This window comes from Rhea pennata, chromosome 6 (genome assembly GCF_028389875.1).
Source record: "Rhea pennata isolate bPtePen1 chromosome 6, bPtePen1.pri, whole genome shotgun sequence".
Classification (NCBI taxonomy): Eukaryota; Metazoa; Chordata; class Aves; order Rheiformes; family Rheidae; genus Rhea; species Rhea pennata.
In genome coordinates this window covers 39,888,596-40,144,598 of record NC_084668.1, presented here as the reverse complement: position 1 = coordinate 40,144,598, position 256,003 = coordinate 39,888,596, and the positions used below count along the sequence as shown (strand labels likewise).

Here is a 256,003-nt window from a genome sequence, read left to right as displayed (position 1 = left end):
TGTTGCCGCCGCTGCCTTCCCGTGCGGAGCTGGTGGGGCTAGGGCAGAGGGCTGGGAGGCTGCGCCAAAGCTGGGGAGGTGGAGACCATCAGAACAAGGAGCAAGTGTTTGACCTCCTTCATCCTAGGAGACGTCTTCTGTGATGTGGAGAGGGGAGCAGCCAAAAATCCCCGTGGCTTTGCCTTCGCCTAAGGGGAAAAGACATATTCTCTCGAAGAGATGAGGCAAGCGAGATGAAACTCAAGAGCTGAGGGTGAGATCTGGAAAAGAAGATGTGCATTGCAGAGCAGGCTGAAATGCAGAAGGCTCCAGACCCCCTGCCCGGCAGATGCCATCCTGGAGGGGACGAAACGAGTGTGTTGCAGCCATGCCGGCTGGTTGGGCAGTCCTGGGAGCCTGGGCCAGCTGGGCTGGCTGCAGATCACCACCAAACCTAGTTGGGTTTGGCTGCAGAGCAGAAGAGTTCCTAGGACAGCTGTCTCTGTGGGGTGGTAGGAAAGCACTGGGAGATGGACTGTGACCACCTTGTGAAAGATCTTTGTGTGATACCCTGGGCTGGAGCCTGCACCTGGGGGTAGCACAGCACCCCCAAGAGATACCAGCTACAGAGGGCACAATCTGTCTGCTGTGCTGGTGAGGAAGCCAAAAGCCCTGGGCTGAACACCCTGCCTGCCTGCCTGCAGCACCCCGGGGGCCACAGCAGGTACTGAGGCTTGCATTGGGACTGTTTCTGGGTGGCCTGGCCCCATCCTGCTCCCCCTGAGCAGCACCACCTACATCGCCCTCTCAGCACGTGGGAACAGCCTCCGTCACAGCAGCAACCAGCCAGCATGGTTGGCCGTGGAGGCCCCAGGATTGGTCTGTCCTGGCTGGCAAAGTGTGCGGCATGCATTAGGCTGTTGCGGAGACGTGTGAGACAACTGTCCCCTTCGTAGTTTTGTCTCCTGGCACAGCCACGGCCTTGGAATGTCGCATAGACCATCTATGTGACCCAAACCTTTGGCTGATGTCTGCACCTAGGGCCCAAGGGAGCTGTTTTGTGGGGGCTGCCGGCAGGTGGGCACATGCGAAGCCAGTTATGTCTCTATGTATTTCATCCAGTCTCAGCAAGTGAAATGGCAAGTCTTAGCTGAAAGCATCCCAAACTACTGTCTTGACTTTAATCTGGCATGGTCTACCCTAGGGCTGAGTTGACACGGAGGGGAAATCCTCCGTGGCTCCTCCAGGCAGCAGGAGAGCTCCACGAGGGTGTGCCTGTTATGAAAAGTGCGTTCCCCTTTTCCTGTTAAACGCCCCAAATTCCTGCTTCGGGCAGCACCAGAAGTGTGTTCCCCGGCTTTTGAGGTGCTGTTGGGTTCCTCGATCCTGGCAGGGGAACGCCCATGGGCCATCAGAGCTTTATCACCCCAGGGCCAAATCCTGTCCCAGGCGCAATCCCTGAGGGAGCCCAGCCTGGACAGCATTGCAATTTCTGCTTGCACTAGAAAAGATATTTTTGTGCATGGTTTAAACCTGTAGAAATGCGTGGGTGAGTTTTTTTTCTTAGGAGGAAGAACAGTCTTCCTCCAGGGCACTGCCAGACTAGCTGGACCCCACTGTAGGTGGATCGAGGGCAAAGCGCGGGAGCTGCGGTACCGTGCTGCCATGAACGCGCTCTGCTGGGGGCTGCGCTAATGGACGAGCAGATCGGTAACCGTGCCGTCAGCCCCAAAGTCCCCAGCGTTATCACCTGGGGCTGCGCCAAGAAATTGCTTCACCGTCTTGAAGATCACAAGACATTAAGAGAAGCCCAGACCAGCTTTTGAAGTTGTATTTTTGGTTATGAGGCTTCAGAGCACCCGTGGATCTTATTTTTCAATGTTTTCTCAGAGCTAGCCCGCTCCTCGTTACTTGAAAATTGAGACCAGTCACCTAAGAGAGTTGTCCTCCAAACCTAGGCTTTAACAAGCGCATGGTCAGCAACGCAAGTGATGAAATCGGGGTGGTCATGATGGATGTTTGTCTTGGTGTTGTCTTTTGGAGACTGTTCAACGTGCACAGTAGTTTTTGTGACTGCTCTAAAACTGCCCTTTATAATGGACCTCTCTGGCTTCATGCTACCATCCAGTTCATCTCTGTCATCCAAAAGTAATGTATTCTGGGGAAGCCAGGTAATGAATGTTGACTTCTGCAGGGGAAAAATGGAAAAAACCCTCCTATTCTCCAACTTGGGTGCAAAACCTGCAGCAGCCTAGGCAGCAGAAAGAAGAAGGAAAAAAAAAAAAAAAAAAAAAGAGGGGGCGCATTGCATTTTGGCGTAGTTTTTGCGAAGCGCTTTGCGTGGAGAACTCACGCAGGGCAGAAGACTCGCGCCTGCCTAGGCAGGGCGGAGGGAATATCCGCACGTCCTTGCCTCGCAGGTAAAGGAAGTGGGCAAAGCCGTCGGCCTGCGGCATCCTGCTAAAAATTCCAAATATTCCTTCAGGAACATGAGGGGGGAGTTGCACCCTCCCACGGTGCTGTTTTGTTGACCAGCAGCCGCCCCCCCCCTTTTTTTTGCTAAGGAGCTTCAGTGGCTTCATCTAAGTTGGTGTGAGATGCTTAATTTAAGGAGCTGCCTGCGTGAAGCGATGTGGCTGCAAGTACTGGATGCTTAAATGGGAAGTGCCCTGGGCAGTGCCAGGGTCTTTGGGTGCTCTTACAACCATCCTGCTTGGTAGGTGACGTGTGCTGGGGACGTATGTCACTGAGCCAAAGTTGCAAATAGCCAAGAGTTGCTGATTTTCTTATCCCTTGACTTGACAACACTTCAGCCTCAGGTGAAGGGCTGGAGGAGGAAAACCCTGGGAGACTTCTCGGCAGTTCCAAGTTATTTTATCCCGAATTTTCCCTCGGAATATTCACTCTCAGCAAAGGGGGGAAGTCAGTGTGGGGCTGTAGATAAAGCGCAATTCCCCTCTGGGAACGAGACCCTTCCCTAGGTTGAACAGGGATGCAAGGAATAGCCACCAGGAGGAGCAGGAGGTTGGGGCAGGCGGGAAGTAGAAGCTTTAGGAAAAGCCCGTTCCCAGAACCTGCTCAGCCCCCCCCCTTTTTTTTTTTAAACGAAAACCTTCTATTTGTGCTTTTTGCCCGCTCCCTGTGGCTGAAGTGAGGTTTTCCCTTCCCCTTTTTGCTTGTTTTTCATGGCGAGAGGGTAGGAGGGAACGTCTCACTGCCTGCAATTTGTTGCAGCCTTGATCCGGCTTGGAAAAAACCCTTTCACAAGGGGATTCTAGGTCCTATTCTGAAGGATTTAAAGTTTCCTGGGAATGGCATAGGTTTTCCTGTATTACCTCCTGCATGTATGCCAGCTTTCACTTAAGGATATGTCATCTTTGAGAGCATTTCTATGTTTTATTCTTTCTTTTTCCTCTTTTTTTTTTCCTTTTTCTTTTCCATACGTCTCTCCCCTTTAGAAATCTTGGAAGCCCAGGAACAGCCTCACCCAGGTCAGCACAAAGTACTCTTTTTCAGATGGAAGAATCCGGGTGCTTTCTTTTTGACACAAGTTTACTTTGCTTCTGGGGGTGCTAAGGTCCACCATGAGGTGTAGAGCCACCAGGAAGCGGTGGGTTGTGCTTGCTTCACCCTGGTTTGTTGTGTCACATCTCCTCCAGTGCAGAACAAGGTGTCTCTCCAGGGTCCAAATCCTTCCTTTGTCGGGGGAATTTGGGTTTTCTTGCTCTTTGCAGCCTCTGTGAGAGAGGGAGACCATCTCCACTTCTGTTTTCTGCTAATTCCACCCAAATCTGCGTTCTTGAGCTATCCTCCTCTAAGAGCCCCTCCGTGTTTTGCAGTGGGGTCTCCCCAAGTTGCCTGGGCTCCTCGTGTTTGCCCCACTGCTTTTGGAACAGAGCCCCTTGGTCAGTGAATCTCCTCCTGCCTTGGCCAGTCTCACAGTTTATCTCCTGTCCTTCAGAGCTGGAGGCTCAGAGCCAGAAGACAACTCTGTTTTCAGCCCCCATGGTGGAGATGGAGCTCAAAATTGACCACAAAGGCTCAGACCAGTAAGGAAAATCTCCTTTGAAGCTCTTGGGGTCTAAGGTTCTTGAGAAATGTAATTTTGGAGAGGGATGGGTGGCATGAGTGCAAGAAGGCAGAGAAACGGTCAGTAGCTAATGGGGTTTTCAGAGAGGGGGGTGGCAGCACTGGTACCTCTTGCAGGTACTTCTGGCTTGAGGGACACGGAGATGCTTAATTTAAGGAGCTGCCTGCGTGAAGCGATGTGGCTGCAAGTACTGGATGCTTAAATGGGAAGTGCCCTGGGCAGTGCCAGGGTCTTTGGGTGCTCTTACAACCATCCTGCTTGGTAGGTGACGTGTGCTGGGGATGTATGTCACTGAGCCAAAGTTGCAAATAGCCAAGAGTTGCTGATTTTCTTATCCCTTGACTTGACAACACTTCAGCCTCAGGTGAAGGGCTGGAGGAGGAAAACCCTGGGAGACTTCTCGGCAGGTAGGCTCTCCAGCCTGCTGGGAGGTTGCACGGGAGTCCCACAGTCCTCAGAGCTTTTTCCCTGTGTTTAAAGCCAGGCTGGGAAATTAAAGGCTCGGCCAGTGCCTGCGGTGGCGTTGGCCATCGCGTTCGTGGGAGGGGGCTGCCAGGCCGGGTTTGTCCTCCTGCTGGGCACCCACAGCTCTCCCACACTGCTGTTCCTTGGCCCCGGTGCCACCGAGGAAGTTGGGAATCTTCCTCTCGCCTGCTGCTGTTTTTATTTTGGGGTGGAGGGCTCCAATAAAGCCCTTCTCCTTTAATCAACCCAGCTTTAGAGGGAAAAGAGAGAGCGCCCGGGAGAGAGTGCAGTGAATTTAGAGACTCATCTTACCCCACCATGTTAATTATCTCTGCTGTAAAAAAGAGGTCAAGGAGAGGAACTCTACTAAATAGGACGATGTTGGCATGAACAGCTCCTAAAGTGAAGAAGGTAAGACTGAACTTTACTGGAACTTTTTTTTTTAAATCTCTTCAAAAAGCTCCTAGATTAAAGCTCCGATATCCTTTTTGTTGAAATCTCATGGATTCTGAAGCTCAAATGGCTGGAAGGAAGCCCAGATAATTTTTTTTTATCCCAGTCACTGAGAGGCTCAAAGGTTTTTAAGTCCTGCCCCCATGGTGAATTGCCGAGTATATGGGAATACAGAAGAACCCGGCACATAGGTGTTCTGGCCATTGTTATCAAGAGGGAGAAAAATAAAATAGCTCTCTATGTAGGTCAATGACCTGCTCTTTATTGTCAGTAAAAAATTAAGGATGACCTAAAATCTACTACTTAAAAAAAAAAAAAAAAAAGAGAGAAAGCAAGGTAAAGTAGTCTTCCCCCTAATCAAAGAGGAAATGTTTGTGTTACCTAAAGCTTGACCTCCTCAGTCTCTAACTTTAGCAAAGTCTTTGCAATTGAAAAGCAGTGGTCGAAACCTCAAAACCTGTCTGAAATGTCTATTAATTTTTTGATCTTTCAAGGGAGTTGGCTTACTTATTGTAGAAGCCCCCGTAGCGCCGGGTAGCGTAGTTAAGGGTCTCTCAGCATTTCCATTATAAAGTCCCAATATTCAAGGGCTTATAACTCAGCTGTTCCCACGTTGCATCCGTCTGGTCCCTGCCTTGCCGTTTGCTGGCTCACCTGCCATCCGTTCCATCATTGCCGTGCAAATAACGTGTAAATGGGTGACAACAGGTCATTTATTTATTTTTTTTTCCTGCAAGCTGGAAAGTGCCTGGAAGCACCTGGAAAAATGCCTCACCAGGATCTCCGTGGGCCAAGGGACCCTTTCCCGGATGCCAGCCAGTGGTTGGGCTTTTTTTTGCCCTCTCCCGTGCCTTCCCTCCACAAAGGCAGAGCGAGCTAGCGAGGCCCAAAATGCCTTCACAGAGTGGACACGAAGGGCGGTTACGCTTTTCCTGTGCCCCCTTCCAGCGTGGCAAACGCTTTGCCTCACTGGCATGACATTATTTGCACTGAGGCTGCGCTTGATGTGGGCACAGGTTGCGCCTGTGTCTTTTGTCTCTTATTTATGCAAGGGGCTTGAGATACTTATGCCTGGAAAAAGCTTCTTCTCCGCGGCCACCTCTCTTTTGTGGGGTGCTTGCTTTGCCCCCGGCGCGCTGGCCCTGCACCGGGAGCCTTGCATTCGGCACTGACTTGTCTTTTTAAGCTCACTGCCCACCCCAAGCGGCAAGGTTTGAAGCCCAGATGTCTTTTTACCAGAGATGGCAGGTGGTGAAAATCACCGCAGCCCTGAGCGGTTTCATCAGGATATCAAGGGGCCAAGCGCTTTTTAAGATCCTGCTTCTCTGGGCCCTAATGATTCAGTCACTTAAAATCCTACTGGGCTGAAGCTAGACAGAAAGTCCTTGTGGTGATGGCAAGCACACATATTTTTAAATGCAGCACTCATGTCTGTCTAGAGGTGGAAGAGGAGCTGATGCACTTGGTCAAGGTACTATGTGGTGGGACTGGACAAGGAGGGGCCACCACTATGTGATGGGGCCGGACCAAGATGGACCAAAGCACTTTGTTGGGGCCTGGACCAAGAGAGAGGCCACCACTACATGGGAGGTTGGATGAAAAGGAGCCACCACTATGTGGTGGGGCTGGACCACTGTATCCTGCGCGCAAGCCAGGGTGGTGGGAGAGGAATGAGGAGCATCCCTCCAAATTATAGCTCCCCAGGGGGTGGGAGGGGAGGGAAATCCCCCCTGCCCCAGAGGAAGAGTGGAGCCAGGGGTGAAACCGAAGGCAGGGCACGGAGCAGTGCCGGGCTCCGGCTCCTTACCCCAGGGTGCCGGGGGTGGCGCAGAGGTGCAGCGGGGCCCGGCCGTCGTGGCTGCGGAGCTGGGGGTCGGCGTGGTGCTCGAGCAGCAGGGCGACACAGGCGGCATGGCCCCCGCGGCAGGCCTCGTGCAGGGCGCCCCAGCCCCCCGGCGCCAGGTCGGGGGCGGCCTGCCGGCGCAGGAGGTGGTGCACGCAGCCGGCGTGGCCCCGGCCGGCGGCGATGCACAGCGGCGTGCTCAGCTCCCGCTCGTACTCCAGCGACCACAGGCCTGCGGGGAGGAGAGCCGCTTGCGTTTCTTCCTTTTTTTTAATATTTTAATTTTATTTTTATTTTTTCCCCTCTACTGAGGAGCACCTGGGATGGGGAGCCACCACAGAGCGGCACCTCCACAGCATCTCCCCCCCCCCCCCGGCCACCAAGCAGCGATCTGATCTTTTTCCAAGCAAGGAACTGGGGCTGCAAGCACGTCTGCACCCTTGCTGCGTCCCATCCCAAGCTGGAAAAATGATAAACCACCCTCGTGCACTGTTTTTTTTATGCCTTTTTTTTTTTTTGGCCCCGCTGCGGTGCCTTAGCAGCTGCCAAGGAGGAGGAGGCAGCGGAGGGATGTCCCCAAGGTCAGTGGCCGGCTGTCGAAAGCGAAACGTACCCGAGAGCCCGTAGGACGCCAGGCTCTTCACCTGCCACCGCAGCTCCTTTTGGCCAACCTCGAACACCCGGTTGACATCCTCGTGGTACCTGTCGGTGAACAGCTGGAGGCTTCGGAGATCCCCCGTGACCAACGCGGCGTAGTAGCTGCTGGCGGGTCCAGGCCCCAGTTTGGGGCAAACGTGCGGCTTTTCCGTCACAGCTCCTGGGAGCTCGGCCATGCTGCGGCCGCGGAGGGCAGACGGGCTTTTCCTAGATCAGCCTTTCCCTCATCCCGTTATCATGGGCTAATTATATCCCGGCCGGGGCCCCGGAGCTGTCGTATTTATAGCTGCAGCAGGGTCAGGTGGCGCCGGCGCCTCTCGGCCCCTCTTTGCTGCAAGTGCCACTTCGCTTCCCAGCGGCAGCATGAGGCACGCGTGTTTGGAAACAAAAAAGGGTTGGGGGGGAGGAAAATCCCAGTTAAAACCTGCCATAGCAGGAAACACCCTGGGAGAAAGGATGGCCAAAAAGCCGGCACAGGCGTCCCGCAGGAGGAGGCGGCGGGGGCTTTTCCTGCGCTCGCCCCGCTAGCCGAAGCCTGGCTCTCGTCCATCCCATCGGTGCGGCGGGCCGGCCTTGGCCTTCCTCCTGCCTGCCCGGGTTTGCAGAATACACTGCGTTTAACAAAACGTTAAGCGTTTCCCTTCCTCGGATTGAGCGCGTCTATTAATAACGGCTTAAGCTGCCCGTGCCGACTTCCCTGCGCCGGCAGACCGCGTCCCCCTTGCGTGCAAGAGCGCAACGGGCAAAACCATTTGGCGGCAAAAGCTCCCCAGCTATCGCGTGACTTTTAAACAGCACCAAAATGTCGCCCTTTAGCGGCACCGGGTGCTGTGCCGGGGTGGGGGGAGAGGGGAGCTGTGAGTGCGAGGAGGAGAAGAGGGGGGTGGGAAAAAGGGCGGTTATGCGAGGGGGCTCTGCCACAGAAATTATCTTTTCATGGAGGCAATCGGGTGCTCCTTGCACCCCAGGATGCAAAAAAAAAAATTTATTAATAATAATAATAATAATAATAAATTCTGTTTCGTTTCCCTCAAATGCACATGAAAACTTTGAATCGGACTCGCTCTCATTTTCCTGGCTGCACTAGGAAAAACCGGCTGCGCTGAGCCATGGTTTTGCAGGCTTGTCCCAAGTGCTGGAATGATGCTGAGGCTTCAGGGGGCTGGGGGGGAATGGGAAGTAGAAACAGGGGAGCAGGATGAACCCCGACAAGAAAAAGAGGGGGAAAAAACCCCCAACCCCACGGTTTATAGCGCGTTTGACTATGCTGCGTTTTCAAGGCAAACCCCCCCCCCCCGAGGCGGCTTTTCTCTGTCCCGGTGCCGAGGGCTGCAGTGCTGGAGGCTGCATTAGGCACGGGGAGGAGGGGTGCAGAAGGCAAACGGCTTGATGCCACGCGGTAAAATAAAAGGAAGCTCTGGCCAGCACTGCGATGATTTGCAAGGGCTGGTGAGAGCCTACACCAGGCATTTTTCGAACAGACTCCGATATTTTCAGTTCTTAAAGAGGGCCGACTCCGCGGCCCCTTTTTGAAGCCCTGATTTACAATGGGCCCTAGCTGAGCGCATTATAATTTGCCGCGAGAAGTTCCAAAGTCGCAGCACTTTCCGTAATGAGATGAGGAGCCCCTAATATGCTGAGGCTTTCCGTATTGTGCTTAATGAAAAGCTAAAAATGTGCTAATTTGTCAGTCCTGTTGTGGTAGTGGCATCAGAGGCTTTTTTGAAATGCATTCCCGACTTGGGGAAGTGCGAAGGGGGGGAAAAAATGACATTTTTCTACTAGCAGAAAAGTCAATTATAACGTTTCCACACTTTAGAAAATTGCTGATGCAGGATGGGAGTTAATAGAACAGTCAGCTCCACTTTGTATTACAGGATTTGGGGGGGGGGGGGCGGGTTGCTGAGAAATGGTGGTGTTTTTCCTTTTTTTAAATTTATTTATTTTTTAATGGCACCTTAAACAACAAGCCACAGCAGGCACCGTGGGGCTGAGTGGCGGCTCCAGCTCACCCTCATCCGCCTGCAGGAGGTTGTCCCCTCCTGGTGCCGGCGTCTTGGTGGAAACCACCCATCCTGGACCTGCCGTGCCATTGCCATCGGCAGCTTCTCTCGAGGAGGCTTTTTGCACAGTGTCCGTCCGTGCTGCAGGTCTCTAGAGGGAAAAATTGCTGCAGAGCCTTAGGCTAACGTTTTGGAGACTTTCTGCTGAAATTTAGGATATGGGGCCCAATGGAGATGATGCCTGGGGCTGCCAAGGGACCTCGGTGAAGCTGGTCTCTGCCCAGCGTATGGCTGGGAGGGAGAGCTGAGTGGGGGACGATGGCCGGCGGGTAACTTGTTTTAGTGGGAATAAATTAAACTGATATTGTTATGCCTGGAAAATGATATTGTTTTGCCTCAAAGCTGATGATATTATGCCCAAGGGCAGCTGTACTGCTGCTGCTCCATCCTCGTTGTAGAAGCAGCACAACCTGCAAGGGGCTACGGTCTCAGCGTGCGGAGAGCCGCAATGCCGGATTTTTCCTAACTGGCCGGACAGGTCTTTCCCACCTGCGTAAGCCCGAGCTGAGGTTTGCAGTAGGCTAAGTTCTTGGTTTGGGTGGTTTGGCTAATGTGCAGGTGATGGAGATCTGGGATTACTGGTATCGGAGATTTTTCTGGCTCCACGCCAAGGTCTGGGCTGGTTCCTGGCCTGATGTCCCGGCTCCAGGTTAGGCAGTCTGCAAAGGTCTCTCCTCTTTCTCCGAAGCCCTGGCACTGTCTCCTGAGCTCCTGCTCCAAGCTGCAGGATTGCGCCCAGCCTCCGAGACTATATTTAAAGCACATTAAAATCCACAGGGCCGGGGTGTGCCAAGACTTCATTGCTTCTGGGGGAGTGAAGTCATGTTTTGCTCCTGCCTTCTCGATGGCTCCTTCCCAACGTTGGGAGCCCGAGCGCTTTGCGGGGTGAGGTGATTTCTGCTTGCTGGGGCTACAGAGGGAGCAAGCACGAGCACTTCTCAAAAGTCATGTCGTATGGAGTTCTCCTGGGTTTGTAGGAAGCAATTAAGCCAATTAATTTATTGGTAAATTATCTTATGATGAAGTACAAAATAACTGCAATGAAACGCTGACATTCACATTAATACCAAATTAGTTACTGTATTATGACTGTTCTTACAATGAATGCCCAGTAATTTAATAGTAATGGGACATTTAAATAATTTAGCCCATAATTTGCTAGATCACTTACATATATAAATGAGCGTGACAGCTTCTTTCCTCAACTTCGCTGGTGCCGCTGGACTAGCGCCCAGCCCCAGCAGCGGGAGGCGAACCAGTCCAGCAACCGCTTAGCGGCGGCAGGCGTCCATGCCGAGCCTGGGTGGGCCTTCTCCTTCCCCAAACCGCTGCGTTTGGGACACGCTCCCAAACAGCCGGGCTGTTGGAGCGTCGTGCTGAGAGTGTAACTACCCTTCAGTGGGGCATAATCTACCCACTCCTCTCCTTTTTTTTTCTTCCCACTGAGACCCAGGCCTGGCAGAAGGCCTCTAGCGGGGCTGCTCGTGCAAGTGCTGCTGGCCTTGCATGGGACGGACTTCAGAGATCCGGCCAGGGCCACTTCATTGACTAGTTCAGCCACTGACACTGAAATTACTGTGTGCTGGCTCTGCTTGAGGTAACGGCTTCATTTTCATGTTGCTGCACTTTCTGTAATAATAAACAGCATTAAAATTGCTTCTTGTTCCTGCTCCAGTGGATTTTTTTTTTCTCCGTAAGCTGGTGAATACTGGAGGAAAACCGCAGGCTTCGGCTCTAAGTGCACCTGGGAAGGTGCAACGCTGACGCAATACTCTTGCACCCCTTCTGCATGGGGTCAGCGTCGTGCCCCCGGAGATGCACGTTGCCAGTCAGTGTGTTACAGCGCTGTTGAGATTGGATTGAACCCGCTGACATATTACTTAATGGTCTTGCTTACCTCCAACCGAAGCGCAGTCTTTTCATCACATCATATTCTACTGTCAAACCTGTTGTGGAGAGGAGTATTCCTCTGTCTGCAAGATTGAGGAGAGAATTACCCAGATTAGTTTTGTTGCAGATGAGAGAGGCTAGGAGGCTTTTAATGCAAACCCTGCCGCCTCCTCTGACAGCCTGGCTCTTCTCACCGAGGAGAGTTGAAGACTCCCTTTTTTTTAATTTGGAGCTGCCAAATTTGTGAAACCAGCAGCCCACTGCAAGCAAGCATCTGCAAGGGAAAGAATAAAGAAAGGGAGGCCAAATTTTGTAGCTGCTCTGTTGGGAGTGATTGAATCCAGGGCCCGGCAGTTCCTACTTGCAGCGTCCCCTCGTGTGGCTTATGACGAGGCTCCAGCAGCCTGATTACTGCTGGAGCCTGGGCAGAAGGACTCAGGCACACAAAGACAGGTCTTGGGTTTTGCACAGAGGAGGTCTATGAAGCATCTCTCCTCTGCCTTGGACCTCCTTGGCAGGCCTGGAGGTGCAGCCTCCGAGGTGAAAATCCAGGCCGAGTCCTGAACTAGGCAGCCAGAAGTAGCTGGTCAGCGGATGACAAGAAGCCTGCGTTGAGGTGCCTCACGCTCCCATGTGCTGTGTTAATGTGTCAGCCTGTTCTTCCCTTCCTTCAGGGGGAGGAAAATGCTCTTTATTAACCACTTCCCTCTGCTGTGCTCAATGATATGGTTACTTAAATTGTTTTCTGTACAGGGAGCTGCTATAGGAATCTTTCCAGGCTTTTGTTCAGACTTCGCCTTTTCCAGGAGCGCCTTTTTCCAGTTGTTTTCCCCTTATGTGTAGGAGACACTGTGTTTTTAAGCCCTTCAGTCCAATCCCCTTCCTACCCTGCTTTGTCAGTGTAGCTTCTCCAGCAAGCTTTTGCATAGGCTTTTCTCTTTGTGCAGATTTTGTCCTATGACATGTTACCTGCCAAGTAAGGGCACATTTTCTACAAGTCACTTGCCACCAGGCTTCTTGGTAAAATTACTCTTCTTGGTAAAATAGCCCAGGGAACTGGGGGCATAAGGGATGGAGATGCCCAGGACGAAGATGCAGAAATGTTGGAAATAAATGTTGGAAATTCAGAAGCTCTATTTGTGTGCCAGGATCAGGCTAGAAGTGAGTTTTACCTGGCAGACTACGCACAACACAGGTGTGATGTGTTTTCCTCGGCCTGCATCCTGACCTATTCTGTGCTGGAGGAAATAAATCAGCAATTTCTTGCAGCAATCCAATCCAGCCCACGTTGCATCTTCCAGCCTGGGTATAGCAAAGGTATAGAAGCACTTGGACTCCCTGGGGATCGTGTGCCTTATATGAGTACTTAAATATATACATTGTGAAAATATACTCGTTGTGAAGTCGCTATAGGTACGTTGCAATTAGAGGAGCAAATCAGTATTTGTGGCTCCGGTCCTTACTGTGGTCTGCAGGAGACCTGGGGAATGAGGTCCTTCACTGGCAAAAGGATGTTGCTGTTGCCAGCAGTGTCACAGAGGATGCCTCAGTTTTGGAGTGGTTCCAGCCTTTCCTTATAAATATCTTGCCCCCTAAAATTGCTGCTTTGCACACAAAGTTGACCAGACTGCATAACACTAGCAAATGTACCAAATGCTGTTGTGAGCAAAATAGATTCTCAGGACATCCGCCAAAATAAATAACCCCTGATCGTATTGCTGCTCTTTCTTATGCTTTTTAATGTTTTCTCCTAACATTCACATTCAAGAATCTGTCCATGACACTGTGTCACAAGGCAAAACAGTGCTTGGTCCTCATGTGGCTATGTAAATATTCAGCTTGTGGTAGATTGCATTAAGTGTCTTATAATCCATCCCAACTGAAAAAAAATGGTCTTTATAGCTGTAATTGTTTTATTGAGGATTGTAATGCATTAGACTTACAGATACATAAAGCAGTTAGTTTTACAAAGCATATAGGATATTAATGTAATGAAAGACATATTAACCTTACATCAATTTTTAAGGAGAGTTACTTGCTGAAATAAATGAGTATAGCCTAAAAGTAGATGATGTTTCAGTCCTGAGTAATGAACCCCTCTGCTCCCTAAAAAATCTCTCAGACTAAAAAATGTTTCAGCATATCAATGGTCATTAACTCTTTATTCTCTGAGAACAACATGCCACATAGCTGTCTCATCCTACTTTGTAACCTTTTTTTAAAATGCAGTACCTGGATGAGCTATAATTTGGGGTGCATTCCTCTAAAGCGTCTGCTCTGCTGACCTCTTCCCTTTTCCAGCGTAGTGGAGCTGTGACTGGTATTGACAGATGAAAAATTCTTGAAGAAGTTACTTTTTCTTTTTTTCTTTGTTTCCTTCTTTCCTTTTTCCCTTTGCCTTTCCTTTTCCTTTTCCTTTTTCTGCTTCCTCAACCTCTGCCAGTGCTTTGATTCGTGCTTTACCCAGTGGTGTCTTGGCATACCAAGCCTGGAGAATTGAAAAGCAGGTCTATGTTTTAATAATACTAAAAAAAACATGAGGGAACATTTAAGGAACTCTGTACTAGTACAATGGAGAATTCCTTAGGAAAGTCTTAAAATCCTGGCTGGCTTGTGGAGGAGCAGAAATGAAATCCACAGATCTCCTGAGAACATTATTGCAACAAAAAGTATAGCAATTGCTTGCTTGAAGTGTCTCATTAACATGAACGCTTAGCTTAGACCATTTGTGTTGCTATAGTTATGGAAATGTTAAAATGTCCATGATCAACCCTATTTCCGAGGTATATAGCTCTTGTCAAAGCTCCCTCTGGTCTGAAATCTGGCAAGAGACAGAGCGTATACTTCTCGTGGTTCTGCAAATCAATCCAGACATTTTTTATTTCAGTGAGAGAACTTAAGAAACAAAACAAACCCCAAACATTAAAAACCTGTTTATTGCTTTCAGATGCCTGTTCACAGCACTGTGACTTGTAAATGATTTTGGTATAGTCGCTCTGCAAACTTGCCAAGCTTCTGGGCTGTAATGTCAGCACGGCAGTTCCAGACCATGTTAAAATAACGTAAAATGAAGGAGAGGGTAGTGCTTTAAATTTAGCAATGTGTAAGAACTAGTTTTTCCCCGCAGGTACGTACAAAAACCTGTATTGACAATGTCCTGCCTGCACTGGAGATTAAAATGCCACTAGGTGTTGACATGTTTGATAAAATGCCTTTCCTTTCCCTCTTTGCTCATCATCATGTGCTGCCCCAGGCAAGAATATCTCTTTCCTCGTAGTCACCCTCTGACCACAAGGTTACGTTTATCACTAATCCACTTGCACCTCAACTAGGGGTGTCAACAGGACAAAGTGACTAGCCCCAGAGTTAAAAAAAAACAAAACAAAACAAAACAAAACAAAAAAAAAAAAAAAAAAAAAAAAACTCCCCATGCTGGAAAAATGTCCTCCAAAGCTCTTTGGTACAGCTTTCCTTGTGCCTTTCAAGTATTTTGTACCAGTCACAACTAGTGTGCTAGCTGGACCACCCTTTGCCCCTCTCGGGCTACCATTGTTTCTATTTAAGGATTTGTATCAATCACTCCGGTGCAATAATTTAGAACTTTGAAAAAGTGGACCTATAATTGGGGCTGAAATTTGAGTAAATTGAATGGAAGAAATCACATTATCACAAATTCTGCATTATTTATATTCATTTTGGAACTCTGGCAGAATATAAATGTCAAGCAGAGAGATTCATGTTTCCAGTGAGGAGAAAGCAAAGATTCATCATAGTGCTAATCTTCACTTTGAATCCTGCTTTTAGTTTTGGCAACTTTGCTTCAAAAAGGACAAAGCAAAGCGACAAAAACGGTCCAGCAATGACAATGATTAGAAGCTCAAGGAGAGGGGCTTCCATATGAGACGAAGAGACAGGAGTTAATTAATGCAAAAGGCCATTTTGACAATCCTTTTCCCCCACCCCATCATACAGGTGCTGAGGGTAGTTTCCATGACATTTAAGGGAAACAAATTTAAAATAGATAAAAGGGAATACTTTCTTAAGGGCTGTAATTAATGCATGCAAATGATTGCCACGGGATACTGAGACCAATATAATTTTAGCGGTGTTCAGAACGAAGGGCTGCCTGCATACTTTGTGCTGTACAAAACGGGCATGTTTATACGAAGTGGAATAATATTTGCAAGTTAACCTCGCACCAAATGCTTGCTCTCGTGTTTCAGGGTACAAATGGATTACTGCTTGGAGCTGGGAATGTTAGGAGTTTTGTCTTTGCTGCAACACTGAGCCATTAGCCATTCCCTGAGGAAAGATACTGGTTTAGATAGGAAGCGTGAGGAAAAAATAATTTGCCAAATATCACAAATGCTGCCTGTGCTGAGTGAGCCAAATGGCTCTAAATAGAAATTGGAGAGTATTCAGCAGGGCTGGGAGAAATGTATGTGCTATCATTAGGTTAGCAGTGGAAGAAGACTTGGACAAAGTTGCTAGAAGCTACATCCTGTTTATTGTGCAAGACGCCGTGGGGATTCAAAGCCAGAGGGTATTCAAAGAGCAGAACAAAAAGGAAACCTTTGAGCCAGGAGAACTTGACTGTTTTTGTGTAGAAGTTTGGAGGGCTGGCGGTGGTAGAAGAGAAAGCTTTTTCGGGGTCTATAGCTTCAGTACAAAAGCCCTACCCCACTTGGGGCCCCTGGTGCGGGCTGATTTCAGCTCTCCTTAGTGCACAGCGAGGCTGCCCTCTCATTCAGGGGTGACGGCTGCACTAGCGTTCAGTAGCCTTGAAGAGCCTGAGTTGAGCATTGTGTGGGGTTTTCGCAGTGTCAGTGTTGATAAGCTGTGCTGGTTGTATCCAGACGAGCCAGTTCAAGCCTAGTTCAGCTGTCCCTAAGCTATGCTGAAGTCACTATAGCAAATAAATTGTAGAACTGTACTTAAACCTGGTAAACTTTTCCCATTGCTAGCAAAGCCAAAAGCAATACAGTGAAAGCAGAATTAACTACTGCTTAAAAGAATCCTGGTCTACGGAAAGAAAGAATAATTACATTACTGAGCTACATGTGGAAAAAGTAGCTGTTTGCAGAATAATCCATGTGCATTTGAGGTGTATATAGTGCACTAGGTTTTGTGCTAAGGATTTTATGGCCCTGCAGTGGGGGAGAAGGGTTTGAGGCAGAAATGAGGTTTTTTTAAAATTCCAACTCCCAAAGCTTTATCATAGAAAATGCTTGTTTAGAAGACCTGGACAGTTTGTTTTCTGCCTTTCCAAGCAAATATAGCCAGGTTCACCAAATGCTGCAGCTCCAAAAGAAAGAGGACCAATGCACTGTACCAGTGGCATGTATATGTTTGTGCTTGGAGGCTGCTGTGGTCTAGATGAGCTGGGAGTGAAGTGGTGCACCAGGCAGGTTGCCCGGGCAGAGTTGCTGCCTCAAATAATGGCCATTGGCCTGGCACTTGAAGCTGCCCAGGCTGTCGAACATCCCAAAATGTGAGAGATGGGTGGTGAGTGCCTTTTGAGCAATACATCATCATAAACAGCGACGTGCCAACCACATCAGCAGGGCTAGCAGATCTCTAGGTCAAATGTACCTGGACAAAAGTAAGGCAGAGGACAACGAAAGGCAGACAGTTGACATAGCTCAACATCACCTTAAATGTTTCTTCCTCCTCCTTGTACACGGGGTCTTGTCTGGCCAGAGAATTCATGAACTCAACAGCCTTCAGCGGCTTCTTAGTCATCTGCAGGATGCGTCGTTCGCTCAAGACAGTTTGCACTGCCTGGAGGATGTGTCCCTGGGTGAAACCATCAGATAATTTTGCTAGACAGCTTATGTTCAGTGATTTGGTGAGGATTCCTCCATTCTGCAGGATGATATGTTTCCATAAGACTGTTTAGCAAGACCCAGAAAAGGAGAGAACACACCAAAAACATATATTACAAAAAGCAAGAGAAATGTTTTTACATCCTGATATGGAAAAAAGAAAATAGGGGGTATCAGTGAGCAAAGCCAAGGTTCAAACACCTCTCTTATTTGCTGTGTTTCTTTTGTCTACAGACTTGCAGCATAGCAAACATAGCATAGCATCTGTTCTTAAACTATTAATGATCCATTGCTGGCTACTAGTCAGTACTTTTGGAAAGTCATTAAGGGCAGGTAATCTGAGGTGGGCATGTGTATAAAAATGTAAAGAAATTATTAAATTCACCTGTGTGTATACACACAGAGAGAACTTGCCCCAAATTTTCCTATTTGGATGTATAGAGCTAAGTATCTACATTAACTGTCTGCTTTTATTTCGGTGACCCTGACCACAGGCTACTCCTGAACTGAAGGCTGTTACGGGGGCTTGATTTCTGGCATAGAAGACAAAGACCTCCTCCTATACAGGGACACATTGCAAATGCCAGGTATAAATGTCTGTGATTGGTGCTTTGCTTGTTAATTAAATGGAGAACCTGTTTGTATCTTTTAGGTGCAAACCTCTGTGACATGAAAAGTTTTTTTAATGTTTGGGAAGTACCTGGGATTTTCCTCCCAAAATAAACAAATAGGAATAACATTTTTCCATCTATAAGGAGCAGCCTTGGCTCAGAGAAGCTTTGTAAAACTTTCCTGCCCTATCACGGTGCTTTCTGTTAAAAGTCCGATGTGAAAAACAAAACACTTGGACACAGGAGGAAGAGCTATTGCATAAAGAGATTAAAAAGATGCCTGAGTTGGTGGTTTGAATATCTTGTGTTTGAACACTCATATGTAGTATGGAAACGCTGGGAGGACAAGTTAATGTTGCTACATGTAGGAGCACATAATAGAGAAAGCCTGCTTTAGTTTTCCTTTGGTAGCAACACAGATACTACAGACTACTCACAACTATTGACAACTCTGTACTACATTTTTCACTCAAGCAAACTGAGATCTTCTGCTTGATTTGTAACTGTGCTCAATAACTGTTGGCTGAATTGCTGATTCGTAATAGAGAAATGGATGCGCACAACAGTGAAAATTTCTTCTGCACAGTCAGATGTTGTGTGCTGCAGCTTCTGATGCAGTAGGGTTAGGCATAAGGGGAAATACTGCCCTGCTGGCTGATTAATAGCAGGAAACTAGTATAAGACAGTGAATCTCTCAAATCAATGATTTTCATTTCATGTTTACTGTTCTCACATTGCTTGGTTTGTAGTAAAACGGAGGGTTATAGTAAACAGACGAAGTTTGAATGTTGTGGCTGTAAATGTTTGTTATTTCACAGCTTTCCTGTCCAAAGAGGTTTCTTAAGTTCTCAAATTGAGTGTCAGGTCCTGAAAATTGTCATGAGCAAATGAGTGTCCTGAATTGGACTGATATTTCAATCACATTTCAGGGAAGTCTGAGCTAAAGGACAAGCCAGGCACTTGCTGTCTTGAATGGTACAGTGTCAAAGAACCAAAGCTACAAGTTTAATCTGCTTTAAAATACCAAGAGTTAACATTTTTGGGCATTCTGAGGTTTATTAATTGAAGTCTCTTTGGCTCTTTCTTTTTTTATTCCAGATTAGCGGTAAGAGTCCCAGAATGTGATGGTTCAGCCTCCAGGAACGAACATAGCTAAATTCAATTGCTATCACCTCCTTTCTCTGGGTCCTACTCACGTCTCTTATCTGTTAGTAATTTATCAGAGCAGTAACGTAACATGAAACACATGTTAGCTCGCTCAGAGACCATTTCCCATCTACACTAGGGAAATTTTTGAATGTAGGAGAGATTTACAATGTGCTAGGCCGTCAAAACCCGTCTTGAGCTTGCCTGAACATGCATCATCTCAATACCTTGGCTGCCTCCTTGAAAGGCAGTACACAACTGGACTTCACAATACAGTTGCATGATTTTGCAATAAGGTGAATACACGGAGCAATATTGTCTACTTTACTTAAGGTATAATTGCGAGGTGAGTTCCCAGCACTGAATGTAGATTTTAAATTGGTTTCTCCTGAGACATCATCCACCACAGATTAGTGGCACAAAGGGGGTCTGTTTTCTTTGATGGGGTGATAAACAGATAGCTGTGCTGGAAGAAGCACCATTTACAGTCCTAACCGGAGGTGTTTGGTGCCATTGAGAACAGTCTACAATCTTTTTTTTCCTACATATCTTTAGACTGGACCTAAACTGCCTTTTTGCTTATGAAAGTCATTGCATACAGACTCCCTAGCACGCAGGTAAGCGTTAATCAAATGACATAGTCAGGAAAAACATATATACTTTTGGGAATAAATGCCCTTCTACGAGGCACTTCAGAAGGACTTGGCCAAACTACTGGTTTTCTTGAAGTAACTGATTCAGGTTATTAAGCTTAAGTTGGAGCATTTTTTTCTTAGTCAGTGTACAGCTATTGCAGACTTCAAGCTGATTCAAATCTCAAGACAAACTTGCAAGTCTGAAAGTTCGTCTTTTTTTCCAGCCATGTAAGTTGGTCTAATAAAAGATATGGTTATCCTTGCAAGCTTTGCTTGTCAGACAATATCTGACACTCAGTAAATTTGTCAGACTTTGCGAGGGCCTGTCCATCGTTGTAAACATTTGATAGACTAGACAAGCAAAATCTTGGATGCCTCTATTATTTCCTTTACGATCTGTAAGTACAAACATGGAATCTGATGGTGACAAAACTCTGTCTTCCAGACATGGTTCAGTTAATGGTAAAGCCCTGAAATGTATTGTCTAGGACTTGGCAACTGGCTATGTATAATGGCAATTGCGGTTCCCATTATTTTTTTTTAAAGTTCAAAATAGAAAATAAGATCCTATTTCAGTGCACATTCATACAGTGAAAAAATAATAGTTTGGGCCTAATTCAATGTACCCTAAGCACAAACTCGTGAAGAAATGTTAGTTGCTGCAGAACAATATTACCACCTTCTCTCCACTCCCACTTTACTTGATCTTTGGGGGATCCTGTATCAGTATTAACTAAACTTTCAGGAATTCAGATGTACCTGGGGTATAAATGGAGCTGAACATCAGTTCTGAGGATAACAATATAATGAGCTTGGATCTTAAGCACTTATAACGATCAGGGTGACTTGAAATACTTGCCAAATCTTGATGCATAGTCAGGCCTAGGAATCAGAATGATTTTTTGGTAAACTTTGCAGAAAGGTCTGAGGTCAGCATCAAAGGGACGTCCAGTGGTTCCCACTAGCAACACTCTGTCCTCTGCTTTCAAAATATTGAGGAATTTGGGGAGAATTTTTTTCAGTCGTTTTGGATCCATCTTCAGAGCATACATGTAAATATAAGGAGGAAAGAGTTACTATTAATGCTGACAGCTTAGAGTTAATGAGGTGAAGTAACTCTAGACATGAGTATCTCCTAGCAGATGCCATATACAAGAGAATTTTGTGCTCTTTTTTTCAGTTTATCTGCATTCAGTGTAAACAGGCTAGATGCTCGACCTAAGTAGAAGGCTGTTGTCTTCTGCAAGTTAGGCTAACTCTTGATTTCTGCTATGCATTTGTGGGTTTGAGTGCTAGTGCCTTTCACTATTGCATCTGCTGGTCCCAATATTGAACAGCAGGAAGGAAGTCATGACTCATTTAAAGAAGGAATTCCTGGTTTCAAGCTCAAAGAGAAATACTGCTTGGAGCTGCGTACCTGATGAATTTTATCAGACGGGGTATGTAACCTTGTCTGTAATTCTCACAGCTTTTGGAGATTATGATCTACTAACTCTTAACTGTTTTAAATATGAAAATATGCTCCCTGATTTCTGCAGAGATTTCAGCTTGCTGAGGCGCTAATCTAAGGATACAAGCTCTTAGAACTCAGGATTCAGTTCCTTCCAATAATTTACCATTTCATTTTATTATAGATACCATTTACAGATCAGATGAATGTCATGCAAAACCTGTTATTGGATAGTCATGCTTGATAATGCTCAAGTGAACAGTGGTTAGAGAGGGTTAATCAGATTGCTGTGGTGTTAAGCTACTGTTAATAAAGCTATAACTGAATAACAGGGTTAGGACAGGGTATAGTATTCAGAAGAGTCTAAAGACTTGAAAGCCTCTTTTCAGAAATGATTGAGACTAAACATCCAAGTCACCCATGCTCACTTGAACACCTTACTCTAGGTCACCTTGTGATTTTTTTACTGTATAGAAGGCAGCTGCCTGAGAAACTTTAGCTTGAAATTCAAAGCGGGCCTTTCTTAACGCCAAAAAAGAAGAAACTGTGTTCTACAAACCTTCTCAATTGCAAGGTAATAATACACACCTGTGAATCTACATTGCATGTCCAATTTCTATGATCCAATTTTTTCCTGTTGCCTGCAGTAGCAGACAATTGACAGAAAGAATCAAAAAAAACCCTCTGCTCTTTGCAGTGAAAGCTACCGAGAAGGGTTACCTGGGAAATAAAAAAAAAAAATCCAAAAGTCTTGGCATAGAAAGTTGCCCACTTATTTTCTAGTTAAATTTGTCTTAATTACAGTATTCTGGCTTCTCATCCTCATTCTCATTCTTTCTATTTTCAAGGACATAGTGAGCATCTTAAATACTGCCAATTGCCTAATTATGATAGTACAGAGTTCAGCATGTCTTGGCACCAGGGCTGAGCTCCCTCTTCAGAGCATGGGCATGTTGCTTGCCAGGACAAAATAATCCTGCTCATGCCTTCTCTTGGATGAACTGTTCCTGTGGCCATGGGCCGCTGCCAGCTGCTGTTTTTTCCATCCTTCCCCTCCTTGTTCTCGTACACCCGTCGCTCCCAGGAGAGCAGGATCCCTGTGCAGTGTGCTCTGTACACACAGCCAGTGGGCTCACCCTGGGGCAGAGGAGAAATCTTGGCTTCTCCAGAAAGAAAGATGATTGCTCCGTCCACCCCTAAATAGCATGGGCTCCTTTGCTCTCTGAAAGCATGACCTCAAATTGCAAGCTCCCAGGTTCTTATCCAAGCTTTGCCTCTGCCTTCTTAAATAGTTTTTTGGTAATGAACTTGACTTCTCCAGTACAAATATACCTTTGGAAACAGTAACCAGCCCTGCTACATTTGCTCTATCAGGGAGTTTTGGTCACAGCAATGACAGAGATGTTTATTTTAATGCCTTTTAGGCAGGCTGAACTACTCTTCACAATTTATATACATCTTGCTGCTCAGAGGCATTGAACTTCCGCCTCTTTATATATTGGAAGGAAGCATAACTGTTTTCTAAGATGTCTTGCAGATCACGCTTTGCTAGAAAGTAGAAAATTATCAGATTGTGTTAGGCTTCTCAGGAGAAGAGTCCCATCTCTCTCTCTCTCTCTCTCGCTTTCAAAAAAAAAAAAAAAAAATTACAGAGGATAAGAGTTACTCCTGGTGAGACAGGTTGTTTTCCAGACCTGCAGAATGTGTCTTCAGCCAGGAAAATTCTCTCTATCAGGAAATGCAGACATTTTTTTTCAAAACAACTGTCTGATTCCTATTTCAACCCTTACTCAAGAAAATAAGTCCTAATTTATCCCCTCTACTTGGAACATCCATTTTATGGTGACAAATGATATCCATGGATTTCTACTGACCCTACAGCTGGTTACAAGAAGTGCTCATTGCTCAGCCTGTAGGAATCTTATTTCTAAATTTTAAACAACTGTATCAGTACCAGAGACAAGCTAAATGCTCTGCTCCCTTGTTAAGCCTGCTAAGCCAGACTGGCATTTGTGTGTCGGCAGCTCCTGTTATGCTTTTGAAAATGTGTGTCCATAGTGCACACATTTCAGGGATATGTCCTGAAAGCTAATAATATCACCTCCACTTTGAAAGAAATGTCAGTAGCAAGAGGGGCTGTTGAAGAGGCAAGCTAGGATTTCAGCTGTCATGTGGATCTGAGCTGGAGAAAAAAATGGGGTGAATTGTGAAGGTGACCTATATTTATTTAAAAATGAGAGTGGCTGAACTGCCTAAACAGCATCCCTGGCAACTGGATTACCATAACAAATTTAATATTTGACTGCTTGGTATCCTTTAGGAAGAAATGAAGAGAGACCATTTTTCTAGTGGGCCTTTCAAGACATTTTATCATATCCTCAGCCATGGTGCCAGAAATGTCACCCTGGGATGAGTGTGGAGACTTCCATTTGCTCGGGCTTCTCCTGAGGGCTGAACTTATTTACCTTCTTGGAGAGATCCTAACGAAGGTTCTCCAGACTGCCATTTATAACTACTGTCCTTCTCATTTCATGTTGTCTGGCTCTGAACATCAGCTATGTTGTAAGCTAAGTGGGACATGAGTGATTCTGAAGTTGAAGCTGTGTGCTCTCACCAGGAACAAGGGAGCCCTTCCATTAAATACCTGCTAATCTAGGGATGCAATAGCAGGGGTAGAGGTTTCTTCTGGACTTTGAGATGGGGATGAGGCTAAATTACACCTTGCCAGTTGGTCTCAAGGCAAATAGACAAAGACCGCGACTATTCCAGGCTATTTTTTTTCTCCTCTTTTTTCTTTTTCTTTTTTTCTTTTTTTCCTCCCTGGTGGTAGCTGCAGTCAAGGTTTGAGCCCAGATAAACTGCTTGCCTGCAGAGTATGGACCACTAGAGGGCATCAATTACTGCACACCCATCTCATACAACCCTCAAAGAAATGACAGCCTAATCCAAGGTGATCTTTCATCAGTATTCAGAAAAAAACAAAACAAAACAAAAAAACAAACAAACAAACAAAAAAACATGTCTATGTCCATTCCACAGTCTTAAACACACTACACTTATCTTAAAAGCAAAGGTTTAATTTTTCACATGGAGCTCCACAGAAAAGATGTTCTGCAAGCAGCATGAACCTAATACGAGTTTCAAGTGTACTGCTCTCTGCAGTGTATGAATTGCATTTGTGCTGTGCCTATTGGGCAGTGTTTTAATTTTCTTTCTAGTGGAGAAGCTACAAAAAACCACAAAGGAGCAGAAGAAATGTAAAGAGGACTCCTGGGAGCCTAAAGAAAATAATCTGTAAACATAACTATTTAATATATACTCTTTGTTTTCATGGTGGAAATTTATCCTTGTTACTTTATTGTTCACTTTGGCTCCATCCAATTTCTCAAATTAATAGAGCTGAACAATTTAAGCTCATCTTAACTTTCAGTTTCTTGCCTCACATTTTGAAATTCTCCATTATTCTCTCCTACTTTTCAGTGCATTGATGAGCAGTGACTGGACTATTTTTAAATAAAGCAAGGATAAGTGTGTAAGAGAAATGTGACTTAAGAGCCCCAAGAGGTCACAAGACTCGAAAAAAAAGTTAGTGAGACAAGCTATTATCAAGTAAGCTTTGGCCTGTCTGGTCATACTGCTGTGTGCTAAATTAAGAAATACACCCGTTCTTTTGTACGGGTTCTAATGCAGCATGAGAAATTATCTGCACCTGAATAAAAAAGGAGCAACTCACCTCTTTTTCAGCCTTCGGCACTTTTTTATAAAATGTTTTTTCTGCGTCTCCAATCCACACGACTGAAGGCTGCAGTTGTTTAGCCACCTAAGAGAAAACAGGAGAGAGAATGCAGGAAGGTTGATTAAAATGGCTACAATTTCATACCTGGGTGCCTATAATTACGCTTTTGAATCCTTATTTCAGCAGTTAAAATTAGCCTGGTTTAGTTTTTTTCCAGAAAGGTTCAGCATTCATGGATAGCACTAGCTCTGCTTGGCATATCAAAGCACTTCTATTTAGGAATCTAACATCAGAAACCCAACCCAAATTGGATCATTTTGATTCCTATGTTTATCTCAATTCCCAAGCCAGATTCAGTTGCAAGGCAGCAAAAGGAAGTCTGGCCTTAGAGTTCAATGACACACGACAGACCGCTGGCAATTTTAGACTGGATGCCCACAAGCCCACTCCAGTTTTCTGAGGTCAAAACAGGCAAGGAGACAGGCAAGACAGGGCTACTGCATGAGCAATTACAGTACAAATCTTTGAGCAAAACAGGCTTATGCCCAACGTTCTGGTTTATAGAACAGTGTATGATTTGCTATTAATTTTGAGTTAGCTCAAGAATTAAAATAGAGCTTGTTCAACTTAAAAGAGGGAGGTCTATACAGATGGGCTTTCCCGCTCCAAAGTTGGAGGCACTATACCGCTAGTTCACAGCAGGATGGCAGCAATGCTACAGGCTTTTTCACATCTTGCACTCTCCCTATTGCTATAGAAACGCCAGTGGTTTAGGCATTCTGCTGCCAAATTTTAATCACTTTCCAGTTGCTCTCATAGCTGTGCTACTTTGCTCAGCAACAGAAGTGATGGCTTGGGGAGTCGATGGGCAATGACAGTGCATTCTTCTGCCCTGCCTTTTTTTTTTTTTTTAATTTTATTTCCCCCCCCCCTTTCCCTCTCCTCCTTCCAGTTGAAACTGCTGCTTTCAGGAAGGAAGCTCGCAATATTGATAGGTTGTATACATGATAAGCTTCAGGTCTGATTGACAGCCAGTGCAAGAAGAACTAAAAGCAATGACCATCTCTTGCAAGGCTTGCAGTTTAATTCAATGGAAGCACTCCAACAGCACCAAGAGTGTGTGCGTCTGCAGTAAAAATGGATTGAAGACTGAAAAGAACAGTAGGTAGGGGCTGTTCAACTTGTTTGCTCTTCTGTGCTGCTGATGGGGTGAAGTGGAAACGCTGCCGTCTTTGGCACATGACACTTTATTTGTGGTAACCTGTCAGTTCTCCATTATGTCAAGTGGTACCTCCAAGTCCAGAACTGTTTTTCTGAGGGAAATGGAGTTTCCTCCTTTGGAAGGCAGGAACTCGAAGTTTACCATTAATTACAAGGATTATAAAAATCTCCCAAAATATAATGAAAGATAATATGAAAACTCTACAAAAATGAATGTATAGACAAAGGTAGCTATGTTTACTTGCATGTATAGTTTAAGGAACAATATCTCAGTTCAGCAGTGTATTGAGTAAGCAAACTGGAATGAAATGAAAGAGAGAAAATTGTACAGCAATAATATGTGCCATTTTAAGGCCAGATGCTTGGTATCTAGTTTCTGTTTCTGTAGGTATGTTTTGTGTATTCCAAAATTTGAACACACTCTACAAGGTACATTTGAGAGGGCAGCTCTGCTTTTCACAGAACCAAAGAGGGCAGCAGCCTGAGAGTCAGGGTTTTTCTGCTGAGCATCCTGTTATCCAAGGGCTCAGACACCTGCAGAAAAGGCAAGTTGCTCCTACAGAGTTGCACTTGCAGGTGAATTCAGTCAGCTCCTGGCTATTAAGTAGACTTAAAGACAGGTGAAGCAGCAGGAGAGTAGGGTGGTTGGTCATGGTGGGGGTGGTTAGTGTTGTTTGTATGATTAAGACTTGCAAAGGACATTGTAGGTTGAAGTATTTTAAGTTGCTAGAAGAAACCTACAGCTTCTTGAAGAGATGTATTTGCATTTCATGCATCATATCTACTCTGGCATGTGGAAGCTGATTCTGAGACCTCTGCTGAACTTGGTACACCTAATGAATTGTCAGCTGCTGCTTTTTGATGTCTCTAATGGTGTCATCTACCTTCTGAAATGTATGGTAACAACTGATTTCCACTCCTGGGCATGCTTGGAGAGGACATGAGGAAGGAGAAGGGGCAGTGGGGAACTGTTGCCCTTGAAATGGAGGATATTTGCCTTTGAGTGAGTCTTGGGCTAGTGGTGCTCTGTCTACTGAAGTTTACTTACAGGCTGCATGGACATGCATTGCCACCTCTGACAGATTAGACTCTGACTGAGGTCTGCTGTTACTGTGGGGCATTCTTCTCATTTTGCTTGTGTTACATGACCCTTGTTAGCTTTTCAGATACTGACTTGAGTTACTTCTCTGCTAATGCCTGTGCTGGCTGCTCATGTTAATGCAGAGAGGTGCTCTGTTTGTGCCCTTCTGGCATTTTTTGCTTTGCAAGGTAATTCAGTTGTACAAAGTCTAGGAACTGGTGTAGCTGGTCTGCAATATCTTCTCTGTACCTGTGTGTCTGATGCAGCAGTGCAATGTGACACCAGAGGAATAAGGGAGGTCTTGGGTTAGAGAGTCTTGCTACCAATGGCTGACCTCTGCTTATGCACTTGAGAGGGAGCCATGATTTCTCATCAGTGGAGCTGCTGTAAATCTGCAAGATGCATCTTTCCCCCATGTAGCTCAAAGATGACATTTATGGTTAGCAGCTCTCTAAAATGGAGCCTTAAGTTTTCAATTGGGGTATGGTTTCATTTAAGTCTTACGGATGTTTGCTGTTCTTGCACCTGTATTCTTTCCCTACCCCTAATTTTCCTACTGATGAGGTGGAAATGCAATGAATGAGCCCATTTCATGCTGGCTCTTTCCTGTGCTTTTTGTTTTGATGTAATGACCTAAGCATATAAAGTGAATGTGTTTTTTTCTGGCATTATAGTACTTGCTAATATACCTGAGCTGGCTGGCTAAGGTATGGCTGACTGTGGTTGGGCATTTTTTCTTTTTCTTTGGAAAGACAGATCAGACACCCAGAATCCATCAGCATCTAATTTAAATTGTTGGCAGATATGTAGCAGACTGTATATCTCTGTGAAAGTGCTTCATTTGAATTATCCATGGACAGTTTGAATCCATGGATAATTAAATGCACTGTACATAATTAATTTGTAATTGAAATTTTATTAGCTTTGCTGCATTCAACAATTTGTTAGAGTTGCCAGCAGATGGCTCCTTAACCCTTCTAATACTGCACCAAGTTAACAGCTGCCTTCACTAAAAATTGTTGCCTCTGGTCACTTAGACCTCACTTGCTATTTGGACAAAACCTTATCAGAAAAGCTTTCTTCTGGCTTCTATTAATGTTCATTGAAGACAAAGAGCATATGCCTGGGCTTGCTCCAGCTAGGGTTAAATGTCTCAAATTTGAGCGCTAGAGTTGAACAGTTAAGTCAGTATGTTTCAAAATACATAAACTGAATTTTTGCAGTGGACGTGCACATTGTTACTTCAAGCTTGAAGGTTAAGATGAAATTTTCTTAAAAGAACCGGAGCTAAGATAATCTTGAAGCTCAATTTGTCACTGAAAACTGTGCAATTCTCTGTAGTTCATATTCACTGAGATGCTCTAAGGCAGCTAAAGCAGCAATGAGCTGAAACTGGTGACTGGACCTTAACAGTGTGAGCCTCACCAGGCAAACGTTATACTGCTACAGTGATAATGCTTGGCTTTCTACAGAGAAAATAACTATAATATTTTCCAACAGAATGCCTTTCATCTGATATTAGAGTAACACGATGTAAAGCTGTCATTTGAAGAATACCCTATGTTTGAGCAATGGTCGTTCTCATCGTTTCACTGGCCTAGGCTTCTGGCAGGCTGTTCCTTACAGCAGTGTGTATTACACCACGGAAAAAAAGGATTGTTCTGGCATGACTAGAAGAAAGACTGTTTGTACTTCCCCCAAATCTCAGCTGTAATGGAAAAGTCTTTTGTGGCACTGAAATGCTAAATACATTGAGGTTTCTGTCAAAGTGAGGGTGAACTGTACCTGGCTCTTCAGGCTGCCAGAAAAAAATAACTGGTCTGAAGGGACAATACAACAGTAGTTATAAATAGCCTAATTTTAGGGAGAAAAATATTGATGATAGACTTCAAAATTATAATGCCCTTAAATGCCAGGATTATATCATTTAGGATTAAATATATTCAATCATATTACTCTCTAGCATGAGGCCTTTATTGTCACCTGACGTTTAAGAAACATCATAAACAGCCTCATAACATGCTCCTCTAAGAGCAGTGATGTTTGAAATGCTTCTCCTGTAGCTTGCTGCATGCTAAGGCTCCTAGTTCGGTAAACAGGGCTGCACTGCACACGCTGAGTTGTTGATACATACACACAGCTTCTGTGCTGGTGTTTCCACTTTGCCACCTCTTTCCCAACCTTTTAGCCTGGTCAGTGTTGTACTAATAACCTTTTCCCATGTGTGGCTTCTTGTACAATGTGCTTTCTGTGTGCTGCTGCGGCCCTGGTAAAGAACTGCAGAGGCATTATTTCACTCTGGTAGTGATTAACCTGATAGCTGCCTTATGGTACTAATGGAAGGCCCCTGCTTGTCACTTTTATTGCTTTGAAGTTGTGCCTTATGAACTACTTGCGTTTTTATACCTCTGTTTGAGTTGTGCCTTCTCCCCTTGATCCTTTCTGGTCTGTCTTTTGCTCCTTTTGCTTCCTCCGCTTCCCCTTTTCACGGCTTTTGTATAAGCTGTGCAGGGCTGCAGCAGAATTTATACCTTGATGGGGATAAGGGAGGGCCCAGCCCTCAGCTGGCACAAGCTGGCAGAGAGCGCCATTGAGTTCAGGCTGGCCCAAGAGATGGAAAATGTGGTTTAACTGAAATATTCCAGCATGTTCTGGTTTATACTTGAAGGATGAGATTTGTTTTGGGGACTGATGGAAAGCACTTCTGCATTAGAGACAGATCCTCCCTTTCCACTGTTTCAGAGTGGAGCTGGCTGGCTGCCTTTGCTGTGTCTTTTATTGAAAGAAGCTATGAACTTCTCCATGATTTTCCTATTGAATATTAATCTTCCTTACATTTCCTTTGAATAGGCAGATTGAAATGTTGGTGTTTTCCTGTTCTGGTAAGAAAAGTCATTTCCTCTGTATGACATTTAAAGTGCCTGCTTTGAGTAACACACAAGGCTCTTTGGATCAAGGCTGGTATGTCTTGCAAATCTCCTCCCAGAAATAAGGGAGGAGAGAGAAATCTGTGCTCTTGCATCTGAAACAAATTAAGGCTTCTTTTTTTCTTTTCTTTCCCCCAAATGCTATTCACTTGTTTGTGAGGGTGTCTCCCATGAAACAACTGCCAGCAGCCAACACTCAGTTATGGACAGAAAGTTTCCTAGCAGTCATTTTATGCTCTCCAGTGTTTCATTTAATGCAGAAACTCTCTTTGCAGATGTGATCAGAAGCTCTAGATTACTCCACCTTCATCACAGAAAACCATTAATTCATATTTAGTAAATCATGGGGTTTAACAACGGTGTTGTGGATCATATAACAACAAAAGAAATCACTGCTGTCTCTTGTCATTCGCTTCCAACTATAAGTTGAAGATCTGTATTCTGCTTGACTAATTCAATGAAGGTACTTATTGAAGAGTAGAAAGAGCTTGCACGACAATAGTCACACTTGCTGTTTGCAAAAACATATGAAGAAATATGTTTCTTCATAATTATGGAGACCTGATGAATCTTTCAGTAATCCCTTGTGTGCAAGGCATTTAACAGGGGGAATACTACAATGTGTCTTATGGTAGATTCAGAGGGCTTGGAAGGGAGAGCATGTGACTGTGCTGTTGGCTCTGTTACTAGAGGAGCAGTGTCTGGGGTGGTGCTGCTGTGCCAGTTAGAACAGTCACCTGCTGATAAGAAAGTCTGTGGACAGTCCTTATCTCGTGTGGCTGACCAAGAGTAATGTCCATACTGGTTACCCATGTAAGTTCTCCAAAATATCATTGTTGCTTTTGTAAAAGCTACAACTGAGAAGCAAGCTTGGATTGCTGTCTCATCACTTCCGAGTAGGTATTTGAGTCCCCCTACTACCGCTTTTTTTTTTTTTTAACTTGACTGATATGGAAAAATGTAAGGGTTCTATACAGATATATAAAAAAATCTTAATATCCTCAGGTATGACCTTTAGGAGTTAAAAAAAATAAAAAGGCTGGCCTTCTCTCTGTATTTGAAGGCCTTCTGCATTAGCAGAGACTTAGCTGATGGAATGGATGGGATACATGTGCCTGTGGCCACATACCATACTCTGTTACAAATGAGGGTAGAGAAACTGAGAAAAGGCTGAAACGAGCAGGGTGGAGGGAAGAGGCGGTATTTTAGCTCAGCCTGACGGCACCAGCTTGTGACGGGGTGCTAGATGCAAGGTTAGTGTTACAGTATCAAAAGAACATGATTGCAGGATCATAGCCTTTCCTTAAGCACTGTTCTGATCAGCAAACATGGTCCTTCAATTGCTTTACTTCTGATTGCAAAACCTGCCTAGTCTTGGGGTGGAGACACCTGTCAACCTACTACAATACTGTGTTTTAATAAAATGCACCTAATAACCACTGAGAGAAGCCAATTGAATTCAGCTTTCTTCTAGGCTTCTGGCACTGTAAAAGTATCATTTGGCTTTTTCTAGTATATGCGCTGCTTTTCTCTTTAAGAGTATTTCTTCTGGAAATTTTACAAGCTTCCTTCCTTAGCAGAAATACTGAGGACTTAGAATGTGGAAGAAATCTTGCCAAGGTCTTTTTTTCTGATGAGGATTTGGGATAAATTGTTCACAGTTCATGTGCCTTACCTTGTTTCCAGACTTTTCTTTTTCCTTTTGTTAAGAGAACCCTAAGCTAGGATTCCCTCTTCTGAGGACTTTGATAGGTAATCTGAGACCAGTATAGTGAAGAGCTCTTTTAGAGCAACAGTCCCGGAGAGGAAATTTCTGACCACCCTGAGTCTAGTATTTGATTAAATCCTGCATGACGAGCATTCCTGACTGATGTGTATATGCACACAGAACAGAATTTTCTGTGATGCTTTTCACAGTCAAGGTAACACAAAGCTTGCCCAAATGTTCATGTGAAAAATGTTGTCACTACAAGTGATTCCCAAGGGGCACTAAATTCTCTACAGTGGCACACAGGCTGGCTGCCAGCGAGTGGTTTTACAGATATCTGGAAGCAGGAAGGGAATCTCAAATTTGGGTTGATGCTCCTTCTGACCTTGGGGAGCTTTGCCCTTGTATCATGACTGCTGTACCTGCAGAAACTAGAGGTGGTTATGAAGGAAGCACAGTGCAATTCCCATTTTCTTGTCTAGAAAAGATGTGACACGTTCTGAACCAGCTTTGCAGAGAAGCACAGTACCTTGAATACCATGTGGAGCATCATTTGCAGGCCGTTCTTGCCTGGGTATTTTCCAGCAATGTTGGAAGCAGATAAGTTGAAGAGGTTGGCTCCTGTTTCTGTGCAAATGGCATGGACAAGCATTTTCTTTCCAACCCCAGTGGGTCCAGCTAGTAACATGGCTTTCACCAAAGGAGCTTTCTCGTGGACTGCTTGGGAACCTGTAAAAAGTCATATGGCACTATTATGGCTGACTTAAAGGAAAGCAATAAAGGTAATGGCATCATTCTTCCTCTTTCTCCCTCAAGATAAATATTTCCTAATGATAACTCATTGCTTCATTAACATGGCACAAGTGCTCTGGAATTCACTCTTGCATAACTAAAGCTGTGGCCGTGGAATACTTGAGCTAACACCCATGTCTGCAGCAAAACCCGATCATCCTAAATTTTCTGAAGCGTGCCTTGGGATGGGCAAACGTTAGCTCTAAATCTGCTTGGGTTAAAAGAATACAACTTCATCGGTAAACCTTTGAGGATGGATTCAAGGTAAGAGTGCTGGAATTAAACTGATACATGTGGCTGCACAAAGCTAAGCCTGGTAGTGACATAGGAGACAAGTGCCTTCAGTTGCACAGTAATTAGCTAACTCCCTGTCAGCTGCCACACAGATCTATAGGTGGAGGTATAACCGTGGTTTTTAAGATCTGTGCTCTTTGTCAGAGCAGGTCCTTGCTTTCTACAACTCGACAAGGGTATGAGGTTCATGTTGGTTATTGGACTAGCAGTATTCCTTCCTACTGCTGTCCAAAATGACTTTCCAGCTTCCTCCTTTTCAGAGAAACAAACTAATGGGAATATCGATTAGAGCAGCATTTGTCAGCAGCTTTGAAACCGTATCGTGAGATTTCTTTTTTCTTTTTTTTTTTTCTTTTTTTTTTCCCCTCTTGCTGGTTGCACCTTGCTTTCTTGGGTGGTTCCCCCTCTTAAGTATGTTCTTGCTGTTCAGTGGGCACCGGAGAGAGACCACTTGTCATTCAGACTAACTTTACTCCAAAATCCTTTAGAGCCAATACGTCGCCCCCAGGCTTGAGCATGCCTGTTGAGTGCAGCATTAGCTCCTCTGCTGAGGAGCAAATGATGCATGGCAGCTGCATGCTGTAGTGCAGGTATCTGTGCTGGAGAAGGCAGGGGATCCTTTTCTGTCCCCTCTGTCTCACTTGACTGAGCAAATGCAAATGCCAGAGCTGCTAAGCTTTGCTTGCTCTGTCAGCAGTGATGACTGCTCAACATTTCTAAATTTGTCTCCGGCTGTGCCAGGTAAATTCATTTAAGGCTGTAAGAAGTCTGCTTGCTCTGCCTTGGAAAAGCTCGTAGAAAAGCCTGTGTTGTGGAAATAGAGCTACAGAGAGATTTAGGTGGTAGAGGGTGATAAATCTGTCCTCCCTGTGGCTTCTTCGCTGACTGAACTGGGTATATTACAGCAGGGTTACAGTAAAGCCTTGGCGAAGGCAAACCTCAGATGCGGAAGCAGTAGCAAATGTCAAATGCCTGATCCATACCCACTGATGGACTGTGCTGGTGCCTAAAAAGACTTGTGGTGGTGGTTGTTTCGAAGTCAAATTTGAAGAGCTGTGTGTGTATCCGCTTCTGGTGGCTCAGACTGGTGTCTATCAAATTACAGGAATAGTGGGGGAAACAAGCCCCAAAGGTGATGACTGAAGAAGCCTATTGCCTATGCTGGAAGAGCTCTCTGGCTATAGGAAGGGTAGCAGAAACACTCTTCATGCCTCCAGAATTAAAGAAAAGTGTAGGGGGCTGGGGCAGGGGATAGAGGAGGACAGCTAGGTAACAAGGATATTTAAACACAAATCCAATCAAGCTGCCTATCTGTGTCCTAATGGTTTAGCGTTCCAAATAAATGGCAGGGACCGGAGTGCGAAGATGAATGCCATTATTTCAGCACGGTGCAGAATGTAGTGAAGTTGTCAGCCACCCAGGCTTTATTAATATTTGGTCATCTCATACCAATCTATTACTATTATACATAGATTTATTATGAGGGGAGCAGCAGACTCCTCTGTGGTTAAAGATGAAGTATACCTTCTACTATTATTTCTCCTTTCAGCTGCTTATAATTTTCTCAATGCCTTTTTAAGCTGGAGCTTTCCCTGCCATCAGGTGAATATTTTGAGGAAAACCTTTCACTTCTACACATATACAATTATATAATGATTAACTAGTTCTGAGACCAATTAAATAAAATGTCATCCATAACATATCACCCAAAAGGTGAAACCATTTCTGTGACTATTTTGGCTCAGGCATTTTTTTTTTTTAACTCAAAGGCATTTTTCAAACTGCTTTTGCAAATACACTCTGTTTGTTTAACTAGTCCAAGGTCTCCTCTCCCTAGGCTTTTTGGCCAATTTCATAAATGGTAGAAAATTTATGGGCTCTTTCCCCCTGCCTTAGGGGTGTCTTGGGGCTTCATTTCACTAGATTAGATGGTGTTAAAACACAGCCTTGGAGGATTTATCTGATATATAGAAATACCACACAGCAGTCAGGGAGGACAGGGATAAGTGCTGGACTCTCTCAGCTGAGTCTGTGGTTAAACTTGTAGCAAGGCCCTCAGGGCTTGCCCAAGACCAGATGAGAAGAGTTTGAAGGTGAAGAAAGCCCACCTCTGCTCACTGCAGGGTGCTGCTGTCACCGGGTGGTGAGCCTGACTCTTCAGATGGAGCTGTAGGGCAGAAGGAGCCCTTGGAGAAAGGTCTCCCTCCCTGAACCCAGATGCAGTGCTGGTGACCAGACAGAGGCTTGTGCGCTACCACGCTGTCCTCTCTGGGGCACCTCAAACCCTCCTTTTGGGGACAAGGGGAGCCTCAGAGCATGGCCTTGCAGAATAGCCCGAGCGCCTGTTTTTCTGGGAGGTGTGCGAAGGGGAGGGAAAAGCAGAAGGCTCTGTGGTGTCTTTGCTCCATTTGCCTGAAAGGGAGGTGAGGAGAAATCAGTTCTCTCTCCCTACAGAGGGGATGAGCAAATAGACAGGCTGGAGAAGGATCTGACTGGTTAAAATCTTCCCCCATATCGAGCTGTGAATGGAGAAGTATACAAGCAAAGTATCAGCGCTGAGGCCCTTGACATAGGTGCTTTTTGCAATCACCAGTTTGGCTTAATGTTATCCCCAAGTAAAATACACGATAGGCTTTTATGTTAAAAGCAAAGAACCCAATCCAGCAACGCCTTGTTAGATAGCAGTGAAGTCTGGCATTAAAAACTGCAAGGACACTTAGAACTATTCTCTCTCAAATATACAAAATCTATCCAGACTGATCCCTTAAATGACTGCATTGTTTAGTACTGAGTAACATCCGCCAGCTTGTAAAAGGTAAATTGCAGCCTTAGCCCTCCCCTAAACTTGATTAATTTTGATCACTGGAGCTTGTTTTAGCTATTATTTTTCCCAAGTGATTTCCTTTATGTGCTGCCATTCACAAACTGTTAACATGCAAACGGAGATGGCACGGAAATGCAATACCTGACAATAGCATGTGCAAGCTCATTTATGCACTATTAAAATGATACGGTCTTCACTCAGGGTGCTTAATTGAAAAACAATTATACTGCAAAATGCATTAGATGACGATTAATCAAGCCCTGTCAAAGCCAGTAAAAATGCGTGTTGCTGACAGGAAGCAAAGCCACTGTCTTCTGCCCTCTAGTAATTTTTGCTGTGCTCTTACCTAGCGGCAATATTCCATACAGCGCTATCAGCTGTCTGACATCCGAGAGAGAGGGCATTGGCTCTATGTTTACCTGACGAAGTGTGGTCCCCAGGTAGCTGTACTCGCCTGCAGGGAGGACACGTGGACTTAATAAATGTGACACTGCACTGTTACAAAATGCATAATGCAAATAATGAAAAACTCCCAGAGAATATCAATATAACATGCTGTCAGCAAACCCGGTCCTGCCACGGGACAGAGATGCAAACAGGGCAATATTGTCATTGAATAGAGGGCTAAGAAATCTGAAAGGTAAACTGCAAATGAAAATGAAGCTTAAGCATACTGTGGACTTTCCCCTGCAACCAGATTGTGGAAGGCATTCAGCAGGGCAGAAAGTCTCAAATAACCTCTTAAAGAAAATTCTTGGAGAAGAATCATTAGTAATACCATAAATCACACTGCTAGCAGAGGACTTCTAGATTTGGGATTTTGCAGCTCTGGAATCCCAGTGAACCATGCTCTTTCAAAAGGCTTTCAAAAAGAGGGAAAGAATGTTAACAAGCCTTTTCTCTGACTGCATCCCATTGCAACTTCTCATTGCACGCTAGATGCGTAAGCGTTTCACTTAATTTGGTGGGTTTTTTTGCTTTGCAGTTCACCTTTTTTGTTTAAACATTGTCCCCCACTGCAAACCCAAGAAAACCAAAACGCACTGACACAAACAGAAGCGAGCTAGTCTTGTTTCAGCTCCTGTTACAGAGCTGTAATCAGATTGCTTGTGCTCTCAAAGTCTGTATACAAGATGTGTTAGAAAACAAAGATCTATGAGGAAGGGCCACAGCAAGAGAAGTGCTTGTGCAGGGCAAATGCAGTCAAGATAGTTTTTACCATGAGTAACACATAGCTGTGCCAAATATTATTGATTGAATAATAGTTTGGGGTTTTTTTTGCGGAACTAAAAAGGGAGAGCACCAGAACTCTCTGGAATAGAGGTAAATTAGTGATGGGTAAAACAAAGTAGAGTTGTAATTTGGGGCAAAAGGATGGACAAGGTCTGGTGCAACTACCCCCTCCCCTTGGAAGAGTAAAATTCATTTCAGATTTTATCTTTTATTTAAGGAGAAATCAAAAGAACTGGGTAGGAATTAATCTTCAGAGATTTAATTAGAAGGCATCAAAGGGTTTAATTGCAACTGAACATAAATCACAGTGGATATTCTCTGACTAATTTAGATAAGGTCACCAAGAAAATTAGTTCAGTGATGTCGGTTTGTCACAGAGAGGGACATTTCTGCGGCTTTACTTGCTGTATAGCGCAATTCCACCCTTTGTCCTTTCCCCAGGAGCTGAGTGACCTTCCTTGGGCTTCAGTCTTGAATGAGTGGAGCAGATGAGGACTGACTTTTCTGCATGCTCGGTGTCCTTGGAATCTTAAAGGGGGGTTTTTGGCTTGGTATTAATTTGAAAAAGTTAGGCTTGGCTCTTAAACCAACTTTGAATACTTTCTGTATTTCGTTCTGGCAGCTCAAGAAGTATGTGCCCGAATTCAGCACGGGGAAGAGCTGGCTTTGACAGTCTATACTGCTTTCTTGCCACCTGCTCAGCATGGATTAGCATTTGTGCTGGGATGTGGGAAAAGGGCTACTGGAATGGGGGCAGGCAACCATGTGGGTGTCGCTAGTCTCTGCACTTCTGTGCTGAGTATCTTCTGCTGCTGGGAAGAGAATATTGCTAATGGAACTTGGAGCAGCTCCAGTGTTGCTCTGTGCTGTGGTGGAGCCAGACTCCAAGCCTCAGGATCAAGGGAAGGGGGCCCAAAGCCATCTCAGCCTCTTTCCAAGTTGGACATATTCAAGGCCTTGTCCTTTTTGAAAAAGTAATCCAAGATTGAGTGTTACAAGGCTCTGAAATGGTTACCAGCTGTTAATTATTATCCATAGGCAAACACAGGCTTTCAAAATATCTGTGGTTGGGAATGTCTGGTCAGAAGCGACCTTGAGAAGAACAGATGGTAATGGTTGGGTGAATGAAGTAATAATGAAAAGCTTCCATTACTGTACTTTACTGCTCTTTAATGAGCATAAAATGAATAGGATACTAGTTAATTTAGCCCCTACCAGAGTGAGTGAAGTCCCTACAGCCAATAAATGTTGTTTTTAAGAGTTTATAGAAACACGGCATTTAAAGATGACGTGAGAGAATCTAGCTTTTCCATAAGCTACAGCATCACTAGTTATTGATATGGTATGTAACTGAGCCAGAAATCTGCACATTCAAATGGCGCTCTTGGAAAAGAACAAGTTTGGGTGGATAGCTCTGACTTTACTTCATGTCACACTCTTTGAGATGGTGTCAAAACTCTGTGCAGCCTGCAAAGTTTTTGCTCAGTGTCCGACTGCTGTGTGCACGCTGTAGCAGGAGGTAACAGCAGTGAGGGACGAGAGGACTATGAAATGCAGAAGAAGGCTGGAGGACACAATTTATTGAGGCATATCTGGCCCTCAGTCTGAAAGTGCTGCTTGAAGTTCAGTGGCGGTGAAGTTGGATGTAAAAGATGAGACCTGTTTGCTGAATGAGCAAATACTATAGATCATTTCTTCTGTTTCCTGGGATGGAGTTTGACTCCCTGTTTCAGACTTGCAGTGCTGTGCTAGTGCCTGCCAGGGCTTCTTAAAAGGTGACCTGGTTGCACCTCTATGAGCAGCTTGTGACATCCCAAAACATTCATGGCTTCCAGACACTAGTGCTTGGAGCCGAGTACCCAGTTAGGCAAAGGGGTCCTGGTTTCAGTAGCAGAAGTGAAAGGTACTAAGCACCCCTAAGAACCAGGCTTTATTTGTATACGTGGGTTTAGAAGCTCAGGTTGAGAGTCCTGGAAGTGCAAGTACTCTTGCTCTCATTCTTGACTTGGAAATAGGGGGTTAGTGAACCTCGAACGGCTGCAGATTTGGTTATAATAAACATCACGCGAGCTGTTAAATGCGTACTTTACCAATGTAATCGGAGAGATTCACTGTCTTGGCTTTTATTAGTAATCCTTGTTCCGCTAGCTCTTTGTACAGAGAATCGATGGTCCTATGGACAAGAGACAACTCAAATTCTAGGAAACTGAGTAGAAAGACAGTTGTCCAACAATTAAACTAAGTTGGTTATTTATACCTCCATTGCTTTATAAATGTTTTTTGTAATTCTGAGGTTAAGGTGATTAGCTCCACCAATAAATAGTAAGTGCCTCTTTCTGCATTATGGCAAGGAATTCTTTACTACCTTGCACACCACACAGCTCCCTCTTGCAACAATTCCATTACCCATTTCCAGGTGATGCAAGATCAGTTATGACTCGTGTAATAGACTCATTCATTAATATCAATTACTGGGAAATTATTTTTAAATTATAAAATAATAGCAATCCTAACACCACTATACTTATTCACTTAGCTCTGCAATTAGTAGTAATTCATTAATTCTTCCTGGAATTTATTCTGTTTGCAGTAGACCGAGCCTCATCTCATCAGGAATATATTGGGAATGACTCAACTGGAGCAACCAGTTGTTCATCTACAGCACTGTTTAGGTGATGCTGGCCAGAGGAAGACCGGGGAAAGCATGGTGGAAGCTATGGAATAACTGGTCCAAAGGAAAGGCATCTTCCTATCTCCGTTAGGGGTTGGAGATAGCTCCCAATAGTTGAGGATTTACCAAGCTTAGATTTGTGTCCAGTCTCCTATTGCTGTGATGTTCTCCGCTAGCCTCTCTTTTAGAGGTCAGTTTCAATGACAGTATCTGGCAATAGGAGCTACAGATTAATATTGCTTCAAGGACTTTACAAAATGAATAAGCCTACTTGAATTCTGTGTTACACTGTTAGGGTAAATAATACTCATTTGAACCTTTCTAGATGTTTTGCTGCTTGTGCGCTTTTGAACGTTTTCTTTGTTGGTGCAAAAGGGTCCTGTCACTTCAATATTTGAACTTTTTATGTCTCTTTCTGCCACCAACCTTAATTGGGACATTTTGGTATTGCTACAATAAAAATATTTAATAATAGCTCTCAGCTGGCTAGTAAAATCAAATATATAATTTGATCTGCAGACTTTTTCCATTTCAGCTGATAAGTTTTATGTTTATACAGTGTTAGAGCAGCACAATTAATATAGGAGTAATGATAAGAAAATACAGAATTTAATGCACCTTCAACAACGTTGATTTTGCCCCTCTGGTTCTTGGTTCCATTGCCATTGATTTTATGTTCAGTGTATATCATAAAATGAGCAGAAGGTAGAATGAGACTAACCTAGCATTTCTGCTGGGAGCATGACTTCTACTTTTCCTGTCTTATTATTTCTACTGTGCAAGCTTAATGATACATGCGCCGAGTCTCCTCCAAGTAAGTATGATGTGATTGGTCTCCTCTGTTCACGAAAGTCCCTGTGCTACCTCCACCATGTCAAAAGAGATGAACCTGAACTCCTCTTGGCTATTTGTGAAATCCTTTCTCCTTCCCTGCTCAGCAGGGAAGAGCAAAGCATGGAGCCAAAATGCCAAAGAAACTCTGATTAAAAACCAGCTACTAAAAAGCATGTGTATTCTATGTCCGTATGTTTTAATATGTTTACGTATAAGAAGCAGGTATGTGTAAGAGTAATTTTAAAAGCACAGAATGTAAGTATACTTGTTAGACTTTGGCACTGTCCTGGTAGGGAGAGGTCATGCTCTGTTATAATCTGCAATACACTTAATTAAAAATATTTGCTTGGTGAGGTTTGTTTGTTTTTGTTTTAAATCGAGTAAGAGCTCACTCACTGATCTGTGTAGCAGTAGCACCCAAATAATCTAGTCCAGTTCTTGCTGAGCATGTCTTGCACAAATGGCCTGTGGGGTAAATCCCACGTGCTTTCTCCCGCAGTGATTCCGTGGGTTTGTTGCCAAGTTCTCCAGCCCTGTTCCCTTGGGAGCTCGGTCTGGTCCTGCTTTGCACTTCTGCTGGGTCAGCAGGCCTCAGCAGTGATATCTCTGCGTAGGTGTCTGTGTTGTGTGTGCAGGTGAAAAATGACTAGATTATCAGTGCACGCCTCATGAGATCACTGAAAAGTTAATGTCAGATGAAGAAATCCTCAAATCCTTCGAATAAAGTTGTTAAAATGAGCAAGGATACATAAGAGACTGTCAGGTTTGCCAGAAATTGTGTTGATAAATAAGATTGATTTTATACGATGTGCACATTTTACCTCAGACATAGAGGCTGATTTATAGAGTAGAGGGGCCTGTCTGCAGCCTCCCTTCTCTGACTTCAGTTCAGACAGAAAATCTGACAGTCAACAAAATTGCCGGGTGCTTCTGCACCTGCTGAGAGGGTTGGAAAGGGAGGTGAACTGGGCCAATACCTTGCCAAAATGCTGTATGTGCTTTGCTTTAGGTATGGGAATTAACCTCTCTGAAGTTAATGGAGATTGGCAGTTGTGGTGTGGTGTTGTAGAAGGAGGGCCTTAATTTGTATGTGTTGGTGAAGAGAGCAAAACATCATCAGCTTACCAGGGTGGGAGGAGGAGGAGAGCAATGAGGAAGCAGTGGCCTTCACTGGGAAGGCAAATATAGTTTTCACTGAAGTGTGTGTGCTTCAGGCTTGTGATAGTGTGTGGTTTTTTTTTTTTTTTTTTTTTTTCGTTCTTTGGAGGGGGGTTATGGATGTTTGTAGTTACTAAAGAGGTTTCACTTACTGTAGGGCTTCTGAGACCCTACAGTAAACCAAAAAATGTTGAGATTGTCCTTTTGTAATTAAAAAAATAAAGTTTTAACAGTGTAGCAAATATAAAGAGGCTGCAATCTATCACTGTTTCATTCTCTGGGAGACCAGTCTGATCTCTACCTGTTTGGAGTCAGATCTTTGTCGATCCTGGACTTTTTCTTCTTTCCGGTCTTCCCTTTTTTCTGAGGACCATAAAAACAGGCAGGAATTAATGGTCTTAGTACAGCTATATATTTGAATATGAAGTGAGGAAGGCTGGTCAGGAAACATTTCAGTGTTTCAGTCTAGAAAGTGTTTGTTTCTCTGGTCTTTATCACTGAAGAACCCAAAGGGAAAAATCATATCCTTGAGTGACCTGAGGGAAGGAAGTCCTGCCTCGCTTATAAATGCATGAGAGATGTCCCCGTTTACAGACGCCTCACTGAGGCATAGAGAAGGCAAAGTATCTTCTGTCACTGGGTTAAAATATGTAAGCAGCTTCCCAGAGGTCATCCAGGGTGCTCACAGCTGGACTAGGACCTGAATCCAATCCTCTTGAGCCTCCAGCTCTCTTCCTGGCTATTAGACATCCATTCTGCCTTCTCTTTCCTAATGCCTTGGGGAAGAAGCTTGATGAGGTCAGAAAAATGAGAACTTTTGCTTGCACTATAGGAAGACTGTGTATTGCATGACTGGCTTCTTTACATATTGCGAAAACCATGGAAAACATAAGATAGACATATAAATCAGGCCAGGTCCCTCACAATTAATTACATGGTCAGGGATTATCAGCAGAGAGCATCACTAACCCGTGCATCATTAAGTTTGTGTCCAATACTGGTGTCCACACTTGGGTTCTGCAAAGCTCTTGAGTATGACTGCAGTAGAACTACTTACACAGCAAGATTTAAACATGGTGGGACTTCCTCTTGGCAGGGCTTAAATTTAGGCATGTGCTTAAATGCTTAGTTGATCAAGACAGCTCATTCCTTCCAAAAATGACTATTCCCAGGAAAGCAAACAAACGTATGTTGTTAATAAATAGTTCTGCAGAGCTCTAGAGGCTACACTGGGGCAGGGGGAAGAGTCTATCCACTCATGTGAAAAATGCTGCTTTTCCTGGATCAGCAACAATCAGAAACATGTCAATTGTAAACCTCCAAGGAGAGCTGCAGTCTGAGTAATCTATAGTTGAATCACCTGTAACTGTTTACAATGCAACAATTATCTAGAAGCAAATGTAATTTATTTAAACGCAGTGCTATATGAATAAGCTAACTGGAAAAGCTGGTATTATTAAATTTTGGATCAGACTAATGCAAACAACTCTGTTTTTACAGAACTACACCTCAGGCTTCTTTACAAGAACATGTTTGGTAGAAAAGATTCCTTAGAATGTGCAAATAGTGTTCGGCTTAAGGAAAGGGAAGAGCAAAGCATATGCGATGTGGTTTTAGCAAAGGAGGAAATGAAGAGACTCATGCTCCTCTAGATTTGTCTCTCTAACCTTTCTTCAACAAGCTAGCAATTACATATCATGGGGTTTGACTGTGAAGAAATGCTCATTTTTTACCTATATGAAGATGCTAAACATGTTGAATTTATTGGCCAACCGGTATTGTCCTCCAGGCAGCTTCACCAATAAAGTAACTCAAGAGCAAAACAAAAATGTATTATGCAGGGGAAAAATGTGTTTTTGTCATTAGTATCAGCATTTATGGGAAATTTGGCAAACACTAAGATGCGATAAGGGGAAATACAAATTGTAGACAATGGCTTTCCTCCAAAATGTCTTACTGGGAACTGCTTTTTATTTTGAAAATGATAGTGTTTAATGAATGTGAACATGTTCATCCTTTATAATGAAAATCTCCTTGTTTCTATCTCTGAAATGTCAGTCTAGCTTCTGTGTAGCCATCCATTTACTCAGTTATTTTCTGCTTTGACATGTCACTTACTGTGCAGTGAACTGCATTAGTTATTAGTTGGCAGATGACAGAACATCTTCCATGCTCAGTGTGGTATCTTGTCTTAATGTGTGGTCCCATTAAAATGTTTTGGGTAGCTCAGACATTGCTACGAGCAAATGCAGGACAGACTCGAAGCCAGATTCCAGAGCAGAGCATCTCTGGCGTCACAAGGGAGAGGGCAGGCGAAATGTCTTGTGGAGGGGCAGCTGCCCTATGTTGAGTAGCAGGATCTGCCTCACCCTTTGCTTGCGATCATACAAGTTCTGCTGCAACTGGCTGCCAGCAGCTATTGCAGGCAATTCTGTGGGAAAGTAATGAGAAGAAAATGCTTCCTATGTCTTTACTGTCTTGCTGAGGGAAATGGCAGTGTGTGAGCAGCAGTCTAGAAAGTGTTCGAGTGGATTCCTTGGATCGTGTTCGGGTGGCAGGCTGAGCAAGTGCACATCTATATGGGGCAGGGAAATGTAGTTCCCACAGAGCTGGCTGGTGTGATGTGTGTTCATCCCCCGTCTGTGCTGCACTAGGTGTGTGCATCTGCCCAGAAGTCCCTTCTGGCAAAGCTAAGGTTGTTGACACAGAGAGCAGCTTCTGGTACTTGTACTGAAAAGGTCCTTACACCAAGGTGTTCCCACTGACTATTAAGTCCTTGCTGAATATGGGGATCTAATTTGTGATCCCTCTTGGATTTAGCTGCAGCATCTAAAGAGGTTATAGCCTCCACAGCTGGCTGAGAGCTCTGAGTGGTAATCTTTTCAGCAGCTGCAGATAAATCCAATAGGGATTATGAATTGCTGTCCTCAAGCCCAGCCTTTCTTCACTTCTGATACAGCCAAAACCTTACACCAAGCTCTTATTTCATATCTTGACTACTCCGGTCTCCCATTTTCTGGCCGTAAGTGCTGCGGCTTTGCTCTTACCAAGTCTCTAGAATGATGTTCAAACTGTTGTCATGAGTCATTGCTATAGCTTAACCCTTCTGGGTCGCTTTGCTTCTGCCTGGCTGCATCAAATAGGGATATTTTAGGGCTTGCTAGCCTTTCCACAAGACTTACTTTCAAAGCAACTGACACACACAGGTTCCTGCGACCCCTCTGTTTTTTTCTGAAGACTGGCCTTGCCTTTTTTTGTATGTGTGCGGGTGTTCCCTTATGGACCTTTTACCTGGAGCTGGATCAGAAGCAAGCCCTTAGGGCATCAGAGCAGGAAAAGCAACACAATAGGCTAGCTAAATCACCCTGATAAACTCTTGAATGTAACTTCCAGGTCAGTAACTGCACAGAGCCGATCTGTCAGCAATTATGTTGGACACAAAGCTGACTTAAAGAAGTCAGGCCTGTGGTGGTGAATTTGACCAGAGGTTCCCAAGAGAAATGCTTGCAGCCGCAAAGCTTGCTGAGCACCGAGACTGGGGTACCTGGCACCCATCCGAAGTGACTACCTGTACAGCAGCTGGGTTGTGCTAAGCCATTCAGATCAGTCTTCGCCTGTCAGCTGAAAGGAATGGACTCGGAGAAGAACATTCTGCTAAGAAAAGTTTGTTGCCATAGGGATGCCACTGACTCGTAAATAAATTTATGCTGAAAATGGTAGCTTTTTCTCTTTTTTTTTCAGGTGCTTTATAACAGACTCCTCTAGGCGGGATGTGGGGAATTGGACCTTCTGACATCTCTCTGCCAGCCTTCAGACATCAGTGTTATCTCTCTCCCTGGGAATCATTCCTCCTCCAAAATTTTTTTTTCAGCCTTCCTTTACACAGGTGCTTGTAATCTCAATTTGCTGATCCAAGGCTGGCAGAGGATGAGCTGTTTTCTTTCCACCTGCCACTATGCATAGTGAAGAAAAAGCAATTTGCAGAAGAAAGCTGAACTCCCCGTGCTTCTATTGTATCCTTATCCTCTCTCTCTGGCCATGTGGCACCCTTCCTATTGAGAACCCAGCATGCTGCATATCTCCATCTGAATGAGGACACTGGTGCTCTATTGATGCTGAACCACAATGACAGTTTACAGCAGGATTGTCGGGTGGGCTGAGAGGCTTTCAGCATCTGTAGAGGCATGTGGTCTGGGCCTCAAAGAGTGGTGACGTGGCTCATTGCATATCAGGCCTTACTGGTTTACCTATTTCCACAGCAGCCTTGTGATTTGGAGGCCTGTTTGTAATCAGAAGAGCAACTTGCCCTTCCACCCAAGCTGATTCTTTCCCAAAGGTAGTGAATGGGCTGTTTATCTTGAGGGGTAGTAAGAGTAATTCTTGACAGGGGTAAATGTAAGCTTTTAGTGTTAAGTAGTACCTGAAGACTTGGAAGTCTGATAAAGCTCAGTCTAGAAAGTGCATTGCATGGAAATAAAGCAGTGGCATAAAACATGGCTAAAGCTGTTAGACTTTGTTTAATTAAGGCTTGAACCATCTGAAACACTGACTGTGCGGGAACAATTAGCTTCCTTCTGGAGTCCAGTTCCAGAATGTCCATACTGTATTCCTCACAAAGGGAACTTCCAAAAAGGCTTTCATACTTGTATTATTTCCTGAAGGACAGGCAGATTTTGTAAATGTGTACTTGATAGAACTTATTTTAAAGCCACACTACTTATCCCAAATGTGCCCTTGAGAAGGCAGAGAACGTCAGGCACACCCCTGGGTAGAGACTGTGCCCTGGCAACAAAGAAGCCCTAGTCCTGCTATGCTGTCTTCCTGTAAAGAAAATGGAAGAAATCTTTTTTTTACAATAGAGATGGTGAAATGAGGCAACTCTCCCAAGACAGGATAGTAAACCTTTTTTTCTTTTTTTCCTTTTTTTTTTTTTTTTTTTTTTTTTTTTTTTTTTCTTTTAAGAGTTCGCTTAGAGAGGTTACTCCTGTCATCCACTTCCCATTGACAGAGAGTGCAGAAAGGTTTGTATTCTCTGAAGAACACTGAATCTTCCTGAGAATACTGTTTTATTTGCAGGATATCCCTTTTGGGGAAAAAATGCTTTACGTTTGGCTCCAGATGTGCTCATGGGTATGATGAGACTCCAAAAACATGACTGCTTCACACTGCATAGAGGGGTACTATGGAACCCAGGACATGGTAATGCAAGCCTTGAAAAACCAGAGAATTTTTGTTGAGTAACAAATGAATAAACTGCTTCCAAAACTTTCTAATCCTTGTTATGCTTGGTATGTAGTCCAGATTTCCATAAAGCAGACCTGAAGTCTGTATGCACAGGTATACATGCACTCTGGTTTATGGGCTGAGATATTATTTACACAAATACTAGAGAAAGGCTTTGCCAGTGCTGTCTGAAAAAGCTTAATTCAAATAGTTTTGCACTGGAAAAGTGTTTCAATTTAAAAACTGGATATGCCATTCCATTACCCACCCTTAAAATTATTTTTTCTAAGTGAAAATTGTTTGGGAACTTGTGACATATTGTTTAATGAGCAATTCCCCTGTTTCTTCATCCCTTCTTTCAGGCTATTGGCACAACATGAGGAAACAAGTTAAATAAACAGCCCTCTACCTCAACATTACATTGAAGAAAAAGTTGACATACAGCTTTAAAATTCCAGTGTGACATTTTGAAGCAGAGTTTTGACCAGCTGATCTAGAATGACCAAGTTTGTCTGCAGGTGACAATTTTGGGAGGACTGCTGCAATATTTTGGCTGTATCTTAAGCCTTGGCATTTTTGAAACCGATTCAGAAATTCAGTTGCTATCTGTTTTCAAAGTCGCTCCAGTCTTGCGTTATTAAATTGCCCTTGCACCTTTGTCAGGTGAAAGAGCATTTTTAAAGATAATTTGAGTCAAAGTACTGCAAAAGCAAGTATTTGCATGCAAAAAGGATTACAGAAATGAAATACAACGTGAGATTAGGGTTGGCTATTTGCCCTGAGCATTTTAAGTGGAACTGCTGATTGAATGGTAGGGTCTGTAAGTCTTTGAGTTATTCTATACTGACATGATTTACAGCTTAAATGCTTGGGTAAGGAACTCAGAACCACAAACTGTGGGATCTTTGCATATAGTAATGCTGTGAAACTGGATGTGAACATGACATGTGCTGTGTTTCAGTGGGTAACATGCATTAAATCTATGTCTTTAATTTCACATACCTAAATTAAGTTGGCTTAATCAGAGGTTTCCAAACCCTTCAGCAGCAAGCAGTGACGCAGTTAACTAACATGTACCTGGCTGCATGTGTATTATTTGTTGTTATAGATGAATGATCTCCCCAAGAGTACCAAAAGTTACTAACCATCTCAGTTAACTGAATTTTTGGTGTACAAATCTGAAGCTTGTTAAGGAGTCCTCCTTTAGAAGGCAAACAGTCAGTAACTGGGAAAACTTACTGGCACCCAGATCCATGTCTGTCTTGGATGATTTTATTAATTTGAACCAGTCACCTTCAGAGAGAGAGGGACTGTTTGGGGTTTCCTTGTTATTTGTTTGGAAGTCCCATGAAAATCTGATCTATCTTTTAAAGTTTTAACTTCAGAATAGTTCAACTTGTCCTAAACAATGCTTACAAAAGTTAACAAGAGCTAAGAGAAAAGGCCCTGAGAAAACTCTTAGATGAATAGGTTTTAAATGCTTCTCACTTCAGATTCAGTAAATGTTTAGGGTAGACATTTTGCTACCAGTATCTGAGATACTAGGCTTTACTGATTCCAGTACATCTGGGCAGAGAAGAACTGAGTTTTGCTTTGTTCTTGCAACTTGCTGCTCTCACCTTTTCACTTTTCTTCCCTTTTTTCTGTTCATCGCTCTTCTCCTTGTCCACAACCAGTTTGAGATTCTTCAGTTCCTGTCGCATCAATTCGTCAACCTATCCAGACAAACACAGCTGAATCTTTTTCCAAGTCTTCTGTTCTACCACCAGGCTTCAGACAAATGTTCAGCTAAACAAGCATTAAAGAATAGAGACTGTGGAAGGAGGTAAGGTCTATGCCAGGGCCCGTTCTTACAACCACAGAGAAATATACAGTCAATGCATGTTATTAGTGTCCTCTTAGTATTGTAAGCACACCTGCACTCTGATCTCTTCCTCCACTTCTTCCCGCTTCTCTTCTTTGATCAGCTCTGGGTCACGCTCCTGGGGGAAATTCCATCCCTCGTCTCTGTTCTTCCAAACGACTGTTATCCAAAAGAAAGAAAAAAGGAGAGAAAAGTTACAGAAGCAATCGGTTTCTCCAACTGCTTCTGGAGGCAAAAAATAGGTAGTTGTAGGTAGCTTTTATTAAAATATTAGCTGCATGAAAGTAGCAGGCTCTAGGGACCCCTTACCAAGTTCAGAGCCCTGTTGTGCCAGGATCCGTAAATCTTGAGGTTAACATTTCTCTTTTTTTTGCTTTAGGCTGTAAATTGGTATTGGATTTCAAGAGGATAATAATGGGATATTGAGATTGTCATTTTCTGGCTGTAAAGCTGAATGCCTGGAGTGTTGTTCACCTGCCAGTGTAGACAGCACAGAATTGGCTGAATTGTATTGTGCCCTGCGCTGGCATTCTTTCGCTCTCCGCTTGACCGGATTGTGCTTAAATCTCTGCCATGAAGAAGTGGCAAAGATAGCTCCTGTCCTGAAGAGAGTGCTTTCCATGCATGTCTCTTGGATGGCATACAGCAAGCTTGGGGACCAAAAGAAGGTGTAACTTAAAATACAAAGCTTTCCTTTTTCTCTCCTATTCAGTTATCTAATGCGAATTTAAAGAATTTAAACCTTGCAAAAGAAGTTAGTCTTTGTCATAATTCACATGAGCTTGAAATATGAGCCAGGAGCTCTGGGATATACATAAAGGACTGCAATGAACATGGAAACGGGATGTAAGGGGACAGCAAGTCTGACAGAGCAAAAAGCTGTATCCAACCCATCAGTGATATAAGGCCAGGCTGAGTTTTAACGGTATTCAGGGGGTTTTGAGCTTGATGAGGCAGTGGAGTCTTTCCCAAAAAACACGTGGCCCATCTGATATAGCACCTTTATCTGTTAGAATTGAACATATAGAAGATGAATAACAAGGAGACCCAACTCCAGGAACAAAGCAAACTGGTGCAAGCTGATGATCAAAAATCCTGTTTATGATAAAATATCTGATGATCCTAGGGTTCAATTCTTTATTTTTCTGAGGCAGACTATAATTTGCACTTTAGAAAGAAAGCTAAGTGAAGTCTGGCAAGCTCTGAATTCTCTGCTATTAGCAAAAGGTACCTTTTCAATGGAAACGCCTCTCCTCTTTCTACATTTTTTGAGCTAATTTAGAAGAGGACAATTCCTACCTTTCATTTCTCTGCATTTCAAGTCCCGATAGTATCTCTATAATGACAGCTAATCTCCAGCAGTATGTGCTAATTCAATTTCTAGATGATTTAAAATGACAGCTTTCTACTTTAAGACATAGGCTCCTTTATGAATCTGTTTTGTACAGGGTATTCTTTCTGTACCCACTGCCATTTCTAAGGCTCTATAAATTCAGAAAGATTTTTCACAGTACCCATAGGAGATCATTCAAGTTTTAGTCCACTTAATATAATACTGGCTGCTATCTTCATCCTCTAGGAGTTTTTCAGAGTCCAATTACGTGCAGAGTATTTGTGGTTTTACACATAGGGAATAGTTTTTGCAGGTGAGTAGTCTTAATTTCATAACTAAAAGTAGTAGAGATGAAGGAGGACAGTGGATTTTTGGTAATAAGGAAGTAAACTCAAAGGTATAGACATTAATTGCTTTAAATTACTCTCGGGTCATCAAATGGCATGACAGATGCCACACAATATTTCAAGAGGGAAAGCTGATTTGCCCTCGTTAGAAGGTACCTCCCCCAGGGTTACTACTTTGGAATTTCAGCCTTGGGGAAAGGGGATATTATGTGGGAATTATGTGAATTTTTAAATGCTTTCCTGGCTGGGTCAACAGGTTGCAAGTGCTATGTTTTCACAGGAGTCCTAGGTTTTAGGTATTTATTTTTCATAGAGGGATTCATAGATTTTTATTTTGTTTTTTTCACAATTGTTTGTTGTCATTTTGTAAATGGATTACTGGTTAATATCCACTGCAGACAAACCACAGATAGTCCTCAAGCGACTCAGCCCGAAGCCTTTGATATTACCTGGCAACAAGTATTCTGAGTGCTATACTAGCCACTAGGTTAGAGGTCTCTAATTTTAGAAGGCAGATCAATAACTCATAGGTGTTAGCTGCTATGTTGTTCTTTCATAGATCAACAAAATGTTTCGAAGTTATTTTTAAAGCAAGGTCAGAAGGCTAAGGATGTTATGCTTTCACTGGCCGGTCGAAAGAGCCTGGTGTTTTGTTGCAGATGGGGTCATCCAGTTATGGGAACTATTTTTGTGTGTGTGCATAGAGCAGTTTAAATCACCTCTTCTAAAATAGTGCCTGATTATCTTTGGACTATTTTATACATGTACCTCTCTCTAGCTGAGAATCTAAAAGACAGTGCAGCCTGCTAACGGGACTGCAAGCCTCAGCTCCTGGGGCACGTTAGTTTTTGCTCTGCAAACCAGTAGGTAATCCCAATATCTCCGAATATCGGAGAGCAGCATATGACTAATAATTGAAATAACTTTAGCTGAAGCCTGAAGTTTTTTTTAATACGACCGCTTTCAACTTCCTGGCAACAGCATTTGACTCTTCTGATACAAAATAAAAACACGCAATATTACTGCAATTTACAGTCTGGGTTGAACTCGAGTTCCAGCTCAAGTATCTGCTAACACTGAGCAAGTAATAAATGTCAATTGGCCATCTGTATAATGAGAGTTACAGAACTAGCACTTTGCTGCTTCACAGGGGTTTTGTGAAGGTAAAAACCACAAGGACTGTGAAGTGATGACTCAGACTACTTACATTTGCTCCACATAAACTCCTGCTATTGCTTTGTAAAAGGCTGATGTGGCCTGCACAGAGACTGTGTCTTTCCAACAACAGTATATAAAATGAGTGTTTTAGGGCTTGGCAAATGTAGTTTAGCAACTAGTAAAACTGCCAAATACAGTTTAGGGAGACCAAAAGTCTTCATGAGTTCCAGCTAAGTTTAGTTAGTTTTAGCTTGGTGGAGGAAAAAGATACTTTAGGGTGAAAAGTCTCTAACTAAAATGTTTAGACCTTTGTAAAAACTGACCTGCATCTCTGAAAAGGTTTAAGTAATCTAAGAGTAAAGCAAGTGGTTTGGGGGCATGGGAAGATTTACTGAAGAATTGGAGGAGTGGGGTTCCCCAAACCAAACTGTTTGTTTTTTTGACAGCTATTTGACAGGCAGATTTTAGTAACACTCATAAGGGCCTGTACCTGCTTCTAGTGTAGGTACTTGATAGAAATTTTTCATAATAAGCTCCTTAATCTCACAGCTTTCTTAGATTTATGCAGTACTGAATGTGAACTCCTCTGCAAACTGTGACAAAAATTGGGCTATTTTTACATAAGAATAGAAAAGCTCCCAGTGCAAAAACAAAACAACAACAAAGCCCCTCTTTTTCTAAGCAATTCTGTTACAGAAATAAAAGCAGACTAACATTTAACGTACAAGAAATTCCTTAAACTTTGATTAGAAGTTGTTCTAGGTTCCCTGGTGCTTTGAAAAACTGAACCTTATCCATGGCCAGATGAAGAGTAAAATTGTCCTGAACAGCCACCAGGTAGAATTGTGATAAGTGGCTGGTGGTGATCGTGTGGTTAGGCACTGTCCTGCAATAAAAAAAAGCACAGAGTGATGGTGAATGAGAGTAGGGCACTCTGTTGCTTGGAGGAATTAATAGCTGCTTACTAAAGATAAATATAGGTCAAATAGACTTGGGCGATCAGGAGGAAAAAATAAAACTGTGACGCTTAACTGAACTACTAGACTTACTGTGCTTAAGACAACTAGCTACTCTTTGAAGCTTGCAAGAGGAGCAGTTTGAACTCTGAGGATTTCTGGTTGTGCTCTGGGCAGAAAATGCTTCCTTCTGTCTGTCTTTGGAGCTGTGGGTACAGCTGTCAGCTCTTGTAGGATGGGCTGGAGATGAGCACCACTGCTGAGCTGGAGTCTGTCTACCACCAAAGGCTTCTGCCCATGCCTGACATATCAAGTGTATTGTTCCTGCAAGTGCTGTCAGTACACAATAAAGAGAGGTATTCACACTGACTGGCTTTAGGGATCTCATTCAGGAGGCTGAGACAGGAACCTAGGCTCCACAGACAGTTAGTGCATTATCCCGAATTGTCCCTGGCTTTGTGGGACATTCCTGTGTACAGGAATGCCAAAAGCCCCAATTCAGCCCTTAACTTCATGACTGAAGTTAGTCAGTCTGAGCAATCCTCCATTACATGCTTGCGGACCTCAAAGGATGCATCTTGTTAGGGGTGGCAGTATATAAACTGTAGCATTCAGTTACAGGTTGGGTAAGAAATGTCCCCTATCCTTTCATAACTTTTCTAACTTTTTATTACCTGAGCTAGCTGTGAAATTTAGGCATCTCCGTTACTCAACCCATCAACATCTAGAGTGCTTCTATTTGCTCACATCCATGCCCATGTTGGGAAGCACTGTTTAAAGCCCCATGTGAGGCTAGGGACAAACATGTTTCCCACAGCCTGCATGAGAGTGATCTGCTTGAAGAGCTTCTGAGTTCACAGTTCAGCATGGTACTGGAGACTTAGATCCTGCGCAGTCTCAGCAGAGGATCCATAATGAACTGAGGAGAGCTGCAAAGCACAGTTGCTACTTAGCTTATTTGTTAGCAGAGTATTTTTTATTACTGAGCCTATGTAGCAATGTAAAACCATTCTGCCTTCTTGCTGCTACTCTGCAGAATATGGGACCTCCCTACATTGCTCCTCTGGGAATCTTCATTTTGCCTGGGATACGCTGGAAGGGAAATACTGGTCTTGCTACTACTGGTTGTCAGTGGCAAGCTGCAAATTGGTCCTGAGCATATGGAAAAACATGGGTATTCTTGGCAAGTTAAGGATCAGTGTCGCCTATACTTCCTTCCTTACGTAGGACTCTTGCTGAATTCAGCAGGGTTTTGATGTAGCATTCAAGACTAAGAATTCCACTTTGACTACACAGCTCCTCTATGAGTTATAATGTACAAGAAAAACTTGCTTGTTGGAAGGTAGAGGTCAGGCAAAACTGTGCTGACGTAAATTTGGAAAGTCAGTTGTGAACTTCTTTCCCCCCAGCCAATCCAAACCAGGAAGAAAACTTGATGTCAGTGATTTCTTAGCAGAAGGGAATAACGGAGATTTTCAGATGAGGAATTTTAGCAAGCTAGTAACTCTGCAGAGTGGAGAGAAGAAAAGATGTTTTGAAAAATAATTCCTTGAGAATAAAATGGTCATGAAATAATATGGAAAAAGAAGTTTTGGAAGCTTTGATCAGACGCACTTTGAGACTGAAAACATTAATTTGTGCTTGTCTGAGCCTTGGAGGCCTGTCATGCTGTTCACCTCTAGTTCATGGGTCAGGGTCTCCATTTTAGGTGAGCACATGACTTCTGTGCTCACTTCCATGCCCAACACAGGTAATTGCTACCTCATTTGTGTATATAGGGCACATGTTGAAGATAAGTGGTTAGGAGATGGATACAAAGGTATGAAAGAGGGGATAGAAGAGATAATGGAAAGACCAAAATATCCTTTAATAAAAATACTTTGATCGAATAAAACTTGCTTTTTTATTGTTCAGAGTGAAAAATCAACCAACCTCCTTGCTACAAAAGCCCGAGTTAAATCTGTTAAGTTGCATATACTTTGTATGAGGCAAGTATGTTCAGAGTCCAGCAGCATTTCCCATGCCGCCTTTGTTTGAGAAGATGGTCGTTCTACTAAAACATGTAATCAAAAATATTTGGACCAGCTGCAGTGTAGATGCAAATAATTCAATGGACATTTTCTATGAATAAGAGGAAGACAGGATAAAGAACTACAGGAGCATGAGGCTGAAGCCTGATCTACAGTATAGTGCTTCTGAATTACTTGCCATAATGAATTTTCTGAAGGTGACAAAAATGACAAGAACGCTCAAGTTACGTGCATGAAAGCGCTCTGGTCTTAGTTTGGCTACTTTCACCCATAGAGAGCTGCACCTTCCTGTATGGTTAGCCCAATTATTTTGCAGAGACTTTCTAGGAAGATGTGAGGTACTGAGAGACTCCACTCCTAAACACCACTTTACCTAATGTCCTTATTTCTGCAGTGTTTTGTACTTTGGGCAGCTGGGTATTTTGACTTTATAGGAATGGCATTTAGATCAAGCTGAGTTGGAAGAGCGTTCCAGCTGTAATTGTTCTCTCTTTCTACTGACCTTTGTATTGACTGCTTCCTTCCTCCATTACTGAGAGGAAATTACTGGGAGCCATTTTCCAGCCTTCTTCTTCTTCCTAGATTTGAGGGTGAGAAAAACAATTAGAGTTTTAGTAAGGAAAAACTTCATAAGTCTGAAAAATGTCAAGATTTTAATTCATTTTTTTTTTCATTTTATAAATCTGGAGGATTAAGAAGCTGTTGTTTCACCACACTCTAGACTGAGATGTTAAGTAAACCATGTTATTTCTTCTAGCAGGTTATAATAAAGTTTTATTTCTTTGAGAGAAGTGGGGATCAATTCACCAGTTAATCTTCTGAGGTTGAATTAAAAACTTATGCTTGATTGAACCTTTAATAAAAGTAGGAGACTTCCAAAATATCGTTGAAGTTATTTGGCTAGTTTTTCAGTCAGTTATTATGCCTGGGTGGTGCAAAAAAGAGGAGAAGGAAAAAAAAAAAGGGGGGGGGGGGAAGAAAGAGAGAGAAAAGGAATTCCCAACGTGTGGGTAATTCCAACATGTGGGTAATTCCAAGCTGTTGAAACCTCTTTTTTAAATCTGTAATCAGAAAAAATAATCTTGGTGTATTTTGTGAAACGAAGTATTTTGTTTCAACTTCATCAAAATATTTTGACACTTTTCTGTCTAAAGTAACTGGCACATTGACATGTTCCTGAAGCACCTTAATTTTGCTGAACTAGTATTTCTGATGATGATTTTCTGACAAGTTTTTTCAGTTTTTGTATTGCATCAATCATAAGCACTTAAAAGTTAGTAAGGTAATAGTTATTAGTGGAATATTAGATCACTAGGGAGGAGGTGGATGTGGATTTATGCAAGATAACACAAGTTATTTAAGGCTTTAATGAGTGTGCAGTCTGTAAACCACTGATTATCAGTAAGGGACACTCTCTGAAAAAACTGCCCCCTCCCAGCCCCTTTTTATATGTGCCTTTGTAATTGAGTGCCATAGCGCGCCTGCTGCCAGCAGATAAAGCTGCAGCCAGGTCATGTGAATTATTAAATATCTATTTTTAATTAAAATGGTATTACAGTAATTAAAGTTTGGTCATAAAGATGTACAAACCTAAATATTTCTCTCTTCCACCCCATGATCTACAGATGCATTTGAAAGATTCAGGAGTGTGTTAATACCAAAACGGTTCTTGACCTTTGAAAAGTAGAGCAAGTGTTTGAGGATTCAACACCTGGAACTCAAATTCACAGTTATTCTGATGTATTCTCAGTTTTCACAGGGTATGGGATGTGGTGATTTGTTCTCAGGCCTGTTGCAGTAGGCAGAATCCAACTCTGCTGTATTGATTTTAACACTTTTCAGTAATGTCACTGAAAATCAGTCATTCAGAAAATGCTTAAAATAGACTGTTGTAAGAGAGACTGATACTTGCTAATTATTAAAAAAAAAAAAAAAAAAAAAAAAGCAGAGGCCTAAAAATGGGATTATTACTCATTTTAGCTTCTGAACATCATAGGGCACATACATTTCTTTTATTGTTGCAAATAAGCCAAAAAATCATTTTAATTACTAGCTCAGTGATTTTATACTCTGATGCAAATAATATTGCTGTGTTGGGTTCATTGATTTTGTTCAAAACCATTGTGTGTCCAAAGACCAGCTGCAGAATGCTGCCCCCATTCCCTCTTGCCTATATTAATAGCACAAGAGCCAAAGTAAAGAACTTCTTTTCCTTTGAAGTCAGCTGATGTGTTTTTCTACATTCAAACTGATTGATTCCATGCTTATTCTGTGCTAACTGTGCTAAAACACATTGAACCATCCATGTATCCTTCACTCGAAGCACAGATACGGAAATAAAGGTTTGAATATGTTTCTGAACCTTTCCAAAATCTGACCTGTGCTAAGGAATTCTCATTCTACAGCAGGGAAAGCTCTGAACTGATTCCATTATGCACTAGGGTTACGGAGACTTTGCTGATGGGTTTCACTAAGGCAAAATGTGCCTCGCTATTGAACACTGCTGGATGAAATCTAGGGATCGAGCTGCCTTGCTCGTGTCCTGTGAGCTAGACATGTTCTTACTGCGCAGAACAGGTCAGGTTGGTCTCACTTATGCTCTGCCATTAGAAAGAGGGATCATACGGTGCTGAAGTTAATTTTTTCCTTCTTAGGTGCCCGACGGGAAATCAGATCAACACCTTATGGAGAAGAAAATGAAATTACTTTGATATCAAATATGTGTTTTTAAAGATTGCTATCAGGCTTCAGAAATACTTAAATTTCCTTCTGGGATCAAACTTTTGTTTTCTTTAAGAACTGAAGGTAGATTTTTTTTTTCCTGACTGCATCACTATGACTTATAGCCTATACTTATTTTAATAAGAGTCCTGCTGTTAGAGCCTTTCCAACCACTACTCAACTGGTCTTAGACACACTTTTCCCCCCCCCCTTCTCAGTGCCGTAACCTTGGAAAGAATGTTCCCTTTGTTCTTTCTCAATGAACCATAGAGAACCTGATATAGTGGCTCAGAATTCTACTTCACAAGACTCGTGATGGCTGAAGAGACAAGAATGACATCAAGTTATACAGCCCCAGAGCGCTATATTGTTTTTATTTCACCATGTATTCGGAGGCTGTGACTGGGAGAGATTCTTTTTTTTTTTTTTTTTTTTTTTTTATTGTATCGGTTCTTATCTAGAAAATGGTGAAAAACAATGAGGAATCACATGCATTTTTTGAAAGTCATGTTTTTAAGCAGATGAGCGAGTTTGTCATCCAGTTTTGGAAGTTCAGGTTGGATTTGGTATTTTGAGTGTGTCTGAACAATAACCTCTTGCTTTGACTTAGACTGAACTGTCTGGAGCAGCCTTTTCCATTGCCCATACTGTGAGGCTAGAGGCATCATAGGGCTTCGCTCTGGGCCAATTGCATAGGGAAGGATAGAGGATAAAGAAAAAGCTTTAGAAAGTTAAAGGATGCCCTCGTAAACGCTTTCCACTTGAACCTAGCTTATGATAAAGTACAGGATTCTATAGCTGTGAATGACAATATTCTTTAAAGACTGTAATTTCAAAAGCTCTTCTAAGCAAATGCTTTTGTGCATGCATTTTTATCTAAGCTTTCCCACCGAGCTCTGCAGTGCCTGTGCAGGCTTAGGGGGTCACAGTAACAAAGGGTCACACAGAGCTGAACTCTGTGCTAGGACTCGTTGCCAGAAGTATTGGGGATGACTCAGTATCAGTATTGCCGGGCTTAGGGCAGCAGGCAGCGTACGCTCTTCTGCGACCCACGGAGGTGGGCTCAGCTCCGCTGGCGAAGCCACAGTGAGGCAGTGCCTGCAATCCACCTTCCAGTGCTTGGAGTCTGATGCCTTCGCTAATGACCAGAACTAAAGAAAAAAAAAAGTTTCAGTTTCTCTGTTTGCGTAGGACCAGCCGCTACCTCTTCTAGTTGGCTAACAGTGCTTGGAAAGCACGTTTCTGTATGCTGCTTCCTCAGCCTAATGTACAGCTTTAACTGGTGTGTGTGTAGGGGGTGAAGCAAAACAAGAATGGAACACCCCCAGAAACTCGAGATTGTTGCAAAGGAGGCAAGGTTTCACACTATCCACATAGCATCTTTGCCAGATGAAAACACTACCCAAGTTGTAAGATAATGCTTTGATATCTGCATCCGTATTAGAGAGGCTGATGGATCTTGTCTGAGAAAAGCATCTTTTTTTTTTTTTTTTTTTTTTTTTTTTTTTTTGTTATATGAATGTTCTAGGGTTAGAGTTTAAAGTTTGACTTGTATAAAATTTGCAGTGAGAATTAGGCTTTGCCTCAGAGAACTCCCCTTTCTCCTGTCAGTGAGAGATTAATGACACTTAGGAAAAAATTATTTCAACTTTGTTTATCTTATAAAGCAAATGGGAAACAACAGCTACTGCTTCAGCAAAAGCCCACACTCTTCATTGCATAGCCTATTTTTGAAAGCTGCAGTGGAACTATCTCATAACCCTCTGGCTGCTGTGCTGTTTGCCAGGTGTTTTCCTCTGAAGTTGCCCCTGTAATAATTTGAAAGCATTAAGTGGTGACTTGAAGCAAAAGGGAGTTCCTACCCAAAGAATCTGAATGGAAAAGGCATAACTTATTTACAGGATTGCAAAATATTGGCTTGTAGTACCAAATAAACAGTTGGCCTTTAGCAAAGTGTACTTAATTAGCCTGAAATTCAAGCAAGCTCAGATATGAGTAGTAAGACTAGCATTCTTGTTTCCTACTTGTGTGCAGAGGTGGCAGTGACTAACTTCCCTGTACCCTCCACTAAAAGCAGAAATGCTCAGCTAGAGAGCTGGTTGCTGTTTTGTTGTCTGCACAAAAAGCACCAGTGCTTTGAAAACTGCAAATGCACAAGGTGCACAATGTCTTAGCAATGATGTCAAAGCTGCAAAGTGTATTTTTCTCCCTCATCTGGCTCCAGTCCTCTGTCCACCTGTATCAGCTCTTCCCAAGGGAGCTCACTGAATTGCTGCCAAGCAAACTCCATTCCCAATGTGAGAAATGTAAAATTCAAAACTCTTTGGTCCCCAGGACCATCAAGGCATTTGAAAGGCTGAGAGGAATTGGCCTTAGACAGCTCTTATTTTTGAACCCAGGCCTGAAGCCTTAGCAACTAGTCTAATGTAAATTAATACTCTGCCCATGCCTGGCTTGGCTTTGGCTCTATTTCACAAACTGTGAACCATTCTTAACTGCAGGAAGTCTTACTTTAACTTTCTTTTCCGCCTTCTCTTTCTTTTCTCCTTTCTTTTTTTCCTTCCCTTTTTCTTCTTTTTCTTTTTTCCCCTTTGGGGGCTTTTTCTGTAAAGCAGCTTCTTCTTTCGCAGCCAGTTCCACAGCAACCTGGAAGACAGAAGGGAACATGAAGGGCTGGTCAAATGTCTTCATATGCGAGGTGTGTTACAGACATGTGCTGTACGAGTCATGAACCAGGGTATATTTTTGCTCTTAGTTTCTGCTTTCCCATATCCAGTATGTTGGTTGGTGGCTGTCTGTGGCTATGTACTGACCGACCGCTGGTTTTCCTTTTTCGGTGATGATGACAAGGGTCACTCCAAAGGCTCATCCTGTGGTGCATAGCGGTCACGAGCAAATTGGGTCACAAGCAAAGGCCTCTTGCAGCTGCCCTGACCCTCACCCGTCTTTGAGATGAAAGGAGGGTGGAAAAGAAGACCTTGGGTTGTACCCAAGAGCTGATAAATCTAGATTTTGGCAGACCAAGGGCATGGGAGGGGACAGAATTTCAGAGCAGCTGAGCCCTCACGGAGAGGCCCGTTCAGTTATGCTGACAGCACTCCTACTTGGGAGTGCTAGCTGAGGTGCTGACTATGGCAATATATCTTTGGGAAAGAGGTGGTTTCTCTGTCCCAAACAGCCAGGGCTTTTATGCAGTAAGACCAATTCCTGAAACCACCCAGAAGTGCAACAAGTGCAACATCCTAATGACATACAACTAAAAGTACTCCCCCCTGCCCTGGGCTTGGACTATGAATTTGTGTCAGTGTTTTTAAGGCAGATATATATATATATATGTGTGCGTGCGTGTGTATATATATATATGTATATATTTTTTTCCAGAGAGATGAATTTTGAGGCTGCCTGAAGCATATTTAATCTCAATATTTGGCTAACAACTGAAATTGTTCCAGCAGATGAGAAAAATTGGGTGGAGGTATACATAGACAGCCTAGTATTTTTATCCCTGCAAACTTGTAGTAACTGATATTGGTGGAGCTACATGAATTTCCACTAGTTTTGCTCTTGGCCATTTATGTTTTACTATTGGCAAAGAGGCAGAGGGTGAAACTTGCTTTTTCTACCATTCTCTTGTTTCCAGATACCTTCCGTTGTGCTCTCCTGTCCCAGAAACAAATTCTTTGATCATCTACTAGTAAGTACAGAAAATCTGTGGCCACTGAAATTTATTAATGGACCGTTAATACTGACAGTACTGTGAAAAAGAAGAGTAGAAAATAGAAGGTTTCCAAGGTTAAGACAAATGTTTCTTGTCTCATTAGAAATATTTGTTTTCTAAAGAATGCCTTTTAATGCATAAAAGATTGGAGAGTGGAAGGAGGGGGACAATGACAAGGGCTATACTTTGCAGTCAGCGAAATTTCATTAGCGGATTTCCCCAAGCATTTCAGTATCTCACGTTTAATTAAATATGGTAATTTAAACCCCAAGCACCATTCAGTCATATCTTGCAGTGATAAGCAGTGAAGCATTTCATTCTCTTGGATAGATTAATAGATTGACTAGAGTTCAAAATAGGTTTTTAGTGTCCCAGCAGGCCTGTTGTATCCAAAATCAACAGAGCTACGCAAAGTTTATGCTTTACTGTAGCACCAGTACCCTTCCAGAAATCCAGTCTTGTAACCTCTGCCTCCAACCTCTGCTCTGCCTGCCTACCACACGGTAACTGCAACCATTTGCAACATCTCAGGAGCAGGTTTTTCCAGCAGGATTCCTGTAAGTATGCATTAAATCTGCAAGAGGTTTTAATTTTAGGCAGTGCTTCTGAGTTGTACTGGCAATATTTTAAGTGTATCCAGACTCCAGACTGGAAAGACATGCTATGTGTTTTTGTACAGATAAACAAAATGATACAAAAGGGAGTTAGACACTTCCTGTTCTTACAAACCTGTTCTAACAGAACTGAGTTGCTGAACTGTCCATATCCTCCAGTCTTGCTTTGATCAGTTTTTGTAAGGCGGCAGAAAAAAAGTTTGTTTCCTATTCTCAGAACCACTTCTGTGCGGTGTGAGCTAGGGTGCTGTCTTGAACTAATCACTCAATATGGATAACAGAGATAAATGATGTCCACATTGAGATATTAGCTGTGAGACTGATAAACACCTGTAGGATGATGAAGGCGAAGTGCGTTGTTCTGCTATGACCAGCTGCTGCCTACAGAAGGACTTATCACTGAGACAGCCTGGCTGCTAGAAAGTAAAGCAAGTCCAGAGCAAACTGAGTATTGCTCACGTATGGCAGTGTAAACTTGGCAACCCTGCTCGATACTTACTGAAGGTGTGGTGGCTTAAGTATTAGTTAAGTACAGGCATGAGCTCAAAAGGCAGGTAAACCTAACATCTTTCATTTTTGTGGTGTCCATATGCCCGCTCACCATAGGGATGCAATCTCACATCAGCTTTGGAGGGAGAGGGAAAGATACAGTGATACAAGAAGCCGGGTCTGAAAACATGCATGGAGTGACTGCAGCTAGAAATTGTGCAGATGCAAATAAAACCTCTACAGTCTCCTTCCTGGACTCTCTGGTGATGCTTATGCAGGCTGAGATGCCAAGCAGTTTTGTTGAACTGAAACAAAGCCATGTAGCTGGCAATGCCATCAGCTTGTGGACTTATCTGAAGTGGCTCTTTGTCTCCCAAAACAGAATGATAGAACAAAGATAATTTTTCTTTTTCCCTGTCAGGTACCCTTTTTCTTCTATATTCCTTCAGTGCAGCTTCTCCAGCTTTATTTCACCTCTGCTCCAAACAGTTTTATAATTGCAGAGGACTGGGACGTGGTGTGAAGTGGGCTGCACATCTAACTTTGAATGGTTTGCACTCTTACACACAGAACAATTTCACCTCCAGCTATGAGGAGATGCCTGAAGAATCTGACAAAAGAAGGAGAAATAAAGGAAAGGACAAGCAATGGTTAGTTTGAGATCTTATGCAACTCACCCCCAGTATAGTACCCTTTTTCCCCTGAAGAAAACTTCCCAGGGGGAAAAAAAAAGTAGCTCTATTCCTAAATTATTCTAGACTACCCTTTCTTTTAGCAACTTGCCTCTTTTTGAGATGATGCTGAAAGCATCTAGAAAACTCCTAATGTTGGGAAGAGAATGTGCATAGGATAAGAGTGGATGAATTCATTTAGTCTGCTTTTCTTGCTGGTCTTGCTGAAGGAGTTCTGCAGACCTAGTGGCGACTTTTCTCCAGTAACTTTTCCTTTTGAGTCTGAAAAGACTTTCTTCTAATTGGCTTTTATGGAAGATCAAACGACTTCTGTATTCATACTTTAGTTTGTGTGTTTCTAAACTTTTGCAGTTAAGTTGCTGCAATCCCTTTTTTGGGAGGAAATGTAAGGCCACTAAAAGCAAGTGAGGACTATGGATGGAAATGGCTGATGCTGGTGTATAAGCCAAGTATCTGAGCATCCCCCAGCCGCCAATAGGACCAACTTGATGTTCTGTATTCTTCAAACACTGTGTTCTTAGCAAACTTGGTCAAGCAGATACTTGAAGTATCTTTTTTGAGAATAAGCACTTCCTCTTCCTTTGTAAGAAGAGCTGACAGGGCTTCTTGGCTTTATTAGCCTTAGAAATGTTGGAAAATGAGAAGCAGTGAATTTAGGACTCTTATGTCCTAGAGTAATGTACTAACCACTGGACGGTCCATTTGTGTTCCTAGCACATTGTATGCAGATTCTGTAAACGTGCTCCTTCTCCCCACACCCTCTCCAGCTTTAGGACACTTAATTACAACTCTTTATATAAGCTGAATATTTCTGGAAGGTGATATTATTTTTCAAGTCGGAGAAGATGACGACATTTTCATTAATTATGGTTCGCTTGGGATTCTGTCCCATCAAGTTAGCTGAGGGCTAGTGGTCTGGATTTGCTCCATCAGGCAGGTAAATCCATTTGTATAGCTTTAATATTTTTCTCTTGGAAAGACATTTCCAAATATTATTTACTTTCAGATATGCCCCTGTGTGCAAACCTTAAGCTATTAAAAATAATCCCAATGATCTTTTTTGTTGCAGGAATGGATTGAAAATGATAGGTGGGATTTCATAGCTTCACGGAGTTTTGCAGGATCTTAGTTGGCTTTAATAGTCTGCCATGCATTTCAGTCAATGATTCGTACATGCTCTAGTCTTTCTGCATTTGGCAGATGTTGCCCAAATGTAATTTAATCCATCAGTGTAAGATTCACTCACTCTTCTGTCCATTTTCCATGCATGTCTGGCATTTCCATGTCTGGCAAACACTTCAAAATATTTGTCGCTTTTAAACATGTTCATGAAAAATCTGTTAGCTTGCTTTGACGTAGGTTTTTGGGAAGAAGAGTAGGAGAGGCAAAAAGGGGTTGTTGATACTGTCTAACTTTAGGCATACAATCTAGGCTACTGATTTCAGCCAACAGATACAAGCCATCAAGTTCAGGAGGCAGTGGAGAGTCTCTAAACTAGGAGTGTGCTTGCTGAATGACTCTGCTGCAAAGAAGTGTTCTCTGGAGGTGAATACATCTGTCTGCGTAGCCTAAAGGACACTAAGGACTGTTCTATGTGGTTAACTTGAAATAATGAGAATGTAAGGTTTTTGAGGTGCCCAGCTCCAACTGATGGGACTGTGTGATTAGCATATGTGAAAATTCAGTCTCATTTATTTTAAGAAGTATCCAGAATAGAGTGGAAACCAGGAAAAAAATAGCTGAGCATAATTGTATACATTTACTGAAAGATCTTATGGTTGGTATATTACTTGTCAGGATAAAGGTGCATTTACAGAATACTGGATACTAGATAGTACAGCTCCGCAGAGACTTTTGAATAAGTCTCTGACTTTTTAAAGCTATTCCTGATGCATTTATTTGGTCAAAGTGAGTAACATAATCCTTGGGGGGAGGGTGAATAGTGCAGTACTTGCTTGCATAATAACATTTTACTGTATACATGGGAAATAGTGGGGGATATTAAATATTAAGTAACTACTGGGGATCTCTCGCACTGCCATTCACAATCAAACCAATTCCTGGGATTCATAAGGATCTTTAGCTGATGGTAATAACGAATACTAATCTGTGGTATAGTGTTTTACAGAATGCCAAGTGAAGATCAGGAGCATGTGTCCACACATCAACAACCATATACTCTTTTAACCTTTTTGCTTATTGCTGCTGGATCAGATATTGAGCTGACAGTAATCTGGAGCTGAGTCTGTCCTCCACTCAGCAATGGAATGTACAACCAAAATCTCAATAAGCAAATGTCTCTTCTTTCTGATACGCTACCGAATATTGGAAATGAGGGTGTGGGTGGAAAGAGGGGGAATGATGTGAATGTTAAATGGCAGCTCTCTTGGCTTATTTTCATGGAGATGAGGCTTAATGAACTACAGAAACAGATCATAATTTTGCTGGCAGCAATATAAAGGCAAAGCCAAAGATTGTCGCATCTGATTATTATCTTTGGAGGAAAACATAAAAAGCCATTAGGGATAGACATCTGGAACAGATGCAGTGAGATTACACTGATTTCTCAGAAAATCTTAAAGTTCTCTTGAAGAGTTTGTAGAGAAGAAAAGCTTCTGGTCAGTCAAGAGACAGTATGTATTTTGCCAATTAAATAGCCAAGTACTTCGCATCAGAATCTCTTTGGCATACCTTTTCGAAAACTATTTGTAAAATGTCATGAAAGCAGTTTGTGCAGAAGGCCAGCTGCATTACAAAGTCAAGTAAGGTCAGAGTTGTCAAAGGATAAAGAAATATAGAATGGATAATAATGCAGCAATGGTTCGTGAAGTGATTAATTTGTATTTTATTTTCCCCAAAGTGTCTTTACCTAAGTCTTATAAAATGCTCACTTTTAAAATACAGTTCTGTTCTGATTTTTCATGGAGTTTAACTTGAGAGTAACCAACCCATTCACAGAAGGTAATATATACAAGGGGTGACATCTAGTCTCCCCCGAAGTCAAGGGCAAAACTCCCATTAATTTCACGGGGCCAGGATTTCATTTACTATGTTGCCCAGTAGACCAGAGTAGAGCAAAACCAGTCACATTTGGGATTTTTAATATCCAGGCTGACTCGGATGAACAAAAAATATTTTACTTGTCCGACATTCAGGTACAATCATGAACATACTGAACTTCTTTTTTTGCTATCCTCTTTCTGAGTATCTGTTAAAAGTATGTGAAAAGCATTCTGCTCTGTTACACTTCTTCAACAGAAAGAAACAAAGGGGTTCAGAGAACTCCTTGGAATCAGATGATTTCCAATGAAAATTTGCTGAGAAAGTAGGTGTATTTTATTCTTCTAGGTATTTTTCTTTTATGCAGGGCAGAATAGGCAGTAAAACAATCTCTCTAGGCTTTAGACTTCCTTTATTTTTTATGCAAAGAGAAAGCAGATGCTCAGGAAAGGCAGAGAAATAGCTGAAGGCGGGAATTCAAAGCTGGATTTAGGACAGGGAAAATATTTCTCCAGAATCTACCACCACATCCAGTTTTCCTTGGTAAAACTTCCCATCACAATTCCTTTTCGAATTGTTTATTCGTGTTGTTGGCAGGTCTAATTAGCATCATGTCCCCCAAAGCCTTCTTCAGTAATAAGCCATACCTACTGGGTGGCTCCCCTGCTGCCTAAAACGGCCAACAAAGCCCTCTTGACTTTGGCATGTGTTTCTGTTTTAAAGGCTGAAAACTTAACGGACTGATCTCCTTCACTCTGTCTGGGACTGAACAACAGAGCAACTTAGACGCAGAGACTTGCAGGGTTGACCTTAGTGTACACTGAACCAGACTAAAAGCTGGAGCATACACTGAGTTCAGTTACGTGAGGCACGGAGAGCTATTTGTAGTAGCTTCCTTGTGTATTTTTCTAAGCTGAGTAGCTAATGATTAGAGTACTGTGCTTTATGCTGGGCTAGTCTGTATTTACATCTCCCCAAACCACATACATCCTGCTGGAATGCCCCAGGCTCTTCCCTGTGATTCTGGGAAGGAGTGAATCCAAAATACTGTTTTATTATACTTGTATTAGATCATCAGTTGCAAGCAGCTAATGAATACAACACTCTGTCTCAACAGGGGGATTTTATTATAAGGACCACAGAGGTCAGTTTTCCTAGCCCAATAGTAGCCACCATGCCTGGTTCACTCGGGGGCCAAATTCTGCTCCTGTGTGCAGGGCTTCCTGTTCTGTTTCCATCAGCAGACTCATCATCCTGCTAAAATCATCGTAGAAGGCGGAAATGGCTCTGAGTGCCAACTGCTGCCTTTACTGCTCCAACTGGCCTTAATCACATTCTCTGTGTGACACTCAGATGATCAGAGAAAGAGATTATCAGCTTTTTTTATTAGCTTGAGAAACCAGAACAGAGTTTTTACCAAGAAAAACAACTGAGATCACTGTAAAAAGATGCAAGATAAACTAAGGTGCTTCCTTCACTTGAACTTGCCCCTCGTTCAGACTTGCTTAATGGGTCCTTGGCAGTAAATCAAGGCTTAGGCCCACCTACCTAAGTAACGCTTTTCTGGTTTAACTAATCTAATTATTGGTATGCTGTGCTGATACTGAATGCAAACACACTGGAACCAATTTCATCCTATGAGGTTAAGCAAACTTCGTTGCTTTGCATGTTTGAACCAAGGTTCTTTAGGGTTAAACTGTTTAATATGCATTTCCACCAGTAGCTAGCACCAGTCTGTGCGGATTTTGTAGTGAGCCCTTTGCTGTTAGCTCTGTTGCAGACACTTATTAGTCTGTAATGCCTGAGCATCTTCAGCTGTGACTAGGTGGCTGCATGTTCTGAACAAGGAACAAATTCTGGTATATAAGCAATGAAAGTAAAGTTTTGTGGTTTACCTCAAAAGAAGATAGTCCTTTCAGTCTCAGCAAAAAGCTCTTTAACCACAACTTTCCTGGAGTGCGGAGAGCCGTTGTTATAAATAATTGGTACTTAAACACACATGTTTTGTGGCTATTTTCTCCAATCTCATTAGCCTTTTGTATTAAAGAATGACAGTACCTGCTCTGGGGTTTTTTGAGAAAAAGTGGCTGTTGAACCTCCTGCTTCTTCAGTAGGATAGTCAGAAAACTTGCCAACGATATGCCTATAAAAGAAACAAATGATGGATAAAGAATTAAAATCCAAAATTTTTCATTGAATTGACAAAGGTGTTAGATGGTAACGGAGCATACCCTTGCCTCCTATTTAAAAATGGAGAAAGCCATCCCCTAAGACAGTGTTTTTTTCATTATTGTGGGTGTTCTTTTGGACCAGTAAATTCAATAAAACAGTTAACAACCCAGATCTCTTGTCATCTGGTCCATCAAACATTGAATGTTCTTAGGGGAAGCTTGAATCACTTGGGAAGAGGTGTGTGGAGCCACTGCACATTGAAACTCTAGTCCTGATGAAGTTAGAAGGAGCTTGGTCATTGACACAAGCTCTGCTGAATCTCATAAATCTTGAGGTTTTTGCTCTCAGCTGCCTGCCCTGTCCATCTACCAGAGGTTACTGCCATGGTAACTGAACTAGCAGCTGAGGTGTAGGACTGTGGGCTGCTTCACAGCCTAGAGTTTTGGGTTAAAGTGCTCGTTTATATCTCTGCTTTCACCATCCAACTTTTTTTTTGAATTATTCAGTTCAAATCTGTTTTTGATCTACAAACTCCAGGTGCATTTTTGTGGGAGGATCTCCACCTTCTAATATTGCGACAACTTGGAAAATTGGGTGGTGATGGAAGCTGAGGAGGGTGTAACGAATGACTTTGTGGTAAGATATTGTGGAACATGGGGATAACACTGTTTCCAGACCTTTCAGGGAGAGATTAAAAAATAAAAATAGTTACAGCTCAATTACCTTGATAAGAATCTCTTACTACTTTCACTTCTGTAGCTTTTTTTTTTTGATTATATCAGTTTGATTTTCTGTTTTTCTAATTATTTCAGTAAGATTTTCTCTTCCAAAAAAATTTTGACACTACAGAAAAATGCTTTTGCTGCTTTCAAATAAAAGGGTAATATTTCCTCTAAATGAAATGCAATTTCCCCTGAGAAGAAGAAAACTCAGAAAGGTTAGCATAATTCATATTAAAAAAAATTACTTTGTTTTTGAAAACAAGTAGTACCTTTAGGGACTTTCCTAGTCTACTGTTAAGCAGTGAACTCTAACTGTTAGTAAACTAGTAAACTGTTAAGCAGTTTAAAAATTTTTAAACTGAGATCCTTGGAACAGAAGATGTGTTATGCTTCTAGAGTATTGTGTCTATGGCTTGGATCCCCAACTCTAGTATTAACGTAATACCAATTACAAAAGAATAAACAAACATTTGTCTGTTATTGTAGGCACTCTAAGTTGCATGTTCAACAATTACAACTTCTATATGCAAACAGATATGTTTTGCTTGTTGCATTCCCGGAAACCAGCCTGCATGGACAAAGGGATGTTGTTGTGGGTTTATTTTTTCAAATCTAGCAAGAATGGGCTTTTGGGCTCAAGAACCTGGATCATCTAATTTATCTCATTCTAGGCCACATTTCATTTTCATGAACAGCCAGAAAGATAGTTTAGTTTAGTATTAAATGCAACGTTGTATTGTAAATATGCTACAAGTTGGGTTTACAACAACAAAATTCTCAATCTGGTATTAAGACTGTGGCTACTTTATTAATGCTAGCTGGGAGGCATGAAAGACAATATTTGCTATGGATAAAGAATCAGTTTGGAGTCTACTTCAATGTTATATCAGTGCCAACTTTTAATATTTTTTAGTGATAGATTTGGTGTTTATGTTAGCTTTTATTTTAAAGCTGTTACTGCTCTAGGAGATGGAAAAATTTGCCCTTTGGAAATGTATGCTGAGTGTATGTCCAAATGCTGTGGAAATTCACTATCGAAGTCACAAAGTTGGAACTCGGTTTCAGTTTGTTTAGGATCCATATTTTCTGTGTGCTTTTCTTCTGCTTAGTTAATGCAGCTCTTTGGGATGATATGGGGCACCTCACCTTTTTGTAGCAGCTACAGCAACTATTTATACTGCAAAATAATTTGAGGTGAACAGAAAGTAATGTCAAGCTTTCCCCCTAGCTGTGTAAAAAATGTCAGCCCATTTACTAACTAGTCAGCTGTCTGGAGGCCAGGTCTTTTGGTTGAAGGCAATGGAGAATGTCAGTTCCTATGGTCATTGGTGACCTGTGAGCAGATGGCTACCAAGCATTTCGGTCATGCTAATTCTGTGGGGACATTTGTTATTTTTTTCTGGACTTCCTCCTTTCATGTTTACTGTTGCCTAGTATATCAATCGCTGTCCAGTGGTCATGGAGCATTATTCTGAAGTCTAGTTCCACTATCCAATTCCTTGTGGGTTTTCCTCTTTCTGTTCCAGGTTTAAATAGCTACAGCTTCAATCTTGTAATGCATGGGGAGTACACATGACTCTTACAGCTAAATTCTCCCTCTGAGTTTAGAGGTTAAGCCAGGGGCTTATTTGGGTTATAAATCTGTATAGGAAAATTCTGCTATTGATCTTCCAGGTAAAAAGTCGATTTTGAACATAATCTCAATTTTCTGTCTCCATTCACTCTTGCACAACATTTGGTTCAAAGAGCCATTACAGTGGGTTGAATCTCATGCACTTGTAATCAGGTATTATTTCTGGTTCGAACTACACTTGAATTTGAATTTTGCATAATGCCAAAACACCAGGATAAAATGAAGAGCTAGTGAGCAATCAGTGAACAGGCCTACAGTATTCCTATATCCTTATCATAGCAGACATGCTCCTTGTAATCTGCATTCCAGAAGACTCCATCAGGCATGCCTCTGCATTAAAGTCAGGGAACCTCTCTTAAACTAGGCAGAGCTTCCAAATACGTAGAATGATTTTCAAGTTGTTCTACAGTAATAGTTGTTCAAACAATTATAAATGACTCCTCTTTTGAAATTTCCAATCAATGATGAAGTGTTCATGATTAGAACCAATTCTGAGGCAGTAATAAGGGTGAAAGCAGTTAAACCAGATGATGCAAGAACTTGCTCCAAACTCAAGCCTAGAATGGTATTTTATTGTGCTTGAGCCTAGAACTGTGGTATAGAGAAGAGCTGTTACACTGAAAATCCTTCTTGGTTTCATTTCTGGGGTACAAACGGCATAGGTGTCCTGGAAACCAAGACTTTCTAAAGGGGGAGCAGCAGAGGTGGAGCAGCAACAAGCTGAGTAATTGAACTGGAGATTAATGGAACACTATCACATTACCAGGGTTGTTCCTTGATTCCATGGGTTGAGATGAGACTACAATCACTGAAAAGCTGGAGCTTATTTGAGATCACAAAGTAAGAATTTCCAACTAGTTGGTGTTATTGGGATTGCTCTTTTACGTAAGAATGAAAACTATTTGGACTGCATTTCCTCTTCCATTTATTTTCCATATTCGTAGTACCTTGACACTTTCTCTGCACATCAGTGTCTAAATCTTAGCTTTACCTATAATCTAGCTTACCCACAAAGTTCCTACGCTCTGATACCTTTTCTGCATGCCACTGAAAAGGGAACTCAGTCCAAAACAAAACTGGTGTCTGGACATCTGGTTGCATATGGATGGAGAGAGGAGAATGTAAAAACGTTTAAGCTTTTGGTAAGATAAGCATTAGAGTGTGAAATGTATTTGAGAGATACAGTACTGGTCAAACACCTAGTTCTGTGTCAAATCAAAACTCAATGAATCTGTTATTATTATCATCTTGACATTTTCAGGAAAAAGAAAATCCAATTGTGCTTTTCCAGCATCTCAAAAATGTGCAAATACCAGAAACAGAAGCAGCAACTATTATTTTCAACATGATTGCTTCACTGGAAGAACTGTCAAAGTGTTAAAAACAGCAAGAAAAAGCAGAGGCAAATTCTGCCATAACTGTTAGATTTCATATGGAGAATGTAGTTCTAGTAAAACTGTTCGTCTAAACGAACAAATAAAATTTGCAAAAAGCATGGCAGCTCTGTAAGGCTGGACTCAGTGGCTGCACAGAAGCGAGTAAGATGAGACTTAATGGCAGGGCAAAGAAGAAAAATCATCCCATGTGACACAAGCTTCAGCAGTGGCAGTAGCGTTGAGTATCCTTTATGGGCCACAGAACTTGCTACTTCTCAGTCTGTTGGCAAGCAGCTGATAGTTCTTTGTGGGCGACCTACTCCCCAGTGCGTATTCACAGGACAGTGAGCAAAATAAAGCCACCCTTGAACAGAAATTTATGGGAGCCTTGCTTGCAATGCTGCAAATCAAAGTCCTGACTGCTGAACAGAGTTCATGGTAGGCAAAATACCTTTCTTTGGGTCAGAGCCACTGCTTCAATGGAACTAGTAAATGCATCTGTGCTGCTAAGGACACTGCTGAAAGACTGTGGAGACAGGGCCTTTAGAAACTGTGACATGTGAGAAATCCATTACTTTTCTGGAGAGCAGGAAAATCCTTTCAACAGGAGCATGGTATGGGCTTGGTAAGTAGCTTTACAGAAAAGCCATCTAATCGGAAAGAATGGGAGCCCTAAATTTACATTGGAGCCATTCAACTGGAAGACTAAGGGGTCGTACAAAGATGGAGAGGAGAAAAACTGCTTTCCTCTCTCCCAGCTAAGTAAGAAAAGAACCTAATGAGATTCTTCTGTTGTTTCTCTAGCTATGTTCTCCTGTTTGCTTTGCTGTTGTTGCTCTCTCCTCTTCGCAAGTTATTCCTCATTATAATAACTTAGATCTGTCAAAGGTAATTGAGAAAGAATGACCTTTTACCATCTGCAATGTGAACTTCTTTGTCTCTGGTCATGTAGCAAAGGGTTCTGCCTCTTCGGGGCTCAATTTTGTTTTAGTGCGCAACCTGCAGAAACGTCCAGGTTTTAACAAGGCTCGAATGATTCTTTGATGTCTCCAAATCACCACCAGACTTGGTATGAGTCAATGTGATTGGCAGTCTCTGCTGAAGAAAGGCTGTGCACCTCCATCCTGACCTATAAAATAAATTTCTTGCTGTGCTGAAAACTCTGGATATGGCATTTCTATGCTGTGCTTGTCTCATCTGGTGCTTCCCTCCCCTCTGCTGCCCCTCATTTGAGGAGCATCGCTATTTATTCTTTCATATTTTCTTTCTATTCCCCATTGCTCAAGGATGGTTATAGTTAAAGCTAAATAAGGCTGTTGATTTATGAGAATGTATCATTGATTTTAAACATTTTTTTCTAGTAATAGACTCAACAAGTTACTACCTACTCTGTTCTCTGGCATGGTTTTACATTTGTTACTCTTTCTTTTTGGCCATGACTTCTCCAGCTAATTGCACAAAAGACCTTGTCAGGAAAATAAAAAATTTTTCTTTGGAGGAAAAAGAATGTTTAACTCTTTTCAGAGTAAGAAAGGATGTGGGATGTGTACAGAGGAAAGGCATGAATGATGGCTGTAAATTCTAGGCAGAGGGACAGCAGAGTGTTCTGCACAGAAAATGAATAAAAAAGCAAGGGTGGGGGGAACCCTTTAAAGAAATAAACCCTGCTTTGCTTTGTAACTCTTGCCAGTTTCTGAAATCCCACTTGATATGGGTTCTCTCAAACCACTTAAATAGCAGTCTTGATTTATTTTAGGTGTCTTTGCTGCAGCATTTTCTTCCCTTTTGTGTGTGTGTTTTCTTTAGCTCTTTGAAAATCACTTCCAGAATAAATAATCTAGACAAATACAGAATTTCTCATAAAGCAAGATTAATTTCCACAGGCTCCTTGTCATCTCTAATGGGTTGAGACACAGGCATATTAGAACTGACATTTTATTTAAGGTTCTGATCCTCCAAGCGTTCGCTTGTGTGTGTGACAGTTATGCAAGGAAGTAGTTCAGTGAGGTGACTTGCAGTGGTAAGTGTGTGGAGGATTGCAACCTTTATTCGTTGTTCTAGATAAATATGCTGCTTTAGAAAGGGAAGATTGAGTGCTGCAAGGCCAATTACGTGCAAGCAGAAACATTCCTGTGGAGGAATGAGAGCATGGAAAGGTGATACCCTTTATTACAGTAACTGCCATAATTAGAAACAATAGATGGTCTTTTGGGTGTACTCAATGCTTTCTTTAGATCTGAAATGGCAGAAGCAAGCTTCAAAGCTAAATAAGAGTTGGGAACAGTTGTTGGAGGGGACAGACTCAAATGTGGAATGTGGTAATTCTCTGATCGTTTTATTACATGGAGCCCTGCTGGCCAGGAAAGGTAGACCTTTGGCTGACCCAGTACAGTTGTTCTTAAGCTTCTTGAGTTCCCAACCTTAGAGTGAAACAAATATTCTCTTCTGCTTTGTAATAACATGAATTTTCCTTTTCAAGGATCCTTCTGCTCTTTTAAGAACAACAACAAGTATTTTGTGTACTGGGGGGAAAAGAAGGAGATGTCTCTGCTCTCCTTTTCAGAGAGGCATGGGTGAGGATGAGCTTTTTCTGCCAAGACTCTTCCTCCTGCCTCCTGCAAAGCCACCAGGGCAAAAGGAGAGAAAAGGCTTTTTTTTTTTTTTGGCCTATGGGTAATGTCAAAATTCTGACAAAAAATTATTCCTGGTTTAAAATGCCAGTAAGTTTTCCCCTTTTAATGAATTGGACATATGGGAAAATGGCATTACAAGTTGCTGCTGAGCTTCTGAGTTCTTGAATGAAAATTAAAGGCACTATAAGCATGAATAATGCTAAGAAGATAGTAAAAGTTTTATTTTACATTTTCAATGTTTTAGCTTAAATTTTAAAAAAAATCTCAGACTGGAAATTTGGTAAAATCAACACTCAGTGTTTTGCTGATGATCATTTTTTCCACCCTGCCCCACAAAGGCTTGCAAAAATTTTCTTGGAGCTCAAATTGAATTGATTGCAAGTCAGTCACATCCATGTAACTGTGTAACTGATGTCTTTTGCAAGAATTAATAACATCCAACCCATGCTAAAAGCTTAGAAAAAAAGCTAGAGAAGATGAGTATTAAATTTAGCAACCATGGCACCAAAATGGAAACAAGTTGTGACTGTAAAACAAATTCCTTTAAGAATGTGTAGTTTTTTGGCTTGACTCCTGCAATGCAAAACAGTCTTGGGCAGAACTGCTGGTGTGCTTGCGGTGATGGTCTCTAGCGAAACAGTGAAAGTATCTCTCGGTGGACCTAAGGACAGCTGGATGTTCTGCCCACATCCTTGGAGGAAATGGTTCCTCAGCAAGAAGCACAGGGCATGACATGGCATCACACAGCAGTCTCTAGTCTGCAGTATTTCTATGGTCATCAACCTCACCAGGCCTCTTGAACTGCTTCGTTAGTGAGGAATTCATCAAATTAATCATATACGCTGGTCTTGTGCTAAATCCTGCTGGTCAGAATCAGGCCCTGCTGAGAACCAAAGTCAGTAATTTTTGTGTCTCTGAAAGCTACAAAACAGCAGGTTATAGCTAGTATTAATCACAGGACACTAAGAACATACAAACCTCGTCCTAAAAAAAGAAAAATTACACTCTGATCTAGCCAATTTAACCTGCGCCCACACTCGGAATGATATTATCATAGGTGCAATTCACTATGCTCTATTTCTAGAGCTATCTGAGGTACCTGCAGATACTGACACCCAACATCGCGCCCCTGTTTTGTTCTCTAGTTTTACACTTCTTTTTGGAGCCTGTCCTTCTATTTTGGCCTCATCCACAGCTCGGTCTTTACCGGAGCCATGAAGCAGGCTATCTTCCTCAACGGGCTGCCCCATAAGGCGAAGGGCTACTCCCCTTTTACAGAGTCAAGATTCTGTCCCTACACTTGTTTCAGTTTTAGTAGGGCTAGCAGCTGGCTACATCCTTTGGAAGACCACAACTGTGTCAACCACACTGTAACAGGAGTGTTGAGCAAGCCTTCCTGTGGCAAAAGAGCTCCCCTTGTGACCTAGCTCCATGTCTCAGGGACTTGACTGCTGTGTTAAGGAGCACGCCGGAGCTCCCAACTCTCACTGAACTCATCTGCTCTGATCTCCTTATACCTTTCCATTCCCTTTAGAGTGAGGTCAAAAATACAGAAGCTAGCTCCATGAAATGCTGGGACAAATTCCTCTTGTGTTTACTTGCGTTTGGTCAGCTTAACCTACCTTCATACAATGTCCAATCCCATCTCAGATTGGCAATGCTTCTGTGCTTAGTATTAAAGTTAAGAAAGAGACTGAAACAATTATGGCCGGTTTTAAGCAAGATTACTTTAACCCTGACTAGAAGCTTGCAAGAATAGCTTTCATGCAGAGTCTGCCAGAGGGAGTCAACAGTGCTTTATTAACACAATATGAATTCTGTAAAGAGAAAAAGCATGCAATTCTGTAACAAGTCCAGCCAAAAGCAATAACTTGCCCTCCAAAATTACCTGGTCTGTTGGGAACTGGAGTGAAATGGAATATACAGAGTGTTTTGTCTTATTGGATTTGTTTACGAGAAATTGAGTAACCATTTCTGTTTTTAGAAGTCAAGGTGTTAGTGAAACGAAATCTCTCTCTTGTCTGGAAGAGGCAAAAGGCTGAAAACTGGGCACAGCTACTTTAAGCTTCTTTGCCATGGCCCATAACTGTCCTAAATTTTCCCCTGAAGACATTGCTTTGGTGAGGGCTGATGAACAGAGCCTAAGACAAGTGTTGCTCATCTGGGAAAACGCCAGTCACACACGAGCACTGTGTCACTCCTCTCAGGACTTTGCCCTCTTGCTTGTTCTCAAATATTTTTTCATAAGCTGTATTTCTTCTGCCACCACCTGACTGTGAAAAGTACATGAAGTATTTAAAGGGTATTAGTGGTATTAACTGATAAAACTCTGTCTGAAATGACTGTGCTCTCTGAACCTGTGGTTCCTATGCTGGATGAATAGCTCTGTGCATGCATAATGAATTCAGCTCCCTTGGGGAACGTCGAACTCGCTGCACGTGTTATGCAGCATAGGCACCCTTTATTTCTAACTGAGAAATTGGGGACTAACAGTTCGAAAATGAATAGAACAGCTCTGTGATTTAATCTACCCTTCTCAAAATACAGGAATAAGTATAGTATAGTAAATAAGAGTAATAGGCAGTGTCAGTGGGTGCCAGTGGTTAAAAATCTTGGCTGTGATAACATCTAAAACAATGTAACTTTATCCAGTTTGTAACTGTTTGCATTGTTTTACAGTGTGGTGAAGAGGGGCAAATCTGAGGTGATGTCACAGGTTGACCCATTAGATACACATTTCAGTAGAAATACAGTCTAACTTGGCATAACTTTAATTTTCATCCCGTTTTGCCTGTGCTGGATTGAAATGATGCGCGTGTGCATATTGTCCTATCAAACCACTGTATTATGGCTGTCCTGTTCATGGATCGCTATGCCGCTGACCTGCTGTGTGTCCACAATGTGTCCTTTACAAACGCTTAAAGTCAATGTGTAATCAGCGTCTGTCATGTGTCACGTTACTGCTCGGGAGAGCGGCTCGCTACTTCATTTTAAGGCCAATATAGTAGCACTGTGCTAATGGCACTACTTGCAGCTAAGACAGTGCTTTCAAAGCGCTTTTGATGCAGAAGGAAAACTTCAGTAGGGAATAAGAAGCTGAAAATGGCACATGGCATGTTCTTAAGTTTTAAATAAGGCAACCAAATGCACTATTTTACTGCTGCTAATGCTCTCGTCCCCTTCAAGAGATCCAGTTCTCTGTGGTTTCTGGGAGTGTTTAAATGAACTATTTAATCATAAATCTCAGGCAATTTCATGCATATGAAAGCAGTCACAGTGCTTGATTTTTCAGTGTTCACTCCAATTGACTTGTGCAGCCTTATTTGAATAAATCACTATCAAGTATACACAGAGTGTAAAAATGGGAAAGACCTGAAACTGATACCAAAGATTGTTGCTGGGAAATTGCATTACAAATTTAGAGTTTTAAAGACTCCTGGCCAGTGCTAACAACCAAATACCTAGCTCAGTAGCAACAAAAATCATTTAGAATCTCTGCTCTGTTTTTGGCAATTTTAAAAAGTTTGAAAAAAAAGATAAAACATTCCAGATGAGCTCAATTAGAAGCCAGTCTCGGGCTGGTAGTAAGAGCATCCGTTTATCAACCGTGTTAATTGAAAAAGACTCATCTTTGCAGTCCAAGAAACGCATCGCAACGCCTTGACATGCCAAGTTCGTTAGCCCTCACCTTTTAGGTTTGTGAAAGAGAAATGGGGTGTCTGGATTCTTTGTGCCTCTTTGGTGCCTCCCTCTGGCATATGTTCCATAATCTTGTCAATTTAGCTGATAATGCAGACTTATCAACTGGTGCCTTTTGTGGGAATTTGGGATTGCCTCTCTAAATTGTACTTATGACCGAATTCTGTACGTGCTACTCGCATTGGAAAGCAGTCAAATTTAGTCAGTTCTAAGCATGAACTGGAGTTTTTTCATTATTATTTGTTTACACTATGGTTTAATAATGTATCTTTTAAAACTTCTGTTTACATGAGGCAGCTGCTACAGAGAGAGATGCTGGCAACATGGCAAGAAGAGGAAGAGGCCTGGCTGGAGGCCTAGGGACATTCATAGGGATGTCCTTTGGGAATCTGGAACTGAATCTGCCGCCTGTTCTTATGAGTGCCCAAGCATCACTAACTTCCTTCTGCCACACTGGCGTAGCCGGTAAGTTAGTGTTGGAAGCACAGTCTGAGAGGGAAGGTTGAAACTTGAAGGACAGGTTTACTGACTTGCTTAGCTGGACAGGGTTTGTTTCTTTCTGTTTTTTTTTTGTTTGTTTGTTTGTTTGTTTGTTTGTTTTTAATACTGGAGACCTAAACATACTGCTTTACAGGCCTATCCAGTGGATCAAGTCTTTGGAATGCCCTCATTATAGGCAAGCAGAATTACCCTGGGAGAAAAATGCAAAGGCTAGCTTTGGAAAGGAAAGAAATACAGGCACGCATGTGGGAGAGTCTACAATGAGCTTCTCCCACCTTCGCTTCCCCTAGTTCCCAGGCCTCCCATAATTGCAAACCTTGCAATACATGAAGCCTAAACTCGTGCATTATGTGTGATTTCCCAGAAGAGGGTGAAGTGATATTTTGGGCATAAACTTTTACCCCCTCTGCAGCAACCACCAGAGCTGAGCCAATGATGGGAAGCACATGTAAGCAATATGAAAGATGGCAGAGCACTGGCTCTGGAATTTGCTCCCTTGGAGCAATTGTATTTTGACTTGGAATAGTTTAAGGACTCCTGCAGCTATACACACTGCAGGCTGTATCTTACAGCCCCACTTTAAACCAAGACCTTCAAAATTAGTTGCTGGATTAGACACTGTTCAGAAAAATCTGCAGGACAGAGCCAGTCCACCCATGAAACGGGCAATAGAAAATAAGAAGGTAAACTCTTCTTTCCAAGCCACTAAAGGATTACTGTGTCAGTTAGAAACTAAGAGGGGAGAGGGAAATATTTGAACAGGTTTTAACTAGGGGTGATGCAGTTTCCTGATATTACGTAAATATTTCAGTAAGTCCTCTGTGTTTATTTGCTCTTTGCTCAAGTGAAACAGGTTGTTATATTTTGTTTGGTATGTTGCTAAGTGGGGCTATGCTGATAACCATATTTTGTATACGGAGAGCCCAGCAAAATCTGGCAACTCTCTTACGTGCATTGTTAAATCTCTCTTATTCAGCCCGGGATGGTAATTCTTAATAGTGCAGTTGTCTAAGTCCAAAGGATGCTTGACATAGCAGACAAAACAGCTAGTTTGTGAATGCTAATAGCTGGGTGTGTTTAAACTAAATTACTATAAATAATTAGATTTTCTGTTTTATCTGCACAGGACTGAAATGCAGCATGACTTAAAAGCCATGGACTCTGACCTGGATAATAAAAACAACCTGCTTGACGGAGTTTGACTAATCTCCCCCACACTGACATTCCCAGTAAAACTGAAACATATTGATTCTGGAAGGAGTGGATGAGACTCAGGTTTCAGGCAAGTCTTGTTCCACCCACAGAAACACCATCTTCAAACCCTTCCAGTGTTAAGTGAGACTGAATCCAAGTACAGGATTTGGATGGGCCAGCGTTAATACTAACTTTGCACTGCGTAGCGTTTACCTAAATGCTTGCCAAACCATGCAGCAAACTGTTGATGCAGCAAAGGGGTATTTGAGTGCTCTCAAGGGAAATCAGCTGTTCAAGGGAGAAAAGATGTAGTTGCTTGTGCCCTTACCAACCCTGGAACTGCAGTCAGTGCACTGCTCCCACCCAGAGCCTACGCGAGCTATTTCAGAACAGAGCTAGAGGCTCTTGGACAACCTCCTTCTACTTCCTGTGTCCTTCCCCCTTCACCTCCCCATCATACCTGCTTGAACCTGCTGGAATTTAGGCATAAGCTCTTTTTTATTCTTTTTAAATACCTTCAGGTATTTTATTAACCACTTAAGTACCTGCTCACTTTTATTGAAGCTGTGCTTTCAATCTCAGTGGTATCTTAAGGCAGTTGAGTTTGAGTCTAGCTGTGTATTTTGACACTTGGCTTGAAAAAAAGATGAGGTGTTTTATCCAGGGCACAGGCAAGGTGTGTGTGTGTGGGGTGGGGGGGGCAAGTAGAAAGGAGACCAAAGTGGAAGCTTTCTCAGCAATGTGGTAGATGCTACCCTGATTTGCTGTGGAATCTTAGATTTTCTGTGCTAGATGATGCAAGTCGCCTGAGCGTAGAACTCATTTGAAATTCAGGACTTTGGTAACTTGTCAACAACTTGTTAAATAAACATGTTGGTATAGTGAAACCGCAATGCCCTCAGTCAGCCGTATTTCCCATCGACATGCTGCCGCTACACTCCCCAGTATGTAAACTTCCAAAAGCCCTCTGTCAGTGAAAACAGTGAAACAACGGTATTTCAAAACTAAATATATCCCTCTTCTCTTTCAAGAAAGAATAACAGGCTGTCATTCACAGCTGCATTCCCAACCAGAGCTTACATGCCTTTATCCTCTCCATAGACAAATCTGATCTCCAGGCTATAGACCATCAAGTCTTTTTTTTTTAAATGTATTTTTACTCAAGCTTGCTTGCTGGGATACACATTTGGGGACTACTTTTGTCTTTGCAATGGACTATTTACATTTTCCATCAGTCTTTGGTTCTAACTGTCTCTATTTTTCAAATTGGTGACTTATGTTTCGTCAGATACATTCTTCTTTCATCCCTCCTTTTCTGATTCTTCCTCTCCAGCTTCTTGTGACTGTTTCTGCTAGCCCTTTGCTCTGCTTCTTGTATCAGTCCATGTGACGTTTTTTCCCCTCACTTGCCTCCTTTCTTCTTCACATTCTACAGAGCCAAGTGTGAGAATTTCTTTATTACTGCCTCTGCTTGCTCCTCTAAAGAGATCATTCTGTGGAGCAAGGGCTGTACTTTGGAAATCACTGTTCAGTGCTCTGTTTTCACTTTTATTCCTACTTGTAAGCTGTCTTAGTCTTTCTGTTCTCAGAATCACTCTTAAATACCTCTCCTCTGTCAGCCACTGGCTCCTCACTGGTGCCTCTCTGCCCTGCCACCCAAGCACCAGTGGACTCCTGATTCTTTTTTCTCTGCCTGGTCTTGTTCCTGTATTCCAGCATACTTTCATACTCTTTTTCACCCTCCTGTTGGAAAGGGAAAAGAGGGAAAATTGTTTTCTCTACCTGCTCTTATATTAACTTGCTGGGGGCGATACCTCTTACTGTCAGAGTGTAGTGGAAAAACTTGCTGGACTAGGTCCCCCTTCCCCCTTTCTTTTTTTCCCTTCTTTCTTTCTCATGTATTAGGACTGCGTTATGCTGGTCAAAACGACTTTTGAGCCCCAAAAGAGCATAAGAATAGATCAGATGGTAGAGCAGAGTACTCTGGGCCAAGCATAGTAGGCATTGGCTTGGATTAGTGGAGCAGAAATGAAGTCTGAGGTGAAATTCAGCCCTAGATATCAGTGTTGCACATCCCATTTGTCTGTTCCTACTTTCAGAAATCCTGTCTGCTATCTTGGGTCTCTGCTTGAGAAAGGGATTTAAAAAAAAATAAAATAAAGCAGTGCAGCAGAGTGTTGACCTGACATATTCACTGAACAGGCCACTACAGCATTTCCCAGGAAAAGCCCAATTCAGCCTTTAAAACATGTAGAGCTCTATTATAATAAGCTGCTGGCAAGTGTGAGGCCCTGAATCTTTCTAGTGTTTGGCTTTGCATAAGTATCTATGACAACAAATAAATCTAATGTTTGGGATGTGTCCTTGAGAATGTCAGTGGGGGATTTGTTGCACTATGTCAGTAATGTCTAGCATTTTTAAGCTTCTAATTCCTAAGTATTACTGTAGCTGGGTATGCCTATTTTAGAAAAACAATTCATTAGGTGCAAACTCTTTTTCTTGTTGCAAATGGGGCCAACTCAGAGTAATGCTATTTGCTTTAGCTGATTCTAGATTTTTAGCCATACAAAGGAACAAACATTTTTCTGGAGCTTTAATGCTAAGCAGGAGGGTATAGGCTCATGGTCAACAGACTCCAGAGTATCTGTGAGTCACTTTCAACCTTTTGGGAAAGGCAGAAGAGTCAGTAACTCTAAATTTGCACAGTCTGTGTTGCCACTGGAGTATCTGGTTCTAAAAATCAAAACGTAGAAAGCAAATGAAGCCAGGAATTCATCCTAGTAACAATGCTGAAGATGGGAATGCCCGTAGTAATAGTGCTAAAAGTGCCTAGGATGATAAGGCAAAGAGCAATCTTATCTGGTGCTAAGACTGTGCTTTAAGGCCTCTTAATTCTTCCTTGCCCAAGAATAGCAGTAACATCGAATGTGCGTACTAAGGGTTATTGCTTTGGCCCTACTGATTGCATCCATTTTACTCCTATGCTACCTGTGCTCTTAGGAATGAGAAAGCAAGAATAAATGAGAAATCCTCTTTGAATGTGCAGAACTACACCTATGGCTGCCTCCACAAAAGGAGTCCATGCAAACTGTACTGCCCAACTCTTAGGCCCTCTGCTGAAACCAGGCCTGTAATTGGGAGGCTATGGACCCCTATAAAGTATTTGGAAGAATTATGCACCCAAAAATGGGATTCAGAAAGCCAAACCACTGCCAACATCAGGGAAAGGAATGTGTTGCAACGCTTGCTTCCTCTCTCATCTATCAGTGCCTTCTCTAACGTGCCCCTGAGCTTACATCCACTGGAGTGGTTAGAGCTTTACAGGTGAAAATTGCAGAGATAAAAACTGGCACTATGAAATGAGGTGGGGAAAAGATTTAGTCTTTCTGGGCAAAGTGATTTAGGAAAAGGCAAGTTGAAAAGAAAAGTGGAGAAGAGACTGGTCTGAAGAGGAGCCACGCTCATTACGGCTTTGCTAATGTGTGACTTCAAATCTGAATGAGCTTTTAATGTCACTAATCAATAATTTATATGCATGCATTGCAAGAGATGTGCAGTGCAAATCATGCCTAATGAAAAGACAAATACGTGCCTGCAAATATTTGTTTTGAGCACTCCTGTAAGGTGTCCTGTGGCACTGATTATGACATTCTCCATCTTGCACTAGTGGTGAACTATCTGGAGAACAAGTCCTTGTGGAGCGAGAGTACGTGCTTCTGTCTGTAACGCACCTGAAACAGCCATGATTTTGATAAACTTGCTCGTGAACAACAGTATCTTGCTCTGTAAGCCCTTCTGCAGAAGTCAGTAGAGGCCTGCTTAGAAATAAGGACTTGCCTGTGTTAAATAACATCAGGGTCTGACCCCATTTTCAGTAACAGCAAGTCTGTAAGCAAACTATCAGGGAAAGGAGAGGTCACTCAGTGAAGATCACAAATAACTTTGTGACTTAAGATATCTGAATGTCTATCTGGAAGTGGAAAGTACAGTTTGGAAAGCTGGTGCACAGAAGTTTGGAAGTGCATGTCTGAAACCTGCAAGGTAGTGGTGGATGTATTTATACAAATGTTGGCTCATTCGGTCACTGAATTATAGTTCATAAGGATGTATGTTATGCTGCAAACTCTTGGAAATGTCGATTTGCACCTCAGATCTTTTAATCTTCTTTTTAGCCCTTGATTATTTCAACTTCTGATAGCTCAATTAACAAAATAAGAAATTAAGGAACAGCAGTAAAGTCCTCTGCATATGTTTTTAATCATTGTGTAAAGTTGAAAATCATGAACTGAAGCGTAAATTGAAGAAGCCTTACAAAAATGGGAAAGCAACCTACTTCAGAGTTGGAGATGATTTAGAAAGCAGAACCACTGATATTATCAATGCCTCTCTGGGGGCCTGACACTAGGGTTTAACTGGTCTTACTGTTTCAGACACACGCCACTAAGATTTATCTGTGTTTCACCAAGTATGAAAAATATATGAATCCAGGGGCTTCCGGCTGATCCCCTCAAAAGCCATCAAGCCACCTCCATTAATGTCAGCACACTCGTAAATTTTTAGCGTGCACTGAAGTAGGCAACTTCTGCCACTGCACAGAAGCTTCCAAAGGTGTCCCCTGCCTCCTGTAAATCCATGGACATCCAATAAAGTAGATTAACTGCAGATGGACTTAATAACAATTGTCCCTCCTTTGGAATCACAGGGGTTCGCACTTCTAAAGGAGGACCATGTGGTTAGAGGTGTCCCCATAAGCAAGCAGAAAGGCCTGGAGCTTTCTTTTTAATGGCTGTCAAATCTAGATAGCTGATTGCAAATGAGGGGAAAATATCTTGTAGAATACTAGGCTACAGCTCTGGCCTCTTTTACACCCTATTCCTGAGAATATCTTGCTGTTTAATCCTTGGCACACTCTCTCCATGGCACCCCTGTACATCAGTATTCCTCTTGTTTATGATAACATATTTTCCTTCTGTTCATAGAAACCTGGCGGGCTATTTGTTCTGACTACTCCTCTAGTGAGCCAGTGGAGCATTTGCATTCCTTTCTATTGCTCCCTCCAGCCCTAACGATGTCTGCCAAAATTAGTCAATAGATAACTACTCAGTAGAAGCTTTTAAGAATGTGCTAGGAAAGGCCTGAACATTATCCATTACTGTTTACAGCTCCTAATTATGTTAATTAATCACTCTTAGAGGTTGTCTTACCCTGGAGCCCAAAGGCAGGATTTTAGTTCCCACAGATACACTCTAAACTAGCCAGCTTGGATTCAAATATTGGTGTAGCTGCTCTCAGCAAGGAGCTCAGCATGGACTAGCTGCCAGAATATTTATACAGGTCCTGGGCAGATTTTGCTGCCAGAGCTATGTGCTTTCATGGCTGTATTGATCCTGTTGGATTTTAAGACTAGCTTTGAATGCCAACATGAGGTACAGTTAAACATCTGGGTGCGGGCTGAGCCACATCCGGGAAGACTGATGCTGAATGTAAGCTGTTCCTGCAGCCATGGCCTTTTGGCATTGGATAGAGACAGGCAGAGAATGTTTTGTGCTAGCACTAACTGTTATGATGCAGTGATTACTGCCTTTGCAAAATCTGAAGTTGTTACTTGCCTCTGTCTGAAAACAGAGATTAAACTGTTAAAACAGAAAACTGACCTTGTCTCTTCTTGTCCCTTTCTGGGAGTCTTTGTAAAAGACAAGTCCTGTCCCAGTGTGAAATAAGCCAACGATTATGTATCACTTGATATTGATTTAGAGACCAACAAGGATATTTCCTTCTTGGAAAAGGCTTTAAGCTTTTTTTATTATTATTATTATTTCTGAGTACATTTATTAGCTTTTCCTGAGCTTATTTTTGTGTTAACTGCAGGCCTGATGAAAGAACAATGTAAAAATTTTTATATCAACTAATATTCAGCAGATGTGCCTGCTTATTGGTTCTATTACTGGTCTGTACTTTTGCAGGAAGACAAAGTATCTGTGCAGAAGAGGACCTCAAGCTTGTGCCATCCTCTTCTAGAGCTTCATTTCCACAATTTAGAGCTTGTCTTCACTCTCCTGAGCAAAATGAGATGATTTGGAGAAGACATGCAACTCTGCCTGCAGCCTAGGAGAGGCTAAGATATTTCTACCTATTCTGCAGCATTCCCTGAAGAATTTGGTTTGTGTAGGTTTCAGTGCACAAAGTGTACGAGGATGAGAGAGGATATATTCAACTGCAGAGAATAGAAAAGGACAGGAGAAAACTATCCGTTGCAGGTATAGCCCTCTTCCTAATTCAGCTCAGCTCTTCCTCATACGGTGGAATTACCCGAAAAGTCCCTTATTTACTCCTGATTGCAGAATATTCTGATTTCCTTCCCCTGGAGGTAAATTGGACTAGAGTGAAATAAAGGGTAAAGCAGTGTATTACTTTGAGCCCATAGCTGTTTCTTGATCCAGCTGGTAGTTTTTGATCCTGAGTGGAGTGTTGTATATAAGTGGCTTGCAAATGCATGACAACCCTTTAATGAGGACAGGGAAAACATGTACTGACAATATGGATTAGGTGAAAGAAAGCAGTTCATCACCCACCTATAAATGGCTTCTGTGGGCAGCAACTCCTGTCTGTAAAAACAGTACTAGATAGTAGAGAGGTAACCTGGAGTGGGTTCCTACAAGAGAAATGCACTTGCAGAGGTAGAAGAGTAGGAGGAAATGCATGTTGAAGAGTAAAGGGGTATTGTACAGAAAGAGCTGTGGTTAAGGGGCCGTCTTGTTGTCTCTCTTTGGTTGTGTCCCACGGACTTCCAGACTAGAGTTTGCTCTTTAAGAGAATTACCTTTCAGTGTGGATTTACTGCACTAAAAAAAGTTATTAGCAAAATTGCTATCAGCTGCGTTGCAAATTGTTGCTGTATTGTGTAGAGGTGGCACTCCATACTCCTGGGTTACTTTGAAAGCACTTCTGGCAGGCTTGAGGGCATGTACATGTAGCCAGACGGGACTGAAAAAAGATCCTAAGTCCAGATGGACCTACGGTAACAGCTCCTTCAAATCAGAGCTGAGGTAGTACAGGGTGAGGAAGGGGTGTCACTGCTTGGTACTGCCGAGGTGTAATCTGTCTCTGTTCTGCTGGCAAGACTTCAGTTGCTGATGGATTGCTTGGCAACTTTCACACATTAATATTAACTTCATAAAGAGTAGTGTGTACAGAGTGTGAAATGCAATACAGGCAGTGCCTTACACAAATGAATACTTCCTCTATTCTGCAGAGGTTTCGGTGCAAAACCTCTTTCTCCATTCATCTTCCTCTTGCCTCTTCATCCCCCACCCCCTGCTACCTAGGGAGTCTCATGAACAAGCCTATTGGCAGTAAGCTCAGCTCAACAAAACAATCTTGTGAAAAGGGAAAATATAACACGATCACTTCCTATTTCTTTCTCCTTTCCTCTGCATCAAAGTCTGGGCTGGCTGTCAGGAATGTTCAAAATGAATAAATAAAGCGCAGGAACCCCCTGCTTCAGAAGGAGTCTCATTCACTCGCCATGAAGCTTGGCCGATTCCTTTTCTGACAGTACTCAAGTCAGCAGGCAGAGCAAGAAGAACATTCAGAGCTAATCAGTAAAGTGTAAATCTATTATGAAAGCACATTTACCCCTCGCCTCCCCCTTCCTCCAGAAAACCAATCCCCAAATCTGTGGGAATAACACATAACATACATAAAAGTTGCTATTACTTAGATCCCCTGTTATTAGGTCAGCAATGCCACTGATGAAATGTTCCCCAGAGCACTGAGCAGAGGCATATAAATCCTCCAAGAAATTCAGAGCGTAATTTGTTACAGCTAGAGGGCATAAGATACATTATAGCAAAGCCTGAATATTAGGCTCTCCCCTGTGACTCTGGAGGCTATCTCTAGTAATAAAAACCTCATCTTGATTTCGGATTTTTTGCATTGATTTCTGTACAAAAAGACTTTTATTACACAAAAATAGTACTACATTGTTCTAAAAAATAATGGGATCCTCCCACCCACGCAGGTTTTTTTTCCCTCCCTGTTTAGGGATGAATCCAAGGAAGATCTGCAATTTGGGAACTGTTGGTAAGTACTTCTTGGTAGAAGAACAGTGGAAAAGAGAATGATGACAGTTTTTGCATATGCAGTGTAAAACCCTGTATGTGAAACTAGAGAAAAGTGTCTCTGGTCTGGAACTGTACTGAGAACAGAAACTAGAACCCCAACTACGCAATTGCTACATTTTAATACAAAACTCTGATATTAATGAAGTGGGTGGAATCTGTGGGAGTCGTGACTAAAATCGAGACCAGATCAGAGATACAAAATCAGAGCAACTATTAATTTTTGAGCATTTATATTCCTGTTCTACAAATCATATGGCTATCTTGATAAAACGGAAATCTGCAGGCATGCTGAATGATGGGGTTTTTCTTAATTATTTCAAGCTTTCAAAAAAAAAAAAAAAAAAAAGTCTTTTCTAATGTGGTGCATAGGGACCAGACAAAATGGAATCTGGAAAGCTTTATATAAATAATCTGCCAGCCAAATAAGAATAGCTTTGCAAAAGTCAATACAGATAAAACAGAGTGATGGACAGCATGGTTATGAAATATGAAGAGTTATATTAAAAACACTTTGTGTTCTTTGCAGTGGGATTGTTTTAAGCAACTGGAACTTTTTTATTTAATCGATTCCTTTGGGTTTTGCTTCATTTTGCTTATTTAGAACTTCTATCTTTATACGAAGCTGTCTTGGAATCTGAAATGACTGAAGCTATGCCTGCTCCCTTCTGTAGAAAAAGTGGTAAATATTTATAGTGGTCCTGCTTCTTACAAGTGCAGAAATTTGATATGTGCTCATTGTTTCTGTAATCTGACAGCAGCTGAAAGACAACACCTGCTAATTGTATTTCTGATCACATCCTTTTCCAACTGAAGGATGAAGTGTGGAAGGGAAGCATAAACATGGGTTTATTTTTTTTTAGTGGATACAGCAAAATTCATTCAAAAGAATCTTTGTTCCCTTTTAGCTATCTGTTTATTTAATAGACTGTGGAAAACGGTAAACTCTGTCAAAAAGCCTAGTTAAAGAATAATTTATAAGCTGCATTTAGATGTTGATCTTGCAGACAGACTTACTGGACAGCCAAAGTATACCCTGACAGGTAATAATTAATGTAAATCTTGACACTTCAGATTTGGGCCACTGTTAAGTGAGCCAGACAGGGAGCAAGATGCAACTCCTGCTAGCGTTCTGCAGAGTCTTTGGTATGCACCATGCTGAAAGCTTGGCTCCATGTGACACACATGTTTCGCATGTGTAGAAATCTGCTGATTTTTCTTTTACTTCTTTTGGATGCAAATGAATGTGTTTGTGTGAAAAGTTCTTTGGGTCAGTTAAACGGAGGCCTCCCATGAAAAGCAAGATGGCAGGCAGGTCGCTCTGACTTGTCTCAATCCCGTAAACTCCCGCATTACTCAACCAGATTAAAGTATTGGGTGATGTCCAGGCTTTGCTGCAGCTGATGGCAGCTCTCCCACTGACTTCAGTGGGGCGGGATTTCATCTATCATGCTGCTAAATCACCAGAATGGCTTTTATCAATAAGAGCTGTCTAGTCTTGGCTGGAAGGTGCCTCACTTATTTTTAAAGATGAGAGACAATTAATTTAGAAGAAGAGAGTAATAGGAGTATGATCACACACAGTGCTCTGGCTGCAACAAGGCAGGATTAGGAAATTCTGGCCTGTAATTGCCTGTCACTGTCCTTTTGCCATTACAAGGTAGTTGAAGAACTTCTTGTAACTTAAGCTTAATTGTGTATTTACATACTGGGATGCTGACCATGGCTGTTTACAGTTCTGTAAAATGATAGTCTCATGTAAAGTTGGGACTGTGCAGCCCCCTGGGATCCAAATTTAACAGTGCAGTTCCTTTCATGTGTGTACTGTATCAGAAAGCCTAAGCATTTACACCTTATCTTATGTCTTTGCAGTAGTTCATACAGCCTAGCTTCTATGAGATGGAGCTTGCTTGTAAATCAGGTAGCAGCAAGGGTTTCGATGAATGGCCCATTCAGCCACTCCTCTTTGCCTGTCTTGATTGAATGTTGGCTTCAGTGTCCTCCAAATGACCATCTGGATTGATTGGGCTTTCTGGTTTGCTCTGCTGTTCGTGCCTTGATGGGATGGGTTTGACTTAATGCCTCATAACCATCCTTTTTACGAAGTTTATGGCTCAGCCTTTTCCTCTGGGATATTGCTTTTTCTCTGCTAAAGAAGTGTTGTTATTTGTTCGCATCATATTTCAGCAAGTTCTCCTCACATTAGAGTCAAGCTAATAGGACACGATTATCCGATGTTAAAGAATTACTACCAGACGAGTAATATTACGCAAAGGTTCTGTTACCTCAGAACACACTGGGAGTTGTGGAAACAGGAGGATGTGGCAGCTCAAGAGCTATGCAGGCAGGATCTGTTACCTAAGAACAAAGTAAATTTAGGGACTGAGGGAGTGCTTTGTAATAACTGAGGTTTTGTAGATTAAGAAATCCTTTTTGAAGGAGAGCTAGATGTGGTAAAAATTTAGATAAGAGGTAAAATTGTAAGAAAGAAGAGAATCTATCAGCGTGCTATTTTTATGGGTTTGTTCTCGTTTTTGTTTTTTACAGGAATAATTGCTATTGTATAGCCACGAAAACCTGATTAGAGATAAAGTAGTCAAGGAACAAATGAGAACAAGCATTCTTTTAAGAGCAGGATTTTATTGGAATATGTTTGTGTTTCTAACTGGAAACTGCATCCTGAAGGCAGGTCTAGCGTACTGAAAAAACGGCTGAATGATTAATGGACATGACATAGGTCCACAAGACAAATGAGAGCCCTGCAACATTACTGATCAGCTTAATATATAAAAATAGACAAAGTGATCATATGCAGAGTAGCTGAAATCTGACTGGTAAATCCTGGAACTTCTGGGCCCTGCTTCTCAATTTACTTTTACATACTAACCCACTGTATAGGCTAGAACCTGGAAAAATGACCCCTATCTTGTAAGCAGTCTATATTCCTTAAGACATGGCTTACAGTATTGCCATATTAAAGTTGCAGTTTCAAACTTCTTCAGCTGAAGTAAACTTCCCGAAACAACTATTAGGTGCCAGCACTTGGTTTAAAAGCATGAAAGCATATGCTTAATCCTACTGAGACACGAACTTTCACTGAGATCAGCAGCAGTATGAAGTAAAGTTACACTTGAGGGAGTGTCTTCAAGGTCAGCCCTCAAGTATGAATGTATTCCAGATTATATAGGCTGCAGCATAACACCAGAAACAGGAACCTGTACTGCAGTAACCAATGAGATGATGTGGCTTGCTCTAGCAAATAATTATCCTTCTGTCTCATGGAAGACCATGTTACATATCTTGCATATCTTTATATATTCAGACAGGCAAAAAAAAACGATAGTGTTCCTAAACTGTAAATATTCTTGTTATAATTACAAAGCTAGAACCCATGCTAACATGGAATTTGAACGTGTCCTCAGTTTAATCTCTGTGGGCTCGATTCTGCAATCGGTCTTTCAGGGAGTACCTCTGGTCTCTGCTGGACCACGTAAGGAGTGATAAGGTATGCTAGTTTCTCCAATTAGGAGTCCTGCCACTCAGGAATTCAATTCTGCACATAGTGCTTGCAGTGAGGATTGGGATTACCCCTGTAAAAGCCTGGAAGCTGCTTTTGTAAGAACTGTAGAACAGGTTCTCTGGGGCAACTGGACTTTTTAAGGGGCAGGTGTTTATCTCTTCTTACCGGCACTCGATGAAACACTGACGGATCTGATCCTGGAGGCTTTCTTTGATGTCAAGCCCCTCCATTTCTTTCAGCCTGTCTTTGATATATACTAAGGCTTTCTGATACTCCTCTTCATGTCTCTCCTGGACCTCATCTCGCAGGGCGTTCACCTCCCTTGCATGCAGCAGTGAAGCACTTGTTGTCTGGAAGTGAGGAGGTGGGCACTGAAAACGACAAAGGGAGAATACTGTTCAAAACAGCACATATGAATGACAGAAACTTAATATGCTCTGGAATGCCAGGTTGACAGTGAATCTGAGCTTAGGCCTGATTTTATTTGCGGGAAGCTCATAAAAAATGCCTGGACGCACACAATGGTCTATTGTTAGTGTTTCAGCATTAATTAACAGCATTGCAATGTACAAAAACAACCCTTCCAGCGTGGGATCCTGAGATCTCAATGAGACAGGTGAGAAAGCTGCTGTTCTGCAAATGCCAACATTATCCATATCAGAAGGGTGCCAGAGATTTTTAATTGAATTTTCAAATGTTTAGACTTCCTATTGCTACCTTCTAATTAGCCAGTATTGTTTTTAATTCGTTCACTTAATTTTTATATGCACTATTTGGTCAGTGGTTTCCTGGTATTTTGTTGCAGCTGGTCATATTCCTTTAGGAAATCAACTTCCCTTGAGGAACAAAATTTTATATATATATGTATGAATAAAGAACCCCACAAACACCGTAATAAAAATTACAACTGCCCAAGTTTCCCATGATTTGATAACCTTGGCAAGAAGATTCTACAAGCCAGTTTAACACCTTACAATAATGGATTCTGCTTTCTGATTGATTTTACATATGTATGCTAGGCTAGGTGAAAATGAAAGTCCTTCTGCTATGCAAATACAGAAGTATGAAAAATATCTGTATGGGTGGTCTGAAACTTTGTATTTTCTTGGTTACAATGGCTGATAAAGTTAAGACGTTCCCAGTGTTTTATAAGGTACGCCTAACTTGTAAGGTAGAGGAAAACATATTTACAAGTTAATTTGTAAATTAGCTCTGACTTATTTTGCAGTTCTAGAGAAAATATATTTTCCTTATATGTGGGAAATGCACTATTGTACAATACACTAAGTAGGTTGAATTTAAGAACTAATTAACAAAAGAATAAATGGAAAAGAGAAAAGATGATAATCCATTTTTGCAGTGCAATGTGTTTTACTCTTCAAAGTTAGTGACTGTCTCACGTATAGGTGGCAGCATATGTGAGTAAAATCCCAGGACTTTGTTAGTTTGAGTTAAAATAACATCAGAATCCACAGAAATTGTCCCTAAACTAGCACATCTCAGACTAACTCAGATCTGAAATTCTGTTTGCTCTGGTGATGTTTTTCAGTGTGCTCCAGGTGAGATTTCCAAAGGACCCCTGCAAAGACAAAAAAGCTTCTATCAAAAGTTTGGCCAGCTAAGATCTGCTATTCAATGATTTTTTACAGCTTGTACCAGGTTCCAAAAATCACTAACAAGTGCCAAACAAATTTGGTTTCAAAACATACACCATGGGTTTGCACACTATCCAAAGTAATCACAGAGGCCCCATTCAGGAAAGCAACTCACTGCCTTCCCCGCATCTGCACTGTGACTTGAACCACGGAAAAGGAACTGGTCAAGGCCACCGGTGAGAAACTATTCAGAAGGAAATGAGGAGAGCGGCATGCTTTTGAGAGGCAGTTCTACATGCTCTGTGCCTAGGTACATCACCCTGAGATGTTGTCTTCACTAATTTCTTGTTTTTCACAGAAGTCAAGGGAGTCAAGTGTTTCAAATCGTAAATAGCAACAATTTTCAAGTATGGCACAACTATTATTAATAACTATTTACTTGCATTTTACCTTAGAGTTCTAGTATCCCCTTTCTTAATGTTAAAGGAACCTCATAATAGCCATCTCTAGTAGACATGATGCCACTTTCTCAATGCTCCTTTGTTTGGAAACTACAGGAGAACCCATGAGGCCTGGTTTCCAAGTCATGATCTAGAAACAAAACACACTTCCCTCAGGCACACTCAGCTATCTGCTTTGCTACAGTAATGCTCAAGAGACCGCTTTTCTTGGAAGTTCCCATCAGAGTACTATTGTCTAGAGGTATTGGTACCAACACTGCTACGGAGTAGATGAGCCAGCCAGAGTCAATGGGATTTTTCTGCACATACTACCACAGTCAAGTCTGTCAGTAGATGCTATATTACAGCACAGAAGACAACTTACTGGGTTTTCTAACTAGATGCTCACTGGGGAAGAGGTGGCAAAGTCTTGTTTTATTTAGAACTATGGTTTTTTTAGCAGTTCCTGTCAGCAATATAAGAAGAAAGGTGACATGGAAAAGAAATCTGGGAACACATGAAGGAGAAGGAGGAGCATTTCCATGAGCAAAGGTATGGGTGGTGAATGCTGAAAGCTTAAAAAGGCTGTGGCGTAGCTGGTTAAAGTGCCTACCTAGTAAACAGGAGATCCTGGGTTCAAATCCCAGCAGTGCCTCAGCTGTGCTGCCCCTTCCTCCCTTCTGGAAAAGGTTGCCCAGAGAGGTTGTGGGGTCTCCTTCTCTGGAGATATTCAACCCCCCCCACCCCACCCCCAGATGCAACCTTGTCTAACATGCTGTAGTGACCCTGCTTGAGCAGGAAGGTTGGACTAGATGATCTCCAGAGGGCTCTTCCAACCTTACCGATTCTGTGATTCCTAGAGGGCAGAAGAGGCCTCTCTGTCATCTCCTTTGAATGTAGGCAGTAGGGGATGGGATGAATGTTCTGGCCTGAGGCAGCTCAGTGTGAGACAGACCCAATGTTACCATTAGCTTACTGGGGCTAACCTGCTGAGGAAGGGTACATGTAGTCAATGGAAAAAGACAGGCTCCTCTACAGGATGAGCCTGAATGGTTAAGGGTGAGGTTTCACGAGATGGCTTGTCAAATTAACAGTTTGTTGACAATGCGAGGTGACAGTACCTCTGCCTCCACCCTGCTGCTGGATGTGTGGTTCCTCCCTTCTCTTGCACAGGCTCTGGGACATATCTGAACCAGCAGTGAACCAGTTCAGCTCTCTAAGAAGTGGAATATAATCCCCTTTATCTTTATTCCCTGCCTCCCCCCACCTCAGTTTAAATCTCTTCTAGCAAAATGAAGTGAATCGGATGACCAAGGAGGCAGCTGAGTGCCAGAGACATCGCAAGGGAAGCAGCGAGTGAGTCTGCAGCAATATGGACAACAGGATGGCCAGTGTGGTGGTACAGATGGGCAAGAGTCACTTAGTCGTCCTTGAACCTTCACCCTCTGCTAAGCTCCTCCTCTGAATTGATCTCCAGTGACTCCTGAGGGAGCCTACAGTGATTAGCTACCAGTCACTGTGTATTCGATACCAGCCTATCTGTCATCATCAGTACCAAAGCCAAACAAGGTAAGAACTGTCTGAACTTGTGCCCATGAACAAGACCAGAAGTAGGAAATTCTTATCTCTTAGTGAACTAACACAGACTATGTCTACACATGAGTCCAGAAGTAGAAAGCTGGCATGGACACAGTCCAGGTAGTTCTAAATCAGCTGGCTCAGATACAGATTATGCCTTAGTCTGCAAAATACAGCCAAGGACCTAAGTAAATATTTGTGCAACAACCTGTCTCAGCTCCATACAGTTAGAAATAAATCTGCTCACATTAGTGGATGAGCTGCAGTCAAAGCTCTAAGATTGTACTACAGATATAACCTTGCAGAACGTCTTACAGAAAGAAGCTCTGTTGATCTGCCCTTCATATTTTTCTCATTTTTGTTTCTGGATTGTTCTGTTAAAACAAACAGGTACTGCTTCTACTAGGAAGAGTCCAATCACCCTCCTTCAATAACTCACAAAAGAAAGGAATGAAAGAGAAGGGAGAACGGTGATAAGACTACACTCTCATTAGACTACCTTCTCTTCTAACTCTATTCCTTTCTTGTTATTAATATTTTTTAGATTAAGATACAGTCACTACTCAGGTGAAAAAGGGCTTATTTACATGGAAGAAAAGGCTATTGCTGACATGAAATATGCTGTTTGATTGCTTCTATAGCAGGGAAAGTGGGGCTGGCTTAAACCTAGGAGACTAGATAAGCCAGGTTCAGAGGGAAGAAGGTAGGTGTTGGAAAGGAACCAACAAGATAGTATGACATGGTAGGTATGAAAAGACACTTGATCTGAGTGGGAGTCCGTGCTGGCTGGCAAGCTGTCGCGATGAGTAACAGAGATGCACATTAATAACAAATGACATCCTTTGAAGTTGGCCATGCAATGAGAAGGCAACTGCCAAACAGGCTCCTCCTCTAGTGCAAAGTTTGGGCAATAATGCACTTCAGCTCAGATGGGTGAGAGAGAGCATGAAATGAAGAGCAGAGGTGGTTGTGATAAAGCCCATGAATCCTGAAGGATTCAAGGCAGTGTAATGTGGAACATACGTTATGCTCCTTGTTTGGGTGAAGACTAGGAGGCCTACACACATGAGGAATTGAAAGCTGGTTTCTGTTCTAAGGGAGGAAGAGGCAAGTTTTGAACAGCAGTGAAAAATCTTGCTGTGTATACTTGATTTTAAATAAACATTACAGGTGAATGGACAACTAGCCTGACTTTCCATTCTATTACTTTGAAATCAATGCAGTCATGCCCTCCCCCCCCCGCCAAAAAAAAAAAAAAAAAAAAAAAAAAAAAAAAAGAACTAGGTGTCTCTCATGGTCTTTCTAAGCAAATTCCAGCTGGTTGGACACAAAAAGTGACTAAAGAACCATAGAGAAAAAAGATAACAGGCAGTCAGTTTAGGTTACTAACTGTAGGAAAAAGGTCCTGACACATGAGGAAACGTGAAAAGAATTTAAGTGTATACAGGCCAACAAGTAATATTGAGACAAAAATGATGTAACTGTACACTTGTTTTAGCTATCAGTCTTCTATCATTTGTTGTGTGTTTATGATGTGTTTTCATGCAAAATGCTTTTCATTTTTTGTCAAATGAAAGACTCAAACTGATGAAAGTAAATTGTCCTAAGGGACTGTGCATTGAATGGTGTGGAATGTTTGAGACAAACAATTGTGGTATTGCAGATCAACTTTCCATGCACCCACATGCACACTCTAGAGCTCTAGAGTTATACTGACACAACATGATGAGTGCTGTTTTTATAGCTATCTATACTTAATGCGCACGTTAAGGAAGACAAAAGGCAATTTATTTTTAACATCACTTCTCTCAGTGCCTTTAATGTTTCTACATCTGAATCAAGAGGAGGCATTCTACAGTAAGGCATTAATAAATAGCTTTCCCTTGGGGGCAGAAGCATTTTTCCATCCTTAAGAAATTTCTCTGGCCATGTGAAATTCAAATTTGTTAACTTGCCCCACAAACAGCAACTCATTTAGAAACAAATTACAAATATTAGATGGAGACAGTGAACTTGGTAATGCAATGCTGCCACATCAGTTGTAGAATAATGCATCTTAATGAAGGCTTCCCATGTGAATAAACCATTATATTTACAAGCTTTTCACAGTTAATGACCCAGAACTGGATAACGAAACTCACATTTTTAGTGTGGTCCTCTGTCAGCAAAAGTATACATATTAATAATTGATGTTGCTGTAAAAATAGGACATAATATGAAGATTCCTGAGTTTGTGGGAAAATAGGACTACATGGTCCATTAACTTAAAATGCTTATCTAATGTTTGATGGGCTTTGTCTTTAAAATCCTTGTTTAAATTAATAAGGCAAAATGGACATTTGTCTAAAAGAGAATTTTATTCCAACTCATCAGTCACAAGTATGCTGATGAGAGATCTGCTTGATCTTCTCTTCTTTAATTCTTCTCCCCCATCCCCCCAAAGCGAATTTAGATTTCACAAAAACGAAAGACTCATCAGCGGAAGGAAGCAGAAATTCCCCACGCGCTCCAGGTAAGACGTGACGAAAGTCTTCTTAACGCTTTCTCGTTTGGTCTTTAGGAACTCGATTGCATCGATCACTCTTTCCTACGTTAAAAAGTCTGCCTTTCTGCTTAGTCAGCTCAGCAGCTCTTTCCAACACAGACTGCTTTATTGTTCATTATAAAACACTTAAGAGGTGCGCAGGCTGGCTGAACATGCTTGAGGCTACAGTTCTACATATAGGATGCCCCATGCTGTGGAACTAACTGCTCTTCAATTGTTCCATTAAGACTACACTTACAAGGAAAGATAGTCTTCATTTCAATGAAATAAATACATTTCATTTTATTTCATGTTTTAAGGCTAGCATTCATATTATGCCTGAAAGGTAGATTTACTGCAGCTTTTATTACTGAGTACTTAATTCAGGACAGCTTCTTTCCTTTGACCTGACACAGCGTAGCTGAAACAGACAGCGTGGTTATATGGGTTGTCTTTGATGTATGTTTTGCTAAAAATGCTATAGTTCAAAATTGTAATCTTCAGACATAGTAGCTGTGCAGGTTTTTGCTTTAGTTGCTCAATTTCAAATGTAGTATAGTTTGCTTCTCCAGAGAACTTTATTTTCTAAGCAAAATAAGTGGTTTTAATGGTTGTTTGTTTCTAGCAGTAGTGGAAGTGGCACTTTCACCCTAGGACTACACAGACAACTAACTGCAAACTAGAATAATACAGGAATTCACAAGCTAAGCAACTGGGGTCCATTTCTTTGCTCATGACTATTACTGTAATGAACTTTAAACTTTGATCCAAATTCTCTTTAAATGTTTAACATATAAATTAGCTATGTTCTTTCCTTTTTTTTTTCCCCCCTTAATGTATTTTGCCTTGCTGCAGGAAGAATATATTTTAAAGAGCTCTCTTGAGTGATGAAGTATTTGTTCATATAGGTTCCACGGTACGCAAATGGTGATGGCCACATCAATTATGTGACTGAATTCCTAAATTAGGCACAAAAAAGAACCACTAAGCAAAATATATTGCATTCATTAAAGCTTCCCTACTATATGATTCACTTCAATGGCTTTGCCAATTAAAGTAATTGTCATATGCATTCAAACAAAGCATTTGTGGTAAGAGGCCTTGTTAGAAAAATACTAAAAGTGGCCGTTTTATGGATTTACATAATATATAAATAAATATTGACATGCAACATTTATTAAAAAGATTAAAGAAAGATAAAATTTGAAGTGGAACAAACACACTTTTATTTATGACCATATAGGTTTATACAGTTTTGGTTATGTTTATTTCAGATATTATATGTGGGCTTGCTGTCAAACCACTACTAAAAATGGAATGTAAGTTTTGGACTCTGAATGGCAGTGATTTAATTGTTAGTATGACTCAAGCCAACGAAAGCCCAATAGTTAAGTAGGTTTCTTGTATCCCAGCATCGTACTATTTAGAAAATAAGTAGGTTTAAAAATTATAATGAAAAGAGGACAGAAGGACAGATTAGTTATTATTTAGATTTATATGTATGCATGGTGCAATAACATAAAGCTATTTGTGAAACACTTGAAACATCATGTAGGTTGTAAGTAAAACAAAGGACATTCTATTCTTGTGTTTGATAAAAACAAACCTGGGTTGTACCACTACTGCAACTTTTTTGCCTGCTTTCAAGAGTTGCGGAAATATTTTATATTTTACTTGCTTATGGATTTAGCAGTTTGCTAAATTCTGTGTAATATTTATTTACCCACAGCTTCTAATGTTTACACAGAATGCTATTCTGGGAAATACTCATTTTTTTCTGACTGGATGAAATGAAATGAAATATATCTATCAGGAATTCAAAGAACAAGAAAGGTTCGTCAGACTGTTTTCTCAGATATAAATAAAGCCATTACCCAGGACAACATGCCTAAATTAGGGTATGTTTAAAAGAGGTTAGGAGGAGAGAACTGTTATTTATTTAAGACCACACAGATCCCTTCATGTGAAAAGGATATGGCAGGAGGAAGAATAGTGGAAATACTATATGAGAAAACTGAAGATCAGGGTATATTATGCCACTAACTTCCTCTGGGTAAGGGCTGAAATCATGGTACAAAACAATGTCAAAATTGTGTAATTGTAAATCAATAGATAGACCTGTGAGACAAGAGGACCTTTACACGTGTACATGTCCAAAGCACCCAGGGCTCTGTCTTATAAATTGCTTAAGCATGTAGAGTACTTGGCTGCAAAACGACTGATTATTTGTTCCTCTTAAGTGATAACACGAGCAAGGGAAGGTCCAGGCCATTTGATGTGCTCTTGCCTCAAAACCACAACATCAGGCTGAGTCCCTAAATTGGGAAGGATTTTGTCTTGTCTTTTTGTCTTCCCTGTTCCTAGGCTCCTCCTATACCACCATAAATTATTTTGACTGCAAACTGTTTTTCCTAACATTTTATATCAAAATAGCTTTTCTTCTTTTCAGCAACCTGTGTTCAGAGATTATAACTTCCTGCAGGGCCTACCCTGCTCAGAAAGTCCATTAGTGAAAGAACGGAGTGTAGATCTGTTAGTAGGGCTTGGGCTATTTCGGATGTCTCTGAAACAAGGCAGTTACCATAAAGCAGTTCACACACTCAGTTATGCCAGGCTGATAGCTAGCTTGCACTGCTGCAATACAAAACAGTCACAGCATCCTTTAACTGTGCTGCTTAACAGAATAATATTTTTAAGTCAGAAAAGAGACAAGAGGAAGAATATGCCAGCCTAAAAACTGAAATAATGATTTGTTATTCTGTGATTGTCAGATATCCAAAGCAAGGAAATAATGGTTTGTTTGGATAGCACATGCAAGTTTTCAAAGACAACTGAATGTGTTTTCTTGCAACATCAGTGTGATTGCTGTGGCTTAAACACAAGACGTAGAACTAGAACGTTGGTTATGGTGTTAATGCTGGGACTGGTAGTAAACAGCATTGTGGCAGCAACATGAGGAATATCAGGAAACAGGCCAGGATACAGTTATCAAGATATATGTGTTCTTCCTGAGGCTGGCTTCTTTTTACAAATTAAGCCAGTATTGCAAATTGTGATTTATCAGAGATTTAGAAAAACATGTGCTGAGGGAATCATGCTGTTTCTGTAATTAAGCTTTAATAAATAATAATAATAATGAGGCTTTACTTTTGAGCCAAGAAAAATCTCTGCAACATAGACTGCTATTCTGTCATCAAGGAAAAGAAGAAATAGAATCAAATTCCAGAAAACATGCATAAATTTTTCTGCAGTAACTAGACAGTAAAGAAAATAACACTGTGAAGAACACATTAAACTAAGCCAAAGACTGGACAATTCCTGGACTATCTTTGTTGCTCATATTTTAGGCTGACATGACTGAATTTTCCCCCAAAACATTATTTAGAACTTCAAACTGATTAGCTCTTTTGCAAAGCACTCTTTATATGAAAGCTATATACTCCTTTTAAAAACAGCCGTAATTATAAGAGAGATTATATTCATTGCCGTAAAAGTCAAGACTCCTTTGGGATGGACTTGGAGTAATGGATGGCTAGGTCTTCTAATTTATCTAAGTCGTGCAGCATTAGAAAAGCAAATTCAACATATTTACACATGAAGATCTGTGGTCATTTTTTAGAAGGCTGACGTGATCATACATCAAAGGGACTTGACCTTTGGAGCTCACTGCCTATCTATCAGCATGAACCGCTGCCTGCTTGCCACTCACTTCCTTTGGAGACCATGGAAGAGAATGCGCCATGAAAAGTAAAAGAGAAACATGAATGGGGAATATGAAAACATTGGGAAGATGAACAGATTTCTTTTATTTAGAGGTATCTGTTTTTCCCCACATTCTTTGATTATATACTTGATAAAGAGTAATGAGTCTGAGTGCAGAGTTGCAAACATCAATTCTCTTGCTCCGAAATGGAGGTCAGGAAATGAATGGACTATATATGTTTGGTTTGAATTCCCCTCATCCCTATGATCATATAGATTTTCCTCTCTATGAAATACAGTAGATGGCTGTTTACATCCCAGTTATCAGTTACTCCTACCACTGGCCACCATGAAAAGAGTGCTTGGCCGTGAACCCTTCAAGAACTGATGCCAGACTTAGATTTCCTCCCTGAGATTCTAGTTTTAAGACTTGCCAAAACTGTCATGGGATTTGATAGGAAATGACCCCTTGCTGTGCAAAAGGTATAATTTCTAGTTTATGTGCAGTACATCCCAACTTTCAGCATTTTAGGTCTATAATGGTTAAAATCTCTGTGAATTTACTTTGTCTTAAATAGAAGCAGAATTACCCAAAGCTCTATTTACATACACTGGCCACATTTACTGTTAATGCCTAGCAGATATTAAAGATTATAATCTACAAGGTGTTTTCTGCATTTAACTCGATATAACTTAGGTCAATTTGCATGTTCCTTTTTTTCCAAAGATAAGATTTTAAGGTTGTCCTTAAATGATGATACATGCATGTTGTGTGTATGCTGTAGGCTCAATTAATTTTCATAAACTCATTGCCTAGCTAAGTGTAATTCCATTTCTGGGTAAGAAAATAGTTCATACTCTGCCCAGGAGAAGCAGAAGGTATGTTTTAATTCTGAATTACATGATTATTTTATTAATTATCATTTAACAACTATAAACCACAGCGTTATGAATAGACCTACCTAATACAGAGCAGTGATGAATGTTTCTGTAAAGCATCTATAAAAAGTGGCTTAACTAGAACCGAGTACATGGGAGGCATTACTATAGTTGAAGGGAGCTGTGAGGCTTGACCACTGGGTAGTGCCTGATGAAGGCACCAAAAGAGATGTGGAGACCAAAGATGCCTTACTGAGGGAAGAAAACATCATCTATAAAGAGTCCATCCTTTTTCTCAGGCTCCTGCTAGGAAGGAAGAGATTGGTGGGAGGAGGGAGATGTACCACCTTTGATTACGGAAGGGGAAGAGGGGGATTCTTTTCTCTGTCTGTCTCATAAGTAGGAGTGTTTTCATTCCACTTGCACCCTATGCAGTCTCACTGACCACAGAGAGCTGTTCACTTCCCTGTGCTTTTGCAGTATGATCTGAGGAATATTTTGATTTTTGTTTCCTATTTCCACTTATGGAAATAGGAATATATTAACATTGCAGTTTTATTGTCCCTTTCCCCTATTCCCCTACACATACTGACTTGTAAAGGGCTGTGAGGAGAAGACTTTGCTGCTTTAATTCTGTTTCAGGAATAAGGCAGCTCAAGTATCTTGGCATTATGAGCTGCAAACTGATTAACACAATTTTCTTGCTCTGTCATGCTTGGGTCAAATTCCCTGAAACCCAGGGCAAATTCTACACCATCTGTTTCCACATCTGCCATATACATTGAACTATGTATATATAGCACAAGAGCATGCAGCACAAGACAAATTGTCCTACTTCTGTGCCATCTATCATTCCAGTTTAGTTCTGTATTCCTTAGAGGCCCCTTTAAAAATACGAAGAATCTTAGAAATTTATTTCTCATTTTCTGTTAAATCACAGAAGCCTGAACAGCAAACAGACTGTAGTATTTTATATTCTCTAGGTAGCACTACTCACCATCCCCAGAAATATCATTTCCTCTTCTCCGATTTTCTCTGTTTTCTTGGACTGGATATATCCACGCCAAATCTGAGTTGTAAACAAAACTCTAATTAGATAAATAGGTCTTGTTACAGCTTCCTTTACAGTGGCAGACACAGGAAAAAACAAATAGAGGAAGGAAAGGCACAATATACAATTGAAACTATTACTCTTCAACAGGTTGCCATCTGCTACATATTTTTTTGAAATAAGTTCTGAAGTTTGCTGTCCCCTCACACTGATGCATCTAGCTTCTTAACGCAGTACTAACAGGGTTCAGAAAGTATTTAGACTGAAGACTTAGACTGAACTCCCATTTTCACCAGGCTGAATTGGCTGAATATTCGCATAAAGTTATTTATGTGTAAGGACTTTCTTTAGAATTTAGCAGAGATCTCCCTTTCTCATTTTTTTTCAGGATTTGGGATGAATTCTTTCCCTGGAGACCACTGTAAAAGGCATGAATTCCTTGAGATGCCCTGGATTTCAAGGGGATATCAGAAAGAACAACTGAGGTCATAAAAAGGGGAATGGAAAAACAATATGTAGGTTATAAAATCACCCTGCATTGCCACTGCAGGATTGTTCCCACTGATCTTACATCTATGGTTCTGTCTCACTACTTTAAGTGGTTTAAAGATGTATTTTACCTTACTAAACAGCCTGAGAGAGATCCTTTTAGATTTTCTCATTCCATGAGAGAAATCGTTTCTCTCTACTGCTGTCCTTCTGAACAAAATGTTATTACTTAGTCCTACCAAAACTACTGTTCTGACACCAGATTTCACCTTTTGAATGCAAGTGGCAGCATCATGTGGAGTTGGACCCATCTTGTCCTGAAGTTTAGCTTGTCTTTCTCTCTTCTCTTCAAGGTAGATTTGCTTCATGAACGTTGCTCGAAGACGGCCTTGACGAGCCCGTTCTGCAACCTGGATTGTTTTAATGGCTTCTTCAAAAGCCATGGACTTGACAGGTTTCTTCAATGGCACAGCCAGAAGTGAATGGACAAAGCAGAGTATTAGAGTTACGATCTAAAACTGTTCCTAAATCCTGATTTGCATTTTGTTAAGTCTACCTGGGTTAGCAAGTGAAATGACCAATGAGCATTTTCTGGAAACTTTCTAAGACGAAACGTCCCTATCACAAACAGGAGAGCTTTTTGTCCTGGTACTATCCTGCACTGTCTTGAAAGTTTACTAACTTGGGAGAGACTTTTCTGAGGACTTTGAGGAGAAAGTGAACCTGACATGTTGATGTCATTTCTACAGCACTGTACTTAGGCAGATGACAGAGCTGGGCCAGCACAGGGTGGATGACAGATTGAGAGGAGACATGCTACAGCTCTGAGCAGCATCCCTGAGCGGCAGGGAAATCCTAATGCTATAGTGGGAAACAAGAATGATTCTATATGGCTTATGCTTTCTGCTGAACTTTATCTACTTCAGAAAAAAAAAGGCATAAAGAACCACAGGGTTTTGTCCAATAAAAAATTCCTTAGGCTATGGAATATGCTCCCTTTAATTCTCCCCCTAATTTCAGAAGGGAAATGTTTCTGGACGTACTGCTGGGCTCTCAGCTCTCTTGCTGAATGAAACGACAGGCTTTCCTGGGCCAGCCCGGGTCTGGTCAGCCCAGAGCAGGTAGAAGAGCCTTAGGGAAAAATATATCAGGAGCAATGCAGCAGGAGAGAGGGACTCTCCCTTCTCACTCCTGAGAACTCTTGCTATCTCCTCATCCTCCCTGTGGAAAGGCTGAATTATTGTCCTTTCCTGATACTAATCCCAGTATTGGAGACAATTCACATTTGATGCTTATATATATATATATATATATGTAAGCGTATACACTGTGTAGAGCTCACTATGCTACGTTTTCAGCAGGGCTTTCTATATCAGAAACAGAGATGGACAAAGGATCTGCAGAGCAGACACTTCTGCTGAACTAACACTGTTTGTAATGTATACTAGATCACTTGTACCAGCTCTGCCACAGACACTTAAGAATACAGTGGTGTGGTACTACCAGTCAGGACTTCCTGAGTGTAAATACCGCTTGCTATGATGCATGCGCAAGTGCTAACAATCCTCTAGCAATCCCAGCGGCGGTATCTGAGGAGGAAATCGGCAAGACAAACCGTACTGCAAGCGTAGCATAGGGCAATGGACTCGTGTTCGTGTGAGATTGTTTCATTTATGTTTACCGAATCCTATGCTTCTCTTGGGACAGTCTGTCAAGGGAGACCTGGATGCTGCTAGAGCGCAGAGTGCGAGAGCCCAGTGTTCTCAGGTGAGCTGGCTGCATACCAGCCTTGTCTGTAACCGATGCCAAATGAGGGGTTGAGAGCAAAGCTGAGGGAAGACATAAAGGCTTCATAACATAAACTGCTGAAACACAGGGTCTCCACGGAACCTCCACAGACTACCAGGAAGTGCAGATAATTTACCTAGAGATTTACTACGGAGGCTGAGAGGACTGTAGCTGCCCGTTAAAGTAATCTAGCAGAGAGCATCTGCTTTGTCTGTACAGGCTTCCTCGTTCAGACTGGTGCTGTTTCGTCTCCTGGGAACCTTCCCTCAGTTACTTAGTGGGACTGATACTACCACGTATGTAGCAGGGCAGGAGAATTCCTCCAACAGCACAGTTGCCGAGTAGAGTTCAACGGTCGGGGTAGGGCAGCGGTTTGACTAAGTGGTCCGATCAGAACCATCTCTCACGGCTATAACATCAATGAAGCTAAGTCATCCAGACATGTAGGCACAGTTGTTTACTTCAGGAGGTTAGCAACCACTGCTTGCAGGCAGTATGCCATTTTCAAAAGGTCAGAAGTATATCAAATCCAGAACAGTCTTCACTCAAATGTACTTCTCTGTAACGACTTTTGCTCTGCCAAAACTCAATTTTCTACCCCTCCTAGCAGCTGCGGCTCTATAGCTGTACAGAAGAGACTGCAGTCATTGTTCAGAGGTTATAAACAACTGAATACTAATAGTCATGCTGATGTGAACTCTGGGTTTTGCCTGTTTCAAATCCTGGTTCAGTAAAACTTAAACCCAATTTGATTTCAGCAGGACTAATTATGTGATGAGAGTCAACTAAGTAAACAAAGCATGTAAAAAACTTAGCCAAAGTACTGTCCTTTCAGTTACACTCATACACAGCAGGCGCAATTAATTTCAGTCTTACTCAGACTCAAGATGTGACTGGGTGTTGGTAGATATAAAAAAGTCAGTGTTACTCCCTGTCTGTGCCTTATCTGTAAACAGGATTTTATTTTCTAACTACTGTCAAACACTTTTCATTTTGGCTCCTGTGGTCAGACATGTTTGGCTATGGGGAAAGAGAGTCGAGCAAGTTAGTGTGTATGTATGTGGTACACTTACCTGTGTTTGCAATCCAGCATTGAATAAAATCTGAGCAAGGAATTTCTCTCTCTCTTGCAAGACTTTCAGCTTTTCTTTAATAAAATACCTTGGGATAGGTATTTCTACGTGTTCCTGGGGGAGAAAACAGTCATAGGTTGCTTTCTTAGAACTGCGTTAAAATCACATTACTTATTAACTGAACACTTTTACCATGTAATTAAATTGGACGGAGATTGTTGAATTTTTTGGAGTGTTAGGGAATTTGACCTCTGTAATGGCTGCTGTGCTGTTACTTTGCAATTACTTAAGGCCTAATTCAACAACAACAAATAAATCAACCCAGTTTCTGAACCATGGCAGCCAAGAAATCTCCCTCTTCATAATGGCTCAATTATATTATGGAACTATTAGAACAATTTGGCAGGGTTGCCAGTAATTTAAACATGATTTCCAAGGACCTGAATACCTCTGGCTGTATGATCATGGCATTTTTTATCAATATGAAAAATAAATCAGCTGTATTACTTTTTTTGAATGATTATAGGACCCAAACCAGATAATTCTGTTCATCTACAAATACTACTACACTGGCCATGACTACGCTATCTCACCTCTCAAAATCAAAGGTGATTAGAAACGGCTGTCTATATAAGAATGCAACTGAGTCACATTTCTGCTGATTTTTTTCCTGTAGAATTTCACTGATGTTGAGAAATGAAAGAAGACACAGACAGATAGGGAAAAGTACCCCCAAAGTTCATATGCTGCAAATGGAATAATTTGTTCTTCATATTGAAGACCAGAGACAATTCTTCAAAATAGTTTCTGGCAAGTACAGTTCTTGGGGGGTGGGGGGAAGCTCTTCATAGGTTTAGTTCATACTGGTGCCATAGTCCTAATATCTTGTTTTGTAAAAGCCTAGAATATCTGCTTAAGTGAATGGTTTACCTTGAGGGATAGGGGGAGGGAAGCAGTAGAGTTACACTGTCATGCTACTGACTTGAAATTGCACAGTCAAGTCACAGTAGGTTGTCTTCAGGTACATGTGAGCACTTGGTCCTCTGGGACAAGGTTTGACTCCTTGGCTCAGAGACAGTCAAAGGATTTGATGCTGTACCACCATTGCTTTCTGTGCTACCAGCTATGGAAACTGGCGTGCTTTAACTGGCTCAGTTCTGGACTGACTTGGTCCTTTGCAGCCTAACTGACACCTCTAATGTGGACAGATACAGTGAGCAAAGGCAGGAGAAAAGCACTTGTATGTAAAGAACAAGCACCACTCCTGCCCTGATACAGGCACATGGCAAATGTGCTGCTTATGAACTCGAAAGCCTTGCAATTTCTAGAGCAAGAATGTGCAAGGAAGGCTGTGCCAATGAAAACAGCCCTTGTGAACCGCATTGCTACTCCCTCCAGTTGCACGCTGCAGTCCAGGACATCCCTATTATGGCAGCATAAGGAAGCTTCCCAGCGGGACTGTGTTTATCCCTGTTGATTTTATCAATGCCGAGGTCTGGTCTGGTCAAGTTTCTGTCCGTATGTTCAGCTAAGCTCTCTGTTTGTACCTTCCAAAATATTGATTGTTGATGGAAATGATCTTACGTTACACTGAAGAGTGAAAAACACTCTAGAATGGATTACAAACCTGGCTGCCTTTAAATATAAGAAATCAGTGGTTTGTCTGGTCATCCCTGCAAAGGGTGAGAAACCTATTATGTTTAGTCAGGCAGCAGTGCAAGTCAGCCAGCATAGGAGTGGTGAGTATCTGATATCTAACCTGGGCTTTAATTTCAATCATTTCTGGAGCGTAAATGACTTACTCACTGTAAAGAGGAGATACCTGTAACATCGGGGAAGGGGTGAAGACTACTTCTCTTTGCAATCACTTTATGGGGCCCACACTGGGGAAAAAATAGGCTTGTGATATTTACCTTTGAAACAAATTGGCAGTCTTTTAACCAGTCTCCATTCCCTGTGGGATTTGTGTATCCAAACACATTTAAAATTAGACTTGTGAATGAAGTGATTGAGTGTTGGAAGGCAACCACAGAAGAAAAGCAAGGCACAGAACTGCAGATGAAGCTTGGACTTAGAGTGATGTACCAGAACGTGCAGGAAGTGTTCTGCAATATCATCTGTAAGTTGTAACGTGAGATAGCACTTCTCAGCTGTGCTCCCCATTATAACCATGCTGTATTTTAGCCTGTCATAATTTGGTGAGAAGGACGACTGGAGACATTGCTTCTTAACAGATTCTTTAAGAAACTGAAGTTGTCAAGTACTGACCAATAATTTTGTTTTGAAACCAACACTCTGCGATTAATTTATAAAAAGTCTACTCAAATGCGTGCTCTTATCTACTCTGGAGAATAATGTTTTCTTTTAAAAAGTCCAAAATACTTCCAGTGCTTTTCTGTGCTAGGCAGGTATGTCGTGCCTTCTTAAAATTAAGGTGTGGTATAGGAATTTGAATTTATGTTTGTTTTTTAGTAGGTGTCAGGCATTACTTTTCATACTTGCCAACTTTTCTTTGTGGGTGGATTTACTGATAAGTCATGCAAATAGTAATATTTAATGATTTCAAAATATGATTTGAAGGATCAGTTTCTCCAGAGATATATTTATACTTTCTAGTATGCACACTCATAATTTAATATAGTTCTCTGCTACAATTTATATAGCAGGTGAAGAGCTGACTGAAATTAATGGTGACCATCGTACTAAATTTGCAGAATAAAATACACACGCAATTGCAAACAGTAATGTGTTTTGAAATCTAAAATTAATGCTACAATGATATTAGGCGATTTATTTCACATAATAACAGAGGTCTGTAAAACAGCAGTAATTTCAGCTTCAACTCTAAATTTACTTTTTCCTTTAGAAAAGCTGTTATCAGTGGTACCTAAATTTGACAATAGGTGGAGCTGTCTGCGAGAAAAGTAACCATCTACTACTTCTCACATTGCTTTTAGAACACAACTTTCAAGACTTTGCCTTACTGTTATATTCATCTGGTTTAGCAGGCTATTCTTCAGGGAGGTGCATATGCATTAGGCAGTCCTTATCCCTGGACGTTATATATGTTAAATATGCTCCCAGCTCCTGCCTGTTTTGCAGTAAGAGACTTGTCTCAGATTTATCACTTCGGTAATGCTTACTGCTAGCTACTAGACCAGACTATGCATGTTTCAACTTTACCTGCAATCTCTGGAAGAGCCCTGAGGTCAAGCTGATTGACAGTGAAGCAAAGGACAGACTGAAGTGGACAGTAGCTGAGTTATCAGCTGCCTATATTCTATCTAATCCTATACTAAAATCGGGCAGAGTCAAGCCACTGTCATTAATCCTGAAGCTGGGTAGACTAACATTACTTCACGTTAGGGCATAACAGATCTATGAAAAAGATCCCCAGAGCCTGCCTGTGTTGCTAAGCAGGAATGCAACACACTGATCATGCAGATCAGCTTTTGGAGTCTTGCTCAAACATATAAAGCTCATTATTGATCATGTGCATTCCAAGGAGTTATCTTTAATAAAAAATGCCATAATTACTGATCACCCAGCAAACTACCGGACAATCAGGAAGCCACTTGGTGCAACTTCACAGACAGTAAATTTGACTGCCCTTAGGCAGTTAGGCGAAGTTCCTATGCTGAATTTGCTCATAATAGAGGTAGACCTACCGGCGGAAGCTTTAGATCTTGTAGGATATCATCAAAGTAATGATACTCTGAATTCTCCAGTGTCACCATGTCATTTTTCAGCTCCAGGATCCGGCCCATCACACCTTCTAGCACTTGCCGAATTACTAGTCGTTTTTGCGGGTGAACAATTTGATCGTAGGCTGTCTCCAAGTTACGGAAGATTTGCAGGTATTTGATATAGGAAGTAGCTAACGTTTTGAATGTTGTCACGTGGTCCTGCTCTGGCTTGGGGGACTTATCTTCTCTCTCTCTCTGGAGTAGGATGTTGAGGGCTTCTTGGGCATCCACCCACATCTTATTGTAAGTGCTAATTGAAAAGAGAAGCGACTATGTTAACCAGTATGAAAGCAACAGCACACAATGGTACTAGGACTCTTTAAGTGAGTTTCTTAAAAATGCAAGCCATTTAATTTGTAGAGGTTTTAACTAAAATACTTGTTATGTCAATTAGCAAGAAGCTACACCTTTTCATAGTTTTAAAAATAGGAATCTTAAGATACTGTTTTATAACAGAAGCTCAAAAGTTAAACTTCTGGACTTCATGCAGAAGAGCAAAGAGCTCTGTCAAAGAACAAAAGCATGAAGCACGAGATTCAAGGCACTGCAGAGCTGACTGTGCAACTGGATGACCAATACTTGTGATTTTAAAATTGACATTTAATGCTTTTTCCTCTTCCTCCCTTGAGGGGGTAATGGTTCCAAGAAAACATTTATGGTTATCTTGGTATGAAATACAAGAGTGAGCTTTAATTACATAAGGTCATGCTTGACGGGAAAGGTAACACCTCTTATTACAACAAAAGGTATTGCTAGAAAAATGAATAAACTCTCAGGTAGCTAAGTCCTTCCTTAAGTCTGAAACAGGTAGAGGCTTTCAAGCTAATTTGAAGCTGGGAAAAAGTGATCCAAGTTTCATTCAGTTGTGCCAATTGAGGGCATAATTTAAAAGGAAAGATGGGTCTTCCTCCTGCTTAGGATGGAGGAAAGTATACTTTAAGCCTCAGTGTGTTTAAGCCTCAGCCTCAGTGTGACATGAGGAAAAGTTGAAGTTTCTGAAGAGTATGCTGCTTTTCCCCCATTTTCTCTTTCTAAAGTGGTTGCTCACTGCTAAATGTGAGGTTAGGTCTCTAAACTGTGCCAATGCTAAAGCATAGCTGCGGGTGCTATTTCAGATACGAACTGAGGGAAAGGATTTAGGGTGTCTTCCTACTGAGGCAATTGTTGCTTTTCAAGCAACTGCTACATGTCAGGTAAAGTGGCTAGAGGGCTACATGAAATGGGAAGTTTCACCCAAGGCCAGACTCGCACAGCGATTCTGCTGTTTCCTTAGGGAGTTCTGTTCTTTTGATAGGAGTAGCTGGAACTCTGATGTCAGCATAGACTGGCTGTCAATAGATTTATTTTCATGGCAAAGGCAGTACAGGGTACTGCGGAAAATCATCCTAAAGGAGCAAGAAATGGACACTACGCAACGAGGCTTGTATTCAGAGAACAGCCCAAACAGCAGGTTTGGCTCTGGAAGGTGATAAAACCTGTGATAGTTAAAGGTCACTTTAGGTCGTGTTTTGCTTGGTAACCTGTCCTTTGCTAAATGGAGGCAGTCTCTTGGAAGCAATGGGTTTCAGAAAAATCGTTAAGTCTTTGAAAATGCTTCTCTAACAGCAAAGCAACGAAGCTGCTTCTGCAGTGAGACTCAGTTATGCTGGGAGAAAAATAATTTCTTTGTTGCAGGAAGGGAGAATAGTGGGCAAAGGCAACTGGGAAAGCTGAGTTTTGTTCCTAAGACCTAGCCTTCCTCAGGTTGTTAGCCTCAATGGTGAAATCTAGGCCCATCCACAGGCTTAACCTAGCTACTGCTTGCTGCTCCTAGAACCTCCCAAGGAAGGAAGGAAAGCAGCGGTGACCTGTCTGAGCAGTGCTGAGAATGTGCTTGTGTACTAATTCTGACTAGAAGACCTGAGCAGCTGTTAACCTCTGCTCACGTTTGATAATAAATATGTAAGTTGGAGCTCTGTCAGCTGATCTTATCATTCTCAATCTCGGAGTACAGAATGACCTGTTTCCCCAGCAAGAGAGACCGAGGAGGGTAGAGGACAATACTGCAGCATACATACAGGCTCACACCCTGCCTTGAGTGCAGTGGGTGGGAGGTGCGTGCTGTGTGTCCAGGATGCTAACAGGGGTGTTGGGACTCATTGGAGCAGTCAGCAAAAACACTAACAATCTGAACCCTGCTATTGAATTTGCACAGTTAACTTTTTCAAGTGCGTATTATGCTTTTCAGCTGACCTGGGTTTCTGCAGGATGCAGCTGGTCTTGCTTTTCCTAATGCTTCTGCAGCCCACCCAGGTCTTTCCCCTTCCTTTTTTTCCAACTTCATTTACATCCCATTGCACTGACTGAATCAGTCAATTGCAGCAATTAACCCAGGTGCAGGAGATAAAATAAAACCAGCAGAGTGGAGAAGATTGGCACAAACAAGACCACCACTAGCTTTGACCTAACAGCTTGGCCAGTTGATCAATGGGAGTTTTGTATGCTTTCTCTAAAACCAGGACTTGGAAGGACGTATATGGATGAGATTCACTGGGTAGACCAGTGGAGAAGGAAACAATGCGGTATTGTACTTTCTTAGCTATGCCTACCCTATAAATTTGATAATGGGGATGTTATAAACCTTTGAGCAAGTCTGGCCCCATAGTTTATCCCCACAACTATACAGCTGATTTATGAACAGCGGGTATCCTCGGGCTAAAACATTTCAAACGCAGGTTATTGCATAGAGACAATAAGCTGTAACGCAACAAGAAAAGACTCCGCAATCATGCATCCTAATGTACAATAACCTCTCTTTCTGCCTGTTCAGACTGAAGAATGTCAAGTGATTCCCCTGCTGAGCCAGCTAATATCCATTTTCTTTTTATATTTTGAATGACTTTTGGAGGGGAAGGGGGAATCTAGCCCTTTGGAGTGTGTTAAAACAAGGCAATACAAATGGAAGGTAATTGTTTCCATAAAGCATTAGTTTATCAGATAAAAAGAAGCTGATTGCAATCATGTTACTATGGGTCTAATGTCAAGACTGTGGATATTATGGTATTTTTGTCATTTTTGGAGTGCTGATGGTCTGTGTAAATGAGGGCACGGAAAGGACTGATCTACTGCAAAATGAAGTATTAGAGTAAAAGAAAAAGGATGGGAAAGACCGATATGGAATTGCTAGGGCTAAATTTTCACCTGGGGTAAGTTCATAGTTGTAGCAACTTGTTGCAGTCAGGGTGGCTTGCACCTTTGGAGGATCTGGCCTTCATGCTTCAGATTTGCTAGCCAGGTGAATGAGAATAGCAGATGCTTGATAGTGGGATACTGCCAGCAGAAATGTGATTTGAGCAGCTCTTTGGATCACACTGATTACAGACTAGAGGACGTAAACACAACTATTTGTTTCCCTTCTCTAAAATAGGATCAAAATAATGATTTTAGGTTTTTTACCAGTATCCAAATGGGAGCACTTCTACACTAGTTCCAAGGATCAGATGTGCTTTGATGTTTACAGCCCTTTTCAGAGGGTCTTGGCAGAGTTGCTATAATCCTGAGGAGCCTTGCAGCTTTGGAGGAGCAGTGCATGCGAGCCACAGTTGGCCCCTCAACATTGTCACATCTTGCTAGTAACTCATGAGTTCAAAGGTACTAGGAAGGAGTAATCTATATGATCAAGATTACGCATTAAAAGTAAACGACAGGACTGAATGTCCTTGCCTGTTAATCAGACAGCATGTGGCCCCTACATCACTATTTGAGCTTTACCCTATTTGCTCAGTTCATCCTCTGTGTTAAGTTGTAAACTCCCTCAAAATCGTTTCCCTACACTGAACAGGGAATATGACACTGTTCGGAATGCACTTTTTATTTGCTGTTACTGTTCATTTTGTAGGTTTGCTCCTATTCTGTGAGCTGCAGCAGAGATGGGTAAGAGAGAAGGCTACTGTGGCCCTGCTCCTGTTCATCTTCAGCCATAGGCTTAGCTTCCCCACAGCCAAAATACTTTCTGCTCTTAAAACTGAGTGCCAACCTGACCTCCAGTGAGGCCAACATGTGAAGCTAGAAGACTCGGGGCATCCAGTAGACTTGCCTGCAATTGCTCTTAGCAACACAACTGCACGTAATTCTTCAAACTGAAGGGAGGCACAGGAGGAAATGTGAAGCTGCAGAGGATGATTTGGAGAGCAAGCGTACTAGTGGATTTAACCAGCATGACTAAATGTGATTTTCCTACTCAAGACGTAAGACCATTAAGTTCTGTGAAAGAAAGAAGTCTCTCTGCATATATTGTATGTGCAGCAATATAAGTAATGCTGCAAATTGTCATAGCAACTACAAAATAGGAGTGTTATCGGGAAAATCAACAACACTGTAATGGGATGAGGAAAAAACACGTAAGTGAATTAACTCCAGAGCCCTCAGAGTGCTTTCTGGCAGCCTTATAGTTTTGAGGGAAGGTCAGGGCTTTACCTCCTAGTCAATGTCCCTTCCCTTCTCATCACTCCCACGAAGTAAAAACAAAGTCTAACACAAGAATATTCTTTGCTGTAGTATGACTTCTAGCTTGAACTTCATTCTTATTGCTCAAAATAAAGGCTGATCTGTTTGTTTAGAGTGAGGTTTATAGGTGTATTTTTCTGCTGAAGTTATACAATAAGGTGTTTAAAATTCTGCCAAATTATATATTGCTTCATTTTAATATTCCAGGACCCTCTAATGGTGCATTTTTGCTTGACCCATCTCTTCTTATACTTAGATAAGTCTATTGTTTTTCAGTACAGTTGAGATTAGTCTGGGTATTTGCATTGAACCAGCTTTGAGTCTAAAGCACACACTTCAGTACAGCAGTGATTTGTCTTGAGCATGGAAATTGAATCTCAGATTACTCTTGAACCATTAGTGGAAGGTGGCATCAGTGGGGTTTTCTGTGTGTGTGGATTTTATTTGTTTGTTTTGCCAAAGTGTCTTGGGGTTTTTAGCTGGTAAAGGGAAGTGTGTTTTCTGTTTTTGTAGGACGTGGCATAATTTGCATTTCAAGCTTTGTCTGTCTGTAGATTAACGTATGGGCAGAACTCAGGTTTCCTTGATGTCTGTTTTTTCTGTGCTGTCCTCTGAAGGCAGAAGTATCTCAAGCTCTCGCACTGTGTCCAGCCCATGTGAGCACAGTGCGGTACTCCATGGGCCCCCGGAGAATACTACTGGTTATTCTGATGGAAGGTCAAGTGTGAAGAGATGGAAGGGAAAACCCTTCATGTAGAACAGGGGCAGCTCTTTCAACCGTGCACAGGAGTTTCAATATTAGGTGATTGAGTGGTAAGTCATCTGTGTTTTAAATCATATTTCTGAAGCATCTGCGCTGCCCTTGCGAACTACTTGCACAGATCAAGTCATCAGGCTTGTGTGGAGTCATGGAGCAGACAAGATGCTGCGGTGCAAGGCCGCAAGCAAGCGAGACGTGGGCCGAGCGAGAAGGAAGTGTGTGCAGGGGCCAGTCCTATGGGTCTTGCTCCAGATACGTGAGGCTTGACAGGTCTGCCATTGTGCTAAGCCCTGGGCAAACAGGAGGGAGGGAAACCCTGCCTGGCTGCATTTGTAAAATAAAAAAAACAAGAGACAAAGGTTAGGAGGGGAAAGTGAGGCCCTGGGAGGAAAAGGGACTTGCACAAATGCTGCTGCTTTGCTTTTCTCTCTTAAAATCACCAGACTTAAATTGATTGGTAGGTTTATTTGGGTCAGCCAAACGCTAGATCCTCCACAAAAGCATGCTCAGGTGTTTTTGTGGTGATAGCTAGGCTAAACATGTTGCAGAAGTAACCCTCTTTTTGTTTTCTGCTATTATAGAAAAAAAATTTTTGGGGGGGGGAGAGGAGGCAAAGGATACAGACAGAAATAGAGACTGTGTGGCCTATAAAAATGAAAAGCGAATTGACTTGAATGTCTGAACTGATCCCTGTTTAGAAACCTTTCAGTTGCAGGTGGGAGCAGTGTTTACTTGTGGTTCTGAGCTTGGTCGGGCCTGCTGGTCTTGCTCCTAGCATAAAGCTGGCTTTATAATTATGCCTAACTTAGCTGCTGGTGGTGAATGTAATTTATTAGACGACTTCTTTTGCATGCTTGCTCTAGCCAGTGACGTTTTGCAAAGTTAGAATCTTTGGGAGAAATTAAAGGATAAACCTCATTGGGCTTTGGTTGTTACTGAGGAAGAAAGCATATACAGCCTGCTGGCACTGTTAATGTGAACAGCCCTATACTTCTGTCATCTCCAATTTCAGTCTTTGGTACTATGACAGAAAGTGAACAGGGGATAAAAGATTTTTGTGGCATAAATGTAATGGGAAACCACAGCAAAGGCAAGGAATCTCGCTTCACTAAGCACTGGCTGTAACACTGCACCTCAATAGTTGTCAAGCACCTGCTCTAGCCCAAACTCACAATGCTGATTGGAAAAAAAAAAGGCTCTTTTCTTACAGGAGGGCATTGAGCGGGTGCACAAGCGGTTAAGGTCGGGGAGACATTACTGTAGGCTCCTGCTTAGCGCTCCCAGGGCCACCCTTTGGTCCATCAGGCTGCAGCTCACTTGTCGTGGCTGGGGGCTGCCCTGCGCTTTCAGCTAAGGGCGGGCAGCGGCACCTTCCTCTCCTTTGCCGGCAGTGTTCCCCCTCGCTAAGGAAGTGTGAAAGGATGGGGAACGAGAGCTTTAGTAACTTGCATCCAATTAGCTCGTAGCATCGCTGCAGGAGATACTGCAGTAAGCTAGGTTTGTTGAGAGGGTGAACGAGAGAGAGAGAGAGCTTAAAAAAAAAAAAGGCTGGAGTAGAAAAGAACCTACTTGCTCAAGCATCAAGCAGCTTTTGCCTGTCTCACATTTTACTGATGGCACTGATGTTTATTCCAGCATTAACTATCCTTTATCTGTATGTTTTTTTCTTTTCCTTGGAAAAGGACAGAGCAATAACTCACCCAACTGTCAGCAGTTCCATGCATAGAAGGCAAATATGTTGTTTGGGTGCTTTACCTCTGCTAGCCTCCCCATCAGGAGGCTTTAAACTCGACTAAACTGAGAGCTGTCTACTCAATTTCTCTCTAACTGTAGCCTTTCTTTCACTGTTTTCTAGCACAAGTGCTGCTGGGATATTTCCAATTACAATGCTTTTTCCCAAAGGAGACAAGGTACCAGTAATGTACAAGATCTTTCTCTACCTGCTCATTAAGAATGAAGGAAGGTACAGGATGGACTTGAAGTTTGGAATCTTACCTGTGATCAGTCTGATCGCCTCTGTTTTGCAGTCACCAGGGACGGAAAAAGAGCAAAGATGAACTTGTGAATGCTGGGGAGATGTACAGGAGAGAACGCAATAGGAATGCCCAGGAGGGAGCTAATAATTGTGGTGTTTGGATGGAATTTGAAGAATATAGCCTGGGGCCACACTCTGAATGAGAGGATAAAAAGAAAAATTCAGCAATCACTGAATGAAGCTGGGGCCCTACAGGGAGAAAATAGGACATAATCACAAAATAAGAAACTGCATCATAATGCAGCTACATAAAGTGGCGGGAGGAATGGAGATTGCATTGGCAATTTCTTATACTTTCAGTGCTTGGTTTTGCAACCTTAATTTTCTTTAACAGAGCTTTGGGGAAGCAATATAAAATACATAGCTCTCCTTTGGTTGTTTTTGTCAGAAACAGCAGGGGAGATGGTACAGAATTTGTCTTAGATAAAATCAGTGGTTAAATATTTAGTCTATTTGTGACATGAGATTAAATTTTAAAGTTTTTATTTTTTTTTTATTAGCTCCTTGGTAGCAGTGGCAAATGTCTTATAGCTGAGTAAACCTTGGTACAAAAGGTTGCTGTGCTGTGACTTAGCTTTGAACATGTCTGGAATATGGCTGTTAGGGTAAGTCATGAAATTACTGGTCAAGATCCTACAGGTCAGGTAAATGGTAAAGAAATTCATAAAAGAGGAGGAAATGCAGCAGGAAAACATGAAATGCAAAAACATCTATGCAAATCTGTTCAGTGTCTGGAACAAAAAGTACATCTGTATGCAAATGTTAGTCATTTGAGTACTTTAGGAAGCGGGGTATGTCATGCACTTCTTGCAGCAAATATAATGAGCGTGCTCTCTCACGAGTACTACAACTGTCCTTAGAAAATGTCAAGCATATCTGAACATGGCAACTTTCTTTTTGCAGCCTTTGGGAGCCTACTGGCCTTACTGAGTGCTTTCCAAATGTCCTATCTCTAACCTAATTCAAAGCTTACTACATCAGTAGAAAAATGTGCTTCCACAAACTTTAGACTACACCTCCATTAAAATCACTGGGCTGTAATAGTGAATGCTTCCTGTAAACCCTTGATTGCAAATACGGAAATCCCAGCCACATAGATTACGTGTGCTGGGTGACTCTGCTGCAAATGCTGCTAATCTGACTGTTTTCACTTGTGGTGCATGCAACACAGCTGCCCTACACACACACACACACACTTAGTAAGTCTGGCACGTCCAACTGCCTGCACAAGACACGCAATTTATCTTTATGTGCATAGTAGCTGCTTTTCCAGATGTCTGAAAAGCAGCTGTTTACCTCAAACACAGAAAAAGCTGTGCTATGTAGCAGTTCTACATAGGACACAAAGATGTGACTGTAGAATATCTGAAAAAGCTGAACTGTAGATGTGGCTGGGACTTACTGATGTGCCTCCCATTTTGCAGGACTGAATTCTTCTTCCACACGATATTGGCAACATAGGCAGCCATCCCCATTTCCAGTATTCAACAAACAGGGGTTGGTTGCCTGTTTTTGCCTAAAATATTTTTGCACAGAGCATCAAAGTTTTCTCATGAACCCCATGTATTATTAGCGCTTTGCTTCATTGCCTTCAAGTAAGGCAGTCTGTGTTTTAAAACACTTTTATCACGTGGCTTCACAAATACTTTTATTTTACCACGACTTATGGTATATAGCTAGGTTAATCTCAGAACATATTCACAACCACACAGCAGTAGCCTGAGTAACTTAGAAACAACTCATCTGTACCTTGGGAAAAAAGATAACCTAGGACAAAAGCAAAGCATGCTCCTATTTCCTCACTACTCGCATTGATCACTATTCAGCCCTGTGCTGGGAAGGAATGTAGAAAACTCTGAACAGTAAGCATTAAGAGATTATGTCTCAGATAAACGTTTATGAACTTACCAGCACTGACAGCCCCAATCATTTTTAAATCATGAAATTAAACTGTTAAGGCTGTGCATATTTAGATAAGAATATTAGTGCCTCTTATTTTCACGATGGTTAGGGAGCACTTTAGATTCACAGTTTTTCTGTCTCCCTCTCCCTGTCCCCACTAGCTTCCAAACAACGCCTTAGATTCTCAGGTGGTAACCTGAATCCAGTTGCTGTGGCTATAAAGAAAAGTACAAATTACCCAGGAAACTGAGCACACTGATTTACTGAAGATGCAGAATACAGTAAAGAAAACTATCCAGCCTGTTGCTTAATGCAAGCTATACAGATGACCTGCTTGATCAACTGGTGTTCATTCAGTCTCAAATTTACGAAGGACTGGCTTGGCCTAGCTATAAACGCCATACTGTGCACTGCTACAGAGTGACTAGACCAAGTGAGCTAAACGGCATCAATGTCAAACTGCAGTTTCTGACCAACAGTGCTACCTTGTTTGGAAACAGAACTATATGTACTGGTGTGCTGTGGCAGACAGATGCCTGTTTAGTTTATATGGAATTGCTGCTCAGTGCTGGCAATGCTACAGGAAATAACAGAGCTCTGTCTCTATCAAAATTAAACTGTGTTAAGCCAAACAGTTGAAACCTAACTATTTTGTTGCCTCACTCGAGTTGACTCCTTTTGTGTTAATCCAGCTCAAGTAGGAGCAGCTGTACTTCAGACACTCAGTAGGAATGACAGGCTCTGAGATAACTCTCTCTGGAAGAGGTCAAACAATCCACTTCTGTTGTTTAATTGTTTTAAACCAAGCAGTTGAGATTAACTATTAATTACTTTGTAAACTTCCCTTAACTGAGTTACTAGGCTGCAAAACAGATGTAGAGCCCTATGGGGTGAGGCTGGGAGGTAACCAAACCTTCCTCCCAGCTATGGCTGCCAGTGGCTGGTTCCCAGTACTTCGATGGAGCCCACGCACCACCTCCTCTGCTCTCAGGGAGCCCTTTATTTGTTATCCCTCTTCCCTCAACACTTTGCTGAGCCAAGAAGTGAGGAAAAGGGAGCTGCCTGGCTGGAAAGCAGTGGACTTGGTGGCGGTAAGATGCTGGCAGCAGCTGGGGCAGCAGTTTTCAGGTCAGATCTAGAGCACACAGGAGAGTGGTAGCATCAGGGGTGAACCTTGCCTAAGCTTTTTTTTTTTTTTTTTTTTTTTTTTTTTTTTTTTTTTTTTTAATGTACTCCTGTCCTGTTTTTAGTGAACTTGAGCAAGCCACATCCAGCACAGGACTGGGAACAAGAGCTGCCTAAAACAGGGCTTGGCTGCGCCTTGGGTTTGGCATTGCTAGAACGGGACTAGGAGGGAGCAAATGGCAAATTATGGTGCGATAATGTCACGCAAGGCTTTTACAGTAAGGTTCCCAATGTTGTGGTGCCTGACTTTAGTGCTTTCTTAGTATAGTGGATTGTATGTAATAACAATACTTCAGGAGAAATGAGTATGGTTTTGTTACAGTGCTATAATCAGTGTCTCGTTATTGCAAATAAACTTTTAAAGCTTTATATTGTGTTAAAAGCATGAGGAGCTCGTTACAGAGAAAAATTGTAGGAGCAAACTCTTGTTTATAAGAGAGGGGAAGAAATACTTTTTGCAAGCAGAAAAAGGCCTAGCCTGTTATGGGTGGGTGATGCTGGAGTACAAATAATATTAATATTGGCCTAAATGTAACGGAAGTGATCCGATGACTTTGGGGGGCTGAATCTCCCGCTCTTGCAAGGAACCAGCCGCTCCTTTGAAGACAGGGGCCTTTTTGGGTGCTCCATTTCTTGTTTTATTTTCTCACAAAACAGTGATTTCATTTATCGATCCACACCCGTATGAACTGCAGCGGATTTCGATTCCTCCCTGTAACTCGTTTATTATTTTTAATGTGTTTCTCTTGCTGTCTAACCGCTTGCACAAACCAGAAGGAGAAGTGACTAACTTTGTGTGTGTGGTTGGGGGGTGGGGGGGGAGAGAGGGAAGCTGTAGAAGGGATGACCCACAGAGCAAAGTAAGCTGGCGAAACCCCTCCAAGAAAGGCTTTTTTTCCCTTCTCTCTCCCTTTTCTTTTTTTTTTTTTTTTTTTTCCCTTCTCCTCAGGTGCTCGATTTTCAGTCTTACGCCTCGCAGAGGAGGGGACAACGCGGCGAAATGAGGCCGCCGCGGGCTGCGAACGCAGCTCGTCGCTGAAGCCTTGCAGGGGGCCGCGCCCGCGTAATCGCCTCCCCACGCCCCGCACTCACGCGTGAGACATGCTGGCGGCGCCTCCTCCGCTCGCCCCTCGCCGCTATGCCCGGCCGTTGCCGCCCGGCCGCGGCCGTTGCCGCCCGGCCGTTGCCATGGCGACGCGCGGCGCGGCCTCGGCCGTTGAGGCGAGGCGGCAGCGCGTCCACCCCCCGGTCATGACCCGAGCGTGGGCGATTCCCCTCTCTTTTCCCCTCCGGATTTATTTCAATTAATTCACATTTTTCCTTTTTTTTTCTCCTGTGTAGCTATCAAGGCATGCATCTCTGGTGCTTTCCCAGTGACTTATTACTTAGCAAATTTTTGTTTCTTTTTTTTTCCCCCTCTGCAACAGATGGAAATCTTTCCCTTATTTTTATTTCCTCCTTCCGTTACATCTCCAAACTGTGCTCATTAAGCAACTATGTACGCAGAGGGCGGCTAGGAAATGAATTTATGGGCCAGAGACATTTATCTCTAATGCCAAAAATGCAGCACACACCTATTGGCCCATAATCACTTGTAGCTGGATTTGCTCATTTTTTTGCTTCCTTTTTCTTTTTCTTTCTTCTTTCTTTCTTTCTTCTTTTTTTTTTTTTTTTGGAAGCCCCTCAAACGTGTTGCGATGCAGCCCATAAAATCGTCCTGAGAGGCTTGGAGCCGTCGTTTTGTGACGGGCTGGTGGTGAGGCTTCGACGACCGCTGGGTCATCTTGTAAACAGCGGTGAGCCGGCGGCCGAGCGAGTCCCCGACGCCGCAGTGAAACTGGAGCCTGGAAAAACGATCCTAATTTAGGGCATGTATACAGAGCGGGGGGGGCATTCTTTACGAAGGGAATCCTCTGGTGCTCTGCAGCGAGGGAAAATAAGAGCTAGCGAGAGAGAATTACAACACATCATTCTGGGGGGAAAAGTATGTACTCCTCCAAATAGCGGGTGGGGAAAGAAAAAAGAGCAGAGCTTGGGACAAGGAGTGTTTGCCAGTGATCACATTTTTTACCATAAATCTTTGGGTGTGTACTATAAATCTCTCTTTCTTTCCCTTTTTCTCCTTTTTTGGGGTATTTGAAGTCTCAGCTTTTGTAATCGTGAAAATCTTGGCTATGGGGTTTTGAAATAACATTTCTAGCCCCCCCCCCACCGGTTTTGGAGGGCAGCTTGGAAATAGCAACCTTGAAGATTCAAAGCTGTAATGTAAAGACTCCAAGGTGAATTATTTTCCAAGCTGTTGGGTGGTTATGCCAATGTCGTGTTCGTTTTGGAGAGTTGGATTGGTGCTTTTGAGCCTGAGGATCAGGTGCCTTCTGTTGCCAGAGGAGGCCGTGAAATCAGCTTATCATTACTTCTGTTAATTCAAAAGTAATTTTTGAAACAGCTCTGTGTTATGTTGGTACCGTTTAGAGCACAATCTTTCTTGTTTCCTTTCAGAGTCTTCGATTCTTCATCTCTCTGCAGGTGATGGGATTCCTCACAAGCGGTAAGTAACTTATGTTTTGCTCCCATCTCTTATCTTAACAAAGTTTTTGCTGTCTAGATGGCAGCCCTACAACTTCATTTCCGTTAATGTGGGCTTTTGGACAGCAATTTTTTTTTGCTAAAATGATTTTTTCGCATGCAAGTTTTACCTATGGAGGCTCAACAGTACTGTTTCCGTAAGTGTCTGTGGTTTTAAGGATCGATTTGGCCTTAACTCCTGAGCAATATACCTTTTCTCACAGGCCTTAAGATACCTTTCATTGTTTTGCTCTGTTCCCAAATCTCCAAGAGAAAGAGAATAATACTTTTGACTCAAAAATAAATCCATTAAAGAATCCTAATAGGAAATAGTTTTCATTCTTCTACTCTACAACCTGTCACTTAAAAAAGCTTCTAAAATTGCAGCTAAGCAGCTCATCACACACATTTCAGAAACGAAGTATAAAGCCTTCTGAATCAACTGAAAGATGAGCGACAAGAATGCTTGATGCAACGTGGATAGCAAAGGCAATATTTCATGTGAGGAAGCCTGTATGTAGTTCACGATAGAGAAAAATCTTTCCTTCCTGCCTGCATTGCGTGGATCACAAATTTGTTTAATATGAAAGGGAACACCCCCTGCTGCCTCCATATTAGTAATGTGTTATGCTGAATTCTTTCCCTTCCGTTAGCACCTCAAAGCCACTATACACGGATCATCTTTATTTTTTTAGAAACTGTGTTAAAGATGAAGTAATACACATTGCTTAACTTTTAGATTTAGCTTAAGAAAATACACTCTTATAAATAGAGAAACTTAGGAGTGTGAGATGTTCTATTTTGCTGTAGGTTTCTAGTTGAATCTTTGTGCTTTCAAGTGAAAGATTTGAAGTGACACAGGTTTTCCTGGGCTGTTCTGATATTGCTATCCTCAAATGATTGCTCTGAGTATATTTTCTGCTGTGGCTGCATCTCTGCTTTGGGTTCATCTCAGCTGCTCTCCATTCCTTACTCCAGCTTTCTTCTCCTTTTCTTTCCTTTATCTCCCCTCTAGTCTGTTCCCCTTCAGCTACCACAGCCTGCTTTCATGTTCTGTTCTCTGTGAGGTCCTATTCTCTGATCCATTTCTGCAAAAAAGATCGAGGCATATACTGAATTGTAACTGAAGTCCAGCAGACTATTGACAGTCAGTCAATACTGTGAAGTATCTAAGTCTTTCCAGGTCAGGGTCACTTATCTCCAACAATCCCTACAGGCAGCAGTCTGGTATCTCTAGGTACTACCACAGATTAAAGGTATTTGTAGTTGTTATTCCACACATTGTATATTTTTGTGTAGTATTGATAGTGACTTCCATGTCCTGATCATTCTGCGCTAGAAAATAAAGCTGTGCATTTAATCTATCCTGGCAGGAATAGGTGGTGATTTTTTTATACAGCGTGTTTCTTTTAGCGTCAGTATTTCCTTAGGCTCTTGTAAATATGAACACAAAACTTTCTGCTGTCTTGGAAACCAGGTGCCATCATTTTTCAAAAAATCTCTAACTGCAAGCTTAGTAGGTGACTTGTAAGCTTACAAGGGGATAACGTATAAAAACTGAATGGGCTTTTTCCTCTAAATTCAGGACCCTGGCAAAGAGCTTAGTGCACCTGTCTTTTACTGAGTAGGGGGCTTAAAGTAAAGTGAGGAATATAATAAAAAAATGTTATGCCTTTGCAACTCATATTTCAAAGCAATTACAGTGGTCTGGATGGTACCTCAAGGCATGGTACTGAAGAAGTGTTTTTTTGTGTGTTGCTGCCCCAAAGAGCATGTGAAGGGAGAAGCTTGGTCCTGGCTTTCTCCACCTCACAGGATGGATGAGCTAAGGCTTTGAATGCTAGCTTGGGAGTAGAGAATCCCAATCCTTGCCTTACCATGGGTGTCCAGTGTGACTTGGGGCAAGATGTTAGATGTTTGTGTGCTGTCCTTTCCTTGGGGTGCTGGTATTGGCTTTCCTCGCTGCCAGTCAGTATTAAGAATAGATGGAACTGTGTAGCATAGTCACACAGCTTTTTGACATAATTCAGTCCTTAGTTTGGACCAGAAACATTGGAGCTTTTTGGAGGTTACAGCAGCGTTGTGCTAGGAGCATGTAGCCCTGAATAGTAGTGCAGACATTGCATTTGTCAGGCTTGAGGTACAGTACGGGGCCTGGTGTGGTCTGAGGGATGTCTGTTGCTGATATGAGAACCTGTTGAAGGGGCTCGTTTGCATGCTACTAATGAGCTGCATGAACGTGTTAAACCTGGGACTAGGAAGAAATGTCAAGGAGGTGCATTTTGCTGAACACTTTACAGTGAACAGCAACCTTCCTCCCTAAGCACATGCCATGGTGGCAGTCTCCATCTCAGCTTGGAGGGTCTGGCAGAGGAGCTCTCCTGCAAGAGGCAGTTACTATGATAGCACTTAGAGTAGGGCCATATATCCGATAGGGATTGTCTCCAAATGAGGACCTGGTTACAATTCAGTTGCACAGTTGAAACTGTGAACACAGGAAAATGAGAAGTAGGATTTCTTAGGGACAAGTTTGGGGACCCATTGCACTAGGCTTCCTTGCAGGTAGATGTTTAGTTTTGCTTTAGGCTCAGACTAAAGCAGATAAGACTCTTGTAGTGGTTTTTCTTTGCATGCTTGGGAACCTCTGTCTGTATTATGGCTTCAGTACTGACTTCTTGCTCACATCCTTGCACACTCCAATATCCAGGAGGAATGGCACTGCCAGTTGGGCTGTACTGACCAGTTCATTTAGTCTTGTGACGGATCTCTGAGCTATTTGCCAGTTAACACGGACTACCATAATCTACAGGAGGTTTGCTGCTTACTTCAAGGCTAAGTGAGGGGGATTTGTCAGTAGTCAGGTCTATTAGACTTTGATATAATACCAGTGTGTTCATCAGGCCCGAGCATGGTACATGGAGGAGGAGGGTTGGAGCAGAATTAGAAGGTATAAAGTTCAAATCTAATTTGAAGAATTTTCCTCTATCACTTAAATGTGGGAAATGTTCCTGTGGTTTCAGGTATAAAATGTCATACTTCATAAGGAGTATGTGTTTTAAATCTCAGCCAGATATTAAATGCCATGCCACATTCCACTTCTCTCTTTGTTAAAAAGTAAAACTCTAAATCATCTCTTGTTAAATAATGTTGTTCAATAAAATTAAAGTTTTCAAAAGAGCCAGTTCAAATAGTGTCAGCTGCCTATCATTAGGAAACATCTGGTAGTATATTGATCTTACTCTATATTGACAATTGTTCGTCAGCGTTTAGCTATTTAATTATCTAGGATGCTGTTCTTGAAGATGTCTACCACCATAAATCTTGGAGTCAGTACAGATTTACAATTAACATACACCAGATGTTTTTGGTGAGAAAGAAATAGAAAAAGGGATTGGACCCAGGCTTTTGGCTATTATCCAAGTAATTTGTTAGCAGAGGTTTAGAAAACTAGTTGGCTTTAACATTTGGCTTCAGCTAGAAAATTTTTAATAAATCAATGCAAGCACTGTGTCAAGGTTTAATCAATTAGGAGGATAAAGGTCATTTCCATATTATACTGGAAAACAAATACTGGAAATAAGTAGCATTTCTTCAGGCAATGTAGTGTGAAGATGTATTCAATACCACATGTGACATGGCACTTCTGGACAGACCCATTTCAGCTCTTTAATATAAGCAGATCCTCTAACCACTTACTTTATGTACTCACTAGCTGGCTGATTTTAACTATTGTATACGTTTCTTTTTGGTGTCCTGGCTAAGTAAGAGTGCACACAGTCAAAATCTCCTGCTTGTTCCTCAGCCTTGTGGAAGTGGAAAGAGATAAATGGGCCTGAACCATCCTATATCACTTAAATTGCCAATTTAAGTGTGAATCTGGCTTTGTCCCATGCTGTTACAAGAACATAGTGGTGGTCAGTGAAATAATTCACAACCCTTACTGCAAGATCTCAAAATATGTTGCATGCTTCTCTCTTTTTTTTTTTTTTTTCCAGTCTGTAGTCTATAAATGTTTAGGTTAATTTATTGTGAGCCAAAGTATGTGTTGAATATATCCCTGTGCATCACTCCCTTCTAATTTTCTTTGTTCTTGAATTTTTGAAATAAATTTGTTCTGAAGTAACTATTTTCTTAATGGTGAATATCTGTGGCTTGTTTCCTGGAGGAGCCACTGATCACAGCATGTAGGGAGGTGAGAGAGGCTGTTTTAGGAAGGGAGGTTGTGCTTGTTGTATGGGACTTCAAAAAGCTGAAGTGAGATTCAGGAAGTAAGAACAGTTTGTACATTTTTCTTATTCTCTGTGAAGTCGCCCTGGTGTTACTGAGTGTGCTGCTCAGTGTATTTCACCTGAGCGTAATTTTTAGCGGCTGCCTTAGTCATATTCTCTGCCACTAGAAGTCCAGATGTTAGTGGTTTGCAAGGAAAATGCTGAGAACTGTTTTGGGGCCTTGTGGGTAGGATGTTTGGGCAGTTTTTGAAGCTGTTTCAATGCCTCCAGTGACATCGGACTCAGATCGCCTCGTCTTTTCCTTGGTCACCTGGGTACACCTCCTGTTTTCATTTGTGTGAATGCTTCATGGAAGGGAGGAGGAAGGGATGAGAACAAAACAAAGAAGGATTAAAAGGGTAATGAGGCTGGGGTGGCAATTTAAGAGAGAAAATATACCAGCCTCAGTATGTAGTGTGGTGGCGAGAGAGGTAGCTTGTTCCTGGAAAGCTCTGACAGGAGAGGCCGTCACATTGGTTGTGTATTTTCCAAGGAACTTCTGTCAAACAGCGTTGAAAAGACTCCCGCGCTCTGTGAGATGCTGAGCTGCTACCACAGGCACAGAACAGAACTTGTAGCTGCAGGAGGAAGGGACATAAGATGGCTTCAAGCCACCTTCTCAGCCCCTTTGGCACTGCAAGGAGAAGCGCTGAGATATAATTTAGCATGTCCTGTGGTGTCTCTGTGCTGGTGAGGATTTCTGTGATGCTCAAGGCTATGTCTTAACCATCCTACCTTAGCTATCTTGAGCTTGAGCAGATGTTGTCAGAAGGTAAGTGTGCAGGGATCCTTGCAGCGCCTGAGAAGGGGAGTTCTGCGTGGCTGCAGAAAGGGGTTCTTGGCTGCTTGATGGCCATCTCACCTTTTCTACGTCTGCCAAAGCCTATCAAAAGAGCAGGAGCTAGGAAGGACGACTGAAGAGATGTTTGGTCTGCTTCTTACGCTTGCCTCAGTTTTTATTTTGCCTCTCTGTCTTTATTTCATTTTCCTCCCCTGCTTCTTAGCTTTCTTTTTTTATTATTATTTTTGCCACTCAGGAGAAAAGCCCAAACCCAGATTTTGAATTGTTTTCCAGCATTGCAAACAAATTTGTGACTTGATGGAAAATGACAAGTTTGACTTTCAGTATGAGGTATGCCTGCACGTTAATCATTGAGAAATTCAGAAATTCTCACGTTTTTAGCAAGCAAGGAGGAAAATGCTATGCAACATAAGCCATTATCTTTTCAATTACAGTTATTTCCCGGAGGATTTTAGCTGACCTGTGAGTCAGCATCTCACACTATCATAAACAGGCAGGAGATTTGCTGGGACAGGCCTCCCAGAGAGCCCTGGATTAGCACAAACTCAGAACAGTAAAATGCTGCTGGCTGCCAGTGAAGTTGGAGGGAGAAGGCATGAAAAGGCAGGTCTCTTCTGTGGTCAGCTTATGTGTATGCTGTATGATATGGTGTTTCTGTTCATGAAAAGAAAAACTGTTCTATCAAGCTGAGGGAAAATTATATATGCCTGTGGTGAGCTATTATCCTAAATTTACATGGGACATTTCAGTTTCAGCTGTTCTACTTAGGGCATAGGAAGGAGAGACTGAACATCTCTCTTCTAGGGCAAGCACCTGTGTATGTGTCTAATGTGCCTCTGCAGTCTAGCTGGGGAGCTGATGTTTCTGAGGATCCCCAGGGTGGAGAAGCTAGCTGAGAAGAACGTGAGTAAGGAGCAGAATAGGCAGCTCAGCCCGTGGGGTCATAGGTGGAGCAGGACAATCCAGTTCGTGACCGTGTTGTCAACTTGAAGGAAAGTGTTTGAACACTGGAACTTGGTGTCTTTAAAGCCAGTAACTGAGAGTGATGAGGGTCTAAAAAAGAAAGGGATATTAGCCATCTGCTTTAGCAGTTCCTTACCCAGAAGAGGAGGAGTTCATCTGTTATTCATGCTTGTAGGCTGTTGTTTCATTGTGTTTTGTTTTCCCTTCCCTCCCACTCTGTAGTAAGGCACCTGTTGAGTTGATACTCTGTGATTCATCTCAAAAAATAAGGAAGGAAAATTCATTGAGAGTCTGGGTACCTCAGTTTTAATTTCCCTGGGTTTTGATGGGAGTGCTTGAGGTGGCACTCAGACTTTTTGTGTTGCTAGTTAAAGCACAGAAGATATAAGGGGAAGGATTTTTTTTTTTTTGGGGGGGGGGGGAGACGGGACATAAAGGTGACCTAAGTCATGAAATGTTAGCCTGGAAAGGGAAATACTTTGGAGCTTCCCAAACCATTGTTGAGAATGGGGAGAAAGGGACTAGAGGACTCATTTTGGTGCATCTTTAATGAAACTAATTTGACAAAAATGACTCTTACTAAATTGGATATATCTAACTTCATTAGAACAGGTTGTGCTGAAAGGTATGGAGAAAAGCAGAACAAAACGTCAGCTGCAAATAATCCAAAATGTAGTGATTTTATAGGGAGCTGCAAGCTATCAGGAGCTGAAATTTGCTTGGCAAAATTTGGTCCTGCAGATGTGCTTGTCTGCATTGTGTATTTGCATTATGGCTGCATAAAGCTGGGTAGTCTTTGCTGCCTGTGGAGGGACAGAGGTTCCTCTAGTGAGTATTTTGAAATATGTCGCTCCCACTCTATTCCAACTTTGGAAGAACCTCTTTGCTGTACTAGCTGTAAGAATCCAAACTTAAGCGTTGAAGTCTAAGACATATGAGCAATTTCCATGCTCCCTCCGCTGTGTTTGCTTTTCTCTTTGAGTTTAGGCTCTGGGGACATTATATTCAGCATGCAGTGACTTGAATTTTCATCTGGAGTATCTCAGAATGAATTAGTGAGAGGAGGTTCCACTGAGGTGGCCATCTGAATGCAGCAAAAACAACTTGTGTCTAGCTAATGCAGTAGTTACAGTAACAACTCAAGGGTTAATAGCCTACCTAGAGCTGAAGGAACAATACAGACTAACTGCCTGGTGAGCAGTCCTTTCACGTTGCATGTGCGTCACTTCTGCATGGAAATGAGTGTGAAACTTTTCTTTCCCTCCTCCTGGTTCAACTTTTTGTGCTATAAATAAACTGTACAGTGTGAGAGAAAAATGAATAACAAGGGACTGTAGGTTTTGGGTGCCTGTGGCAGGATGTTTTCTTGATTATCCTGTTTCTTGTAAACACTGAGATGGCTTTTGTAAAACAGATGCAAAGCCAGCCTGGGTTCATTGTTTTAACACCTGCTATCCTTTAAAACGGACCCAGCACAACCCATTGATAAAATTCAGACTCAGAAACCTGCAGCACAGACTGAGCTCCTGTAGATAGCTCAATAAAACCCTTGAGAATCTGACATCCGTCCCATTTTTCTCTATTATATTAGATTTGGAGTGGGGTGGGGAAGGGAAGCTCGTGATTATTTTTTTCCCTGCTCTTGTTCTCACAATAGCAATAAAAACAATGCTTTCTGGCGTCAAGGTGGTGAACTGTGAGAAATAACAATAGTTCATTTTATCTGCAAGGATTCAGCCAAATTTATGAATGAAACTGGTGGTTGCAATTTTATTTCCAGCCCTGTAGCTACTTTTGGTATCATGAGATGAAATAAAAAGGCTAAAGGGAAAACAGCTGGTAACTACTGCAATGGTGGTATTGGGAGTAAGGGCAGGGAAAGGTCGTTTGTTGTAGTTGGGAAACGACAATATAGAGTTTTTCTACTTTCTTGCATTCAAGTTCAGAGCACACAACAGGTGAATTAACTTACTCAAATTGAAGTATTTTCTTTACCTGAGGCTAATGTGTAGTGATATAACACCTTTGAGAGTTCTGTCTGCAATTACTACCATCCAGCTCTTCTCAGGTTGGCCACATGGGGTAAATGAAGGAGTGTTTTATTTTCCTTTGCTGCTTATCAGATTTGTTAGGTTAATCCATAGACCCTCATAGGGACAAGACTGTTTTATGAAGTGCATAATATAGATTATAATGCCATCAAGTCCTTACAGAAAAGGGGTAAAAGTTAGACCGAAAGTGTCGTGTCCATTCCCCATATTACAGACAGAGCTGTATGGTAATTATGAGGTAGCTTATACATCTTAATTAAATGCTGCTTTGCCCAGGAGTAAAGGAGAAAAGTCTCTTGTTCAGTGAGAATCTGTTTCAAATATGTTCTGGAGTTGTGTTTCCTTGCACTTCTCTCACATTGGAGCTCTGGTCTTTTCATCTAAACCTGTGTGCAGTTTGCATGTGAATTCCTGTATACCAACTTATCACCAAAGGTGTTTGTGTAAATTTGCATCTGAAAATTGAAAGCTGTACCAGTGCAAATTTGCACTGAAGTGAAAGAAACCTATGTGCTCTTCATCCACATCCCTACGAATGCCGGCTCAGGAGGTCACATGGGAAGGAATCACTGAAAAAGAGCTCCTTTAGCTACATGGGTATAACTTGGAGCGCAGCCAGGCCTTGGTTTAGCAGTTTCTGTGGTTGTTTCCTGATGAAGAGCAAGAGCTGGAATGGTTGTTGTGATAAGATTAATACATTCGAGTGCCTTGGCATTTTCTCTCGTGGGTGCTAGCTAACAAGGAAGGACTCCACACTTTCTGTACAAAACTACTCTTTAGGATGTGATCTTTGTGATAAGATGCTGCGATTGGGGAATGGCATCAGTCCTGCACACACAGTGTGGTTTCTGGTTCCCTCCTCCCTTTGGCAGTGTCTGCTCCTCTAGGACGTAGCAGAAAACATGCAGCAGAATTCCTCTCACGAGCAGTTGTGCTAATTATGTGGCTTTTTGCAAATTCGGTGTGTGTATGTTTGTATTTATGGGCCCAAATACAAAACTGAGTTTCGGCCTCAGTTACTGGCTGCTTTTGCTCACCCCAAACATTTTAGGTAATGCAGTTTGCCTTGCATTGCATCTCTTCTTGTGCTTTGGGGAGAGGAGATTCTCCCAGGCTCTGAGTGAGAGGTTTGAGGGTTGAAATGGTTGGTCAGGGCTATGTGTGACTTAGTAGACCCTTCCCAGAGAGGAGGAGACTGTTTTCCGCTGCTTTGTGCAGAGCAAGAGAGATTTTTCTCATGTTGAGGTGGCTTGCATGCTTTTCCACTCCTCATGTGTTGCCTGCCTGTGCCTTTGGCTAGTGCAAGCAGAGGAGACATGCACCTATTTATTTACTGCTGCCTTGAGCAGGGGTTTGAACCAAATGGCATCTAAAGGTTCCTTCCAACCTAAATTATTTTATTTTTCATGCTGAGAGAGTCAAATACTGACAGTGATTCCTTCATAAGATCACTTAATGAATCAATGGCTTTCTCCCTCCACTTCTGAAAACAAGATCTGGAACTATAAAAGAAGAATTTCAACCTGAAAATAATCATTTTATTTGACATGGCTGGTATTAGGCTGTGAGATTTGCATGTGCCATGGCTTCATCCTACTCGTTAGATGTGGAAACTCCTTGGCACTGCAACGTGATGTGCATAGCAGAGGGCCAAGTCTAAGGGACTCACTGCTCAGAGCGCCCCACACGTCCTCCTTCACTATAAAGAGCGTCCTAGGAAATAGGGCACTGTGATAGCCTGTGACTGTGGAGTGACCCGGAAGCCTTTAGGGATGGGACCCACCCTTCTGCTCATGCTCCTCGGCATTCAGCCTAGCATGTGAGCTGGGCTCTGGAAGAGAGATGCACCAAAGGATAAACATTCGTGCAAATTGTCCTTTGCATCTGCATTTGATTAAGCCACAGGCAAAACTGCAGAGCAACGTGTGTGTGTCAACGTATGTGCACAAACAACACACACTGCCTTTGGACAGTGGAGCAAGCTGCACGTAACTTAATCTAGCACAGAAGGCCGGAGGATTGATTTGATGGCTAGGTTTGAATCTGCAGGTCTTGTTGTTGTTTCGGATATGAGAGCTCTAAGCCATCATTCTGACCTTGGCATTTTATTGTTCTCCCTGCTGTTGAGGCTTACTCAAAGCTGCAGCCAAATGAAACACTCCCTCTGTCTTCGTTAGGCTTTGGATGGGGCCTACAGAGCCTGAAATGGATTTTACTCAGTTGTCCTGTTTTGCTTTTTAGGTTCGAGACAATCTGTTCCTGAGGCGAGCTGGTTGCTGCCCAGTGCAGTCACGCTCCCTTTCATCGAGTGAACAACATACGCATATGCAGCTTATAACGAAGGAACTAAAGACAATATTGCACCTGGGGTTCACAGAGGAATCTGCCAGCTCAGACTGTTCAGCAGGTGAATATCTGAAGTAGTCTCCGACATGCAGCTGGAGGGTGCCACTTAATAGGTGCTGTGGGCCGAACAGCCGCTGCAGCTCACGGTGCACTAAACTCACGTGAACCGACCTTTGCTGGAGCACGTGGAGGCGCAGGTACCCTTCCCGGCCTGACCTCTCTGCTGGGGGCTGGAGGTTGGTAGTGATAACCTCTGAAACGACCGCTGCAGCTCAGCAGTCAGCACCCTGGAGGAATTTGGCTCTTAAATCCAATTAGATTTGTGGACTGAACTCTTTTATACTCCCTTCAGAACATTACTTCACTCTGTCAATGTGAAGTCTTGCATATGCATTCTTTCCCTTTTACCGAGTGTTTTTGTTTGTTTGAACTTATTTTAATGGCTATTTAAAAACAAGATAGCAAGATCTTGGAACGTGCATTATGTCCCCAGTTTTCTTAGGCATGTACTTTCTGTGAAAAGAGCCTGTTTGCTGATAGCATCTGGTATGGTACAATGTCAGTGCTTCGCTGTATTAATTAAAAAAGCTGCACTAACCACATAAAATGCTTACGTTATTTTTTCTTGCTTGCATATGGAGATATCCCTGATAACCTTTCACAGTAATTACAATAGATAGGAAAAGTTTACCCCAGGTAGAGGGCAAATACCTTCTTCAGGTCTTCAGTGTTGTGCATTTTAAGCCTTGTTTTTTATTTCCTCTTCTGCGTTAATCAGCAAGATTGCAGCATGGCCACTGCTGTCCTCATTCTTTCTTTTCCCCTGAAATCTATCAGTTGCTCTCAGGAGGTAGTGAAAGCTGCTAGATACTTTTACAAAGAATTGAAAATTGTTCTGAGAAGGTGTTTACGTTTCCTGTGTGTTGTGCTTTTAGACCCTAGGTTCCAGAAACCCTCTTTTTACCTGAGAAAAACACGGAAAGTCAGACCAGCTTTTTTTTTTTTTTTGATTGGTAAAAGATGAAGAGCGAACATCTGTGAGTGGCAAGGCTCATTTCAAGAGATTCTGAGCAAAACTGAAGGCTTTTTGAAGTGGTTTGCTCTAATTACAGCTTGTCTTGCTTCCTGTTCATACTTACTGCAGCTAATTTCTTGGGCACACCTACTAGCGTGTTTTTGTGTGGTTACAGGCAGCGTAGGAAGTTAGAAGGCCAACAAGAGGCAAGGGGGCTTTAAAACCTTATTTCTTTTTCTTTTTAGAATGCTGCTAATGAGACATTGCATTTTATTCCTTCCTACCATTAAGGCACAATATAGCCCCCAGAATCAGCACTGATTGAGGCAGGGAGGGAAACGAAAGAAATGAGAATAGCAGATTTCATGTTGTATGACTCTCCAATTAGGGATCCAGACTGCGGGCAGCGTAAAAGGCTTTGTTTAGTCTGCAGTCAGTAGCCGGTGGCTGGTCTTAACGCGAGTCCTGGGCGCGGAGCTGGAAAGCTGGGTGCGCTTCTTTTCAAGGGATTTCAGCTATTACGATTTACAGCATTGGAATTTAGCTCTAATGCAGCTGCAGTGTAGACAGAGCCAAAGCAAAAGGAAATATGTGCTGGAAAATTTATCTCTGTGCCAGGGTGTGAGGTGCATGGGCATAGTCATTCCTTCCCTGTGGTCTTGGATGAAGGCCATGGTTTGAGGGACATTTGTCTTGACGGCCAGTTCCTTCCTTCCCGCTGTCCTCTGCTATTTCCGGACCTTATGCTGTCCTGCAGTTTTGCTGGCAAAACTGTTTGTGAGACCTTGGGATGAACTGGAGGAGGATTAAGGAAGCTTAGGATGGCTTTGCCACTGAGAGAAGTGGCGTTGGAGCCACAGCCTGGGGCTCTGTTGGATGTTTGCGGTGCAATGAATGGGGAAAGCTGACGATGTCATTACCCTGCTGGCAGTCTGGCTTGTGCTGCTAAAATGAGAAGGAGCCGTTGAACCCCTCTTTATTTCTCTAGTAAGCAAAAAGGTGTTCTTGGAGCAGGATCGACTGTCAGCTCAGTGAAGAGCTGTGACTTACAGCCAAGCTGTGGCCAGCTCCTCCAGTGGTGTAAACTAACTCTTTGCCTTTGGATCCTCTGGAAGTCTACCAGCTTATACCAGCAGAGGAGGTGAAGTCATCCATTTTGCTTGGCAGCTGTTTCAGAGCAAGATGAGTTCTCTTTGCTTGATCAGTTTGTGCTTTAACATATGGAAAGCTGTAATGCTTTGTACTATGTGTGTTTTTTTGATGATGATCTCCTGAAAAACACTGCAGTTTCTGGCCCACATGTGAGCACCTCAAAACAAGGCTGTTATTTGAAGACCACCTGCCGTGATAATGTAAGTGTTCTTACCTTCCCCAAACTGTTTCCAGTACTTAAAATCAAGGAAACTAACAGTTAAAAATTGCCCGATTCATGCAACGATTAAAAAAAACCCCATGCTTTTAATAAAGCCATTCATACCAATTCATATGTTGAATCATCAGCTTATGTTTTCAGTCATTTTGGTCCGGAATTCTTCAGATCTGATCGTTCTTCAGATCTCCTGGCCAGGCCTGTAGAGCAGACGCTCTCACTGAAGGAATGCATTCATGGAGGAACCCGACAACCAAAGCTGAATCCTAAATAGGTTCCTAAATACACAGAAACACTCAAACTTGAAATAGGCACATGTTGCTGCTTTTTCAATGGTTTCTGAAATACAGAACAGAGCAAGCACCACTAGAGGGCTCAGATATAATTTAAAGCAATAGTATTGCATTTCTGTACGCAACAGGGAGTGTCGGTGGAAATCTGGTTGTTGTCATGCTCAGCTGCTGCATGTTCAGCCAATGTTTGAAATTTGGCTGTCTAGAGAGAAGTAGAGCTCTCTTGAGAATCCGGCTCCAGTTGTGGGGAGGTTTGGTAATCTGATGCTGAGTTCTTGCACAACCTCTTCCTGGTACTGTGTCCTGCCACGTGTAGTATGTTGAAAAGTCATGGACCAGATTGATTCCTGCACTGAGGGAGAGGAGAACAGAACAAGATGGGGCCGCACTAACGGCTGGTATCCAAGTTGTCAGTGCTGTGCCCCAGAGAAGGGAGAAGGGACCGAGATGCTCATGTCTCCCTCTGTGTGTGTGAAATGAGACAGGTTTGTGTCAGGCTGTTTTAAACCGTGGCCTGGTTAGGTGTGGTTTCTTTGCTGAATCGCTTGTCTTGTGAGCAAGGTTCTGGTTTCAATTACAGCCCAGAGTTTGCGAGTCTAACATGGCAAAACACAAATCCACGTGTCTGATTGTGAGGATTAGGTAGGAAAAGCAACCAACAAATGTTGGAAGTAATTTGAAAAATGTTCCGGTGTTTGCTTAACCCCACGCATTTCTGCTTTTTTTCCCCCAAACTTAATATTGCGCACAATTAACCTTTCTCTGAGAGGCAATGTTGCTACAATGGATTTCTGTCTTTGAAAAGGCTGCTAAGGAGAGAAGCTGACAGCAGGTCTTTTTATAATAGCATGTTTCTGTATGGATTGGGCAGGCACAAGCCTGAGACTGCGGTAAAAACCATATGGAGCATGTTTTTTACTCAGGTCGGTAGACTGCTTCCTGATTCACCCTAGTGCTATAGGACTGCAGTGGGAATGATTTATTTTAATCTTAAGCAGTGCTAAGAAGAGAGATCTCTTGCACCTGGAAGGCTTCTCTGCATGCTGCTGTTGACAAGGAGCTTCCAAAGAGGCGTATCCATGCGGTGCAGAGCTGTACCAATGTTTTTTTGAGCTGTTTAATGGTAGCTTTAAGATGTCCAGATGCCAGCAGTTTTACCAGTCCAACTAGAGCGAGAACTATATTAGTCAACTGTATTAGTACTGCATTGCTTAAAATGCACTGAAAATGCGCTGTTCATCTTTCAGTCTGAGACTTGGACTCTTATCAGGATTTGAATGAGAATAGTATTTAGACTAAAATAGTATTAGAATTTAAATGAGAAAGAGTATTAGACCTGCAGATGCACTTCTGGGGCCAGGGCTCCCCAGTTGCCCTGACCTAGCCCTCAAATTCCTGCAGGAGCTGGTGGGAGTTTTGCCTGGGTCAGAAGAGCAGTCCTGATCCAGAGCTCCCTGGAGATACCAATTTTTTCATTGAATTTGTGTTATTTCCATTCAGATGGTACCTCTGGGCTCTGATGTCTGTGAGAGGCACTATCTAGACCCAGCACAAAAATGCAGCTTTTATCCTGAAGGGCTTTGGCTTGGGATCTGGAGATCGGTGAAGGGCATATGTTCCCTAAGAGGTGCAGCTTGCTAAAAGGGACTAGAAGATTGGAACCAAAGACATTGTACGTGTTCCCTCCCACCCCTTGCCTCTCCTGCAAAATCCCTGTCAGTACAAGCCATGATTGAAAATGTTGAGTAGGACAGCAATTGCCTGGAAAGTGGGGGGGGGTAGTGTCTGGATTTGGGGGTTTTCTCTCTCTCTCTCTTTCTCTCTCCCTCTCTCTCTCTCTCTCTCTTTTTTTTTTTTTTTTTTTTTTTAATAAAAAACCTTTGATGATCCTCTTTCAGGGATGTTTGTCACTGGAAACCTTGTGACGTGTTTCCTGCAATGATCCGTTGAGGGTCTTATTTTTGCAGCCTCATATTCCCCCCGGCCTTATCTTCTGTCCTTAGCAGGTTCCTCACTTGGAGAAGAGTTTGCCAAGGTTTGGGATTTCCCAGCCTTGCTGTGCTGTATTACGGCATTGCAATGGGGAAGGCAATTTTATTACGGCCTGGATTGAAGAGGATCTGGATTTAAGCAGGTACTTAAATTTCAGCATGTGCCCAAGTGTTGTCGTGAATGGAGACCATCTCAAGCTTTTGCTGAAGTGCTTTTCTGTACCGAAGCCAGCAGACTATGAAAGTCGTCTCTTGTCTTTTCTGCTCCACTCTGTATATCCTCATTGTGGCTTGCTGGCTGTTTACTGCAAGGGGAAAACCACTTTATTTAGTTACAGCTAGCTGAGCAACTGAGAGTAGGCAGGTTAGGAGAGTCATGCATGAACTGGGAGCAGGACATCTGACCTTGTCTTTAGTCTGTCTTGTTTCTGCAATCCTAATTCTGTTCTGAATTAATTCTTTTGTTTAGCTGCTGGGTTTTTTTTTCCTCCTTTTTGTTTTCGCATGAATGCTTGCCTCTATATTTAGATCTGCTAGAACGGGATGTTACAAATAATTGTTGACTGATATTATTAAACACTAACATGCTTGGCTGTGTTGCACTAACGATGGGACTTTGGGGATATGCAAATCAGTTAATTGAGTATAATTGCTGTAGGTAGATGTTTTGGAAGATGTTGAAGAGCTTTTGAGAGGGCAGACAAAGAGGGAGTCTTTTGGAAGTGTGAAGGCAAGGTGATGCTTGCAAGTTGATGGAGATTGCTGCTTTGAGCTGCTGATTTGTAAAGTTGTGTTTGTTTTGCTCTCTAAAACCCATTCAAACTTAATTCTCTCTTGCTTTGTTCCAGAATTACCTGTGTGTGGCTCCTCTTGGTCTTTCTCCAGCATCCTTTCTGCTGACACAGCGCTGAAGAAGTTCAGGGATGAAGCAAAGTCTTTTTCAGGTAACCAGTTAACTTAAAATTATGAGCAACCTTCCTGAAAAACACCTGAGGAGAAGGAATGTTTTCCAGCCAGCTTTAGTATTAGACCTTTGCGTCACCTTGCACTGGAGGGTTTTGGTTTACCAACTGTTTTTTGTTCATGACAAGACTTTTTCCCGCTCTCTGGCAACGTAATGGGGCTTTACAGTGGGCCGAGATGGGGTGTAAGATGCTTCAGGAATCATTGTGGGAAGGCCTGAAGGGAATGGGATTTGGGCCTTGTGAGAATGAGGAGGAAAATGTCTCTTCTGGCTTCCTTCCCATCTTATATGTGCTCTCCCTGCCTTTGTGTCTGTGGTATTATTGTATATTCTTTTGTCTGGGTTTCCACATGTGATGTGCTTTCGTCTTTGCACTCTGGGGCACATGTTCAATGTGGTGCACAGATGGTGCTCCCAGCAATCCTGTTGTTTGCTAATGGGATTTTGTGCAAAGCGTTTCAACTCTTCTTTTGAGAAGTATACGTGCTTCTGTAAATGTGTCTGGACCGTTCAGTCATCGCTCTCATCTTGCTGAAACATCCTCTCCTGTGCAGCTGAGAACATGGCTTCGTTATTTATTTAATTATTATCCCCAAGAACAACTTCAAACTGGCTCCTGTGGGGAGGCAGCAGTTTCAGGAGCAAGCAGGTGTAGAAATTTGTGCCTGTGCATTGCATAGTAAAGAGGGGTTGGTCCCTGCTAGCTCTGCCAGTTGTCAGGACCCTGCCAGGAGGCCTGGCCGGATAGGTTGGGGCACTCCACTTCTGTGCCTTCCTTCCATTGCTGGTGGTCCCATCCTTATGTTTTGTGCTGATATATGGCACAGAGATGCTCTTCTGTTTAGCAGCTTCCCCCATATCCAGCAGTATTTCTCTAATGCAAAGTCTGGCTGTTATGCAGCTGTCCCCCTCTGTGCCCTCCATTCTTAAAGTAGTCTCAAAATTTTGGTATAAATAGCAAAGGCCTAGAATATGTTGCTTTTATCATCAGAGGCCTTTTAGAATAGGTTCGACATGCACATGACAGGAATAATATAGAGTTGATTCTTCCGTGAGACACAGATATGGACTAGATGACCTCCTGAGGTCTTTCTCAACCCTTAACTTTTTCCACTGCTGTATGACATTCACTGCTAGTGTCAAAATAAGTAAGTGGAGCTTTGTTTTGCGTCATGCTCATTGGAGAAGAGGTCAGGGCTCAGCAGCCATCGTGACTAACATAGTTATCGGATGTGTTTCAGGAAGTTCACTGTCTGTCTGTGTACTAATATACTACTCCTCCTTCAAATCTTGTTGCCCTAAACGTTTCCCAGGCTTCTTGGCAGTGAGAAGGTGAGTCATACAAGGACAGCAGTTCTCCTGCTGCTGGCCAGGGATTCTAGGTGGCTTCCTTTGAGGCTGACTACAGCCAGAGAAAGCACAGCCTCATCACAACCCTGGTTCAGAAAGTACGGGCAGCTTGAGGCAGAAAACGTGCCTCAGACTGTTCCTGTTTGGGTACTCTGACCTTCAGCTGGCCGATCGAGGATCGGAAGCTTGCTGAACAGCAGAAGAGAGCCAGCCTTGGGATATGCATGTCTGCACCCACGCAGCCCTGCAGAATGGAAAATTAGAGCACTGCTCCATATAGCACATGTCTATGTCAGCCCTCCCTTTAACTGCTGACATTCATATGCAGAATTGACATCTGCTGCGTCACTGTGCTTCTGTGATCAGCCAGGACTGTGTTGTGTTGTAATGTGGGGTGCAGTGCTCGGAAAACCCACCTCTCCTCTCTCAGGCCTATGCAAGAGTTCTGCTGTGGGCTCGGGAGATACGCTAATAAAATGAGCCTGTTGCTTCTGTGGCCTCTGCAGCACCTGGGTCTCTCTCCCTCTTTAGCTCCTTTTTTTTTTTTTTAAAAAAAAAAAAAAAAAAAAAGGCAGAGAACCTGCACAAACCCAGATCTTCAGTGATAGCCTGATGTCCCCTACAGGATGGAATCTGTGTAGGAAAGCAGCTCTTCAGAAGTGTCAGCTTTCTGTGCCCATCGCCAAATGCTACCCCTGCCTGTGTTTTCCTAGTCTCTGTTTTGCTGATTTTATCACCCCTCTGATAAGGGTGATTAGATCTGATTTGTTTGAGTTATAGCCTGATGGCTTTCAGCTCTCACAGACACAACACTGTGTTGCTCTGCATGAGGGAATGTGCTGGATTCACACCAGCCTGGGTATGGGGGAAAGCAAGGAGGGGGAAGTCTTTCTCATTCTCTGATATGTAGCAGATGTGATATCATTACCAGGTCAAGGACCTAAAAATGTCAGGCAGCACAAAAAGGCTGTGCTTAGATGATCCTTTAAAGCTGTAAGGAGCAGAATGTGACAGAGTCTGAATCATTCTGTGCCCAGCAGCAGGTCTGAGTACTTATGGCTCTGCAAGTTTTCACAAACTGCTATATACTTAAGTAGTGCTGATTTGGTCCCAGAAGCTATTTCTTTAGGTCTACACTAAGCTAAGATAAATTTCTTCATAAAAATCCAGTTTGCCAGTGGCTCATTTATTTCTTGGGAGCTGTGTGAAGTCAGTTTGCTTGTGTTCTTTGTGCCTTGTTTCTTTGGGTTTGTAATGCTGCTTTTGCAAGTTTCTGTGCCACTATTAAGATTTTTCCCCCCTAACTGAGTTTTGCCCAAGGTTGGAGATCTGCTATGAGGCTGACTAGGATGTACACAATACCAAAATCTGGCTCTTCTGCATTCTTGCTTTTTTTCCCCCTAAAACACTTGCAGTAGCTTTCAAGAGTAGTTCAAAAAACGTGGGACAGGACAGACTGAAAATTATTACTATACCCTTTGCCCCTGTACTGTGATTTAGTGATTGAAAATTTGAGATAAGTCATGATTCAGCTGTGATACTGGTGTTATTTTGGAGTTGGGCGGGGCGAGTGTATAGATACATCATCTCTGCAGAGCTCACCTGGGTGCTTCCCTATGTCTCATCCTCCTCACCACCATCCTCCATCACATATCATAGGTGATTTAAACCGTAGTAGCAGGTCCTGGTAGGAGTGATAGAGACCAGGCTTTGCTTTAACTTTGGCTGGCGATCAGTCCATCTCAGTGAAAGCTATATGCTTGAAGAGCCACGTTGCATTCCTGTGCTCTGTGCAGCCAGCTGAGAGAGTGCTTTCCAGCTCTGGCCTAATATTTTCCTCAAAGTGTAAGCAGTGACTCCTGGTATGAGGCAAGAAAGGTATGGGATTTTTAAGGACAAAACTAAATGGGCCTACAGTATACCAGCAAGGACTAAAATACATAAATATACAGGAAAATGTTTCAAGGAGCTATTCTGGGCAAGAGGCTCTGGAAGGACCAAGACACTGAACAGTACCTGTAAGTGGGTGAATTATGTTGCTGAGGGCTTCTGTGGGAGAAGGTATGGGAGGGGGCTTGAAGGGAGAACAGGTTTAGCTCAGCTGGTTAGAGTGTGGTGCTCCTAATGGCAAGATTGTGGGTTCAATCCCTGTATGGGCTATGCTGACGGTTGGACTGGATGATCTCCAGAGGTCCCTTGCAATCTTACCATTCTATGATTCTCAGGACGTGGCTGCAAATCCACTGTGGCAGCTTTATCTCAACACAGAGGGGTATGTTCAGAGAGGAAAAGCTACCTGCCAGTCTTGACCTTCTTTTATTACTGTTATAGGTGACTGTTATGTGCCGTAGTAGTGGCTTCATGGCAAAGAAACGGTCTCTTCCTCATTCCCCTGCTTCCTCCTCTGTTTCCCCTGCCATTACCTTCATCTCCAGCAAGGTGCCCACCACTTTAGCTTTAGGATAAAAGAGGGAAAGCCTTACCTACACATGTAACAATGATTGATTCCAATGCATGCTGTGCAAATGCTATGTAACCATGGCCCCCAAAAATGCCATGGGGACACAAGTATGTGTATGCTCCATGTTGGGGGAGTCTCTATATAGAATATAGATACGGTAGCTTGAAACTTGCTTTTCCCTTGTGCTGATGGCACATTTTATGACAGTGTAGATGCAAGTCCGACTGTGCGGTATTTGGCAATGTTGAGAGCACTTGTGAATTCTTCTGCCACTGCTAGTTTGCTGCCCAATGGACATGGGAATAAAACTGAAATGCTTGCAGTGCGCTTGCTCCCTCCCACCTCCCCCCTACATCTTCTTCCCTGGCTGATTTGACCAGGTCATTCGCTGTCTTTGATTTCTTTCCTCTTATTTAAAGACCACCCGTGGCTGCATTGTCTGGAACAACTCTGGTAGAAGCTTCAGAGCTGTACTTCCACCTGGGTAACTAAAGAACGTGTTCTCATTAACGGCCCTCGAGGAGGGTGAATATCGCTGCTTGTGTTCAAAGGAGAGTTTGAGGTGCAGAAAAAAATCCTGGCCTTCAGTGAGATGCATTTCTGCTGAAGACATCAGCAAGATCAAAACGTCAGCTGGTGAGAACAGAAGTGATTCAGGATTCCTCTAAGATGCAGAAATTACGGTGACTTTGTGGTTCACGGAGACATGAAATGAACTGACTTAACTAGCCTTGGTATTAATAAAAGTGCAGCCATCTGGGCTAATGGCCCAACTACTTGCTTAGCCTCTTGGGAGGGTTTCAACACACATGCTGTACTCTGCTGCCACTCTTAGTGGCAACTGTGAAAGTTAGTTTAAAGTTAGCTTGGGATTGCCTGCACCATCTGCAGTTGCTGTAGAAGAGATGAACCCTCAGCTACTGTCAAGTGAAACTGCTGGAGCTTGGGAGCCAAGGCTCTGTCTTCCCAGCTGCTATTTGAACACCTTTGCCAGGCACTCAGTCTTTCCCCTCAAAGTTGCACCTTGATGGATGAGCTCCAGATGGTTGAATGGGAACCGTGCCAAGCATCGAGAGCTATCAGCAGTGTTATATAGGTGACCGTAGACTTGCTGCTGGGGAGTACATAAACCTTTGTTGGCTTCTCTCATTTTAGTTGCCTAGAAGAGTGCTTTTATAACTATCTTTGGCTCTTTTTAGCCTAATGAGTTGTTCTGTCCTTTCTAAAAAGTCTGAGACAGGTCAGCTCTAAACTATCTGCATAATCTGTTTGATTTCCCCTTTCTCTGGAAGTGTGTCAGGTAAGTGCAATAGACTGAAGGTAGGTTGGATTTCCTTTGGCTCTTGCCACAAGTCCATAGACCTTTATCTGTTCAGCGTGACCATTTGGAACAAAAATCAACCAAACAAAAAACCTATGAACAACTGCATTAAAATAATAGTTAAAGCCTCATGAAAGCACATGAGATCCAGGAAACTGTTCTTTATCTGCTGTTGTTGAGATGAATTGTTCCTGGGTTCAACCGTGGATAGCTTTCTTTGTAATACTCAGTGGAATTCTTAGCCGTTGCTGGACCACATTCATCTACCTGTTGGATTGTAGCAGGGTTGAATTTGGTCCAATGTGTTAAGGAAGTAGTAGTTTCAATTCTAATTTCACAATTCTTGTGGATATGTCCTTGCCATATGGAGGAGATGGGCTGTTAGGAACATTAACAACGGAAAAATACCACACTAATCATGATATTAGAAATACATTAATGAAGTGGGCATAATCAATATTAGAACTAGTTTTATATCCCCTTGAGCTAAGAAATATAAATAACAGTTAGACACACCCCCCCGAACTTCCATTTTTAATGAGTCATATTTTCAACTGGCTAGGTTAATTTGGGATGCACATGCAAATGAATTAAAATTGTGGTTCTGCTTGGGTAAATCACAGAATACTAGATATCTCAATTTACTCAACCTTACAATGAGGTTATCAGTGCTGTCTTCACCTCTGCACAGTCTCCTGAGATTCTTGACCACAAAAAAGGGCTGAGGCGATCTTTGAAGAGGAATAAAATGGTCTTAACTTCTGACTTTCAGCCATTTTTGTGAGGTGGGTAAAAGAGTTGCTCATATTAGTGCTGGAATCTTTCCTTGTATTAGAACTAGCATTAGGAAAAACAAGCTTGTTTTGGAAACAGTTTTTTTTTGCTGGAATTTTCATGACTTTATAAAGAAATTGGAAAGTTTTGATGTAGAACAAAACTTGCGAATTCCTATCCAAATTCCTTTCCCAGAACTGCATGATAATGCTGTAAAGCATTTTTGGAAGTTTCCCCTGGCAGTACCGATCACTTTCTGACTGACTGTAAGTTATTCAAACCACAGATGAGAAATCGAAATATCAGCCTTGGTGTAAATCAAAGTGACCTGTTTGTAGTTTGTGACTGGCTGATGTGAATTTTGGCTAGGTTCTAGCTTCAGACTTTCAGTGCAGACTTTAGTAATCCATTGTCCACTGAATAATCCACGGAATAAAGAAATTTGTGCTGGACATCAGGATTTGGTTGTACACAATTGCTGTGTTGTTACTGTCCTTGGAAGTCCATTAGAAAAAGTGAGGCCAGGCTAAGTTTGAGCATTGATTTAACAGGATTTGAGCCGTCAGTTATCAGTAGGAGTATTATGTGTTTTTTTTCAGAGTGGCCCTTGATCTTCTCAGGACTTGTTGACTGAATGGATGGCTGCAGCCCTTGTTCTGCAGAGACTGACATTTGCAGCGCTCTCCCATGGGTAGGGGTGTCTCCCTAGAGTCGAGCAGTGTGACACAAAGTTAGCTGCATGGTTCAGTGTGGGAATTCTTCTATGCTAAGGATAGGGGCTTGGGATGGGGCCAGGTTGCTCCTTTTGTGAGAAGAGGAGGGATAACAGGAAAGAGTCGTACTGGTCTGTGAGCTGTGTTGCAGGGCAGGGAGTTGGCTGCCCTTCTAAGGTTGGGAGGGGTGGGCCATCTGCTGTTGTCTGAAGAGGCACCAGCCTTCATGAACTCTCTGTGATATCTGCAAGCCAGGTTTTCTAGGCTCTGCTTGTGCAAAATAAACAAAGGACTGTGGAATTATGTGACATGTAGCCACAGGCCGCCTATGCCTAGAGCTAGCATAACATAACAAAACAGTGCAAAGTGTTTACAGGACGGCGTGCAAGATTCTTCCTTTGCTACAGAGATGCTATTTTGACAGAAGGGACCCTCAAACATGGATAACGTGACATGGCTGGCTCTGACTTGATGTGATTGCTTAGAATTACAATTCCTTCTTTTCCTCCAACCTACTTCTTTCCTCTGGCCTGTTTTCATTTCTTTACTAACTCAAGCATATCTAATGTGTCTGGTTAACATGAGGAAGTTTTGTATGATACAGTCTGAACATAGGTCAGGGAGAGTTGACTGAGACTAGATTTTCAGAGGCTACATTAGCAAATACAAGTAAAGAAAGGAGCTATTTCCATGGGGGAAGAGGACAACAGAAAAGTCAGGAAGAAGAGCCTTATGAGAAGTGCTGCTGGTGAAAAGTAGACGGTTGAGAAGTCTAGGAAGGTGATAGAGAAAAAGCAAGTTTGACGTTGGGTAAGATGAGGCTAAAATACTTGCAAATGGATGCAAAAAGATTGCAAACAATTGTGATTTTAATTCGTTTCTGCTGCCATGCTAGCGTCTTAGAGCAATGCGATCACCCGTTCTCTGTCAACTGGCGCCGGGCCTGGCCGTGGTAACAGACCTTTGGCATCGGTCTCTGCTGGATTCCTGTCCCTATCTCAGCTAGTTCAGAACATGCTGGGGATAAGCAGGTGTCTGTAGCCGAAGTGTCGAAATAAAAGCCATCTTGCCTTACAAGTGTTTTCTCTGAAAACAGCTTCATACAGTCATTGCATTTGTGAGCTTTAGCCCGTTTATTCTTGCTGTGAATTACAGAAACCAGGCCTCACGTTTTCATATGGAGCATATCCACTAGCAACCAGCTGGTGCTACTATTTGATATCAGTTGGGAATGCCGCCCCAAAGCTTTGATTTTTTTTTTTTTTTTTAATTCCTCTCGCCCAACCCCCTCTTCTCAATATTGCTCTCCGCACTCTGGTCACCCTAGTTCACACACTTAATGTGCATCCCAGCAGTATACTGTGGGGAGAGGTGAGCTTGCTTGGCCCATGCTTCAAGCCAACCCAAAGCCAGTGACCACAATAACACAGTGCCAAGTTATAGGGACTTCTCTGATGTGACTCACTTCAATGGTTTGTGAGGTCTGAGCTCAGCATCATTTCTGTGAAGCTAGAGAAAATGACTGCATAGCTCTGGAGAGCAGTCGTTTTTGCAGTTTGATGTGTTTTCATGTGTGAAAATTGGTAGGTGTACAATTTATTAGCTTTAGAAAGCTAAAGGATATAGCTCTTCAATGTTTTGTGTCACTTGTTATGAAAAATACACAGGCTTCTCTCATCAATGGACAATATTTACTTCAAGTGCAGCAGAAATCTGATGCTGAGTTTAAAATTAAGTACATCTCCTCCTATGACAAAGTAAGCTCCTGTGCATCCAAATCTCTTTACAGTAAGTTTAGGTTCTGTGACCATACTGGAGACTTAAAGTTTAGCAGCCTGTGCTCAGACCAATCAGGTAAGGATCTAAACATTGGTTGGACTTTTAGACCACATGAAAGGCTGCTGCCATGAAGTGGCACAAAGAGCTTTTTAAGTGGCTAGAGGCGGATTCTCCAGAGACAGCCAGAGGCCTGCATTGATGGAGGGAGAAGTCGAGGAGGAAGGTGAGGACAGGAATCCAGCCTGTTAGAGGCGCAGTATAAAATTTCACTCCTGGGGGTTGATTCCTGTGCTAAAACAAACAAAACTTTAGTTTTGACTTTGCTCATTTGTTTTGCTTTTTCTGGAAATGTATTGCTTTTTCAAGTGGTGCAGGAAGTTTCCAGAAACTTGATTTACAATAAGGCATTTCCAAGTACTTTCCTTTCGTTCAGAGATATTTCTGAGTATCGGTTCCAGCCAGTTGAGTGTGGACCACTGCACATAGATTTAGTTTTTTAGGGACTTACTAAATCACCAACAGTATGATCCTGCAATATGGTATATGTGGTGGCCATCACCTTACCAAGCATAGTGTTTGCTTCACTGGGATTAGGCAGCCGGTTGAGGTTAAATGTGTGCATACGCTTTGCTAAATCAGGAGTAGAATACCTCACACGTGGCAAAATCATGCCCCAGATGGATTATGGGGGAACTTTTCTCCTTGTTTTTCATGTTTATTAGCAACCTCTGAGTAATACAGTGTACAGCAGAGCTTGCCCCTGGTTTTGGTGCCGATGCTGTTGTGCTTTCTGAACCTTGACAGCAGCTCGGTGTGGCTATGTGCTTTGCAGCCAGGATCATTAGCAGACAATTGTCATCTTCTGAAATCAAGTTAAACCTTTGGACTTTCCTTTGATTTCTCCAATATTGACTGAGTACTGTAATATCCTCTCTTGTGGCCAGAGATGATTGCTTCCCAGAGATCTCAAGATGACATCTGTTAACAGCAGCTGTGAATATCTGTCTGTCCTCTTTCCAGGACTTGCTACTGTATTAAGATGGCTGCACCATTTTGTAGAAGAAAGGAAATCAATTCTAGTCAATGTGTACAAGTGGATTTACTGGGATTTGTCTTACGCTCTTCCAATATTCAAGTGCTAGTTGTAATCTGAATTGATACTAACTAGGAACTAGGATTGGTAATGACAAAAACAAATAAAGCACTGAAAGTCAACCCAGTAAAATAAAATAACTGAAAGCTCTAGCAAATGTTGACATCTCCCCACAATTAGTGTTCAAATGTTAATGAAAAAAAACTTCTTTGTGCTTGTGGGCTTTGGAGAAATAAAATGATAACTGAGCACATTTGCACACTGTGTTGGGATTGCTCTCCAGATCCAGGTGATTATGATGAGGAGCAGAATTTGTCCCGATATAATCGGTCATGTTCCTGCCTTTAATAAATAAATATATATAAAAAAAGAAATACCTTCTTCCCATCTTTTCTGCTAAGCAGAAACCACCCAGAAGTGAAAGACATTAGCCTATGCAAAGCTAATTTGCTAACTTATCTCCAGTGTACTATATAATTGATTTCATCAAATGAAAGCTGTGTAATAAACGTCTGGAAGTTAAGGGAAATCTAAAACTTAACTGCAAATTGTAGTTCAGCCAAGAATCAATTTCTCATTTTATTTCCTATTTTCTGACAATTCTCACTTGTTGGTGTAGCCAGGAAGGATGGAGATTTTTCAAGTGTTAGTATGCTCTAAATCATTGACATTTTACATCCTGACCAAAAAGAATGAAAGGAAAATTTTATAGATAATATTTTTTGGACTGCGTGCAGTAGGGGAATGTCTAGTGTCAAAATAGTTCTCCAGTACTGAACATCTTTGCTCCTGCATAAAGCTAAATGTGGTTTTTATCTGTAAATTTTTGATTTTAGTTGTTGTTTCTCTGCTTTCCACTGAACCGTGAATTAGGGAAGAAATAGATGTGCAGGACTACCTTTATTTCATGATACCTCTGTTATTCAGAGACAGAATTAGAAACCAAAAATAAACTACAAAATTTTCAGGCCTGTTTGGCTGAGTGAAGATGTTTAGGGAATGTTTTGGATAAAACCCTTGTAGCAAAACCCTGCTGTCATTAAAGCTGAGGCACATTCATCTTTTAGTGACTCTTATTCTCTTCAATTAAGTTATTGCAAGTCAAGAGTAGCTTCAGTTACACCAGCACAGTCCAACTGATGTAGCTCTAATAGCAACAAGGAGTTGGTGTCTGTGACTCAGAAATGAATAACCTCTCTGATCGTGACTCAAGCCTAGCCCTGCCCCAGCATCCTCCCATGACTTCACTGAGTTTTGCTTGAGCTGTAGGTTCAGTCTTCAAACTTCTTAAGCTTCAGCATCAAAACAGTTTGCTAAATAAGAGCCGTTTCGGATCTTTTCTGCTTTTCTGGGAAGGCAGAGGGGCTAAATCCTTACTCTGCCACAAAAGCAGCCTGTGTTGACTTCGTATGCAGAAGGGCCAGCCCCAAACTCTCTCCCCACACAGAGATTTATTAGACTTTAGGTTGACACTGCTGTATATTTGCCTTTCTTTTGCTGCTGCCTGAAGCATAAGTTACATGCTGCCATACAGAAAAAAGCAGCGAAAGTTATTGTAACAAAACTCTGCTAACTTTTCTGTGGCAGTGATCCTGTGAGAATGTGGTAGTTGCCCATGGTGTATTTCTAGCTATGCAAGAAGGTCCTTGCTTCAAACTACTGAGGGATGTCCCGGGAGACAAGACAGAAGTGACAAGAGAGATTCTCCAGATCCCCAAGTGGGAGTTGCTTGTAAACACCTTGACCAGAAAGAATTTTAAAGGGGGGGGGGTTAAAAATGGAGAAGGCAGAAGGCTGAGCACAGGGTTGCAATGCAGTGAATCACAGAATCAGTAAGGTTGGAAGGGACCTCTGGAGATCATCTAGTCCAACCCCCCTGCTCAAGCATGGTCACCTAAAGCACGTTAGACAGGGTTACATCCAGGCGGGCTTTGAATATCTCCAGAGAAGGAGACTCCACAACCTCTCTGGGTAACCTGTTCCAGTGCCCTGTCACTCTCACAGTGAAGAAATTTCCCCCCTCACGTTCAGGCGGAACTTCCTGTGGTTCAATTTTTGCCTGTTGTCTCTAGTTCTGTCACATGGGACAACTGAAAAGAGTTTGTCCCTGTCCCCTTGACACCCTCCCTTTAGATACTTAGGCACATTGATAGGGTTCCCCTCTCAGTCTTGTCTTCTCCAGGCTAAAGAGGCCCAGCTCTCGCAGCCGTTCCTCAGAGGGCAGATGCTCCAGTCCTCTGATCATCTTGGTAGCCCTACGGCTGGACTCTCTCCAGTAACTCCATGTCTCTCTTGTACTGGGGAGCCCGGAACTGGACACAGTACTCGAGATGTGGCCTCAGCAGGGCCGAGCAGAGCGGCAGGATCTCTTCCGTCGACCTGCTGGCAGCACGCTTCCTGACGCAGCCCAGCATAGCATTGGCCTTCCTGGCCGCAAGGGCACATTGCTGCCTCGCCGTCAACTTGTTGTCCAGCAGCACTGCCGGGTCCTTTGCTGCAGAGCTGCTTCACAGCAGGTCAGCCCCCAGACGGTACAGGGGCATGGAGTTATTCCTGCCTACGTGCACTTGCCCTTGTTGAGCCTCAGGAGGTTCCTCTCTGGCCAGCTCTGCATCCTGTCCCGGTCTCTCTGCGTGGCAGCACAGCCCTCAGGGGTACCAGCTGCTCCTCCCAGCTTGGTCTCGTCGGCAAACTTGCTGAGGAGGCACTCTGTCCCTTTGTGCAGGTCATTGATGAAGAAGTTGGACAGGATGGAACCCAGTCCTGAGCCCTGGGGACACCAGTAGCCACAGGCCTCCAACTAGACTCCGCGCTACTGATGACAACTCTCTGAGCTCTGCCTTTCAGCCACTTCTCAATCCACCTCACAGTCCACTCATCTAACCCACACTCCCTGAGCTTATTTAGGAGGATGTTGTGGGAGCCAGCGTCAAAAGCCTTGTGGAAGTCAAGGCACACAGCATCCACTGCTCTCCCCTCACCTGCCCAGCCACTCATGCCATCAGAGAAGGCTAGCAGATTGGTTAAGCACGCTTTGCCCGTGGTGACTCCATGCTGACTACTCCTGATCACGTTCTTTTCCTCCATATGTCTGGAGATGACATCCAGGATGAGCTGTTCCATCCCCTTTCCAAGGATGGAGGTGAGGCTGACTGGCCTATAGTTGCCTGGGTCCTCTTCCTCGCACTTTTTGAAGACAGGAGTGACATTGGCTTTCTTCCAGTCCTCAGGCACCTCTCCAGTTTTCCAGGACCTTTCAAAGGTGATGAAGAGCGGCCTGGCAACAACATCTGCCAGCTCCCTCAGTACCCATGGGTGCATCCCATCCGGACCCATGGATTTGTGGATGTCTAGCTTGCCCAGAAGGTCTCTGACCCTATTCTCCTCAACCAACGGAAAGTCTTCCCTTCTCTGGACTTTCTCCCTCATGTCCAGGCTCTGGGATTCATGAGGACTGCCCTTAGCAGTGAAGACTGAAGCAAAGAAGGCATCTTCTCTGGATCCCTTGTTGGCAGGGCCCCTGCCCCATTCAGTAGCAGGCCCCCATTTTCCATAGTCCTCCTCTTGCTGCTGATGTATTTGGTACCTGGGGAAAGAAGAAGAAAAGGTGGGTGTCTTCAGAGAATGAAGAGAACAGTTGCCTTGAGAAACTGGGCAAAGGCAGAGAAGTGGAAGGAGTAAACTCATAACTAGCCTCGAGGGGCTGTGCACATCTATTTTTTCTGGCTGCTACGATGTTTTCAGTTCAGAATAAATGTTGTGTCAAGGAACAAAAAAGAGGAATTAGGCCCCATTTTTCGGGATGCCTGGACAGTTGGAGGTGTGATGGATACTCTAGGTGAATAGCCGTTTTGCGTTCATAAATTGGCTATGAAATATGTGCTCAGGGACTCCAGCCTGCCCAAAATGCAATGTGTAGTTTTTTGTCTAAATGGAAGTATTCGCCCTCTGGGTCCTTTATAAAAATGGCTTGGATTTAACCAATGGATATGTCAAGTGCAGCTTTTGAAAGCTTTATGAGGCTGATTCTTCTAGAAAATCTTAATTCTACTTCATCTGTCAATTTGTTGCTGTTTTTCATGTCTGGAGTGAATGCAGAGTACTATTGTCTTTATATGCATTTTGGCAAGGTAATAAGCCTTAGGCTCTTTGGAGGAAGATGTTGAGGGAAGTACTGAAGTGAGAACTGGCATCTCCTCTCCCTAATTTTCTCAGCTTTGTCATTTTGATACTAGCTAAATAAGACATGTGGCTGCTCAAATGGCAGCATCTAGATTCAGACATTTTGTCTTGCTGGGGCACTAATTTATATCCAGGTAGATCAAACATGCCAGGTGAAGCAGTCTGGGTTCAGCAGGCGGCTTTTGCTTGCTTGCTTGTTTGTTTTTGAGCAGTTGAGTCATTACAGCCTTTTTATTTTGGGTGCTCCCAGTGTTCGTTCTGGAGGAAGCAAAGTTGAGAAATCGCCTAGATGAGAGAGGTTCAGAAATGGAAAGAGCAGAAGAAAGCAAGAGTGCTACACAGAGCCTTGAATTTCCCTCTTCCCCAGTTCACCTTGTTCTTGCACTGACCTCCAGCTTGCATGCTGCAAAGCTGGGTTTCACCAGAGATACTTCTCCTTATTCAGTTTGCTTACACAGCTGGTTTTTAAGTACACTCTTGAAAAACATACATTCAGTACAAATATTGTCCCGGTACATCCTCCCTCGTTATTCCTTGTGTGAGAGATCAGCAGTTTACAAAGTGTACCTCGAATCCCCAAAGATGTTAGAGCTACCCCTGGTTTGTGAGAAATATTTCCTTAAAAAGTCTTCCACTAGGCCAGCTGAGACCAAATGCAAGTGGTGCCTGTGAAAGGTAAACCATCTCTGGGATGGGTAGCGCTTAGCCAAGTTGTAAAAGGCTGCGGATTCTGAAAGAGGTTTCAGTCTGCGGGGAGAAATTGTGAGGTGTGAGATTACTGGCTTTTTGCAGGTAATTATGCTTCCATTGCTGACTTCTAAATGGAGTTCTGGCATTGAGAGAGACCAGGTTTGTCTTTACTAGAAAAATAGAGGTGAGATTTTTTTTTTTTGTACTGAGGTATGTAACTTTAGATGGCCATCTCTGTGCCTTGTCACCTCTGAGATTTTCCACTGACATTCACCTTGACAAGCTACAAAGACGTAAAAACTACAGTGCCTTGCTGTGTTTTGACTAGTGTCTTTCTTTGATACAAATCCTCAGGGTAAAAAACACCTTCCTTTTACAGCGAAGGCAAAGGCTAAAGTATCTTTTATGAAACAGGCTTAGTTCCTCTGGAAGACTGACACCCCCATTTTTGAGGCTTAATTGCACGAAGTCCTCTGTGATAATTTCTTAGACAGCGAGAAGAAGCAGTTGGAGCCAGCCTCCAGAATTGAGTGGTTTGAGCCCAGCAGGACACTATAGTGTCTTGATAGGGCAACAAAGAGCTCCAAAGAATTTCTTAATAGTGATACTGCCACATGTGGTTAAAACTTTTTTCATTCATTACTAACACAGATTCTTTGGGTTGCTCCATATTGAAGTGGTTCACTTAAAGGTGCATTTTCTTTGCAACTTGCCTTTACTTTGTGACGTTCTCGTGATAAAGGAATGCTCTGTAGTATCAAGTTATCAATGTTTTAAAGCAGAGGCAGAGCTCATAGAAGGCATCGGCACGACACTGGGCTGATGTTGTCAGCTTGGCTGCGCAGAGCTATTTTAAAATAACCCATCAGCAGCATCAGCCGCTCCATTGATTTGCCATCGTGCTGGCCTGCAGGGACCGTAATTCAGCCGCCCGGAGCATTTTGTGATGCTAGCCAGATCTGAACCAGTAACCTAGAGGTAAAAAGCACTGTATTGTGTTACTAGCTCCCCTCCTTCACTTCGGATTCTACGATCAACCAACACGGCACTTCCTACCTCTGCGTTATCCTATGCCGAGGGGAAATCGGCTGCACCTGGGGCTGCCGACATATCCCTTCATTCTTCACTTTGTCAGTAATATAATGTCACGACCCCCTGGCTCAACTCATAGCTGTGTGGGGTATTGATTTCTGTTTCACAAAACGATAGCCTTCAAAGGACGACTGGGCATAATGAGTTGGGCAGCTGCCAATAGCTCCGTGCCATCAGAAGCTATAACCTTGTATGTGTTAAAGCTTTTCTGTTCCTCAGTAGTTCAGATGGCTTTGTGTCCGTAGGAGCAGGTATAATTTCTTAGGTGCTTGGGGTGCGCCTACATCTTCTAAACCCTTTTTGAAGATATTTCTGTATTTGATTTGACAACCAAAAGACCACAGAATGGAGGAAGGTGTCTGGTTTGTAGGCGTGCGCTCCCCCGACATTAAAGTTGAATATCAAACCCTAAGTAACAGCAGTTCTGAAAGACCTCTGCGGTGTTGATTTATGCATTTCTCTGCAGCATGAGTATTACTTTAAAGGTACTAGCAATTTTATAATACAATTGTAAATTATTTTTGTGTATATCTTAAGTGCCTCATAGGAATGCATGATCATGTGAGATGCGTGGTAATTTATTTCTTCACATGTTTTCTCAATTGTTCAATTAAGCATTCGTTAATACCCCAAAATGAGGATCCTTGTAGATGGTATTGACATGCAGCAGGCTCCCATGAAAGTCCTTAAATAATCTGCAGGGAAGAGAAGAGAAAAATACTAATGATAAGTCTAAAGTTTCTCTGAACCTGCACGGCAACTGTGTGTGATTGAAGCTCCTGCAAAGGTATGAGCATAGTGATCTGGCTTCCTGAATCCTCTTCCTGCAGTCCTCCCTGAAAGGTGGTCTTGCTGCTTCACAGAGCTGTGACACATGCTCAGAAGTTAGCTCTGGTTGTGATTTGGTAGAAATCTAGGCAGATGGGAGCCAAATCTGCTAGGAACGTTTAACATCAGTGCTCGCGTTCCCTAATACACTGTCAGTGATGAACAGGTGAAAGACCTAGAGGTGCTATTGCCCCTGTGAGAGGAAGAAGGACACTGTAGAGAAGATTGTCTCTGCTGAATGCATCCACTACTGTTGGGACCGTCAGCCAGGGAAGCAGACCAAGGCTCTGCTTTTGCCTCTGTGCAAGGCTTGGTGAGAAATTCCCTTTCTCAGAGAATGCAGTTGTCCAGGGGAGTGATCAATTGTGTTTTCAAACTCTCTCAAGCTTTACAGTTGCTGATAGGAGTGTTTTTGTCCAGGTCTAACCTTGGTCTGCTGAGATAAACTTAACTGGTATTATCTGTAGCAGAACCATGTTTTGACTTCTGGTAGTGTTTTACTCTCTTTCTGATAAGCACCTGATGGGCTGTTTCATGTGAACTGGTGACATCAGTTCCTAATGGATGACAACCAACTGTCCCAAGTGTGAAGTTTCAGGTGTAACTGGGAGAAGAGGTGGAAAACTGAATGTATGCAAGGGATGAAAAGCCTGAGCTGACTCAGAGCTTTTTGCTCCAAAACAGCAGGTAAGGGAGGCTTATGCTGTTCTCAATCATCTTGGACCATTTTTGAGAGGAAATAAATCGCTTTGTTTCCAGTTATTTGAGAGATGGCCTCTATCCCCAGCGTTACGTTTGCTGGGAGGGTTTTGTGTTGCTTCATGCCACCTCTACTTTCCTAGTTCTTTCTGGGCAGCCAGATAAATCCATGCCCTGACTAGTTTATCAGTTCTGTGTGAGTGATTTTAAAATGGCAGGTGAGTGATGCGACTTCAGCATGTGAGAGTCTCCAAGTTCAGCAGCCACATCTAAAATCTCCCCGAGTTCTGATGATCCAAGGCCTTAAATGAAAGCATCAGATGTGCTGTTTTGTTTTCAGCCATTTCTCTAAACTGCCACTTTGCTTTCCCAGTGCTCTTTATCATCTGTATTATGTAGCTTTTAACCGTAATGGCCTCGAAAGCACTTGTGACCACTTGACCTGGCTGTATCCCCCTAGTTAAAGTTCGATATCCATCTGTGTGGATTTGTTACAGGCAGGTAAATGCTAGTTGAAAACTTCCAAGTACCTGTTTCTCTTGAGTGGGAAGGCCAGGAGATTACTGCTAAGTAAACGTACAGAAACGGTCTCTATTTCTCATTTGATATTGGGATTTCTAGCTAACTTCTCCTTCAGGCACACTTACTTAATGATAGCAAGTTCTTGCAGTAAAGCAGGGCATGATGGCCCTTTAACAAAGCAGATCTTGAGGGGCTGAGATACCATCAGCACACACCCATCTGCTTGGATTAGTTTGTGCAGTACTAGTAGTGGTTATGTTGCTCACGGCATAAAGTAAATACCAGTCACTGAAGAACATTGATCTTTGTAGCAAAGGAATTGTTCGTGGCATATTGACCTGCCCTGAACTCCCGGTAAATCACAATACGTTATTGATAGTTGGAGCACAAATGTAGTAAGTGGTACCTTTTGCTCTGTGTAAACATACTGTGAGTGCTTGCAAGACCAATTATGAAGCATGTCCCAGTGACTGCCTTAAATTCACTCGTTTCGCTTTTGACCTCCCAGCATACTTCTCACTTGTGCAATAAATTGTTCTGAGGCGACTGGTCATTGGCTCCAGATGTTTGCTAATCAAACACCTGTCTCTGCTAATAAATACTTTGTGCCCAAATTTTGACGAATAAAACAAAATGCCTACCTTGAAAACCAGGAAAGCTCAAAAAGCATGCGTAACGTCTGTTGACCAGTCATCCTTGATGTGTGGGCCTCTTGCCTGAACAATTAACTGCACAGTGAAGATCTTTCAGACCTATTGAAAGTGCCTTTTTGACCCTGCTTTCATTCATCTGGCCATTAATGGCTTGTTGAGGAATCCAGAGGGTTTAGAGCAACCAACAGAAATTGCAGCTGGCCTGGTCACTGTCCTGCTGCTCACAACTGTCTCCTGGCTTTGTGCGATGATTCATAAATAACTCTCTGCCTTCCCTCCCATACTTCTGGAGCCAGTTGTGGGTGTGTGCTGATTACGCTGTTGTGGTTGACATCAGCATCTTAATTCTCATTATTGTAGCTTAGCTTAAAAACAAATGTATTTTTCTTTTCTGTGTCAAAAACATGAATAACTCCTTGTTTTTCTGCTCAAGAAACATGACAGACCCAGGCAAGAAAAAAGTATTCAGCTTGGAGCAGCTGCTTCTATTCTCCTTTGGCTGGACTGTGTTTCTCAAGATATAACAGGGATGCCAAAGAAGTGATGTCTCTCCTGGGAGAGAGTTGGATGAGTCTTGGTAAAGGAGCTCTAGCAGAAAGCTTCACCCACAAAGGGTGGGGAATAACAATTGATCTAGATTAAATGATGACTTCACCTTTTCTGGAAATAAGACATTGTTCCTTAAATTTTCCTCGTGGAAAATTCACATATTTCCACAAAATCCAACATTTTTTTCTGGTGAAATCTTCACTGTTGTTTAGTGTTGTTTTTTTTTTTTTTTTTTTTTTCTCTCCTTAAGAAATCCAAAGTTTGCCTGTTGGAAAACTCCCCACCAGCTCTATAGGTGGGCCAAGGAATTTTCCAGGGCTAGCCTGAAGTTTCCATTAAGCGATGTAAGGTGATTTTTGTTAGCTGGCCAAGCAAAACAACTGCTGTCAGGAACTTTAGCACCTGATTCGTCCTTACAAAATTCTCTACAAAGTGAGAAGGCATTTCTAGAGCTATTTGCAGCTTACTTTTAAACCTGCATTTGGTCTAATGCCCTGAGTAGAATTTAATAAATGGCTTTGTTGTTTGCCTCATTTTGGATGCGTAATTGGTTCTGAATTTGCTTCAGATGAAACCTTTAAAATGTATCCTATAATCCTGTAAATACAATATTGCTTTCCATCCCTTAAATAGCCACCATCTCCTTTCAAACGTTATTTTGTGTTTGCTTTCCTGGAGTCCAGTTTTAAGTAAATATTTTAAATTAAGAGGAGCCTGTTTCTCTGCTTTCCACTCTCCTGGCTTTGCTGAGGATGGCAGAGCTTCCACTGAATTACACTGGTAGGCTTGAGATCAGCTCCAAATTTATTTCTGGCCTTTCGCTGGAAAGCTGTTCTGGTGGAGAACAACTCTTTGGCTAGTTAAAGAGGGGAAAGGAGCCCCCGGGAATCTGCTCTTTCTCTTTGACAAGTGCTGGTAATATCACGCTTGGAAAACAGTTTCTTTTATTTTTCTTCACTGTCTTGCAAACGCAGTGCAGTGCTAGAGTGAACGCTGGAAACGAAAGGTCCTGCTCTCCTATGGAAGGAGGCAGGAGGAGCCATCTCCTGTCAGGGAGAAGATGGGCCATCCTGCCTGAATAAAGGCAAAGGGTACGGCAGTGTCACCTCATTAGCTCCCCAATAAATCGTATGCCCTCTTCCCCACTGCATAACAACCAGCCACCCTCTGCCACCTCCACAGACACTAGGGATGACTTTATACTGGCTTGGGGGTGAACCGACACCAAGAGATGATATTTTACTTGTATTTCTAAAGCTCTTGGCAGATTTTTTTGGTCCAAATCTGGTTGGTAGTGTATCAGTGTGCACTGGGAAGGCTTTGTAACAGAGCTAATAGCTTTTTATTTTTTTAAGAGGGAATGCTTGGCTTTCATTGCCTCACCAGGGGTTTCTTCATGTGCTTTGAAATGTGACTATCTGTGAGGTAGTGCCGGGATATTTTTCCTTTCCTTAGTGATTTCCCCTCTTTGCATTTCTTACCCTGCTTCCTCTGGTTCAGACTTAATTATACTGGTCAGGAGAGATGGAGTTGAAATGGCTACTGCTTAAAGTTGCAAGCTGTTTTCAGGTTCAAACAAACTATTTAGCTCTCTGATATCAAATTTATGATATTAAAATCTATAATTAAAATCAGTAATCATCCCTCTCTTCCAATCAGTTTAATTGATGCTAGTCATGTCATGTAGAAAGGACTTGGATACTGTCACTGCAATGGGCTTTGCACCAGAGTGGAGAAGGGACAGATAATAAATAAAAGACAGTGCAGGACCTCTCCTTACTGTAACCTCTACTGATGGGTGGAAAATCTCCAAAACGGTTTCCCTAGTGTTTGTACTGTATGAAACTGCCTTTTAAAACAGGTGTATAAGTTGGTACAGAAAATGTATGTCTTGACTCAGGGAAGATAGGAGTTGAGAAGTGGAGCTGTTATAATGACTGATATTTTTGTGAAGAAAAGATATATCTGTTGGAAAATACTTTACATGTATAACCCTCAAACCTCTCCCCAGCAGAACATTCCCCACTGCGCTGCAGGTAAGATGAGAAGAGATTTAATCCCAGTGTTCCCTGTTGGGGAGGTGACCGAGTACCTGTAAGGACACTCTGGGGAGACAGATTGGAGCCTTTCCACTCTCACTCGCATCCTGGAGGAGAGACGTGTGCTGGGAATGTCTTTCCTAGAAAGCCGTTGTTAAATGGTGTTGATTGACTGTGAATATTCATGTGCAACTTGTTCTTGAAGCAAAGTGTGAGCGGAGCTGTAGCACTGCTAATTGCAACTGAAAGTGTTAATTTTCACATTGCGGTAAAAGAATCTCAATTTGTGAAGATTTCACTTGAGTCAGGGGTGAAGTTCCTGACAGCTGTAAAGTGTGCAGATGTGAAATGCTGAGTCTGAATATTGTGTCCCTCTTAAAATCCTTTATCTCATCTGAAAGATTCCCAGACTCTCTCCGTGTGTTACTTTGTCAAACTCACCTTTTTTTTTTTTTTCTCCTTTTTTTCCCAGAGAGGTTGAAGTGCTGACTTATTATTCAACTTTCTATTGCAGCTTTGTTTAGCTGAGTTTATACATTCTTAGATCAAACATTATACAGTCGGACCAGGAATCATACAGTCACAGTGGGAGATGGGAAGAAGCAGTATAATTTATTCTTTAAACAAAGGGATCATCTACATTGGAGCACAAGCTGGTTAATAAAATGGGTTTTAGTGAAATAAAAGAATATAGCTTTCCTTGGGCTGTGTTTAGAAATAGTTGCACTCAGATGGGGAATCTGGCACCCCTCTCTTACTACAGAGTTTGGCTTCATCTCCTGTAAGCAGCTACCCTGGTCAGTCTTGTCCAGATTGATGCATCTTACATGAAGCTCTTGCCCCGTTTGTGTTGACAGGGCTCCTGGGCACAGCATTGTGGGCCTCTGTACTGCCATTAGCTGAGCTGCTCTGTTTCTTCACTGATGAAACATAGAAGAAGGTGTCTGTTCCTTCGTGTGCTTGAGAGAAGGTGATGGTGGGAAGGCACTGGAGGACTGGCAAGACTGGACAGATTTGACCTGATTCTTACTGCAAACAAAGATCGATTGTGGATGCTAGTGGAAAGGCTAAACTACATTAAAATCTCTATCCTGAGATGAGCCAGCTGTTTGGGGCTGGAAACATGCCCAAGCTCGAGGAGCTGATGATACCTCTTAGGACATTTATCAGGCTTGATAAAAGGTGATATTCAAGGACCACTAGATCTGAGTGTTATCTACAGTTTGTCATGGGTGCATATTGGCTGGATCCTTGTAAGAAAGGTTTACCCTCTCAAAGTTATAACTTTGGTAAAATTACTGTGGTTTGACTGCTGGGCAGCCAGAGGATTCTTCTGACCATTTGCTGGATAACTAGCAGCTTCAGCATATTCAGAGGCTAAAAAATTTATTGAGTAGGATATGAATTACGGGTCTTGCCAAAGGACCCAAACCGCTGCTTCTGAATGCTGAGGTCTGGGAAAGAGGTGCACTGGGAGGAATCTGCTGGGTTTTTCTGAGGATATATTACAGTGTGGATAGGAAACATCTCTTGCCATCCCTGCAATACAGATCTGGGAAGTATGAGCTGGTTGAAAAATAACTGTATCCAAGAAATATGCAGAAAGAACCTGGAAGAGGAGGAGTCTTAACCCGAGTGAAATTAATGGCACAATTCCCCTTGGCGTGAGTCGGGGGCAAGATTTCACCTTGGACCTGCAACGAGTGCAACTGGAGTTTCCTCTAGCCTGTAAACCAAAAAGTTACTGGAGAATCACTACACGCACGTGCATGCAATAGCGCTTAGCGCCTGTTTGCTGAGATCTTTCCTCAGGGATCCATATAAAATACCTCTCACAAAAGCTATGCTGTGTGCAAACAGAGGAACTCCATCTAGTGACGTAAAAAAAAAAAAAAAAAAAAAGAAAAAAGAAAGAAAGAAAAAGCCAACAAAACCCTCTCACACACATGTACAGTCATGTACCTCATATCTTACTGCCAGTCTGCTGAAGATATCAGCGCAGCTAAACAGCACGCACTAATCACATGTGACACTAAAATGCTGCCTGGAAAATGCTTTGTGTCCCTGTTCTGAATTCTGCCCACGCAAAAAATGTTCCCTTTGTCATGGTAGTGAATGAATATTCTTGTTCCCTTTTCTCCTTGGATTTATGTTAACCCTAGGCTTCAACTGAGTTTGATCTCCTTACTTTATTGTATTGCAAACAGTAGTCAATAGCTCTTCAGCTCGAGATTGCCTGGATTTATTTTAAGGTCAAGTCAACTCTCCTTGACCCAAGTCTGAACCAAAATATGTTCCCAGAAGATTCCACCACAGGATATCAGATCCAAAGACAGAGTGACATTGTAACGAGTTCAAGGTTTCAGTTCAGTACAACAGAGTCCCTGTTGGTGTGGAGAAGGCAACTGCACCATTCTTCCTGTTTCAGAGCCGGACCCTCTCACGGGGCAGTTCGTATCCGATTTTGTCATCTGCCAGTTAATTCTCTTCATAGAACGACATTATCAGTTGCAGTCTTGGTGTTTGCTGTCTAAAAGGAAATGGGCTGCAGCTCCTAATGTGTGTATTTGCGTGGGTCTAGCACGTGTGCGTGGAATTTGATATGCAAGATTTGAACAATGATGAGTTGATCTGTATTTGTGGTCATTTTGGCCGTTTTTGTTTTATTTTGAAGAGAAAGAAAGGAGCTGTCGTGATGACACTGTGGCGCAAAGGAAGAACCAACTGATGTTGCATCATAAAATAAAAATACCATTTTGAAAAGTTGGGACAAAAATGGATCGAACTCATGAATTTGTCCTGGATGACAAATTGTCCTTAAAAAGCAGGCAGTTTTTGCTTAGTACAAAAGACTGTTTATTTCTTCTGTGGAAAAAAAGCAGTAGTGTAATTGGATAGGATTAACTTTGCAGGGGCCCTAGACAGAAGCTAAAGCACAGGCCACCTCCTCCTTGTGCTCACATTGAATAATTTGAGCTCCTGGTGTAGTCTAAGACCTCTCTGGCTTCCTATGGCATTGAGCCATGGGCAGTTGCCAGCGTGACTTGTACCTAAAGCCGGTATTTAGGACACCAGTAACAACAAGGGTTTCTACAGAAACAAAAATTGTCCAAATGCTTGGCTGGTATAAACTGCTTGTCTCGGCTGGGAATCTGGCCCCGGTATGGAGAAAAACATAGCCTTATTAGTGTTTTTCACCTTAAGGGAATAGTTAAATGTATTTACGGCGAATATATAATTAATGTATAACTTAATGTTCTAGTAAGAATCCTTGTGTTTAGTGTGCACTGACTTGGTTGTTTTGGCTGTTCATGCCTAATGTTCCATTAACCCTTTTTATTTTTATCTTTTCATTTAATTACCTAAGAACAGGCTTTTGTGCCCCCTAGTCAGGGGGCACAATGATGCTTCAAATTTCACACCTCACTGGGATTGATGGGAAACATGTACTGAGATAGCTGGATTGACAAAAGGGAAGAGAAAAGCTGAAGTCTAAGTCCAGCAGGTATTTGCATGTGTATGCTCTTTTAGCCTTGCTAAGAGTCCCGCGCAGTTCACGTGAAGGGCTTCTGTGGATATCTTTTTCCCTTGTTCACATAACCGATCCTGCAGTTTGGATCTTAGTCTTTTCAAATAGACTTTGGGGATTTGGAAAAGATTCCAAACCCCCTAAGATTACCTACAACAGTCACACTCCCTAACTGTTAGTTATTTGGGAGCATCCGAGTCCTTCAGCATCCTCATTGGCTCATGTGGTTACCTGGATTAGCTCAGAACCTAGGATAGGCCTCTACTGATAAAAACATAGCCATTTGCAGTTGAATGACTCACCCTGGGCTTCCCTCATAGTCAGTGGAGGGCAAGGAACAATTTATCTCCTTCTAAAAGAGGTGCTGATGTTCAGACAGTTGAGTCTCACCTTGCACTCCAGGGGCTGACTGTACCTTGCTTGACTGCTTCGGAGTACAGACTCGTAGCATAGATAGAGATGCAAATTTTGAAAGTTAAGGGAGGTAAATCCCATCTTTAGATCTTCCTGATGGGACAAGTTGAGTTATCTGTGTTGGAGCTAGTTAAGATGCTGACATGCTTAGTGGCATGAATTGTGTTATTGCACAAGAGCTACTCAGCAGTTGTCATTATTTTGTGTCGTAGACTTAAACTGTTTTCTCCTCTTGTTAACCTGGAATAAGATACCATGGATGGTGAGTTGTCCAAGGGAAAGGTCATAGCCATGAGCAGTTACTGTACAGTAACTTGTGTGTGTCAAAGACCCTCGTGTAGCTTTTGTGAGAGCAGTCGCGTGGCAGAACAACATGGAACCTGTTTGTGATGACTGCACTTGTGCTTAGGGAGCTGTACAAAGTTGCTCGGAGCTTATCCTCCAGAGAAGCCAGTCCACTGGAAATAACAATGCGTGGATTAAAGATTTTTGTGAGTGTAGCTCCATTGCTTGGCTAATTCAAGCAATCGTATCTAGGCATCTTGGTCCTAGGGGATATGTAATGAGTAGAGAGCAGCCTTGTGCTAACCAGTGATGGGAGGGGGAAGAGTGCTGCAAGTCAGAAACTGTACATCGTTCTGGAGGTTGCAAATCATGGTCAACTCTGCACATGTTTTTGCTTGTCTGTGATCCACAGTCTTCTCGTGAGGGGAGATGTGCTCAAGAAAGAGCAGGGGAGTTGTACAAGTGCTGTCTCTCTGACAGAGCTGAGCATCTAGAGAACTTGCACTTGAACGCTTGTTCCAGTGTCCTCTATGGCCCAAGCCAAGCTGGAGGAGGGTCAAACCTACATCTGCCATGGGGCTATAGGTACAGCTGGAGAAAACAGGAGGGACACTCCCATTTGAAAGGAATGCAAGATGTATGAGGCAGGGAGCCCAAGCTGGAGCGTGACTGTAGCATAGCATATAGCTTGGCTTTGAATGGAGGCCGGGAGACCAGTCCTGGCTCTGCATTTCTCACTCTGAATACTTTCGGTGTCATCACAGAAGAAGAAAAGAGAGCGTTGCCATTTCCACCTCCACCTGAGAGATGCAGCGTTACGTGAGCATTGCCTGTCATGAGGAGGCCTCATCCATACGCTGTGGGTGGCTGCACGCAGCACGCTCCTCAAATGCCTGCCAGATGTGATTGCTCAGGGGACAGAGGTGTTTATCGGCTTTGATCTGATTGTGATTAGGCAGGAGATGGATATCAGTCTGCTCCAGGAGGTTCAGGACATGTGCAGCAGTAGGCCTGGAGGTTCCTGGAGAAAGGAGAAGCGAGACGGCATGTAGGCAGCAGCCGAAGCAGGGGTCCAGTAAGGCTGTATTTTGCAGTTGGTCATCCGGCTTACCCAAATCCTGAGTGTCCAGCTGGACTGGGAGCTAGGAGAGCTTGGAGTTCAGAAGCCATCTGAACGCAGGAGGAGAATGCCAGATAACTCCCAGAGAACAAATGTGAAACCTGGAGGGAAGGTAGCTGTAACGCATTTGTCATTTCACCTGCTGTCAGTGTTTGCTAGCAGGCTAGACAGCGACTGCTCACAGTGAGCCCAGTGAAAAATTACCCTGGGTGTTCGTTTACTTAACATTTTCAAGGAGCCGCTGCTAAATCAGGGTGACCTTCATTCTCAGCTCCCTTGCACGGGCTTAGCTCCAATAACTGCAGGCAAGCTATGCTGACTTTCAGCTGCTGGGACTTGGGCCCTGTTTTTAATGTCCCTTATTCAGTGCTCATGTAGTCAGTTTTCCTTGCCAAGGTTATATTTGCTTTCCTTCCTAAAGGACTGCTCTAATATCATACTTTAAAACAATGTGTCTTTTTCCCCCCACAGAGAACAATATGATATGCCACTGTTGAATTAATATGTTCATGAAAAGCGAATGTGATCTCCCCAGTAGATCCCCTTTCTAAAAGATTTATGATTTAATGAATTTTTTATTTCTTACTGGCATGTAATATTTAGTCATTTTACACCTAGCAGGACTTTTTCCCCATCGAAAGCAAACGGAGGGGGGATTCTATCATCCTAATTTAAATCCCTTCTTCCTTTTCTGTTCCTGGTGTAACATTTATAACACTTGTTGCTAATGGAAGCTGGAATCTGGTCTTCTGTAACGTGGCTTCTGTCTATCCTTGATGTGTGTGTCACGCTGCTAATTTGAGACAACACCGTGCAAAGAGGAAAGATTTTGTGTAGCGCTTATATAAAAATCAATGCTTCTGAAAATCGTTGTTGCTAGCTGCTTAACTGCTCCAGGCAGGATTTCTTGCTCAGAATCCTGTTTCATCTTCCTCATGGTCACGCTTCGGTGCCTTTTCAACTCAATTGCAATAATGCCTATGACAGTAGATTATGAAGCCCTAAATAACATCCACAGGTTACACCTTTATTTGAGGGTAAGGTGGAAATGAACTGTGAAAGAGAGAGCCATGTTAGATAACTATTAGCTATATGGGTAATATTCCTAATTATACCACCAATCGCTTTCTCCCGAAAGCTCTCTCTGCCTCAAAAACGGCAATGGGATTGCTGCGTCGGCCCCGTTCCCCGGCGGAGCGTGCAGGGATGCGTGCTGTACCTGGTGTCTGGCTTTTGGGGAGCTCGCTGAAAGCCACTGCTGCAATTCCTGCTGTGATTGATAGAAAGTGCCTTGCCGGGCAGTGGGAAGTAAATATTAACCTCTCTCGTGCTGTGTCTTCAGGGGAGGAAGACAAAAATACGGTTGCAGTCGTGGGTGGCCCGGTTGATCTTCAGACACACGTGAAGTACTCGGTGCTTTATATTATATCTCTGAATCAGCACTGTTCATCATCACCTGTCAAGTGATAAATGCTGAAGGCAGGATCCTCGTGCTGGACAGTCTCCCTGGAAAACACACATCTCCAACTGCTAGTTTTCGCAAGCCTCTTGGTATGTGATGTTTCTTAACCTGTGATATCCCAAGAAGCTCGGCTTGCTGTCTTTAAAATCTTATTTTTAAAGCCTGTCATTGTTACAATGGAAAAGTTGGAAATAACAGCTTTGGAGCAACAGAGTAAATGGAAACGAACCCACAGGGAGGTTTCTCTGAAAAAAATCACATGGACCTTTAAACAAGGTGGCAAATACTGTGGAGGGAGAAGGAGATGTGAGGTGCTGGCTGCTCCTTGCCTTGGCCTTCCTGTCCTGCTGGGCTCTTGCACCTCTGCGCTGTCACAGTGCTTCTCCCCGATCTGGGGTGCCACTGGCTCACTCCAGCCTCCAGAGGCATGGGTAGAGGCTGCCTCGGAGATGCTACACTGCCTCTGAGGAGCATGCGTGCCTTCACCGAGGCTGCTTCATGCACGAGCAACACCTTTCTGCAGGGCAGCAGTGAGGAGGGTGTTTCCGCTTGCTCTGTTCCCCTTGGGTGTGCTTGTGCCTCTTCCAAGCCAGAGAGGAGTGAGCGGGACAGGAGAACAGCCTTGTGGCTTTCCAGACCACTGCTGATGGCTGCTTACGCTGCTTTTGGCACAGTTAGGCATTAAATGACACAGTTGTTTTCTGCTGTAGGGGAAAGGAAACTGGACAGTGCCACAGCTGCTGCCTGTTGAAAGTTCTCTGCTTGTTTCCTTTCTGCCAGAGATTTCAGAGATCACTTTAATGTAATCATTTATTTATCCCCTTTGTTAGTCCAGCAGCTTATTCCTCCATCCATCATCAAGTTTATACAGCGAGGAACATGACCGGGAAGGGATGCAGAACTTGCAGTCTTACGAGAGGGAGGAAATGAATACTGCGTTTTGGTCTAGCAGCCCCCTGGCTCTGACTCTGCGGACTGCAGGAAGCTCTTTTACCTTCGTGCACTTCACAGATCACAGGCTGATTTCCTGCAGGCGCCTATGCGCTTGGGCTCTGCCTGGCTTCGTCAGCTCGACGTGGGCGTTTGCGCTTCAGGACGGCGGTAGCTGTGCTGGCCGGCTCGTTGTCCCGCTGCCGTACATGACGCTGCCACTCGCTCACACGCGTTCCGCGATGCCGCTCCCCGCCTTGCTCTTGCCATACACAGATCCTTTCTTATTCAATCAGGAAGCGTTTCCCTTTGTCCCTTTTTGATATTTGCTGGGCTACTGAAATGCTCCCCTCGCCATACACCCACACTTTGTCTTATTGACTATCTCACTGAAAAATCTTTCTAGCACTGGAAGCTGCCAAGTTACATTTTTGTTTTTTTTCTGACTTAAGTAGACAGGGTTGGGTGTTAGCTTCCATCTGCCTCCCAGTTAGAGAGGGAAGTTTTTAGAGAAAGCGAGGAGGCTTTCAGCCCTCCAATGCCAGCAGGAAGAGACTGCAAGGACTGTGAGAAATTCTTGATTTTCTATTTTTTTTTCTCCCTCTCTCTTTAATGTAAGCAGCAGACTGATGTTTTTGGAGGGAAAAAGAAAGATACTCCTGTAGTTCCCTCATTGGACCAGCACTTAAATCAATAATCTGTCTTAAAGTTGCAGATTTTGTCAGACACCCTGCGTCTGACCTGAGTCAAGTCATTCAGTTGCATTTTCTTGACTTTCTTGACTTTATTCTCCCTAGTAGAGCTAGTGCTATGCTCCCTGCCTGTCCTTCCTGCCCTACCTATCTCCGTGGGTCAGAGCTTGCCCTTGTGTGTGTTTATCTACAGCACTTCGCAGAGTGGAGCCTTGACTTCACCCAGGGCCCCAAGCTGTGACGGGCAGTGATCCCCAGATAGCAGAGGCTTATAGCGGACAAACTCCCCCAAAATTGCACCAAAGGTAAATCCAGTGGATGCTCCCTCTGTAGTGTGTTGTCACAGATCCCTTCCTAATGGGGTAAAGAGTTGAGGAGCGTTCCTTGCCCTTCCCCATTTGTCTGGAGGCAACTCACTTTCAGTTAGTGCGGGATCTCAGGGGCTTGAGGCTTTGTGTGCTCTCTGGCTTGCAGCCTGGCCCCTGCTGCTCCTGAGCCCAGTAACATGCGTTATCTTTCAGACAGAAAGCTGCAGCCCTGGAGGCTGAGGCTACTTGCCTTTGTAAAGCACTTGCATGTCGTTTAGGATTTGGTAGCCTTTATGGTTTTTTTACACTGAGAGAATACCCATGGTCTGGGCTGGCAAACTCCTCGTGCCAAACCCTCAAACCATTTGCTCCACAGATCTGCTGGCAGAGTGATGCTCTGTACCCGTCATGTCGATCTACCTTCAGAAAGAGGGAAATTTGAGCCAGTAAGGACTCATCCTGCCTACCAAGCTATGGCAATACAAAGCATTTCTGCTAGCTGAGCTCTCCATTAGAGATCACATCCCATGAGGCCCCTGGTTGGACCAGCTTTTAGCAGTGGTCTAATGGCCACAGATATGAGCTAACCACAGCACATCACTGGCATTGACTTATCTGAGGTGGCCAGCTCCTCCGTAGCTCTATCTGGTTCTGTATCGTGTGGTTTTTTCGAGACTCTGTTACTTGGCTTCCCGCTCAAGCATTTCATCCCCGAACACTGAGCACAATCTGGCTTTCATAAGGGAACAAGTCTCTCTCTCCTGCGTGTGGAACGTGTTCTCTATAAAAAGATAGCTGGAGGGAGGAACCTGGAAAATGAAGTGAGGGCAGCTAGGGCTGCCCTCGGCTCTCAGCGAATGCAAGGAATGGGGTAGCCTGTGATTCCTGGACAGCAAGTGGCTTTGGGGTTGCAAATGCTGGACAGTATTTTTGGAGAGCTATGGAAAAGATGGTAGTACTTGGTGATAATTTCTGGCACACTAAGTAAAGAAAAACCACTCTTATTTGCTTTTTGTCCAAGTGAATCTGGAGTGCTGCTAGAATGCTTTTTTTTTCCCCCCGCTAAGATTTTTCAGAGCGTGGTTTAGTAAAAGTACATGCTTATTTTTAAATCTACTCCTGTCCTACTTCATTGTCTGAACTCATCCTAATTCGGTTCTACCAGCATTCGTGGACTTCTGCGAGCGCCTAAAATTCAAGCGGACGCCAGAAGGCTTTGCTGACCGCCGCGTGGGATATTTGGAGGATTTATCTATCCCCATCCAGGGACAGCGTGAGTCAGGAAAGGGCAACAGGGGAGGTTTCAGGTTAGCTGCTCCGTTCGTGGCACAAGGAGAGACTTTCTCCCTGTGGTTTCCTCCCTCCTGGCACCTATGCCAACAGCAGCGTAGTTTGTGAATGTGCCGAGAAGATGCACGTGGAAGGTGGGATGTGCAGTCCAGGTTATCTGTGTGGCATCAGGCCTTTCTCCGATATATTTCTTTGCTGCATGTGATTTAGGAAATCCTTGGTGTGGTGTCAGCCAGGCCGTGTCAGAAGTCCCTGCTAGAATGGCTCCGCAGGGCCGGCACGGCGGCGAGATGTGCTTACAGCCCAACATGCCTAACGCTGGCACCTGAACCTAGGCACTCGCCCGGTCCAAGCCCCCAACAGGCTTCGGTGCCGGCTTGGAGCCGCAGGGGACGGCGTGAAGCGTGCAGCTTCATCTCCTCTCTGCTGGCAGAAAAGCAGCAACAATGAGGCTAATTGTGCCTTCCCTCGCAGCGGTGCAAACCTGGGGCGTCCGTTGCCTCCGCCGCTCCGTGCGGATAGAGTAAGGCATGCTTGGCTGAGAAACGAAGCGCAGCTAGAGCAGCGCGCTCTCTTTTTAAAAACTAAAACCACTAGTTATGCTGTTTATCCCGTCTGGGTAAAAGCTCAGTAATAACCGTGCGTCTCTGGGCTGTGGGAGCACTGTGTGCTCCAGCATCAGAAAGCTGGTTTTGGGGGGGGGGGGGTCCAGGAGGGGAAAGCCCCATTTTTCCCCGAGTTATCTGTCCGTTTTGGAGCAGCCTCGGTTGGGGGTACGTGAGCCGCGGGTAGATCATCATCGAATCCTCGCGTCTCGCCTGAGGACGGACAGACAGACGGACCCCGCTGGAGCCGAATACAGCCCCCATACCCGCTCCCAAGACGTTTTAATCATCTGCCTTTTCTCTGGTAACAAGGAACGCCAAGGAATGGCTTTCCAGTTTTTGTTAGCGAGTCTCTGACTTCCTGTCACCTTTCCTTGGCGTTAACTTTTCTTGCCCTTGGTGAGGGAGTAGCTGTGGGAGTTTACTGCCTCCTATTGCCTAGTTTTCACAGTATTTTCTGCTCGCAGGAGAAGTTAAAAAAAAGAAAAAAAGAGAGAAAAAAGAAACTTTTTTTTTTTCCCCCGCCTGCTGACAGTCCCCTTTCTCTGTCTCCCGTCCCTTGCTGACTGAGGCTTTCCGCGCTTCCAGCACTTGAGCCAGGCTGCTGTTAATTTTAGGGGGGGGGGGGGGGGATATAAAAAGCAGCTCGCCCGAGCGCTAAAAGCCCTTCTGCATTTCGGGGCCGGGCGCGGGTCCTTCCGCAAAGGGCTGGGGCTGGAAGGGGGGGGGGGGGGACGGGACGGGACGGGACGGGACACCCCCCCCCCCCCCCCCCGCTTCCCCGCCCCGCTGGGGGCGGGCCCCCGCCGCGGATATAGGGCCGAGGCGGCCGCCGCCGCGCCGCTCACTTGCTGCGAGGCCGCCGGGCTGCGGGAGGTAAGAGCGGCGCCGCCGCCGGGGCTCGCTGCGCGGGGACCGAGCCGAGCGCGGCCTCTCTCGCACCCCTCCTGTTTTATTGTTACTTATTTTATTTATTTTTTTCTTTATCCCCCGCTCCCTCCCGTGGCGAGGTTTGGGCCTGGGCTCGCGGAACCGCGGCTGCGGAGGCCGATGGAGGTGGTGGCGGTGGCGGCGTGCTTGCAGGGCTCTCGGAAGGAGGAGAGACTTGTGCTCCACCTGCTTTTGCGGTCGGCTGCTGCCGTGTGCCTCCAAGCCATGCCTGCCCCGCGTTATCAGCTGCAAAATCCAGGGTGGATGCGGTCCCCTCTGGGAGCGCTCTCTCTCTCTCTCTCTCTCTCTCTCTCTCTCTCTCTTTTTTTTTTTCCTAGCGCACCTGGGTGCGATGGAGAGCTGTGCAGCGTGCTTGTTTCTCGGTTTTGTAATTCAGAACCGCAGAAGATGGTTTAAACGTGCCAGACTCGATCTTGCAAAACCTTCCTGAATAGGAGGGTCAGTTAGGTGTGGGTGCCAAATAGTTTGGACCGGGCCTTGCTGCCTGCTTCCCGGAGCCAGGAGAACCAAGCTGGTCCTGTGCCTTGGAAAGGGTCAAGCTGTGCGCGGTGGTGGCTCTGTTGACACAGAGGGCTGGCTGGGAGGAGGCTGTCCCTCCTGGGCCAAGTGGAGCAGTGATCCTGGCTCTCCTGGCACAGCTTATTTTCTCCCCTTGTAGGGAAGGAGAAAAGCTAGTTTGCCTGTGCTGCTGAGATGCTTGCAGACGGGTCCAAAAGCGGAGTGGGTGGCTCGGAGGGGTCCTGCCTTTTCCACTGGGCTTGTGAAGTGGTGAAGGAGAGGGTGCTGAGAAGCTGCCAGAAGTGTTGAGGGCTTGAAAAATATCACACGGCCCTGTGTTGCTCTCATGTGTGAATGCACCTGGGGGATATTTGCACTTGGGTTTTTTTTGTGTGTGTTATTGCTAAATTATTTTTTTCCATAGATTCTGGATCAGCAGTGGGGAAGGGGAGATTTGGAAGTGGGCAGCAGGTGGGAGTAGCGTCTGATGCCTGAGATACAGGGAGAGCTGAATATTGCAGGTTGCATTGGCTCTCATGAGCTCTCTGAGTGCCCAGAGAAGTATTTCAGGTGGCAGCCCTTTTCCTTCCTGCTTTGACTCTTGCATGCCGATGCAGACATGGTGCGGAGCGGCCCCAGCACACGTGCTGGCCGGCTGAAGGGGTGGGTGGTAGTGTGCAAGAGCATTGTATGCAGCTGACACAAAATGTAATTTTAGCTCTCTTCACAAGTTTATAGGTTATTTGGCTGTCTATAGAGAGCACTAAGTATATTTTTAGGAATAAAAAAATCCGAGTTTGTCCATTGCTCCCCCCCCCCCCCCCCCCCCCCGTGCCTCCTGACTAATCTGGGTGGGAATCAGAGCTCAGGTTACAACAGCTAATCCCAGACTATAGACAGCCTGGCCTCCTAATGCTGTAATCTCTGAATATAGCCGTGGCGGCAGCTCCTCCCCCCATTAGGGCTTTGAGCCTGGGAGGCCGTATCAGTTTCAGATTTTATTGCTGCGCTGGGGATGCGAAAGGACGCAGGCACACAGGCAGAGCCAGGCGGATGGATGCACGTGCGCGCCGGTGGACCCACATGGAGAGCGGAGGGATGGAGGCAGGCTAAGGCTTGGGCTAGGCATCATCTGCGTTCAGTAAGATTCCCCAGGGTGGTTAATTAGCGAGCAGCCGGGAAGACGTTGCTCTCTCTGAGCCGCTGTCCCGGGCCGGGCAGCCACGCTGCTCCAAGCATGTTGCCACAGCACGCCGTTCGGCGTGAGTCCCCAGCATCCAGGGGTTTTCTGCCACCCTGTTGCTGCCTCTGCGTCGCACTGCTCGCTCTTGCTGCCTCCCGGTTGTTGTCGGTGGTCTGACACTACGCAGCCAGTCAGAGCCGAGTTTCTTCTCAGTTACAGGATGCAGCAGAGGTCTGGCAGGGGGTGGTCGCAGCCCCGTCCTGGTAGTTAGCTTGAATTGGGCTCTCCAGAAGTGAAAAGAACTCGTTTCCCTTTCAAGTTGGAAGGCCTTCCCAGGGGGTGCCTAGGGCCCTCCAGGCTCTCATGTTGCTGCACTTCTCCCCTCAGCTGAGTGGCCTCGAAAGACGTGTACAATGAGGATGAGGAGAAAAGACTTGTGATCACATGTCTCCAGGAGCTGAGCTTTAAACTGAGTGAAGAACAGGAGACATGCTGTCAGCAGGAGGGGTGGGGAACTCGGGCTTGGAGGTGGGCTGCCATGGCTGTACGCTTAGTGTCAGCTGCAGCTGTAACGTTTGGAGCCCAAATGATGGCGAGCAGGGAGCAGATCCCCCTTTTGCTTGCAGCCCGCTCGCCAAGGATAGGCCCGTGACGAAAGCCTGGGGACTTGCTGTGTTTCCTCTGCAAACACCATGCTCCTGTTTGAGTGCAGCCCCTGGGCTGCAGTCCTGGTAGGAAGATTCAGGTTGAGAGCCCTGTGCAGGGCTGTGGCAGACACGCATTTAAGGCTGTCTTGTTTTAACTGAGCAGTTTAGCCTCCTTGGGCTGACTAGTGTGATTTTTATCAGTGCCGATGACCTCAGACAGCAAGCAGGGCTTTTGGCTGCCTTTGGTGCCTGGCTTGTAGGTGGAGCGCACGCAGTGGAAAGAGGAGTGGGGTCAGCTGTTCTAGCTGAGGGGCCTGTCCTGAGGTGTGTGCACGTAGGAGGGTTGGTAAAAATGGTCGTTGGTCCTCCAGACGGTGGAGAACCTGGGCTTAAGCACGCATCCCAAGGAGCTGGATGAGGGCAGCGTACTGTCACTTCTGAGTTTGAGAGCCCTCCTGTCTGTGCCTGCATCAAGTGCATGTTTCAGGGAGTTTGAAGGTGGCCTGCAACTCTGCAAGGGCAGGATCCGTCCTTATGTTCTGCATAGAGATGAATTTAATTGCTCTTCCTCCTCCTGAGGTTGGTGGCCCTCGTTACGAGAGGGAGATTGGATCTATGTGAAGTCAGACAGATGTTATTCTCTGGGCTCCTCTTTAGTCAGTGGGGTATCTTTAGGCAGAGTCTGAACTTGAATCAGATGACTTTTAGAGATTCCCGTTTCTCTCTGTTGGCTATAGGGGGAGACTGGTGACTAGCTCAGATGTAGCCCTCCAAAGTCTGTTGGGGTGAAACTCCATCAAGTAACACCCTGAGCTGTCCTCCTCTGCCCAGGGGAACGGGGATTACTGCATGCTGCTGTGTAAAGTCCTCTTTTTTTTTTTTTTTTTTTTTTTTTTTTTTTTTTTTTATTATCTCTGCTGATGGATTAATCCTCTCTCTCTCTCTGATGCAGGTCTGCTGCTGCTGTGATGTTGGCCAGGGGTCTGATCCTATGTTCTGCAGGGTTTTCAGTTAGCTGCATGGATCAGGCTGCTGGACAAAAAGGAGGCCTCTGCCTCCTTGCTGTGCTATCTCCTACGTTGTAGACAGTGCTGGGGGTGGTGTGCTCTGTTGCTGGAGTTCCTTCTTGGGAACATCACAAGTGACACCCTCTTCCTTGCACAAGGCAGGGCAGGTTGCACCTGAATCTGGATTTAAATAGCATAGTGTGGGCCATGCCCAGATCTGATGGAAACCAGCAGCGGGTGAGGGGGGAGGCAGCTTTCTAAATAAGAGCCTTTAGGTTTTTATGTTAGTTGTCACCATCTATTCACTTGTTCCTTGGCATGTCTGTTTTTTCTGCTCTGCGTTTATGGGGGGAGAAGCTAGCGTTGCTTCGACTCTGTTGAAGCAAGAGGCGAGGTGCGGTAGTCTTAGTAAAATAGGTGGTTAATTTGGTTTGATTCTCAACCTTGCTTTTCGGCCTTCCAGCAGGATGAAAGCCTGGAAGGCTGTATGAATTTGAAATGATAAGCTAGATCTCCTCATGGGGCCAATTTGGGCCCTGTTTGTGGAGAGATTTGATCTTTCTTGGATGTATGCGTGTCCCTCCCCACTGTTAGTGCCACCGACTTCCCCTCTGTGGGGACAATAGGGCCTTGAATCTTCTTCTGTAATCTTCCGCCACCCCTTATCTCCCTTCTCTTCCTTAGCTTGTGTCTTTGGCAAAGCCTGTACTGTGGCAGGCAGGAAGGGTTGGAGCTCTGGGAAGAGCCAATTATGTAAATGGTGCACTGAGAGGTGCTGTGTAAACGAACGGCCCTTTTCTGAAGTTTGAGCCTGCCAGAGGCAGCAGAAGATGGTGTCTAGGCTGGGCAGAGCAGAGGTTTGCATGGCCCAGTAGCCTGTCCCCCATGGGATGCAAGAAGAGGATGCTTAGCGCAGAAACACACATAAACTGTTCCTTGTTTTGCCGTCTCCTTCATGCTCCAACAGTTTGTAGTGGAGAAGTCGGCAGCGTGATGAAATCTGAGGGCAGCAGAGTTTTCTGTATGAGTTTCCTTGATGTAGGCAGCCCTGCAAGCCCTGCTGAAACTTGCAGTGCACCCAAGAGATTCTTTAGGGAGGAGAGATCGTGGGATTGAGGACATTCAGGAGTACAGACAGCCATGTAAGTACTTCCCTTGTGCTTTTCTTGGCTTGGCACACTCCAGCCATTTATTTGCTCAAATCAACATTGCCCCCCAGGGCAGAAGCAGAAAGTGGAAGGACGATGTGAGTTGTACGGTTTGCCTCTAATTGGATGGGCTGTGTTAGGGGAGTGGAGAAGAACAAGGTTCCTGGCCACAGTTCAGGATGTTAGAAGTGTCCAAAGAATTTTATATCCTAAGGAGGGGAAGAGAAAAGAGAAATGCAAACTGAAACTGTCCGCTAACAAGGGCAATGAGTGAGGAATGCTCTTCCTGACAGATCCCTTGCATATGGTATCCCTTGACGGCTTGCTCAGACTGTCCTCCTTGTAATAACCGTTCCAGTGCCCAGACAGCAGATTAGGAGAAGAACTACTTGGAATAACTGAGCTAGGAGAAGGGAAAGACTGACAGAGCGCTGCAATATCCGTGCTAGTTTGTTCAACTGCCTGTGTTGGAAGAGAGGCAGCTGCTGTGCAGTTCCTGGAGCTGCGGATGTGTTTTTTGCAGTTCTCAAGGCTATTCTGAGATCTGCAGGTGGAACGAGCCCATGCCAGGCTCATTGGTCCAAAATTGCCGGACCAAGGTAGCGCTCCCTGTGATGGGCTGGGAGCCTTGCTCTTCCTTTGCTTTAGCTGGAGCATCCAGTTGGATTGCAGAACACTGCGTGTTACTTTGGGGAAAATGGGACGGGTCTTTCAATGCTGAAACAGGAGCTCAGCTGAAGTGGAGGTGTGACCCCTTGGTGTTGGATACCGCGTGTCCAGGGACGTAGCGCTGCTACCAGCCTGCCTCTTGCTCCGGGCTGTAGCTGCGCAGATTTTCAGCTCCAGAAGTTTTTAGCTTGGCTGAAGCATGCCATTCTTGGGCCAAGATGGCAGGTGCTGAATAGGGGCCCCCGAGAGTAGCGAGGTGCTGCTGTGGGTGGCATCGTAGGCCCCACGGTGGGGGAGGATCCCAGCAGGGAGAGGGGGCCTTTTACACCTCCCCAAAAGCACAATGGTAATTAACAGTCAGGCTTTTGGGTTTTGTGCGAGCCCTGTCCTCCTTTTGGGGCCCTTCCTTCTGCTGGCAGGGAATGAAACAAGTAGCCCTTTGCTTTGTCCACTGTCTGCCAATGGAAACAGGAGTTGAAGAGGCAGGAAAGCAGATTTAAAAAAGAAGGGGAGGAGGAGAAGTGGTTTGTGTTGAGCCAGCTGTGATGGGGGAGTATTTTGTAAATAAAATCTCTCATCTTAAAAAGAAAACTTAAACCCAGCAGATATACTCAGCAGTCAGGCTCTGACTTTTTGCAGTGCTATGTGATAATCGTTAAACACAGGGGACGCTTTGTAAAGTAGAATTGGGGCGGGAGGAGGATGGAGCAGGATTTCAATTTGAAATTGGACAAGGGTACAAAGCCCCTTAGTTCCCCATGTCTGCTGAATGCAGCTGGAGCTGGACTTGACAAGATGCTTACCAGAGCTTGTGGTAAATGTTTTACGGTACTGTGTATCAACCAGATCGATTCTACTATGCTTGAAGGAGTGCAGATAAAACGGCTTAAAGATTCCCCTGCTGAAAGCGATAGTATCATCATTTATGCTGGAGAAGATGGATTTAGTTGCCTGACGTTTATTTGGCCACGGTGTACTTTGCGGATTTCACACGCGAGGACGATAGCCAACCTGATGATGTAAGGCATGAGCTGTAATAATAATAATAATAATAAAAAAAAGCACAGAAAGCTAATGTTGTATCTCTCTTGTTGCCCAGATGAGTTTTGTTATGTGTCTTTTCATTTGCTGTTGGTGGTGTTTTTTTTCTCCGTAGATCTCTTTAATGGAAAGTTCTTTACAGGAATACAGCATCACCAAAACAGCGCGTCCGATGTTTGGAGTCCTCTTGGCAGATTGCATGCACGTGCTGTTACACAGATCGGAGATAGAAATATCGCTGCTAACTCAGGTCTTTTCTTCTGATCCTATTTTGTCTGTAGGTCACTTGAATTTTGAACTAAGTGAACATGAGTGCCCTTGATTTGGCTTCCGTCCTTGATTTTCTGGAAATGGCCAACTTCACAGAGATCAACTGGACTTGCCACAATGGTGACTGCATCACAGTCGATACAACAGCATGCCCCGGCACACTTAACAAGAGCGCCCTACTCTACACCCTGTCCTTCTTCTACATTTTTATCTTTGTCATAGGGCTGGTGGCCAACTCTGTTGTGGTGTGGGTCAATCTCCAAGCCAAAGTGACTGGCTATGAAACCCACCTCTACATCTTTAACTTGGCTATTGCTGATCTGTGTGTCGTCATCACCCTTCCGGTTTGGGTTGTCTCCCTTGTCCAGCATAACCAGTGGCACATGGGAGAAATTACGTGCAAGATAACTCACCTCATATTTTCCATCAACTTATACGGAAGCATCTTCTTCCTGGCATGTATGAGTGTGGACCGTTATCTCTCCGTTGCCTATTTCACCAATTCCAGTAATCGCAAGAAGAAGATAATACGCCGCTGCATCTGCATCTTAGTGTGGCTTCTGGCCTTCAGTGCCTCTCTCCCAGACACCTATTATCTTAAGACTGTCTCTTCCAACAATGAAACCTACTGCCGTCCCGTGTATCCAGAAGAGAGCTTTAAAGAGTGGCTGATTGGCATGGAGCTCATCTCCATTGTGTTGGGCTTCCTTATCCCTTTTCCCATCATTGCTCTCTTTTACTTCCTCCTTGCGAAGAGCATCTCTGCCTCCAGTGACCAAGAGAGGAAGAGCAATGGGAAGATCATTTTCTCCTATGTTGTTGTGTTTCTTGTCTGCTGGCTACCTTACCACGCAGCTGTCCTCCTTGACATCTTCTATAGTCTTCATTTCATACCCTTCAGTTGTCAAATGGAGAACTTCCTGTATGCCACTCTTCATATCACTCAGTGCTTCTCTCTAGTCCATTGCTGTGTCAACCCCATCCTGTACAGCTTCATTAACCGCAACTACAGATATGAGCTCATGAAAGCTTTTATTTTCAAGTACTCAGCCAAAACTGGTCTCACTAAACTTATTGATGCTTCCAGAGTGTCAGAAGCAGAGTACTCTGCTCTGGAGCAAAATACCAAATGACTGCAATTCCATAAAGACACTGCTTTGACTTAATCTCTTTTTTTCTTTTCTCTGTGCTTGTTATGAACGGGGCATGAGTTACAGCCTACAAAAGAGAAAGAGCAAACTAATTTAAGAGTGGAATCGGGCGCTAAACGGAAGTGGTACCAAAACCAAGCATTTTGTTGGTGTGTTTTGTTTTATCTCCTGCTAGCTCAGTCTGGACTTCTCAACACTGCTATGCAAATAAATGGAAGAAACTTTCTAGCAAACGAAGCCATTGTGTACCGTAGATAACATGCATTTGCAAGATAAGCTTTTTCTTCCATGTGTAGATTCCCTCTTGGTCTCATTGTATATGTTATATATATAGTGTGTTGTATTTAAAAGCTCAAGACTTTATTTTCTGGCAATTGGTGTACCTTATACAATTGTATTTGAAAGTTAAAATATATTTTTTATCATGTATTTGAAGAATATTGCTGATGAGTGTATTCAGAGTGTTGTAGTCTGAGTGTTAGATTGCTGTTTGGTTTTAACTGTCCTAGGTAAGAGGATGGCGATAAATACAGTATGGAAGTGCTCTCTTCTGTGCATCCTCCTTGGCTGGCACACTTTATTGACCATAGCTCCATATGGTGGTTGTACCCATGTCTGGAGCATAAAATGTGTTTATTGTAGAATAGTTACTGTCATGTTAAAATTAACAGTATTGTAAGAGTTGTTAACTCCTACATCGTGCTTCACAAAGCTGTATCCATATATGCAGAATGAATGATATTACTTCTGAGAGTTGTCTCTATTTGTAAGTTATTTTTGTAAAATAAAGAGCTGGAAAAACTATATATGCTAGTGATTTAAGCTGTTTCCCACCCTCTCCTCAGAAAAAAAGTCAAAAAGAAGAAAACACAGGGCTGCATTCTGTCCTTCCTTTGATGTAGCAGTGAACAGGTCAGTTGCTGGTTGCGCTTTCACTGTCTATGTCGATGGCAGGCACAAAAGCACTGAATGTGGCACGTGAGATGAGACTAGTGAGTGGTATGAGGGGAAGGGGTGGGAGGAATGGGTCTGTGCGAGAATGGCTTGAGTGAGCATAGTCTGGGAAGGTAAAGCCGATGGATTTTTAAGGTAAAAGCTGTTGGGAAGGATGAAAGGTCGTGTCTCCGGCTTAGGCATCAACACCGGGAACAAAAATACAGGTGCACACAAATGGTAAGGAGGTTTGGTCTAATCTGTATTCACTCCTTTGTAGTTTTTACTTGTGACGGTATTCAGAGGTGAACAGTCCTAAAAGCGTTAAATCCATTTTTGTCTATTCCTCTCTTTGCTATGGTTTGCACTGAATTTGCAATGTCGTATCATCAAAGCACGGGGCAAGATTCAGCTGGTGCTGTGCATTTGAAGTAGATCTTCTTTAAGCCAGTGAAGCACTTGTGGTCATCTTCGTCCCCAGACAAGGTAACTGGTGTTAGATCAGTGATGTCTCACAGCCTGACGCTGACTTGCTATTGCTGTTTCGTGTCTTTGCAACTCCTGCACAGTGATAACTGCTTTGTTGTGAAGATTACACTTAGGTTCCTGTTACAAACACAGCGTGCCCTTGTCCCTCTGAAATCCCAACAGCCAAACAGTTTTTGGAATGAATATAGTTTGCCTTTTTCTGTCTGTGATGTTACGGTTGTCTCAAAAGAAGATCTGAAAAATAAAAAATAAATGATTGCCAGAGCTGCAAAGGTGTTTTTAAAAAGCATCTCGTGTTGGAGGAGCCTGTTGCAGAGAAGGGCTTTTGCTGGTCTGCCAGCGTATTTAAAACAATGTTGCTATACAGCTCTGTGCAGACACTTCCTAGAAAAGATGCTTATTTGACTTCTGAGATTCCCATAAGCCTTTCTTACAGTGCTTTAAAGAAAGTGCTTCTTCATGCTGATAATTAAAATTGGAGGCACTCTGTTAATGCTGAGAAATATGTCCGTTGCCTTGCCTGGCCCCAGACCCATCCCAGGGTCCTTGAGTCCTCACAGTCAGTGCTGGTTACTGCTTTTCATCATCCCGCTCTGTTGTGCTGAGGAGTGCAGGCAATATGTTTCCACGCAGATGTTTATAGCAACATAACTCGACTGAAATCCCGTCTCAGGGTAGTATGTTTGCATGTGATACTGTGGCCAGTTTGGAGATTTGAGTTGGCTTGGAGCCTCTATTTCAGAAGTTCTCAACTTCCTTTTTTCTGCAGTTGGCTACTTTGCAATGGAGCCTCAGTTCTGGAGATTCCAGTTAGTGTTGAGTGTCAGGGAGGTCCTGCAGGCCTGTTGCATAGGCCAGACAGACAAAGCCTCTAGGCCTCTTCCGTGGAGAGTTGAATCAGAGAAGAGTGATGCCTTTTCCAAAAGCAGGGTTCGGCTGGGAGGCTGGGTGAAAGTTGAGACCGTGACCCTTGCGATAAGCAGCTGTAGCATAGCAGGCTTGGGTCCTCTCCAGCTCCTCAAAAGGGAAGGCCTGAGGCTAACCACCCTGCTTGTCTCCTCAGCCCTTGAAAGGGCAGGAAGAGCTGTGACACAAGGTCACTCCTGCTCATCGGCACTTGGGTATGGGAAAGGTGTACGAATCTGCCCAAGGGAGGTGTTCTCCAGGGAGCAGTACCAGTGGGATCAAACAAAGAGGTCTAGAAGGGGAAAAACTGTGATATCTTATTAGATTAGTTCAGACAGAAAGAATGTGACCTGCCGTAATGTTTTGTGGTCACATTGCTGCAGGGAGAAAGGGAAAAGGGAGGGAGGTCAAACCTGCTGTGGGAGAAATACTCCCCCACACCACATCTTCCCAAGCCTTAAGGTGCTGCTGTGGCTCTGTGTTACCGGAGGGCCTCCCTGGGTGGGCAGCAGTCTCATGGGTGCTGCGACTCCCACACTGGAGAGGCATCTCTGAATTCCCTAGAAGCCTTGCAAGACTGATGAGGGTGGCCAAGACTCCTCCCGTTTTGCTTGAGCATCTGGTGTCTTCCAGCACAGAGGCAGAACTCACACGTTGCCTTTCATGTGCATAACGTTAAGGAAGTCATAACTCAATGAGCAGCTTCCCAGGCAGACTCCTCAGAAACCAGCTTGCTACAGCCAAGGAGGGCCTTTCCAGGCGATAGACATGTTCACTTGCTCACTTTTGGAGACAGTCTTTGCAAGGTTCTGCTACCCCCTCCAAAGGACTGAGCTGATCACAGCTCTCCCCAGCCCATCAGGCTCCCACAGCCACGTGAGTGTGGACTTGCTAGCGTGGGTTGCGTTAGCCCTGGTGGGGAGGCAGGTGGCCCAAGTCTGGCATTGGAGGTGAGCAACCCTAAAGTGGCCGTGACTCTGCAAAGAGGGATGGCAGCGAACAGGTTAGATGGGAAGTCAGAGAAGGTAAAACTTTATAAAAGGAGAGGACCAGATTTGTCTGTTGCTGCGTATCTTTGACTCAGAATCGTTTTATCTGGAAAATTACCCTCAAAACTTTGGCAGAAACATGAGCACAAATGAGGGGGGAAAAAGAAAAGTTTTAGTGGGTTTGCCTTGTGCTGTAAGCGTGTGGCATAGTGTCCCAGCTGGCGTTTGCACTGAGACTGAAAAGGTTTGGGGCACCTTGGAGTGTGGCATGAAGAAGAATTTATTAGCAAGTAACAGGTGAGTGAAAGCAGGTATACTGCGATAGAAGTGACTGTGACTTGTCATAGTTGATGTGGTGGCTGCTGTACCTGCATTTGACCCCATGTCCCCTTCCTGGAGCTGGGGATATTACTGAGGGTCTCTGCCTCCTCCTGCCATCCATGCAGGACGGCAGCCTGGGTGAACGACCAGTGACCTGATTCTCAGGAGTGCCTGTGCCCAGGAATCGCTCTCATACCTCTGGCAGCTACAGGTGTATGACGCTCAGGGCCTCGTTTTCCAAAGAGGTCGAGTTCACTGTGAAAGAGCATCTGTGGAAAAATGAATAAAAATCAAATGTAACGTGTCATAATCCGTGTTGGAGTAAGTCCCCCCTGCTTAACTGTTTGACTTTAAGGCAGAAAGGATTCCAGTGCTGTGAGATTGCATGTGCCTCGGAGGCAGGCACTGAGCAAATAAAAATACATCTGCTCTATGAAAGAGGATTTTTTTTTTAATAGAAAGTCCAGTCCTGTTTTATTGTTACTCAAACAGATTTCTTTTTATGAGCCATAAATGACATTCAGGTGTAGCACAGTGACTTTAAATCAGATCCTCTGGCAACCATCTAGATAATGTGTCGTAAGAAGCGCCTAACACGCTAACTGGCCTGTTTCTCCTTTGGCTAATTCATGGTTTCAATGCTGCTGACTTTAGATAGTAGCCTTTGATGAGTTCACTGAGCATAAAAGCCATTTAAAGTTACTTAGAAGCAAGAAATAACTCAGCTGTGAGCAATATTGAAGCACGTGTCCATGGCAGCGCTGCCAAAGCCAGATCTTACTCTGTCTCAGAGAGCCGCTTGATGAGGCGAGTGGGACTGGTACTAGGGGCTGTGTGAATTGGCGCTTAGCCCCGTGCAGGGTGTGACGCAGAGGCAGCGCGTGAAGCGCAAGCAGGGATGGATACCGGGAGGTTAGTCTTATTTACTCGTATCTTGGGGTGGAGGAAGCCCAGGAAATGCTTCTAGCTCCACTTCTCTGTTACATTGCGTGGCTAAAGAGCTTCTGAGCCAGAATCTGCTGATTTATACCCTGGAGTTAAAGCAGGATAATGCTGCTGAGTCAAAGGGTGCTATCCAGGATTTATAGAGGTTTTTATAAGTAGGATCAGGAATTGTAGCAATAATCCTGTGCAAATGTATGTGTGTGCATACGCGTGCGTCAGCATCATTAATGCAATGTAATACCCGGCCTACAAGAAGACAGAAAGATGTAATAATGATAACAAAACAGATGATAGTGCTGTGAACTTGCTTTTGCTAAAGGACTTGCGTTACATGGTTATGATATGATTTAAACTAGGCTTACAAAGATCCTGTGATTGATAATCCAGCTCTAAGCCTAAAGCATGCAGCCAACATTTCTAACACCGGCTGTTGTGCAAAGAATACTTTTCCTTCCAGTTCAGGAGTTGCTCTCTGGCCGCGGTTCACTTTTTTTAGTTCTTCTATTAATTAGAAGGTTTCGATCTGTTTGCTTTTCAAGGATTATGTGGAATATGTGCAATGGCCTTGATCCTGTAAATGTTATAACTTTGTAGTACCCGTATATCAACATCCCAGCGATGCTGTGAATCCATTCAGTCCTGCGGCTGAACTATTTCAGAGTCAGTCTCCACCTCAAAGCCGTGGTTACAAATCCCACTGCCGTTTCATTGAAGGAGCGGAGCATGAAGAATACAGAGATCTGAAAAGCTGATGCTAGATTACGAAATAAGAAGGATGGCCACTAGCCACGGCCAGAAGCAAGGGGAAGAAACAGAAGCCTCAGGCATGAACACTTGCTTTGAGCTAGCCTTCTCCGAAGGATCCCGTGGGGAGCTCTGGTTTTGTTCCACCCAGGGGCCCAAGCCTGGCAGATGTTTCAGTATGAGGGTTTTAGCAGACAAGCATTGCTGTCTTCAGCGCGTCATGATAGAGGAACAGCTCGCTGAAGGCAGATTTTGATGTTCTCCCCGTAGCACCTTTGGAGAGCAACCAGTGCTGGAGTGGGGCGCAGCACGCAGGAGCGAGCACCTCAGAACAAGGCCGTGCTGGCTATTTACCTTTTCAGATAGGCTTATGTCTTTTAAAAGAATACAGGGAAACCAACCAGATCCTTTGCAGATGCAGGTGGGCTTAGCTCCAGTGCAAACTGTGTGATCAACGCAACTGAACAGATCCACTTCAGCAGAGGATCTGGGCTGCTACATGTCATACAGGTTTTGACACTGGCTGGTTTTTAGCCAGCTTTAATGATGGATGTTTTTACCTCTACTCTGTAGGTTAGTGTGGGGAAAAACAACACGATCGTGTTTGCTGTCTGTACAGTGCTATATCCAGACTAAAGAAAAAGTTAAATTGCATTTTAACAGAACAACACTGAGAACAGCAAAGGTCAGGAAACTTTTAAGTAGGGTCACCCTATCGATTGCAACAGTGAAAGGACTGACATCAAATACTTTACCATGGAAAGCTGAAAGGAAGTAAATTCAGCATGATATATTGAAACCTAAGTCTCTTTCATATGTCAGATGCTCTGCAACATAGCAGGTTTACTGTTCAAGCTGAGATATGTTGCCTTGCCAACATACATTCTGAGTTATCCAAGCACATTTAATGTTTTTGCAGTAGTGACTTTTCCCTTTTTTGGGGGGCACTTTTCTTTTTCTTTTCAAAAATTGTTGCAGAAGATTTCAGACCTACCTAGGAAATGACCTTAATCAATTTAGTTCCACCGATGAGTATGAAAACTCAGATCTTTCTTCTTGCTTTCGCTAAACATTGTCTTGGTTGCATTGAGTAGGGTGACCAAGTCACAGCTTGATAGAAAGTACGTTTTGTTTGAGGTTTTTTTACTCATCCAAGTGGCAGATATGTTTTGTCCAGAAGGATTGACGTGACTGACAAGTGTTTTGAATTTCTAAACTCTAAAGTCTCAAAATGCATGAAAAGCGAATGACACACACACAAAAATGTAAATCTTTGGAAAACAAGCACCAACTAAACAAAAAAAAAAACAGTTCAGCAAAAGGGTGACAGATGCTGCATTCTTTTTTTTTTTTTCTTTTTTTTTCCCCTTTTTAATAAGACAGTGTTTCTGGGCCACCTACAGGCACATTTATATGTCCTGCAGTGGGGAATCTGGATACATAATAAGCCCGAGTGGCAGTCACTGTAAGTCAGAGTGGATCTATATGCATCTCAGCATTATAGCTGTTAATCACCACTGGCTGGCAAGGATCATTCCTGTTGGTTCTGTATTGATCAAAACAACACTGTGGGCTTTCATCAAATGGATACCTGACAGTTAAACATCATTATTTAGCATTTGGGTTGCAGTAGTCCCAAGAGAATGAAACCATTGAGCAGGGCTACGCAACCAGGTGAGTGGCAGTTCCTAACCCAAGGAGTTAGGGTTCCTGCATGATCCAAACCAGTGCTGTTGGATCCCCAGGAACCAGGGCAGGAGTGCAGATTGAACGATTTTCTCTTTGCACTGTGGTGGGGAATCACGTGGAGGAAAAGCGACCTCTCCCGTCTCACTGTTCCGCATCATGCTCCTGTATGCTGGTGAGGTAAGCGGTTGTGGGTTGAGGGGCGTAGACCTGAGGTCCTGCTGCTGTAGGACCTCAAACCAGTTATTGCCCCTGCCTCTGTTTTTATCTTTTTGTATGCTCTACCAGTATTTATTTCACAGTGTGCGGCTATAAGGCCATAAAGGAAAGTGAGTATAACCGGTGTTACAGACACACTAACTCCTGGATGTGGGCTGTGACTTTACTAAGTAGCTCATAAGTGCTTTGCAGCATGGCCAAAATCCCTCTTGGCTCTATCTTCCCATGCAACCTTGCTCTGTAAAACCAATATGGGATGAAAGGTAGGATGCGCTGAGGATACCAAGCTCTTGAAAGACTAGCCCTGAGCTCTTTAACCTAGCCATCTTGTTTGCTGGCTTGAATTTCAAGGTTGCCTTGTTGCTTTGGTGGGCGGCATTTTTATGAAGAGAGAGGTGATGGAAAGAAAAGTTTTTCTTCTCATTTCCCTTCCTGTCTGGCCTGGTGAATGCGGTGTTTTTGGTTGAGGGGTTTGGAGGAGCAAGGGAGGCAGTCAGTTGGAAATGTCGATTCTGCAAGCTCTCAACAATCACCAGCTGCTGCTTCCTCTTGGTTCAGCTCCACTGGTTCATCATGGGCCTGAAGTGGTTGCTTTAATGGGAAGTTGGCTGGCAAAGGAGGATCTATACCTTCCCTTTGCAGTGAATCGATAAAAAGCGGGAGGGTTTTGGATTCCTTCTTCCTGGAGAGAATGGCCCTCATTGTAAGTCTGGAGAATAAAATAGCAAAGGGAGAGAGAGAAAGGGGCTTTTTGCCATGCATGCTTTAGCTCTCTTGGATAGGAGACAGTTTTCCTCTGCATGTCTCAGCCACGTTTGGATTTGGTATTACTAGAAGCTTTCTAAACCTCACCTGACTATTGTGTTTTTCTGTGGAGGTGACCGCCAGACATTGTTTGTACAATTAAATTATGGAAGGAGGGTGACTGCTGGAGCCTAGGGGACTGCTGAGAAAGGAGAAGAGGGGGACATTTTGTGAGAAAAACATTGGTAGCCTCAACAGCTTCCTTTTGTGAGCTGTTCTCTGGGCCCTGTCTCTGGTTCTGTTCGTCTGCAGCTGCGCAGCTGAACCGAATCCATCCATCTGCCTGTTGGCCCAGGGTCCCGCTGCTCCATAAGGGGGCACAGAGCTGCCGCTGCTCCTTTGCACCAGGTGATCACTCCATCCTGCTCTTACAAAGGATGCTTCAGGATGAAAGCTGGTGTTTTGGGTCAAAAATCATCACTGACAGGTGAACATCCTGAGCTGCAGGGGCTTGGCTTAGCCTCTGGAAGTTTGGATGCAAACCTGAAGTGCATTAAACCTTTGCCGGGGAGGGTGTTTCACACTTGGACTGGAAAGCTTTGTGAGGTTTCCAGTAGTTGCTGCTTCCAGGCAGGCTGGGATCCAGGAGTGTAAAGGCCCGTGAAAATGATTGATAAAGAACAATAACCAGACTCTGAGACGAGGTCAGTTCCAAGCCTCCTTAGAAATTGTAGGTGCACTTTCTGCCAGCTGGGAGAAGTCTCACACTTCATTGGGGTAGATTTGCTCACCTGAAGCTGAATTGCATGCTTCAAATTGTTTCAGACGTGGAGTGCTGTTTGTGTAAGGGTTAAGAGCATCTCCAGGTATAAATTGCAGAGACCCCGTCTACATCATGAGGCTATGCTCCGGTGTGTGGCTGGCAAGTCTGGTCCAGATAGTTCAATATAAGTGAATGAGACTGCGCTTGCATGGGTAGGGAGGTGCTTTCTCCCTGCAATTTGCCATTGTGCTTGATAGCAGCCTCTTTTCTCTTGCTCTGTCAGTGAGAAACTCCCGTGTGCCTCATAGCCTGGATTTCCATATAGGAGGCTTCTTTGATCCACCCTCTGCTCTCCGAGACCAGCAGCTTTTTGCCTGTCATGTGTGTTGGAGCGCTGGAGGCTTTTGGGGTTAAGTGAAGAAGTGGTTTGGAGCAGCCTGTACTGTGCAAAAGGGAAGTCCGTGCAGGCAAAGACTCTTTTGGAGACAGTATAGCTCCAAAGATTAATGGTCGTCACGTAGAGTATAAATGGAAGGAAAATATGTTCTGTTTGGAATTATGAGGTGAAATCTGCCTTCTGCTACCGTCTTTCTGGGTTGCTGCCAGCCCATTGCCTCCAGCAGGCGGCTAGAGAGCCCCCAGGGCAGGGAGCCGTTCTGACCTGGGGCTGTGTCTCCCCTGGCAGGGGGCTGCCTGTTGGCCTGCCATGGCGTTGCCAGGGAGGAGGTGATGAGCGGGGATCGGAGAAGCTGCTTCTCCTCTGGCTCACCCCAAGGGCTCGAGTCCTGCAAATGTGCCTTGAGTGACGTAAAGCCCAGAACAGAGAGAAACAGCATTGTCCAGGCTCAAATGCTTTCTCACACGTGCACTTGGCTAGTGTGAACTACTGTAATTTATGACCCCACACTGTTCCCTCCAGGGGAAATTTTGGGGCTCATTTAGCATGAGCTAAGTTGTCTTGATGGTCCTCTGGCCCTGCATCTTCTGATCCACCACCATGTTGTGTTGAGCATTATTCCAAAATGGAGATGGCTCCTGCAAATAACTGTTCATCTGTGGTTCACCATCCATCTTTAATTGAGTGCTGAGTCCTCAGTTACAGGTGGTGTTGCTGTCCTCATGTCTGATTTCCTGGGTGAGAAATCTTGACCTTGTTGGGGTATCATTGATAAATGGAGCTGCTCTCTGCTCAGCTAATCTTGACTTGTAAGATCGGACCACTGGGGCCCCCCAAGACTCCCGAATCCAAGGGGCTACCTGTTACCTCTTGTAGACTTCAGCTGTCCAGTGGGTTAGGCTATATGGCAAGGTTACAGCAAACTCTCGAGGCTTAGTTGGGCAGCTGGCATGAAGAAATCCCACTCTCTTGTACTAGGGCAACAGAAATCGTTCCTATGAAGAATTATATGAACATGAATAAAATAAATTGCTAGCACTTAATGAAATTGGCTTCTTTTTACAATTCAGCTAATAGTGAGTTGGTCCTGGGAGGAGAGAGGGTGAAAACATACGGCACCAGAAATGCTACTTGGGCAGCCACAAAGCCCTTCTGCTTTCCTCAGATGAACGACTAACCACTTCGATTTTACAAGGCGCTGGATTACAGCCATGTCATTTAGGAACAAAACTTTTAACTTTACATGATGATGGAAAAGGGAATTGTCAATGAGCTGCGAGTGATCGAATTCATGTTCTGTAAGTGAGTTCCCGCAGGGAATCTTTGCAAGGCAATTTAAAAATCCCCCCTCTCTCCTCATTCACAGCTAAAATAATGAATTAGAGGAAGACAGCAGAGGGAACAGGGGCTCAAAACAGTTCTGCCAGACTCATTGAGATAACCTGCCATCCCGTAACTTGTAGGAGAACAAGGCTGGGGATAACCAATAGAGGAATAGCAAAGCCATTGACTGTTACCAGGTCTTTGAGATTCACAAATAAGTTTTCTATTTCCCCCCACCTCTGCCGCTGCATTATGTACCTGCTCAGCTGTTATCTTACTTAACAGAAACACCTTCATGTCTGATTTTGAGTCAGCTGAGATCTTACTGCAGCTTTTTAGTTGTCCGTGGTTTCTGTTTGCTTTTGTCATTAGTCTGGAGGGGACAAAGAAGTGAAAGTGGGTTTGGAAGGGCCAAGGAGCCCGGGCTGAAATGCTGGTATTTTCCTCCATTTTGTGTGTGTGTGCTTTTACATGTAGATACCTTCTTGACACCCACTGGATCCATGAAACTCCTCCAGGGCGTTCTGTTGGACTGGCTTAGTTGTACTGCTCCTCTACCTTGTCTTCCCTCGCTTTTCCTGCCTCTTAAAAAAAAACAGGGGCCGATTCTTGCCCTGCTTATTGCCATGTGTTTCCACTGATCCCAGAGACTTATCTCTGCTTTACACCCAGGGAGCAGAGAGTACACCGTGGCCTTTGCCCAGCTCCTGTCTCTGGTGTTGCAGGCACCCGACTCAACACGAGGCAGCAGCCTGAAATCCGAACAAGAGGGCTGGTAGCGAGCACCAAATTCTCTGCTAATGGTTCCCCTTATCCTTGGAGGGATGCAGATTCCGGTGTGCCAGCCCATCTTCTACAGCATTCAAGAACAGGTTTGTTGTTTCACTGCGAATCGTTTTCCAGTTATTGCTCAGGGAGAGGTGGGCAGGGACTGGGCTGAGTTTCCCAGGCTGAAATCTGCCTTGCGAAAGGCTGGTTTATGCTTATGGGTCATTGCAAAAAGAGATGCTGATGACTTGCGTCAAGCAGAGGTCTTAGCTAACCTCTCAGTGCTGGCACTGTTGTATCTGACTGGTAGTGGAAAGCCCTTAACAAAAGGGGGAAAAAAAACAGTACGAAAGAGCCTACCTGTATTTTTGAGGAAAAAAAATAAAAAAAAAAAAGATTTGATGAAGATAGACCATTCAACCTACCGAAGGTAGTTGCCCTCCCAGAGGACTGACTTCCTGATCACTATTTTTGTTCAGACTTAGCTTCCTGTCACGGGCCATTTCTCTGGTTCTCTTGGCAAACATGCACGAGTGATTATGCCTTATAACAAGCTGTTTGTAGCTATAGCACAGAGGGAGCAGGAGGAACAGGTGTTTCAAGCCAACTCCTTCCTCGTGCGCTGATGCCCTTATTGCCTGCAGTCCTCCCAGAAGCAAGGCAAGGTTTGTAGGAAGTAATATCTCTTGTTAGATTAGCTAATAGATTTGGAAGAAATCGGACAAGCCATTCTTCAGGCTGAAACTGTATTATCTTTTCTCCCAGTTGTATCGGTGCTGTTTTTTGCTGTGCCTGAGCATTACCTGTAACCAGCTGAATAAAGACGGGTGCCATGGTCCCGATGCCATCAAACGCTGTGAGATGGTGTAGGAGTTACATAAAAAGCATACCGAGCTATGAAGGCCTTTCTTTTCTTTTTTTTAATTCCTATAAAGCATCCCTGGAAGGACATTTCACAGGCAGCTCATGAGAACCAGAATCACATATAACCCTGTTCTGGTCCACATTTGGCGGATTGAACCTTTGCTTTTTACGAAATTCCTCAGAGATAATACCATAGCTATTTAAAGTCTCTGTTGTTTTACAGTGTAATCCACGTAGTTTTATATTTTCTTCCTGGCTGCAGCAGCTGTAGTTGTCTCTGTACCAGTCTAATACGGATTAGTAATATATTATAAGGGTAAAAGTACTTTCCCCCCTCCCCCCAGTGCCAGACATTTGGAAGCATCTGGTTAGACAGAGAAGTACCCACAATAGATAAATCATGTTTAAAAAGCTTGCAGTTCTTTTTTTTTTTTACAGCTTTTTTTTTGTTCTGATTTTTATGCTCCCACCTCCTGGGGCATCTCCCCAGCTGGCTGTGGAGCAGTGACTGTTGGTGGAAGCACAGCTCAGCTGATGCTCTGCTGGAAAGGCGAGGAAGTTAGTGGAAAGGCTCCGAATTGAGTTGGTTGCCTCGTTTGCTGGGGACTGCCTTTAAAGGCTGAATCTTCTCCTAAGCGACTTTCCTTTTGCTGCTTTAGCAAAATAAACATTTTGCATGGGGTTCTTTTCAGACCATCTGCTCCCTTCATTTAAAACCTGGCTTTTAAGCTGTGCTTCATAAATATGTAGTATTATTACAGCAGGACTGATAGCACTGCTTATATGGTAATTCCCTGCTCCTCCTTATTGTGCGATGCTCCTTTAAGCAGCTTGTATGTTGGTCAGACTTGGCCTGTTGGCACTGGAATTTTCCACCTGAGATGTCTGCCTTGGATGAAGATCTTTGGGGGAAATATCAGCTCAGAGTCATCCAGTCATTTCTGAGAATTAGACTGTGGAAAACAATTAATTTGGTCCTCGTTAAAGAAATTCCGACTCCTTTTTGTGGAAAAGGCAAGGCACTGCGTACTTGGGAGTAGAAACTTTGAAATTTGGGAGTGAGGGGAGATGGTCTGCGTTAGATGTGTGTTTTTTGCTGTCTATGCAAATATCTACCCAAATCTGGCCAAAATAAACCTGCTATTTGCAAATATTCAAAGAAGACCTGTTAGAGCTTTGCAGCTAAGTTCCCTGAAAATGCTGTATCTGTGGGTCACACTTCTCTGTGCCAGTATCTGCCTCTGTACCCAGGAATCAAGAGCAAATATATCCATTCTTTTATATTTGTGCAAGCCCAAGGGCTTTGGTCTGAAGAGATGAGCAGCCTGTCCTTAGCGGGGAGACTAGCTCTCCTTTTAGCGGCTTCCAGCAGAAGGAAAGGGACAGCAAAGTGGCTGGAAACATGGTTCGTTTGTGTTTCATGCATTTGTCGTATTCAGCAGCAGTTCTGTTTATTTTTTTTTCTTTTCTTTTCTCCCCCCCCCCCTTTTTTTTAAAAGGCCGTCTCACAAAGTGGAGGAAGTTATATGATTTCCAGCAAATGTAGAAGTCTAAATGAGCTAATTGTAACCAGGCTGTGCCTGTGGTGATCCATTGCCCTGGGTACCCTGGGGATGCCAAGTTGCTTGCTAGAATAAGGGAGCCGGTTTCATTCAGGTGGCAGCAGTTGCACGTGGTCCAAGGCGCAACACGTATCTGTGTCAAAGAGCAGCACCAGGAAAGACCTGGCATGGGAAGGAGCATCTAGGTGAAGTAGATGATGGGTTTCTTGGACCCGCTGGGCCACATGCAGCCTGGGAAGAGTCCTGGGACTCGCACTCTGGGAAGCAGGAGGTGATTCCTCTATCTGTACCCTAGTGCCCTCCGTTTGCTAATGCCTTGTTGCTGAACCAGGGGACTTTGTGCTTGCAGGTTATGTCCTTCAGCGCCAGTTTGGGGTTAATTTTTCCCTGGAATGGTGGGTGGGGCTCAAAATGGTGTTTATGGTGTTATGAAGGATCCCAAGCTGAAGGGATCCTTCATGTTGCTAATGAGGGCCTTGGGGAGTGCTCCTCTCTGGCAGGTTAGCAACCTGCTCTTTGGTTGCTGTGGGTCTGCCTATGCCTTTGCTGACGTGGATGTCGTGTGTGTTGCGTTGGGTTTCAGTGCTTGCCCCAGCCCAGTTGCAGTTGTTGGGGAAGATGATGTGTGTCAGCCTACCCCCGTGCCTGGAGAGAGAGATGACAGACAAAAAAATGGTACTTATGACTTGGAGCTGGAGAGGGAAGCGCAAGGGGGAGAGATGTAGGAGGACAGTTCAGCAGAGCTAGGGGGTGGACAGATGCTCTCAGATGGTGCTGTGTGTGCTGCCTATATGACTGGCTTCCTCAGCTAGGGTACATCAAGAGCCATTCCCTTTGAGGCAAATGGCATCATGCACTCAGAAGGCTGCTCTGAGAGGGAGATCAGGCCCAGTTTTACATTCCCAGCGTGACTACACATGATTTTCTTCTTGCCTTTTTTTGCAGTAAAGGCTATGAAGCCCACAGGAGGATGAAGGACAAGTCTAGCACTGCTCTCTTCCCTGCTCCAGGACTGTCACCCTTCAAACAGAGGCATTCCAGGTAGGATTTCCAAAATACTTAAACACACAAGGGGAAATCTTCCAGGAGCTTCACTGGGGAAACATATCACCTTCCCCCAGGTCAAGGGAAGGCCTTGAAATCCACAGCACAGGGTTTTCCTGAGGGCCTGAGCAATAGAGCAGTGGTGCCACAAGTCTGTGTGTCCACTGTGGATTGCTATGGGCCTTTTCCCTTGCTCACGGCAGCCTGGCACCTCCTTCCCTATCGACTGAGCCCTGCTGCTAGCACTTAGGCAGGCTTGCAGGACCAGCAAGCTGTCACCTCTCAGGTAGAGCAAATGGGATACAGGTGGCAAAGCTGTCGTGGATTGGGGGGCTAATTGCAGATCTAGTATCAGAGGGGTGGCAGAGGTCAGGCTTTTATGGGTACGACTCCGTTCTCCTGCCTGTAGGGCCTCTCTTCCCATCTTGCAGAGACCTGTTGCCATCCGTTTCTAGTCGCATCTCCAGCATCTGCCCCATCTCTTCCACCTCTACCTTTAGTAGCAGCAGCAACAAGGGGGGCAGACAAAACTGCATGCTGAATGTAAGGCAAGGAGCAGTGTCTGAGAGGTGATTACACCGAAAGGAGGATAAGGCCATTTTTCTCTCCAAAGAAACCCTGAAAGTGAAAATACTCAAGACTAAAAAAAGAAAAAAAAAAGTCATGATTACGTGAGCTAGAGCCCTGGCCTGTTGTCTTTCAGTTGATGGGCAGTTAAACTCCCTGAATGTGTTTTCTGCCTGAATGTGATAAGATAGGAGGGTGCGGGTGGAATATAATCGGTGCTTTCTGGACACAGTGTGTCCTGGGGATTTACACTAGGAATGGCGCATTAGGAGATCTCCCTTGTAATATCCTTTATGCTCAGTTCACAACTGATTTGCTCCAAACAAATGAAGACGTGTGCAATCTGCATGAGAAAAGCTTGCAAAAAGACAAGGGCTCCACTGGTTTCAGCTGTGAGATCCGATATAATCACGTGTGTATGTATATGCGTGCATATGGTAGCTGGGTGGGCTCGCAAAAGCCTTTTTGGCTACGGTACAGTTTCCAAGGAGAGTGTGAGATGCAGCTGGCTGCAAGTGCAGGTTTGGTAGCAGAGAGCTGAAAATTTGCTGTCACTGGGCCTATGGTCCTGACTCAATGTGTGAAATCTGTCTGACCTGATTCTACAGGGTTTGGTGACAGAATTTACGTATGCAAAGAAAAGCTGTGTCCTGCAAGAAGCACATTACATTTACATCATTAATCATAGAAAATCTCAGCTGCATCACTATCCTTCCTGTGGCGAAGGTGATCCTTCCTGCTGCATTTTGGTGATGCAGAACTCTAGAGGATGCTGTGGCAAGGAGGAAATTCCCAAAGCTTGTAATTGTACACATTGAGAAGCAGAAAAAATGCATGAGCCTGTAGTGGCAATATCATGAGAGATTCTTTCAGCAGTGGCATAAAGCTCTCTGTGTATATGTGAGGAGCACTGAGGATGCTGCTCTGACTGCTGCCCAAGCAGATGGGTGCTTTTGAGATACTGGAGAGCCAACGGGAGAATAGCGTCAAGGGATCCATGACTCCTAGTTTGCGCTCTATGAGTAAAATGCCTTCTGGACTTCAGCCCTCTACTCAGGACCTGAGCCCTATGTTTAAAACTTTATGTGTGTGTGCCCTTGCCAGCCCAGAGAATGCCACCGTCTCACAGGGTAGGAGGAGGAGGTATTGGCCTTGTGCCCTGCTGCAGGAGAGGCCACCCCTGCCATGGGGACAGTGGCGTGGCGAAGCCATGGCAGAGTATAAGGGAAGATCAGAGGGTCTTGCAGCCTTTGAGAGGAAATGGAGGAGGAGAGGGACTCTGATGGTTCTCACCAGCTCTTCCTGGACATCTCCCTCCTTTGCCTGAGCTGGGCACTGGCCTTGGCAGAAGAGGTTGATACCCAGGATGGTTCATTGCCTCTGGCAACCTGTTGCCCTTGCCAGCATGCTCTCTAGGTTTCTCAGGTTTCTCTAGGTTTCTCTAGGTCTCAGGACTTTCATGTAACAGACTAAAGAGGGGAGTGTTTTGCTAGCGTTGTTTTACATCTGCTTGTCCTGGCCTTTCTTTGTGCTCTCATCTTCTAATTAATTTGTCTCTTGCCTCTTTTTCAGTCCTGCTACACTTGGAATCTCCCTCTAAGTGCAGGGCATTGCTCAGCAGAGAATTTAACCCAAGTAGATTAAAGCAAGGCAGGAAGAGCTTCTGATTATGCTGTATCTGTGGTATAGGTGTTAAAGATGTATTTGTGAGCCAGTCAGAGAAGAATGCTGAGGAAATCCTGTTTGGGTTAATCTTGTTTAATTTTATAATCAAAAACATATGGCTGACCATCTGGTGCTTCTTGCAACCAAAGATCTCACAATTAACAGTAATTTACTTGCCCCGAGAATTCCATGATCTTTCTTTCTTTCTTTTTTTTTTTTTTTTTTAATCTTCAACCTTAATATGTGTGGTCCCCTCCTATAGCACTGATGGCTGTAAGCGTGGCACTGAAGTTGCCTGTAGAAGGCTGTAGTGGAGAACTGTGTGGGGTTCCTGGTCTCTGTTCCCTGGCAGCATCTACTGGTCCTTGCAGGACCATCTACTTAGATCTCTGAAAACAGAGGCAGGCAGCGTATCTTCTGCTTTGCAGATGTTGTGTGAACCAGGCTCAGGACAAGCTAAGTAAATCACCCTATGTTCGTAAATAAGCATGTATTGATTGTATACATGCTTAGGAGGGAGGTAATAGTGCAATTAAAGGAAATAGAGAAATCGGATTGACATTTTTCTGCCACACTATAGGATTTTGTCATAGTTCAAAATGATCATAGCTAAGGCAGGTTTTCTGTGTTGCAGTTTAAGTTACTGAATGTAATTAAACAAGATGCAGTTGATCTGCTGCACTGTGAAATCTCTCTGAGGAGCTTAGCAGCAAAATAGGATGTGGAATAAAACCCACCAGGCAAGTGTGCTGTTCTTCTGTGCAGTCTTTCCGTCAGGAAACATAGAGAAGCCACTGGATTCATCTTACTTGACAGGTTTAGTAGTAATTTCAGGTCTGATAGGCAACAACCAACTGGAGAGCCAGACACCATGGGACTAGCTCATCCTGGTTTATCCCAGGGATCAGTTTGGTCCTTTGTGACAGGCAGTATAATAGAGATTCTTTTTATTTCAGATAACGCTAAGGAATTTACAGACAGAAGGCAGAAATATCCTGCCTTTCAGGCTGATGGGAGCTGTATCTGGACTTCCAGTGGCATTTGGGAATGCTGGATTATTTCGTGGTGCTGGTACTGTCCAAAATGACATTTCTTCCTCTGAAATGCCAGTCTGCTGGTTTGATTGTATTATTTCCAGGGAAGACATTGATGACCAGTGGCAACCTTGTCAATAATTTCACATCTCTGTTGAATACGTCCTTCTCCAACCAGCTCTGTAGGTTAATGGTATGAATAAATGAATTCCAGATGAGATCTGGATACCAGTAGGTGAGAGTTCTCAGAGACATTCCTATGTGATTGCTAGATCTGTTTACTATCCTAATGTTTTTTTGCTATAGATGAGGAAAAATAATTGAGCTCTTTCACTCCTCCTCTACATAATTACTGCCTTTGTGTGCATTTGCTGTATTGGTGCTAGTTTGATCAGTAAATCAAATCACAGATCAAAAAGACATATTCAGATACTAGGGTGTATTAGACTGCTGTTAGTCTCCATCTTTCAGCTTGTTTATTTAAATAGTGAGCTTTCTGAAGGGCAAGAGCTCATTTGAACGGGGCTCCCAAGGGGGTCTTGCCATCGATTGGAGCTGCAAAGCTAACAGGTATAGAATTTCATGTCGTTCCAACAGTCAAATTATCAGATCTCAGTGGTGCAGCTTGGGAGTGGATCTGACATTCATCCAAAGTAGTTCACCATCTAGTTTAGATAACAGCAGTTAAAAAAACAAAGTGATTACTGGAATAGCATGAACACACAGGTCAATAACATGCTTATTATTAGAGCAGTGGAAAAATGTTACCTTTTATGATTTGAGAACTGTGTACATGAACATTTCTAGGTAAATGTTAAGTAAAATGCAGAACATATTTGGGGCTTTCTGCACCATCTCTCTCTTCCTGTCTTCCTCCTTTCTTCTGGGACCAGGACAACCTCTCATGGCCTCCAAGGATTTATTATTTTCCAGTGTAGCCCGTGTGTACAACATCTTTTTCAGAAGAAGGATAAGAAAGGAAGAATTAATGGTTAGGACCTAGGCCTCTGGCAGATAGTCCCCAGTGGGTGTCCACCTCTTCCTGGGCCATGTGCCATTTTGAGATGTCATTAGGGATATGATTGAGGGCTGATAGCTCTGGTCCAAACTTGGTCAGTTTTGCCTATCCTCCTAGGTGTTCCTGTGGAATGGATGGTGGTGTTGGAGTGCTCTGAGTGGGATGAACATGCCCTGCCCTTGTCCCTTTGGCCAGCACAGCACAGACTCTGGCAGCAATGGCCTCTCTCTGTTCAGTGCATATGCTGTGGGCCTGGGCCAGCTGCACAGGCCATGAGATGTGCTCCAGCCTGCTTCTCACCTTACCTTGTGAACACTTAGTCTTGGCCCTGCTGGGCACCTAATGCCATTGCTGCTGTTCACCATGGCAGTGGGAAGCCTGAATGCCTCCAAATACCTCAGATGCAGTTTTGAAGGGCCGTGCTATCCCTGCTAGCCAGAAGAAAGTCAAGAGGCACTGGGGACAAATAAAGGATGATGAATCAACCCTGCCAGGAAGTGAACCTTGTTTTTTAGGAGAACTGGATCTTGCCAGCACAATAGCTAGATTACAAAGCAATTTCCTTCAATTACCTTCTCTGTCAAACCTCCGTGTCATCTGGCACTATGAAAGCTTGGATTCAAATTCGTTGTGAATTGGGGCGATGACACCAGAGATTTCTAAATTAATATCCTGCCAAGAAGAATTGAACTTGTTTTCTCCAATCATGTCAGTTTTGATTCCTCTGCTTGTCAGAGAAAACTTTGGCCTGCCATCTGGTTTCCAGGGCATGGGTTAGGGAAATAACACACTGCTCAGCCCAGCACTTTGAACTTGCTGCGTAATAGCTGTAGGATAACATGGGAAAGATTTTGCACTAGGTTCTTCATGGTACCTGGCGAAGAGCAAGGGAGAAGATCACAGGGACAGTGTGTTGGGGAGAAAGAGAGGAAACAATCTCCTCCTCGAAACTGCACCTCATGTAAAAGCAGCTGTGTTGTGTGTGCAGCATCTCCCTGCAATCATGGGAGTCATGCAAAGGGACAAATGGTCTGTACCCTGATTTCCTAAAGAGAAAGGCATCCCCTATGCATGGGGAAACCTGAGTATGATGAAGGGATGCTTTACTCTAGAAAAATGGGTTCTTAGGCTGCCTTTATACTGGTAAAGAAGATGGGGTTTTTTTTTTGGTCTTCATGGAACAAAACAGAGGCAGGGGAGTGTTAGGAAGTAAATTGTGCAGCTAATCAATAACTGTGCCCATTTTCTTGGCCCACGTTTATTTTTCTGGAGGAGGAGTAGTGGTAATTTAGAGAAAAAACATCCAAAGCTTGGGAGTATCTCTAACCAGAAATTAAGATTCTACTGTAGCCTCCCCCAATTAGCTTTGTGCTCCTGCTCACCTGGAAGGTAGTGCTGTGATGTCCACTTTCTCCACGCACAGCTCAATGCTGAAAGGGACTGACATCAAAAGGATGGCAATGAGTTATTGCTGCAATAACCTCTTCTGTGTTGAAAAGCAATGGCACATCTCTCCTTTTCTATTCATTTGGCAGTGCTGCCTAGGACCCTTGCCTTTAAACTGGTCAGTTCTGAAGAACAGACATGGTATTGCATTTGCAGAGTTCTTGGAAAACCAAAGCATACGGGTCTGGGATGAATTGCTTACTGTCCTACTTATGTCTTCATGATAGAAATGTGCTTAGCCATTCAGGATTAGTTTCTAAGACACGATCTTCAAGTGACCTCTGTTTGCTCTATAGGCTGGATTAAATATGTTCAAATGAAGGTAGAAGGACTTCTTTGTGCTGCAAAATCTATGGACCTTAAAACTTCCAGGAAAGGAGGAACATAGTTATCAGCTACTGCTCTTGATGCCACACACTGGCGTTCTGGTGGCTACGTTACCTGATGCTGAAGCTCTTATGGTCAAGATGAATCTGGAACACAGACCTCCACAAACAGTTCACAAGTGCTCTTCAGTTGTAGACCAGGGGGTAGCACCACCATTACCCCCTCCCCATCCAACAGTCAGGTGTTACATGCACAGATCTAGATCAACAGCTATACCTCAAAGTGATGTTGTGAAAGCACCGTCTTTAGATGGTATGCCTTCATCTTATGTATTTAAGATATGCTTTTGGTACTGTTAGGGTGCACTGTTAATGGGAATACTGAGGAATCAAAAGGTAAGCTGCCTTGTGACCCTACAACAGACAGTGAGGTTGGTGGGAATAAGGAAGGGTCTACTTTTGTTTGTTGTTTTACATGTGGACCAGAACAGGGCCTTCAGCAAGGGGACAAACAGGGTGTTGCTGTTTGCCTGTAACACTAGGTGAGGCCAGCTCAGCTCTAGGAGGCAGCTTGGTACCTGGCAGATGTGTCCTGCCCTGGGAGCAGATTTGGAGTGCCATGTGAGTCAGCGGGCTCTTTAACGAAAACATGCTGGGACTGGCCAAGCTGCTGCAAAGAAAGCTGGTGTGGTTTGCTAGGAGAGAGAAACCCCAGAAGAGGAAATACTGATAGAAGCCTCCTACCGGAGTGAGCTGCTGCACAGAGAAGGGTTTGGGGGGCATGCATAACTGACTGCTAGGTGGGTGATGATTTAAGCCCGTCCTGTTAGCTGTTCTTCTTAGCCTTGTTCTCTTCCTGGGTCATGCCTATCTATCTTTATTCTGCTTCTCCTCTTTGCATTTACTTTTTTCAGTTGTCTGTGTGTAAGTTAGGGATGTAGGACAGATCATGTTCATGCATTTAGACTTGAGAAAACAAAGCCTGAAGCTTTATTAACCCAAGAGGCCCCTTTTCCTGGTGTTCGCCCCTCGCATAGGGAGAGGCTCATTGGGAACGCCTTAGCCCCCAGGCTAAGCCCAGCCTGGTCTGTGTGAGCCTGGCTTTCGAGTGCCATAAACCTGGCTCCAGCCCCCCTCTGCGGTTCGGCTGGCGACCGCCTTAGTCTGCCTCCAGCTGTGCCGCCACCGTAGCCAGGAGCAGCGATCCAGCCCGAGGCGGCCGCTAGCCTCCACTCCCTTTTGCTTTAATGAGAGCGAGCCGCGGTCCCGCTCGGGTTGATTTTATTACGCTCTCCGTCACAGGCTGTGTCAGGTCAAACCGTGCCTTTTGTTAGAGACACTGGGGCCAATTTCCTACCAAACACAATTAAAGGGATGTGGGGCTGCAGCCACCAGCAATCGCTGTGACAACTTCCAGCCCTCCCTCTCCTCCCAGTTAGAGCACGGCTCCATCGGAGGGGAGGCTTGAGGGCAGAGGAGAAAAGGTAGAGGAGGGACAAGAGGACAGAGGGAGGAAAAAGGAGGAGAGGCCAAGTTTGAAGACCCCGAGGCTCTCCGGAGGGCTCATCTGTGGAGTGTCCCTGTCCCTGCTGACAGGGTTTCCGATCTTATCTGCCCTCAACCCAGTGGATTAGGCCTCTGAAGGGGGAAATTACCGTAATGTGGGAGTTTCCTTCGCTATCGTATTTTCCTCAGGATTGCCTGAACCACAGTCCGAAGTCTGCATCTAGAAAAATGCAGCAGTATGGCTTTTTAAGTATTCATATAAGCATAGTTGAATACGAATATAAATGCCGCCTCAGAGATGCGCCCGGGAGAGGGCCGAGGGGCGCCGGGCTTCGCGGGCCACCGCTGGGGACGCAGCGGGGTTCGCGCCGGACCCCGGACAGATGAGGGGCATGCGGGAAGCAGGCGCAGCTTGCCCAGGGGGAGGGCAAATGGTGCAGTGTGCGGCAGGGAAGGGAAATCGCACTGCGGAGGCCGCCGGCAAGGCGGCAGGTCCTCCCCGAGCCCTGCAGTCGCCCCATTTTGCAGTGCGTGAGTTCGGGCCCTTCCAGTGACTGAATTAACCCGATAAACCGGAGGGGTCTGTGCGGGTAGAGACGTCCCAGGCCGACCGCGGTCGGGATTGCTCTTCGGGTAACGTTGCGTTTGTGTCGTTTGACAGGCTGAGTCGCCGTGGGGACACCCCGCTCTTCTGTCAGCGCGTCAGGAGGAGGGAGAGGGCGTCGTGCTGACAGGCCGGGCTTTCTTGAAAGGCGGCTGAAAGCCCTGGATGCCAACTTTCTCATTCAGCTATTGGGAACGGGGCATCTGATTGCCCTGGCTGCCTTCGACAGGCTCCGCTCGTCAGGGCTGCAGCTGCCAGCGCGAGGGGCTGTTCCAGCACCCCGGGGCCAGGTCGCTCGCCCGCGCCAGGCGCTCGGCAGCTGCAAGCGAAGGGCCTTCGCGCCTGCAGCATCTCAAAGTGCACAGCCCTGTTTGCGGTGACTGTCAAGCCAAGAGGCAGCCTAAGACCAGAGCCTTGCTGGCAATGAATTTGGAGAGGTTGCCTTAGCTGAAGTAATCTGCTTGCTGAGGACGGCCAGTCCAACCATGGCAGAGCCGGAGAGACGCAGCAATGCGTGAAGTTCGTCCTCCTGTAAGATTAAACACGTGTCCCCTCTGGGGCTGCCTGCATCCTTAGGAAAGGCTACAAAGATGGAAACACAACTGCAGCCGCTCGTTCTGTGGATGAACCGGCAGCTGTGCGAAGTGTTTGTGGTCAGTGCTGGGGCTGTGTGACCAAGCACTCCATTTATCACCCTTCCACACACCAAGCAACCGTGTCTCCTCATCTCCCTGCCCAAGAAAGCAGGCAAGCGGCTCGTGTTGAAGCGCGGTGCGAACCTGGCTGGGAGCAGAAGCTGGCTGGCATTTGCGTGGCCCCGGCAAAGAGCAGCGTCGCTGGTGTTAATTTGAGAATTGGTCTTGTGCTGTTATGGCTTTGTGTCCTGGCTGCAGGTTGACCACTCGCTTTGCTTGCTGGGTGTCAGTGCCTCCTTGCTGGGTGATAGCGCTTGGGGAGGGGGGCTCTGACCCAGTAGCCCCCAGTGCTGTGCCAGGGAATGCTGCTCACGGTTGCTGTGGTGGGGGGTCTGCTGGAGAGTATTTCTTGACCATAGCTATATAAATTCAAACAGATGTATTTTGAAAACTTCAGCTTTGAGGCAAACTCTGCGTTTGAGCTGTTTTGGTTAAGAATAAATTGCACTTCAGTGCAAATGGTGTTTTCAAAGTGAAAATGAAATGGAAACCATTCTACTCCCCTTCTTCCTACCTCCTGCAGTGAAATACTATTTGAAAAGTGGGGCCTCTGAAACACTTGAAATGCAGAACTGTCTTTCCTTTCTGCACTTTGCTGTTCCTTTCTTTGCTTACATTTCCTTTATTTTCCTCATGTCTCAAGTCTGCTCCGAGCCAGCTCACAGCGCTCCATGTTTCCCCTGTCAGTAGTAGGGTGTAGGATGTCACAGGGGGTCTGATGGGTTGTCTAGTGCTGGCTCGTGTGAGCTAACACTGCTGAGCTCATGACTGCTGCAGCGGAGAGATGCTTGACTCCCTGGGCTGGCTGGCTGCCTCAGGTCCTGCCCATGCATGGGGAGGAAAGTGGACAGCTTCCAAGGAATCACTGGTTTTATCTGGGGCTAGGGGAGCCTATTTGCACTGTCAGCTTGCTGAAAACCTCATGGTCCTGCTGCACATCCCTCCCTCTCTGCCTGTAGTTAGAGAAATAGCATTGTGCATTATCTGGTGTCAGAGTGGCTCCGTGCCTTGCCAAGGAACGCTGGAGGTGGTTCCTGAGCTCAGCAAAGCAGCTTCTGCAGTTAACTATGGGTGTTGTTTTGGCCTACCAGCTTTGGCAAGCTTTTCGTTTCTTTGCTTTTTCTTTAGCACCTTGCAGCTTCCTGCCTCAAAGCTCTGACCAGACATACCTGCTTATTCCCAAGGACTTTTATGTAGGAAGGGGGATGCTTGAACTTTCTCTGGACATTTCTCTGATTTTTAAGTCTGCAGAACAAATAGCATAGGATTGCAGAAATGCAGGATTGGAGAAGCAAGCAGGCAAAGGGGTCTCTGTGCCATGCTCTTGATATCCACCAAAGAGGTTCTGCTGCCTTCCTAGCACCTGCTCCCAGGGCCTTCTTGCCCTCACAGCCTTTCTTCTGACATGAAATCTGGCACTGTGGTAGATTAAGCTAGACTCTTCCTCCTTGTTTCTACTGAGTGGGGATCTATCATGCCCTGTGTCCATCCTAGCGTGAATTCTTGCTTGATCCATACTGTGAGGCTGTTGTCTGGTCTTCTCTACATTAATGAAATTCAGTTTCTTTGTCATCTTCATGGGGATATGTCTATTCTCAAAGCTCTTTTTGCTGATCTTCCCTGGACTTTATATTTAATCTGGGATAATAATAAACATCCCGTCTCATGAAATTCCTCAATGGTCTTTTTTTGTATTCTGACCTTCTGCTGCACTTAGCTTGCGTGTGGCAAGAGCCCAGGTTTTGGGAGGCAGCTGCCTTAGTGGCTGGGAACCAACTGGGACACTGAGACATGGACTTGAATCCCTGCTCTGCACACTGAACTTTTCTTGTGCCCTGTTCATTCAGTGGGAATCAGCAGCGCTCCCTACCAGAACTCAAAAGTTAACTTGTTGCCTACTCTTTCATCTGTTGAATCCTGTGCATCTTTTCCAGTGAGGGCTGCAGTCCATTTGGGGTTTCTGTAGTCCTGGGTTCCTTCCTTTTCCTTCCTAAGCTGTGATACATTTGGAATTTGAAAACTGGAACTTCTTGTAACCCAGTGAGAACAAGAGCTGCTGGACATCCCCAAATCCCCACAAACAAAATGTAGTGTCAGCACAGTAAATTCCTTGTCCTGGTTAGCCTGTGACCTACTCTATATATTCTGCCTAGCTGATCCATGTATGCCTGGTAAATTTAACACATGTGGCTGCGTAAGTACAGGTAAGCTTCACAGTATGTGCATGTGTTGGCTTGTCTGTGGTATCCTGAGAAACAGCTCCGAGAAATCCTTCTTGCTCAGAGCCTTTCCTCTTTGCTGGGGAAAGCCTGTGTGTGCAAATAACTGGCACCGGTGCCTGCTGCTTCTTCTAGCTCATTGTTGCCTGTTCATGCTGTGTGTGACAATGCAAGAGAAATGGTTAAGCCCAATAAGGAGGAAATGAGTGGAGTGATTGGGGCTGCTGTGGATGATATAATGCTGATCCTTTCGTAGCTGTCTAGACAAAAAGATGTGGAGGGCGCCCTGGATGCCCTGTATGTCCCTGAAAAGGCTGGTAGGGCTGAGTTCGGATTGGTACCACAGGCTGCGGGGGAGGATGGACCCGGCACTACAAATCTGCAGCAATGAGGCAGTTGACTCTGTGCATTGTACATGGAATCTCTCACGTGACTTCAGCTGAGCCAAAATATTCTTTCAGGAAGAGAACTGACCAGATGTCTTATTATTGCTGCTCACAATGCTGTCCTCAGAGCACGACAATCCATCAGGGGGCTCGGCACAGCCCTACAGAAAAGTCTCTGACACATTTTTACAGAAGGGCCAGGTTCTCACTGCTTGTGTGCATTTGTACCCCTTGACAAATAGCTGTTTGACTTCGGTTTTGTTCAAAGTCACAGTGGTGTCAAGCACAGGGCTCCTATTCAAGTGCTTGCCAATGGTGGTCCACAACTTGCTGTTTCTTCTTCTTTTTGTGCTTTGTTTCCCTCGACAGTCACTTAGATATTTTTCTTTCTGCTTGCATGTCTCATAGGTTCTTTGAAAGATAATTTTAAAGGATTTATCCACAGCAAAACAGTGCTTTTAATAATGACTGTAAAAATGACTTGGAGATTATATCATGTGAGGGACACCCACGTATGTTGATACATTGCTGATATGAAACATTTTCTTCCTCAATTTTTCCAACAAGTTGATTTGTAGAACTGTTTGGCGAAGCCTTGGGTACATTGAGAAATGCAGCTCTTTTTGCAGTGGATTGGCTCATCCTGAAAGGATGGTACCACTTAAGACTGGGAGATGTGTTCCTGTATGGTCTGAGCATGTTAGGCATGGAGGGGTTATTAGTACCAGGTTATGAACTATGGCATTTGCCCTGCTATATAAAACAACTTTGGTAATGTATTTACTCTTCCTTTATAGTGCTTTCTAGGTTATGTGTGTGTTCAGAGTCGCTTACAGAGAATAGACCCCAGCTGCGTCATCTGTGCTCTACAAACATACTGTGCAAAGGTGTCTCTCTGCTTTGGGCGGATTTAGGTTGAAGGGATGCAAGTGTGTAAGGAAGGTGTGTCTGAACATGACTTCCTACTGAGGAATCTGATCCACCAGCAAACTGTACATCCCTGGCAGGTGCCTGCGGCAACCAGTGGTGTGAATTCCCAGAGCGTGGGTGAAATCCATGCAAATCAGTCCACACAATCCTGGTAGCTCAGTACCAATATGACATTTCTGTGGGTAGGTCTCTTGGCAATGGAAAATTCAGCTTTATAAGTGAGGAGTCCTTCATATTCTCCAAACAGTGACTTTCTGCCCTTCTTCTCTGGGTGAATTTCCCCATTGACTTCAGCAAGTAATTCCTCTGTTCAAAGACTCACTTGAGCCTGAAATGGGAGAGGATTTATGGAATAGGGAGCACGAGGCACCAGTTCAGTGAATACCAAAGTGTGTATGTAAGCATTTGCAGGTCTGGGATCTAAGTACACAAGTGTTCTTGATCTTCTTAAGCCACTCCATATTCCAAATTCCGAAGACTGATCTGAGAACTTGCAGTACAGTTTGCATGTTGACGTTTTCAGATATCTTGTCTAAGGAGAGCTTTCTCACGGTGGTGATGTTACATCGTCTAGTTGCTTGTAGTGTCAGCCTGTTTAATAGACATGTTACTATTCAGCACCTTCAGCAGATGCTGAATGTCATGTTCCTGGTGTAGTAGATTCGTTATCTTCTTGTGATGTTACTATCCATTCTTATAAATTTTGACAAGTGTATTATGATATATCTGTTCTATTATTGCTTCACTGTTTGTCTAACCTGTTGAAGTCATCCAGCCATGGATCATCATTATGGAGGTTTTCAGTGGCCTTTCAGATGCTCTTATAATTTCTCTAGAGTTTAGCTTTCACTTCAGCCTTCAGGATGACCTCACCATGCATTTGCAGGTTTCTATGTAGCCAGGTAAAGCCTAAGGAGTCTTGTGGCAGATAATGTGAGGTTTTCAACTGATAATCGTAAAGTTGTGATCTGTACCTAAGTTTTCTATAAAGCTCTCAATCTCAAGATGAGCCTTTATCTGTCTGTTAATTAGCACAGAGGAATGGTACTTTTGTCTGGATGCAGAAGACAAAATTGGGGGCGGAGAAGAAGAGGATTTGCTCCTTTGCTAGAATAAAAATTGTTCACTTCAAGACTTAAATAAAATGAGAATCTGCCAAAAAACGAGGCAATTTTAACTCTCAGAATCACAAACTTGGAAAGAATCAGAAGAAACAGTCCTGGAATAGGCACTCAGAGACTCCATCTAGTAGATTCCTCTCATTCCAAGACAAGCGCAGTTATACCTGTATGACTCTTCGTAGATGTTTATCTAACCTGTTTCTGGGTTTACGGACTGTTGAAATACTCTCTTTTGCAAACATGAAGCTTAGAAACACAAGCAATTGTTTAGATTCTCATGTTAACCCCTGTAAGCTGTGGCTTTGGGAAAAGCACCAAATATCACAAGAGCTGTTAACACTTCATTATTTGCATAAATTACCTTTTTTTTTTATTTTTAAACAAATTGGAACTGATTTAAACTCCTGCAGTGGAGAGCTCTCTCAGAGAATAGAGTTTTCACAGATCTTCATGAGGAATTGATTATACACTCTTGCGAGCTGGAATCCTCTGTGAAAGGAGAACTTGATGCATCTCCGTATAAATCTACGGGCAGTAGGACTTGCTTTGCCAGATTCAAAGGAAAGAAAGAAGTCCCCTAGGGATGAGATTAATGACTAACAAAAGCGGATAGTGTCTGACAAATTTTACTAATGCTCAAGTTTCAGTCTGCTAAGCTGGAGAGCATGGCAATATGTCCCTACAATAGTTGGTAAAGATACCTACTTGAGGACAGCACTGCTTGGCAAAAGGAGAAATGTTGATTAAAGAAGAGTTACAGCTTTGATGAGATGGTTGAAGTGTTTCTTTGTTGGCGAGGCTAGCTAAAAAGAAAAGAAAAAAAAACAAACTAAAGCAATTTCAGTTGACCTTGTACAAGGTTCTTTGGGAAATCTTGGGAGAATTCTAAAGATAAAAAATGCTTTTGATCCAATGTCTTTCATTTGCCCTCAAGAGACAAATTGCATTTTTTGAGACTAGTATTTTAAAAATGTTTTTTATTCAATAAAAACAGAAATAAACTCAAAGTGTTTCAACCTAAAATAAAAATGTGTTGGCTTTCAAAATACTGGAATGAGTTGACCGTTTTCAGGCCTTTTTTCTCCTTCCCTCATTTTTTTGACCTAACTAAGCGTGCAGAACTCAGTTGTCCCAGAGCAAGTGTCATGCTTGTGAAAGGAAAGAGATGATGCTCATTGCTTCAAGTCAGTTGCTAACATGCCCTCATCACCTCTTAAACCATATGATCCTTGCTTTTCTCCTCTTTTGGCTGAGTGGACTCTCCTCTTGACTTTGTGAAGTGTATCTACACTGTATTTAGGGTGTAATGGCTAGATTTTTGTATCTTTCTCAGGTTTTATAGCCAGAAAACAGCCCATAGCTATTAGGTGCGACTGTAATCTGTTGCTAAGCACAGCCTGTGGTGATAGGGTAGAAAGCAACTCTTACAAATGTATCATCTACAAGTGATCACAAGTCAACTTTCGACCTTTTGATCTGGGCTGATGGCTACCTTTGGAAGACTCACGTGGTGACTAAGGGATGTGCTGTGATTACATTTCCAAGCCTCCGATGCTCATGTATCCCACTAGAAAGTTAATGGGCGAGAGCTGAGTTTTAATGCCGTGAACCTCTTTGGAGACATTAAGTGCAAGTGTATTAAAACGTGATTTATTTTCACCACTGAGCCTTGAAATTTCTTCCAGGAGATCCCAGCATGCTCGTACGTCTTGGCTCTGCAGGTTAGAGGGATGTTGAGAAAGAATTTAGCTATCATGGGCAGTTCTGATTTGTGGGGTTCCTTGAGGCAGGCGGCTTCCTGATGGGTGTGATTTTTGTTTGCTTTTCGTTTGTTTTGTTCGTTGCAAAATTTTTTGGCATATCGCCTTTCACCTTGTCTCCAAATGATTGTTTTTCCTCTGCGTCCCTCTCAGTGACTCAGGTCAAAGGCATCTTATTCAAAGCAGTATGTTTCTTGTTTTTTTGCATTTGCCAGATGTGCATTAGTTTTAGGAAGGAAACTGGAATAGGGACAAATGTTATGAGTGGCTTTGGTGCTCAGCTCTAATTGTCCTGCAGGGAAACAAGGTTGTCCTGTAGTATGGAGCACCCTTGCGTTCCTCTGCCCAGGAACTAGGCCTTACCAGGTGGGTCAGTGTTGATGACTGTATCCCTTTGGGGTTGATCTGGATGGCAGATAATTAATGGCAGATTTAATTCTGTTCCAATGCTGGCAAACGTTTCAGTTAAAACTGTCATTATTTTGTACTTCCTCCAGTAGTGGCTTTAGGGTACCAGCATTTACTCTCTGCAAGGTGCAGTGATTCAGCACAAATTCTCTCTAGAAACAAATGATGAACCACCCTGCCCAGGCTTTTCCCACTTGTCCAACCCTGGTTTGTAGCCAGCTGCTACCTGTGCAGCACAGGGACATGAGATCTGAAGTTAAGCCAACATCTTTCGATTCATTTTGGTTTGCAGAACACTAGGCGCTTTCTTGCAGACCCCCATCCAGTGAGTTTAACCCTTCTGACAAGATATGTACTTTGATTTTTTATGCTTCAGAGACCTGTCAGTAATTCAGAGATCACCAGGGTCTGCAGGCCAGAGTCTGAGAAATGCTGTGTCAGAGGATCTGAATGCTTAAGACATGGCTGAGATGCAACTGAGGGTCCAGAGTCCAAAACTGGGAACTCCCCAGGCTTCTCCTGCTCACCTCCCACATGATGCTGTGAGAGTCTCTTCTCAAACTTTTCGATCTTGGAGTCTTTAAGGGTGCTTATGGATTACCTCTGCATCAGTCTGAGCAACCTGGAGTTTGACTGAGGCTGACCAGGACAGAAATTGGGGTCTTGTGTGTCTGCATTCAAAGGCTCAGCAAAATCCAGCTCTGGCTCCTGTGCGGTAGAGCTGAAGGGCATAACATGCCCTCCCTCTCTGCCTGTAAAGACCTATGTTAAAGCAGTTGCTCAAGGCAATAGGCATGCCGGGCTACTTGTCTTTTGTTACCCAACCTGAAGGATCACCACCACCTCTAAAACTAGGTTACTGTGCAAAAAAGATGGGAAGATTGATGGCGAAGGAGGAAAACAATGTCAGAACTTAGGTGGTGGCTGCCATGTTCACTGCTCCTCATCTGAATGTCTGGGGCACTTGCTTCTCCCTGGCACTACAAAACTGCTGCCTGGTGTGGGGTCAGGATTCCCCTTTGGAGATCCCAACTCTGCCCTTGCCTCACTGTCTATCCGGAGTGTTTGGAATCAAGCCACATAGAAGACTTCTGACTTTGACTCTCGACAGCCCATGTGAACCAAGTGCTTAATTACTTCTGGACTCTTTCAGAAAACCTCTAATGATGAGCTCAGAAATGTTTGGATTGTCAGCTGCTAGTAACTAAGGAGGTAGATCAGCCTTTGGAACAGCTCATGCTATCATTGCAAAATGGGAACAAGGCCATCTTGGTAAGCAATTGAACACCTTAATGTCAATGTTTCTGAGTAGCATAGGCAGATATGCTAAAGAGGGAGGATATAGCTACAGAGCTCCCATGTAGCCACCTACTAATTTCCACTATAGCTTTTGAAATCCTGCCCCATATGCAAGCCAAGCTGTCTATATCCTGCTTACTCTTTCCTATATGACAGGCAGCAACACAGTCTGAAGTGGGAAGGAATATATCTTCTGGTATGCCAAGAATAAGGAGTGCTGATGGTTTCTTGCTAAAATATTTCTGACTGGGGTTCTGGCCTCATATTTCCTAGGATGCTTGTTTCACTTCATGCTGACTTTCAGTGAAAAAAAGTGATGGCAGTTTGAAGAATTTGCATCGTACTTCCCATCCTGCTACCAAGCCAGATGCTTTTCTCCTAGGCATTTTTTTTTTAATCCTCAAGCTGAGCCTTTGAAATGGATTCTTACCAGTAGAATTTCTTCCCTTTTGGGTTGTGCAAAGACCTGGCAGAGAGATCAGGACTTGTAATCCACAGATGACCTGAGGTGCTGTGATCCAATGCTTCATGAAGCAAATGTGAAGTGGGTAGAGGAATTACTGTGTATTTCAGAGGGAGCAGAATGTGGCCTGGATGTGTATGATGTTGAATCACTTCTAATTTTGTATAAATTGAAGTCTATATGCCACACACCCCCATATTGGAATTATATTTAATTAGAGCCGACTGGGAATTTCCCGTCCTTGGTATACAATGTTTCCTGCAAGCTGAAATTTGTAGCTGAAAATACATTGAAAGACTGCAGGGTCTGGAGAGTTCTGCAGGAACCTGGGAGTGCTGGTGGTGAAGTTGACTATGAGGCAGCAATGTGCCCGTGGCCAGCAAGGCCAATGCTATGCTGGGCTGTGTCAGGAAGCGTGCTGCCAGCGGGTCGAGGGAAGAGATCCTGCCGCTCTGCTCGGCCCTGCTGAGGCCACATCTTGAGTACTGCGTCCGGTTCCGGGCTCCCCAGTACGAGAGAGACATGGAGCTACTGGAGAGAGTCCAGCGTCGGGCTACCAAGATGATCAGAGGACTGGAGCATCTGCCCTCTGAGGAACGGCTGTGAGAGCTGGGCCTCTTTAGCCTGGAGAAGAGAAGACTGAGAGGGGAACCCTATCAATGTGCCTAAGTATCTGAAGGGAGGGTGTCAAGGGGATGAGGCCGGACTCTTTTCAGTGGTGCCATGTAACAGGACAAGAGGCAACAAGCACAAACTGAACCATAGGAAGTTTCTTCTGAATATGAGGATAAACTTATTTACTGTGAGAGTGACAGGGCACTGGAACAGGTTGCCCAGAGAGGTTGTGGAGTCTCCTTCTCTGGATTTATTCAAAATTCACCTGGGTGCAATCCTGTCTAATGTGCTGTAGGTGACCCTGCTTGAGCAGGAAGGTTGCACTAGATGGTCTCCAGAGGGCCCTTCTAATCTTACCAATTCTATGATTCTATGAAAATCATGGCTTTTCTCTCTCTCTTGCTCTCTCTCTCTTTTTCTATTTTTTTTAAAACTCTTAGCACATACCTGCAGCATCTATTTTTGGTGAGACACTAAGGCTTCCTCATCTCAAGGCTGAGAAATTAGCATGACTGCAGGTAAATGCTAACACTGACTGCAGTCCATGGACTACAGAAAGAGACTTGACTGCTGTCTTGGATTTCTGGCTAAAGCAGATGAATGCTACACTAAGTGACATGCCCAAGGTCACACAGGAAGTCTGTGGCAGAATAAGGAATAGGAGTGCTGCTTTTGTTTTCCTCAAAATCTTGGACTATTATAGTTAGCACCTTTGCAGCCTCCAGACAAAGCTGGAGACCGAACCTAGCAATACAGCATCACTTGTTCCAGCAGAAAGTGAATTAATATGAATTTGACTCTTTTGAAGCAGAGAGGTTAGTGTCCTGAGCATCCGTCTTCCAGCCATCAGAAACAGAGGAAGAGAAAAATGCAGCTGAGTGTCTCTTTACAGGAAAAGGAGACTGAAACTGCACCCGTTTCTTTCTCCTGTACACAGCTCTACAGTTAATAGTGAGTAACTGGGGAACTACTGGGAATAGCAAGGGTCTGACTGTTGTCCCTGTAGTTCTCTGTCAGGGTGAGGCAGGTCTGACTGCAATCAGAAGTTTTCAGTGCTTGTTTCACCCTGTTGCTATAAGAGACTGTGCAAGTTCCTTCTCTGAGCTTTGACTCCAAATCACCAGTGAAATGGTTGCCAGCTCGCTGCCTGCATTGTAGTATAACTTCTTCTAGGTGGGCAGAAGGGGAGTGAGGTGAGAAGCAGCCTCCATAGATGATGCTTCTGTAATGACCTTATGAGAAGCAAAATATTGAAGTCTGATGGACTTCTTGGACTGATCTGCACTTCTGGATCGTGTTACCAAACACCTTGTGCCATCTCTCCTCATGCGTCTAGACATAGCTTAATGGGCTATACAAATAGAGGGGCTTTATTTGTATGCTGCAACGTTTATAGCACCAAACTATGATTCATTTGCTAAGTTGGTATAGGTATGTGCTATAAGTTGTGTACTGTATTGTTACTGCAGTTTTTGGTTGTGGCTTAACCGTAAGGAGAGCTTTAGATATTGCATGTGTTTTGATTATAACTGTTACAGATTATCATAACCTGTGAATCTGACCTTTCTGCAACTCTCTGACACATGAATAGTGATGCAGTCTTGGCAGCAGCTAGCTTTTCTTAACACATTGAATGTCATAAAATCATAGAGCATACCGGGCATCTTAAGAAAATGTGTATGTTAATTTATTCCAGCCTTGAGAATATTCTTAGGCTCTTTTGCTAATCAGGAAACAGCAATCAACCCTTCAAAGGATGTGCCTGCTCCTCCTTTCCCCCATTTCTAAACCTTGGCTTGGTGAAGGATGGCTATACTATATCCAACTGTTGTGGGCCTTGACTTGAATCAATGTTCCTTATCGTTCTGTGGATAGTAATAATGACTTTGCAGACCATGTACTCCAAATGTCTCACATGAAAAAAGTCACTGAAGTCTGGAGTAAGTCTTCTTAATGTTTCTATTTATAGGCCCGAATGGATATGGGATCTGCAGAGGTCATTGCCTCCTGTTGCTTTCCCAGCACCAACCTGTTGAGTGTTTCTTGTCAGTCTTTGGCTTTCCTTCCACTTTCTAGAGCAGTTGTCATGCTGCCCTGAAGGTCCTCAGTTCCTAGGCTTTACCCAGCATGGATTCTCCTTGAAAAGCGTGTGTGCACTGCAAATAGTTTAACAAGTTGCTACTTAAAATATGATGCATGTTGCCGCCGTGACTTCTCTACTGCTCCTGAACAGGAGCTAGTTTTCTCCTGGAAGTTGTTTCCTTAGCAGTGCTGTGGATTGTAGTGTGAAACAATCCAAGCCGAACAGTTCTGTCCTGAAGACTAGGAGCCTTTCCTTAGGCCCTGGGCTATGGTGATGTTGCATTGCTAGCCCAGGTGACTGATGTGTGCTGGTTCGGAGTGAATGCCCTAACCAATGAGTGCCCAGATCTCCCTACATGCCTGCTTTCAGCCTTTTGCTTCCATTTTTATCTTTTTCCCTTCTCGTGTTCTCGTCTGAGAAGCGGGAATCTGGCCAGAGATAAGCCTTCACCCAGACTGTACCCGACACCTTGGCTCGGCAAGGTAGCTTAAATTTAAACTAGGCTCAAATTTGAACCAGTTTCCTGTTCAGTGAACTGGGGGAGCTAAAATCAAAATCCTCATTGGTTTATACCTAACCTCTGAATTTATCCTGGACAGGAATAGTCCAGGATATAGTGGAATAATAGGGGAATAGTGTTTGAAGTTATCTGACAAGGTTGTTGGGACATATCAGAAGAGGGAGAAGTTCTCTGTGGCAGAACTGGCTGGCTAAATTCCTTCTGTTTTATGTAGTTTCTCACTGGCAGACATTTGTGTGGTGTCAGCTAAGTAACCCATATTGCTACTGGTAGGGATCTCCTATCAACCTGTAGTAGGTGAACCACCACATATCTGAAGTTAGAGTACCTCCAAACTGAATGACTTGGTCCTCTATCTTGTGAAGTGAAGCCTTGCACACTGGAGTTTGTTGTTCTGAGTTTGGTCACCTCTGGCAGTTTCCCCTAGTATCTCAAGAGAAAAGTTGAAGCAGTCTCTCTCTGGTGCAGTTTTGCAACTGCCACTGGGCCACATCTTAAGTTCTTCTCTGTCCCCATTCTCTGTATGTGACATTGACTTGTCATCAAGCAAAGAGTAATTCAGACTTTTTTGGCTCAACCTGCTTCTTATGAGGGCTTAAATAGAGTCTTTAAAGCAAGGCTAAGGATAAAGGTTTGAGGAAGGAGTTTGCTGTGGAGGGTCAGGCATTGGTTGCTATTTTGAGTAAACTAAACTAATTGTTGTGAATGAAGAGTTTATGTAAAAGTTTATGCTGTCACCTCCCTCTGTGCTCTATTAGGTGTTTTCATTGTTTCCCACTCATTTCTGCACGTTGTCTTAGATGTGATTTATGTCTGGGACTTTATCTACCTATATACAGTGGTCAAGTGCTGGGTTTTGTCTGGTGGGATCTTGGCGCCAGTCTTCTGCTCTGAGAACAGTGTACGGATAGTCAGACAACCCCATGAATGGGCCAGAAGACGACAGTGACAGTGATTGCCCAGAGTCTGCTGAGGGTGAGGAAATCTAATCACAGACTTCAGGAGGCTTTTGATCAAGTCAACAACAAAGGGTGTTTCAAGAAGACAGTGTCAATGTATTACTATATCCTGCAAAACTGGTCTAACTGGGAGCACGAATTTCATTCAGGGGACTCGGTCCATCTTTTCTTCTCCTCTTGGCCTGTTAAACAGGATCCAGCCCCAAAAACTCTAAGATTACAGCAAATACCAAAGAGGGATGCAAATGCTGCATCGCTCTGTTTATTTTAAACATTGCTTGAAGTACAAGATTGATCAAAGTAGCACTGGTGGAGGAAGACCACAGAACTTATGCCTGTCCATTTGAAATGTTACTTCAGTTTCCAGCTGCTTCCTACTGGGGAAGTATTGTTTGCAGATGGTGCAGTTGCAATACAGTTGTGCGCAGCTCTGTTACTATCAAGTGGATTTATTACTTCAGAAAAATCTTTCTATCTCATTTCCTCTCTTCCCCTTCCCAAAGTTCACCCACTCAACCAATGTATGGAAAGGTTCTGCTTAAAATACATCAGGTGGCAAAACATAGTAACTCAACATCTATAAATTTGACAGACTGGTTTGCTATTGTTTAAATCCCAGTCTAGGCTTGGCATGGTATACAGAAATACCTGGCACATAAGAGAGATTTAGTTATTTTCAAGCCAAGTAAAGGGAAACTCCATTCCTTGATGGAAAAGCAGTTGCTGGGAAGACAGCAGCCTTGATGTGAGGTATGTGGACCTCTGTCACATCACACCTCTGAGAAGAGATGGAAGAGGAGAAGTTCTCAGCCAGAAAGAAGGGAGGTTGATCTTCCCTCGCCTGGACATGGTGCAAGTCCCTGCCTTTGGCTTCGTTGCTCACTTGCCTGTATGAAGTTGGTCATTTGCTTTCCTGGACCTAGCTGATAGAGGACAATTTCAGAAGTGGTTGAGGAGTTTTGAAAAATATGTAAAGGATGTAAATGTAATGCCATGAGACAGACTGGAACCAAGTGAGGACTTCTTAGGAATCCTAGGAGCAGGCCCTTCCATCTCTTGCTGTGACCATGCCTGAATAGTGTGAACATCTGGCTGTGGCCATCCTTGAAGGCATGTATGAAGAGGGCTTCTGCCAGCCTTCCTTGGAAAGCTGGAACAGGTCCAAAATATCGTTCAATATTCAAGCTAGCAGGGCCATGTCTCACAAGTGAGATAAATTTCTTCCTGGCTTCTGTGGTGGAGAAAACCATAAGTATCCCAAAAGAGCCATGACTCTGAAAAAGCAATTATCTCCCTTTCCATGCAAAGCACCCTGGCACAGCAGTTCAGGACAGAGGTCAGTCAAACAGCAATTATGTAGGGTTAGAGCCGCCGGGAGAGCTTTGGGCTGGGTCACTTGTCTCGGGCACCACCGGTTCTCTCAGAGACTGCATGGATCTCATTGCTTGGTTATGCTCGGTTGCATATTCAAACTTTCTTGGCTAGCACAAGTATTTTTGAAACAGCATTAACTGAAATTATGGTCTTGCCTCACTGCGCAAACTTGGATGATAGCTGGCTATTGCTATTCTTTCTGTAAATGATCACAGTTTTCCTTAAGACCTGCTCAGTGTTTTAGTCTTGTCTTTTAATTCAACATTTCAATTAATTTCTAAAGCAAGAAAGAAACGTGTACTGGTTATTTATGTGCGTACAGACCATATTTGTGTGGGTTTGCTGATTGGCTGCATGTGTGTTTACAATAGCCCTTGTGTTATCCCAGACGGCAGCCTAAAAACACTTCCAAATTATTCCACATCAGAAGCAAAGAGGGTTTGGATAGACTCCTAAGGGAAAGTCTTGAAGTGTTGCCCAAACCTCAGTCCCAATGCTGTAAGTCAGGCACGTGGCTGATACTTTATCCACCCAAGTTGGACTTCTGCAAGCTGCTTTGTTTGTGGAGGAAATGGGAACTTGGGAGCAATTTTAATCAGTGATTTCTCAGTGATGGACTCCCTCTTTTCCTTCATTCTCTTTTCCTTCCTTGACACACATGCATGCACTTTGTCTGTCCATGTTTTGTAAGAAATGATGTAAAATATGTGTGTGCTTGTGCACAATAGTAAGTCTGCACTAAAACAAAGTCCCCTGGTGGATATAGACTGACACGGTTCCTGTTTGTGCCTTTGGAGTGTTGCTAGTTTTAGGCATAAACCATTTGAATGACTGTAGGTGGATGGTGCACTAGGGACTGCAAGTTCAACTCTGTCAATAAGATTCTTTGTTTTTCCAAACCTCAAAGTGAGCTGGGAGGTTCAAATGTAAGTTGTGTTGTAATCAGATGTTGCTCATGCTCTGGTAAGCGTTTCAGGCTTTGTCCTCCCAAGTGTAACAGAGGTTACCACCAAAAGCTTTTAGGCTGCCTGCCTCATGAAGGAAAAATGGTTTTCTAAAGAACTTGAGCTCCTTGGGGTCTTCAGCTTTGTCTGGGACTAAGCATTGCTGGGCTGTCTAGGTCTGAACTTCACAGGTAGTGCCCTAGGGCTTTGTCCCCTCAGCCAGACGTTTCCCTGCCAACCTGAACTGTGTAGCTTGGGGAAACAACTGGCCTTTGGGCCAGCCAGTTCATGAAATCAGCCAGTCTGAAAGCTTGGCAGGCTGTAAGGTAAGGCTGCCTTGGTTTTTAAGGACCCTGAAACAGAATTCCCAATGCACAGGGCATGGACCAGCAGCAGCCCCCGAGACTTCGTATGCAGCCCTGTGCTTTTTTAGCACGGAAGTATTTTGTGGCAAATACGTTTCTTCATTACGTGGCACCCACCCTAAACTCCCACACATTTTGTGGCTCTTCTTCAGTAAAAACTCTTCAGATCCGTGGCTTACAGAGTCACCAGTTTTGCAGCTGCTTCTCAGATCAGTTTAGGTCAGTAGCGGCCAAGGATGTGAGGGACACTACTTCATTTGAAAACACATTGGTATTTTGTTGGCTCAAAAAAGCCAGCCCTACAGTGAGGTCTCAGTTCTCTGCTTTTTAACTGGACTTAAGATGACTTTGTTTTCCAAAGACATAGGCATTATTGTGGCCTCAGAATTCAATATGTGAGCAAGATTTTGTCTTGGACCTTCAGTTACTCGAATAATAGCACACTTTACTATCAGAATGAAGATCATTTTTTAAAAATGTAATTTAAAATCAGTATGCACACTGATTTAGGAATGCAAAACGATTTTGTTACTATCTCATCTTAAAACTGCCTGTTATTCTAGACTCCAAAATATATTGCAGAAACACATCTATACTGCTATGTAAAGTGAAATACGACATGCTATGGTTGTTGTTTGTCTCCAAATACATGTATAATTGCCAGAGCAAGGCAAGAGTAATATATACAGGACCAAATGTAGAAGCAGGTGGATAACATTTTACCCATCTGAATATTGGCTCAGGGGTAGGGTGAGGAAGTGCTTTGGATGGGATGGACTAAGAAGTGTCTCTCTTGTGGAGCTCGCAAAATCCATTAGCTGAACTGCCTTACCGAGGCTGTGCTGTGAGGCTGCAAGAGCTGCACTTCTTCATGGGTGGCACAGAATTCAGAAGAATTGGACCTGGAAAGATCATTTTGTAACTCATGTTCCAGCATGATTTAATATTGCCAGGTCAAATATTTCCTAACCCATGAGCACTTGATTTTGCAACTCTATCATTCTTTTAATATTAGTTCATTGCCTGACTTGGTAGAGCCATGTGGACATTCCTGGAACAGCTTTTGTTACAAGCCTTAAAATGTCTTTTAGAGAAACGCCCTCCCTCACAGGCAAATGCAGTCAGCATTCAGCAAAGCGAACTCTCACGGCAAGCTAAGCGACACTGAGAAGAGAAACCTGCAGTGATTGCCACCGCGTTGCCGAGGCGCCAAGCTGGTTATCGGCTCGCAGTGCGTATGCTTACACAGTCCCCTTGAGGGCACCCCACTAAAAATCGCTCACCCTGCCAAAGCCAAGCAGAGCAGGCCAATATGTAGATCCTGAAACTCTGAGCTTTAAAGGAAACCAGCAAATAATGGTTTGTTGTCTCCAAGTCCGGGAATCTCTAGGATCCACCCTCTCCATCGTTTTCAATAACAAACTCCACACTCTGTCCAACACGCTTCTCATAAAAGAAAGGACTTATCTGAAGCTTGCAATCACTTGACTCCAGGACCTAGAGCTTTAGACTCTTTTCCTCAACAACTTTATAACACAAATTATAAAATCCCACATCCCACTGAATGGCCTTAAAGAGAAAAGCAATAATCACTCTGGCACTTGAGCCAGTCCTTTTAGTCATTGGAGCAATTAAACTTTGATCTCTCACACAGTAATGCTGCATTTTTTAAAGTTTCACACCTGCTTTAAATCCCAAGAAAGACCGTGAAACTTCTTTGGTCATGGCCACATGGTATCAACTGTTAAGTGGACTGTTTAAATGAATCAACTTAGATTAAGCAGCCAAAATTAGCACTTGCTATCACTAGCCTGAATCTGTTCCCTCGGAGACTGCCCAGTAAAGAGGCTGAGCGCTGATTAAACGCTTCTCCACCAAGCCGAGTCCGAAAAGCTTTGGCAACAATTGCGTGTAGAAAGCACAGAAAAAAAACGCATGAGAAGTAAATGGTTTGATGCGTCAGTCTGCTTGAATCCAAACCTGCCACTACAACAAAATCCTTCATCAGAAATCCTTCCATCTGGCTGATGAGAGCTTCCGTATCCAGGCCCTGTATTTGCTTGCTCTCTCCCCAGTGACGTTATCTTGCGAGTTCATTATTATTGCTGGCTATAATTCACACTCCAATACGCAGTGCTATTAGCAAAAATGAGAAAAAAGCCGCAGTAAATGGCCTTCGATTTGCCTCAGAGTTCAGAACGGAGGCTAAAGCTCCTCGGGGAATTCAGCTACGGGACCAACTTTCAGGACAGAGGATCAGGAAGGCAGCTAAGCCTGCGTGCGTTTAAATGTGGCTGTTGCTTGCGGAGGACAGGAGGGTAAGGAGCAGACTGTGATCTTTCCTGCTGGGCTGCTTAAAGAGAAGTGACTGGGCCATCTCTGAAAGGTCTGTTTGATTCGGGCAGGCTCTGAGTGAAGGGATGCTGCTTTATGCTAGCTGAGCATCTGCTCCCCAGCCTCAAAATAAAACAAACAGCTTGTGAAAAGCTGAACAGAGAGTAGCTGTTTTGCCTGCTGGGGAACGTGGCTTTGATTTCACCTTCCATCAGCAGGCCATTAGCTCTTAAACGGAGAGATACCCAGAATTCGGACAAGCTGCTATGTTACTCCGAGGTGATCCCAAACAGCAAACCATTGCTTTGTTTAAATTCTGTTTCTCAGCCTTTTTTACCTGCTCTTTTCCTCTATCCCACTCCAAAAAACATGCTGTTCAGTGCATGCAGAAGTCTGAAGGGAGCAGTCACAGTTGTTCTTAATGAAGGAACTTAATCTCCTGGTAATTCCAGATGGAAACTCACAACATGAGAGTGCTTTCGCTTGAATACAGAGACATTCCTGCCAAGACTGAGATTGTTTTGGAAGAAGCAGAGAGCTGTAAGAACCACATGATGCTGAGCTGGAAACTTCTGGGGCCGGATCCTGTGGCCAGAGAAGGTGGGTGCGATGCCATTGACTTCAGTGGAGCTCTGATTTATGTCAGCTGAGGCTGTAGCTCCCACGAAACCATGCTAGCCCCTGAGCTGGGATCCCGAGGAATTTTCCTGGATGAAACACAACAGATGATGTCTAAAACCCAGCAATCTGTTTAATATCATGTATCATTCCCCCTCACCAGCTCTGTGTAGTCTGACCCTTCAGTCCTAATGGCATATGATGTCAATTGTTGTTTTGGAGTCATTTATGGTGGTAGATCATGGGTAAAGGGCACTGCACTACAGTAGTAACCTTGTAGTAATTACTTGTAGTAACCTTCCTGGTTCCCAGTGAGCCAGCAGTGCTTGTCATCTTCTTCAAACAACAAAGTTGAAAAATGGAATTGAATGCCCTTTTGGCAGCCAGCTGGAATAAGTTGGGCTGACTTGGCTTGTAAGTGGAAGAGATCCACATGGGGCTTTGCCTTGTTCGCCTGTTCCGGTATTGCTCCCATTTCAGTAAAACTGCTGCAGTCTTGGGGGAAGCGAAGGCTCACTGGAAGAGAAGAAAACAGAAAACACGAAGATGCAAGCTGCTTTTCTGTGGGATGTTCTCTGGTGCCTCCTGCAGTGTGCACACCAACCCAAGTACCCGGTGAGCATTTTCTGGAAGACCCTTGGCCTAATTTGCATGTCTCTGGTCACACGAGTCCACCTAAATGAGCGGTTCTGTCTTGCGTTTGACTTTTTTCCAGTGCTTTTTTAGAGGCGGCAAAGAGCCAGAAAATCTGGAAACTTTACTGAAGAGGAAAGGATTTAATAAGACCCTAAAATAACACATATTCCATGGTGTTCTCGAAAAGCTCTTGGTGTTCCCTGCTGGCTGTGGATGTGACTGAGGGAGAATGGGGAAAGCATGCTCTGCAGCACTGCTGAGATCCCTGTCCAGCAGCTATCCCGTTCCAACTCCAGCCTGTACTAAATGCAACTTTACTCCAGACCTCAAATATCCCAGTAGAGCTATTGCCTTATAAATAAGGAGGTAATTCGGGTATTTCGGCTTGGTATGGTTGAGCTTAGGAATTTTTCAGCTCTCCTCTACGGTCTCAGAGCATGATAGTGGCCTGTAGTGAGGAAAACCAGAGGAACGCTGCATTAAGTGATGGGTAACTCTCATCTAAGGGGAAATAGGCCTTTTCCTCCAACAATAAGCAGAGATAAAGAGGTGGCTGATGATAGATATCCTTATTTTCCAGATAAATACCACTCCTCTTTTGATTTCTTCTAACCTCTTTCTCAATATCTTATATCCTTTGGAACTCACTTTGTGGGTTGTACATCATTAAATCTATCCTATGAGTTGTTGTTTTTAATTTGTCAGGCTATTCCTTTTCTTTTTCCTGGTCTGTACTGTGCCTCATAAAGGACTCATTGTCAAGCGTTTGAAACTCTGGGTGAATCGCCAGTGTTTTGCTGATTCAAAAAGGAGGAGAATAATTTGAATTCAAAGGCGACTTCAAAATGAAGAGTCTTGGGTTCTTTCCCAGGTTTGAATTAGACATCATTTTAAAAAAGTTTCTCATCTGCGTTTCTATCAAACTAAATTGTATTTACAATTTTGTTTAGCTGGAAGTTGACATTTTTGATAATGAGAACTTTGGATGGCTACACTTGAAACATTGACATTTGAAAGCAGTGGAAAATCCGTGAAATGCTAAAAACATTTTTTTAGAAGCTTAGTTAAAAAATAATCATGACTTTGGGAAGAGGCTTATTTATCCCTGCTTCACATTGGTTCTCTCCCCTAGCTCTCTATAGCGTTACTGTTGACAGAAACCCAACAAATTGTATTTCCAAGCCATTTTCTTCCTTCTAATGTGAATTGGTGTGACTCTGCTGCTGGCCTATCCTGGCTCCTCTGATGCTCTTCTCTTGGTCCTTGCTCACTAAAGAAGCCCAGAGTTTCTCCTGGAAGTGCTGCTGTACGTAATCCGAAACTTGTGGCTCTTACAACTTGGACTGAGCCAGCCTTGCAGCTTCGTCAGCTGGCTAATGCCATCCTAGTTTAAAAGCTGCAACATTGAAAAGCAGACAAAGAGGATTAGACCAAACCAGTTTCAGAGCGCGCATTGCACATACTAATGTCTTGCGGAAATGGGAGAAGGCGGCTGAAAAAATATTACCCAGACTTTAAAGAGAATGCAAGCTTGCTTTCTGAAACCCAGGCCCCTTCTGCCAGTCAGGCAGTATTCTGCATTACTAAAGATGTCGTGCTAATAAGATTATAGTTTATCACTTTGGAAAATAAAACTGCACCACTGGAAAAATGCAGTATGTACCAAAATTGTGCTAAGCCATCAGCGTGATCGCTGGAGCCTTCTCCAGAGAGATGTCAGGGGAAAGTGCTGAACCTTGCGACTGCTTCCACGTAGACAGTTCTGCATCTCCAAGCAACAGCCTCAAATCGGTTTGTGTCCTGGATTTCCTCTTGGCTGAGTAATGGCACAAGAAAGTCAGGCTTGGTCAGAGATGGAGAGCAGGTGTTTCAAATTTGGCACGTCTCAGATCTTCTTGTGTAGGGCCGGTTGTGCAGGCTGAGTCGTGAGCTGTGGGACAGACACCGTGGTGTGTTACTTAGGATTTTCCCCAAACGCCGCCACCAAATTGCACTGCTAGATGTGGGGCGGCAGGAACGGATCATCCGCAAACGAAGGCAGAAAACTGCGGTGGTAGTTGTCTTCAGCGATCCCGTGAGCACCCGTAAGAGCAGCTGCTGCAGCTGCTTGTTTCTCTATAGCTCTGCTGTCTTCCGCCACCGTCGCCCGCTGTGCGCTGACTGCCTCGCAGCGCCGCAGCAGCGCCGCAGGTCCCCAGGCGCTCGACGGTAGGAAATTCTTTCCGATCCAGTGCTGGCTTCTGGCGATTTTTAAAAGCAGTTTTATGCGTTTCTTTAACTTCGGCCTATACAGCATCCCCTGCTATGCAGAGGGGACGCTGCTGCCTGGGAAAGAGAGAGAAATCTCTGTAAACAAAGAGTATTTCCCCACTGCAGTCACTACTGCGAGAGCAGCTGTTGGCGTAACATGCCTCTGTGATGGATTTAATGTAGGAAGATTTAACCATATCCTTTTGGTTTCCCTACTGAGGTGCTAAAGTCTGGCTTATAGGGGCAAGGCCTATGGCAGCAGGCAGAATTTAGCCTTTATCTTCTTTAAACTTTTCCCTCTTTTCTCGTCCTGTGACACAGAAGATTTTGCTTTTTTTTCCATCAGTAAAAAGCATTGCGAGAGGGTATTGGGCTGAGGGTGACTTGCTTTAGCTCTGAAGCAGGCCCCGTAAGCAAGTCCCACTGTCACTGAAGGCACTGCGCTTGGCTTGCTCCTAGCTGGAGAACATGCGGGCTGCAGCTTGTGTGCTAGAAATTCCTGACATTTATGGACTTTTGACTTCGTTATTTTTGGAAAACATTAGCTATAGCTTGGCATCGTGCCTCATCACTCCTCCTGGAGATTTGGTAATTCGCTGTGCTGGGGGAATTTGGAGGCTTCCCTCTCCTGCGTCCAAGTCTTTTTTTCTTTTTTTTTTAAAGAGCCTCTGTACCAGTTGAAGAGCTAATGGTGGTGCCAGTTTTCCATTAGAAAGCTGGCTGTAATCCCCCCTTCTCACTTTATCCAAACAAACCCTGTGTGTGACATTCCTCTTGTCTGCTGTTCCAGGGAAGAGACATCCCCAGGAAAGCTTAAGCGCGATGTGAAAAGCAGCAAGATATGGGAACAGGGGAAGCTGGAGGTATTCTGCTCTGGGAAAAGCTGGTGGTCTGGTGCAAATATCCCCCCACTCCCGATAAAGTTAGTTCTGCCATTCCCATTGGTAGTAATTTCGAGTGCCTTCTACAGCAATGTGCAGATGCTCTAGTGAAGCTCTTGGAAGAGGTTCAGGGTTAGAGGGGAGAGAGGTCTGAAAATAACTGTCTGTTGCCAGCATCGCCGTTGGTGGAAAAGGTCTTATTGGCAAAGCCCTTCACATTTCTTAACGATAAACTGTGCTTGCGTATTGCCCCAAGCCTCTAGAAATGTCTGCCTTTGCTTGATGCCTCTGAAGGAATTTTTTTTTTTTTTTTTTTCCCTAGAACTCCAATAGCTTTGTGTCCTGCAGACATGCCTAGGTTGTGCTCTACTCCAGCACAAATTTTGGATATTCCTGCTGGTTCTGAGTCAGGGATTTTTTTAATTTGCAGCATGCTAAAGCCCAGCTGTGAAAGATTGGGCGTTAGCTTCCCCATGGGGACTCTCCTGCCCTCCCCACCCTTCAGGGTTAGGACCAGTGTCCAAAATCCTGGAGTTTGAAACGTGAATTGAACACGCGAGCGCTTTTCTTTCAGTTCATAGCTTTTAAGGAGCTATTTTAGCAAGAATTTTTGTTTTCCGTTCACAGAGAAAGCTGGGCTTCTTGCACACAAGTCAGGAACAGATTTTAAGATACTCCAAATATCTATGCACAAGTTTCGTAGATGATTTTTGAGTTAAAGGGCTCACAACTTTTCTTTCCCTCTCCCACTTCTCTCTAGTTTCAGGCAAGACATTAGGAATTTCTCAGCCTCTCTCTAAAATCAGAGGCTTTCTTTGGCTTATTCCTGCCAGCCAGCTGCAAACACTGTCTTTACAGTTCTGCCAGCATATTAATCACTGGGACTTAGGATATGGCAGTGGGATTGGAGGTGATAAAAACGTGGGTAGCTGCTATCGGCACTCGAGCATGTGAAAGCAAATCTTGGCTGCTGTAAAGCAGATGGCTCCGAAGCATCTTCTCTGGCCGAGCTGAGGATCTGCCCTGCAGGATCCCGCGTCGTTTGACCTGTCATAAATGAAACGTGCATCCTCAGGGCTGCCTTTCGCCTTGACATACAGCCCTTCTGCAGCCCTCATAATGGATGGGAGGTTGCAGAGTGTCTGTCAGGGCAGAATTTGCCCTTCAGTGTCAATAACTTCTCTGATGGCCTATTTATGCTTTCATCTCCTGGCTGTTACCACTGATTTATGCAATTTGCAGAGCTGAGCAATGTGGCAGCTGCAGGGAGGAGGAGATGAGAACCAGAAACCCCACAGGCTTCCTAAGAGTTGCCTTCCCTGGTAATAAATCTCCGATGGAGGAAGCCTGCTCTGATACTCTATGTGTGCTCTGGTAGGATGCTTCTGCAGTAGGAAAGGGACCGAACATCCAGCCGTCGCTCTTCAAAAAGAGACTCGCCTCTTTGTTTCTTTTCTCTGCAGCTCTTTGGAAGGCTGGAGTCTTATTACTGTGTTGGCCAGAAGAAGCTGTTGACTTGACAGTCTCCTAACGTATTCAGCTGTCAGCAGCTCTCACCAAATGGCATTCCCTCTCCGTCACGCATGAGCACTTGCATGTAGAGCTCCCCAGGCACGGGGCTGGAGTGCACGGGGATTACAAAGGAAGAGGGATTACAAAGAAATGTAGTATCTGTCAAGCCTGAGACCATGTGGCTCTGATCAGCGATTAGAGCCACACGGTGCGCGGGGCTGTACAAATTGCTACCGCTGGAGACCGTCTTTGCCTCGTGGATCTCGTGGTGCTTGGCTGTTCGTTTCACCGTGGGGGCTCTGTGTCATTTATGCCACTGCTGTTGAGGGCATGGGGCATTTACTGACTTAGACCTCATGTTACATAAATACACAGGTGATGGAAATCGTGGAGAGCACCAGTTTAGGGCTGATTGCCTAGTGCTTCCTGACGCTGCGCCTAATAACTGTACTGTCCATCAGCTGCGTGTTGTCATCCTTCTGGGGCTCGACTTGAACCCCCAGTAGGTTTGCAGGGTAGTGGCATGGAGACCACCTTGCCTTCTCCTGCCACCACACATCAGTTCAGAAAGGAGATGAGGTGAGGTGCCTCGCTATTCGTGCCTTGACAACTCGTCTATTTTCATTATGTAAATGAAACAGGGAGATAGTGTTAACGTCCTTTAATGGAAAAAACGCACTGACAGAGCATAGCAGAACTAATGCCAAACAAATCAATTGTTGCTGTGACCATTCCTTTTCCCGTTTTACTGAAAATACCTACCAACCACTCGCTAAATTTGCTTGTACGCTAAAGTAACCGAGTAATGAACCTTTTTCTTCAAGGAAATGCTTTTTTCTCTGAGCTGGGAGACCCCCAGTTTATGGCTTCCTCTGTCAAATTACCAGTTTGCTTTCCCAAAGGAATTACATGCTCTCTAAGTAGCTTCTGCTCTACTTAGGGGAGCAGATAAACAATTTCAAGTTATTTTAATTTTCAATGGGTTGAAATAAACTGTAGCGGAAAAAAACGGAAGATTTTATACAAGCTTCTCACCAAGTACACCTTCTGGTTTCCGGCATCCAAACTTTTAAAGCGAAAAGGAAAAATTGCAGCTTTTAGCTCACAGGCTGGCGAACAGCTAGCTTTCCTTCCTGTCTGGTGTTGTTAGGTCTCTCACCTCCCAGGCTAGGCTTGCTCAGCTCCTCACCCTATCTCCTGATGCTTCTCTATGGCCTTCTCCATTTCTGTCGTATAAATAGCAGGGCAGGTTTTTTCTGACAGAGAAAGCAGTTTGGTCCAAATGTTAAGTGAACATTTTGAGTGGCAGTCCTCTGAGGTTTGTGGGGAAGGCTTGCTTGCCCCCCAAGTGCAATTTTGATGGGCTTGGGAGATGAAGTTTGGTTTCATATGATGAAATCTGCTGGATTTGGGGTGTGGGGTTACATGCAGCCCAAGACTGTGTCCTGGGCAATTCTGGTGTGAGTCTCATGAGCATGGCAGTCCCCAGGTGATGAATAAAGAGAAAACCTAAACCTTGACTACAGACTTGCTACCTGCACCTGAACCAGATAGAGTACCTATTTTGCAGATGTGTCTGTGGATGGGGTGTAGACAATCAGCATTGCATCTTCTCCTTGGGTTTGGTGAAAATAATGAGACAGATATTTATTGGAACAGAGCCTGAACACCTATCTTTCGCTCAGGATTGCTCAGCTCATGCGCTTTGGATGCGGTTGGTTGTGATCTGTCTCCTAACAAAATTTTTTCTGTACATGAGGCATAGACCTCTAATAAAGCAAGACCTTTAGAAGACCCAAGAGGTTTAGGGCATTCTCCAGGGTACAAAACTCTCCTACTTGGACACAAGTAGGAAAATGCATCTTTTGACTTCCGCATAGGAGCACTGTGCCTCGGCAGTAACCTAACAGTACGGTAAGCAGCAGGCTCTCCCTGGTTTTCAAGAGAAATTGGCTGCCCTGGCTTCAGTGAATAGCTCAAAGTTCAGAATTAAGGGACCAAGGAGCGTTATCACCTTACTGATCTCTGATTCCCAAATGCTTTCAGTCTATTAATTTCTGAAAAAAATAGAGGTAGACTGAAATGAGGAAAACTAGTGCACTCTTGCCTGAGCCCTCTGCCTGGGGAGCCATGTCCCATCTCTTCATGTGACGCCATGAGGTAGATAGAGCTCATCCATCACTCTGAGGCATGTGTCCAAGCCTTCTAATTAGTGAATATAACCGGAGGTTTGGAGCTTAAACTGGTTTTGACCTGTATTTTTTAATTAAGGCATTTTTTAATATAACCCCTGCTTCAGGTCATCTGATAATACTAATCTGGACATAATGCCTAACCTTCTCAACCCTAAATTGTTACTTCTGCATGTTAATGCCAGTCTTAAAGAAACATTACCCCATAAATTAGACGCCAGGTACTAAAGAAGAACAGAACCAGCTGCAAATTAAAATGCTTTTAAGGAATAATTGGATGTACCCCAAAGATCGGCTCCCAGCTGACATCCTTAGGCCTCCCATAAAAGCACAACATGTTTATGCTTTCCTTGTTAAAGCTGCCTAGTTCTCATTTGATCTGCTTGCCCACTGAGTCCAAAGGGGGTCCTGTCTTCCTCTTCCAACCCTGTTTATGATACTGGCTTAAGCTGAGCAAGGGTAGTGTCTCCAGATAGCAGTAGGACTGGTGTTTTTAGCTAGCTGAGCTGCCCGTATGCCCTTTCAGTCGCTTATTCCACTTACGTTTTGGCTCTTCTGAATACAGGGAGTGGGGCTGCAGAGCATCAGTCGGTCTGGTTTGGGTTGCACAAGGTCTACAAGGCATTGGTTACTACAGGGAGAGACTGACTGAGCTCAGGTTCATACGTGCATGTGTGTGTGTGTACATGCAGAGATTTCTGATAAGCTTTGCCTTCATAAAAGTGTTGTGGAGGAGACCCTTATTCCTATCAGTAGATAGAAAAATTGATGAAGTCAAGGGATTAACAAAACAATACCAAGCACTGTACAGTTTTATGAGGGCCTTTTTATGGGTTTTTAGTTATCCAGAGTGGAGACCTTATATCGTTCTCTGTGTATAGCAGAATCACACTGAGAATCAGGAGGAGAAAAATTAATTTAGTGTTTTATATAAGGGAAACAGCATGCTAAGTGCATTCCATAAGGGAGGCCAGAAACCACTCTTGCAAAAATTCATGAAAAGCATATGTAATGCTGTGTCAAGCTTGGCTCTTTTATCTGGAATAGTTAAAATATTTTCGCTTGATGAAGAAAGGTTGCTGGCCGGTTGGTTTGTTTGCTTGGTTCTGGATAAAGATCTTTCCATGGTGGGAAAACACCATCTTCCATTTGACATCTGAGGAGGTGCTATTCAGTGCAGCCACTTGGCCCTGTTTGTTGTGCAACTTCCCAGAGGAGCAACGGTGGCTCTCAAAAGTATCTGGCCAAAGCCCACGGGGGTCCTTGTTTTGAAAACCTGATTCCCCAAGGGTGTGCCTTTCAACAGGTTGTCCTGTGGCCGAAGTCTCAAAACTATCGCCTCCGGTAAATAGATCTGACTGGGGACAGCTGCAGGCTGTTGGGCACGAGGACACCTTGCTTTCCTCCTGCGAAAGGCATTGGGTACGGCAGAGCACGTACGCTCCTTGGGTGCGCTGGGCTATAGTGCTCTCCTTGGTTGACACCGAGTCCGAGGCAACATTCAGCAAAGCAGTCTGGTAGATGTGACCATGAGGGCTGGTGCTGTAGAGCTCAGGACAAGCAAAGGTTCCTTTTTTTCCGTGGAACCAATGGATTATGAATGGACTTTGGTGTTGCATTTGATTTATCTTTTTCCTGTGAGCAGAGTGCCAGTGGAGCAGTGGAGAATGCCAGTAACAACAACAACAAAAATCATTTCTTGTCTCCCAGCTCTGGTAGCCTTCTTATTAGTAACCAGTAGGATCCCACAAGAGAGTAAGGCAGAGGAAAACTTTTCTGATCAGCTCAAATGCAGCAAAATGAAATTGAGGAATGGGAAGAACAAATGGTTTGGCTGAAAGAGCCTCTAAATTCCAAATTGTTCCCACCAGCTCCCCAAAATACAGTGGTTCATGGCTCAGTTCAGCGTGTGTTTTCATAGGGGAGAGTTTACAATATATTCTCTGCATTCCGTAACCGTAAGTGCTGTAAAATTGGATTTTTTCCCTGTTTGTGATGCAGGGAATGACTCATGTCTGGAAAATTTACCTTACCGCTCAGCCTCGAGCACTCCTTACAGAAACTTCTAAAAGAAAAATCAGATGTGAGCCTGTGGGCATCACTGCCTTGCAAGGGCAGGTATGCAAGCATGCTCTTGTTTACTTAGGGTTAGTTCAAGTCACGGTAATAGCAAAAAATGGAGAGATACGGGCTTTTGTGGAGACTCTGTAGGCTCTAGTCGGGGAGAACTGATGAAATCATCGCTAGCTCAGGGCAAAGTGCCTGCTTCCCATGGTCATGGTTGTCTATACCCAACTTGGTTAGATTAAAACTTTCTGACTGCAGCACAGTCATGACTTTTAAGAATTTACAAGAGAAGAAGATCTTTGGTGTTACAACGGTGATATCTAGAGTCACAGAGAAGGTTGGAAATGGGGTAATTGGACATGGCAAAGTCACCAGACATAAGATATATGTAAACAAGGCACTGGGGACACACAGGCAAAAGTATCAGAAAAGGATGGTCAGTCGAAGGGCAGTCCTTGAACTGTAACTTGGAGATGGTATGATCTTAGAGGAGGATGTTGCAGGAGGACACAGGACAGCTTCTGGCTCAGCAGGGCACTTGGAAAATTGCGCTGGATGCCTCTGTGCTCGTAACCTCAGAAATCTACAGCCTGCATTAGCTGCTTGCGCATAACTGAGCGTTGCCTGTAGAGACCTCTGCAACCAAGCAGGAAAAGACATAACCAGGTCCAATGACTGAGAGCTAAAGCCAGAAAATGGGTATTAAATGAATGCTTTTAAAGATAAAGGAGTCTTATCCGTTAGAATAGATGTCCACATGATCTTGTGCATTTTCTCGCAGCTTTGTCTCAAACTTACATGTGTCATGCAGAGATGGATTTCTCCTCAGCTTAGGGCTATTGGACTTGATGTAGGAATTTCTGGGTGAATAGCACAACCTGCTCTAACAGAGGAGGCCAGCCTGAGTGTTTCTAATGATTTCTTCCTGCTTTCAGAGCTTCTGATTAAATCTATGTTGTTTCCCACAAGTTGAGAACAGAGCCCAGAGGGTGAAATTCCATACGATTCTCCGATTAATTCCACCTCCATTCCTGTGCTCTACTTAGTTGAGAGGTCTTAATTGGTACAGATGCCTTGCTCTGGCCTCTCTGTGCGGAAGGAGGAATCCCTCCTTTTCCAGATGCCTTCTGCTGTCAAGATGGTAGCACTAACTTTCCGTCAAACCTGTTCCTGTACGCAACCGTGCTGTCGCTACTCTTCTTAACTCGAGTGCAGTTGCTACTGTGACTCTTGATGATGTATGAGGGTGTCATGACTCATTATGTCATGCTGGACGATGTGCTGTAATTAATGAGATCTGATCTGATGCAGCAGCAGTCATTTTGAAATTAAAAGAAAAAGGTTTTCTGTGCACCAAAGAGCACATCTGTTTTGTGGCATAATTCAAATTAACTTGCAGGAATTCACTGCATCTCGGGTGTCTTCCGTGGTGACATGCAACATAGAAATGCAGGCTTGGAAAGCTTTTATGAAAGCTCAGCAAGCAGAGAGGTTTTAAATTGCTTTTTAAAAAAAAAAAAAAAAAAAAAACTGACAGCAGTTTCCTACTTTTGACTGATTCTACCTCATTTGCGTTTGCACTGATTGCAGTTTTGTAAACACAAATTCCAGGGCAGTGTATCTGCTCTGCCCAGGAGTGAGACGTTTAGCTTTTCACCTTTCTCCTGGATGAAATATGAATCACCTATGTTGAGCCCCTGCGAGTCTAGCAGTGCTGGGAGAGCAGCTGGTGGTTGGGCTTGCCGCTGTGGCTCACGCGGGAGCACTGCAGCCCCCCTTACAGGGACCTCTGGGACAAAAGCTCATCCGTTAACTCTCTGTTAACACCAAAGCTCGCCAAGCCGGCAGTCTGGGCTGAGAACTGTTTTAACACATCGCTTAGGTCAAATACCAATAAAGGGCTCTCTACGTTTTCTTTTTTCACCCTTCATTTTGATTGAAGTGCATCTGTTTTGTGCCTTAGATCTCAAACAGAAGTTTTGAGTTTCTTTGAGCTTTGTACCAATTGCAAGAGATAAGTCACAGCTTCCCTCTCCGTGGGAACACAGGGCAAAGAGAAGTCATCATGGCTCTATCTTGGGCCCTCGTCTCAGCATTGCACCTGAATGTGCTGTTACCTACAGTTAGCTGCAGAAAATTTTTCCAGGTCATGCCTTGAGAGTCTCAGATTGGACCGTAACTCTGGAGAGATGGTCTCTCCGCCATGGGCCAGCTGGATGAGCAGGAACAAGTCGTGCCGCTGTCCATGCCTCGGTTTCCTCATTTGCTGAAATGAAAGCAATGATGGTCTTTCTTACACGGCACTTCAGGACTCGTGGGGAAAGGCTGTATGTTATGGACATACTCTGCCCTTCTGAGCTTTCAAGAGGCCCTGTGATAACGTAAGCGCTGAATCTTGCAAACAGCAGTACAAAATGTGGGACTAACTGCAGTTAATCTCAGTCTGTGGCACTGCTCAGGAGTCGGCATTACCTACTGGAAAAATACCCCAATGCACGTGACTAGCCCAAAACACGCGTGATAGTTAGCGCTGCCCCAAGGGAAGCGATGTGACCCAGCAATCTTGCCCTGGCCTGCGCTGGGCTACGTGAGGCTGTGAGCTTTGGGGAGCAGGGTGGCTGAGCTGAGCCAGCGCTGAGTGCTTGCTATGGGGCTGCCCCTTGAAAGGGGTGTGATGGGGCTGGGCTGGCCTCGGAGATTATATAAGGCAAGAGCTGAGCCAGCTGCAAGGACTGTGAATGGGGACAGCAAGAGGGATTTTAGGGCTGTTTGCCTCAATGCAGGGCTTCCAAGGGCATCAGATCAGCTTGCTTCTTTCCCTTCCTCTGTCTCTCTCCACGCTAGCTCAGCTGTACTGGTCTCAGCTAGGCTAAATGTCACTTTTTCCTGATTAGCTTAATGAACATAGAGTAGGGGAAGAGAGCAGTAATCTTCATTAGAGGGGAACCTACTGAGTACTTGAGTACTGAGGTCTTGCCTCTTGAAAGGAGCATAGAGGAGCTAGGTGCAGCTAAACTAGCGGAAGGGATTTAGCTATCCAAGTAGAGACCAGAATTGCCAGGTTTGCTCTGTGTGGAGAGGTAAGAGGAAGCAGGGAGATGATCAGGCTTTCAAAAATTCACAAAGGTAACAGGAAAGGCAAAGGTGGTCCTGTTGTTCACCAACCCTAGCATGCAAGAGCAAGGGGCACTTGATGAAACCAGTAGGCGACAGGTAGTAAAAGTGCTCCTGTCCACAGCTGAGACAGCTCCTGAAATCTGCTCCATTTCTATCCAAGAACATTTTTCTTACACTTTTTCTGCTTTAATTTTGAAGTTAATTCACTATTGAATCCCCTCAGTCATTTTATTTTGCCTCTCCCCTGGTCCACCCACCTAAAGTTTCAACCATGAATAGGTTGAAACTTTCAGTGCAGCTTGTTGTTTTTTTTCTCTGTGTGTGTGTAACCCCTAGGAGAATGGGAAACACGGGAAGAGAGCATCTTGCCTACCTTGCCTTGGAAAGACTTACTGTGCTCTGTTATCTATCACATGTACTGCTGCCACAGGCCTGGAATGAGAACAGCTGAGAGCTGCTGGATTCATTACTCCTCCTCTTGCCTGGAAACCTGCAAAATGCTGTCTCTGATATTATCATCAGGTAACAGCTCTCAGGAACTTGTGAGCGGGTGCCTGGGGACATTTTGAGAGGGACATTTTAGGGTTTTCTATTTTCAGTTTTGGAGGGTCAATGTGAAAAATGCAAAGAGCGTTCCACGTTCTGCTGTTGGCCGGTTGCTTTCTTCCTCCCACAGGGACTGAGGCAGACTTTCATGCTGGAATTTAGATCTCGAGGCCATCTGTGACGTTTGCAGAGAGCCCCTTTTTTATGGACGTGTCTACGTCAGCTGTCTCTCCTAGCTGGTCCATCAAGCTGTTAGCATGCCCAAGCCACAGTTTGATTCCTGGGAAGGTTGTATTTTTCTCTCTTTCCTTTCTTCCTTAATCCTTGCATTACTGGCCAGCATTTTTGATAGCAACTGGCTGTATCTTGCTATTGTGGAACTGGCTGGCCAGAGGCACCTGTGTGTTCTCTGATCTCTGACTGCTTCCACAGTAAAGTATTGAAAAGTGTGGCCATTTTTATGCTTGGCAGTAGTTAGTTCCTCGAACTGCCTTGCCTCACCCTTGTGAGAAGGTCTGCTGTTTTCATGGGGGGGGGGGGGGTGTGAAGCACCCAGTGACTCACAGAAATCCAGCAGAAAACTCCAATTTTCCTGTCTATTCACCTGTGGCTTCCTTCTTTCTCCTCCTTTTTTTGGAGGCTCCCAGGATCTGGGTTTGGGAGACAGCTGGAGGCAATCTATCAATGAGTTGCTTTTGAAGAAAGGAGGTTTCCCTTTCTTATCCTCCGTGCTCTAGTCCTGCTCTCCCTCTGTTTATCAAGTGCTGGCTTCAGGGTCTGTCAGACTCTGATTTAGCTCACTAACCTGGCTAAAAAGGGATCAAAAAAAAACAGTAAATGCCTTTCTACTGGCTTTGTGAGTTAAAACAGCTCTGAGTGTCTGGACAAGAAGCCCATCTCTTGAGCCTTTTGCTATTTGCGTTGCTGGCAAAAGTCCTGCTGGTTTCGAAAGGGAGTAGACCCAGATCAGGACCCCTGATACATGTCCTTTAGCTGCCCTGAATAAGCTGGACCAACTTTACAGCAAGTGTCACTGAAGAAATGACGCTTGGGCTGAAGCCCAGCGTCAGCGAGTGCGTAAGAGCTTTGGTGGGGTAGATGCTTTTGCGCTCACATCAGTCTCTGATCATTTCCCTTTCTTTGTTCCCCTTCTCTTTCCCTCCCTCCCTCCCTCCCTCCCTCCCTCCCATGACACCTGTTCTTCTGCTCCTATTTAGCAGGGATTATGGGATGAGAGGCCTGTCTGCCCTGGGATTTGAGCCTTAGAGGCCTGTTTAGCCTTGGGCTATTCCTCGTGACATGCGGCCCTAAAGCAGACAAGAGGTTTATGTCAACAGCAGCCATGTAATGCTCGGTTTCACAACAAAACACCCAGCTTCTTCCAGTGGTGAAAGACAAGGAGGCTAAACTGTTCAATCACCGTCTTCCCTGGCCTTCCCAAATCCCTTCTAGTAAAACCCACACCCCTTGAACTTTTGCAGTTGGATTTAATGAAAACATTTTCAAGGTTATGTGCTGGGAGACTTGTGTTTGACCGGGAGAGGAAATACAGTTTATGGTGCTCTATGTCTCCAGCTCCACCTTGAGTCAAACAAGAAAGGTGTGGGGTTTTTTGTTTGTTTGGTTGGTTGGTTGGTTTTCTAACCATCATGGTTTTGGCTGGTGCTGTTTCAGTTTCATCACATGGAAAAATATCCCCAAATCTTACATATAATGCTGAAAGCATTGTGTGCGTTGCTGGTGGCTGGGTGCTCCAATTCTCTGCAGTTCGTGGAAACACCTCTGAGGACTTTTCTTGAACACGAGGAAGCTAATTGCATCATTCCATTTTGCTTTCTTTTCCTCTTTGCTGTTTACCAGTTTTGCTGCAATGATGGTCAGAGAGTTTGAATGAGGGGGGTTACGCTTATCCTGGATGGTATTTCAATTTGCCTTTTTACTGATGGCTGCAGAAAGTGTGTTCAACAATGTCCCAGGGATCAGCAATTCAATTTTTCCAATAGAAAAGCACTTGGCTTTTTCAAGACTACTTTTTCCCTTAAGCAAAAGGGATATTGTCCTGGAAAAGATTTCTATTTTATGCTTTTTAAGTTGGAAAAATTGTCCTGCAGAACATTTCTCACTGGCTTTCACGGCAAATATATTCTCACCTCCTCTCTAGGGGCATTTGGCAGTGCTTCTGTGAGCCACCCTGGCTCACTGATGCTAGCTATGCTCTGGTTGCTGGCCTCAGATCAGCCTAGCTAGTTTGTGAAAGCAAACGTACCTCAAAATAACTGTAGCTGTAGTGTCCATCCCCACTATTCCTGGTCACAAAGTCTTGTGACACATTGCAATGTATTATGAGATAATTTCTGTTCTTTCTGGGCACTGATGAAGAGCTGTGGGAAGACACTAGAGAATAACCAGCTTTATAGGAAAAGTGGTTGTGATAGCAGCTACTGTGTTGTTCAGCTCATCTTCTAGTTTGTGCTGTCCTAACAGACTGGCCACTGTGAGTTCATCATGATGGTACTGTTGAGTTAAAAGCAAAATGGGTCTCAAGCTAGGATCAAGAGAATTAGCTACAGAGAACGAATATCATAAATATAGATAGTATTTTTGGTCTACATCTTCATCGTATCATATGCCTTCAGACTATTCAGGACTGAATGAGAAGGCTCAAACTTCCCTTAGATACTTAGTCAAACTCTCCTCATAGGGATAATGGAAGACAGAAAGAGCCTCATTTGACTCTATTTTTGTGGAAAATGGCACACATTCTGCAGAAGCCCAATATAAGTTCAAATGCCAGACATTTGAAATAAGAATTTGCTAAGCATATATGATTCAGAGTTCAGATTGGCTTCTAGCTCCAGCAGGGGCTTTTGAGGAACCATTATGGTGCTGGAGGCTGTCACAGATAGTTTGATGTGAAGGAAGGATGTGCTTCCATATGGCTTGGCATTACCTTCCTAAAGAGTATCCCAGAGCAGAAAAAAAATGTTTGATATGAATTTCTCCCTATGACCATGAGGATCCAATCTCCTGAAGGAGCAGTGAGGCTTGAAGTCAGAATGATAGCTCTCTGCTTTTGTGGGTGCAGTGCATTACCTGCCTTTGCTAGTTAAATCTCTGCTTCTGGTGGTGACCCTGTCCCTTTGGGTGACGGCCATCAAGTTTTCCTATCGCATAGCAACACAACCCATCAGATGCTGAGTTATTCCAGACATTTGCAGCTCCTACACAAATCACCCATATCTATGCACATGTCCAATGTAGGATGCATTGGTCATACTGTTTGTGGACCTGCTGATGTGGACAGGTTCAGGTAGTGCACTAGCACAGGGTTGAAAGGCTGCAACTGGTGAGTGGGGAAGAGTTATCTGGGGTTGGTTATGTTACTGCCTCCAACCCCCCGTGCTGAATGGCTTCACTCCTGCAACTCCTGGCAGTGAGCAGTCTGGAAGTTTGCAGTGAGACCTCCAGCGTTATGGTCCTGTGGGCACCAAAAGGTTCTGCTGAATGAAGGTGAGTGAGCAAAGAAAAGCCTTCAGCCATCCACTTCGTCTCTGTTGACTTTTCCCTGTCCCAGTGTTGGTCTGATGCTGTCTATAGCTTGGTGTTCTCAGGCAGACTGGTACTGCCCATTGAGTGTTTTTCAAATGCTGAATGCAAATAATTAACAAAAGGGCCAAGAATTCCAGCCCAAATGGTGTGGAGAGCCTTGCATCCCCACAGCTCCACCACAAGGTACTTGACCTTGGTGCTTCTTTGGGCCTTTGTGCCCCTAAAAAGAAGAAAAAAAGAATTTTTATGACTTTTGTTTTTGTTTATTGTAGCCCTCAAGATTGCTGGAATAGTGTGAGGGCTGTGTGCAGCCCACTGGACCTGCAATTTCATATGCGAGGGTGACAGTTTTGTCTCCTATGGTGTGAGGACATAGATATTGAACTCTAAGAGGGCTGTGTCAAACAGAGTAAGCCAGCTTTGTGTGGTCTTGTCCATAGCGTCTTTTGGGAGTTGCTCTTGTGCTGATCCGTGTCCAGGCTTGGTCCTGGAGAAAGCCAGGCAGAGAGCCAACAATTAAATAACGTGCGTTGTCAAGGACCAGATCTTGATGTCCATCGCTGGGCTGTGGAGTCCCTCTCCTTGTTCCTCCTCCAGAGCCCTTTGAGAAGTCAGTAGGACCCAGTTCCCCATTTTAAGCAGTTTGGGTTTTTTCTTCCTGCTCCTGCGGGGAGGCTATACAAGAAAGTTTTTGCACCAGTACTTGGGAGCTCACATGTTACAATCTGCTCCTGACAACGTGTGAACCCCTCTCTCATGCTATCACAGCTCCTTCACTGCAATGCTACCTTTCCCTTCCTTTTCTTCCTGGTATTTTATATATATGTATGTATGTTTATTTATCTATTGCCTGCCCTCTTACTGCCCTTCTCTGCTTTTCTAAACATATCGAGCTTTATTAAGCTGACTGATCCTTGCTTCTCTCCTTAAGGGTGTGTTTAAAAAAATGGATATTTGGGGTGAGGTTCTTCCACCATATTCAGACACTGTCATGTAATGGTGCCTGAGGCTGGAGGGAGCTAGATCCAGTGCTGGGGACAAAGCTTACCTCTGGCCTGCTTTGGCTGTAAGAAATTCTTCTTACAGCCCCTGACTCTTTAAATCAGCACGGCGAAGGAGGAGAGGCCAACGCCCTGGCGTATCTTTGCAGCCCTCACAGTCAGAAGTTGCACCCAGATAGCCACATTTAGCACTCTTTGTCTATTTGAAGTCAAGCGAACGTGCTACCAAAGCGCGACCCCTCAGTACAGTTCCTCTTTGAGCTCAGGACCCATTTGGTTTGTCTGGAGCAAGATAAATGGCAGATGTTAAAGATCTCTTCTGGGAGGGAGGAAGGGGGAAACAGTTCCCTAAACAAAATCCTCCCTCGTGTCCTTTAGTTTCCTAAAACTGTGCTCATTTGTGAGCTATAGATGTTTACGTATCCCCTTCTACATGTATGTGTGTACATCTCTCTGTATGTGTGTATACAAATATATAGGATGTTTTATTCTGTTACCACTACTTTCATGTCATTTCAACAATAACGGCAGTACTAGGGCCAAGTAGTGCAATATTATCTCAGCCTGTGAGCCTCTTAAGATTTTTGGCATCAAACCATTAGTGGCTTCTCTAATGTCTTATAAGGACACTTGATGCTAACCATCCTTATTACCTCATCCATACGCGCTCCAAATATCAAATTAACGTACTTTGACTTTAATGCTTTTGGTAGTCTATTAACAGAAACCATATGCCTGCTTATACTGGAGAAACCACTATGCAGATGCCTTTATTATACAGATCTGCGTTTATTGGAGAAGCTAACCCAAGCCTTAGGAAGGCTCCTAAAAGCCCTGTTGGTTTCGGTCTGTGTAACAAGTAGTATTTGCAGTATTGTTTTACCAAAGAAGCACCAGCAAGGGATGGGGTGCTCTCCGCAGTCCCCCCTCCTGGGTGTCTTGTCCTGCCTGGGTGTGGGATTAGGGACTACACAAGCTGCCTCTAACTGAGGGTATTCAAGTTGCTGCCTCTTGCAGCAGGCAAAAGGACTTAAAATCTGTGGTGAAGGTGCTGCTTAAAGGAGGGGAAGCAAGACTTAGGACTTTAGACAGTGGCCAGAGTATCGCTTCTAAGCTCTGCCTTGGATTTTCTGGTGTTTGATCACTCTGCGCCTCACTTTCTTATCTGACAAAGGGGGAGAAGTTTATGGGAGATTTCTTATTTACTTGGACGTGAGATCTTGCGGCGTTATTCATTTTATGGGTGTGCATCCAGGACCTGAAGGCCACGCTCTGATCTCCATTTCCTAGGTGTCATCACTGCTGGACTACTCACAGTAATATAAAGTCAACAAGTTACCGACAGCCTAGCAAGTTTGCGGCGTCCACCCGTACAAATAACTGCATTAATTTTAATGGTGTTTTTATGTTGTTTCTCTGTACCAGAAGCATTAAGAGGGCAAAATCTAGCTAAAATATTTTGATTCTTCTTTGAATGTCTTTCTCCTCCTTTTTTTGTTTTCTCACCTTCCAAGTAGCAGATTTTGCTGGATGCCCTAGACTCTGTTCGGTATTTGCTGATCTTGGCTGGCAAAGGGAAAATAAATTGTTAGAATTGCTTAAAAATGGTGGCTTGCATCAGAAGATGTCCATTGAAGTGACTGATAACTGTGTTGCAATTCAATGATGTGCAACAGATGCTTCTACAGGCATGGAGCACTGTGCCAATGCAAGAAGTGTTGAGCTGCCACTGATTCAAATATGGTCAGAAAAAAATGTTGCACAGGTGCATATGTCTATTCTACAAATATATATATATTCTATCTATGTATCTGTATGTGTTATCCTGTCCAGAATTTAGCAAATGAGGTGTTGCAAAGGGCATTTTTCACATCTGAGCAGCCTCTCCTCTCATTGGGGCTCTGTTTGCCTGATGTCCTCCATGGATCTGAGGTTTGCTCTTGTGGGTGTTTAGGCAAGTTTGTTTATTGCAGCTAATCTAAATATTGTGATGCATGTATATTCAAACCTATATGCAAAGCAGCAATCGCTTGCCTGCTCTACTTTTTCTCCTGCAAACAATTTGCTCGCTCACTTTGGTATAATCAGGAGTATGTTCTCCATTGATGATAAATTCTGGGCTCGTATAACCCCTGCGGGAGGAGAATGGGGCTCCATGTGTTTATAAACAGTGAGAGAAAATATATATCTCCGCACGCAGGGTTTACATTCCGTGTGGGTTTGCCTGCTACAGTGTCTAATAAAAGAAAAGATCTATTTCTTTAGGAAAATGCTGCAAACATCTGGCTGGGTGGCACCATCAGTAAATCCCAAGTGTGGAATCCAAGGGAGGTCAAACATGATGCAGCAACCCCGTTAATTCAGGGAGCTTGCTAGGGACTAACAAGCTCTGCGATTAAATTAAACCTATCAAAAGTAGGAAAACTTGGCCCTCAGGCTTTCAGAGACAGACTTGATGTGTGGGGGGGAATTTATTAATTAATTTGGAAGGTGTTGAGAGGCTTTTTATTGTCATGGCCACCTATATGCAGTTGTCATCTTGTGAAATTCTTAATTCACTTGGAAGACTTTTTGGCAGATTCCTAATAGACTAAGGCTCAGAAACAGTTTTAATCAATAAAAATTATGGTTGTCTGCTCTCCTGCCCCAGCATTTTGCTGTTCCTTTGCCAGGTGTCAAAGCTGCCTTGGTTTTGCTGGTTGAACAGCATCTGATCCTTTCCTATCCTGATCTGTAAATTATACACTAGCTTCATCTTGGCAATGATTAGAAAATAGCTAGAGATGGGGAAAGGGAAATCTGTTATCTATGAAAAGGAGAAAACAAAACAAGAAATATGAGTAGTTCATGCATGTGGGGAGACTAAAGAAGGACTTCGTCGTCTTAAGCTACCAATTCTGTGAGATCCTGATATATTTCTTTCTAATGTGACTTTCCTTTTTTTCCATTCCGTGTGTAACATAAAGGTAATGTCCACAATTCACTGTAAAAGTATCCAAATTAGCCATGTAACCTCTGATTAGATTTAAAGGACAGCAGGGGACCGAATAAATCCAATTCTGTGCATAATGTGCAAAGTCCTCTGTAGCGTGTCCAGGCTGAAGTGCTCTTTCTTTGCAAAAATAGGTATAAGACCATATCAAAGTCTTCTCTGAATTATTTTGAGGACAGCTGTGTGAAATGGTTTGAGCAAGTTGAACGATGGGTAAATCATTCAAGCAAGACAAGGCATTTTTAGCAATGGAGAATTGGACGTGGAGGGGACAAGCTTCCCTGTGCTCACCCTGAATCCTTCCACTGGACACAGTGTGCCCCGGTGGGATGCCACAGAGCTTCATTTGCAGGCTAGATAAGGCCCAGTTCCTGCTTATAACTTTATTTTTCCTGTGTTTCACTGTGAGCAACCGCACTAAAATTTTTGTAGAACGTCTCAAATTTTCCACAAAAATCAAGGCAAAAAGTTAATGCTTTTTGATGTTAGATGGCAAAAAACCACTCTTGTAGACTGAAGCTTTCCTTTTCGTGCTTGTGTCTCCCTTGGCATGACAGAAGGAGACAACTCAAACTTGTTTGTGGTACTACAGTTGCTGGAACAAAGCCTAATTGAACCTTCTGTGCCTTATCAGCTTACTGTATTTTTCTCTGTAATCTGTAGTTTGTGTCTCCTGCCCTTTTCATAGCTCCTCATTTTATAGCGTGCTTTTCACTGGCACAGAGGGGTGGCTATCCAGGAACCAGTGGAAATCTACTTGACAAAAAAATGAAGCAATTCTTCCTTCTCTGACCTCCTCGCAGGCTTTCTGAATGCGTGGACGGGAGAGAAAGATAACGCTTAAGTTGGTACTGCCTTCCCGTGCTGTCACAGGCTCCCTCTGTAGCGTCTTTGATAAATGAAATTCAGTGCCGGTTGCCTAACGCCCTGCAGGGATCACTGACCCAACCACACTCTCTCCTTAGGAATGAGGATGAAGATGAGATTTAATGGAAGTCGCTAGACTTACAATTCTTCCTACATTTTACCCATAGCTGCTGTATATGTGTTGGGCATGGTGCTGGTCATGAACCCGCTGGGCCTGCCCTTGGCTACAAAGCTCCCTAAAGGAGGAATTTTCCCACTGCTAATCTTTTTGGCATGGAACTGAGCCTTTCTCAATGCAATTGTTATTTTTATCCATCTCTGAATTGCTTTGCAGCTCAAGCTGGGTGGTCTCTAACACACTGTATACAATTCATGTGGGCTGACTTGGGGAGTGGAGCTGTATTGTCACGGTCAGACGTCAAAGTGTGGGACCAGCCTAATGCCTCTAACGCTGCTCAGAGAGAGGTGATAGCTCAGCGGGGACTGGAGCTGCTCCTCGCACGGTTCAGCTGAGGTGAACTGGAAGGGGCTGTCATGTTAAGAGGCCTCTATCTATCTATCTATCTGTTGTCTCTCCTTCTTTGAGAAAGCGACTTGAGCTGTCAGTCCCGGCAGCATTGCCTCAGATCAGAAATCTCTCTGGACTCTGTTGTCAAAAACAGGCCTGATGGCTTTGTCCTCTAGAAACCCCTTTCAAGGAGGCAGCTTGTTGACCCTGCTGATTCACACCCCTGGGGTTTAGGGTTGGATCTGAAGGTATTCATCCTCTGCTGGAGAATACCGCTAAAGTTGTCACTTGCTCCAGCCTATTTTACTGAAACAAACTGTTCTAGCCTATATTTGGAGGAGCTGCCTCTCATGGACAGAGCTAACCAGGGAGGACATTTGACTTGAAGTGTGAGGCGAATCAAGAGGAGAACAAAAGGGATTGACTTCAGAGCAGAGTCACCAGTGCGAATAACATGTCTTGGAGAGAGTCTGATGTAGCTATTGCTTCCTTGCTGGGAAAAGCCAGAGGGAGATCTCTCTAGTACTCAGGGATGACTCATTTGCCTGAGGTGAGGTTGCATGTGTCCAGAAGAGAAGTGAGCCCATTGCCTCTGCCTGGTGAGTGGTGGGACAGGCCAGGCCGTGGCATTGCAGCAGGGAGTTTGTGAGAGCCATCTACAGCAGAAACCTTGGATCTGTCTCATCAGTGGGACACACTTCAAGGACTTTCACTTCCCCAGGCATTTCTTTAAAAGAGGATGGAGAGAGAGATGGGGTGGAAATTGTTTTCAGCAAGGGATTGCTATCTTTTTTAGGTTTTTTTCCCTGCTACTGAAAGCATTTTACAAACAACTGATTAAGTTTGGCAGCATCCCGTGGCAGCAATAATTGGTAAATAGATCACTGCTTTATTTCCCTCTTCATTTCTTCAGTCTGGAAACCTCAGCTAGTCATCAGCAAATCGGGAGGTGCAGACAGTTAATGAAACATGTAATTGAAAAAGAAGGAAAAAATAAAATCTCCATATGCGTGAAAAGTTATGGAAGTCCCCATGCAATGAGAAATAAATTAGTGACAGGTTGGAAAAAATAACTCTGGTCATTGGCTAGTGGAGTTGACATCTCAAGGGAGGCTGCAGCAGCTATAACCACTGGCCACTCTCCATCATTTTGAAAGGTCATGGACAACAGGAGAGGTGCCTGAAGACTAGAAGAAAGCCAATGTCACTCCAGTCTTCAGAAAGGGCAAGAAGGAGGACCCAGGAAATTAAAGGCCAGTCAGCCTCATGCCTTACCTCCATCCTGGAAAGGTGACGGAACAGCTCATCCTGGATGTCATCTCTAAGAATGTGGAGGAAGAGAAGGTGATCAGGAATAGTCAGCATGGATTCACCAAGGGGAAATCATGCTTAACCAATCTGATAGCCTTCTGTGATGGCATGAGTGGCTGGGTAGGTGAGGGGAGAGAAGCAGATGTCGTCTACCTTGACTTTAGCAAGGCTTTTGACACTGTCTCCCATAACATCCTCCTACATAGCTCAGGAGGTGTGCGTTAGATGAGTGGATTAGTGAGTGGATGAGTGGCTTGAGAACTGGCTGAATGGCATTGCTCAGAGGGTCGTCATCAGTGGCGCAGAGTCTAGTTGGAGGCCTGTGGCTAGTGGTGTGCCCCAGGCCTCAGTACTGGGTCCAGTCTTGTTCAATTTATTCATCGGTGACCTGGATGAAGGCATAGAGTGCCTACTCAGCAAGTTTGCTGATGATACCAAGCTGGGAGGAGCAGCTGATACCCCTGAGGGCTGTGCTGCCATGCAGAGAGACCGGGACAGGCTGCAGAGCTGGGCAGACAGGAACCTCGTTAGGTTCAACAAAGGTAAGTGCAGGGTCCTGTGCCTGGGCAGGAATAACTCCATGCATGAGTACAGGCTGGGGGATGACCTGCTGCAAAGCAGCTCTGCAGCGAAGGACCTGGGAGTGCTGGTGGGCAACAAGTTGACTATGAGGCAGCAATGTGCCCTTGGGGCTAAGGAGATCAATGGAATGCATTAGGAAGCGTGCTGCCAGCAGGTCGAGGGAAGAGATCCTGCTGCTCTACTTGGCCCTGCTGAGGCCACATCTCGAGTACTGCGTCCAGTTCCAGGCTCCCCAGTACGAGAGAGACATGGAGCTACTGGAGAGAGTCCAGCGTAGCGCTACAAGAATGATCAGAAGACTGGAGCATCCGCCCCCTGAGGAACGGCTGCGAGAGCTGGGCCACATGTGCCTGGAGAAGAGAAGACTGAGAGGGGAACCTTATCAATGTGTCTAAGTATCTGAAGGGAGGGTGTCAAGGGGATGGGGGCTCAACTCTTTTTGGTAGCCCCATGCCAAAGGACTAGAGGCAACGGGCACAACTTGAAACCACGGGAAGTGCCGCCTGAAGACGGGGAGGAATTTCTTCACTCTCACAGTGACAGGGCACTGGAACCGCTTGCCCAGAGAGGTTGTGGGGGTCTCCTTCTCTGGAGACGGTCAAAACCTGCCTGGCTGCAACCCTGTCTAACAAGCTTTAGGTGACCCTGCTTGAACAGGAGAGTTGGACTAGATGGTCTCCAGAGGTCCCTTCTAACCTCAACTATTCTGTGATTCTGTGATAACCAGTTTGGCCTGAGATCCAACGGCAGTGCTAACTCATCTGCTGGCAGTGCAAGATGGTGGGGTATTGGCTTGTCTGCAGCAGGACAGCCAAAGCTTAACTTGATCTTGTGGCACATCCCATCTTGGTATGAAGTCCAATTGGATGCGACATCAACGTCTAAACAGGGCTGATTAGATCCTGCCTGGTCTTGGACTCAGTCCTTAATTTATTTCGTATGCTCTTTTCTTGAGAAGCTGTGTTACCCCTTAAAGAAAACCAGCAGTTCATCAAGGGAACGCCTGGCACTTATCCAGGGGACCATCTTCACGATGCTGTAGGCTACTGATAACCACCAAAATAGTGCTGGCCTTTTCCACTCCCCCTCAAGAATGGAGAGGACTTTTATAAGTGTCCCATCTCTGGTACTCTCGCAGTCCAAGAGATACAGCAGTATCTGGGGAGGTGAACAGTGCAGGAGCAGTACAGGAATTTCAACAGCTGCTGATATTTTGAGATGCAGGGTCTGCGGCCTGGATATTTGCCCACTGTTGGACAGAGACCACCAGCTCATTTTATCTGGAACAATGAGCTGTGAGAGGCCTACAGCCCTCTGAATTTCCATTAGGCACTATTTAGCTATGGAGGGGTGTAATTCACTCTTTCCTCCCCTCCCGCTGTCCGCAACCGCTGTCTGTTCATTTGAAACCAAGTAGGCCTGGTGGAAGGACAGCATGCTGAGCTGGCATGCACATATCTGCATCATCACAGGGCGAGAGGCTTAGATGAATGAGGTGATTCAGTTCTTTTTGATTAATATTTTCAGTTTTCCATGGGTGAATGTTGTTCTAAGTACCGCTCTTTTTTCTCCTTAATTCCACCTCCCATTTTTTTTTCTGTCTCTCGCCAGGTAACAGGGAAGAAGGGGATGTGGAAAAGCAAAATCCTTCTTGCTTTTGGTTTCCTTTCATTTTTTAGGAACTGATTTGTTTTTGTGGTTGAAAACCAGAGAAAATTAGTGTGGAAAAGGAAAATATTCTTTTCCCCTCAACTGTAGGGATACTTCATGGCAAAATACTTTTGACAGAGAAACTGGTGGAGATTTAAATGGTTGCCAAACCCATCCTTTTCCTGAACCTGATGTCTGTGCCATGTCCCTCCCCCAGACACTGCCCTCACCCTGTCCGGTAGGAACAACCAGCACTGCACACGGAGGCTGCAGAATGCATTGATGCTGGCTTTATGAATTTATCATTTTAATTCTAGCCCTATGACTGCATAATGCAAAATGTCCGAAAGGTACCAAAAATGAGGAAAAGGGGCTATTTCTGGTTTAGATGAATGAGGGCTTCAGGCAGGTGGGAATTACTTCGTCTGTCTTTAATGCTAAACCTCAAAATCTTTATCCCAGAGGCAGCGCTAACTCTCTCACTGCCTCCTCCCATGATGGAAACGTCCAGCTTAGGTCCTCTAGGTGGAAACATGCCTTTCCGAAATAATCAGGTAAGCTAATTTAATGTCTTCTAACTGCAGCTCCTAGTGACTTGGTCGCTCTGGTCCTGGCAGTGGTTATTTCCAAATGTTGCAGAGATGACGGGGCCCCACTATGCTAGGTTACACTGGGAGCAGTGGTGCCTGGTGCCCATCCCAAGGGGAGGAGGAGGCTAAATTTAAAGCCTTTGCTTTTTGAAGTTGCACTCAATGTGAAGAATTTAAAAATCTATCTCCTGCCAATGCATTTTGCCTGGCCAGCATACCATAAGCTTTCCTTCATCGTACGGCACCTTGCTAAGCATGGAGGTGAACAGGGAGTTTTGGAGAGCTTGTGTGGACATCACATCTCGCCCTGTGATGATTGAGCCTGGCATAAACCGCATTAAAAGGAATTTCTTATCAAAAGAGGGGAAAAGCACCAAGCTCCTGTTTCAGTGCAATGGTCACCTGCAAGATGCCCAGCTGAGGTGAGAAGTACTAGAGGCATTTAACTATTTTTATACATGGTTGGAAAGCAACCCTGAGACTCTCTGAATGACATCCTCTAAATTGGCAGGAGCACTATCACCTTGAGCAGCTTCTTGGCATCAAAACTGGAGGAAAAAAGTGACTGGAACAGGGCCAGCAAAGGGGAGTGAAAATAATTAGGAGCTTGGAAAGTCTTCCACAGGAGGAGAAGGAGGTTAAACAGATTAGGGCTGTTTAATTTAGTGAGGAGAGGAGTAAGAGGTGACTTGATGAGGTTTATGAAAGAGTGAGTGGTGCAGAGATCAAGCAACCACTCCTATTTACCAGCTCGTGCATTTTGCAGGACCCCTGATGCTGCTAGAGGCGGGTGGGGAATATTAAATGAAATCTTTAAGCTGGAAAACAAGGTGCTGTGAAAGCATGTTGCTGCTCCAGCTGATCTTGAGGCAAAAAGATGGTGGTGATGCTAGCACTGAGCATGCCCAGGTCTTGGCGTGAGCATTCAGGATGTGTTTTCTGCCTCTAACACGAGCAAGGTGAAAGGATTTCTGAGATGCCTTCACCTTCCTAAAGGAATGCCCTGGTCTTAGCTGACGCTGCCCTGCCTGACGGTGGTTTGGCCTGCAGAAACAAGGGGTCTAGCTCCCCACTTGTGTCTGCAATGGCCCATGAGGCTCTGGCCACTGGCAGGCTGCTGACCAAGAGTGAATTCATTACACTGAAATAATGAACGGGTTGGAAGAGACTGCCTCACTGCTGCTGCAGCAGATGAAGGGATAGTGATGTGTTATTTGTATTAATAGCTTTCCTAGCCGGAAGGCCACATATTTGCTAAGTAAAACTGCCTTGTTTCTGCGGCTGTCAAGAGATGAAGTGGTGGTTAGCACTACATGCTACGTAGCATGATTTATTGTATGATGGTGATACGTTTCAAAGAGACAAATGCAGTTAGGACAAGCTGTTTTACCTGATTAGAAACAACCCCGCTGCTCCATTGACACTTATAAACTGTGCTGACTTACCCCCACTGAAGATCTAGCCAACTCTTTATGTTTGTGAAAGAAAAAAGGGAGAAATCCAGCAAGTTCAAATCCAGCAGAGTGCTTTTTGGAAGCATGCCCGTGTAGTAACCAGGCACAAAGCAAATTAGTCTGAGAAAATATTTGCTGTGTTAGAACATTCGATGAAAGCGTATTTTTCTCTCCAGGCTGAAGCGTTATTGCAATACGGTAAGGCAAAGGGCTCTGCAAAGAGCTGTGAGATGGGGGCAGTACGGCGACCTGCGCTCCCCTCAGCCATGATCAGCACGGCTCTTTCCAACAGCGTCAGGGCTGCCGCAGAGCTGCGAAGGTCCTGGCAGCTCTGGGACTGAGTTAGGATCCCCGCGGGCTCTTCTCGGAGGTGATAGGGAGCGAGGAACATCCTAGACCAGGTCATTGCATTTGGACGCGGCAGGCTGCGTGTTGCACCTTGCCCTGCTAATGATGCCGCCCCACTTCAGCTGCCTTAATCCCATCCGATTTCCCTGCCACGCTGCTGGCTTTGTTTTGATCTTCGGTAATAACGAAAGAAAATAAATTGACGCCTCTCGTGCACGGCATTTGTCCCTTCTGAAGCTGCTCGTTACATTAGGGATGAAAGACGGGTTTTTCTCTGAGCCATCTCCAAAGCCGGCGTGGTGAAGCTCACAAAGAATTAGCTCGTTGTTGCTCTAAGATTCCTATCAAGGCAGCTCACTAATGACCGCTCCCTGGGGAGGGATATTTAAAATGAATAAACAGGCACTTCTCAAATATGCTTGTTTGGTCTGAGCCAAGGTGGGTCACCGCAGTGAGGCCGGGAGTGGAGAATGGCCCTCGGAGAAGAGGACCATCTCTCCGATCTGCTATCTTGAGGCGCACCCCATCTCTCCGCGGGCTTTGTAAGGAGCTGAATGTGGGGCTAAGAGACCCACTGAGCTAGCCTGTGGCAGCCATCCCCTCCAGGAGCGAGATGGGGCAGGGCTGGGACCAGCATCCCCCTCCCTAGCTGCTCGTCCTTGGCTCCGCACTGGTCTTGGCTGCACCAAGGCTCTCCGGTGGGGCCAGGAGCAGGCATGACATGAAGCAGTGTGTTTTCTCCTCTGGGAAATCACCATCTGTGCCAAATCAGATGTTTTTTAGATTGCAGAGGCTTAATTCGAAGCCCCATAACATGAGGGCAGGATTAGAGAGCATGGGCTGCTGTCTGGAAGGGCAGGGGCTGCTGCACGCAGTGCAAAAGGCAGCAGGGTTAGAGCAGACCTTAGGAGCTCATGATCCCGCGTTCTGAGCGGTTCCCCGGCAGCTCCCAAGAGTGAAATCCCTCCCTCTCCCCCTTCCCAGCGCTTCTTGCCCTTTCCTGCACCATGGCCAGCTGGCTCCCATGTGCTCCATGAGGAAAAGTCTTTCTATGGTCACAGCCTGCCCTCCTCCCCTCCAGATACAAGTGATGCTGAAGTTCCTGCTGGAGGAACAAGCAGGAGCGCTTTGCAGAGAGGAGCCAGCCAGGGATCACATCTCAGCCACCAGCTGGCCTCTCTGGCCAGCTGCATCCCCAAATCAACCCTGGGTGCTCTTCCAAGCAAGCACCATCTGTAATCTCAGGTGTCTGCATTGTTTGCTTTGCAGAGAAACACCAAAAAAAAATCATTACCAAGGCTATAGCAAGCGGAATTGCCCATGCATTTTAGATAAATGCCTTAGTGCTGTGAGATAGGGCACTCTTCCATGGGACTGTGATGCTCAGACCATCTCTGCCCTCAGAAGGGCATGGGCAGCAGTAACATCAAAGGCTTGGGGTGTGTATTTTCAAAGTATAACACAGCTGCAAATGGTTAGACCAGGAAAGTTGACTGGAAATTTGGGGAATTCCTCATTCCTGTTCTGCTTCAACAGCCTGCAGTTGGGAGCTGGCCGAGCTCGTGAAGGGCTTTCTGCTTTCTTGCAATGGCTGCCCAAAGGGAGATGCAAGTAACAGCAGAAACTTGCTCTTAAAAGAAATAGTAATTTATATCAGATAAATTCACTGCCTCGCTCAGGGGAAAGTGGCTGCATCCCGGAGAAATGTCTCAGCAACACTTTTGGCTATCCATAAGCTGTTTTTGACCAGTGTGGTGTCCAGCCTCAATCAGAGAGGTTTCAACCCTCCAGGATAAAGGTGTCCCCTTTGCAAGCTGGGCATCCCCAATTAATTCCTGTGACCTGTCGGTGCGTTTACTCAAGACTGGGAGTAAACAGGGCTTATGACAGACAAATGGTTAATGCTAGGAGGGAAAGGTCTGAAGCCAAACACTGTGCGTAGGCCCATTGGGGAGTTAATGCTGGACTTTGATCCCCCCCCCCGCTAAAACTTGAGTCGCCGCTGGGGAAGCGCCTCACTATGTTTCCAGGAATGAAGCGATCAGTACTGATGCCGACGTGTTCACCGCTGCTGTCAGATGAGACTGATCTGATTATCTCTGTAAGGAAGATTTCTTTCTTCTCCAGCTCGGTCTTGACAGCTTGCATTCATTTCATTTTCCGCGCCGGGCTCGTCCTGCCTCTCTGCAGTTTCTGCAGGCCAGCTCGGGGTTTGCCTGTGCCACACTCGGAGCGAAGAAGTATTTGGGTGATAGACCGGCGAGCAGATTTCACAGGCCTGTGAGTGAGATGGGTTGTAAATTATTATGAGTGGTGACGGAGAGAGCTCAGAGACCCGAGAGATCTGTCGTGCCCAAGCATGCAGGTGACTTGATTTCTATGCAGATTAGCACAGAAGAAAAATCATATATATAAACTACAGGAAATCAGTAATGCTAAGACTGTTCAGGTCAAGTTAAACTAAGTGTGGTATAGCCTGCCATGTAGCATCTTCTTACAAAAGCTAAACATAAATCATTTCGATGAAAGTATTTTAGCCACCTGGGCCTATCATTCCAGTACTATGGTAAACGTAATACTGGAAGTAAATAATTCAGCCGTGTTTTGTCGTTGTCCTCTGCGAAGCTCTGCTCTCTCACTCTTTCAGACCTACTTTTGTCAGGACCGGGGGTGAGGCAAGACGTCTGTCGGTGCTGATTGACTGATTTCTTCGTGAACTGCCAATTCATTTGAACCAAGGTGCGGAGCTATGAGCAGCTCGAGCCAGCTCTGGGCTGCAGTGGGGCTCCCGGCTAAGCTGCGTCCCATCCCTGCAGATGCGCTGATCCGTGGTAGCTGCTCTCATGCACGTTTGTCCCCGATAGTATTCTCAATTCCCTCTAAAATCAAGAGTATCCAATGCAGTTTTGATTTCCAGAGCTTCCCAGAAGCGAAAACCAACTTCGTATCGATTCTGTTATTTCTCTCATCTTTCACAGACCTAGACAATTTCCTGAAATCAAAGAGCATGGCAGGGAGGAAAGCTAACCAGGAACCGCTCCAAGCCCTTGGGAAACTTAGCAGCAGTACGTTTCGTGGCCACTCCTCTCTCCCTCCATCATTCCTCCGCAAGGTTTTGCCTTTGCTCAAGCGCGTGGCTCACCACTGTCTTTGCATTCAGGTTTAAAAAAGAAAAGGTTGCAGACTGTGCTTTTCACTAGGTCAGCAATTTTACCCAAAAAGCACTGGGGAAAACTTCTCGTTACAGAAGCCAAAAAATCTTTTCCATCCAGTCATAAAAGCACCAGGCCAAATTTAGTCCTTAGACATAGAGGAGCTTCAGTGGAAGATGGAGATGTACGTAAAGTCAGAGTTTTTGGTGCAGCACGGAGAAGAAAAAAAAAACAAACAAACAGAGCAACAGCTGTTGATTTGACCTATGCTTGTAAAAAGAGTGAGCGTGGAGGGTGGACACACGTGGATCTGGCGCTCGCCCTACTGCCTCTGGTCGATATGGTCAAAGGAGCCTGTGAGGGGGCACATAGAATAAATGCAGTAAGGTAGCGTTGCCTAATGTGTGAACCCGCAGTTACCTGCTAGGGAGTCGTGGAAAACCTGGATCCTGGGCTCTGCGGTGGGTTTTATTGCCTGCACCTCTGATTTTCTGGGAGGGGACTGAGGTCCCCATGGGGGCTTTCAGCGGCTCTGCGTGTGCCTGCCGGCTGAACCAGAAGCACCTGGGGAAAAGGTGTGGATGATAGCTGAGTTTTAATTTGGAAGGTGTTGGTAATACCTCTGGGGCAGATGCAGCTCTGCAGTGGTACAGATGTGCCCAGGCATCTTAGATTGTAGCATGCCTTCATCTCCTTTAACATCTTCCTTCCTTAATATTTTTAAAAAAGAATCACTTGGAAAAGACTGGATGCAGGATATTATGAAGACTTTGCTTTTTAAAAAAAAACAAAACAAAACAAAACAAAGAGTGTTTCCAAAGTGGTGTTTGTTATGTTAAAACTTTACAAAAGAAAGAAAGAAAGAAGGAAATGTAAGCAAGCCTTTGAAACCTCAAAGTTGTGGGATTGTTTTTGGCAGGAAATGAAAAAATTTCCTTTTCCTTGATATTTTTCTCCCCATCCCCCCCTTTTTTTGAGGGCGATGTAATTTCCTGGCTATCTCTAATTTGACCAGTATAATCAAAAGGAAGAGAAGGCAAATTAGTATAGCTCCTTCCTGCAAGGAAATGATTTCCAATCTTCTTGAATATACTATAGTTTTGCGTGACTTACTGACATCCTCAGCTAATCCTTGAGCTACCTCTAGGAAAGCTATGGAGAGCTGCTGAGGTGCGGTTTGGTTGGATATTAGGTTTCAGAAAAGATTTGGGTTCAGGCTCATAACTTACTTGAAAAAATGGTCCCAGACTTGAGGATACTAGATTTTGCTGATGGCACTCATGCTCCTGGGCTCAAAACAGAGCTTCAGCTACTTGGCAAGCAGGAAAAATGTTGGAAGATCTGTTGCTTGCGTGAGTTTTCAGCCTCATCTGATACGGTATTAAGACACTGATCTGATTTTGGTTCCCACATCAAAATGGAAGTCAGTTGAGCAGGATTCATCATGTCCCATCCAAACCACAGCTTAGATTTTAAGAGGGTTAGATTTGTGGCTCTAGTTTCAGTCCGCTTATAACAGGAGAATAACTTTTATTTTGGAAGAACCCAGGAATTTCTCTCTTTTACAAAATGCTGATTTCCAGAATTGTGCATAGTACAGAACAGGGCCAAAACTTGACATTTTTTTTAAGCTCTTAAGTATGTTCTTCATAGTCTAATTGCTTCTGCTTTCAGCTGAATCCAATGTGCTATTAGAGAAAAGTGAAAGAAGTTGCATTATATTCTTTGGAAATACAAAGCAACTTGCAAATTGACGGAGCCCATTTCTTATTAACTGGCAGAAAAGCACTCCGTTTCCAAGCAGAGGGCCCTCAGCGCGTTGCAAGCAAACAAATCCAAGATGAGAGTAAGGACCATGTATTCAAACCCTGCTTCTCATTATCATTTTTTAGCCACAGAAATTTCCCCCTGCTGCAAGACTTACGGTGTGATCTAAAGAAAAGAAAATGTAATACTTGCATAACCTCTTAACAGCATGTTTTTGGTCATTTACTTGGTGTTCTGAAGCACAAAAAAAAGCAAACGCTCAGAAGATGTTTGCTTTAATGCCCTTTTGGAACTGTGCTCTTCTCCTAGGAAAAAGCCAACAGCAATTAATATAAGTTGCTCACTTATATAAGTATGAACGAGTTTATTTAAACAGCATGTTCAGTACTGGTAGATGCTGTAGAAAAATGTCTCTTCGCACTGGAATCATTTGACTTGTAAAACTTCAACAAAATGTCGAAAACTGTTCTGGGTTTTGTCAGTTGGAAATACAGGCTGCAGGCAGACTTGGGATTTTTCTGTTTCTACTAGAAATGGCGACTTCTAATGAAAATATTCGAGATTTGCTCATGTTTGCGATTGCTTCTTTGAGGGATCATCTTCAGGGACCTTAAAAAAGAAAAGAATATGATTTCCAGACACAGGGCTTCAGATTTCTGGTTTAAATTGGGCCCTCGTAGTGGCAGCTTTTCACAAGAAGATGTGAAAATCTCCCAGCAGTGAAAGGCGGGTTGGTTGCGAGTCCTTTTGCTCCGATAGGGAACAAAGCAGTAGCATGAGCAGCGTTCGCCCAAAAGCGAGCGACGGCTATGCCTGCGTCCTCGCTGATGTGAAGTCCTGACCTAGTTAGCGGAGCAGAATAGCTAAGGAGCCTGAAAGTGCTCCGGAGCATGCAGAAAATGCCTTGCAGGCGGGCCAGCCCTTCGATGCATGTAAAGGTAAGACAGATATAATGAAATGTCGAAATAAGCAGCTGAACTCGCTTCAAACAGCTTCCAGAAACGCAGCAGAAATGCAAGCTCATGCTGATGCTTTTTGCTCTGGAACTAACTGATCCAGCTTCCAACATATCGGCCAAAACAGTGGCTCTCCCCTAAGTCCGAGAAGAGGGTTACCGGAGAGAGCTGGCTGCCCGCTGTCACCTCCTCCGGGCCACGGTGACCAGGGAGCTGCAACATGAGATGCAACTTTTCTGCTAGCGTGAGCGTACGTAGCCCCTGAGTCAGCTTCCCTGGGCGATGGAGGCTGCTCCCTCAGCCAAGGTTGCTTGGCTCAGTGCTTGATGCGTTCTTCCAAACGTAATTGCTAGCTCGGAGCTGGTTTATTGGGTTTCGCTGCGTGCATCTGTATGGCAGGGAAGATTAATTCGCTGCTGTAGGGGTCACTGGATGAGGCTGTGCAGAAGGTCCCCCTTGGATGAGGGTTTTCAGAAAGGCACAGGGACATTAGACACCCACCTCTGACATGGAAGTGAAAAGGGAAATGAATGCTTTATTCCGCTCACCCCAGGACTGCTGCAAAAATTGCAATGTACAGAAATACGTGCATTATTTTTGGCCTTTCGTTGTACAAATTTAAGCTCTTGCCAAGTGAAAATATTCTTTCAAATGCCCATTTCATGCTCCAGTTTATCCTGTTGGAGCCTATTGCAGTCCCAGCAGCAATCTCTCCTCTTCTTAGGAGGCTGCTGGCCCTGGTTCAGCCTAGCACCAGGTCATCAGCAGTGCTCGTGCACTTACAGCGCACTGTGTTAATACCGTATTGAGAGTGAGTCCTTGGGAGACGAGTGTTTGGAGCAAGGAGACAAGTTGGTTTTGTTCCTGTTTGTTTTGCTTGCCGTCCAAATTAATAATAGGTTAAAGATGTCCTGCTGATCAGCCATAACATCGCAGCGGCGCTATTTGTTCTGCCGCAGTTGAGCTCAGGGTCCTGGTGTGCTAAGGGAAGAAGACGCGAACACTGACACAGGCA

At 43.9% G+C, this 256,003-nt stretch overlaps 3 protein-coding genes and 1 long non-coding RNA gene across 5 annotated transcripts in view; 2 read left to right on the top strand and 2 right to left on the bottom strand.

Moving 5' to 3' along the window:
• ASB18 (ankyrin repeat and SOCS box containing 18) overlaps positions 1 to 7,756 on the bottom strand; it is a 9,673-nt gene extending 1,917 nt beyond the window's left edge. Inside the window, exons 1-2 of the mRNA XM_062578390.1 lie at positions 7,444 to 7,756; positions 6,795 to 7,062 (exon numbers count right to left, since the gene is read on the bottom strand). Coding sequence (XP_062434374.1) covers positions 6,795 to 7,062; positions 7,444 to 7,663 — 488 coding nt within the window. The 5' untranslated portion in view covers positions 7,664 to 7,756. The remainder of the gene's footprint in view (positions 1 to 6,794; positions 7,063 to 7,443) is intronic.
• Positions 7,757 to 13,452: 5,696 nt separating this feature from the next.
• IQCA1 (IQ motif containing with AAA domain 1) lies at positions 13,453 to 121,654 on the bottom strand. Its single transcript, XM_062578813.1, has 19 exons — positions 121,625 to 121,654; positions 110,088 to 110,415; positions 106,414 to 106,533; positions 103,828 to 104,016; positions 103,016 to 103,087; positions 91,466 to 91,671; positions 67,790 to 67,874; positions 59,736 to 59,864; positions 55,000 to 55,075; positions 48,726 to 48,832; positions 48,429 to 48,524; positions 41,888 to 41,949; positions 39,014 to 39,096; positions 36,037 to 36,144; positions 32,310 to 32,509; positions 24,841 to 24,927; positions 20,517 to 20,694; positions 17,093 to 17,331; positions 13,453 to 13,928 (listed from the first exon to the last, which is right to left on the bottom strand). The coding sequence occupies exons 1-19, from the start codon at positions 121,633 to 121,635 to the stop codon at positions 13,791 to 13,793; spliced, it is 2,514 nt and encodes an 837-aa protein (XP_062434797.1). The 5' UTR covers positions 121,636 to 121,654; the 3' UTR covers positions 13,453 to 13,790.
• A 49,672-nt stretch (positions 121,655 to 171,326) lies between these two features.
• ACKR3 (atypical chemokine receptor 3) lies at positions 171,327 to 179,908 on the top strand. Of its 2 annotated transcripts, none has more exons than XM_062578515.1 (2): positions 171,327 to 171,415; positions 177,965 to 179,908. In XM_062578515.1, exon 2 carries the CDS (start codon positions 177,992 to 177,994, stop codon positions 179,084 to 179,086), a length of 1,095 nt encoding a protein of 364 aa, XP_062434499.1. In that variant the 5' UTR covers positions 171,327 to 171,415; positions 177,965 to 177,991; the 3' UTR covers positions 179,087 to 179,908. The 2 variants fall into 2 exon arrangements, with proteins under 2 accessions (XP_062434499.1, XP_062434498.1); XM_062578514.1 differs by lacking the exon at positions 171,327 to 171,415 and adding an exon at positions 177,003 to 177,661.
• Positions 179,909 to 190,382: 10,474 nt separating this feature from the next.
• On the top strand, positions 190,383 to 203,141 carry LOC134141924 (uncharacterized). The gene is made up of 3 exons (XR_009958752.1): positions 190,383 to 190,435; positions 193,703 to 193,798; positions 202,025 to 203,141. It is a non-coding gene; the product is annotated as an uncharacterized LOC134141924 (long non-coding RNA).
• The last annotated feature ends 52,862 nt before the right edge of the window (positions 203,142 to 256,003 follow it).

What these genes read in the sequence shown, in the direction of transcription:
- ACKR3 (XM_062578515.1), top strand. Translation starts at nt 177,992, where the DNA reads ATGAGTGCCCTTGATTTGGCTTCCGTCCTTGATTTTCTGGAAATGGCC.
- IQCA1 (XM_062578813.1), bottom strand. An exon ending in GATTGCAAACACAGGTAAGT is followed by an intron (nt 104,017 to 106,413) that starts GTACCACATACA and finishes GTGCCATTGAAG; the next exon opens with AAACCTGTCAAGTCCATGGC. An exon ending in TGACTATGCATCAAGATTTG is followed by an intron (nt 17,332 to 20,516) that starts GCAAGTATTTCA and finishes CTTGCTAAACAG; the next exon opens with TCTTATGGAAACATATCATC.